This window comes from Pristiophorus japonicus, chromosome 4 (genome assembly GCF_044704955.1).
Source record: "Pristiophorus japonicus isolate sPriJap1 chromosome 4, sPriJap1.hap1, whole genome shotgun sequence".
Classification (NCBI taxonomy): domain Eukaryota; kingdom Metazoa; phylum Chordata; class Chondrichthyes; family Pristiophoridae; genus Pristiophorus; species Pristiophorus japonicus.
The window spans coordinates 315,391,227-315,608,726 of NC_091980.1; the positions used below are offsets into that span (position 1 = coordinate 315,391,227).

Genomic DNA, 217,500 nt, shown 5'->3' on the forward strand with positions numbered 1-217,500 from the left:
GCTGTGCTTTCATTGCTTGGGATAAATGCCGACAGACCAGCTGTGTTTCTCCAGCATTTTCTATTTTTATTTGAGAATTTCAGCATTTACTGCTTATTTTCAATGTTTTTCTCCTCTCTCAGCCTGTAAACATTGTAAATCGGGGAAATTCCAGGCCAGCCTGTGTAGCCCTGTGAATATTCAGATAGCTTTCTGTATGTCTCCAGTGCCTCCAGTGACTTTGATGCAGTGTTGTGGTTTCCTCAAATACCAGAATGCCCCAGTCAGTTTAAAACCGCAGCCACATTCGGGAAACGAGAAAACACACAATATTACAAAAGAAAATTACACCAAGTTTACTGAGGGTGGTGGAGTATGTGTCTAAAATAAGAACAGTTCTGAGACCCGTTGTCTCACAGCTTTAGGCCTTTATCCCAAAGAAACAGATGAGATTCAGTGAGCGGGTGAAGCTGGCAGATGGAGTTCTATGTGGGGAAGTGTGAGGTCGTCCACTTTGGACCCAACAAAGATAGATCAGAGTATTTTCTAAATGGTGAGAAGCTGGGAACTGTGGAGGAGCTGAGATTGAGGGATCCAAGTATAGACATCACTTAAAGTTGGTGGACAGGTGCAAAAAAATAATTGTTGGCCTTTATCTCGAAGGCTGGAATACCGAGAGGTGGAAATGATGTTACAGCTGTACAGAGCTCTGGTCAGACCCCATCTGGAGTGATTGCATCCAGTTCTGGGCCAGCCCTTCGGAGGAGATATCGGCTCGGAGGGGGAGCAGCGCAGGTTCACCAGAATAACACCGGGACTAAAAGGGTTAAATTAGGACAGGTTGTAAAGACTGGGCTTGTATTCCCTTGAATAAGATGAATAAAGGATTTGACAGGGTAGATAGAGAGAAACTATTTCTGCTGGTGGGAGAGTCCAGAACAATAGAATCAGGCCGTTCAGGGGCGATGGCAGGAAGCATTTCTCCACACAATGGGCGGTGGGTATCTACAACTCTCTCCCCAAAAAGCTGTTGAGACTGGGGGTCAATTGGGGTGGGATATGGGTGGAGGTGAGTTGGGGGATGGAATATGGATAGGGTTATGGGGTGGGGGGGGGGCGAGGGTTTGTGGGGTGGGGTTGGGGGGTTATGGGTGGGATTGGGACATGGGTGGAGGTGGGGTGGGGGGATATGGGTGGGGGAGGATGGGATATAAGTAGGGGGGGGAATATTGGTGGGGTTGTGGGGTGGAATATGGATATGGTTGTGGGGTTGGGGGGAGGGGGGGATATGGGTAGGGTGGGGCGGATGGGATATGAGCAGGGTTGTGGGGGTGGGGTAGGGTTGGGGGCGAGGGTTTGGTGGCCGGGGGGATGAACATGCCTGATACCATTGATCTTTGGAGCTGCTCCTGACCAATCCTTCCCTGCCTGCAGCACCGGAGCCTTGTGTAGCCCCTGTTCTCAGTGTACAGAGGAGAGAGAAAAACAAAAAAGACTTGCATTTCTGTCGCGTCTTTCACCACCTCAGGACATCCCAAAGTGCTTCGCAGCCAATAAAGTGTAGTCACTGTTATTCTTTAGTAAACGCGGCAGCCAATTTAAGAGGGCAAACAGGCCCTCGGTTCAATGTCTCATCTGAATGACGACACCTCCGACAGTGCAGCACTCCCTCAGTACTGCCCCTCCGACAGTGCAGCACTCCCTCAGTACTGCCCCTCCGACAGTGCGGCACTCCCTCAGTACTGCCCCTCCGACAGTGCGGCACTCCCTCAGTACTGCCCCTCCGACAGTGCGGCACTCCCTCAGTACTGCCCCTCCGACAGTGCGGCACTCCCTCAGTACTGCCCCTCCGACAGTGCAGCACTCCCTCAGTACTGCCCCTCCGATAGTGCAGCGCTCCCTTTGCCTGCATTATGGTCTCAAGTCTCTGGATTTGGGTTTGAACCCACGACCTTCTGACTCTGAGGCGAGAGTGCTGCCACGGGGGCTCCTTGTTTGTTTGGAGATCCCCTCATTTAGCTGTTCTGCCCGGGATTTGATCTAATGGCATCAGGTGTCAGCTCGCTGGAAGACCAGCCAGGAATAGCTTATGCCCTCGTGTACCGCCCTCCGTCTCCATATCCACCTTCGCTAAACCATCTCCCTACGGCCCCGTCCATTCTCGTCTGTTGCTCCCTCTCATGCTATTAATATCCTCTTGCTGTTGTTCCTCAGTGCCCCCTATCCATGGAGACATCGAGAGGGGAACTAAAGACGTTAGCCGGTCTGACCTGGAGGAGATCCTGCCCGTCTACCGAAAGGACAGTCACCTGGAGGTCCAGTCTGGCAGCCACAAGTACCCAGGCCAGGGGGTCTACCTGCTCAAATTCGACAACTCCTACTCCATCTGGAGACACAAAACCCTGTACTACCAGGTCAACTACAGCTCGTGAAAAGGCAGCAGCAGCAGCTCAGGGCGCGGGGGGAAAGAATCCCCATCCCATTTCTCCAGGGAGAGTCGCTCCGAGAGTCAGCCTCTTGTTTTCTTTCTGTGACTGTTGTTTTTCATTACAAGAACCTGACTGGAGCGAATGAGCCCAAATCCACCGTTGCAAACACTCCCCGACCCCTCACACCAGTGGCACGTCATTAGCGTTTGGTTTATTTTGGTTTTGCAGTGTTGTCGTCGCGTTGCCTGTTGTGTTTTTTGGTACCACTGAATTTAGATTATATATATATATATATCTTTTTACGTTTTGAAGATTTATTTTATGCCACTATATTATCTATATTTTAAAAACCTATTATATGTTAAAGGACTTAAGCTGCGTTGCCTTTTCTGGTGCAATATCTGATTTGAGCTTGTTTTGTGGTTTTCTGATCGGGTTGCAGCTGCATTCCGAGTGTTTACAAGTCCCCTGTTGCACTCCCTCACCCCAAGGTACGCCTCCAAAGATTAGTTTTTCTTCTTTTTTAATTATGAAAATTTGCATTACATTCCGAGCACTGGAACCTTGGAAAGAGAAACAGGGAGGTGGGGCTGAGGGTGGGAGAAAGAGATGAATGTTGTTTGCAGCTTTCGGAAGACGCAATATATTTTGTATTCTATGTACTGTCTGTAAAAAGATAAATAAAGATAAAGTCTAACCTTGAAAAGTGTGAAGTTGAAGGTGCCCATTGTGGGGACTCTGATTGACAGAAGCGGAAAAGCTCACAAATATAGAAAGCTAAAATAAAATCGAAGGTGGCAAATACACAGCAAATCAGTCAGCATTCAGAAAGGATAGACAGAAAGGAAAAGGAGGTGGGGTAGCGTTGCTGGTTAAAGAGGAAATTAATGCAATAGTAAGGAAGGACATTAGCTTGAATGATGTGGAATCGGTATGGGTGGAGCTGTGGAATACCAAAGGGTAGAAAACGCTAGTGGGAGTTGTGTACAGACCACCAAACAGTAGTAGTGAATTTGGGGATGGCATCAAACAAGAAATTAGGGATGCATGCAATAAAGATACAGCAGTTAGCATGAACGACATTAATCTACATATAGATTGGGCTAACCAAGCTGGTAGTAATGCAGTGGAGGAGGATTTCCTGGAGTGTATTCGGGATGGCTTTCTAGACCAATATCTCGAGGAACCAACTAGGGAGCTGGCCATCCTAGACTGGGTGATGTGTAATGGGAAAGGACTAATTAGCAATCTTGCTGTACGAGGCCCCCTGGGGAAGAGTGACCATAATATGGTAGAATTCTTTATTAAGATGGAGAGTGACAGTGTTAATTCAGAGACTAGGTTCCTGAACTTAAGGAAAGGTAACTTCGATGGTATGAGACGTGAATTGGCTAGAATAGACTGGCAAATGATACTTAAAGGCTTGACAGTGGATAGGCAATGGCAGACATTTATAGGTCACATGGATGAACTTCAACAATTGTACATCCCTGTCTGAGGGAAATTAGGGATAGTGTTAAATCCAAGGAAGAGGCATATAAATGGGCCAGAAAAAGCAGCAAACCTGAGGACTGGGAGAAATTTAGAATTCAGCAGAGGAGGATAAAGGGTCTAATTAGGAGGGAGAAAATTAGAGTATGAGAGGAAGCTTGCAGGGAACATAAAAACTGACTGCAAAAGCTTCTATAGATATGTGAAGAGAAAAATATTAGTGAAGACAAATGTAGGTCCCCTGCAGTCAGAATCAGGTGAATTTATAATAGGGAACAAAGAAATGGCAGACCAATTGAACAAATACTTTGGATCTGTCTTCACTAAGGAAGACACAAATAACCACCTTGAAATACTAGGGGTTTGAGGGTCTAGCGAGAAGGAGGAACTGAAGGAAATCCTTATTAGTCAGGAAATTGTGTTAGGGAAATTGATGGGATTGAAGGCCGATAAATCCCCAGGGCCTGATAGGCTGCATCACAGAATACTTAAAGAAGTGGCCCTCGAAATAGTGGATGGATTGGTGATCATTTTCCAACATTCTATTGACTGGATCAGTTCCTATGGACTGGAGGGTAGCTAATATAACACCACTTTTTTTAAAAAGGGAGAGAGAAAGCGGTTGATTATAGACCGGTTAGCCTGACATCGGTGGTGGGGAAAATGTTGGAATCAATTATTAAAGATGTAATAGCAGTGCATTTGGAAAGCAGTGGCAGGATTGGTCCAATGGTCCAAAGTCAATGGATTTATGAAAGGGAAATCATGCTTGACAAATCTTCTAGAACTTTTTGAGGATGTAACTAGTAGAGTGGACAAGGGAGAACCGGTGGATGTGGTGTATTTGGACTTTCAAAAGGCTTTTGACAAGGTCCCACACAAGAGATTGGTGTACAAAATCAAAGCACATGGTATTGGGGATAATGTATTGACGTGGATAGAGAACTGGTTGGCAGACAGGAAGCAGAGAGTCGGAATAAACGGGTGCTTTTCAGAATGGCAGGCAGTGACCAATGGGATGCCGCAGGGTTCAGTGCTGGGACCCCAGCTATTTACAATATACATCAATGATTTAGATAAAGGAATTGAATGTAATATCTCCAAGTTTGCAGATGACACTAAGCTGGGTGGCAGTGTGAGCTGTGAGGAGGACGCTAAGAGGCTGCAGGGTGACTTGGATAGGTTAGGTGAGTGGGCAAATGCATGGCAGATACAGTATAATGTGGATAAATGTGAGGTTATCCACTTTGGTGGCGAAGACAGAATATTATGTGAATGGTGACAGATTAGGAAAAGGGGAGGTGCAACGAGACCTGGGTGTCATGGTACATCAGTCATTAAAGGTTGGCATGCAGGTATAGCAGGCGGTGAAGGCAAATGGCATGTTGCTATTGAGGGAGTGCAGCGAAGGTTCACCAGACTGATTCCCGGGATGGCAGGACTGACATATGAGGAGAGACTGGATCAACTGGGCTTGTATCCACTGGAGTTTAGAAGAATGAGAGGGGATCTCATAGAAACATATAAAATTCTGACGGGATTGGACAGGTTAGTGGCAGGAAGAATGTTCCCGTTGTTGGGGACTTCCAGAACCAGAGGTCACAGACTAAGACTAAGGGGTAAGCCATTTAGGACCGAGATGAGGAGAAACTTCTTCACTCAGAGAGTGGTTAACCTGTGGAATTCCCTGCCGCAGAGAGTTGTTGAGGCCAGTTCGTTAGATATATTCAAAAGGGAATTGGATCTGGCCCTTACGGCCACAGGGATCAAGGGGTATGGAGAGACAGCAGGAATGGGGTACTGAGGTGAATGATCAGCCATGATCTTATTGAATGGTGGTGCAGGCTCGAAGGGCTGAATGGCCTACCCCTGCACCTAATTTTTATGTTTCTATGTTTCTACTTTTCTATGCATCTGCAGAGGGACAGCGCTTCAGAGCCAGTCAATTATTTTTGGAGTGTAGTCACTGTTGTAATGTTAGGATACGCAGCAGACAATTTGCGCACAGCAAGCTCCCATGGACAGCAATGTGATAATGATCAGATAATTTATTTTAGTGATGTGATTAAGGGATAAATATTGGCCAGGGGACACGGGTGATAACTCCCCTGCTCTTCTTTGAAATAGTGGCCATGGGACCTTTTACATCCACCTGAGGGCAGACAGGGCCTCGATTTTAATGTCTCATCCAACAGACGGCACCTCCAACACTGCAGCACTCCCTCAGTACTGCCCCTCCGACAGTGCGCCGCTCCCTCAGTACTGCCCCTCCGACAGTGCGCCGCTCCCTCAGTACTGTCCCTCCGACAGTGCTGCGCTCCCTCAGTGCTGGCCCTCCGACAGTGCGGCGCTCCCTCAGTACTGTCCCTCCGACAGTGCGGCGCTCCTTCAGTACTGTCCCTCCGACAGTGCTGCGCTCCCTCAGTGCTGACCCTCCGACAGTGCTGCGCTCCCTCAGTACTGCCCCTCTGACAGTGCAACGCTCCCTCAGTATTGCCCCTCCGACAGTGCAATGCTCCCTCAGTACTGCCCCTCCGACAGTGCGGCGCTCCCTCAGTGCTGGCCCTCCGACAGTGCGGCACTCCCTCAGTCCTGCCCCTCCGACAATGCAGTGCTCCCTTGGTACTTGCCCTCCGACAGTGCAACTCTCCCTCAGTACTGGTGCTCCGACACTGCAGCGCTCCATCAGGGAGTGTTAGACTCGAATATGTGCTCCTGTCTCTGTTGCGGGACTCGAAGTTGCGACCTTTTGACTCAGGCGAGCGTGAAACTAGCTATATCAATGCAAGTTCTTTCCTCCGGATGTTCCAAAGCACTTTATAGCCAATAAATTACATTTGAAGTGTAGTCGCTGTTGTAATGTAGGAAACATGGCAGCTAATTTGTCCCATAAATAAATGGCCAGTTAGTCAGATTTGGTGGCGTTGGTTGAGAAATTCACGTCCGCCTCCCACTCTTCGAATAGTGCCATCTGTTTGAAGAGCGGGCAGGGCCTTGGGTTAATAGCACTCTCAAAAGGCACCTCCAGCAATGCAGCATTGCCTCAGTACTGCAACAAATACAAAAGCAAAGTAGTGCGGATGCTGGAATCTGAAATAAAAACAGAAAATGCTGGAAGTCTCAACGGATCAGGCCGCATTGGTGGAGAGAAACTGCCTTGGTACTCCCTGGCTTATGTGCTGAAACCCTGGGATAACTCTCTTCACTCTGAGGTGAGTGTGCCACCACTAAACTGAGGTGTCTTTTTTTTTTAAAGTGGGGGTGTAACCATTTCCTGAGCTCTGGAGAGGAAATTGTTCCATGTCAGAGAGGAGTTGCAGTGTTATGCTCGAAGCTGTTTTGTATTAGCATTCGTATTATTTCATGCACGTTGCACAAAGTTGTGGGAACTTTATTTTTTGTTGGTGGGTTTACGGTTCCATCAGGACAGATTTCTCATCTGTATCTCAACCAAGTAACCATTGTTCGTATGAAAGAAAGAAAGATTTGCATTTCTATAGCGCCTTTCACGACCTCACGACATCCCAAAGCTCTTTATAGCCAATGGTGTGTAGCCGCTGTTGCAATGTAGGAAACGTGGCAGCCAATTTGCGAACAGCAAGCTCCCACAAACAGCAATGTGACATGACCAGATAATGTTTTTGTTATGTTGATTGACGGATAAATATTGGCCAGGACACCGGGGATAACTCCCCAGTTTTACGAAATAGTGCCATAGTATCTTTTACATCCACCTGAGAGAGCAGACTGGTCCTTGGTTTAATGTCTCATCCGAAAGACAGCACCTCCGACAATGTGGCACTCCCTCAGCACTGCACTGGGTTTGTCGGCCTAGATTTTTGTGCTCAAGTCCCTGGAGTGGGACTTGAACCCAGAGCCTTCTGACCCAGAGGTGAGGGTGCTGTCCACTGAGCCACAGCTGACACCGTCAGCCCAGCATGTGAGCCCAGGTATGGATTGTTAAGCTATTTGACTGGGATAGGCATCAAAGCATTGCCCAGTGTCTTCACCTGACACCCACAAGCCTGCACTTTCCTGCGAGAGGTGCTAGATGAGAACAGGACCTGCACAAGTCAGCAGGAGTGAGAAGATGGATCAACGTTGGGGTGGATGGCGGGGGAAGTCAGTCCTTCAGGACTGAGCAACCAGCCCAGCGGAAGCCCTGGCCAAGCTCAGGTTAATTGCAGCACCACAGCTATTGCCAGTGACATCATTTATTCCACAGGGCGGGTGGTGTTACACAGGAACAGGAGCTGGACTTGTCAAACTCGAAGAGGTGAAGAGAGAGGAAAGTAAAACAAAAATTGTTTCCATGTCACATTGCAGTGTTGATAAAATCTATTGCGACACAAGGAACTTGCATTTCTATAGCATCTTTCACACCCTCAGGACGTCCCAAAGTGCTTTACAATTAATGAAGTACTTTGACATGTATCACAGTTGTAATATAGGGACGTCACGGGGAGGGCTGAATAAGGTTCTGGTGTGATGCTTCCACAGTTGAATTCCTGCTGGCACTCACTGCCTGAACACACCTGAAGAATGGTCACTGGAGGGTGACCAGTGAACCTCAGGAAGATTTGGAGTGCGCTTTTCAGCCTAGAAAAGATGTGTTTGAGAAAAGATGTGTTTGAGAAAAGATCTACACTGATATGTAAGTGTTAGCGCGAATGTTTTCCTGCAAGAATCACTCGACACTCTGGGTCGGTTCCAATGCCAAAACGGCCTTTTATTACGCCGGCGGGGAGGAAGCCTCTGGTCTAGATCCAGGCACCTCCGAAGAACAAAGAAATTCATCGATATTTATATGTTTTACAATAGTTCATTACAGTTACTCAGCCCACTTCGGCTGGACACAATCCAATCATAACGATTATAGATTACATATAGGTTTCTTTAACTCAATAGAATTCCCCTGATACCTCAGGGGCTGTATGTTCGTTTTTTGTCAGCTCGGACTGATTAATGACCTTGTTATGTGAGGTAGGCCCCCCCTTATCTCTGTTCCTCGGGGCTTTGCTGTGCGAAGTCCTCGATTAAGGACATTCCATACCAGGTACCACAATGGTTCGTTATAGTTATCTTGTCTCAAGTGGATGATCCAAGGCATTCCCGGTTGTGGGCCTCACTAGGTCATTGCTCGGTTAGCCTCAGTCAATAGTTCATTGCTTGACTAACGGGGTTCCCATCATGCTTGGGCAGCCATTTTCTATGTGGCCACTTTAAACCTATATGAGTTTAGACATATTTAGCGGGTGCCTAATGCCTACAACAGTAAGGTAGTTAAGGGAAGGGGAAAAGCCAATCTGGAATATGTCTTTAAGCTAAATTTCAGGAGTAGGACAAAGGGGTCATGGGGTCAAACTAGGTAACTTAGGAAGTTCTGCTTTACACTGAGAGATTGATGCATGGAATGGACATGGAGGCAAAATCCCTGGAATTATTTCAGAAACAATTGGCTTGTACAATGTTGGGGGCAATGGGCCTTTCTCCTGGAGGCGGCGGGGGTGGGGGGGGGAGGACCAACACTCGAAAGCTCAGCACCATCTGATTGGTCAGTCAGGGTGAAGTGTTACCAATCAAAATCAAATTAACAAATGTACCCCTTTTTAAAGGGCCACAAACAGTAAACTCTAAATTATAGATTAGAAAAATTATCATATTAAAGCATGATGTTATTTTTCATGTTGACCAAGCACTACAGTCCCTCCCGTGCCCAATGGTTGCGGAAATCCGTGAGCGTAATTGTAATTCTATGTAAATTCCCTCAAGGTGATTGGACGAGGAAGGCCATCCTTCCCAGTTGATCTCGTCCATCCAGAATATTTTATTCATTCATTCTCGGAATGTGGACGTCACCGGCATGTATCGCCCATCCTGAGTTGGCCTTGAGAAGGTGGGTCGAGTGTGAAAGGTTGCAGCCCCTCTCCCACTACTTAATGCAGTGCTGAGGGAGTGCTGCACTGTCAGAGGTGCTGTCTTTCGGATCAGACGTTTAACTGAGGCCCCGTCTACTCTCAGGGTGGATGTAAAAGATCCCACGACACTATTTTGAGGTCCTGTCCAATATTTATCCCTCAACCAACACCACTAAAACAGATGATCTGGCCATTATCACATTGCTGTTTGTGGGAGCTTGCTGTGCGTAAATTGGATGCACAGTACAGAAGTGGCTATACTTCAAAAAGTACTTCATTGGCTGTAAAGCGCTCTGGGATATCCTGAGGTGGGGAAAGGCGCTATATAAATACAAGTTCGTTCTTTCTTAAAGGGTCTGCTTCTCAATTTCTGCACTTCAATCCCCATGCTCCTGATCTAATTATTTAAAATAACATTGCCGGTCAGTGAATGAAGTCTGAATACCGAGCGGGAATCTCTGCAACACTGAGGGATTTATTGCCTGTTTGAGCCAGGTGGAGAGGGGCGGGGCTTGTAAATGACGCAATCACGCAGGCCAGCCCGTGCGTCAGGTGAGGGGCGGGGCGGGGCGGGAAGTTTGAATGGGGCGGGAGGTGTGAGTGAGTGAGTGAGGTGGGAGATGGAGTTTTACTCGCTCCGGTCGCTGGCTGAGCCGCCCGGCAGGTTATTCAGGTAAAATGCGGTGTCTGGGTGGAGGGAGGGAGGGAGGGAGGTTATTGGGAGAAACACCCCTCCCCAAGAACAAAGTTTAATTCAGTTTGTCTCTCCCTGTCTGGAGTTGGATCAGTTTGAAATGATGCACGTGGAAGGGCCATTCACCTTATTTGTTTTGGTCCGACACATTCCTTGTACGTGTGGAAAATGTAACTCTGTATTAGTTGCATCTTGAACTAAATTATAAATGTAAATTCACTGGAGTCAGTGGGAGGAGTGACACATTGGATGGAGCTGGGGTGTGGTGGCTGTGGTAACAAGGACAATTAACACCCACTCATTTTACTGGGGAGGGGGATTGAAGAATCATAGAAATTTACAGCACAGAAGGAGGCCATTCGGCCCATCGTGTCTACGCCGGCCGACAAAAGAGCTATCCAGCCTAATCCCACTTTCCAGCTCTAGGTCCGTAGCCCTGTAGGTTACGGCACTTCAGGTGCACATCCAAGTACTCTTTAAATGTGATGAGCGTTTCTGCCTCTACCACCCTTTCAGGCGGTGAGTTCCGGACCCCCACAACCCCCTCAGTGAAAAAACCTCTCCTCCCATACCCCCTAAATCTCCTACCAATTACTTTAAATCTATGCACCCTGGTCAAGTTTACATTCTCCACATCACATAGAAACATAGAAAATAGGTGCAGGAGTAGGCCATTCGGCCCTTTGAGCCTGCATCACCATTCAATAAGATCATGGCTGATCATTCCCTCAGTACCCCTTTCCTGCTTTCTCTCCATACCCCTTGATCCCCTTAGCTATAAGGGCCATATCTAACTCCCTCTTGAATATATCCAATGAATTGGCATCAACAACTCTGTGGTAGAGAATTCCACAGGTTAACAACTCTCTGAGTGAAGAAGTTTCTCCTCATCTCAGTCCTAAATGGCCTACCCCTTATCCTTAGACTATGTCCCCTGGTTCTGGACTTCCCCCAACATCGGGAACAATCTACCCGCATCTAACTTGTCCTGTCCCGTCAGAATCTTGTATGTTTCTAGACTCCAATGTATAAAGGCCCAGTTGATCTAGTCTCTTCTCATATGTCAGTCCAGCCATCCCGGGAATCAGTCTGGTGAACCTTCGCTGCACTCCCTCAATAGCAAGAACGTCCTTCCTCAGATTATCACCCCTTATAATCTCAACTAAATGCATCAAGGACATTCTCGTGTTCTCTGATGGATGCCTTCCATAACCCTTCTCCCTTGTCCCTAGCCACCCTTGATATATCATTCCACTACTCACTGTTTAACACCCAAACTCAGTGCCACCTGGCTGCTATTTCCTGATCCCCTTGGTCTTCTCTGGGTTTTTCTACTATTAATTCTCGGGATATGGGTGTCGCCAGTATTTATTGCCCATCTTCTAGTTGTCCTGAGAAGGTGGTGGTGGTGTGTCCACATCTTCAACCGCTGTAGTCTGCGTGGTGTCCGTCCGGTTCTATTCTTGCTTTTTGTCGCGGTTTGATACAACTGAACACTTGCGAGGCCACTTCAGAGGGCAGTCGAGTCGATTGTGGTGTTGGACTGGAGTGAACTATAGGCACGGTTTCCTTCCCTAAAGGACATTAGTGACCCAGTGGTGTTTTTGCGACAATCAGCCAGCTTCATGGTCACTTTTACTGAGACCAAATTTTTATTCCAGATTATTTTTGAACTGAATTCAAATTGTCGTTGCCTTGGAGAGCTGTGGAGGCTGAGTCATTGAATAAATTTAAGACCGAGACAGGCAGTTTCTTAACCGATAAGGGGTTATGGGGAGCAGGCGGGGGAGTGGAGCTGAGTCTATGATCAGATCAGCCATGATCGTATTAAATGGAGGAGCAGGCTCGAGGGGCCGACTCCTGCTCCTATTTCTTATGTTCTTATGTAAACTGGCCAAGGTGGAATTGTTTCTACCACAGAGGTTTACCCGATGTGATTGCTCCTCATGCAGGCTTCCCAATAAAGCAAGTTGATGAGTGAAGATTATGCAGTCTTCGGTTGGAGCCGGATTTAGTCCGGCTCAGAGTTTTGACGTGTTTCTCTTTCTGCCCTTCTTGTCTTGCAGCGAGCACAATGGCTCCCTCTTCCACGGCCAGTTGGCATTGCCTCTACCAAAGCACCTGGTTATTTTTGGGTTTGGGAACTGGAACATGTACACAGAGGAGACCTTTTTCTCAGTCGAGGTGTCGGTGAGCCCTGAAATGAAACCCCAGAGAATCGGAATGCTTTCCTCAGCCGTGAGGTGAGGCACAGTGTGTTTGGCTGGTGTTGTGATAGATATCATAGACGTTGAGCTTTCCTGCTTGTGAGATGTGTGAATGCTGATGGATTCTGTTTGGCTGACCCTGTGTTTAATACATTGTACTCGCTGTCACTAAAAGTTGCGCAGTATTAGTGTTTACAACACAATCAGGCCATTCAGCCCAACGGGTCCGTGCCAGTGTTTATTCTCCACACCAGCTGCCTCCCAGCCCGCCTTCATCTCACCCCATCAACATATCTTTCAATTCCTTCCTCCCTCGTGCTTATTTAGCTTCCCTTTAAATGCATCAATGCCATTCACCTCAACTACTCTGCTCCCCATTCCCACCATTCTCTGGGTGAAAAGGTTTCTTCTGAATTTCTTACTGCGTTTATTAGTGACAATCTTATATTCATGGCCCCCATTTCTGGACTCTCCCACAAGTGGAAACATCTGCTCTACAGCCAAAATTCGAAGGGTGAACAGTGGGACTGGTGTGCGGTAGTTCGTCACACGGAGCGAACATGTAGGGCCTTCGGGGTGGGGTAATGTAGTGAGGCAAAAATGCTGAAATCGCTCGAGGCAGTTGGATACTATAAGAACATAAGAGAGTTTACAGCACAGAACATAAGAAATAGGAGCAGGAGTAGGCCATACGGCCCCTCGAGCCTACTCCGCCATTTAATAGGATCTTGGCTGATCCGATTATGGACTCTGGTCCGCTTTCCTGCCCGCTCGCCATAACCCCTTATTCCCTTTTCGGTTAAGAAACTGTCTATCTCTGTCTTAAATTTATTCAGTGTCCCAGCTTCCACAGCTCTCTCATCTCTGTTTTAAATGGGCGGCCCCTTATTCTAAGATCATGCCCTCTAGTTCTAGTCTCCCCCATCAGTGGAAACATCCTCTCTGCATCCACCTTGTCGAGCCCCCTCATAATCTTATACATTTCGATAAGATCACCTCTCATTCTTCTGAAGCCCAACCTGCTCAACCTTTCCTCATAAATCAACCCCCTCCTCTCCGGAATCAACCGAGTGAACCTTCTCTGAACTGCCTCCAATGCAAGTATATCCTTTTTGTAAATATGGAAACCAAAACTGCACGCAGTATTCCAGTTGTGGCCTCACCAATACCCTGTATAACTGTAGCAAGACTTCCCTGCTTTTATATTCCATCCCCTTTGCAATAAAGGCCAAGATATCATTGGCCTTCCTGATCACTTGCTGTACCTGCATACTAACCTTTTGTGTTTCATGCACCAGTACCCCCAGGTCCTGCTGTACTGTAGCACTTTGCAATCTTTCTCCATTTAAATAATTTGATTTTTATTTTCTGCCAAAGTGCATGACCTCACACTTTCCAACATTATATGCCATCTGCCAAATTTTTGCCCACTCACTTAGCCTGTCTATGTCTTTTTGCAGATTTTTTGTGTCCTCCTCACACATTGCTTTTCCTCCCATCTTTGTATCGTCAGCAAACTTGGCTACGTTACACTCAGTCCCTTCTTCCAAGTCGTTAATATAGATTGTAAATAGTTGGGGTCCCAGCACTGATCCCTGCGGCACCCCACTAGTTACTGATTGCCAACCCGAGAATGAACCATTTATCCCGACTCTGTTTTCTGTTCATTAGCCAGTCCTCTATCCATGCTAATATATTACCCCCAACCCCGTGAACTTTTAACTTGTGCAAAGGAGGAGGCCATTTGCCCCCATTGTGTCCACAGAGCAGCTGCTGGCCTCGGTCTGATGGTCCAATACAGACTGAGCTTCCATCACTACCTCCTGATCAGTTCCAAGCAATATCTTGTTTTGTCGGCTCTCTAGATTGCCAATCGCAGTCTCCAGCTCAAAACTGCAACATAGAACCACCAGTTGTTTCTGCCAATGTGGAAGGTGATCGGTTCAAGCCCTCGGGTTGACGCAGCTCGTGTTTTCTCTCTCTCTCGTTTGGACGCAGCGTTGTGCCAGGCCCAATGTCTGATTCTCACATTTGGTGATCGTGTTGAATCTGCGTGTCGGACTGTGAGGGGAGGGGTTGGTGTAGATGTGGCTGAGGCAAAGTTGAGAAGAATCTGAGGGGGTGGGGAGGCTGACAGATTCTGCAATTAACGTGCGAACTCACCGTGGAGCACCAATCCAGAGGCTGAGGTATATCTATTGACCATTACAACAACAATTTCTATTTATTTAGCACTTTTAACATAGTAAAACGTCAAACGTGTGGAGCTGGAGGAGATTACAGAGATAGGGAGGGGCAAGGCCATGGAGGGAGTTGCAAAAAGGGATGTGAATTTTAAAATTGAGGCATTGCTTAACTGGGAGCCAATGTACAAAATGCTGGAAATCTCAGTGGGTCAGGCAGCATCTGTGGAGAGAAACTGTTAACCTTTCGGGTCGATGAAGAATGGTCACAGACCTGAAACGTTAACTCCGTTTCTCTCCACAGATGCTGCCTGACCCGCTGAGATTTCCAGCACTTCCTGTTTTTATTTCAGGTTCCAGCATCCGCAGTATTTTGCTTAACCGGGAGCCAATGTAAGTCAGTGAGCACAGGGGGTGATGGGTGAGCGGGACTAGGTGCGAGTTAGGACACGGGGCAGTGAGCACAGGGGGTGATGGGTAAACAGGACTCTGTGTGAGTTAGGACACGGAGCAGTGAGCACAGGGGGTGATGGGTGAGCGGGACTCGGTGCGAGTTAGGACACGGGTCAGTGAGCACAGGGGGTGATGGGTGAGCGGGACTGGGTGCAAGTTAGGACACGGGGCAGTGAGCACAGCGGGTGATGGGTGAGCGGGACTTGGTGCGAGTTAGGACACGGGGCAGTGAGCACAGGGGGTGATGGGGGAACGGGACTTGGTGCGAGTTAGGACACGGGGCAGTGAGCACAGCGGGTGATGGGTGAGCGGGACTCGGTGCGAGTTAGGACACGGAGCAGCAGAGTTTTGGATGTGCTGAAGTTTATGGAGGGTGGGAGGCTGTCCAGGAGTTTACTGGAATAGTTGAGTCTAGAGGCAACCAGGGCAGGTGCAGGGTAATGGCTGGTGTCGCTGCGTGGGGTTCGGGACTGCTGCCTTGTCCCCTGATTCATTGCGGTCTCTGGTTCTGCTGTCCAGGTGCTTGGTGTGGCAGGGAGACTGGAGGAGAGAGCTGACGTCAGCCGGCAGCCAGCGGGCGGAGCGAGGGGGTCAGGGGACACTATGTCTCTTCCTCCACGGACAGGTAGGAGCCGGCGAGGCTTACGCAGCAATGGTGGACAAAAAGGACTTCGACAAACACGCTTGGCGTGACAGTCGGAAATACAATCGCAATTTTAAAATGGCGGACAAAGGAGTGGTTGTTGACATAGCATTTTACAACCACAGACTCTTTCACCACAGGAGGCCATTCGGCCCATCGTGCCTGTGCCAGCTCTTTGAAAGAGCGATCCCATTAATCCCACTCCCCTGCTCTTTTCCCATATCCCTGTAATTTTTTTCCTTTTCAAGTTTATATCTAGTTCCCTTCAGAATATTCCTTCTGTGGTGGAGTGTCTGTAGTTCCCTTTAGGCTACAGCAAGATCCCACAAATCAATCATACTTTCACAAGCACTCCGCCTGGGCTAAGTTACTTTCAAACGCAAACACCGTTGTTATATAGACGCACCTAGCAGACATTATGTGTACAGCAAGGCCCCTGAAACTACAGAGAACTGATAGAACCACGTAATCTGTTCGAGGGAGTAACTACAGGATAAATCCTGATCTCTTCAAATAGCGCCATGAGATCTTTAGCATCCAGTCTGGGGCCTTGGTTTAACGTCTCATCTGAAAAGCGGCCCCTCCGACAGTGCGGCGCTCTCTCAGTACTGTCCCTCCGACAGTGCGGCACTCCCTCAGTACTGCCCCTCGACAGTGCAGCACTCCCTCAGTACTGCCCCTCCGACAGTGCAGCGCTCCCTCAGTACTGCCCCTCCGACAGTGCAGCGCTCCCTCAGTACCGCCCCTCCGACAGTGCAGCACTCCCTCAGTACTGCCCCTCCGACAGTGCGGCGCTCCGTCAGTACTGCCCCTCCGACAGTGCAGCACTCCCTCAGTACTGTCCCTCTGACAGTGCAGCACTCCCTCAGTACGGCCCCTCGACAGTGCAGCACTCCCTCAGTACGGCCCCTCGACAGTGCAGCGCTCCCTCAGTACGGCCCCTCCGACAGTGCAGCGCTCCCTCAGTACTGCCCCTCCGACAGTGCGGCGCTCCCTCAGTACTGCCCCTCCGACAGTGCGGCGCTCCCTCAGTACTGCCCCTCCGACAGTACTGCACTCCCTCAGTACTGTCCCTCCGACAGTGCGGCGCTCCGTCAGTACTGTCCCTCCGACAGTGCAGCACTCCCTCAGTACTGCCCCTCCGACAGTGCGGCGCTCCGTCAGTACTGCCCCTCCGACAGTGCGGCGCTCCCTCAGTACTGCCCCTCCGACAGTGCGGCGCTCCCTCAGTACTGCCCCTCCGACAGTGCGGCACTCCCTCAGTACTGCCCCTTGACAGTGCAGCACTCCCTCAGCACTGCCCCTCCAACAGTACTGGTTGGAAAACTGTAACTAGTGAGGTGCTGCAGGGATCAGTGATGGGGCCTCAACTATTTACAATTTATATTAATGACTTAGATGAGGAGACCGAGTGTAATGTAGCCAAATTTGCTGATGATACAAAGATGGGCGGGAAAGCAAGTTATGAGGATGACACGAATAATCTACAAAGGGACATAGACAGTAAGTGGGGGAAAAATTTGGCAGATGGAGTATAATGTGGGAAAATGTGAGGTCATCCACTTTGGTAGGAAAAATAAAAATGGAAATTATTAATTAAATGGGGAGAGATTACAAAATGCTGCAGTACAGAGAGACCTGGGGGTCCTGGTGCATGAAACACAAGAAGTTAGTATGCAGGTACAGCAAGTGATCAGGAAGGCAAATGGACTGTTGGCCTTTATTGCAAGGGGATAGAGTATAAAAGCAGAGAAGTCCTGCTACAACTGTACAGGGTATTGGTGAGGCCACACCTGGAGTACTGCGTACAGTTTTGGTCTCCTTATTTAAGGAAGGATATACTTGCATTGGAGGCTGTTCAGAGAAGGTTCTCGAGGTTGATTCCTGAGATGAGGGGGTTGTCATTATGAAGAAAGATTGGGCCTATACTCACTGGAGTTTAGAAGAATGAGAGGTGATCTTATTGAAACATATAAGATACTGAGGGGGCTCGACAAGGTAAATGCAGAGAGGATATTGGAATCTAGAAGCAGTGGGCATAGCTTCAGAATAAGGGGTCGCCCATTTAAAACAGAAATGAGGAATTTCTTCTCTGTAGGTCGTGAATCTTTGTAATTCTCTGCCCCAGAGAGCTGTGGAGGCTGTGTCTTTGAATATTTTTAAGGTGGAGATAGACAGATTTTTGAAAATTAAGGGAGGCAAGGGTTATGGGGAGCGGGCAGGGAAGTGGAGTTGAGGCCAGGATCAGATCAGCCATGATCTTATTAAATGGCAGAGTAGGCTCGAGGGGCCAGATAGCTGACTCCTGTTCCTAATTCTTATGTTCTTATACAGCGCTCCCTCGGCCCTGCCCCTCCCCCGGCGCTCCCTCGGCCCTGCCCCTCCCCCGGCGCTCCCTCGGCCCTGCCCCTCCCCCGGCGCTCCCTCGGCCCGGCCCCTCCCCCGGCGCTCCCTCGGCCCGGCAGGGCGGTGCTCTCTCAGCATCGGCCTGGATTCTGAGCTCGAGGCTCTGGAGACCCTGTGACTCGGGCTACCCACTGAGCGCTGCCGAGGCTTCGCTCTGTATTCTGAGAAATAAAACCAAGCGCGAGTTTTGCCCTGTGGCGTTTACAAGTTGGTGAAAGTGGTTCAGATTTCCTTTCTGCTTCTCTTGCCGCTGATACTTGGTGCCGTTCTGTGGCTTTTCATGTGAACTGAAGATAGTGAATCGCAGTGCAGCCCGATTCTATCCCATGAGCCTTACCTCCGTGATAGCACCGAACCCTTGCCCCACCTTCCCCCTCAGGTGGATGTGAAAGATCCCACGGCATTATTCGAGGAAGAGCAGGGGAGTTCTCCCTGGTACCCAGGCCAATATTTATCCCTTAATCAACGTCACTAAAACAGATTATCTGGTCGTTGCTGTTTGTGGGAGCTTGCTGTGCGTATATTGGATACCGCGTTTCCCACATTACACCGGTGACTACACTTCACCTGTACTTCATGGGCTGTGAAGTGTTTTTGGGGTGTCCTGAGGACGTGAAAGACGCTATATAAATGCAAGCTGATAGAATCATACAATGATATAGCACACGAGGATGCCCTTCAGCCCATCGTTCCTGTGCCGACTCTTTTTGGGAGAGCGATCCAATTGCTCCCACTCCCCCTGCTCTTTCCCCATTGTCCTGAAAATGTTTTTCCCCTTCAAGTTCTTGCTGTGGTCACTGCGTCCCTCTGCGAGCGATGAGCCACTGGGCCAGAGTGCGTTGTGTTTCAGTCAGCGCTGTTCCGTCTCTCGAAACTTGTACAGTTGGCCTCCGCCCATTAAGTGCATCCAAAGTGTTGTTTAACCCTGAGACCAGCCTGTTTGGTGACTCAAGCCAGCGACGTTTCCTAGGCTGATGGTCTTTGGGGCTTAGCAACAACAACAACCTGTATTTATATAGCACCTCTAACATAGTGAAACGCCCCAAGGTGCTTCACAGGAGTGTTATGAGATAAAAAATTTTGACACCAAGCCGCATAAGTAGAAATTAGGGCAGGTGACCAAAAGCTTGGACAAAGAGGTCGGTTTTAAGGAGCCTCTTGGAGGAGAGAGAGGTACAGAGGTTTAGGGAGGGAGTTCCAGAGCTTGAAGGCACAACCACCAAAGGTGGAGCGATTTATAATCAGGGATGCTCAAGAGGGCAGAATTAGAGGAGCGCAGACATCTTGGCGGGGGGGGAGGCTGGAGGAGATTACAGTGATAGGGAGGGGGCGAGGGCCATGAAAGGATTTGTGTGCAAGGATGAGAATTTTGAAATCTAGGCATTGCTTAATCGGGAGCCAATGTAGGTCAGCGAGCACAGGGGTGATGGGTGAGCGGGACTCTGTGCGAGTTAGGACGCGGGGCAGTGAGCACTGGGGGAGCAGGACTGGGTGCGAGTTAGGACACGGGGCACAGAGTGATGGGTGAGCGGGACCCGGGGTGAGTTAGGACACGGGGCAGTGAGCACAGGGAGTGATGGGTGAGCGGGACTCGGTGCAAGTTAGGACACGGGTCAGCGAGCACAGTGGGTGATGGGTGAGCGGGACTCGGGGTGAGTTAGGACATGGGGCAGTGAGCACAGTGGGTGATGGGTGAGCGGGACTCGGTGCAAGTTAGGACACGGGTCAGTGAGCACAGTGGGTGATGGGTGAGTGGGACTCGGTGCGAGTTAGGACACGGGGCAGTGAGCACAGGGGGTGATGGGTGAGTGGGACTGGGTGTGAGTTAGGACACGGGGTCAGTGAGCACAGGGGGTGATGGGTGAGCGGGACTGGGTGCGAGTTAGGACACTGGGTGATGGGGAAGTGGGACTGGGTGCGAGTTAGGACACGGGGCAGCGAGCACAGGGACCAGGAGCGAGGAGGCGGTGAAATGATTGGAACGGTGAATTGGTGTCTTGTTCCTGTTAGATGAAGAGAATGGGCTTCTCGAGTAGCACGCCCGTGGTCCCTGCCAAGACTCACCTCGGTCTGGATGCCGCCTTAGCTGATCTGATGGACGACATCTCCCCACTTTTCCCCAGTTTTACTCCAGCTGTAAGTAAAATATCTCCCGTGGAGGGTTTGGGATCTGTAATGGGATTTCCCCAAGGCATTGTGCAGTCAGAATTGATTCTCTCTCGTTCAGCTTGTGTCCCATGCTTCCTGGTATCCTGCTAATTCCGTTACTGATTCCCCTCCATGGGAGGACAGTCCCTGTCTCATTTCAAAAGTTCCAGGGAGAAGGTTAAGGGGCCTCACTGAGGTGTAGAAAATATTAAATAGTACGGAGACGGTAAACACAAAATACTCCTTTCCGGACAGTGGGATCAGATAATACGAAGAGGCCATTCAGCCCCTCGAGCCTGTTACACAGGAACAGGAGGAGGCCATTCAGCCCCTCGAGCCTGTTACCCAGGAACAGGAGGAGGCCATTCAGTTCCCCAAGCCTGTTACCCAGGAACAGGAGGAGGCCATTCAGTTCCCCAAGCCTGTTACCCAGGAACAGGAGGAGGCCATTCAGCCCCTCGAGCCTGTTACCCAGGAACAGGAGGAGGCCATTCAGTTCCCCAAGCCTGTTACACAGGAACAGGAGGAAGCCATTCAGCCCCTCGAGCCTGTTACCCAGGAACAGGAGGAGGCCATTCAGCCCATCGAGCCTGTTACACAGGAACAGGAGGAGGCCATTCAGCCCCTCGAGCCTGTTACACAGGAACAGGAGGAGGCCCATTCAGCCCCTCGAGCCTGTTACACAGGAACAGGAGGAGGCCATTCAGCCCCTCGAGCCTGTTACACAGGAACAGGAGGAGGCCATTCAGCCCCTCGAGCCTGTTACACAGGAACAGGAGGAGGCCATTCAGCCCCTCGAGCCTGTTACACAGGAACAGGAGGAGGCCATTCAGCCCCTCGAGCCTGTTACACAGGAACAGGAGGAGGCCATTCAGCCCCTCGAGCCTGCTCCGCCATTCAGTTACAACATGCCTGACCTGTATCTTAGCTCTATCTACCCACCTTGGCTCCATTATCCCCTTGATACTCTTCCCCAACAAAAATCTGGCCACCTCATTCTTGAAAGCTCCAATTGGCCCCTCAGCATCTACAGCTTTTTGGGAGAGAGACCCTTTGTGTGAAGAAGCGCTTCCTGACATCACCCCCTGAACGGCCTGGCTCTGATTGTAAGGTGACATCCCCTTGTTCTGGACTCCCCCCACCAGAGGGAATAGTCTCTCTCGATCTAACCTATCAACTCCCTCAGTCATCTGAAGCATCTCAATTATATCATCTCTTAATCTTCTAAACTCAAGGGGACACAAGCCCAGTCTATGCAACCTGTCCTGGTGTAATTCTGGTGAATCTGCGCAGCTCCCCCTCCCAGGCCGATGTATCCACCCCGAGGACCGGTGTCCGATGGTAACACCTTCTCGTATCTCTATCCATGTCTCACCCTCTTAGCGCACTTTACAGGGCAAGAGTCTGAGGCGTGTCTCCACACAAGGAGCACCACAGGAATGGGGTTTGAATGCTGCACCATCTCCTCCAATCCCAGTCGCCCCCCCCCCCCCGACGTGTCTCGCATTGAATTCCTCTCGTTGCTGGGTTACTGCTGTAAAATTGACCGCTGGCGCAGGGGGCCGTGAAATCTCGGGGAGGGAGGGCGCGATGCTCGGTGTTACGCTAACGACACTGTCCCTTCCGCAGTTCCCCTTGAGCAGGGCCCAGTTGGAGCAGGAGAGGAGCCCGAGTTTAGAGGTCCCAAAGATTCACACGGCGGCTACCCGTCCCCCGCTGCCTTTCTCCACTCCGCTAAAGGACCCGGGCTCGTCCAACACAGGCGCCCGCGCTGACCACCCGGCTCAGGACCAGGAGACAGGTGAAGCTCGCGGGGCTGGGGCTGGGGCTGGCCGGGCCGTGGGCTGGCGGGGGAGGGGGGAATGGGGGGCGCGGTGGGGGGGGGGGGGGGGAAGTACCCTGACATTGGAGGGGAGGGGTTGTTCAATCCCACAAATATCCCAGACTGAGACCCTGACCACAGAGGGACAGCTGAAGGCTTGGGAGGTTGATGGCACGTTGCTATGGTGAGTGGCGGTTCCTGTATATTATGGGATGTGGGGATGTGCCTTGCTGTTGACATTAGTTCTCTCTCTCTCTCTCTCTCAGGGTGTGAGTCGGACGTGAGGAGGCTGCGGGGTGAGTTAGCTCCGGCTGGTGCACCTTTCCTTTACCCTGGGGAGGGGGGAGACCGGCCAGGGTTCCTGCCTGTAACGGCTATCCAATCACTCACTGCTGCCCTTGCGCGTGTGGGCAGTATATTGCACAATGTAAATGCGAGTTCTTGTGTTGGAGAGCTGGAATGTGATGCTCTCCATAGTTCAATAGCCTTCCAACATGCGTCTGGGCTTGCACAGTATAAATGGGCAGTGGACAATGTTCCCCCTAAGGAGCGCTGCCGCCCACCAATCGGGAGGCCTCGGGCGGGCCGCCCACCAATCAGGAGGCCTCGGGCGGGCTGCCCACCAATCGGGAGGCCTCGGGCGGCCCGCGCACCAATCGGGAGACCCCGGGCGGGCTGCCCACGCACCAATCGGGAGACCTCAGGCGGGCTGCCCACGCACCAATCGGGAGACCCCGGGCGGGCTGTCCACGCACCAATCGGGAGATCCCGGGCGGGCTGTCCACGCACCAATCGGGAGACCCCGGGCGGGCTGCCCACGCACCAATCGGGAGACCCCGGGCGGGCTGCCCACGCACCAATCGGGAGACCTCGGGCGGGCTGCCCACGCACCAATCGGGAGACCCTGGGCGGGCTGCCCACGCACCAATCGGGAGACCCCGGGCGGGCTGCCCACGCACCAATCGGGAGACCCCGGGGGGGCTGCCCACGCACCAATCGGGAGACCCCGGGCGGGCTGCCCACGCACCAATCGGGAGACCCCGGGCGGGCTGCCCACGCACCAATCGGGAGACCCCGGGCGGGCTGCCCACGCACCAATTGGGAGACCCCGGGCGGGCTGCCCACGCACCAATTGGGAGACCCCGGGCGGGCTGCCCACGCACCAATCGGGAGACCCTGGGCGGGCTGCCCATGCACCAATCGGGAACCAAAAAACCAATTGCAGGGAACAGGTACAGCACGGGGTTAGATACAGAGCAAAACCTTCACTCCATGAGTCTGGTCTTTATCGTAACCCCAATGAAGGGTGAATGGACTGAGTCGCACCAACTCTGCTCCATCTTGTGTTTGCCCTTGTGCCCTTTACAGTTCCCTGCCTCTAAGGCCAGCTTGTTGACCTTGCTTTTGCTGATGCTCTGGCAGGTGTCGCACCAACTTTGTTGTTTTGTTTGTCTCTGATTTCCTCCTCCCCCAGCCCCACCTCCCGGCACTCCCTGGGGAATTGGGTACGGCTGTGCAGTTAATCCGGTGCTGGGCCAGCAACCCAGAGATCCGGAGTTCAAATCCCGGGTAAAGTTGTGGAACTGATTCCAATAAAGCGGCTGGCTCCAGAAAAAGTAACCAGAATATCGTCAAAACCCGAGCTGCCCTTCAGGGAAGGCAGCTTGCCAGACTTGCCTGGTTGGGCCTACACATGACTTCACATCAATGGCTGATTCCTGATGCTTTTATCGTCTCTAGACTCGACTATTGCATCGTCTCCTGGCCGGCCTCCCACCTTGCACCCTCCTCCTGCTGCCCGTGTCCTAACTCGCATCACCCCTGTGATCGCTAACCTACACTGACTCCCGGTTCTTACTTTCAAACCCCTGCATGACCTCGTCCCTCCCTCTCTCTCTCTAACCTCCTCCAGCCCGACAACCCTCTGAGATCTCTGCGCTCCTCCAATTCTTGCCTCTTGCGCATCACCGATTTCCTTCGCTCCAACATTGGCGGCCGTGTCTGAGGCTACCTGGGCCCTAAGCTCTGGAATTCCCTCCCTAACCCTCACCGCCTCGCGACCGCTCTCTCTCTCTCTCTCTCTCTCTCTTTTTAAAATGTCTAACCAAGCTTTTGGTCACCGTTCCTAATGTGGATCAGTGTCACATTTTATTTCATATCGCTCCTGTGAAACGCCTTGGGTCGTTTTACTACGTTAAAGGCGCTATATAAATATAAGTTGTTGCTTGTACAGCCGAGTCTCTCCGTTGCGTAGACCTCCTTGTGGAATGAGGAATATATGCAGTCTCGCCCGTGTGTCTCAGCATTCCAGGGTCACGTGTAAACACTACGTCGATCTGTAGGATTGACCCCAGGGTTGGGCTGCTGTGTTTTTGGAGCAGGTGTAGAATGGGGACTGGCTCTGTCAGACAGCCCGGATTATTGGGGAAGACCCACTGGTTCCCTGGGGTCTCGGACTTGTTCTCCCCCCTCGACAACCGACGGCCGATATTTCCCTCTCGTGGTTTGCAGTTTGTCCAAGTCCACGCTGGGATCACGCGCTGTGCCTCAGTGACCCGAACACGGCCATTCTGATTGGAGGAGAGGGCAGACGGAAGAAGCAGTGTGAGGATGGTCTGTGGAAGCTTGAGATTGGTGAGTAAGGTCAGGTCGGGAGTAACTGCGCTGAGTTCTGGGTCCCCCCCCTCAGGAGGGAGCTATTGGCCTCAGAGTGGGAGCAGCGCACATTCACCAGAACGATACCGGGGCTAAAAGGGTTAAATTATGAGACCAGGCTGCGTAAACTTGGCCTGCGTTCCCTCGGGTTTAGAAGATTAAGGGGTGAGCTGATCGAGGTGTTTATGATGATTTAAAGGATTCGATGGGGCAGCTACAGAGAAACTATTTCCTCTGGTGGGGGGAGTCCAGAACAAGGGGGCGTCACCTTAAAATCAGAGCCCGGCCATTCAGGGGTGATGTCAGGAAGCACTTCTTCACACAGAGGGTGCTGGGAATCTGGAACTCTCTTTCCCCCCCCCCCCCCCCCCCCCCCTAAAAGGCTGTTGAGGCCGGGGGGAACAATTGAAAATTTCAAGACGGAATTTGATGGGTTTTTTTGTTGGATAATGGTATCGAGGGATATGGAGCAACGGTGGGAAATGGGGTGAAGATGCAGATGAGTTGCAATGGGCCTGGGAAACGGGTGTCCCTCAGACGCCCCCCCCCACTGGGGAACCCCCCCAGGCCTGTTACGTGTGGCCACAACGATTAGAATGGGAAGTCCGTTGTTCCCCCCCCCCACTCCCCGGTGTCGGGACCTCAGGGGTGAAGAGGCATCGAAGGAGCACACTCCCACTGGATATAGTTCCCTGACCAAGCTTTCCGTCCACCTGTCTGACTTATCGCCTTGTGTGACAAATCAGATTTTGTCCGATACTACTCCGATGAAGTGCCTTGGGATGTTTTAAAGGCGCTATATAAATGCAATGGACGGGGGGGAGGGCGGAAGTGATCATTTGGGGAAAGATGCTGGTTGGCTGCACATTCTAAGCCCCAACACCAGTAGAGTGGACAAGGGAGAACCAGTTGATGTGGTGTATTTGGACTTTCAGAAGGCTTTCGACAAGGTCCCACACAAGAGATTAATGTGCAAAGTTAAAGCCCATGGGATTGGGGGTAGTGTGCTGACATGGATTGAGAACTGGTTGTCAGACAGGAAGCAAAGAGTAGGAGTAAATGGGTACTTTTCGGAATGGCAGGCAGTGACTAGTGGGGTACCACAAGGTTCTGTGCTGGGGCCCCAGCTGTTTACACTGTACATTAATGATTTAGACGAGGGGATTAAATGTAGTATCTCCAAATTTGCGGATGACACTAAGTTGGGTGGCAGTGTGAGCTGCGAGGAGGATGCTATGAGGCTGCAGAGCGACTTGGATAGGTTAGGTGAGTGGGCAAATGCATGGCAGATGAAGTATAATGTGGATAAATGTGAGGTTATCCACTTTGGTGGTAAAAACAGAGAGACAGACTATTATCTGAATGGTGACAGATTAGGAAAAGGGGAGGTGCAACGAGACCTGGGTGTCATGGTACATCAGTCATTGAAGGTTGGCATGCAGGTACAGCAGGCGGTTAAGAAAGCAAATGGCATGTTGGCCTTCATAGCGAGGGGATTTGAGTACAGGGGCAGGGAGGTGTTGCTACAGTTGTACAGGGCCTTGGTGAGGCCACACCTGGAGTACTGTGTACAGTTTTGGTCTCCTAACTTGAGGAAGGACATTCTTGCTATTGAGGGCGTGCAGCGAAGGTTCACCAGACTGATTCCCGGTTTTATGGCGGGACTGACCTATCAAGAAAGACTGGATCAACTGAGCTTGTATTCACTGGAGTTCAGAAGAATGAGAGGGGACCTCATAGAAACGTTTAAAATTCTGACGGGGTTAGACAGGTTAGATGCAGGAAGAATGTTCCCAATGTTGGGGAGGTCCAGAACCAGGGGACACAGTCTAAGGATAAGGGGGAAGCCATTTAGGACCGAGATAAGGAGGAATTTCTTCACCCGGAGAGTGGTGAACCTGTGGAATTCTCTACCACAGAAAGTTGTTGGGGCCAATTCACTAAATATATTCAAAAAGGAGTTAGATGAAGTCCTTACTACTAGGGGAATCAGGGGGTATGGTGAGAAAGCAGGAATGGGGTACTGAAGTTGCATGTTCAGCCATGAACTCATTGAATGGCGGTGCAGGCTAGAAGGGCCGAATGGCCTGCTCCTGCACCTATTTTCTATGTTTCTATGTTAATAGCAATGTGTTGCTATGAATTCTTAAGCAAAGAACCCACGAAGGACATTACACTAGTGATGCCCACATCATGAAATTGATTTTTTTTTTAAATGAATGAGTTACTGAACCCGACAATGCTGAAATCCATCTCGGACCAGCATGCTTCTCAACTAGTTGGTGTTGCTCTGCCCATCCCCACCAACCTGTCTGTCCTCCTGAAGTCGATCACTACCCTCCTCACAAAACTTGGAAGTATAGTGAAGTGTCGTCTGCAAATTTTGAACTTGTGCCCTGTACACCCACATCCAAGTCATTAATATATATCAGGAAAAGCAGTGGTCCCAGTACCGAGCCCTGGAGAACACCACTGTATACCTTCCTCCGGTCCCAGAAACAACCGTTCACCCCTACTCTCTGTTTCCTGTCACTGAGACAATCCCGTATCCATGCTGCCTCTGTCCCTTTTATTCTATAGCAACATAGAAAATAGGTGCAGGAGTAGGCCATTTGGCCCTTCGAGCCTGCACCGCCATTCAATGAGTTCATGGCTGAACATGCAACTTCAGTACCCCATTCCTGCTTTCTCGCCATACCCCTTGATCCCCAGAGTAGTAAGGACTACATCTAACTCCTTTTTGAATATATTTAGTGAATTGGTCTCAACAACTTCCTGTGGTAGAGAATTCCACAGGTTCACCACTCTCTGGGTGAAGAAGTTTCTCCTCATCTCGGTCCTAAATGGCTTACCCCTTTTCCTTAGACTGTGATCCCTGGTTCTGGACTTCCCCAACATTGGGAACATTCTTCCTGCATCTAACCTGTCTGAACCCGTCAGAATTTTAAACGTTTCTATGAGATCCCCTCTCATTCTTCTGAACTCCAGTGAATACAAGCCCAGTTGATCCAGTCTTTCTTGATATGTCAGTCCCGCCATTCCGGGAATCAGTCTGGTGAACCTCCGCTGCACTCACTCAATAGCAAGAATGTCCTTCCTCAAGTTAGGAGACCAAAACTGTACACAATACTCCAGGTGTGGCCTCACCAAGGCCCTGTACAACTGTAGTAACACCTCCCTGCCCCTGTACTAAAATCCCCTCGCTATGAAGGCCAACATGCCATTTGCTTTCTTAACCACCTGCTGTACCTGCATGCCAACTTTCAATGACTGATGTACCATGACACCCAGGTCTCGTTGCACCTCCCCTTTTCCTAATCTGTCACCATTCAGATAATAGTCTGTCTCTCTGTTTTTACCACCAAAGTGGATAACCTCACATTTATCCACATTATACTTCATCTGCCATGCATTTGCCCACTCACCTAACCTATCCAAGTCACTCTGCAGCCTCATAGCATCCTCCTCGCAGCTCACACTGCCACCCAACTTAGTGTCATCTGCAAATTTGGAGATACTACATTTAATCCCCTCGTCTAAATCATTAATGTACAATGTAAACAGCTGGGGCCCCAGCACAGAACCTTGCGGTACCCCACTAGTCACTGCCTGCCATTCTGAAAAGTACCCATTTATTCCTACTCTTTGCTTCCTGTCTGACAACCAGTTTTCAATCCACATCAGCACACTACCGCCAATCCCATGTGCTTTAACTTTGCACATTAATCTCTTGTGTGGGACTTTGTCGAAAGCCTTCTGAAAGTCCAAATACACCACATCAACTGGTTCCCCCTTGTCCACTCTACTGGAAACATCCTCAAAAAATTCCAGAAGATTTGTCAAACATGATTTCCCTTTCACAAATCTATGCTGACTTGGACCTATCATGTCACCTCTTTCCAAATGCGTTGCTATGACATCCTTAATAATTGATTCCATCATTTTACCCACTACCGATGTCAGGCTGACTGGTCTATAATTCCCTGTTTTCTCTCTCCCTCCTTTTTTAAAGAGTGGGGTTACATTGGCTACCCTCCACTCGATAGGAACTGATCCAGAGTCGATGGAATGTTGGAAAATGACTATCAATGCATCCGCTATTTCCAAGGCCACCTCCTTAAGTACTCTGGGATGCAGACCATCAGGCCTAGTGCCTAGTGCGCACACATATCGCAGTGTGGGCTGGCCCATGCTGCCCCTGGGCCCTCGCCTCTCTTCTGGGCCCCAAACTCGCGCCTCTCCCAGGCCTTGAATACGTCCCTCTACAATCTCTCGCCGCTCCTTCACCCCAACCTCACCGCTTGTGCAGTACCTGCCCATGCTCCAATCACCGACCTGGACCTTATTGGCAGAATGTGAGCATTGAACAACCCAACTCTAATCAGAATGTCCTTGTATTAAAGGGGAGCAGTATTCTGAGTGGAAGGACTATGGATGGCCACTATTGCCAATGGACAGTATTTTGGGGATGGTGGGTACAAATCTACCATGGACTTCAACTTTGCTGCAAGCCTGTTATGTGTCACTTTATCAAACGCCTTTTGGAAATCCACGTCAACTGCATTACCCTCATCAACCCTCTCTGTTACCACATCAAAAAAACTCAATCATGTTGGTTAAACACAATTTGCCTTTAACAAATCCGTGTTGGCTTTCCTTAATGAATCCACACTTGTCCAAGTGACTGTTCATTTTGTCCCTGATTATTGTCACTAAAAGCTTCCCCGTTACCGAGGTTAAACTGACCGGTCTGTAGTTACTGGGTTTATCCTTACACACTTTTTTGAACAAGGGTGTAACATTTGCAATTCTCCAGCCCTCTGGCACCGCCCCCGTATCTAAGGAGGATTGGAAGATTACGGTCAGTACCTCCGCGATTTCCACCTTTACTTCCCTCAGCGTCCTGGGATGCATCCCGTCCGGTCCTGGTGACTTATCTACTTTAGGTACAGCCAGCCTTTCTAGTACCTCCCCTTCATCAATTTATATCCCATCCACGACCTCCTCTATCACTATGTCTATGGCAGTATCTTCTCCCTTGGTGAAGACACTCATTTAGTACCTTTGCCCCCCTGTGTAGGTCTCCATTTTGGTCCCTAATCAGCCCCACCCTCCTCTTACTGCCCGTTTACTATTTATTTGCCTCTAGAAGACTTTTTTGGATTCCCTTTTATGTTAGCTCTCACTCTCTCTCTCTCTCTCTTTGCCCCTCATTTCCTTTTTCACTTCCCCTCTGACCTTTCTATATTCAGCCTGTTTCTCACTTGTATTCTCCACCTGACATCGGTCATACTCCCCCTTTCTCTGCTTCATCTTACTCTCTATCCCTTTCGTCATCCAGGGAGCTCTGACTTTGGTTTCCCTACCTTTCCCCCCATCCCCCCGCCCGTGGGAATGTACCTCAACTGGACCTGGACCATCTCCTCTTTAAAGGCAGCCCATTGTTCCATTACAGGTTTGCTGCCAATCTTTGATTCCAGTTTACCCGGGCCAGATCCATTCTTAACCCACTGAAATTGGCCCTCCTCCAATTTAGTATTTTTACTCTAGACAGCTTCTTGTCCTTTTCCATAGCTAATCTAAACTTTATGATACTATGCTCACTGCAGGAAACAAAGTGACAGAATGGCAATCAGTCAGTCCTGGGGTCTCTTCTCAGCCCCCCACCAACCCTTCGTTCAACAATTGCATTTATACTGTGCCTTTAATATCAAATAACGTCACTTGACAGAAAACTGACACGACCCAAAGGAAGAGCGATTAGGACAGTTGACCAAAGGCTCAGTCAATGAAGTGGGTTGTAAGGAGCGTCTAAACGGAGGAGAGAGGCGGAGAGGTTTAGGGAGGGAATTCCAGAGCTGAGGGCCCAGGCAGCTGAAGGCACGGCCACCACTGGTGGAACGATGGAAGTCGGGGAAGGAACAAGAGGCCAGGGTCTGAGTAACAGAGAGATCTCGTAATGTAGGGCTGGAAGAGGTTAGAGAGATAGGGAGGGGCGAGGCCATGGAACCTTCAACACAAGGATGAGAATTTAAAATTGAGATGTTGGGAGTCAAAGTTGGTCAGTGCTCCCTTCCCCCTCACCCCTCCCCCTCACCCCTCCCCGCCTCCCTCTCTCCTCTCTCCCCCCCCCCCCCCTCCGCGCCTCCCTCTCTCCTCTCTCTCTCCCCCCCCCCACCCCCGTGCTTCCCTCTCCTCCCCCGCCCCCCCACCGCCTCCCTCTCCTCCCTTAATTATTCTCCTGTCATAGTGTTTTTGATTTGATCTCGACCTCTGACATTTGCCCTCTTTGTGCAGACAATGGTGACAATTTCTGGTTTCCCTTGGATACGACCTCGACGATGACCATCCCGATCCCTCGGAGTGTCTGCGGTCACTCCGCCACATACGACCCCGACGCCAAACGCATTTACGTTTTTGGGGGGAAGAAAGACGGAGAATGTTTCAATAAGGTCTACATCCTGGACACCTTGACCTGGAAATGGTCTTTTGTGATCGTAAGTAGAAACACCCGTTGCCTTTTCACGTCACTGCTTTGATTCTCCCGTGGCCATAGCAACAGGAGGAGGCCATTCAGCCCTTCGAGCTTGTGACACAGGAACAGGAGGAGGCCATTCAGCCCCTCGAGCCTGTTGCACAGGAACAGGAGGAGGCCCATTCAGCCCCTCGAGCCTGTTACACAGGAACAGGAGGAGGCCCATTCAGCCCCTCGAGCTTGTGACACAGGAACAGGAGGGGGCCCATTCAGCCCCTCGAGCCTGTTGCACAGGAACAGGAGGAGGCCCATTCAGCCCCTTGAGCTTGTGACACAGGAACAGGAGGAGGCCATTCAGCCCCTCGAGCCTGTTCCACCATTCTATGAGATCACGGTTGATCTGTACCTTAACTCCATCTACCTGCCTTGGTTCCGTAACCCAACCCTTACCCAACCAAAATTTATCGATCCCAGTTTTGAAAATTTATTTTGACCTCCAGCCTCACCAGCTTTTTGAGGGGGAGAGTGTTCCAGATTTCCACTACACTTTGTGTGAAGAGATGCTTCCTGACATCATCCCTGAACGGCGTAGTACAGTTCTGGCATGGAAGTGGTGCAGTTTGTTGGTTTTATTTCTGTGATATCTTCACAGAGCACAGCACACACAGCTTCCTAACATGGCAGGCAGCTCTCTCGGAAGTCTTCAGAAATCTGTCTGGTTCTGTTTATTATTAACCCTGCACTTGCAGTACACAATACGGCCACATCCACAGTGTGGAGCTACAACCATTACAAGCTTACAGACATTACACTTCTCCCTCCTGAATGAAGAAGCCATCATAACAATCACCACACAATCTTACCTTACCATCGGACGTAGGCACAACAACAATAGGTGTAGCCCAATTACATCGACCTATCTTACAAATAATGTTCTCAGTCTCTAGTCTTTTGAGTTCTTGCTCAACTTTCTCCTTGAGTGCATATGGTACGGAACGTGGCTTGTAGTAAACTGATCTAGCGTCCTTCTGTACCCTGACACTCTCCTTGAAGCCTTGGATCGGACTGCCCGTTTCACAGAACACCTTCGGATACTGCTTGATAACCTCATCCGTTGATGAAAATCTCGCTTCCACACAGAAAATCTTACTCCAATCCAGCTTCAGTGAGCTCAACCAATTTCTTCCTAGTAAGGCAGACTTGTCTCCTTTCATTACTATTCGAGGCAAGCTCTGAAATTGATCTTTATATTTCACGGTACGATGATACGACCTACCACAGGAATTTTCTCTGCCGAGTAGCCTCGCAGCTCTATCTTGGATTTCTCCAGTTGGAAATCACGCAATTTGTCGCGGTACAGCGACTCCGGTACTACACTCACTGATGCACTCGTGTCAATTTCCATTGGTATCTTGAATCCCGCAACATCTATGTGGATTTTGATGCTTTCCGAATCGCTGTCCGTTAACCTGCTGCTCCTGATGACGTGTAACTCTAACATCTCCTCGTCTTCCATGCTATGTAGTCTCTTGGGATTTCTACTTATAGCTTTGAACGCTGGACTCATAGCTTTAAAAGCTGGTTTACCCTTCAGTCGGTATGCCTTTGCAAGATGCCCAGTCTTCCTGCAGAAGAAACACTCTGCCTTCACGTATGGACAACGTTGAGCAATGTGTTGTCCCAGGCACCTATAGCACGACTTCGACGCTCTGTTAGAATTTCTAGTTTCTGAGACTTTCGGCCCCCACCGTCTTTTACTTTGAACCTGCAGGTGATTTATCCCGGTTGACTGACGACCGTAATCATTATTTAATTCTCGAATATTGTTCGGCCATGCCCATCGACCTCGCTGTCTGACAAGCAATCTCAAAAGTCAAGTCATCTATCGTCCCTTCTGATCGCATCATTTTTCACCCCACAAACAAAACGATCCCGTAATGCTCGGTTTTGAAAGTTTCCAAAATTACAGTGCATCGATAGCTTTTTTAATGCTACGATGTAATCACTGATACATTCATCAGCCTTTTGATTCCGAATCCCAAAACGATAGCTTTCAGCAATTTCTAACGGTTTGGGGTTATACTGCTGCTCCAGCTTCGTTAAAATCTCTTTAAGCGTTGTGTCCTTTGGCTCATCAGATTTGCTATAATGCCGGACCTGCCTCCGATAAGAAGATCGCTTTCTTACGTTCCGACACAGCCTGGTTCTGGACTGCATTGTCTGGAACTTCAATTATGTTATTTGCAGTGAAATACATTTCTAGCCGATCCACATACGCTTTAAAATGTTCCCGGTTGTGTCTATATTCCCCCAAATGTCCGATTACACCTGCCATTTTAATCTCTAGCTGTTCACACCGTGTGCTGTATTTTACCTCTGGATTTTTGTAGCTTTTTTCAAAGACAGAAACTTCCAAAGTCTCTCTGTCGGCTGGCTGAATCCTTCACCAACAAAATTTTAGCTTTAAATCATCCGAAAAATCCCATCTTCCGTCGCCAAATGTGATATATTCACAGAGCAGAGCACACACAGCTACCTAACATGGCAGGCAGCTCTCTTGGAAGTCTCCGGAAATCTGTTTGGTTCTGTTTATTATTAACTCTGCAATTGCAGTACACAATACGTCCACATCCACAGTGTGGAGCTACAAACATTACAAGCTTACAGACATTACAATTTCTGAGTTGCTTCCACAAGTAACACACAGGTTTTGATTACAAATTCATGCAAAATCTGTGCATTCTCAGTCATCCATTTGCCAAATTCTGCGAGCTTTTACATCCACCTGAGAGAGTAGACTGGGTCTCGTTTTAACATCTCATCCGAAAGACCACCCCTCCGACAGTGCGGTGCTCCCTCAGTTCTGCACTGCAGTGTCAGCCTGGATTTCTGTGCTCAAGTCTCTGGAGTGGAACTTGAACCCACGACCTTCTGACTGAGGCGAGAGTGCTGCCCACTGAGCCATGGCTGGCACTTGTTGATCAAGCCAACAGGGGCAATTACCCAATTCCCCAGGCTCGGCACCTGCTCTGACATTGAAGTTCCTATGGCCTCTCAGGTGGACGTAAAAGATACTGCAATCGGGTGAATCGATGCTCCGAATTTGAAAGTTGACCTACATTGGCTCCCGGTCCTTGTTTTCAAACCCCTGCATGGTCTCGCCCCTCCCTCTCTGTAATCTCCTCCAGTCCCACTGAGATTTCTGCGCTCCTCCAATTCTGGCCCCTTGAGCATCCCCGATTTCAATCACCCCACCATTGGTGGCCGTGCCTTCAGCTGCCTGGGCCCCAAGCTCTGGAATTCCCTCCCTAAATCTCTCTACCGCTCTCTCCTCCTTTAAGATGCCCCTTAAAACCTACCTATTTGACCAAGCTTTTGGTCGCCTGCCCTAATATATCTCTTTAATCCTCCATGTCTAATTTCGTGCATCGAAGGTGCTATATAAATGCAGGTTGTTGTTTCCCTGCCCGCGGCGGGTTTAACGGAGACCGTTGCCTTCTTGCTCCCAGGGAAAGGGCAAAGTGCCGACACTGGCCTATCACAGTGCAGTGGTTTTCCAGCGGGAACTCTTCATATTCGGTGGTCTTTTCCGGCCGCCGTCAACCGCGGAAAGGTGCAGCAACGCACTCTACATCTTCAACCCTGAGCACGAGATCTGGTACCAGCCCATCGTGGTGGGCGAGAGGCCCATCCCTCGCTACGGGTGAGTCTCCCGTGGGATCCGGCACAGACAGGTGGTGGGATTGGTGAGCCCAGGTCAGTCTAGTTTTGTTTTTTCATTCTCGGGATGTGTGCGTCGCTGGCCAGGCCGGCATTCATTGCCCGTCCGGAGTTACCCTGAGACGGTGCAGGTGGGCCTTCTCCTTGAACAACTGGAGTCACGTGTAGGCCCAGACCGGGTAAGGACGGCAGGCTCTCTTCCCTGAGGGACATCAGTGAACCAGTTGGGTTTTTACGACAATCCGACAGCTTCATGGACACTTTTACTGACCCTAGATTTGTATTTCCTCTGTGTAGCTCCTTTTGCTGCTCTCAACTTGGCGGCAGAGCAAGCTCCCACAAATAGCCATGAGATAATGACCAGATAATCTGTTTGTGGGATAAATATTGTCCAGGACAACTCCCCTGCTCTTCGAATAGTTGTCATGGGATCTTTTACATCCACCTGAGAGTTGGATTAACATTTTATCTGAAAGATGGCCCCTCCGACAGTGCGGCACCCCCTCAGTACTGCCCCTCTGACAGTGCAGCACTCCCTCAGTACTGCCCCTCCGACAGTGCGGCACTCCCTCAGTACTGCCCCTCCGACAGTGCGGCACCCCCTCAGTACTGCCCCTCCGACAGTGCGGCACCCCCTCAGTACTGCCCCTCCGACAGTGCGGCACCCCCTCAGTACTGCCCCTCCGACAGTGCGGCGCTCCCTCAGTACTGCCCCTCCGACAGTGCAGCACTCCCTCAGTACTGCCCCTCCGACAGTGCGGCGCTCCCTCAGTACTGCCCCTCCAACAGTGCGGCGCCCCCTCAGTACTGCCCCTCCGACAGTGCGGCACTCCCTCAGTACCGCCCTGAGCGTGTCAGCCTGGACTTTTGTGCTGAAATCTCTGGTGTGGTACTTGAACCCATGACCATATGGCTCGGAGGCGAGAGTGCTACCCACTGAGACACGGCTGACACCTGTTGCTGGTGGGAGGGTTGGTCAGCGCAGAGCCTAGGTGTCCGAACGGGACAAGGGAACGGACGCCCTGCTGCCCGGGATTTCCCCTTCCCTCACCCAGGGGCCACCAACCCCGACTCGTGGAGATCAGACCCGTGTAACGGATGCCTTGTGTTCCCTTTTATCTTTCCCCAGTCACTCTGCCACTCTCCTGGGGGATAAGCTGATCCTGTTCGGTGGAATTCGGAACCAAGTGTTTCTGAACGACCTTCACGTGTTGGATCTCGGTGAGCTGGTGCCTGCTTTCACCATTAGGAAGGGAGGGGGTTTAATGGAAATGGCTTCCCGATAGATCGGTCCCTGTGGTGACTGGTTCAAATCCCACGGTGGCACATTAGGAGGCAGGAAACATGAGGTAAAAACAGGGACGTTGGGAGTAAGATGGGGCATCTGAGATCTCTTCTAAACCAAAAGACATTGGGTTGTGGGATGGTTTACCAGGGAATGATGTTGAAATGGGCGGTGACGAGGGGTCACGGGACAATGGGATGCGATTCCGTGAGACCGATCTACCTAAATCAGCATTGTCCAATAGAAATCGCCGACGAACCACGAGTTACTATGGCGACAGCTTTTTAGCCACGCCCCAATTTTAATTTAAAAGCTTCTCGCATGATACAGGAAAATGAAATTCACACCTGCATATTAACTCGCCAATCCTCTACCAACTCGGGATATGGAAGTGTAATAATGCTGTTCCTCCCACCCCGCATCCTGTAAGGACTTCATTCCATTCTCCCAGTTTCTCCGTCTCCGTCGCACCTGATCTGACGACGCCACCTTTCACACTCGTGCCTCTGACATGTCTTCCTTTTTCCTGAACCGAGGATTCCCCTCCGCCGTGGTTAACATGGCCCTCGGCCGTGTCCGTTCTATTTCCCCCACCTCTGCTTTCACCCCTTCCCCTCCCTCTCAGAACCACGACAGGGTTCCCCTTGTCCTCACCTTTCACACCACCAGCCTCCACGTTCAACGGATCATACTCCGTTATTTCCTCCACCTCCAGTGTGATCCCACCATCAATCACATCTTCCCCTCTCTCCCCTCTCAGCATACTGAAGGGACTGCTCCCTCCGCGACACCCTGGCCCTGGAACATAAAAACTTCTATAGATATGTGAAGAGAAAAAGATTAGTGAAGACAAACGTAGGTCCCTTAAAGTCGGATTCAGGTGAATTTATAATGAGGAACAAAGAAATGGCAGACCAATTGAACAAATACTTTGGTTCTGTCTTCACGAAGGAAGTCACAAATAACCTTCCGGAAATACTAGGGGACCGAGGGTCTAGTGAGAAAGAGGAACTGAAGGATATCCTTATTAGGCAGGAAATTGTGTTCGGGAAATTGATGGGATTGAAGGCCGATAAATCCTCAGGGTCTGATAGTCTGCATCCCAGAGCCCTAGAAATAGTGGATGCATTGGTGATCATTTTCCAACAGTCTATCAACTCTGGATCAGTTCCTATGGACTGCAGGGAAGCTAATGTAACACCACTTTTTAAAAAGGGAGGGAGAGAGAAAGCGGGTAATTGTAGACTGGTTAGCCTGACATCAGTAGTGGGGAAAATGTTGGAATCAATTATTAAAGATGAAATAGCAGCGCATTTGGAAAGCAGTGACAGGATCAGTCCAAGTCAGCATGGATTTATGAAAGGGAAATCATGCTTGACAAATCTTCTGGAATTTTTTGAGGATGTAACTAGTAGAGTGGACAAGGGATGTGTGTATTTGGACTTTCAAAAGGCTTTTGACAAGGTCCCACACAAGAGATTGGTGTGCAAAATTAAAGCACATGGTATTGGGGGTAATATACTGACGTGAATAGAGAACTGGTTGGCAGACATGAAGCAGAGAGTCGGGATAAACGGGTCCTTTTCAGAATGGCAGGCAGTGACTAGTGGGGTGCCGCAGGGCTCAGTGCTGGGACCCCAGCTATTTACAATATACATTAATGATTTGGATGAAAGAATTGAGTGTAATATCTCCAAGTTTGCAGATGACACTAAACTGGGTGGCGATGTGAGCTGTGAGGGGGACGCTAAGAGGCTGCAGGGTGACTTGGACGGGCCAGGTGACATGCGTAGAAGAGACCACATCGTGAGCAGCGAATACAGTATACTAAATTGAAAGAAGTACAAGTAAATCACTGTTTCACCTGGAAGGAGTGTTTGGGGCCCTGGACAGTGGGAAGGGAGGGGGTAAAGGGGCAGGTGTTGCATCTCCTGCGCTTGCACGGGAAGATGCCGGGGGAAGGGGCGGGGATGCTGGGGGTGACTGTGGAATAGAAACATAGAAAATAGGTGCAGGAGTAGGCCATTCGACCCTTCGAGCCTGCACCACCATTCAATAAAATCATGGCTGATCATGCAACTTCCATATCCCATTCCTGCTTTCTCTCCATGCACTTTGATCCCTTTAGCCGTAAGGGCCACATCTAACTCCCTTTTGAATATATCCAACGAACCGGCCTCAACAACTTTCTGTGGTAGAGAATTCCACAGGTTAACAATTCTCTGAGTGAAGAAGTTTCTCCTAATCTAGGTCCTAAATGGCCTACCCCTTATCCTTAGTCTGTGACCCCTGGTTCTGGACTTCCCCAACATTGGGAACATTCTTCGCGCATCTAACCTGTCCAATCCCGTCAGAATTTTATATGTTTCTATGAGATCCCCTCTCATTCATCTAAATTCCATTGAATATAAACCTAGACGATCCAGTCTTTCTTCATATGTCAGTCATGTCATCCCGGGAATCAATCTGGTGAACCTTCGCTGCACTCCCTCAATAGCAAGAATGTCCTCCCTCAGATTAGGAGACCAAACTGTGCACAATATTCCAGGTGTGGCCTCACCAAGGCCCTGTACAACTGCAGTAAGACCTCCCTGCTCCTATACTCAAATCCTCTCGCTATGAAGGCCAACATGTCATCTGCTTTCACTGCCTGCTGTAACTGCATGCCAACTTTCAATGACTGATGTACCATGACACCCAGGTCTCGTTGCACCTCCCCTTTTACTAATCTGTCACCATTCAGATAATCTGCCTTCCTGTTTTTGCCACCAAAGTGGATAATCTCACATTTATCTACATTATACCGCAAGTGCCATGCATTTGCCCACTCACCTAACCTGTCCAAGTCACCGTGCAGCCTCTTAGTGTCCCCCTCACAGCTCACACCACCACCCAGCTTAGTGTCATCTGCCAACTTGGGGATATTACACTCAATTCCTTTGTCTAAATCATTGATGAATATTGTAAATAGCTGAGGTCCCAGCACTGAGCCCTGCGGCACTCCACTAGTCACTGCCTGCCATTCTGAAAAGGTCCGTTTATCCTGACTCTCTGCTTCCTGTCTGCCAACCAGTTCTCTATCCACGTCAGTACATTACCCCCAATACCATGTGCTTTAATTTTGCACACCAATCTCTTGTGTGGGACCTTGTCAAAAGCCTTTTGAAAGTCCAAATACACCACATCCACTGGTTCTCCCTTGTCCACTCTACTAGTTACATCCTAAAAAAATTCCAGAAGATTTGTCAAGCATGATTTCCCTTTCATAAATCCATGCTGACTTGGACTGATCCTGTCACTGCTTTCCAAATGCACTGCTATTTCATCTTTGACGACACTCCAAAAGTACTTCATTGGCTGTAAAGTGCTTTGGGACGTCCTGAGGTTGTGAAAGGAGCTGTAGAAATAAAAGTTTTCTCATAATTTAACCCTCTGAACCCCGGTATAATTCTGATCAATCTGCATTGCACACATGGTTAGCGACTAACGAATTGGACAAAAGTAAAATACGGCGGATGCTGGAACTTGAAATAAAAACAGAGAATGCTGGTAATCTCAGCGGGTCAGGCAGCGTCTGTGGAGAGGAAGCAGAGTTAACGTTTCGGGTCGATGACCCTTCATTGGAACTGGCGAGTGTTCGGAAATAACGGATTCTTAACCAGCACTGAAAGGGGGAGGGGAGGGGAGGAAAGAACAAAAGGGAAGGTCTGTGATAGGGTGGAAGACGAGAGATTAGAGAGACAAAAGGGGGTGATGGGCCGACTTGAGATGGTAATGGCAGAAGTTAGAAAAAGATTAGTCTAGATAGGGGTGTGACTGGCAGGATAATGACCAGCTGCCATTGGAGACAAAGAGAACCCATTGGACAACACTGGTCTATAAGGTGCCGGGCTTGTTTGGGCCATCTGGCCGGTTCCTGTTCTAGAATGTTCTCGCGCTCCCTGCACTGAATTACAGGGAAGCAATCCAATCAATTGTGCGACTGGAGTTGGCTCCTTCTGTGCACGTGGTTGTATTCGGGCCCCTGGTGCAGGGGCTGGGCTGGGGTGTGGGCTGAGGAGGGTTGGATGCTGAACTAAAACCATGTAATTTCTCCCAGGTTTCATGGAGTACGTTAATGTACAGATTCGAGATTCGCCTGCACCTCGATGGTAGATACAGCACTCCAGAACTTCCAACATGGACTGATAGAGGGGGCACAGTGACAATTGCAACTCCTGGGGGTAGCCATCGCCCACCGATTGTGTCTGTGTGAGAGGACTTTGTGAACTGAGGCTGCTCAGTTTCTCAGAGGAACGACCCCCTCATTTGGTCTTTAACTTTGACAATCACAAATTTGCAGGTCTATGGGGAAAGGGCAGGGGAGTGGGACTGGCTGAAGTGTTCTTGCAGAGAGCCGGCACGGGCTCGACGGGCCGAATGGCGGCCTCCTATGCTGTAACCGTTCTGTGATCTCATTGATAGAATTTGTAGGATGGCCAGTGTGGGGAGATATGGGGGAGACGGTGATGGCTTTACATTAGGGTGGCTGAGGTATAATATCGTGGTACAATAACGTGATTTTACTCTGTATCTAACCCATGCTGTACCTGCCCTGGGAGTGTGTGATGGGACAGTGTAGAGGGAGCTTTACTCTGTATCTAACCACCTGTACCTGCCCTGGGAGTGTTTGATGGGACAGTGCAGAGGGAGCTTTACTCTGTATCTAACCCGTGCTGTACCTGCCCGGGAGTGTTTGATGGGACAGTGTAGAGGGAGCTTTACTCTGTACCTAGCCCCGTGCTGTACCTACCCGGGAGTGTTTGATGGGACAGTGTAGAGGGAGCTTTACTCTGTATCTAACCCATGCTGTACCTACCCGGGAGTGTTTGATGGGACAGTGTAGAGGGAGCTTTACTCTGTATCTAACCCCGTGCTGCACCTGCCCCGGGAGTGTTTGATGGGACAGTGTAGAGGGAGCTTTACTCTGTATCTAACCCCGTGCTGTACCTGCCCTGGGAGTGTTTGATGGGACAGTGTAGAGGGAGCTTTACTCTGTATCTAACCCCATGCTGTACCTGCCCTGGGAGTGTTTGATGGGACAGTGTAGAGGGAGCTTTACTCTGTATCTAACCCATGCTGTTCCTGCCCTGAGAGTGTTTGATGGGACAGTGTAGAGGGAGCTTTACTCTGTATCTAACCCCCTGTACCTGCCCTGGGAGTGTTTGATGGGACAGTGTAGAGGGAGCTTTACTCTGTATCTAACCTCGTGCTGTACCTGCCCTGAGAGTGTTTGATGGGACAGTGCAGAGGGAGCTTTACTCTGTATCTAACCCCATGCTGTACCTGCCCTGGGAGTGTTTGATGGGACAGTGTAGAGGGAGCTTTACTCTGTATCTAACCCATGCTGTACCTACCCGGGAGTGTTTGATGGGACAGTGTAGAGGGAGCTTTACTCTGTATCTAACCCCGTGCTGCACCTGCCCTGGGAGTGTTTGATGGGACAGTGTAGAGGGAGCTTTACTCTGTATCTAACCTCGTGCTGTACCTGCCCTGGGAGTGTTTGATGGGACAGTGTAGAGGGAGCTTTACTCTGTATCTAACCTCGTGCTGTACCTGCCCTGGGGCTGTGTTTGGGCAGTGTAGCTCGCTATGGAAGTAGGGTGTGAACGGCCTCCCACTACAACAGTGACAACACTTCAAGAAGTACTTGATTGGCTGACGAGCAATTTGGAACGTTCTGAGGTTGTGAAAGACGCTATAGCAATCCAGGTTCTTTCTTTCTATAGTCGCCATGCTGCTGTGCCTCTCTGCGGTAACAAGGTTCTCATCAGCGGTGGGTACAATCTGACTGGTGCCCTGCAGGATTTGTTCATCTTCAACATAGGTAAGGTACTGAAGGTGTTGCAATGCCTGGACGTGAGGTTGTGGATTAGTTGTTCCCGAACCCCACACTGGGACCGTGAGTCAGTTCCACCCCCCCTTTCTCCATCATTGTGTGCCCCCCGGGGGGGCTCTGCTGTTCCGCGGGGTTCAAGGCTTTTCCGTCCACCGCCGTTGGACGTCTGGAGCCGAGATTCAGCATTTTTCCCCCTTCCTCCTCTCGCTGTCCACTGACAGGAAGTGGGAGCAACACCTTGATTTCAAAATTCTCATCTTTGTTTTCAAACCCCTCCATGGGCTCGCCCCTCCCTGTCTCCCTATCTCTGTTTCCTACATTACAACAATGACTGCACTTCCAAAAAAAAGTACTTCATTGGCTGTAAAGCGCTTTGGGACGTCCAGTGGTCGTGATAGGCGCTATAGAAATGCATGTCTTTCTTTCGTTAATCTCCAGCCCCACAACCCCCGAGATGTCTGCGCCCCTCTAATTCTGGCCTCTTGAGCACCCTGATTATAATCGCTCCACCATTGGTGGCCGTGCCTTTAGCTGCCTGGGCCCTAAGCTCTGGAATTCCCTCCGTAGACCTCTCCACCTCTCTCTCCTCCATTAAGCTGCTACTTAAAACCGAACTCTCTGACCAAGCTTTTGGTCACCTGCCCTAATTTCTCCTTACGTGGCTCGGTGTTAAAATGTTTTGCCTCATCATGCTCCTATGAATCGCCATGGGACATTTCACTACGTTAAAGGCGCTATATAAATACAAGCTGTTATGGGGCTGTTCCAGAATGCAGAGAGCAAGTGAAAGGGACCTATTGACCCTTTCCTCTCCGATTCCCCTCCGACTGCTCACAGTGACACATCAGGCCCCCACTTTGTTGGGAATCATAGACCCAGAGCATTGTAGGCAGTGCAGCTCCTGAAACAGTGGGTGTTTGTAATTGCTTTGCCCTCACAGGAACAGGAGGAGGCCATTCAGCCCCTCCAGCCTGTTCTACTGCCATTGTGAGATCATGGCTGATCTGTATTGAGACCCTCCAGTGAGTCACTCCTTTCGATACTCACGGTGTCATTGAACCGATGGTGCCTCGGGGCTGTGGGAAAGGAGACAAATTGCTTCGTGCAGGTGGATTGATGTCCCAGACATTCCTGCGAACAAACCCAGGACATTTTGGTTCCAGTCAGCAAAGCGTTGGGTGGCCAATGCCCAGCATGGCGGATAGAGCGGTTTCTGGGGCGCAGAGGATTGTGGGTATGGTAGCCACCATTACTGACAGACGTAGTGGGCAACCAATCCCCATGGGCTGGAGGGGTGGAGTTGAGACATCATATGATGAAATCTCCCGGATTACCGTCCAATCCGTTGGCGACCCCTCATGGGGTCGATCGGGAATCTGCAAAAACAAGAGGCACCTGTTGTGACCACCTTAGTGCTAACCGTGACCCTAATGCTAACCCCTGACACACTGGCCCTAACCCAAGCCGCTGACCCTAACTCTTATCTTTTACTTGCTCCCCATCCACCCAGACACCTATAGCTGGAGCAGCCTGTGCCACCACACTCTCTGCTCGGTGCCACGAGCGGGCCATAGCCTGGTTTATCTGGGCTCGAACCGGAGCGGCGCAGGGACCTGCCACACGCTGTTGGTCTTCGGAGGCTCGGACAACGCTGGGAAATTCTACAGCGACACCGTTCGAGTCAACGTGGAGCTGAGCGAGGACTGAGCATTGAACCGACATCCCCTGGAGGGCTCCTCCACGAGAGAGTTGTCTGGCTCTGAGCGTGAGCATTCAATGTCTGTGAGCATGCTCTGTCGTTGTCTGTACCTTCTTGACCATCAAATGATTGAACACTCTTGCACTTAACATTAAAACTTATGGCTAGGTCCTCGTCTCCTTGTGTGAATGATCGAAGTAACACCTGAAACAGGGCTGGGTGGGGCAGTGGGTCAGACACTTTCACCCTCTGTGTGACCTGGGGTCACCATCCAGCCCAGTCAGAGGCGATGGAGGGAGGTCTCTGTCTAAAATGGTTTTATGTGAAATGAGTTTGGGGTTCTGAGTCTGGTTTCTGGTGGGCAGGTAATTTTGCAGTGTTTATGACATGGAATCAGGAAACTATGACGAGGGATGGGAAATTGTCCTGAAATTGGCCACATGGACATCGCTGACAAGGCTAGCATTTATTGTCCATCCCTAATTGCCCTTCAGAAGGTGGTGGTGAGCCGCTGCCTTGAACCGCTGCAAAAAATGTGCTTAAGGTGCTCCCATAGTGTTGTTAGGGAGGGTGTTCCAGGTTTTTGATCCAGCGATGATGAAGGAACGGCAATATATTTCCAAGTGAGGATGGCGTGTGACTTGGACGGGAACTTGGAGGTGATGGTGTTCCCATGTGACTGCTGCCCTTAGTCTATCGACTCTGGATCAGTTCCTATGGACTCAGGGATAAACGGCAGGCAGTGACTAGTGGGGTACCGCAGGGCTCAGTGTTGGGACCCCAGCTATTTACAATATACATCAATGATTTAGATGAAGAAATTGAGTGTAATATCTGCAAGTTTGCAGATGACACTAAGCTGGGTGGCAGTGTGAGCTGTGAGGAGGACGCTAAGAGGCTGCAGGGTGACTTGGACAGGTTAGGTGAGTGGGCAAACGCATGGCAGATGCAGTATAATGTGGATAAATGTGAGGTTATCCACTTTGGTGGCAAAAACACGAAGGCAGAATATTATCTGAATGGCAGCAGATTAGGAAAATGAGGTGCAACGAGACCTGGGTGTCATGGTACATCAGTCATTGAAAGTGGGCATGCAGGTACAGCAGGCGGTGAAGAAGGCAAATGGTATGTTGGCCTTCATAGCTAGGGGATTTGAGTATAGGAGCAGGGAGGTCTTACTGCAGTTGTACAGGGCCTTGGTGAGGCCTCATCTGGAATATTGTGTTCAGTTTTGGTCTTCTAATCTGAGGAAGGACGTTCTTGTTATTGAGGGAGTGCAGCGAAGGTTCACCAGACTGATTCCCAGGATGGCAGGACTGACATATATGAGGAGAGACTGGATCAACTGGGCCTGTATTCACTGCAGTTTAGAAGGATGAGAGAGGAACTCATAGAAACATAGAAAATTCTGACGGGACTGGACAGGTTAGGTGCAGGAAGAATGTTCCCGATGTTGGGGAAGTCCAGAACCAGGGGACATAGTCTAAGGATAAAGGAGTAAGCCATTTAGGACTGAGATGAGGAGAAACTTCTTCACTCCGAGGTTAACCTGTGGAATTCCCTACCTCAGAGAGTTGTTGATGGCAGTTCATTGGTAATATTCAAGAAAAAGTTGGATATGGCCCTTACGGATAAAGGGATCAAGGGGTATGGAGAGAAAGCAGAAAAGGGGTACTGAGGTGAATGAACAGCCATGATCTTATTGAATGGCGGTGTAGGCTCAAAGGGCCGAATGGCCTACTCCTGCACCTATTTTCTATGTTTCTCCTTCTAGGTGGTAGAGGTCATGGGTTTGGGAGGTGCTGCCTTGGCGAGTTGCTGCAGTGCATCCTGTCGATGGTACACACTGCAGCCAGGGTGGTGGAGGGAGTGAATATTTAGGTGGGTGAATGGGAGCGCAGTGCACAAGGTTCCAGCCTTCTGATGGTTACAGGGAGCGCCAAAGGGAATTTTCCCACCTTTTCATAAGCAGCTTGGCTCACCCTTGACTCATCATTAGCAGGTTGTAGGTTTGAGCCCCGCTCGGAATTTGACCATTTGAGCCAGATTGCCGCTGCAGGGTCAAGAGTCTATTCTGGTGGTGATAATGAATCTCGTGACGCTGGTTAAGTTGGGAGACGCCACAGCCAACAACACCCGAGAGACCATAGGGGACCTCGGTTTAACGTCTCATCCGAAAAGCAACGCTCCCTCAGTACTGTCCCTTCGACAGTGTAGCGCTCCCTCAGTACTGCCTCCCCTCCGACAGTGCAGCGCTCCCTCAGTACTGCCCCTCTGACAATGCGGCGCTCCCTCAGTACTGCCCCCTCCGACAGTGCGGCGCTCCCTCAGTACTGCCCCTCCGACAGTGCGGCACTCCCTCAGTACTGCCCCTCTGACAGTGCGGCGCTCCCTCAGTACTGCCCCTCTGACAGTGCGGCGCTCCCTCAGTACTGTCCCTCTGACAGTGCGCCGCTCCCTCAGTACTGCCCCTCCGACAGTGCGCCGCTCCCTCAGTACTGCCCCTCTGACAGTGCGGCACTCCCTCAGTACTGCCCCTCCGACAGTGCGGTGCTCCCTCAGTACTGCCCCTCCGACAGTGCAGCACTCCCTCAGTACTGCACTGGGAGTGCATTTCCAAGTCAGGACGGTATGTGACTGGGAGGGGACGTTACAGGGTGGTGATGTTCTTGGTATCATCTGCAAATTTGTAAATCGTGCCGCCAACCCCTGAATCCAGATCATGAATAAAAATAGTAAAAAGCAACTGTCCCAACACTGATCCCTGCGGGACACCACCAGTGAGCAGTCTCCAAACAGATCCAAATCCAGCTGTAACTACTCTGTGCCTGTGTCCTGCCAGCCAGCTCAATATATTTCCATTAGTACCAGAGGCTCTGATCTTATAGAGAAGCCTCTTGTGCGGTACCTTGTCAAAAGGTTTTTTGAAATCTAAGTAGATAATGTCTACTGGGCTTCCCTCGTCCACCAACTTTGTAACTTCTTCAAAAAATCCAATTAGATGTGTGAGACATGACCTTTTTTTTTTTATGAAGGCATGTTGGGTGTCCCTAATGTCCCTTCCTATCCAAATATTCACATATTGCATCCCTTATGATTCCTTCAAGCATCTTCCCTATTACTGATGTTAAACTGACGGGCCTATAGTCACCCGGGTCTGCCTTGTCACATTTTTTAAAAATGGGGACTACATTAGCGTCCTTCCAATCTGTAGGAACCATTCCAGAGTGCAGTAAGCTATTAAACATACAGGCCAGGGGCTCGCACAGCACATGTCCCATCTCTGAGGGGGGCTCACACAGCACATGTCCCATCTCTGGGAGGACCCTCACACAGCACATGTCCCATCTCTGGGAGGACCCTCACACAGCACATGTCCCATCTCCCGGAGAACCCTCACACAGCACATGTCCCGTCTCCCGGAGGGGCTCACAAAGCACATGTCCCATCTCCCAGAGGGGCTCGCACAGCACATGTCCCATCTCTGAGGGGGGCTCACACAGCACATGTCCCATCTCTGGGAGGACCCTCACACAACACATGTCCCATCTCTGGGAGGACCCTCACACAGCACATGTCCCATCTCCCGGAGAACCCTCACACAGCACATGTCCCGTCTCCCGGAGGGGCTCACACAGCACATGTCCCATCTCCCAGAGGGGCTCACACAGCACATGTCCCATCTCTGGGAGGACCCTGACACAACACATGTCCCATCTCCCGGAGGGGCTCACACAGCACATGTCCCATCTCCCGGAGAACCCTCACACAGCACATGTCCCACCTCCCGGAGGGGCTCTCACAGCACATGTCCCATCTCCCGGAGGACCCTCACACAGCACATGTCCCATCTCCCGGAGGACCCTCACACAGCACATGCCCCATCTCCCGGAGGACCCTCACACAGCACATGTCCCATCTCCCGGAGGGGCTCACACAGCACATGTCCCATCTCCCGGAGGACCCTCACACAGCACATGTCCCATCTCCCGGAGGGGCTCACACAGCACATGTCCCATCTCCCGGAGGACCCTCACACAGCACATATCCCATCTACCGGAGGGGCTCACACAGCACATGTCCCATCTCCCGGAGGGGCTCACACAGCACATGTCCCATATCCCGGAGGGGGTCACACAGCACATGTCCCATCTCTGGGAGGACCCTGACACAACACATGTCCCATCTCCGGAGGGGCTCACACAGCACATGTCCCATCTCCCGGAGGGGCTCACACAGCACATGTCCCATCTCCCGGAGGACCCTCACACAGCACATATCCCATCTCCCGGAGGGGCTCACACAGCACATGTCCCATCTCCCGGAGGGGCTCACACAGCACATGTCCCATATCCCGGAGGGGGGTCACACAGCACATGTCCCATCTCTGGGAGGACCCTGACACAACACATGTCCCATCTCCGGAGAACCCTCACACAGCACATGTCCCATCTCCTGGAGGGGCTCTCACAGCACATGTCCCATCTCCCGGAGGACCCTCACACAGCACATGTCCCATCTCCCAGAGGACCCTCACACAGCACATGTCCCATCTCCCGGAGGACCCTCACACAGCACATGTCCCATCTCCCGGAGGGGCTCACACAGCACATGTCCCATCTCCCGGAGGACCCTCACACAGCACATGTCCCATTTCCCGGAGGGGCTCACACAGCACATGTCCCATCTCCCGGAGGACCCTCACACAGCACATGCCCCATCTCCCGGAGGGGCTCACACAGCACATGTCCCATCTCCCGGAGGGGCTCACACAGCACATGTCCCATCTCCCGGAGGGGCTCACACAGCACATGTCCCATCACCCGGAGGGGCTCACACAGCACATGTCCCATCTCCCGGAGGGGCTCACACAGCACATGTCCCATCTCCCGGAGGACCCTCACACAGCACATGTCCCATCTCCCGGAGGACCCTCACACAGCACATGTGCCATCTCCCGGAGGACCCTCACACCGCACATGTCCCGTCTCCCGGAGAACCCTCACACAGCACATGTCCCGTCTCCCGGAGGGGCTCACACAGCACATGTCCCATCTCCCGGAGGACCCTCACACAGCACATGTCCCATCTCCCGGAGGTCCCTCACACAGCACATGTCCCATCTCTGGGAGGACCCTCGCACAGCACATGTCCCATCTCTGGCAGAACCCTCACACAGCACATGTCCCATCTCCCGGAAGGGCTCACACAGCACATGTCCCATCTCCCGGAGGACCCTCACACAGCACATGTCCCATCTCCCGGAGGGGCTCACACAGCACATTTCCCATCTCCCGGAGGACCCTCACACAGCACATGTCCCATCTCCCGGAGAACCCTCACACCGCACATGTCCCGTCTCCCGGAGAACCCTCACACAGCACATGTCCCGTCTCCCGGAGGGGCTCACACAGCACATGTCCCATCTCCCGGAGGGGCTCACACCGCACATGTCCCATCTCCCGGAGAGGCTCACACAGCACATGTCCCATCTCCCGGAGGACCCTCACACAGCACATGTCCCATCTCCCGGAGGTCCCTCACACAGCACATGTCTCATCTCCCGGAGGACCCTCACACAGCACATGTCCCATCTCCCGGAGGACCCTCACACAGCACATGTCCCATCTCCCGGAGAACCCTCACACAGCACATGCCCCATCTCCCGGAGGGGCTCACACAGCACATGTCCCATCTCCCAGAGGGGCTCACACAGCACATGTCCCATCTCCCGGAGGGGCTCACACCGCACATGTCCCATCTCCCAGAGGGGCTCACACAGCACATGTCCGATCTCCCGGAGGATCCTCACACAGCACATGTCCCATCTCTGGCAGAACCCTCACACAGCACATGTCCCATCTCCCGGAAGGGCTCACACAGCACATGTCCCATCTCCCGGAAGGGCTCACACAGCACATGTCCCATCTCCCGGAAGGGCTCACACAGCACATGTCCCATCTCCCGGAGGACCCTCACACAGCACATGTCCCATCTCCCAGAGGGGCTCACACAGCACATGTCCCATCTCCCAGAGGGGCTCACACAGCACATGTCCCATCTCCCGGAGAACCCTCACACAGCACATGTCCCGTCTCCCGGAGGGGCTCACAGAGCACATGTCCCATCTCCCGGAGGGGCTCACACAGCACATGTCCCATCTCCCAGAGGGGCTCACACAGCACATTTCCCATCTCCCGGAGGACCCTCACACAGCACATGTCCCATCTCCCGGAGAACCCTCACACCGCATATGTCCCGTCTCCCGGAGAACCCTTACACAGCACATGTCCCGTCTCCCGGAGGGGCTCACACAGCACATGTCCCATCTCCCGGAGGGGCTCACACCGCACATGTCCCATCTCCCAGAGGACCCTCACACAGCACATGTCCCATCTCCCAGAGGGGCTCACACAGCACATGTCCCATCTCCCGGAGGGGCTCACACCGCACATGTCCCATCTCCCGGAGGGGCTCACACAGCACATGTCCCATCTCCCGGAGGGGCTCACACAGCACATGTCCCATCTCCCGGAGAACCCTCACACAGCACATGTCCCATCTCCCGGAGGACCCTCACACAACACATGTCCCATCTCCCGGAGGGGCTCACACAGCACATGTCCCATCTCCCGGAGAACCCTCACACCGCACATGTCCCATCTCCCGGAGGGTCTCACACAGCACATGTCCCATCTCCCGGAGGGGCTCACACCGCACATGTCCCATCTCCCGGAGGGGCTCACACAGCGCATGTCCAATCTCCCGGAGGGGCTCACACCGCTCATGTCCCATCTCCCGGAGGACCCTCACACAGCACATGTCCCATCTCCCAGAGGGGCTCACACAGCACATGTCCCATCTCCCGGAGGGGCTCACACAGCACATGTCCAATCTCCCGGAGGGGCTCACACCGCACATGTCCCATCTCCCGGAGAACCCTCACACAGCACATGTCCCATCTCCCGGAGGGGCTCACACAGCACATGTCCCATCTCCCGGAGGACCCTCACACAACACATGTCCCATCTCTAGGAGGATCCTCACACAGCACATGTCCCATCTCCCGGAGGACCCTCACACAGTACATATCCCATCTCCCGGAGAACCCTCACACAGCACATGTCCCGTCTCCCGGAGAACCCTCACACAGCACATGTCCCGTCTCCCGGAGGGGCTCACACAGCACATGTCCCATCTCCCGGAGGGGCTCACACCGCACATGTCCCATCTCCCAGAGGGGCTCACAAAGCACATGTCCCATCTCCCGGAGGGACTCACACCGCACATGTCCCATCTCCCAGAGGGGCTCACACAGCACATGTCCCATCTCCCGGAGGATCCTCACACAGCACATGTCCCATCTCTGGGAGGACCCTCGCACAGCACATGTCCCATCTCTGGCAGAACCCTCACACAGCACATATCCCATCTCCCGGAGGACCCTCACACAGCACATGTCCCATCTCCCGGAGGGGCTCACACAACACATGTCCCATCTCCCGGAGGGGCTCACACAGCACATGTCCCATCTCCCGGAGGATCCTCACATAGCACATGTCCCATCTCTGGCAGAACCCTCACACAACACATGTCCCATCTCCCGGAGGGGCTCTCACAGCACATGTCCCGTCTCCCGGAGGATTCTCGGGTCGATATCATCCGGCCTTGCTGTTGTTAAGTTCTTAATTGTTTCTAAAACAATATGCTTATCCATGTTAACGTTACTAGTAATAAAACTTGTATTAAATTCTAATATTCATCTTCAAGGGTGAATACTGATGCAAAGTACTCATTTAATATTTCCGCCATACTCTGAGTCCTGTGTAACCTGTCCTTGAATACCCTTCAGTGGCCCAATACAGTCTTTGATAGTTCTCGGACTCTTCACATAACTAAAAAAGCTCTTCCCATTACTGCCACAGTTGTCTACAATCCTTTTTTCCATTAGTCTTTTTGCTGATCTAATAGCAGCCTTCATTTTCTTTAGTTGTTCTTTGTATTCAACCATATTTATTTGAGTGTAAAATATAGAAACTTTTCTGTTTACATCTTCTTTGTCTTTGTACATAACCAGTCAGCCACCTTGGCTTTTTCTTACCACATTTCCTTCTTTTGACTTTTGGGTACACATTTGTTTACCACATTTTTAATCTTATTCTTAAAAACTTTCCATTTAGATTTAACATCGGTCGCTTCACCACCGAGGAAGGTTAGCCAATTTACCCGTTCCAAATCATCTGCCATTTTGGAGAAGTTTGCCCTTCTGAAATCTGGTACGAGTTGCAGGTTCTCAGTCCCTTTAGTTCTACTGGCCAATTGGAACCGTATAATGTTATGATCATTGTTGCCCAGATGTTCCCCTACGTGGAGGCCTGATACGAGGTCAGGCTCATTACTAAACACCAGATCCAATATATGATTTTTCCCGAGTTACTTCATTAACATGTTGAGTCAGGAAACAGTCCTGTATACTTTTAATAAATTTTTCAGCTCCCCTTCCCACAACAGTAGGTAAACCATTGTGCCACTGAATGCCAGGAAAATTAAAATCACCCACCAGACAAAGATAGCATTTTATATTAAAAACATCAGTGATCTGTTTCCATAATAACTCTTCACGTTCAAGCGTCTGACCCGGAGGCCTATAACAATTACCGATAATTAATCCCTGCCCGTGAGCTTGAACCCAGATAGCTCCAACTGTACCTAATGAGGCAACATCAAGTCTCTCTCTAACTGTTAGATTCTCACTGATTAAAAATAGCAACCCCACCTCCCCTCCGACCCACCCTATCCTTTCTCAAACCCTTGTAGCCCTTCAGGTGAAGTGAATGTCTGTGCCATCATTGTCATCTAGCCATGTCTCAGAAATACACAATATGTCTAAATTCTCCACCACAGCATAGGATTGCAATTCTAACAATTTGCTTCTAACATTCCTTGCATTTACATAAAAGCAATTTAAAGGTCTCTTATCTAATTTCTTAGTTATTAATTCTATTTTTCTTCCTACCTGGTTCATCTTCATGCTTAGCATCTATGTAGTTATCACTAACTTTGAACTGATTTGCACTATCCCCGTTCTGACTTAAAGTGCTTTCTGAAAGCATGCTCAACACCCTCTGCCAGCCTTTTTGCTGCCACGAAGTTAAGAGGGAGGCCGTCCCTCCTAAACAACTTGCCTTGTCCAGCGAACACCTCCCAATTATCCTTTCTGCTCTTCTGGCTGAAGATGGTTGTAAACACTTCAGCCTTGTCTTTTGCACTCGTGCTGGGTTCCACCATCATTGAGGATGGGGATATTCATGGAGCCTCCTCCACCAACATTTATGACAGGATGTGGCAGACTGCAGAGCTTTGATCTGATCCGTTGATTGTGGGATCGCTTAGCCCTGTCTATAGCATGCTGCTCCCGCTGTTTAGCATGCATGTAGTCCTATGTTGTCGTTTCCCCAGGTTGGCACCTCATTTTTAGGTAAGCCTGGTGCTGCCCCTGTCATGCTTTTCTACACCACTCATTGACCCAGGGTTGGTCCCCTGTTTTGATGGCAATGGTAGAGTGAGGGATATGCCGGGCCATGAGGTTACAGATTGTGGTGGGATACATTTCTGCTGCTGCTGATGGCCCACAGTGCCTCATGGATGCCCAGGTTTGAGCTGCTAGATCTGTTCTGGATCTATCCCATTTAGCACGGTGGTAGGGCCACACAACACGATGGAGGGTGTCCTCAGGGTGAAGACAGGTCTTTGTCTCCACAAGGACTGTGCGGTGGTCACTGCGACCAATGCTGTCATGGACAGATGTATCTGCGACAGGTAGATTGGTGAGGACGAGGTCAAGTAGGTTTTTCCCTCGTGTTGGTTCTCTCACCACCTGCCGCAGGCCCAGTCTGACAGCTCTGTCCTTCAGGACTCGGCCAGCTCTGTCAGTAGTGGTGCTACCGAGCCACTCTTGGTGATGGACACTGAAGTCCCCCACCCAGAGTACATCCTGTGCCCTTGCTACCCTCAGTGCTTCTTCCAAGTGGTGTTCAACATGGAGGAGAACTGATTCATCAACTGAGGGAGGGCGGGAGGTGGTAATCAGCAGGAGGTTTCCTTGCCAATGTTTGACCTGATGCTATGAGAATTCATGGGGTCCGGAGTCAATGTTGAGTACGCCCAGGGCCACTCCCTCCCGACTGCCATCACCCTTGGTGAATGGTGATGGAGGATTCTGGGACATTGGCTGAAAGGTATGATTCTGTGAGTATGACTATGTCAGGCTGTTGCTTGACTAGTCTGTGGGACAGCTCTCCCAATTCTGGCACAAGTCCCCAGATGTTAATGAGGGGGACTTTGCTGGGTCGACTGGGCTGGGTGTGCCATTGTTTTGTCCAGTGCCTAGGTCGATGCAGGGTGGTTCGTCGGGCTTTATTCTTGCTTTTTGTAGCAGTTTGATACAAGAGTGGCTTGCTAGGGCAGTTAAGAGTCAGCCACATTGCTGTGGGACTAGTCACATATAGGTCAGGATGGCAGCTTTCCTTCCCTAAAGGATATTGGTGAACCAGTCAGGTTTTTATGACAATTTGGTACCTTCAAAGCTACGAGCTTTTTATTCCCAATTTCTCTAATTAATTAAAGGGAATTTAAAGTCTCCAGTTGCTGTGGTCGGATGTGAACTTCTGTCCAGGCCTCTGGCTTACTAGTTCAGTAACATAACCACTACTATCCGTACCCCATGTTCTATCATTCTGCCTCTTTTTGGCTCACGCTATTCTCACTCCTGTCGGTTAAACATCTCCTGCTCTCCATCTAATCCTTTCTCTTGTGGATACATTTTTCTTTTCGCCCTTTTCCTCGCTCTGTTCTTTCTTGTAAGCTGCTCCTAATAAATACCTTCTGATGAAAGACAGTGACGGAAATGTTAATATGTTTCCTTTGCTGACAGATGCTGCCGACTAGCTGGGAGGCTCCAACATTTCTTGTGGGTGTTTTTTCAAGGTTTCATTTGTGGGATAAAATTAGACGTTGCAAGATAATTGCGATCTTTTTCCTTTATTGATCCTGTCAGTTGATGAATCACAGGCGCTTTAACAATACAAGATGGCGACAGAGATGGGAGAGAAACCTGCTCCAGAGTCATCGAGTAGCGCACTTTGTAACTACAGTGTGACAGCTGACATTACGATTTACAGTGGTAAATATTGTGTGACCAAAACAACCGAGAGAATAAGTCAGGATGGAGCAAGGTTTCTTTAATGTAGAAATATGTCTACATTTAAAACTGCAAAGGAGAGCTCGACAATAAATCCCTGCACACAAGTCATTTCATTAAATCAGAATTTTGAAAGTCCAAGCACGCTATTATATCAAACCCAGTTGGTGGTGTGCTGTCCACGATTCCTCTCATTCGATGGTTTTGACTGACGTTGCTGCTAGGGTCAGGGTTGGGGGGGCGTGTCGGGCTGGCTGGACGGGTGACTCACTTTGAAGGCTTCCAGTTCCAGCAGGGAGCTGTTGATCTTTACAATGGTGGGAAACGGAGCCAGGTCCACCTTGAACCTGTTGGTGAGAGGACACAGCATCGTCTTGAACCACATGACCTCGGCACCAATCGGAAAATTCATTTCAAACGGGGCGGGACCTCAGTGGAGAGATTCTCCTCACTGTGAATCCCTGCTGTAGTTTCAGGATGGGATGGGATGGGGGTAGGGGTAGGGGTGGGGTGGGGTGGAGTGGGATAGGATAGGGCTGGAATGGGATAGGAGTGATGAGCAGATACCAGACACTTCCCGCCAGGTCAGCAGGGGAAAGCTCAGTTGTTCACATACCTCCACAGTGAGATCTCGGTGGCTGACCCATACACCTGCCTGTGGAGAGACCACTGATAGAGGCCACTGATAAGAGGCCAAGGGGAAGTGCACCCAGTCACCCCCAGCTCCAGTTATACAAGAGATGGAGAAGGCCAGAGAAAAACAGAGCTTGCATTTCTATAGCTCCTTTCACCAGCTCAGGATGTCCCAAAGCGCTTCACAGCCAATGAAGTACTTTTGAAGTGTAGTCACTGCTGTAATGTGGGGAAACGCCTATGTACGCACAGCAAGCTCCCAAAGACAGCAATGTGATAATGACCAGATAATTTGTTTTCTTTGGGGTGTTGGTTGAGGGATAAATATTGGCCAGGACACCGGGACGAACTCCCCTGCTCTTTGAATAGTGCCGCGGGTTCTTTTACCCGAGAGAGCAGACAGGGTCTCGGTTTAATATCTCATCTGAAAGATGGTGCCTCTGACATTGCAGCACTCCCTCAGTACTGGCACTGGGAGTGTCCGCCTGGATTATCTGCTCATGTCTCTGATGTGGGACTTGAACCCACAACGTTCTGACTCAGAGGCGAGAGTGCTGCCCACTGAGGCACGGCTGACATCTGGGAACCTGGGCTTAGCATCAGTTTACAGGCCCTGCATCGACCATGAATCGTGAAGGTGCACTGGCTGGAGGTCAAAAGCACGATAAATAGTGACAAGAACAAACATTGGACTGGTAGACAGAGATTTAAACTGCCCTCCAGTTACCAGAGTTAACGTCTCGACATTAAAGTGTGTTGGAGAATACAACCTAGAGGTAGTCCCTTCCGCTTATAGAGTGCGAGTTAGTGCCAACGTGATTTGCCCACTATATGTCGAGATGCTATGGCCACCAGATAGCAAGTGATGCCCGAGCCCAGTGGTCGGGCAGTGTCCACACCCTGCACTCTGCAGCGGGGTCACGGCACAGGCTCGGACACAGCGGAGATCCTGCCCGCTGCCAGGTGACTGGGAGCACAGGCATCAGCACCACGCAGGAAGAAAAGACCTGGGGAGCCAGATAAATGGGCACGTGGGAGGGATGAGCAGGGTCGTGGGTGGGAAGGAGGCCACAGCTGCTGGGGGAGAGTCGGGGTGAGTGAAGCAGTCGAGGATTCAGGGCCAGGGGGAAAATGAGAAGGACTGATCATTCAGACAATAGCAACGCCCATTACTGCCTGAAATACTCGCAGCGCTTAATGCTGTGTGAGCGCAACTCTAAAATGGACTGTAATGCAAAGGGATAATGGTTAGTGCGTTTTGATCGGTTTAAACATGGGCCTTTTAATTAGCGGGAACTCTAAGAATTAGCAGCAGGAGTCGGCTATACGGCCCCTCGAGCCTACCCCGCCAGTGAATAAGATCATGGCTGATCTTTGACCTCAACTCCACTTTTCTGCTCTATCACCATATCACTTAATTCCTCTGGAGTACAAAAATCTATCGATCTCTGTCTTCTATCTATTTAACGACTGAGCCTCCACAGCCCTCTGGAGTAGAGAATTCCAAAGATTCACCACCCTATACCCCACAACTATCCCCCTAGTCAAGTGCTCTGGGCGGGTTGGTTAGTTCAAATGCTTCTGTTTTGTATTGGGCACGGTTTTAAATTGCACAGGTAGCCGAGAGCTGCTGAACATACCCTTACCTGGCAGCGTTGTACACCTGTGGGACCAGGCACAGGTCTGCCATCGTCACCTGTAACACAACAGACCGCGTCACAAATCAAACCAGACAGGAGGTTCGGGTACAAGTTCCACCAGAAACAAACATACATTCATCCAGCATCACATCTTACAAGGTCAGCCATGACTCAGTGGGCATCACTCTCGCCTCCAGAGTCAGAAGGTTATGAGTTCAAGTCCCACTTTGACACTTGAACACAAAAGTCTAGGCACACACTCCACTGCACTGTTGGAGGGGCAGTATTGAGGGAGTGCTACACTGTTGGTGGGTCAGTACTGAGGGAGTGCTACACTGTCGGAGGGGTTGTACTGAGGGAGTGCTGCAATGTCGGTGGGTCAGTACTGAGGGAGCTCCGCACTGTTGGAGGGTCAGTACTGAGGGAGCGCTGCACTGTTGGAGGGTCAGTACTGAGAGAACGCCGCACTGTCGGAGGGACAGTACTGAGGGAGTGCCGCACTGTCGGAGGTGCAGTACTGAGGGAGTGCCGCACTGTCGGAGGGGCAGTGCTGAGAGAGTGCTGCACTGTCGGAGGGGCAGTACTGAGGGAGTGGGGCACTGTCGGGGAGAGGGGGGGGGGGGGAGTTGCTCAGTGCCCATGTGTTGGGGGAGGAAATCAGTCAAGGCTCCTGATCACTTGGGAGAGAACAGGATCGGACTTGATGTGATGCCCTCTGAGGTAGAATAGCCGGTGTTTAGGATTGTGTGTGAAGAATGGCAACTTGGGGAGACGATCAGCAGCTGTGGAACCTTAGCCACAGCAGTCACCAGTGAGTGGGAGGAGAGAGTGGGGGGCAGAGAGCGATCGCAGGAGTGTATGCAAGGAAACCTGATGCACTCTGGTTTGAGCTTACAGCTTAGTGAGCTGCCGGGGAAGTGGCAACATTATTGGGGAACCAACAACCCAAAGTTAATGCCGCGGGGGGTGGGGAGGTGGGAGTGACCCCAGGTGACGTGACCTTAAATACAAGGTATGGTTCGATGTCCTTGGCCCAGTGCAGGCTGGGTCCATGAACATAGCCAGAGCTCGCACTGAACTGTGCAAATGGAATTAGGCCGAATCACCGACCCGAAACCTTGTCCGTCCGTCCGAAACAGCTCGCCCGTACACACCTCATCGCCGACACAGTATCGCGCGGCCGTCTGCTGCAGGAGTCTCTCCAGAGCTGGAAAACAGGTGGAGGTGGATGGCACAGCGTGAGGTCAGTAAAACAACGACTTGCATTTATATAGCGCCTTTAACATAGTAAAACGTTTCGAGGCGCATCACAGGAGTGTTATCAAACAAAATTTTACACCGAGCCACATAAGAAGGTATTAGGACAGTTAAAGAGGTAGATTTTAAAGAACGTCTTAAAGGAAATGAGAAGCGGAGAGGTTTAGGAAGGGAATTCCAGAGCTTAGTGCCTAGGCAGCTGAAGACATAGCTGCCAATGGTGGAGTGATGCAAATTAGGAATGCGCAACAAGAGGCCAGAATTAGAGGAGCGCAGAGATCTCGGAGGGTTGTGGGGCTGGAGGAGGGTTTCAGCAGCAGATAAGCTGAGGCAGGGGCGGAGACGGGCGATGTTTCATAGAAACATAGAAAATAGGTGCAGGAGTAGGCCATTCGGCCCTTCTAGCCTGCACCGCCATTCAATGAGTTCATGGCTGAACATTCAACTTCAGTACCCCATTCCTGCTTTCTCGCCATACCCCTTGATCCCCCTAGCAGTAAGGACCTCATCTAACTCCTTTTTGAATATATTTAGTGAATTGGCCTCAACAACTTTCTGTGGTAGAGAATTCCACAGGTTCACCACTCTCTGGGTGAAGAAGTTCCTCCGCATCTCGGTCCTAAATGGCTTACCCCTTATCCTTAGACTGTGACCCCTGGTTCTGGACTTCCCCAACATTGGGAACATTCTTCCTGCATCTAACCTGTCTAACCCCGTCAGAATTTTATATGTTTCTATGAGGTCCCCTCTCATTCTTCTGAACTCGTGAATACAAGCCCAGTTGATCCAGTCTTTCTTGATAGGTCAGTCCCACCATCCCGGGAATCAGTCTGGTGAACCTTCGCTGCACTCCCTCAATAGCAAGAATGTCCTTCCTCAGGTTAGGAGACCAAAACTGTACACAATACTCCAGGTGTGGCCTCACCAAGGCCCTGTACAACTGTAGCAACACCTCCCTGCCCCTGTACTCAAATCCCCTTGCTATGAAGGCCAACATGCCATTTGCTTTCTTAACCGCCTGCTGCACCTGCATGCCAACCTTCAATGACTGATGTACCATGACACCCAGGTCTCTTTGCACCTCCCCTTTTCCTAATCTGTCACCATTCAGATAATAGTCTGTCTCTCTGTTTTTACCACCAAAGTGGATAACCTCACATTTATCCACATTATACTTCATCTGCCATGCATTTGCCCACTCACCTAACCTATCCAAGTCGCTCTGCAGCCTCACAGCATCCTCCTCGCAGCTCACACTGCCACCCAACTTAGTGTCATCCGCAAATTTGGAGATACTACATTTAATCCCCTCATCTAAATCATTAATGTACAGTGTAAACAGCTGGGGCCCCAGCACAGAACCTTGCGGTACCCCACTAGTCACTGCCTGCCATTCTGAAAAGTACCCATTTACTCCTACTCTTTGCTTCCTGTCTGACAACCAGTTCTCAATCCATGTCAGTACACTACCCCCAATCCCATGTGCTCTAACTTTGCACATCAATCTCTTGTGTGGGACCTTGTCGAACGCCTTCTGAAAGTCCAAATATACCACATCAATTGGTTCTCCCTTATCCACTCTACTGGAAACATCCTCAAAAAATTCCAGAAGATTTGTCAAGCATGATTTCCCTTTCACAAATCCATGCTGACTTGGACCTATCATGTCACCTCTTTCCAAATGCACTGCTATGACATCCTTAATAATTGATTCCATCATTTTACCCACTACCGATGTCAGGCTGACCGGTCTATAATTCCCTGTTTTCTCTCTCCCTCCTTTTTTAAAAAGTGGGGTTACATTGGCTACCCTCCACTCCATAGGAACTGATCCAGAGTCAATGGAATGTTGGAAAATGACTGTCAACGCATCCACTATTTCCAAGGCCACCTCCTTAAGTACTCTGGGATGCAGTCCATCAGGCCCTGGGGATTTATCGGCCTTCAATCCCATCAATTTCCCCAACACAATTTCCCGGCTAATAAGGATTTCCCTCAGTTCCTCCTCCTTACTAGACCCCCCGACCCCTTTTATAACCGGAAGGTTGTTCGTGTCCTCCTTCGTGAATACCGAACCAAAGTACTTGTTCAATTGGTCCGCCATTTCTTTGTTCCCCGTTATGACTTCCCCTGATTCTGACTGCAGGGGACCTACGTTTGTCTTTACTTACCTTTTTCTCTTTACATATCAGAGGTGGCAGCCTTGGTGATGGATGGTCTAGAGGCGATATAGGCAAGGATGAGCTGAGGCTGGGGTGGAGACGGACCTGGAAATAGGCAGTGTTGGTGCCGGATGGGTTAGAATATAGTACCGCACCGGTCTGGTGTAATTAGTCTGTGGGGACGCCAGTCTTGCCTCACCTTGGAAGCCGTTGGTGATGAAGTGTTGGGCCCATTCAAGCTTCTTATCTCCTACCCGCTGCAACACGTTCAGGTTCTGGAAAAATCGGGACAGGAAGTGAGTTGCCGGCACATTTGTACCGACGGTGAAACTCATCCGAGACCCCCGGATCAGATCAGCCATGAACTTATTAAATGGCGGAGCAGGCTCGAGGGGCCAAATGGCCTACTCCTGCTCCTAATTCTTGTGTTCTCATCCCGCCCCGACACACTGAGCTGACCTGACCAGCCTGTGAGGTTTGTCCAGGAACCCACAATCTGAGCAAAGCGTGCCCGAGCCCGAGACAGTGAGCGTGAGCAGGAGAATGGCTCACAGGGGAACCCGTTACCTGAAACGCTGACAATCAAGAGCACGTGGGGTTAGCCGGACACGCGGACAAGCGAGCGGCCCCAGCCCAGGGAAAACCCCAAAACAACAAGAGCCCAAAACAACTGGTTCCCGAAACCAAAGCCGTACCTGCAGTGGTTGGATCCCGGAGCAGATATGGTCGCAAATCATCCGGACTTGGGCGCGTTTCTTCGCGTCCTCGGGAAGCAGACGTGGCTCAGGCCTGGTCTCATCCAGGTACTGGATTATAGCCAGCTACCGTCGGGAGAGAAAGTTACTGGTCAAAGCAAATAACACCGGCTGTGCATGAAGATAAACCGATAAAGGTTCCCCAATTCTATAAATACAGAGGGACTTGGGAGCGAGCTGCATGCTGGAGCCTTATACACGAAAATTACAGCACATAAACAGCTCCTTCACTGTCTGATAAAGGGGATTCTCAGTCCCATGGGCGAGGGTCACAGTCTGATAGCTATCTTTGTATCATCATCAAATTTTGGCTGCGTTGGTAAAACCACATCTGGAGTACTGCGTGCAGTTTTAGTCTCCGTATTTAAGGAGGGATATACTTGCATTAGAGGCTGTTCAGAGATGGTTCATGAGGTTGATTCCTGAGATGAAGGGGTTGTCATATGAAGAAAGGTTGGGCCTATACTTATTGGAGTTTAGAAGACTGAGAGGTGATCTTATTGAAATGTATAAGATTCTGAGGGGGCTTGACAGGGTAGATGGAGAGAGGATGTTTCCCCTAGTGGGGGAATCTAGAACTTGGGTACATAGTTTCAGAATAAGGAGCCGCCCATTTAAAACAGACGAGGAGGAATTTCTTCTCAGAGGGTCGTGAATCTGTGGACTTCTCTGTCCCAGAGAGCTGTGGAGGCTGGGTCATTGAATATATTTAAGACAGAGATAAACAGATTTTTGAACGATAAGGGAGTAAAGAGTTATGGGGAGAGGGCAGGGAAGTGGAGTTGAAGTCAAGATCAGATCAGCCATGATCATAGTGAATGGCAGAGCAGGCTCGAGGGACAAAATGGCCTACTCCTGTTCCTATTACTTATGTTCTTAAAGGGGACTCTCAGTCTTGCAGGTTGGAGTCACAGTCTGATAAAGGGGACTCTCAGTCCTGCAGGTTGGAGTCACAATCTGATAAAGGGGACTCTCAGACCTGCGGGTTGGAGTCACAGTCTGATAAAGGGGACTCTCAGTCCTGCGGGTTGGAGTCACAGTCTGATAAAAGGGGATTCTCTGTCCTGCTGGTGAGGGTCATAGGTTTCCAAGGGTTACTTTGAGTTATCCAGTCAGCCTCTGGAAATCATATTTTTCCCACAGAAACTTTTGGTGACTAATTAATCAGTAACACACTCATTGTACACCGAAAAGTTAAACTTTCACAGGGGGCAATTTAGGGACAATTTTGTGCATTTTAATTTTATGAATTGGTAAATGTTTGCGTTTGAGAAAAGGAGCCATCAAATCAATCAAAATAAACCCCACACCGGTAGATAGCTCGTCTCGCAGTATCTCGAACACTGATGGCTTGGCTCAGAGGGTTGCCTGAGTCAGAAGGTTGTGGGTTCCATTCCCACTCCAGAGACTTGAGCACAAATCCCAGGCTGACGTTCCCAGTGCAGTGCTGACAGAGCGCTGCACTGTTGGAACTTTGGATGAGACATTAAACTAACCCTGTTGTGTGTGCCGATGGAAGTTAAAGATTCCATTGCCCTATTCGAAGAAGAGCAAGGAGCTCATGCAGTGTCCTGGCAAACATTCCTCCCTCAACTGAAAAAAATGTTTCATCCGGGAACGGTAGCATAACGGTTACTTTACTGGACGAGTAAACCACAGGCCTGGTATTATGATCCGGAGACATGAGTCGAAATCCCACCACGGCAGCTGGGGAATTTAAATTCAGTTAATTAAATAAATCTGGAATAAAAAGCCAGTATCAATAATGGTGACCATGAAACTATCGCATTGTCGTAAAAACCCATCTGGTTCACTAATGTCCCTTTAGGGAGGGAAATCTGCCGTCCTTACCCGGTCTGGTCGATATGTGACTCCAGACCCACAGCAATGTGGTTCACTCTTTATTGCCCTCTGAAATGGCCTAGCAACCCACTCAGTTGTATCAAACTACTAGGAAAACATTCACCACACGGACTGCAAGGGTTCAAGAAGGCGTCTCACCACCACCTTCTCAAAGGCAATTAGGGATAGGCAATAAATGCTGGCCTTGCCAGCGATGCCCACATCTATTGAATAAAAAATAGTATTGTATCCAATTCTGGGCACCCTATTTTAGGAAGGATGTCAAGACCTTGGAGAGGGTGCAGAGGAGATGTACTAGACTGGTACCAGGGATGAGCCACTTTAGTAATGTGGAGAGACTGGAGAAACTGTGATTATTCTCCTTGGAGCAGAGAAGGTTAAAGGGAGACTTAATAGAGGACTTCAATATTATGAAGGGTTTTGATAGAGTAAATAAGGAGAAACTTTCCAGTGGCAGGCGGGTTGGTAACCAGAGGAACACAGATTTAAGGTGATTGGCAAAAGAACCAGAGGGAGAGATGAGAGACTTTAAAAAAAAAAACACAACTGGTATTTATATAGCGCCTTTAACATAGTTAAACTTCCCAAGGCACTTCACAGGAGTGTTTTAAGACAAAACAAATAAATATAACATAAGAAATTACGGCAGATGACCAAAAGCTTGGTCAAAGATGTAGGTTTTAAGAAGTGTCTTAAAGGAGGAAAGAGATGCAGAGAGGTTTAGGGAGGGAGTTTCAGAGCTTGGGGCCTAGGCAGCTGAAGGCACAGCCACCAATGGTTGAGCAGTTATAATCAGGGATACTCAAGAGGGCAGAATTTGAGGAGCGCAGACATCTCGAGGAGCATGAAGGAGATTACAGAGATAGGGAGGGGCGAGGGCCATGGAGGGATTTGTAAACAAGGATGATAATTTTGAAATCGAGGCATTGCTTAACTGGGAGCCAATGTAGGTCAGCGAGTACAGAGGGTGATAGGTGAGCAGGACTTGGTGCGAGTTAGGACAGGGACAGCCGAGTTTTGGATGACCTCAAGTTTACGTAGGGTAGAATGTAGGAGCCCAGGCAGGAGTGCGTTGGAGCAGTCAAGTCTAGAGGTAACAAAGGCATGGATGAAGGCTTCAACAGCAGATGAGCTGAGGCAAGGACAGCGGCAGGCGATGTTACAGAGGTGGAAATAGGCGGTTTTCGTTATGCCGTGGGTATGTGGCCAGAAGCTCATTTCAGGGTCAAATATGACACCAAGGTTGCGAACAGTCTGGTTCAGCCTCAGATAGATGCTAGGGAGGGGGATGGAGGAGTCGGTGGCTAGGGAACGCAGTATGTGGCAGGGACCAAAGACAATGGCTTCAGTCTTCCCAATATTTAATTGGAAACACAATGCATTCCTATGATCTGGAATGCACTGCCTATAAGGGTGGTGGAAGCAGAATCAAGGGATTGGATAAATATTTGAAGGGGAAACAAATATGGGGAAAGAGCACAGGAAGTAGGATTAATTGGATCATAGAGGGGACAGGAATGATGGGCCGAATGGCCTTTCTGTGCTGTAAGGTTCTATGATTCCAACATGATCTACCACGTTGGTGTTTGTGGGATCTTGCTGTGTGCAGAATGGTTGTCAATATATGCCTACATAATAAAAATTTACTGCAGTTCAAAGTAATTCACTGTATGTGAGGACTGTGGTGTTCGAGAGAGACGAGAGGCCTAATCTTCGATCAGTTGTGTGCTGCCAGTGATTGCTTTAATTTGGACTCACCATTTCTGGTGGATACAAGACAACAGAGTTACAAGTTAAACATTTACACAGATAGGTAGCTGGTCTCGAAATCCTGTCCGCAGTCAACAGTTGAAAAACTTTAACCAGTAACAGAAAGTTGTCTCTTCTCTCCTCACGCTGCCCCCACCCAACCCCAACAAAACCAAACATTTACCGACTGGGAGAGGGTGATCCCATCGATAGAGAGAGTTGGGACCTGCTTCATGGGATTAAGGGCCTTGAACACATCGTCATACTGCAGAGAGATAGGAGCAAACACTGATTAAAATGGAATTTAGTCAAGATTATGTAATACAGTGCAACAGTGCCGATAAACCCCTAATCCCACACGATAGAATTAAGTATTGGCTGTATACAGAGGGCACCAAGATATACCCCCACCATCCTGTCCCTCCAAGGTAGACGCAGTCTCTCTCACTCAGACAAACCCTCGCCCTGCCTCCTCCAAGGTAGGCTGAAGTGCAGTACTGAGGGAGTGCCGCACTGTCAGAGGGGCAGTGCTGAGGGAGTGCTGCACTGTCGGAGGGGCAGTACTGAGGGAGTGCTGCACTGTCAGAGGGGCAGCGCTGAGCAGTATTGAGGGAGCGCCGCACTGTCGGAGGGACAGAACTGAGGGAGCGTCGCACTGTCGGAGGGGCAGTACTGAGGGAGTGCCGCATTGTCGGAGGGGCAGTACTGAGGGAATGATGCACTGTCGGAGGGGCAGTACTGAGGGAGTGCCGCACTGTCGGAGGGGCAGTACTGAGGGAGTGCCACTGTGTCGGAGGGGCAGTACTGAGGGAGCGCTGCACTGTCAGAGAGCAGTACTGAGGGAACGCCACACTGTCAGAGGAGCAGTACTGAGGGAGTGCTGCACTGTTGGAGGGGCAGTACTGAGGGAGCGCTGCACTGTAGGAGAGGCAGTACTGAGGGAGTGCCGCACTGAGAGAGTGTTGCACTGTCGGAGCGGCAGTACTGAGGGAACGCCACACTGTCGGAGGAGCGGTACTGAGGGAGTGCTGCACTGTTGGAGGGGCAGTACTGAGGGAGCGCTGCACTGTCGGAGGGGCAGTACTGAGGGAGTGCCGCACTGTCGGAGGGGCAGTACTGAGGGAGTGCCGCACTGTCGGAGGGGCAGTACTGAGGGAGTGCCGCACTGTCGGAGGGGCAGTACTGAGGGAGTGCCGCACTGTCGGAGGGGCAGTACTGAGGGAGTGCCACACTGTCGGAGCGGCAGTACTGAGGGAGTGATGCACTGTCGGAGGGGCAGTACTGAGGGAGTGCCGCACTGTCGGAGGGGCAGTACTGAGGGAGTGCCACACTGTCGGAGCGGCAGTACTGAGGGAGTGATGCACTGTCGGAGGGGCAGTACTGAGGGAGTGCTGCACTGTCGGATGAGACATTAAGCCGAGGCCCGTCTGCTCTCTGGTGGATGTAAAAGATCACACAGCACTATTTTCCAATATAGGCCAATATTTATCCCTCAACCAACCTCACTAAAAACAGATTATCTGGTCATTATCACAGCGCTGTTTGTGGGAGCTTGCTGTGCACAAATAAGCTGCCGCGTTTCCCACATTACAACAGTGACTACACTTCAAAAGTACTTCATTGGCTGTGATGCAATTTGGGATGTCCTGAGATGGTGCAAGGCAATGTAAAAATGCAAATCATTCCTTTCTTTCTCGATGGCCGTCTCCCTCACTCAGATAGATCCCCACCAAGGGCTAACAGAAATAAGGGATTGGGGGTGGGGAGTGTGTCGGGCTTTAAGGGAATGTTAAATTATAACATGGCTGTATAATCAGGGCCATGTATGTATTCGGCATTTTCTCAAAACCATGCGTTGCTTTGTTTTAAAATGTTTTCTATTATACAAGCTGCCAGTTACAGAGACAGGAGCTAAATTGCGGGTGGGCTGGGAGCGAGGGGTAATTGCAATGGCCCTGAAACACAAGCGATACATGTCAGAGCGGATGAAAGACTGGAAGTGCACCTGCTGCCCTCCGCCTTGAAGAAGGTTGATGGCGATCTGCTCGTACTCGACTCCCTTGAAAGCAAGAGCTGGGCGGACAGAGAGACAGGAAATAAACATTTTAGAAACTCTTTGAATGCAAGCAAGTTTGAGAAGTTTCACTTCCACCCCCTCCCCCACCAAGCTGATTAAAATTCAAGGTCGATTGTACAGCGAGCCGAGATTTTTTTTAAAAACAAGTTATCCAAATCTTAATGATCGCTGCAACTGATGCAGGATCGGATCAGTCATCGACACAAGTTTAATTTCTGCAAAGGCCCGACACACACACAATCCCGGGATTTGCAAACACAGCCTGTTGTCAGATTCTCACCAATTCGCACCCTCCATGAGCAGGAGCTCCTGAAGTACGTGTACAGCACAGGCTGGGAAAAACAGCACAGAAATAACAGTTAGAATCAAACCCACTAACAGAGAGTCTGCACTGGGTCTTACACACACACACACTCATACAGACACACACACATACAGGCAGACAGAGACACACACACAGACAGAGAGAGAGAGAGACACATACATACACAGTCAGAGACACACACTGACAGACACAGAGATACATGCATACATAGTCAGGCAGAGACACACACACACACCGACAGAGAGAGACACACACACACACACACACCGACAGAGAGAGAGAGAGACACACACACACCGACAGAGAGAGAGACACACACACACCGACAGAGAGACACACACACACACCGACAGACAGAGACACACACACACACCGACAGAGAGAGAGAGACACACACACACACCGACAGACAGAGAGACACACACACACACCGACAGACAGAGACACACACACACACACCGACAGACAGAGACACACACACACACCGACAGAGAGAGAGAGACACACACACACACCGACAGAGAGACACACACACACACTGACAGAGAGACACACACACACACACACAGAGGCACAGTCATACGGAAAGAGACACACACACGGACAGACACACACACACCGACAGAGAGAGAGAGACACACACACACACCGACAGACAGAGAGACACACACACACACCGACAGACAGAGACACACACACACACACACCGACAGAGAGAGACACACACACACACACACCGACTGAGAGAGAGAGACACACACACACCGACAGAGAGAGACACACACACACACACCGACAGAGAGAGAGACACACACACACACACTGACAGACAGAGACACACACACACACACACACACCGACAGAGAGAGACACACACACACACCGACAGAGAGAGACACACACACACACACCGACAGAGAGAGAGACACACACACACACACTGACAGACAGAGACACACACACACACACACACACCGACAGAGAGAGAGAGACACACACACACACCGACAGAGAGACACACACACACACACAGAGGCACAGTCATACGGAAAGAGACACACACACGGACAGACACACACACACACCAGTGCTGCATTGCCCTGATGAATTCTGTTGCTGCTTCTCTCGAGACACTAACTTTAACTGTTGATGCCATCTGCCTGTGGTGCCCAGGTTCCTGTTCATCAACACTCTCCGCACTCTGAGAGACAAATATGGTTGTGCAAGTAAAATTTAAAAGTGAGCAGAGGTCCAGCATCAAAACTAACCAATCACAAACCACTATAATTTACTCCACCTCTTAAAGTCTACATTACACTATAGACAGTGCACTACAGATAAGCAAGCTGAGGATTATGGGGAGCAGGCAGGGAAGTGGAGTTGAGGCCAAGATCAGATCAGCAGTGATCTTATTGAATGGCGGAGTAGGTTCGAGAGGCCGAATGGCCGACTCCTGCTCCTATTTCTTATGTTCTTACGTAGGTTCTTATTTGTCAGATGACGAGGAACCTTCCTCTCGTTATAAGATAGAAGATTTAAACGATTTAAGACAGAACAGGAGAAACTATTTTTTTTTTTTTACACACACAGGGATTTGAGGCTGTGGAATATAATGCCGGAGTTAGTGATTGCAGCAGAGATCATGTCAACATAGGGTTAGACTGGTGGTTGAAGGGATATAGAATCATAGAAATTTACGGCACAGAAGGAGGCATTCAGCCCATTGTGTCTGCGTCGATCGAAAAAGAGCTTTCCCGCCTAATCCCACTTTCCAGCTCATGGTCTGTAACCTTGTAGGTTATGGTATTTTAAGTATCTTTTAAATGTAGTGAGGGTTTCTGCCTCTGTGAGTTCCAGACCCCCACCGCCCTCTGGGTGAAAAGAATTCTTCTCAACTCCCCGCTAATCCTTCTACTAATTACATTAAATCTATGTCCCCTGGTTATTGACCTCTGTGCTTCGGCTGCCTGAGGAAGAGAGTGTTCGAACATCAGGCCCTCAAATCTGGCACCAAGCTCATGGGCTACAGGGCTGTAGTGATACCCATCCTCCTGTATGGCTCAGAGACGTGGACCATATACAGTAGGCACCTCAAATCGCTGGAGAAATACCACCAACGATGCCTCCGCAAGATCCTGCAAATCCCCTGGGAGGACAGATGCACCAACGTCAGTGTTCTCGCTCAGGCCAACATCCCCAGCATTGAAGCACTGACCACGCTCGATCAGCTCCGCTGGGCAGGGCCACATTGTCTGCATGCCAGACACAAGACTCCCAAAGCAAGCGCTCTACTCGGAACTCCTACACGGCAAGCGAACCAAAGGTGGGCAGAGGAAACGTTTCAAGGACACCCTCAAAGCCTCCTCGATAAGTGCAACATCCCCACCGACACCTGGGAGACCCTGGCCAAAGACCGCCCTAAGTGGAGGAAGTGCATCCGGGAAGGCGGTGAGCACCTCGAGTCTTGTCGAGAGCATGCAGAAATCATGCAGCGGAAGGAGCGTGTGGAAAACCTAGTTCCCCACCCACCATTTCCTCCAAAGACTGTCTGTCCCACCTGCGACAGAGACTGTAATTCCTGAATTGGACTGTTCAGTCACCTGAGAACTCACTTTTGAAGTGGAAGCAAGTCTTCCTCAATTTCAAGGGACTGCCTATTATGATGGTGAAGGGAAATAGGTCCTTCCTATTCACTGTATCTAAGCCCCTATTAATTTTATACACCTCAATTAAATCTCCCCTCGGCCTGCTCTGATCTAAAGACAACAACCCCAGCCTATCCAATCTGTCCTCGAAGCTAAAATTCTCCAGTTCCGGCAACATCCTCGTAGATCTCCTCTGTACTTCCCTCTTGTGCCTAACTTTCCCATTGAAGCCCATCCCTCTCGTTCCCAAGCTGTGCCATGCTACATCACTTCTGACCAGATTGCGATGGGGAACCTCACTAACATATGATGCTAACAAATGAATTCTCCTGCTAGAGGAAACTGCAAAACCTGGACATTTGATTTAAAAGCACTGAATGCTGGAAATACACAGCATCTAAAAAGCAGAAGTTACATGGAGCCCTGTCCAGTTTCTAAGAAACAGAGGAACAGAAAGCCATTCAGCCCCTCGAGCCTGTTCCGCCATGCAATTTGGTCACGATTGATCTGTACTTCAACCCCATTCACTCGCCTTTGCTCCCTTACCCGATCTATCGATCTATCGATCTCAGCTTTGAAAGCTCCAATTGATCCCCAGCATTGACCCTTTAGGGGGAGAGAGTTCCAGATTCCCACTACCCTTTGTGTAAACAAATGCTTCCTGACATCACCCCTGAACGGCCTGGCTCAAATTTGAAGATAATGTCCTCTCGTTCCCGATTACCTCTCCAGAGGAAATAGTTTCTCTCCACCTCCTTATCAAGTCCTTTGACATTTTAATCACTTTGATCAGATCACCCCTCAATCTTCTAAACTCATGGGAATATAAGTTGGGTAAATGTAATCTGTCCTCATAATTTAACCCTTAAACCCCGGTATAATTCTGGGGAATCTGCGTTGCTCCCCCTCCGAGGCCAATACATCCTCCGAGGGAAGATGCCCAGAACTGAATCCAGTTACTCCGGATGCTAATTACAATGGGCTCAATTTTCCCCAGTTTTTGCGCCTTTATTTTTGGAGCAGGCTGCTTTTTCTGGCCTAACTTAAAAATCCCCAGTTTCCCCAATCAATTTGCACCAGTGTAACTCATTTAGTTATGCTTATTTTAAATACATTTTTTCCCTCCAAAAGGGCCGTAACCAGCCACCTACCCTTACCCGATATAGGTAAAAAAAAGGGACGAGGTCCTACGAGAAGAATTTAAGGAGCTAGGAGCTAATTTAAAAAGTAGGACCTCAAAAGTAGTAATCTCGGGATTGCTACCAGTGCCACGTGCTAGTCAGAGTAGGAATCGCAGGATAGCTCAGATGAATACGTGGCTTGAGCAGTGGTGCAGCAGAAAGGGATTCAAATTCCTGGGGCATTGGAACCGGTTCTGGGGGAGGTGGGACCAGTACAAACCGGACGGTCTACACCTAGGCAGGACCGGAACCAATGTCCTAGAGGTAGTGTTTGCTAGTGCTGTTGGGGAGGAGTTAAACTAATATGGCAGGGGGATGGGAACCAATGCAGGGAGACAGAGTGAAACAAAAAGGAGACAAAAGCAAAGGACAGAAAGGAGATGAGTAAAAGTGGAGGGCAGAGAAACTCAAGGCAAAAAACAAAAAGGGCCACTGTACAGCAAAATTCTAAAGAGTCAAAGTATAATAAAAAGGCAAGCATGAAAGCTCGGTGCCTCAATGCAAGAAATATTCGGAACACAGGAGAGTGCTCTGAGTTAGTTAGAATGGGAGAGAGCTCAGATGAACAGGATCCCAAAAGGCAGGAGGCAACAGAGCAGAGTAGCACTGGGGTAAGTGTAAACCACAAGGTGATAGGAAGGGACAATATGTATGAGTATAAAGGGGCTGCAGGAGGGGTCAAAACTAAAAATCATGGTTTAAAAACTAGTATTAAAACACTCTACCTAAACGCACGTAGCACTCGAAATAAAGTAAATGAGTTGACGGCACAAATCATTACAAATGGGTATGATTTGGTGGCCATTACAGAAACGTGGTTGCAGGGTGGCCAAGACTGGGAATTAAACATACAGGGGTATCTGACAATTCGGAAAGATAGACAAGAAGGGAAAGGAGGTGGGGTAGCTCTGTTAATAAAGGATGATATCAGGGCAGTTGTGAGAGACGATATTGGCTCTAATGAACAAAATGTTGAATCATTGTGGGTGGAGATTAGAAATAGTAAGGGGAAAAAGTCACTGGTGGGCGTAGTTTATAGGCCCCCAAATAATAACTTCACGGTGGGGCCAGCAATAATCAAGGGAATAATGGAGGCATGTGAAAAAGGAACGGCAGTAATAATGGGGGATTTTAATCTATATATCGATTGGTCAAATCAAATCGCACGGGGTAGCCTGGAGGAGAAATTCATAGAATGCATACGGGATTGTTTCTTAGAACAGTATGTTACAGAACCTACAAGGGAGCAAGCTATCTTAGATCTGGTCCTGTGTAATGAGACAGGAAAAATAAACGATCTCCTAGTAAAAGATCCTCTTGGAATGAGTGATCACAGTATGGTTGAATTTGTAATACAGATTGAGGGTGAGGAAGTAGTGTCTCAAACAAGAGTACTATGCTTAAACAAAGGGGACTACAGTGGGATGAGGGCAGAGTTGGCTAAAGTAGACTGGAAACACAGACTAAACGGTGGCACAATTGAGGAACAGTGGATGACTTTTAAGGAGCTCTTTCATAGTGCTCAACAAAAATATATTCCAGTGAAAAAGAAGGGCGGTAAGAGAAGGGATAACCAGCCGTGGATAACCAAGGAAATAAAGGGGAGTATCAAATGAAAAACCAGTCAGTGTCATGTCCCGCGATAGACCCCCCTGGCCTTTGTTTGAACATTTAATTGATGGTGGACAGAGAAACCAAAGGCAAAAAGGGCCACATTACAGCAAAATTCTAAAGGGGCAAAGTGTGTTAAAAAGATAAGCCTGAAGGCTCTGTGCCTCAATGCGAGGAGTATTTGTAATAAGGTGGACGAATTAACGGCACAGGCAGCAAGTAACGAATATGATATAATTGGCGACATGGCTCCAGGGTGACCAAAGCTGGGAACTCAACATCCAGAGGTATTCAACATTCAGGAAGGATAGACAGAAAGGAAAAGGAGGTGGGGTGGCATTGCTGGTTAAAGAGGAAATTAACACAATAGTAAGGAAGGACATTAGCTTGGATGATGTGGAATCTGTATGAGTGGAGCTGCTGAATACCAAAGGGCAGAAAACGCTAGTGGGAGTTGTGTACAGACCACCAAACAGTAGTAGTGAGGTTGTGGACAGCATCAAACAAGAAATTAGGGATGTGTGCAATAAAGGTACAGCAGTTATCATGGGCGACTTTAATCTACATATAGATTGGGCTAACCAAACTGGTAGCAATGTGGTAGAGGGGGATTTCCTGGAGTGTATTAGGGATGGTTTTCTAGACCAATATGTCGAGGAACCAACCAGGGAGCTGGCGATCCTAGACTGGGTGATGTGTAATGGGAAAGGACTAATTAGCAATCTTGTTGTGCGAGGCCCCTTGGAGAAGAGTGACCATAATATGGTAGAATTCTTTATTAAGATGGAGAGTGACACAGTGAATTCAGAGACTAGGGTCCTAAACTTAAGGAAAGGTAACTTCGATGATATGAGATGTGAATTGGCTAGAATAAACTGGCGAATGATACTTAAAGGGTTGACGGTGGATAGGCAATGGCAAACATTTAAAGATCACATGGATGAACTTCAACAATTGTACATCCCTGTCTGGAGTAAAAATAAAACGGGGAAGGTAGCTCAACCGTGGCTAACAAGAGAAGTTAAGGATAGTGTTAAATCCAAGGAAGAGGCATATAAATTGGCCAGAAAAAGCAGCAAACCTGAGGACTGGGAGAATTTTATAATTCAACAGAGGAGGACAAAGGGTTTAATTAGGAGGGGGAAAATAGAGGATGAGAGGAAGCTTGCTGGGAACATAAAAACTGACTGCAAAAGCTTCTACAGATATGTGAAGAGAAAAAGATTAGTGAAAACAAACATAGGTCCCTTGCAGTCAGATTCAGGTGAATTTATAATGGGGAACAAAGAAATGGCAGACCAATTGAACAAATACTTTGGTTCTGTTTTCACGAAGGAAGACACAAATAACTTTCCGTAAATACTCGGGGACCGAGGGTCGAGTGAGAAGGAGGAACTGAAGGAAATCCTTATTAGGCAGGAAATTGTGTTAGGGAAATTGATGGGATTGAAGGCCGATAAATCCGCGGGGCCTGAGAGTCTGCATCCCAGAGTACTTAAGGAAGTGGCCCTAGAAATAGTGGATGCATTGGTGATCATTTTCCAATAGTCTATCCACTCTGGATCAGTTCCTATGGACTGGAGGGCAGCTAATGTAACCACTTTTTAAGAAAGGAGGGAGAGAGAAAACCGGTAATCATAGACCGGTTAGCCTGACATCAGCAGTGGGGAAAATGTTGGAATCATTTATTGAAGATGAAATAGCAACTCATTTGGAAAGCAGTGACGGGATCGATCCAAGTCAGCATGGATTTATGAAAGGGAAATCATACTTGACAAATCTTCTAGAATTTTTTGAGGATGTAACTGGTAGAGTGGACAAGGGAGAACCAGTGGATGTGGTGTATTTGAACTTTCAAAAGGCTTTTGACAAGGTCCCACACAAGAGATTGGTGTGCAAAATTAAAGCACGTGGTATTCGGGGTAATATACTGACGTGGATAGAGAACTGGTTGGCAGACAGGAAGCAGAGAGTCGGGATAAATGGGTCCTTTTCAGAATGGCAGGCAGCGACTAGTGGGGTACCGCAGGACTCAGTGCTGGGACCCCAGCTATTTACAATATACATCAATGATTCAGATGAAGGAGTTGAGTGTAATATCTCCAAGTTTGCAGATAACACTAAGCTGGGTGGCGGTGTGAACTCTGAGGAGGACGCTAAGAGGCTGCAAGGTGACTTGGACAGGTTAGGTGAGTGGGCAAACGCATGGCAGATGCAGTATAATGTGGATAAATGTGAGGTTATCCACTTTGGGACAAAAACACAAAGGCAGAATATTATCTGAATGGCGGCAGATTAGGAAAAGGGGAGGTGCTACGAGATCTGGATGTCATGATACATCAGTCATTGAAAGTGGCATGCAGGTACAGCAGGTGATGAAGGCGGCAAATGGCATGTTGGCCTTTATAGCGAGAGGATTTGGGTATAGGAGCAGGGAGGTCTTACTGCAGTTGTGCAGGGCCTTGGTGAGGTCTCTCCTGGAATATTGTGTTCAGTTTTGGTCTCCTAATCTTAGGAAAGACGTTCTTGCTATTGAGGGAGTGCAGCGAAGGTTCACCAGACTAATTCCCGGGATTGCAGGACTGACATATGAGGAGAGACTGGATCGACTGGGCCTGTATTCACTGGAGTTTAGAAGGATGAGAGGGGATCTCATAGAAACATATAAAATTCTGACGGGACTGGACAGGTTAGATGCAGGAAGAATGTTCCCGATGTTGGGGAAGTCCAGAACCAGGGGACATAGTCTAAGGATAAGGGGTAAGCCATTTAGAACTGAGATGAGGAGAAACTTCTTCACTCACAGTTGTTAACCTGTGGAATTCCCTGCCGCAGAGAGTTGTTAATGCCAGTTCATTGGATATATTCAAGAGGGAGTTAGATATGGCCCTTACGGCTAAAGGAATCAAGGGGTATGGAGAGAAAGCAGGAAAGGGGTACTGAGGGAATGATCAGCCATGATCTTATTGAATGGTGGTGCAGGCTCGAAGGGTCGTATGGCCTACTCTTGCACCTATTTTCTATGTTTCTATGAGGTGGCCAAGGTTAGTGGGAAAATAGAAGATTGGGAGAATTTTAAATGACAGCAAAGAATGACTAAGAAAGCAATAAAGAAAGGAAAGATAGATTACGAAAGTAAACTTGCGCAAAACATAAAAACAGATAGTAAAAGCTTTTACAGATATATAAAACGGAAAAGAGTGACTTAAGTAAATGTTGGTCCCTTAGAAGATGAGAAGGGGGATTTAATAATGGGAAATGTGGAAATGGCTGAGACCTTAAACAATTATTTTGCTTCGGTCTTCAGTGGAAGACACAAAAACCATGCCAAAAATTGCAGGTCACAGGAATGTGGGAAGGGAGGACCTTGAGACAATCACTATCACTAGGGGGGTAGTGCTGGACAGACTAATGGGACTTAAGGTAGACAAGTCCCCTGGTCCTGATGAAATGCATCCCAGGCTATTAAAAGAGATGGCGGAAGTTATAGCAGATGCATTCGTTATAATCTACCAAAATTCTCTGGACTCTGGGGAGGTACCAGCGGATTGGAAAGCAGCTAATGTAACGCCTCTGTTTAAAAAAGGAGGCAGACAAAAGGCAGGTAACTATAGGCCGGTTAGTTTAACATCTGTAGTGGGGAAAATGCTTCAAACTATCATTAAGGAAGAAATAGCGGGACATCTAGATAGGAATAGTGCAATCAAGCAGACGCAACATGGATTCATGAAGGGGAAATCATGTTTAACTAATTTATTGGAATTCTTTAGGATATAACGAGCATGGTGGATAGAGGTGTACCGATGGATGTGGTGTATTTAGATTTCCAAAAGGCATTCGATAAGATGCCACACAAAAGGCTCCTGCAGAAGATAAAGGTACGCAGAGTCAGAGGAAATGTATTAGCATGGATAGAGAATTGGCTGGCGAACAGAAAGCAGAGAGTCGGGATAAATGGGTCCTTTTCGGGTTGGAAATCGGTGGTTAGTGGTGTGCCACAGGGATCGGTGCTGGGACCACAACTGTTTACAATATACACAGATGACCTGGAAGAGGGGACAGAGTGTAGTGTAACAAAATTTGCAGATGACACAAAGATTAGTGGGAAAGCGGGTTGTGTAGAGGACACAGAGAGGCTGCAAAGAGATTTAGATAGGTTAAGCGAATGGGCTAAGGTTTGGCAGATGGAATACAATGTCGGAAAGTGTGAGGTCATCCACCTTGGGAAAAAAACAGTAAAAGGGAATATTATTTGAATGGGGAGAAATTACAACATGCTGAGGTGCAGAGACGATTCACTAGGCTGACTCCGGAGATGAGGGGGTTACCTTATGATGATAGATTGAGTAGACTGGGTCTTTACTCGTTGGTGTTCAGAAGGATGAGGGGTGATCTTATAGAAACATTTAAAATAATGAAAGGGATAGACAAGATAGAGGCAGAGAGGTTGTTTCCACTGGTCGGGGAGACTAGAACTAGGGGGCACAGCCTCAAAATACAGGAGAGCCAATTTAAAACCGAGTTGAGAAGGAATTTCTTCACCCAGAGGGTTGTGAATCTGTGGAATTCTCTGCCCAAGGAAGCAGTTGAGGCTAGCTCATTGAATGTATTCAAGTCACAGATAGATAGATTTTTAACCAATAAGGGAATTAAGGGTTACGGGGAGCGGGCGGGTAAGTGGAGCTGAGTCCACGGCCAGATCAGCCATGATCTTGTTGAATGGCGGAGCAGGCTCGAGGGTCTAGATGGCCTTCTCCTGTTCCTAATTCTTATGTTCTTATGTACGCCAATTCTGACCATTTCGGGAACTTTGGCCAGCTGATAGGGCCCAACTTTGGCCATGATTTGCATCAATTTTTTTGCAGTAAGTTGTTTTTTCTGGCGTAAGTTAAAAAATGCCATTTTCCCCCCAAAATTTGCTCCAGAGTTAGTCAGTTAGGTACGATTTTTTTTGGTCAGTTTATTTTTCAAAAGGGGGCGTTCCCAGATACATACGCCAGTTTTGGCCATTTATGCCACTTTGGCCAGCAAAAACTTACTCCAAATCGACTTAGGTCAACATATGTGGCCAGCTCTGAAAAACCTTGCGGGCAGTGAAGAAAAAGCAGCGCACATTCGGCAGACATTAGGGCAGGGGTAGGGGAGGGAAGGGAACTGGAGAGGGCCGCAATAACCAAGCACCAAACATTGCAAGGAAAAGCTCAAACAATTAATATACCAATAAAAATGAAGTAAATCCTACCGGAGAAATGTGAGCTGCTGGTCGTGATGTCACGGGGAGAGGGGTGGTGGGCAGGGGGGTGGGGTTAGCCAGAGAGAGAGAGAGAAAGATAGATGCTGGTATACAAAACAATCTTTCTCCCCCACCAAAACACTCTTTCTCTCTTGCCCCCGCCCCCCAATAAACTCTCTCCCCCCCAATACACTCTCTCTCCCCCCAATACACTCTCTCTCTCCCCCCAATACACTCTCTCTCTCCCCCCAATACACTCTCTCCCCCCCCAATACACACTCTCCCCCCCCAATACACACTCTCTCCCCCCCCCAATACACTCTCTCTCTCCCCCCAATACACTCTCTCTCTCCCCCCCAATACACTCTCTCCCACCCCCCCAATACACTCTCTCTCTCCCCCCAATACACACTCTCTCCCCCCCCAATACACTCTCTCTCTCCCCCCAATACACTCTCTCTCTCCCCCCAATACACTCTCTCTCCCCCCCAATACACTCTCTCTCTCCCCCCAATACACTCTCTCTCCCCCCCCAATACACTCTCTCTCTCCACCCAATACACTCTCTCTCTCCACCCAATACACTCTCTCCCACCCCCCCAATACACTCTCTCCCCCCCCCCCAATACACTCTCTCCCCCCCCCCAATACACTCTTTCTCCCCCCCAATACACTCTCTCTCTCCACCCAATACACTCTCTCCCACCCCCCCAATACACTCTCTCCCCCCCCCCAATACACTCTCTCCCCCCCCCAATACACTCTCTCCCCCCCCCAATACACTCTTTCTCCCCCCCAATACACTCTCTCTCTCCCCCCCAATACACTCTCTCCCCCCCCCCCAATACACTCTCTCCCCCCCCCCCAATACACTCTCTCTCCACCCCCCAATACACTCTCTCTCTCCCCCCAATACACTCTCTCCCCCCCCCAATACACTCTCTCCCCCCCCCCCAATACACTCTCTCCCCCCCCCCCAATACACTCTTTCTCCCCCCCCAATACACTCTCTCTCTCCCCCCCCAATACACTCTCTCTCTCCCCCCCCCAATACACTCTCTCCCCCCCCCCAATACACTCTCTCTCTCCACCCCCCAATACACTCTCTCTCCACCCAATACACTCTCTCTCCACCCCCCAATACACTCTCTTCCCCCCCCAATACACTCTCTCTCTCCCCCCCCAATACACTCTCTCCCCCCCAATACACTCTCTCTCCACCCCCCAATACACTCTCTCTCCACCCCCCAATACACTTTCTCTCCACCCCCCAATACACACTCTCTCCACCCCCCAATACACTCTCTCTCTCCCCCCCCCCCCCCAATACACTCTCTCCCCCCCCCCCAATACATAGAAACATAGAAACATAGAAAATAGGTGCAGGAGTAGGCCATTCGGCCCTTCTAGCCTGCACCGCCATTCAATGAGTTCATGGCTGAACATTCAACTTCAGTACCCCCTTCCTGCTTTCTCGCCATACCCCTTGATCCCCCTAGTAGTAAGGACCTCATCTAACTCCTTTTTGAATATATTTAGTGAATTGGCCTCAACAACTTTCTGTGGTAGAGAATTCCACAGGTTCACCACTCTCTGGGTGAAGAAGTTTCTCCTCATCTCGGTCCTAAATGGCTTACCCCTTATCCTTAGACTGTGACCCCTGGTTCTGGACTTCCCCAACATTGGGAACATTCTTCCTGCATCTAACCTGTCTAACCCCGTCAGAATTTTATATGTTTCTATGAGGTCCCCTCTCATTCTTCTGAACTCCAGTGAATACACTCTCTCTCCCCCCAATACACTCTCTCTCCCCCCACAATACACACTCTCTCCCCCCCAATACACTCTCTCTCCCCCCTCAATACACTCTCTCTCCCCCCCCACAATACACTCTCTCTCCCCCCCAATACACTCTCTCTCCCCCCCAATACACTCTCTCTCCCCCCCAATACACTCTCTCTCCCCCCCAATACACTCTCTCTCCCCCCCAATACACTCTCTCTCCCCCCCAATAAACTCTCTCTCCCCCCCCAATACACTCTCTCTCCCCCCCCAATACACTCTCTCTCCCCCCCCAATACACACTCTCTCCCCCCAATACACACTCTCTCTCCCCCCAATACACACTCTCTCTCCCCCCAATACACACTCTCTCCCCCCACCAATACACACTCTCTCTCCCCACCAATACACTCTCTCTCTCTCTCTCCCCCCCCAATACACTCTCTCTCCCTCTCTCCCCCCCCAATACACTCTCTCTCCCCCCCCCAATACACTCTCTCTCTCCCCCCCCATACACACTCTCTTCCCCCCCCATACACACTCTCTCCCCCCCCATACACACTCTCTCCCCCCCCATACACACTCTCTCCCCCCCCATACACACTCTCTCCCCCCCCATACACACTCTCTCCCCCCCCATACACACTCTCTCCCCCCCCATACACACTCTCTCCCCCCCCATACACACTCTCTCCCCCCCCATACACACTCTCTTCCCCCCCCATACACACTCTCTTCTCCCCCCCCCATACACACTCTCTCCCCCCCCCATACACACTCTCTCCCCCCCCATACACACTCTCTCCCCCCCCCATACACACTCTCTCCCCCCCATACACACTCTCTCCCCCCCCATACACACTCTCTCCCCCCCCATACACACTCTCTCCCCCCCCATACACACACTCTCCCCCCCATACACACTCTCTCCCCCCCCCATACACACTCTCTCCCCCCCATACACACTCTCTCCCCCCCATACACACTCTCTCCCCCCCCATACACACTCTCTCCCCCCCCATACACACTCTCTCCCCCCCCATACACACTCTCTCCCCCTCAATACTCTCTCTCTCCCCCCCCAATACACACTCTCTCTCCCCCCAATACACACTCTCTCTCCCCCCAATACACACTCTCTCTCTCCCCAATACACACTCTCTCTCTCCCCCAATACACACTCTATTTCCCCCCCAATACACTCTCTCTCCCCCCCAATACACACTCTCTCTCCCCCCCCAATACACACTCTCTCTCCCCCCCCCAATACACACTCTCTCTCCCCTCCCAATACACACTCTCTCCCCCCCCCCAAATACACTCTCTCCCTTCCTACAATACACTCTTCCCCTCCCCAATACACTCTCTCACTCTTTCCCCCCCATACACTCCCCCCCAATACACTCTCTCCCCCTACCCCAATACACTCTCTCTCCCCTCCCTGCCATACACTCTCTCTCCCCTAACCCCCATACACTCTCTTCCACCCCCCCATTCACTCTCTCTCCCCTCCCAATATACTCTCTCTCCACCCCCCAATACACTCTCTTCCCCCCATACACTTTCTCCCCCCCAATACACTCTCTCTCTTACTCCCCCCCAATACTCTCTCCCCCCCCCCTCCCAATACACACTCTCTCTCCCCCCCCTCCCAATACACACTCTCTCTCCCCCCCCTCCCAATACACACTCTCTCTCCCCCCCCTCCCAATACACACTCTCTCTCCCCCCCCTCCCAATACACACTCTCTCTCCCCCCCCTCCCAATACACACTCTCTCTCCCCCCCCTCCCAATACACACTCTCTCTCCCCCCCCTCCCAATACACACTCTCTCTCCCCCCCCCTCCCAATACACACTCTCTCTCCCCCCCCCCTCCCAATACACACTCTCTCTCCCCCCCCCCTCCCAATACACACTCTCTCTCCCCCCCCCCTCCCAATACACACTCTCTCTCCCCCCCTCCCAATACACACTCTCTCTCCCCCCCCTCCCAATACACACTCTCTCTCCCCCCCCTCCCAATACACACTCTCTCTCCCCCCCCTCCCAATACACACTCACTCTCCCCCCCCTCCCAATACACACTCACTCTCCCCCCCCTCCCAATACACACTCTCTCTCCCCCCCCTCCCCAAAACACACTCTCTCTCCCCCCCTCCCCAATACACACTCTCTCTCCCCCCCTCCCCAATACACACTCTCTCTCCCCCCCTCCCCAATACACACTCTCTCTCCCCCCCTCCCCAATACACACTCTCTCTCCCCCCCTCCCCAATACACTCTCTCTCTCCCCCCCCTCCCCAATACACTCTCTCTCTCCCCCCCCTCCCCAATACACACTCTCTCTCTCCCCCCCTCCCCAATACACACTCTCTCTCTCCCCCCCTCCCCAATACACTCTCTCTCTCTTTCCCCCTCCCCAATACACTCTCCCTCTCGTCCCCCCTCCCCAATCAAAGCTCTCAAGCACACACAACCACTAAAGAAAATATAAAACCGAAGTCCTACCTCGCCCAGGAACTCAGCGGGCCGGCTAGCCAGTGCAGGAGTCCACTCGGCCGGGGATAGGGACTGCGAGCATAGGATCCGCGAGCATAGGGTCCTGCTCACAGCCCGCAGGGCACGCTGGGAGGGCAGGAGCATGCGCGCAGGTGCTGACAGTGTTTTCTGCGCTGGCCTGTTGCTCCGCACCCCCCTTCAGTCTGCACGCCACAACTCCGGGGACTCCAAAGAGCAGCCAGGATGGGGCCACCTTTTTCCGGCGCCCTGGTTGGGCAAAGTTGGGCCCATAGTTACTCCATTTTTGCTTCGGCCAGCGTATGTGGCCTCTCGAGAAAACCCTTGCAGAGAGTTAAAGAAATCAGCGGCAGGTAAGTAAACCGGAGGCCATTCGGCCCGGGCTAGGGGCGGAAAGCGGAGCGAACCGGGAAGGCATGCACTCGGGACTGGAGAGACTCGGTGGGGGAGGGAGCAAACTGACCGGCACTGACTCGGGGGCCACAGCGGACTGGGAAGGTACTCACCACAGCGGACCAGGAAGGCACCTCATGCAGCTGCGGCTTTTTACAAACACAGCACTCCTTCTGGCACACACACACACACACACACACAAAGTTGTTCTTTAAAAATGGCCGATTGCCAACTCGGAGCTCTACCGCGCATGCGCGGTCATTTCAGCGACTTCAAGAACGTCAGTTTTTTTCCCCGCGCATACGCAGAAGGCCCGACCCCTTTTTCCAGCGCAGACAGCAGGCTCCACCCCCCGAGGCGACTGGTCGCGCTGCGAGGCTCCAGATTACAGCACAAACATTGGGGAAACTTCGGACAAGTTTTTCTCACGCATTTCTTGACTAAGTAAATGGCGTAACTCTGGCAATACGCCAGAAAATGGGCTTGGGGAAAATTGAGCCCGAAGTAACTACCAGTTACTAAGCAAGTCTCTGTACAACTGAGGCATCACTTCAAACATGCCAAAGTGCTTCACAGACACTGTGCATGAACTGTCGTTGAGGCAAACAGATTCTGACACAGGATCCCACCTGTAACATCCACCCAGCTTTTCTCTTTTCAGGTGGTCACAACTCATCACTGATGGGCCAGCTGGGAAATTCCAGACTTAACCTTGTCAGCTGCAGATTTGCAGGCAAGTGCTGCACTAACACATGTCTGCCATTAGAGCCCCTCAGTGCCCTATGTAAAGGGACTAAACTGAAAGTGCGCACAAGAATAATTCAAAGTCACGACTGTATAAAGGCTATTCAGCCCATTACCCCTCTAGTACTCTGACTCTCACGTTGAAGCCCATTCATCTCATATCATCCAACCATAGAAGTTTACAGCACAGAAAGAGGTCATTCTGCCCATTGTGCTACTGCTAGTGCCAGTGCCATCTGTTTGCTCGAGGAATAAGAACATAAGAAATAGGAGCAGGAGTAGGTCATTAGGCCCCCCGAGCCTGCTCTGCCATTCAGTAAGATCATGGCTGATCTTCTACTTCAACTCCACTTTCTTGCACTATCCCTGTCATGTATTCAACCAGCATTGTAACCCATGTATAAACTGACCTAAGTTGTACACCGTGAGAACACTGACCACTAGGTGGGAGACACTCCTAACCTGGACCTTCAGGTATAAAAGGGAAAGCTCCACCCACCTTCATCACTTGAGTGCGAAGGAATAAAGGACAGGTCACAGACTGACCTTCTCTTATACTGTGTAGTAAGGACGTATCAATGGCGACAAGAAACTGGGATTTAAACCACGCGAGCATGGCCACTAGCAGAACAGACGAGAGGTACTGTGTTAAGGAATGGTTGGGACAGAGATTCAACATTGTTATAGCAGCACACAGTTCTCCAGGCAGACAAGGGCAGTCAGGCATGCCCCAACATGTAGTCGAACCCAGAGGGGGAGTTCGACAGAGACAATGGCAAGCTGAACAGCGATTCATGCCATTGCAAGGGACAATGCGGCCAGTAATGGGGCCATCAACACCTGTTAATGGTGCACTCAAGGACAATAACAGGGGCAGTCAGGGACGATCGACTGGCAAGGGACCTTTTGTTTCAAACCGCAACTCATGCTGGAGGCGTGGAGGCATACATTCAGCCGGAGTTTGCAGAGATGAGCAAAATACCTGCAGAAATTGCAGAAATGGACACTGGGGAAATCGCTGGAAGCTGAAGTTCAGCGAGTTCATGTGGAGCACGTATACAGTTCATACACCAGGACGCCACCGATAATGATGAAAGTGCTCCTCAATGGCATCCCAGTATCAATGGAGTTAGACACGGGTGCCAGCCAGTCCCTGATGGGTAACAAACAGTTCGAAAAGTTGTGGGCATCCAAGGCCAGGAGGCCAAAATTATCGCCGATTGACGCACAGCTACGGACTTACACAAAGCAGATCATTCCGGTGCTAGGCAGCCGGTAGTCGTGACCCACAAAGATTCGGAGAACAGGTTGCCACTCTGGATTGTCCCAGGGGACGGTCCCGCACTACTGGGGAGGAGTTGGCTTGCTGTCATGAACTGGAAATGGGGCGATGTCAATGCAATTTCCTCTGTGGAGTGAGTATCATGCTCACAGGTCCTGGACAAATTTGACTCATTATTTCAACCCGGCATTGGCACTTTCATGGAGGCCAAGGTAGTGATTCACATAAACCCGGACGCCAGACCAGTACACCACAAGGCCAGAGCGGTGCCGTACGTGATGCGGGAAAAGATAGAAGGCGAATTGGACCGCCTGTTGAGGGAAGGCATCATCTCACCAGTCAAATTCAGTGACTGGGCGAGCCCGATTGTGCTGGTGCTCAAGGCGGATGGGTCGGTCAGGATATGTGGCGATTACAAGGCCACCATCAATCGGGTGTCACTCCAAGACCAGTACCCGCTACCGAGAGCGGAGGACCTCTTTGCGACGCTATCCGGTGGCAAACTTTTTTCAAAATTGGACCTGACCTCAGCTTACATGACGCAGGAGCTGGCGAGTGAGTCGAAGAAGCTGACCACCATCACGACACACAAGGGGTTGTTTGAGTACAACAGATGTCCGTTCGGGATTCGCTCGGCCGCCGCGATCTTCCAACGAAATATGGAAAGCCTCCTCAAGTCGATTCCAGGGACGGTGGTTTTTCAGGACGACATCCTCATTACGGGTTACGATACTGAAGAACACCTCCACAACCTGGAGGAGGTGCTACGCAGACTGGACCGGGTAGGTCTGCGACTGAAAAAGGCGAAGTGCGTCTTCCTAGCTCCAGAGGTAGAATTCCTGGGGATGAGGGTAGCAGCAGACGGGATCAGCCCTACTGCGTCCAAGACGGAAGTGATCCAGAGAGCACCCAGACCCCGTAACACGACGGAGCTGCGTTCGTTCCTGGGGCTCCTGAACTATTTTGGGAACTTTCTTCACAAATTGAGCACGCTGCTAGAGCCGCTACACGTGCTCCTACGCAAAAGTCGCGAATGGGTCTGGGGGGACAGCCAGGAAAGGGCTTTTAATAGAGCACGCAATTTGTTATGTTCCAACAATCTGTTAACGCTATATGACCCATGTAAGAAACTTGTGTTAACGTGCGATGCGTCGTCCTATGGTGTTGGGTGTGTGTTGCAGCATGTCAGTGCCAAGGGTCAGTTACAGCCGGTAGCTTATGCCTCCAGGAGTCTGTCCCAGGCAGAAAGGGGCTACGGGATGGTAGAAAAGGAGGCGCTCGCATGTGTATATGCGGTAAAGAAAATGCACCAGTACCTGTTTGGCAGGAAATTTGAGCTGGAGACAGATCACAAACCCCTAACGTCCCTTTTGGCCGACAACAAGGCCATAAATGAAAACGCATCGGCCCGCATACAGAGGTGGGCACTCACGTTAGCTGCCTATGACTACACAATTCGGCACAGACCGGGCACCGAAAACTGCGCCGATGCACTCAGCAGGCTCCCACTAGCCACCACTGAGGGGGCTACCGAGCATGGTGCTGAGATGGTCATGGCTGTTGAAGCTTTCGGAAGTGAAGGCTCACCCGTGACAGCCCGTCAGATTAAAGTCTGGACAAATAGAGACCCGCTATTGTCTCTCGTCAAGAAGTGTGCCCTGAATGGGGACTGGGCAGCCACGTACGGGGCATGCCCTGAGAAATTTAAACCATTTCACAGGCGCAGGGATGAACTCTCGATTCAGGCCGATTGCCTACTGTGGGGAAACTGCGTAGTCATGCCCCAGATGGGCAGAGAGGTGTTCATCAGAGAACTCCACAATGGGCACCCGGGCATTGTCACGATGAAGGCAATTGCCAGGTCACACGTTTGGTGGCCAGGGATAGACGCAGATCTGGAACTTTGTGTTCGCAGGTGCAACACATGTGCCCAGCTGGGCCATGCGCCCAGGGAAGCCCCCCTTAGCCCCTGGCCATGGCCCGCCAAGCCTTGGTCACGCATCCATGTAGACTACGCAGGTCCTTTCATGGGGAAAATGTTTTTGGTTGTAGTGGACGCCTACTCCAAATGGATCGAGTGTGACATTTTAAATTCAAGCACATCCTCTGCCACGGTAGAAAGTCTACGGGCAATGTTCGCTGCCCACGGTCTACCGGACATCTTGGTCAGCGACAATGGCCCGTGCTTCACAAGCACTGAATTCCAGGACTTCATGGCAGGCAATGGAATTAACCATGTTAGAACGGCACCGTTCAAGCCGGCCTCAAACGGCCAGGCAGAACAAGCAGTGCAGATAATCAAACAGGGGATGCTCAGATTCCAAGGGGGTTCCCTACAAACCCGCTTATCACGCCTCCTGTTGGCCTATAGATCCCGACCACACTCGCTCACAGGAGTTCCACCCGCAGAGCTACTAATGAAAAGGACGCTCAAAACCCGATTATCTCTTATACACCCCACCATGAAAGAAATTGTCGAAAACAGGTGCCAGTCACAATATCACTACTATGACAGGAATGCGAGGGCGCGATGTTTGATGTAAATGATCCTATTTTTGTCCTCAACTACGCTGCAGGGCCCAAATGGCTCGCAGGCACTGTGGTGCCAACGAGGGAAATAGGATTCTGGTAGTTAAACTTACCAATGGACAAATCTGCCGCAAACATGTGGATCAAACAAAAAGGAGGTTCAGCAACCCCATAGAAGCAGAGGAAGAACACGATATAGAGTTCACTCCACCACAGATGACCGAACACAGGAACCAAAGGGAGGAGAGCCCAGTCACTGTGGGCAGTCTGGATAGGCCTGAGGCACCGCAAACAGTAGACACTCGGGTCAGCGCCCAACAACCGGAGCCCCAACTCAGGCGCTCTACAAGGGAGCGTAAACCACCAGAGAGACTCAACCTGTGATCCCATTAAGACTTTGGGGGGGGGGGGAAGGTGATGTCATGTATTCAACCAGCATTGTAACCCATGTATAAACTGACCTAAGTTGTACACCGTGAGAACACTGACCACTAGGTGGGAGACACTCCTAACCTGGACCTTCAGGTATAAAAGGGGAAGCTCCACCCACCTTCATCACTTGAGCGCTAAGGAATAAAGGACAGGTCATAGACTGACCTTCTCTCAAGCATGGGCCTCGTGTGCATTTATACTGTGTAGTAAGGACGTATCAAGAACAATCCCCCCATCCCAGGAATCATAGAAACATAGAAATTTACAGCGCACAAGGAGATCATTTTGGCCCATCATGTCCACACCGGCCAACAGAGCCACACGGCCCTCGGTCAGCAGCCCTGAAGGTTACATATAAATCTATGAACAATGGCAGAAAGGTAAAGAGCACCCAGACCAACTAGTCCGCCCCACACAACTGAGACACCCCTTACACTGAAACATTCTACACTCCAACCCAATTTGAGCCATGTGATCTCCTGGGAGAGGCAAAAACCAGATAAAAACCCAGGCCAATTGGAGGGAAAAAAATCTGGGAAAATTCCTCTCCGACCCATCCAGGTGATCGAAACTAGTCCAGGAGATCACCCTGGCTGCATTCGATTCCCTGCAGTACTTACCATCGTATCTGCGCCGACCAACAAGAGGTTATCCATTCTAATCCCAATTACCAGCTCTAGGTCTGTAACCCTGCAGGTTGCGGCACTTTAAGTGCACATCCAAGCACCTTTTAAATGTGGTGAGGGTTTCCGCATCCACCATCCTTCCAGGCAGTGAGTTCTAGACCCCCACAATCTTCCGTGACGAAGCCCCCCCCCCCTCAAATCACCTCTGAACCTTCCACCAACCACCTTAAAACTATGCCCCCTTGTAATTGACCCCTCCACCAATGGAAATAGTCCCTTGCTATCCACTATATCCAGGCCCCTCAAAGTTTTGTACACCTCATTGAGGTCTCCTCTCAACCTCCTCTGTTTCAATGAGAACAAACACACCCTATCCAATCTGTCCTCATAGCTAAGATTCTCCATTCCAGGCAGCATCCTCATAAATCTCCTCTGCACCCTCTCGAATGCAATCACATCCTTCCTATAATACTGCGACCAGAACTGCATGCAGTACTCCAGCTGTTGCCTAACTAGCGTATTATACAATTTAAACATAACCTCCCTGTTCTTGTATTCTATGCCTCGGCCAATAAAGGCAAGCATTCCGTATGCCTTCTTAACCATCTTGTTTGTCATTTTCAGGGATCTGTGGACAAGCACTCCAAGATCCCTTTGTTCATCTACACTATTAAGTGGCCCACCGCTTAATGTGTATTCCCTTTCCTTATTAGTCCTCCCAAAGTGCATTACCTCACACTTCTCTGAATTAAATTCCATTTGCCACTGCTCTGCCCACCTGACCAGTAGATTGATATCCTCCTGCAGCCCATGACTTTCCTCTTCATTATCAACCACACAGCCAATTTTAATGTCATCTGCAAACTTCTTAATCATACTCCCTATATTCAAATCTAGATCATTGATGTATACCACAAAAAGCAAGGGACCCAGTACTGAGCCCTGCAGAACCCCACTGGAAACATCCTTCCAGTCACAAAAACATCCATCAACCATTACCCTTTGCTTCCTACCTTTAAGCCAATTTTGGATCCAACTAGCCACTTTGCCCTGGATCCCATGAGCTTCAACCTTCGTGACCAATCTACCATGTGGGACCTTATCAAAAGCTTTGCTAAAGTTTATATACACTACATCGTACGCACTGCCCTCATCGACCTTCTTGGTTACTGATAAGCTCATAAAAAAGGATGAAACTGAGTACTCAGTACAACGAGCAAGTGTGACCTTAGCTCCTTTAATAAGACACCAGAGTGCAGGTACCTCGTGGGTGGCCTGCTTATATACTGTACACCCAAGGGATGCTGAGATCTCTTGGGACTCCAACAGGTTGGCCCTCTGGTGGTAGTGTAACACAGGTTGTAATCACTCCCCCGTGAAGTCAATAGTACACTTATTTACAAGGTGGGATGATCTGAGGCTTTTCGCTCCCTTGTCGATCGTCTCGGTACAAATGCGGGTGTGGGTCAGTTGATTAGTTCTTCACTGGGCTGCTGCTTCGTGGTCAACCATGATGTCAATTGCCACTTGTGTGTGTGTGTTGAAGGGTCAAAGTTGGTGGTGTCTTCTTCGGTTTGTTCATAGCTGTTGATGAACTGCAATTTGATTTGGTCCAAATGTTTTCTGTATGTTAGTCCATTGGCCAATTTGACCTGAAACACCCTTTTCCCCCTCTTTGGCTGTGACCATGTCAGCGAGCCATTTGGGACCATTTCCATAATTGAGTACAAAAACACAGGATCATTGATCTCAATATCGCATGACAAATTTGCACGATCATGGTACACACTTTGTTGATGCCGATGCCATCAACATGATCATGGCGATCAGGGTGGACAAGAGAGAGCCTTGTTTTAAGCGCCCTTTTCATGAGCAGCTCGGCTGGGGGAACCTCGGTGAGTGACTGGGGTCTGGTGCGGTAGCTGAGCAGTACTCGGGACAACCAGGTCTGCAGGGAGCCTTCCGACACACGTTTCAAGCTTTGCTTGATGGTCTGAACTGCCCGTTCTGCCTGGCCGTTGGATGTGGGCTTGAACGGGGCAGTTGTGATGTGCTTGATCCCGTTGCGGGTCATGAATTTCTTGAATTCAGCACTGGTGAAGCACGGCCCATTGTCGCTGACCAGGACATCAGGCAGGCCATGCGTGGCAAACACGGCTCGTAAGCTTTCAATAGCGGCCATGGATGTGCTTACAGATATTATCGCACATTCAATCCATTTTGAGTAAGTGTCCACGACAACCAAAAACATTTTGCCTAGAAATGGGCCCGCATAGTCAACGTGGATCCACGGTTTGAAGGGCCACGACCACAAACTTAGCGGTGCCTCTCTGGGTGAATTGCTCAGCTGAGAGCAAATGTTGCACTGGCGCACGCATGACTCTAAATCTGAGTTGATGCTGGGCCACCACACATGGGATCTGGCGATGGCTTTCATCATTACGATGCCTGGGTGGGTGCTGTGCAGTTCACAAATGAATGTATCTCTGCCTTTCTTGGGCAAGACCACGCGATTGCCCCACAACAGACAGTCCGCCTGCAGGGATATTTCGTCTTTGCGCTTGTTGAACGGCTTAATCGCCTCCTGCATCTCCGCTGGGACGCTGGACCAGCTCCCATGGAGGACACAATTTTCTTTTACCAAGGACAGTAAAGGATCCTGGCTGGTCCAGGTCCTGATCAGACAGGCTGTGACGGGGGACTTCTCGTTCTTGAATGCATCCATTACCATGAGCAAGTCCGCTGGCTGTGCCATTTCCACCCCGGCGGTGGGCAATGGCAGCCGATTGGGAGCATCTGCACAGTTCTCTGTGCCGAGGATTACATAGTTGTATGCCGACAAGGTGAGTGCCATCTTTGGATGCGGGCAGAGGCATTGGTGTTAATCCCTTTGCTCTCAGAGAACAGCGATATGCGGCTTGTGGTCAGTTTCAAGCTCAAACTTGATGCCAAATAAGTACTAGTGCATTTTTTTTACCCCGTAAACGCACACCAGAGCCTCTTTTTTAATCATGCTGTAGGCCCTTTCGGCCTTGGACACACTACTAGACGCTTAAGCGACCGGTTGCAAAATCCCCGATTCATTAGCCTGTTGTAACACACACCCGACCCCGTATGACGACACATCGCAAGCCAGCACTAATCTTTTACAGGGGTTATACAGGACAAGCAGTTTGTTTGAACACAAAGGCAGCCTCTTGTGAATTCCCCCATACCCAGTCATCTCCCTTGCGCAGTAACACATGTAGGGGATCTAGCAAGGTGCTTAACCCAGGTAGGAAATTACCAAAATAGTTAAAGAGTCCCAGGAACGACCGCAGCTCCATCACATTCTGCGGTCTCGGCGCATTCTTGATGGTCTTCGTCTTGGCCTCGGTGGGTCTGATGCCGTCTGCTGTGATTCTTCTTCTCAAGAACTCGACCTCCTGCGCCAGGGAAACACACTTCGAGCGTTTCAACCTGAGCCCCGCGCGATCCAACCGACTAAGAACCTCTTCCAGATTCATCAAGTATTCGATGATGTCCCGACCTGTAACCAGTATATCGTCCTGGAAAACCACGGTGCGAGGAACCGACTTTAGCGGGCTCTCCATGTTCCGTTGGAAGATTGCCGCGGCCGACCGAATCCCGAACGGACATCTGTTATAGATGAACAGTACTTTATGCAGGTGAGGCCTTTCGAAGACTCCTCCAGCTCCTGCGTCATGTTGGCCGAGGTCAGGTCCAGCTTGGTGAACGTCTTCCCTCCAGCCAGGGTCGCAAGTAGGTCGTCTGCCTTGGGTAGCGGATACTGGTCCTGTAGCGAAAAACGGTTAATCGTTACTTTATAGTACCCATACATTCTGACCGTGCTGTCCTCTTTAAGTACCGGGACAATCGGACTGGCCCATTCGTTGAATTCCACCGGTGTGATGATGCCTTCTCGCTGCAGCCTGTCCAGCTCAATTTCCACTTTTTCACACATCATATACGGTACTGCCCGTGCCTTGTGGTGGATGGGTCGCCTACCGGGAACCAAATGGATCTGCACTTTCGCCCCCGAGGAACTTCTAATGCCTGGCTCGAACAATGATGGAAACTTACTCAGAACCTGGGCACATGAGGCGTCGTCGACGGATGAGAGCGCTCGGATGTCGTCCCAGTTCCAGCGGATTTTTCCCAGCCAGCTTCTGCCAAACAATGTGGGGCCATTCCCTGGCACAATCCACAGCGGGAGTTCGTGTACTGCTCCATCATAGGAGACTTTGACTTCTGCACTGCCAATTACAGGGATTAGTTTCTTGGTGTAAGTCCTTTGTTTGTTGTGAATGGGGCTGAGCTTGGCCTGTGTGCCTTAGAAACATAGAAAATAGGTGCAGGAATAGGCCATTCGGTCCTTCGAGCCTGCACCACCATTGAATAAGATCATGGCTGATCACTCACCTCAGTACCCCTTTCCTGCTTTCTCTCCATACCCCTTGATCCCTTTAGCCATAAGGACCATATCTAACTTCCTCTTAAATATATCTAACGAACTGGCATCAACAACTCTCTGCGGTAGAGAATTCCACAGGTTAACAACTCTCTGTGTGAAGAAGTTTCTCCTCATCTCAGTCCTAAATGGCTTACCCCTTATCCTTAGACTGTAACCCCTGGTTCCGGATTTCCCCAACATTGGGAACATTCTTCCTGCATCTAACCTGTCTAAACCCATCAAAATTTTATATGTTTCTATGAGATCCCCTCTCATTCTTCTAAACTCCAGTGAATACAGGCCCAGTCGATCCAGTCTCTCCTCATATGTCAGTCCTGCCATCCCGGGAATCAGTCTGGTGAACCTTCGCTGCACTCCCTCAATAGCAAGAACGTCCTTCCTCAGATTAGGAGACCTGTTGAAGGCCTTTTTACTCATTATGGACTGACTCGCACCCGTGTCCAGTTTCATCGATACTGGAATTCCGTTCAGTTCAACTTTCAACATTATTGGTGGACATTTCATGCTGAATATGTGTACCCCGTACACTTCTGCCTCCTCGGTTCGTGTCTCCAATTCAGTCTGATCCACAGTGGATCGATCTTCCTCTGCAACGTGGTGGTTTGCAGCTCGTCTGCACATTCGCTGGAGGTGTCCCATTGTTCTGCAACCATTGCACGCATAGTGCTTGAAGCGACATTGATGGGCTCGATGATCACCTCCACAGCGGCAACAAGGTGTTAACTACCTCGCATTAACGATTGATGGCAGACTCTGGGTCATCCGAAGTCGGGCAGCAGCAGCCGGCGTGTACGTTCTGCCATGTATATTCCTGCTCGAAAGCGACGTTTCTTTGCTCTGCGAAATCTGTTTGATGTTGTCGCTGGTGGACATAAATGCCTGGGCTATCATTATGGCTTTACTTAGCTTCGGAGTTTCAACGGTTAAGAGTTTGCCAAGGAATGCCTCATGGCCAGTGCCCAGTACAAAAAAGTCTCTAAGCATTTGTTCTAGGAATCCCTCAAATTCACAATGTCCTGCAAGGCTCCTTAGTTGGCGACATAACTCGCCACTTCCTGGCCCTCCAACCGTTGATACGTGTAGAATCGATATCTCGCCATCAAAAAGCTTTCCTTAGGATTTAGGTGCTCCCGGACCAGCGTACACAATTCTTCGTAGGATTTAGCTGTTGGTTTTGCCGGAGCTAGTAGATTCGTCATAGGTTGTTGCCCCACAGACAGTTAGGAGGATCGCCCTTCGTTTTAAACATAGAAATATAGAAAACAGGTGCAGGAGTAGGCCATTTGGCCCTCATCCCCTTCCAGCTCGTTAGCCACAAAGTATTGGTCGAGTCTCTCCCAATTGTCCCCTTCTGAGAACTTCTCCAGGATACCAACTGTTCTTTGCATTTTCGCGCGGTTGTTCGTTACCTCGTTGCCAATTGATAAGCTCATAATAAAGGATGAAACTGAGTACTGTGTACAAAGAGCAAGTGTGACCTTAGCTCCATTAATGAGATTTCAGAGTGCAGGTACCTCGTGGGTGGCCTGATTATATATAATGCTCCCAAGGGATGCTGGGATTCCTTGGGACTCAAACAGGTAGACCCTCTGGTGGTAGTATAATACAGGTTGCAAGGGGTTAAATACATAACAGTTACCTCCTCGAAAAATTCAAACACGATCTTCGCTTAACAAATCCGTGCTGACTGTCCCTGATTAATCCTTGCCTTTCTAAATGTAGATTTATCCTGTCCTTCAGGATTTTTTCCAATAATTTTCCCACCACTGAGGTTAGGCTGACAGGCCTGTAATTACTTGGCCTATCCCTTTCTCCCTTTTTAAACAAGGGTACCACATTAGCAGTCCTCCAGTCCTCAGGCACCATGCCTAAATCCAAAGAGGACTGGAAAATGATGGTCAAGGCCTCTGCTATTTCCTCTTTTACTTCGCTCAACAGCCTGGGATACATTTCATCAGGGCCTGGGGACTTAGCTACTTTCAAAGCAGCTAAACCCCTGAATACCTCCTCACTCACTATGTTTATTTCATCCAGAATTTCACACTCCTCCTTGTTAGCAGTATCTGCATTGCCTCTTTCCTTTGTGAAAACAGACGCAAAGTATTCATTAAGAACCCTACCAACATCATCTGCCTCCAAAGATTACCCTCATAGTCTCTAATAGGCCCTACCCTTTCTTTAGTTATCCTCTTGCTCTTAATATATTTATAGAATATCTTTGGGTTTTTCTTAATTTTACTGGCCAAGAATTTTTCATGCTTTCTCTTAGCATTCCTAATATCCTTTTTAATTTTATCTCTTAACTTTCTATATTCCTCCAAAGATTCTATAGTATTTAGCCGTTGATATATGACATAAGCTTCCCCTTTTTTTCTTTATCCTCCCCTGTAAGTCCCTAGACATCCAGGGGGCTCTAGAATTATTTTTCCCAGCCTTTTTCTTTAAGGGCACATGTTTGGCCTGAGCCTTCTGGATCTCCTCCTTGAATGCCTCCCACTGTTCCGACTGATTTACCCACAAGTAGCTGTTTCCAGTCCACCATGGCCAAATCACTCCTTAACTTAGCAAAGTTAGCTTTTCCCCAATTTGAGACTTTTATTCCAGGCCTATCCTTGTCCTTATCCATAACTAGCTTGAATCTGACTGAATTATGATCACTAGCACCCAAGTGCTCTCCCACTAATACCCCTTCCACCTGCCCAGCTTCATTCCCCAAAACTAAATCCAAAACTTCCCCCTCCCATGTTGGGCTTGTAACATACTGACTAAAAAAGTTCTCTTAAATGCATTTTAAGAATTCCGCACCCTCTATACCCTTTACACTATATTTGTCCCAATCAATACTTGGATAGTTAAAATCCCCTACTATTACTGCCCTATGGTTTTTGGGCTTCACAGAGATTTGCCTACATATTTGCTCCTCTATCTCCCTCCCACTGTTTTGGGGATCTATAATACACGCCCAGCAGTGTGATCGCCCCTTTTTTATTTTTCAATTCGACCCATATGGTCTCATTTGATGATTCCTCTAACATATCATTCCTCCTCACCGATGTAATAGTTTCTTTAATCAATACCGCGACCCCCCCGCTCCCTTTTTATCCCCCTCTCTGTCTTGTCGAAATATCCTGTAACCAGGAATATTGAGCTGCCAAACCTGCCCCTCTTTCAGCCATGTCTCTGTAATGGCTATAACATCATATTCCCAAGTGTCTACCTGTACTCTTAGCTCCTCCGCCTTACTCGCTATACTCCTTGCATTAAAGTATATACCATTTAACACAGGAAGACCTCCTTGATTACTACTTACTAACCCTTGTTTCCTCTGACTTACCGATTCGCTTTCTAAATTCTTGCTATCCAATATCTGCTTTACTTCCTGGCCTATTGAATGTGTTCTCAGGTTCCCATTCCCCTGCCAAGCTAGTTTAAACTCTCCCCAACAGCACTAGCAAAACTCTCTACGAGGATATTGGTCCCGGCGCTGTTGAGGTACAACCCGTCCGGTTTGTACAGGTCTCAACTCCCCCAGAAGCGGTCCTAATGCCTCAAGAACTTAAAGCCCTCCCTCCTACACCAACTCTCCAGCCACGTGTTCATCCTCTCTATCCTCCTGTTCTTGTACTCATTAGCACGTGGCACCGTTAGTAACCCGGAGATTATTATCTTTGCGGTCCTACCCTTTAATTTCCTTCCTAACTCCCTAAATTCTACCTGTTGGACCTCATCCTCTTTCTACCTACGTCATTGGTCCCGATATGGATCATGACCTTTTGCTGTTTACCCTCTCCCCCAAGAATGCCCTGCGTCTGCTCTGTGACATCCTTGACCCTGGCACCAGGGAGACACCATACCATTCTGGAGTCACGTCTGCGGCCGCAGAAATGCCTCGCTGTTCCCCTAACTATAGAATCCCCTATTACGAGCTCTTTTATTCTTTGTCCCTCCCCCTGTGCAGCTGAGCCACCCGTGGTGCCTTGGAATTGGCTCTAGCTGCACTCCCCAGAGGCACCATTGCTCTCACCGATGCTCAGAACTGAATATCGGTTTGAAAGTAAGATGAACTCAGAGGGGAGATCTCCTGCACTACCCGCCTAGCATTCTTACTTCATCTAGTGGTCACCCACTTCCCCTCTGCCTGCACGCTTTTAAGCTGCGGGGTGACCACCTCCTGAAACGTGCTATCCACGTAGCACTCAGCCTGGTGAACCTTCGTTGCACTCTCTCTATGGCAAGTATATCCTTCCTTAGGTAAGGAGACCAAAACTGTACACAGTACTCCAGGTGCGGTCTCACTGTACACAATACTCCAGGTGCGGTCTCACCAGGGCCCTATATAATTGCAGGAAGACATCTTTACTCTTATACTCAAATCCTCTTGTAATAAAGGCCAATGTACCATTTGCTTTCTTAATTGCTTGCTGTACCTGCGTGTTAACTTTCAGTTATTCGTGAACAAGGACACCCAGGTCCCTCTGAACATCGACATTTCCCAATCTCTCACCATTTAAAAAATACTCTGTTTTTAGATTTTTCCTATCAAAGTGGATAACTTCACATTTCTCCACATATTTGGCCCAAGTTTCCACATGATTTGCGCCTGATTTTTAGGAGCAACTGGTAGAGAACGGACTATCTTAGAAATCGCAATTCTCCACATTTTTTTTTCTGCAGTTCTAGTCAGGTAGAACAGTTCTACTTTGGAACAGAATTTTTTCTTCAAAAGGGGGCGTGTCCGGCCACTGACGCCTTATTTGAAAGTTTCCACAGTGAAAACGTACTCCAAACTAAAGTAGAATGGAGCAAGTGAAGATTTTTGTAGAACTGAAAAAACCTGTTCTACACATTAAAAAATCAGGTGCAGGTTACAAATTAGGCGTCCAGAACGAGGTGGGAGGGGGAGGGAACTCATTAAATTCTACAATTAATCCATATTTATACTTCTACAAATATTATACAAATAAATCCAACCTGAATAAACATTTATAAGCCAAGAAAAGATTAAATAAACCATCTTTCTACCTGTGTGAAAGTGCTTCAGCCAGGGAGAATTCTGCAGCCGTTCATGCCGCTAAGCGGGAGGGAGGGGAAGGAGGCAGCGGGTTGTTGTTGTGGAGGGGAGGGAGGGGAAGGAGACAGTGAGAAGGGCAGCCTCAGTTCTAGTACCCACCCCCTCCCACTTACAAAATGGGCGCCGCGCCAAACAGCTGCAAAGCGCTCGAGAATAGCGCGTTTTTTTTCTGGCGCCGTTTTAGGCGCGAAAAACGGGCGCCCAGCTCGGAGGGGCGCCTGTTTTTTATCCTGTGGAAACTTGGGCCCTATATTCCATTTGCCATGTTCTTGCCCACTCACTGAGCCTGTCTATATCCCCTTGAAGCCTCTTTGCATCCTCCTCACAGCTTACATTCCCACATAGCTTTGTACCATCAGCAAACTTGGATATATTACATTTGGTCCCCTCATCCAAATCATTGAAACAGATCGTGAATAGCTGGGGCCCCAGCACTGATCCCTGCGGCACCCCACTGGTTACACACAGCCTGCCAACCCGAAAATGATCTGTTTATTCCTACTATGTTTTTTGTCTGTTAACCAATCCTCAATCCATGCTGGTATATTACCCCTCAATCCCATGAGTCCTAATTCTATTTAATAACCTCTTGTGTGGCACCTTATCGAATGCCTTCTGATCCAAAGCTAATCCCACTGCCTCACTCTCGATGGCTTCACTGTCCTTTCTAGAGGAGAGACTGGAGAAACTGGGCTTGGGTTGTTCTCCTTAGAACACAAGGGATTAAAGGGAGATTTAGTAGAGGCGTTCAAAATTATGAGGTGTTTTGACAGAGTAGATAGGGAGAAACTGTTTTCACTGGTGGGAGAGTTGGTAACTAGAGAACAAAGATTTAAGATAATTGACAAAAATGGCAGTTTGGGCGGTGGGGAGAGATGAGGACAGTTTTTTTATATGCTTGTGATCTGGAATGCACTGCCTGAAAGGGTGGTGTAAGAAGATTCAATAGTAACTTTCAAAAGGGAATGGATATATATTTAAAAAGAAACATTTGTAGGGCTACGGGGCGAGCGGGGGAGTGGGACTAATCGGATCGCTCTTTCAAAGAGCCGACACAGGCACGATGGGCCGAATGGCCTCCTTGTGTGTTCTAAGATTCTATGATAATGGGGCACCCAAAACTGCACACAGCACTCTAACTGTAGCCCAGCCAATATTTTGTAGAATGTGATTACTCAATGCCATTTATAAAACCCTGAATGCTGTTGCTCTTTTTCAGGGATCAATCTTCCTGCGCTCACACTTTCATGGAATTGTGTGTATTTGAACCATCTGTCATCCACATCCTCCAGAATCTTTCCGTTGAGTGCAAACTCCTATTGCTTGATTTTTCTCCTAATGTGCATCACCTCACACTGCTCCACATTAAACTGCACCTGCCCCCTGTCTGCCCATCCCACTAATCTGCCTCTCTTTCTGAAGTATTTTACAATCCTCACAGTTTGGCCAAACTCCTACTATTGTGTCATCAGCAAGTTGTGGTTGTATCTCTTATACAGAAGTCCAAACCGTTGCTACCTCATTGATATATACCAAGAACAAAAGTGGGCTCAGCAACTGACCCCTGGGGTACTCCACTTCCAACCCTTCTCCAACCCGAGCACCAATGAGTCACCCTAACTCTGTTTCCTGTCAGTCAATCAGCTTTCTATCTGTGCTGTGACATTCCCTCTTACACCAGGCGTGTGAATGTACCAAGCCTCGTTTGAGGCATCTTATCCAACGCCACCTATAAATCCCTCTCCTGCCATCAATCCAATCAGTCACTTCTTCAAACAAACATTACCTGCCTTTAACAATACAGTACTGTGCTGGCTGTCCTGCAGTAACCAATGCATTTCTAAACGCTTACGACTTATATTTTGAATCAGGGCCGAGTTTGCCTATAACTGAGGTTAGACTATCCGGCCGTTTACACTGTTTCGCCAGAGTTTCCACTGAAGTTATGGTGGGTTTAGGGGAGAGACACCCCCATCCCCCTACACCATCTGCTTTACCCATACCTCCTTCTACAAGTTCTCACATTGGACACTCTCCAGTCCCATGGCACAACTTGAGGTTTAAAAACATTTGCTTACAGCCTGTCTCTGCTCTGACTTCTTTCAAAAGCCCAGTACCCTAACTTCTAGAGAAGCCTCACCCTCCCATTAACGCTCAATGCTCCCATTGAAACCCATCCCTATAGCGCATTAACTCTCCCATTGAAGCTGATCATTCTAATACATTAACTGTCCCATTAAAGCCCATCCCTCTAATACATTGAGTGCAGGCTGATGGGGTGGTAATTGGCCGGATTGGATTTGTCTTTCTTTTTGTGGATAGGACATAAACTGGGCAATTTTCCAATTTGTCAGGTAGATGCCTGTGTTGTAGCTGTACTGCAACAGGTTGGCTAGAGTCACGGCTAGTTCTGAGGCACAGGTCTAACATAACAGCCAAGATGTTGTCGGGACCCGTAGCCTTTGCTGTGGATTGAGGGATATTGGCTGAAGCCAAGCGTAAAGAGCGAAAGGAGAGCACGGCAACCCAAGCACCCCACCCACCCGTTCCTTCAACCATCGTCTGCCCCACCTGTGACAAAGACTGTAGGTCCCACGTGGGACTCATCAGCCACGAGAACTCATTTTTAGTGTGGAAGCAAGTCATCCTCGACTCCGTGGGACTGCCAAAGAGAGAGATTGGGAGAAGGAGAATAGGTGAGTCCGAGATCTAACCTAAAGGGTCTAATGGCTGTTTAAGCTTCCAGGTATACCTAACACACTCTCTGGTTAGCCCATGCTGGGTACACACCTGCATCCTTTTCCATTCCACTCTCCAGTGTCTCCCTCCACCTGCAGCTCCTCACATCAGACTGCGGCTCTGGCATCTTGTTCCTCAGGAGAAGATGAAGGAGCTGGATTTATTTAACCCAATGCCACACGTCCTTTCAAGATAAACCAATCAAGGGTTTGTTATCCCAGATCTCAAGTACATATATTTTAGTTGTAAAAGAAAATCCCACCCTTCCAACTTATTGTGTATCTGTAAAGCATGCACTCCCATGTTCCGCCACCAGGGAGCTCATCCCCTGAAGTCCCTACGGATCCCAGCATCCCTTGGGAGCACTGTATATAAGCCGGCTCCTAAGGCCTGTTCCTCACTCTGGAGTGTGTTATTAAAGACTGAGGTCACTGTTACTTTAACCTCCGTATGCAGCCGCATCTGTGTTAGTAACACAATAACTAGCGACGAGAATATGAATCCAACGCAATGATACAGCAAACTGTGGGCATCCTGGAGAAGTTCTCGGAGGGTGAAGACTGGGAAGCCTATGTCGAACGGCTAGACCAGTACTTTGTAGCCAACGAGCTGGACGGAGAAGGAAGCGCTGCAAAAATGAGAGCGATCCTCCTCACAGTCTGTGGGGCACCGACCTACAGCCTCATGAAGAATCTTCTGGCTCAGGTGAAACCCACAGATAAGTCGTATGAGGAGCGGTGTATACTGGTTCGGGAGCATCTTAACTCGAGGGAGAGCATGATGATGGCGAGGTATCGGTTCTACACGTGCCAGCGATCTGAAGGTCAAGAAGTGGCGAGCTACGTCGCCGAGCTAAGGCGACTTGCAGGACAATGTGAGTTTGATGGCTACCTGGAGCAAATGCTCAGAGACTTTTTTGTAGTGGACATTGGCCACAAGACCATCCTACGAAAACTTTTGACTGTAGAGACACCGACCCTCAGTAAGGCCATTGCGATAGCACAAGCATTTAAGTCCACCAGTGATGACACCAAACAAATCTCTCAGCAAACAAGTGCTAGCAATGTTCAGAAATTAACTGGAACTGTGTTTGCGAGCAGAAATGTACAGGGCAGAAATCACGAGTCTGCAACTGCCAGCAGGCCTCAGGTGACCCAGATGACTCAGAGTCCCCAACAAAGGATGAATGCAAGGCAATTCACACCTTGTTGGGGTTGTGGAGGCTTCCATTCAGCCTATTCATGCCGCTTCAAAGGGTATGTTTGCAAGAGCTGTGGAACAATGGGGCTCCTCCAACGAGCTTGCAAACGAGCTGCAAGCTCTGCAAAACCTGCTAACCACCACGTGGCAGAGGAAGATCGGTCCATGGTGGATCAAAGCCATTTCGAGCCTCAGAGAGAGGAGGCAGATGCTGAAGTACACGGGGTGCACATATTTTTGACGAAACGTCCACCTATAATGCTACACGTAAAATTGAATGGCTAACCCATAGCCATGGAACTGGACACTGGCGCTAGCCAATCCATCATGAGTAAAAAGATGTTTGAGAGACTGTGGTGCAACAAGGGCATTCAGACCAGCCCTAAGCCCCATCCACACAAAACTGAGAACGTACACCAAAGAGCTTATCACTGTCGTGGGCAGCGACATGGTCAAGGTCACCTACGAGGGCACGGTGCACGAACTGCCACTCTGGATTGTCCCGGGTGATGGCTGCTTGGAAGGAGCTGGCTGGGCAAATTCCGCTGGAACTGGGATGACATCCGAGCGCGATCATATGTCGATGAGGCCTTATGTACCTAGGTTCTGAACAAATTTCCTTCTTTTTTTGAGCCAGGCATTGGAAACTTTTCCAGGCGAAGGTGTGGATCCACTTGGTCCCAGAGGCTCGACCTATTCACCACAAGGCGCGAGCGGTACTTCACATGATGAGGGAGAGAGTGGAAATCAAGCTGGACAGGCTGCAACACGAGGGCATCGTCTCCCCAGTGGAATTCAGCGAGTGGGCCAGCCCGATTGCTCCAGTACTCAAAAGTGATGGCATGGTCAGGATTTGTGGCGATTATAAAGTAACTATTAATCGTTTCTCGCTACAGGACCAATACCCGCTACCTAAGGCAGACGACCTATTTTCGATGCTGGCAGGAGGCAAGATGTTCACCAAGCTCGACCTGACTTCAGCCTACATTACGCAGGAGCTGGAGGAATCTTCGAAGGGCCTCACCTGCATCAACACGCAAAAGGGACTGTTCATCTACAACAGATGCCTGCTTGGAATTCGGTCGGCTGCAGCGATCTTCCAGAGAAACATGGAGAGCCTACTCAAGTCGGTATCACACATGGTGGTCTTTCAGAACGACATATTGGTCACGGGTCGGGACACCGCCGAGCACCTACAAAACCTGGAGGAGGTCCTCCAGCGACTGGATCGCGTAGGGCTGCGGCTGAAGAGTTCAAAATGCATCTTCATGGCAACAGAAGTGGAGTTTTTAGGGAGAAAGATCGCGGCGGACGGCATTCGGCCCACAGACGCCAAGACAGAGGCTATCAGGAACTCGCCCAGGCCACAGAACGTCACGAAACTGCGGTCGTTCCTGGGACTCCTCAACTATTTTGGTAACTTCCTACCGGGGTTAAGCACCCTCTTAGAGCCACTACATGTGTTATTGCGTAAAGGTGAGAACTGGGTATGGGGAAAAAAAACAAGTAATTGCTTTTGAGAAAGCCAGAAACAGTTTATGCTCCAACAAGCTGCTTGTATTATATAACCCGTGTAAAAGACTTGTGCTAGCATGTGATGCGTCGTCGTACGGAGTCGGGTGTGTATTACAACAAGCTAACGTTGTGGGGAAGTTGCAACCTGTCGCCTATGCTTCCAGGAGCTTGTCTAAGGCCGAGAGGGCCTACAGCATGATTGAGAAAGAGGCATTAGCATGTATGTTCAGGGTAAAGAAAATGCATCAGTACCTGTTTGGCCTCAAATTTGAGCTGGAAACCGATCACAAGCCCTTCACATCCCTGTTTGCTGAAAACAAGGGGATAAATACTAATGCCTCAGCACGCATACAAAGGTGGGCACTCGCGCTATCAGCGTATAACTATACCATCCGCCACAGGCCAGGCACCGAGAGCTACCAGTGCCCACCACGGGGGTGGAAATGGTGCAGCCTGCAAACTTGTTGATGGTGGCGCAGCCCGCGGACTTGTTGATGGTCATGGAAGCGTTTGAAAATGATAAATCACCTGTCACGGCCCGCCAGATTAGGGCTTGGACCAGCCAAGATCCTCTGCTGTTCCTAGTTAAAAACTGTGTACTGCATGGGAGCTGGGCCAGCATCCCCGTTGAAATGCAAGAGCCAATCAAGCCGATCCAGCGGCGAAAGGACGGCAGACTGCCTGTTGTGGGTAACCGCGTAGTGATGTTCATCTCGGATCTCCACAGCACACACCCGGGTATAGTAATGATGAAAGCGATAGCCAGATCCCACGTGTGGTGGCCCGGTATCGACTCTGATTTAGAGTCCTGTGTATGGCAATGCAGCGTATGTGCTCAGTTGAGCAACACGCCCAGAGAGGCACCACTAAGTTTGTGGTCCTGGCCCTCCAGACCATGGTCGAGGATCCATGTCGACTATAAAAAGGCCGCGAGAGGCGTCGGGAGTCCGTTGGAGAGGCGAGCTTGTGCAGCTACAGGGAGAAGGCAAAAAAGAAGTAGAAAGAAAGAGAAAGGTGACATCACAGCCAAGGGGGTAAGTGATTGGCTGGTGATTGGTGAGTAGTTTTTATTTTTTCCTTCGATAACAGTGAGTAAACTTTAGCATTGTTGTTGCCAATTTAAGTGTATCTAAGGGTTAAGTCATGGCAGGAGAGCTCGGTCACGTGATATGCTCCTCCTGTACCATGTGGGAACTCAGGGACACTTCCGGTGTCCTGATGACTACGTGTGCGGGAAGTGTATCTGCCTCCAGCTCCTGACGGACTGCGTTGTGGAATTGGAGCTGAGGGTGGATTCACTCTGGAGCATCCACGATGCTGAGAATGATGTGAGTAGCACGTGCAGCGAGTTGATCTTACCGCAGGTGAAGGGTCCACAGCCAGCTAGGGAATGGAAGACCAGCAGGGAGCAGTGCAAGGAAGGTAGTGCAAGGGTCCCCTGCGGTCATCCCCCTGCAAAACAGATACACCGTTTTGAGTACTGTTGAGGGGGATGATTCATCAGGGGAGGGCAGCAGCAGCCAAGTTCATGGCATCATGGCTGGCTCTGCTGCACAGGAGGGCAGGAAAAAGAGTGGGAGAGCGATAGAGGGGATTCGATTGTAAGGGGAATAAATAGGCGTTTCTGCGGCCGCAACCGAGACTCCAGGATGGTATGTTGCCTCCCTGGTGCAAGGGTCAAGGATGTCTCGGAGTGGGTGCAGGACATTCTGAAAAGGGAGGGTGAACAGCCAGTTGTTGCGGTGCACATTGGTACAAAAGATATAGGTTAAAAAAAGGGATGAGGTCCTACGAGACGAATTTAAGGAGCTAGGAGCTAAATTAAAACGTAGGACCTCAAAAGTAGTAATCTCGGGATTGCTACCAGTGCCACGTGCTAGTCAGAGTAGTAATCGCAGGATAGCGCAGATGAATACATGGCTTGAGCAGTGGTGCAGCAGGGAGGGATTCAAATTCCTGGGGCATTGGAACCGGTTCTGGGGGAGGTGGGACCAGTACAAACCGGACGGTCTGCACTTGGGCAGGACCGGAACCAATGTCCTAGGGGGAGTGTTTGCTAGTGCTGTTGGGGAGGAGTTAAACTAATATGGCAGGGGGATGGGAACCAATGCAGGGAGACAGAGGATAACAAAAAGGAGACAAAAGCAAAAGACAGAAAGGAGATGAGTAAAAGTGGAGGGCAGCGAAACCCAAGGCAAAAAACAAAAAGAGCCACTGAATATAAAGGGGCTGCAGGAGGGGTCAAAACTAAAAATCATGGTTTAAAAACTAGTATTAAAACACTCTACCAAAACGCATGCAGCATTGGAAATAAAGTAAATGAGTTGACGGCACAAATCATTACAAATGGGTATGATTTGGTGGCCATTACAGAAACGTGGTTGCAGGGTGGCCAAGACTGGGAATTAAACATACAGGGGTATCTGACGATTCGGAAAGATAGACAAGAAGGGAAAGGAGTTGGGGTAGCTCTGTTAATAAAGGATGATATCAGGGAAGTTGTGAGAGATGATATTGGCTCTAAGGAACAAAATGTTGAATCATTGTGGGTGGAGATTAGAGATAGTAAGGGAAAAAAGTCACTAGCGGGCGTAGTTTATAGGCCCCCAAATAATAACTTCACGGTGGGGCGGGCAATAATCAAGGGAATAATGGAGGCATGTGAAAAAGGAACGGCAGTAATCATGGGGGATTTTAACCTACATATCGATTGGTCAAATCAAATTGCACGGGGTAGCCTGGAGGAGGAATTCATAGAATGCATACGGGATTGTTTCTTAGAACAGTATGTTACAGAACCTACAAGGGAGCAAGCTATCTTAGATCTGGTCCTGTGTAATGGGAGAGGAAAAATAAACGATCTCGTAGTAAAAGAATCTCTCGGAATGAGTGATCACAGTATGGTTGAATTTGTAGTACAGATTGAGGGTGAGGAAGTTGTGTCTCAAATGAGCGTACTATGCTTAAACAAAGGGGACTACAGTGGGATGAGGGCAGAGTTGGCTAAAGTAGACTGGAAACACAGAATAAACGGTGGCACAATTGAGGAACAGTGGAGGATTTTTAAGGAGCTCTTTCATAGTGCTCAACAAAAATATATTCCAGTGAAAAAGAAGGGCGGTAAGAGAAGGGATAACCAGCCGTGGATAACCAAGGAAATAAAGGAGAGTATCAAATTAAAAACCAATGCGTATAAGGTGGCCAAGGTTAGTGGGAAACTAGAAGATTGGGAAAATTTTAAACGACAGCAAAGAATGACTAAGAAAGCAATAAAGAAAGGAAAGATAGATTACGAAGGTAAACTTGCGCAAAACATAAAAACAGATAGTAAAAGCTTTTACAGATATATAAAATGGAAAATAGTGACTAAGGTAAATGTTGGTCCCTTAGAAAATGAGAAGGGGGATTTAATAATGGGAAATGTGGAAATGGCTGAGACCTTAAACAATTATTTTGCTTCGGTCTTCACAGTGGAAGACACAAAAACCATGCCAAAAATTGCTGGTCACAGGAATGTGGGAAGGGAGCACCTTGAGACAATCACTATCACTAGGGGGGGTAGTGCTGGACAGGCTAATGGGACTCAAGGTAAACAAGTCCCCTGGTCCTGATGAAATGCATCCCAGGGCGGAAGTTATAGCAGATGCCTTCGTTATAATCTACCAAAATTCTCTGGACTCTGGGGAGGTACCAGCGGATTGGAAAGCAGCTAATGTAACGCCTGTTTAAAAAAGGGGGCAGACAAAAGGCAGGTAACTATAGGCCGGTTAGCTTAACATCTGTAATAGGGAAAATGCTTGAAACTATCATTAAGGAAGAAATAGCAGGACATCTAGATAGGAATAGTGCAATCAAGCAGACGCAGCATGGATTCATGAAGGGGAAATCATGTTTAACTAATTTACTGGAATTCTTTGAGGATATAACGAGCATGGTGGATAGAGGTGTACTGATGGATGTGGTGTATTTAGATTTCCAAAAGGCATTCGATAAGGTGCCACACAAAAGGTTACTGCAGAAGATAAAGGTACGTGGAGACAGAGGAAATGTATTAGCATGGATAGAGAATTGTCTGGCTAACAGAAAGCAGAGAGTCGGGATAAATGGGTCCTTTTCTGGTTGGGAATCGGTGGTTAGTGGTGTGCCACAGGGATCGGTGCTGGGACCACAACTGTTCACAATATACATAGATGACCTGGAAGAGGGGACAGAGTGTAGTGTAACAAAATTTGCAGATGACACAAAGATTAGTGGGAAAGCGGGTTGTGTAGAGGACACAGAGAGGCTGCAAAGAGATTTAGATAGGTTAAGCGAATGGGCTAAGGTTTGACAGATGGAATACAATGTCGGAAAGTGTGAGGTCATCCACCTTGGGGGGGGAAAAAAAACAGTAAAAGGGAATATTATTTGAATGGGAAAAATTACAACATGCTGAGGTGCAGAGGGACCTGGGGGTCCTTGTGCATGAATCTCAAAAAGTTTGCAGGTGCAGCAGGTAATCAGGAAGGCGAATGGAATGTTGGCCTTCATTGCGAGAGGGATGGAGTACAAAAGCAGGGAGGTCCTGCTGCAACTGTATAGGATATTGGTGAGGCCGCACCTGGAGTACTGCGTGCAGTTGTGGTCACCTTACTTAAGGAAGGATATACTAGCTTTGGACAGGGTACAGAGACGATTCACTAGGCTGATTCCTGAGATGAGGGGGTTACCTTATGATGATAGATTGAGTAGACTGGGTCTTTACTCGTTGGAGTTCAGAAGGATGATGGGTGATCTTATAGAAACATTTAAAATAATGAAAGGGATAGACAAGATAGAGGCAGAGAGGTTGTTTCCACTGGTCGGGGAGACTAGAACTAGGGGGCACAGCCTCAAAATACGGGGGAGCCAATTTAAAACCGAGTTGAGACGGAATTTCTTCTCCCAGAGGGTTGTGAATCTGTGGAATTCTCTGCCCAAGGAAGCAGCTGAGGCTAGCTCATTGAATGTATTCAAGTCACAGATCGATAGATTTTTAACTAATGAGGGAATTAAGGGTTATGGGGAGAGGGCGGGTAAGTGAAGCTGAGTCCACGGCCAGATCAGCCATGATCTTGTTGAATGGCGGAGCAGGCTCGAGGGTCTAGATGGCCTACTCCTGTTCCTAATTCTTATGTTCTTATATTCTTATGCAGGCCCGTTTCTCGGTAAAATGTTCCTGGTGGTGGTGGATGCTTTTTCAAAATGGATTGAATGTGAAATAATGTCGGGAAGCACCGCCACCACCACCATTGAAAGCCTGAGGGCCATGTTTGCCACCCACGGCCTGCCTGACATACTGGTCAGTGACAACGGGCCATGTTTCACCAGTGCCGAGTTTAAAGAATTCATGACCCGCAATGGGATCAAACATGTCACCTCGGCCCCGGTTAAACCAGCCTCCAACGGGCAGGCAGAGCGGGCAGTACAAACAATCAAACAGAGCCTTAAACGAGTCAGAGAAGGCTCACTCCAAACCCGCCTGTCCCGAGTACTGCTCAGCTACCGCACGAGACCCCACTCGCTCACAGGGGTGCCCCCGGCTGAGCTACTCATGAAAAGGACACTTAAAACCAGACTCTCGCTGGCTCATCCCAACCTGCATGATCAGGTAGAGAGCAGGCGGCAGCAACAAAATGTAAACGATGGTCACGGGAAATTGATTTGAATGACCCTGTGTATGTGCTAAACTATGGACATGGTCCCAAGTGGATCGTGGGCACGGTGATAGCTAAAGAAAGGAGTAGGGTGTTTGTAGTCAAACTAGACAATGGACAAATTTGCAGAAAGCACCTGGACCAAACGAGGCTGCGGTTCACAGACTGCCCTGAACAACCCACAGCAGACACCACCTTTTTCGCGCCCACAACACACACCCAAAGGATCAACGACACCACACCGGACCAGGAAATCGAACCCATCACACCCAACAGCCCAGCAAGGCCAGGCTCACCCAGCAGCCCTGCAGGGCCAACAACACGCCAGCCCAGCGAGGACACAGCCAACACACCAGAACAGACATTTGTACCGAGGCGGTCCACCAGGGAAAGAAAGGCTCCCGACCGCCTCACCTTGTAAATAGTTTTCACTTTGACTTTTGGGGGGGGGGGGGCGGGGGGTGGGAGTGATGTTGTGTATCTGTAAAGCATGCACTCCCATGTTCCGCCACCAGGGAGCTCATCCCCTGAAGTCCCAGGGGATCCCAGCATTCCTTGGGAACACTGTATATAAGCCGGCCCCCTAAGGCCTGTTCCTCACTCTGGAGTGTCTTATTAAAGACTGAGGTCACTGTTACTTTAACCTCCCTGTGTGCAGTCTCATCTGTGTTAGGAACACAATACAACTATCACCCCCTCTTGACATAGAAACATAGAAAATAGGTGCAGGATTAGGCCATTCGGCCCTTCGAGCCTGCACCACCATTCAATATCATGGCTGATCATTCACCTCAGTACCCCTTTCCTGCTTTCTCTCTATACCCCTTGATCCCTTTAGCTGTAAGGGCCATATCTAACTCTCTCTTGAATATATCCAATGAACTGGCATCAACAACTCTCTGAGGCAGGGAATTCCACAGGTTAACAACTCTCCGAGTGAAGAAGTAAATGGATTACCCCTTATCCTTAGACTGTGTCCCATGGATCTGGACTTCCCCAACATCAGGATCATTTTTCCTGCATCTAACCTGTCCAGTCCCGTCAGAATTTTATATGTTTCTATGAGATCCCCTCTCATCCTTCTAAACTCCAGTGAATAAAGACCCAGTCGATCCAGTCTCTCCACATACGTCAGTCCTGCCAACCCAGGAATCAGTCTGGTGAATCTTCGCTGCACTCCCTCAATAGCAAGAACGTCCTTCCTCAGATTAGGAGACCAAAACTGAACACAATATTCCAGGTGAGGCCTCACCAAGGCCCTGTACAACTGCAGTAAGACCTCCCTGCTCCGATACTCAAATCCCCTAGCTATGAAGGCCAACATGCCATTTGCCTTCTTCACCGCCTGCTGTGCCTGCATGCCAACTTTCAATGACTGATGTACCATAACACCCAGGTCTTGTTGCACCTCCCCTTTTCCTAATCTGCCGCCATCCAGATAATATTCTGCCTTCATGTATTTGCCCCCAAAGTGGATAACCTCACATTTATCCACATTATACTGCATCTGCCATGCATTTGCCCAGTCACCTATTCTGTCCAATTCACCCTGCAGCCTCTTAGCCTCCCCCTCACAGCTCACACTGCCACCCAGCTTAGTATCATCTGCAAACTTGGAGATATTACACTCAATTCCTTCATCTAAATCATTGATGTATATTGTAAATAGCTGGGGTCCCAGCACTGAGCCCTGCGGCACCCCACTAGTCACTGCCTGCCATTCTGAAAAGGACCCGTTTATCCCGACTCTCTGCTTCCTGTCTGCCAACCAGTTCTCTATCCACGTCAGTACATTACCCCAATACCATGTGCTTTAATTTTGCAAACCAATCTCTTGTGTGGGACCTTGTCAAAAGCCTTTTGAAAGTCCAAATACACCACATCCACTGGTTCTCCCTTGTCCACTCTACTAGTTACATCCTCAAAAAATTCCAGAAGATTCGTCAAGCATGATTTCCCTTTCATAAATCCATGATGACTTGGACCAATCCTGTCACTGCTTTCCAAATGCGCTGCTATTTTATCTCTAATAATTGATTCCAACATTTTCCCCATTCATCATCATCAGAGGCAGTCCCTCAAATCGAGGATGACTTGCTTCCATGTCAAAAAGTTCACAGGTGTTTCAATGATGGACCTAAAATTCGAGGTCCAAACTAAATCTTGAAGGGTGGAAGATGCCTGTGCTTGGATTTTTTTTTTTAACGTGTGGTGACCGTTGCACACCAGCCACCACACGGGCTTGACAGAGCTAGTTCTTGGTGCAGTAGCAAGGATTAACCAAGACGACTGGAGACCAGCTCTGCTGCACGGACCTAGTGTGCACACATATCGAAGTGTGGGCTGGCCCGTGCTGCCCCTGGGCACTCGCCTCTTCTGGGTCCCGAACTTGCGCCTCTCCTGAGCCCCATCTGTTGCCGCTCACCACCCCGACCTCGCCGCTCCTGCACCCCGACCTCGCTGCTCTTGCAGTACCTGCCCACGCTCCAATCACCGACCTGGACCTTGGTGACGTCCCTTATCACTGCCGTTGCTCTCCTGCTCTAGCACGTGCTGCTCCCTGGAGTGGTCTGCCGCCACACTGCTCCTTCCGGTCCCTGGCCTGCTCCGATGGTGCTCTCAGGCCAGAGGCCGCACAGACTGCTGGATGTCAGGCTAACCGGTCAATAATTACCCGTTTTCTCTCTCCCTCCTTTTTTTAAAAGTGGTGTTATATTAACTACCCTCCAGTCCATAAGAACAGATCCAGAGTCGAGAGACTGTTGGAAAATGACCACCAATGCAACCACTATTTCTAGGGCCACTTCCTTAAGTACTCTGGGATGCAGAATATCAGGCCCCGGGGATTTATCGGCCTTCAATCCCATCAATTTCCCTAACGCAATTTCCCGCCTAATAAGGATTTCCTTCAGTTCCTCCTTTTCACTAGACCCTCGGTCACCTAGTATTTCCGGAAGATTATTTGTGTCTTCCTTCGTGAAGACAGAACCAAAGTATTTGTTCAACTGGTCTGCCATTTCTTTGTTCCCCATTATAAATTCACCTAATTCTGACTGCAAGGGACCTACATTTATCTTCACTAATCTTTTTCTCTTCACATATCTATTAAAGCTTTTGCAGTCAGTTTTTATGTTCCCAGCAAGCTTCCTCTCATACTCTATTTTCCCTCTCCTAATTAAACCCTTTGTCCTCCTCTGCTGAATTCTAAATTTCTCACAGTCCTCAGGTTTGCTGCTTTTTCTGGCCAATTTATATGCCTCTTCCTTGGATTTAACACTATCCTTAATTTCCCCTGTTAACCACGGTTAAGCCATTTTCCATGTTTTATTTTTACTCCAGACAGGGATGTACAATTGTTGAAGTTCATCCATGTGATCTTTAAATGTTTGCCATTGCCTATCCACCGTCAACCCTTTAAGTATCATTCGTCAGTTCATTCTAGCCAATTCACGCCTCATACCATCGAAGTTACCTTTCCTTAAGTTCAGGACCCTAGTCTCTGAATTAACTGTGTCACTCTCCATCTTAATAAAGAATTCTACCATATTATGGTCACTCTTCCCGAAGGGGCCTCGCACAACAAGATTGCTCATTAGCCCTTTCTCATTACACATCACCCAGTCTAGGATGGCCAGCCCTCTAATTGGTTCCTCGACATATTGGTCTAGAAAACCATCCCTAATACACTCCAGGAAATCCTCCTCCACCGTATTGCTACCAGTTTGGTTAGCCCAATCTATTATGTCGATTAAAGTCACCCATGATAACTGCTGTACCTTTATTGCACGCATCCTTAATTTCTTGTTTGATGCTGTCCACAAATTCATTACTACTGTTTGGTGGTCTGTACACAACTCCCACTAGCGTTTTCTGCCCTTTGGTATTCTGCAGCTCCACCCATACAGATTCCATATCCTCCAAGCTAATGTCCTTCCTTACTATTGCATTAATTTCCTCTTTAACCAGCAACGCTACCTCCTTTTCCTTTCTGTCTATCCTTCCTGAATGTTGAATACCCCTGGATGTTGAATTCCCAGCCTTGGTCACCCTGCAGCCATGTCTCCGTGATGCCAAATATATCATATTCGTTAATTGCTGCCTGCGCAGTTATTTCGTCCATCTTATTAAGAATACTCCTCGCATTGAGGCACAAAGCCTTCAGGCTTGTCTTTTTAACACACTTTGCCCCTTTAGAATTTTGCTGTAATGTGGCCCTTTTTGCTTTTTACCTTGGGTTTCTCTGCCCACAACTTTTACTTTTCTTCTTTCTATCTTTTGCTTCTGCACGCATTCTACTTCCCTCTGTCTCCCTGCATAGGTTCCCAACCCCCTGCCATATTAGTTTAACTCCTCCCCAACAGCACTAGCAAACACTACCTCCATGGGCATTGGTTCTGGTCCTGCCCAGGTGCAGACCGTCCGGTTTGTACTGGTCCCACCTCCCCCAGAACCGGTTCCAATGTCCCAGGAATTTGAATCCCTCCCTGCTGCACCACTGCTCAGCCACGTATTCATCTGAGCTATCCTGTGATTCCTACTCTGACTAGCACGTGGCACTGGTAGCAATCCCGAGATTACTAATTTTGAGGTCCTACTTTTTAATTTAACTCCCAGCTCCCTAAATTCAGCTTGTAGGACCTCATCCCGTTTTTTACCTATTTCGTTGTACCTATATGCACCACGACAACTGTCTGTTCACCCTCCCTTTCTAAAATGCCCTGCAGCCGCTCCGAGTCATCCTTGACCCTTGCACCAGGGACGCAACATACCATCCTGGAGTCTCGGTTGCGGCCGCAGAAACGTCTATCTATTCCCCTTACAATAGAATTCCCTACCACTAAAGCTCTCCCACTCTTTTTCCTGCCCTCCTGTGCAGCAGAGCCAGCCACGGTGCCATGAACTTGGCTGCTGCTGCTCTCCCTTGATGAGTCATCCCCCTCAACAGTATCCAAAGCGGTGTATCTGTTTTGCAGGGGGATGACCGCAGGGGACCCACTGCTCTTCCTGTTGGTCACCCATCCCCTATCTGGCTGTGTAACCTTTACCTGCGGTAAGACCAACTCACTAAACGTGCTATTCACGACATCCTCAGCATCGCGGATGCGCCAGAGTAAATCCACCCGCAGCTCCAGTTCTGCAATGCGGTCTGTCAGGTGCTGCAGCCAGATACACTTCCCGTACATGTAGTCGTCAGGGACACTGGAAGCATCCCTGACTTCCCACATAGCACAGGAGGAGCATGACATGTGTCCGAGCTCTCCTGCCATGACTTAACCCTTAGATTAACTTAATTTGGCAACAACAATGCTAAAGGTTACCTACTGATGAAGAAGAAGAAAAAGAATGGCTACTTCTAAAAGCAGGAAGGCTGCCCCGAGTCCCGCAACCCTGAGTTCGCCACATGGGGCAAACCGGTTAGCCCCATGCTGGCACGGTGGAGGAAACCACAGGGCCCACCAGTGCCACTACAAAGACTATATCTGCAAAGAGAAAGGGCACCTTCAGAGAATGCACAGAAAAAGCTTTACTCACTGCGTCGCTGAAGAGTTGACTGATCACCCAGGCTCCGACACAGATGAAGACGAAGCTGCTCAACCCCTAGAAGAAGAGTATGGAATTTATACCTGCTCCACCGAAAGTCCCCCGTGGAAGATGGAAGTAGACATCACTGGAGTTCCAGTTTTGATGCTACACAAGGGCAAGCCAGTCTTTGATGAGCCAAATGACCGTTGAAAAACTTTGGATCAATCCCGCCAAACGACAAAAACTGTCTCCTGTCCAAGTGAAGCTGCTCACCTACACCAAAGGCAAAATCCCAATCATTAGCAGTGTGGACGTCCAGGTCTCCCAAGGCGGCGTGATGAACAAACTCCCCCTGTGGATTGTTGCCAGCGATGGTCCAGTGCTGCTGGGAAGAAGTTGGATGAAGCAGGTCCAAGTCGGTCGAAGTGATGACGGCCTCTGGGCTCCAGCAATGAGAAGAACCTAAAATCAAAATGGCCGCGACCAGACCACGAGGGGCAGCGTTGGAGGAGCGACAAGTGGCAGCGAATGGCAAACCGGATTGGAAGGCCCCCTTAAAGGAGACCGGTCACCCAAAGAATTCAAAGGGACAGTTTTAATCTAAAGATGACAAGGACTTTAAAAGTTAAAAATGCAGTTTGCGAATGCAGGTATGATAAAGTAGTGGAATTGTGATGCCGGAGTAACTGATGAGAAAAATGAAATGAATGCTTGTGTAAGTAAAGTTAAAAACAAGTTTGTAATGCCTAATGATGATGATAGGAATTTTAAAATGACAAATGTAACCATGTATGGAGAGACCGAGTTATAAGAAAGTGATGTAAATGCTGTAATTAACAATGTAAAGAGAGTTAACAATGTAGACTCGGCTATATCTGATCGGAGCCAATGTGTTACGTATAGATAGATAGGCGTTTCTGCGGACGCAACCGAGACTCCAGGATGGTATGTTGCCTCCCTGGTGCAAGGGTCAAGGATGTCTCGGAGCGGGTGCAGGACATTCTGAAATGGGAGGGAGAACAGCCAGTTGTCGTGGTGCACATTGGTACCAACGACATAGGTAAAAAAAGGGATGAGGTCCTACGAAAAGAATTTAAGGAGCTAGGAGCTAAATTAAAAAGTAGGACCTCAAAAGTAGTAATCTCGGGATTGCTACCAGTGCTACGTGCTAGTCAGAGTAGGAATCGCAGGATAGCGCAGATGAATACATGGCTTGAGCAGTGGTGCAGCAGGGAGGGATTCAAATTCTTGGGGCATTGGAATCGGTTCTGGGGGAGGTGGGACCAGTACAAACCGGACGGTCTGCACCTGGGCAGATCCGGAACCAATGTCCTAGGGGGAGTGTTTGCTGGTGCTGTTGGGGAGGAGTTAAACTAATATTGCAGGGGGATGGGAACCTATGCAGGGAGACAGAGGGAGACAAAAATGAGGCAAAAGCAAAAGACAGAAAGGAGATGAGGAAAAGTGGAGGGCAATCTTGATTAGTCGGGAAATTGTGTTGGGGAAATTGATGGGATTGAAGGCCGATAAATCCCCAGGGCCTGATGGACTGCATCCCAGAGTACTTAAGGAGGTGGCCTTGGAAATAGCGGATGCATTGACAGTCATTTTCCAACATTCTATTGACTCTGGATCAGTTCCTATCGAGTGGAGGGTAGCCAATGTAACCCCACTTTTTAAAAAAGGAGGGAGAGAGAAAGCAGGGAATTATAGACCGGTCAGCCTGACCTCAGTAGTGGGTAAAATGATGGAATCAATTATTAAGGATGTCATAGCAGCGCATTTGGAAAATGGTGACATGATAGGTCCAAGTCAGCATGGATTTGTGAAAGGGAGATCATGCTTGACAAATCTTCTGGAATTTTTTGAGGATGTTTCCAATAAAGTGGACAAAGGAGTACCAGTTGATGTGGTATATTTGGACTTTCAGAAGGCTTTCGACAAGGTCCCACACAGGAGATTAATGTGCAAAGTTAAAGCACATGGGATTGGGGGTAGTGTGCTGACGTGGATTGAGAACTGGTTGTCAGACAGGAAGCAAAGAGTAGGAGTAAATGGGTACTTTTCGGAATGGCAGGCAGTGACTAGTGGGGTACCGCAGGGTTCTGTGCTGGGGCTCCAGCTGTTTACATTGTACATTAATGATTTAGACGAGGGGATTAAATGTAGTATCTCCAAATTTGCGGATGACACTAAGTTGGGTGGCAGTGTGAGCTGCGAGGAGGATGCTATGAGGCTACAGAGTGACTTGGATAGGTTAGGTGAGTGGGCAAATGCGTGGCAGATGAAGTATAATGTGGATAAAAGTGAGGTTATCCACTTTGGTGGTAAAAACAGAGAGACAGACTATTATCTGAATGGTGACAGATTAGGAAAAGGGAAGGTGCAACGAGACCTGGGTGTCATGGTACATCAGTCATTGAAGGTTGGCATGCAGGTACAGCAGGCGGTTAAGAAAGCAAATGGCATGTTGGCCTTCATAGCGAGGGGATTTGAGTACAGGGGCAGGGAGGTGTTGCTACAGTTGTACAGGGCCTTGGTGAGGCCACACCTGGAGTATTGTGTACAGTTTTGGTCTCCTAACTTGAGGAAGGACATTCTTGCTATTGAGGGAGTGCAGCGAAGATTCACCAGACTGATTCCCGGGATGGTGGGACTGACCTATCAAGAAAGACTGGATCAACTGGGCTTGTATTCACTGGAGTTCAGAAGAGTGAGAGGGGACCTCATAGAAACGTTTAAAATTCTGACGGGTTTGGACAGGTTGGATGCAGGAAGTCCAGAACCAGGAGTCACAGTCTAAGGATAAGGGGTAAGCCATTTAGGACCGAGATAAGGCGAAACTTCTTCACCCAGAGAGTGGTGAACCTGTGGAATTCTCTACCACAGGAAGTAGTTGAGGCCAATTCACTAAATATATTCAAAAGGGAGTTAGATGAAGTCCTTACTACTCGGGGGATCAAGGGGTATGGCGTGAAAGCAGGAAGGGGGTACTGAAGTTTCATGTTCAGCCATGAACTCATTGAATGGCGGTGCAGGCTAGAAGGGCTGAATGGCCTGCTCCTGCACCTATTTTCTATGTTTCTATGTATACAAGGAGTAGACTGTTAAAGGACACCGGGTTCTACAGGGACAATGTAAATGCCAGAGGAATCCCCCTGTGGGACTCCCCCAGGTCCAGCGGGCTACCTGACCATGTAGCCTGGACTTTTGGAACAAAAGACAGAAAGGAGATAAGGAAAAGAGGAGGGCAGAGAAACCCAAGAAAAAGAACAAAAAGGGCCACTGTACAGCAAAATTCTAAAAGGACAAAGGGTGTTAAAAAAACAAGCCTGAAGGCTTTGTGTCTTAATGCAAGGAGTATCCGTAATAAGGTGGATGAATTAACTGTGCAAATAGATGTTAACAAATATGATGTGATTGGGATTACGGAGACGTGGCTCCAGGATGATCAGGGCTGGGAACTCAACATCCAGGGGTATTCAACATTCAGGAAGGACAGAATAAAAGGAAAAGGAGGTGAGGTAGCATTGCTGGTTAAAGAGGAGATTAATGCAATAGTTAGAAAGACATTAGCTTGGATGATGTGGAATCTATATGGGTAGAGCTGCAGAACACCAAAGGGCAAAAAACGTTAGTGGGAGTTGTGTACAGACCTCCAAACAGTAGTAGTGATGTTGGGGAGGCATCAAACAGGAAATTAGGGGTGCATGCAATAAAGGTGCAGCAGTTATCATGGGCGACTTTAATATGCACGTAAATTGGGCTAACCAAACTGGAAGCAATACGGTGGAGGAGGATTTCCTGGACTGCATAAGGGATGGTTTTCTAGACCAATATGTCGAGGAACCAACTAGGGGGGAGGCCATCTTAGACTGGGTGTTGTGTAATGAGAGAGGATTAATTAGCAATCTCGTTGTGCGAGGCCCCTTGGGGAAGAGTGACCATAATATAATGGAATTCTGCATTAGGATGGAGAATGAAACAGTTAATTCAGAGACCATGGTCCAGAACTTAAAGAAGGGTAACTTTGAAGGTATGTGGGCGTGAATTGGTTAGGATAGATTGGTGAATGATACTTAAGGGGTTGACTGTGGCTGGGCAATGGCAGACATTTAGAGACCGCATGGATGAACTACAACAATTGTACATTCCTGTCTGGCGTAAAAATAAAAAAGGGAAGGTAGCTCAACCGTGGCTATCAAGGGAAATCAGGGATAGTATTAAAGCTAATGAAGTGGCATACAAATTGGCCAGAAATAGCAGCGAACCCGGGGACTGGGAGAAATTTAGAACTCAGCAGAGGAGGACAAAGGGTTTGATTAGGGCAGGGAAAATGGAGTACAAGAAGAAGCTTGCAGGGAACATTAAGATGGATTGCAAAAGTTTCTATAGGTTTGTAAAGAGAAAAAGGTTAGTAAAGACAAACGTAGGTCCCCTGCAGTCAGAATCAGGGGAAGTCATAATGGGGAACAAAGAAATGGCAGACCAATTGAACAAGTACTTTGGTTCGGTATTCACTAAGGAGGACACAAACAACCTTCCGGATATAAAAGGGGTCAGAGGGTCTAGTAAGGAGGAGGAACTGAGGGAAATCTTTATTAGTCGGGAAATTGTTTTGGGGAAATTGATGGGATTGAAGGCCGATTGAGGGCCTGATGGACTGCATCCCAGAGTACTTAAAGAGGTGGCCTTGGAAATAGCGGATGCATTGACAGTCATTTTCCAACATTCCATTGACTCTGGATCAGTTCCTATCGAGTGGAGGGTAGCCAATGTAACCCCGCTTTTTAAAAAAGGAGGGAGAGAGAAAGCAGGGAATTATAGACCGGTCAGCCTGACATCGGTAGTGGGTAAAATGATGGAATCAATTATTAAGGATGTCATAGCAGAGCATTTGGAAAGAGGTGACATGATAGGTCCAAGTCAGCATGGATTTGTGAAAGGGAAATCATGCTTGACAAATCTTCTGGAATTTTTTGAGGATGTTTCCAGTTGAGTGGACAAGGGAGAACCAGTTGATGTGGTATATTTGGACTTTCAGAAGGCTTTCGACAAGGTCCCACACAAGAGATTAATGTGCAAAGTTAAAGCACATGGGATTGGGGGTAGTGTGCTGACGTGGATTGAGAACTGGTTGTCAGACAGGAAGCAAAGAGTAGGAGTAAATGGGCACTTTTCAGAATGGCAGGCTGTGACTAGTGGGGTACCGCAAGGTTCTGTGCTGGGGCCCCAGCTGTTTACACTGTACATTAATGATTTAGACGAGGGGATTAAATGTAGTATCTTCAAATTTGCGGATGACAGTTAAGTTGGGTGGCAGTGTGAGCTGCGAGGAGGATGCTATGAGGCTGCAGAGTGACTTGGATAGGTTAGGTGAGTGGGCAAATGCATGACAGATGAAGTATAATGTGGATAAATGTGAGGTTATCCACTTTGGTGGTAAAAACAGAGAGACAGACTACGATCTGAATGGTGGCAGATTAGGAAAAGGGGAGATGCAACGAGACCTGGGTGTCATGGTACATCAGTCATTGAAGGTTGGCATGCAGGTGCAGCAGGCGGTTAAGAAAGCAAATGGCATGTTGGCCTTCATAGCGAGGGGATTTGAGTACAGTGGCAGGGAGGTGTTGCTACAGTTGTACAGGGCCTTGGTGAGGCCACACCTGGAGTATTGTGTACAGTTTTGGTCTCCTAACTTGAGGATGGACATTCTTGCTATTGAGGGAGTGCAGCGAAGGTTCACCAGACTGATTCCCGGGATGGTGGGACTGACCTATCAAGAAAGACTGGATCAACTGGGCTTGTATTCACTGGAGTTCAGAAGAATGAGAGGGGACCTCATAGAAACGTTTAAAATTGTGACGGGTTTGGACAGATTAGATGCAGGAAGAATGTTCCCAATGTTGGGAAAGTCCAGAAGCAGGGGTCACAGTCTAAGGATAAGGGGTAAGCTATTTAGGACCGAGATGAGGAGAAATTTCTTCACCCAGAGAGTGGTGAACCTGTGGAATTCTCTACCACAGAAAGTTGTTGAGGCCAATTCACTAAATACATTCAAAAGGGAGTTAGATGAAGTCCTTACTACTAGGGGGATCAAGGGGTATGGCGAGAAAGCAGGAAGGGGGTACTGAAGTTGCATGTTCAGCCTACTCCTGCACCTATTTTCTATGTTTCTATGTGTAAATGTGATGCCCCAGGAAGGGCGCTCACACACATAGTGGGAGCAGACCCACTGCAGAGACAGCGATCAATGGGCAGCACAGCTACCAGCTGCACAGTTTTGAGGGTTTCCATATTTACGAAAGGATATACTTGCTTTGGAGGCAGTTCAGAGAAGGTTGACAATGTTGATTCCGGAGCTGAGGGGGTTGACTTGTAGGAAAGGTCAACCTGCCGCAGATCAGCCCTACACTCCCTGGCCACCAGGGCCAACACCAGGAGCGAGAGGCCAGTACCCTCCAGCTTCCCTTGCGGACCCTGGGACGACCAGATTTTCTTCACAAATGGAGGACAAGGAGCCCACACAGCCCTGTGGCCCTGCCCACCACCACACACTTACCCACTCTACAGAGTTTGTACCCCACCCACTGCTGCACTGGCTCCCCCACTGAGGGGTCCCACAACAATGACACGCACATGGTCTGTATGTGAGGGGAGGAATTGTATGAGGGCCAGCCTCAAACACAGGGATCACACCTGGCACTCACACAACCCTCACCACAACCTCCCACAGCCCACCACTGATCACCTCCCCAGGTCATGGTAGTAAGGACTTGAAAAGTGCTTAGGGGGGGGGAGTGTTGTAATGCACGTATGCCTACAATGTTATGATGTACTGTAACACTGAATGTACCTTCACCCTGTACACACCTTACCTATACACCAGAGGGTGCTGCTGCTGGAGACCTAAGGGTCACCTGCACACTGCAGGTAATCCAGTATAAAAGGGAGCTCACCTCTTAGTGTCCTCACTCTAGGAGCTGCAATAAAGGACTACAGTTTGAGTACCATACCCCTGCCTTGTGGAGTCATTTACAAGGTGGCTACATATACAATAGTTAGTATGCAGGTACAGCAAGTGATCAGGAAGGCCAATGGTGTTGGTTTCCATATTTACGAAAGGATATACTTGCTTTGGAGGCAGTTCAGAGACGGTTGACTAGGTTGATTCTGGAGATGAGGGGGTTGACTTATGAGGTAAGGTCAAGGAGGTTGGGCCTCTATTCATTGGAATTCAGAGCGAGAGGTGATCTTATCGAAACATATAAGATTATGAGGGGACTTGACAAGGTGGATGCAGAAAGAATACTTCCACTGATAGGGAGACTAGAACGAGAGGGCACAATCTTAGAATAAAAAGCCGCTCATTTAAAACTGAGATGAGGAGAAATTTCTTCTCTCAGAGGGTTGTAAATCTGTGGAATTCACTGCCTCAAAGAGCTGTGGAAGCTGGGACATTGAATAAATTTAAAACAGAGATGGACAGTTTCTTAACCGATAAGGGATTAAGGGGTTATGGGGAGCGGGCAGGGAAGTGGACCTGAGTCCATGATCGGATCAGCCATGATCGTATTAAATGGCGGAGCAGGCTCGAGGGGCCGTTTAGCCTACTCCTGCTCCTATTTCTTATGTTCTTATGTAGGAGAAAATAGAAGAACATCAAAAAACCAAAAATATAATAGTGAATAGTCAGCATGGATTTCAAAAGGGAAAGTCTTGCTTGACCAACTTCATGGAATTTTGTGAAGAGGTAGCAGTGCCATTGGAGAGGCAGTCGGGGAGCAGTGTTGGTGAGGCCTATAAAGGCCCAGCGGCAGCGGCATTGTCGGAGAGACCAGCCGGTGCAGCTGCAGCAGGGAGGCAAAAAAGAAATAGAAAGAAATCGAAAGGTGACATCACAGCCAAGGGGGTAAGTGATTGGTAAGCAGTTTTTTCTTTTATCAGTAAGTAACATTTAGCATTGTTGTTGCCAAATTAAGTTAACCTAGCGGTTAAGTCATGGCAGGAGAGCTCGGACACGTGTTATGCTCCTCCTGTACAATGCAGGGAGTCAGGGACGCTTCCAGTGTCCCTGACGACTACGTGTGCGGGAAGTGCATCCACCTGCAACAACTGACAGACCGCATTGTGGCACTGGAGCTGCGGGTGGATTCACTCTGGAGCATGCACGATGCTGAGGATGTCGTGAATAGCACGTTTAGCGAGTTGGTCTTATCGCAGGTAAAGGGTACACAGCCAGATAGGGAATGGGTGACCAACAGGAAGAGCAGTGGTAGGAAGATAGTGCAGGGGTCCCCTGCGGTCATCCCCCTGCAAAACAGATACACCACTTTGGGTACTGTTGAGGGGGATGACTTATCAGGGGAGGGCAGCAGCAGCCAAGTTCATGGCTGGCTCTGCTGCACAGGAGGGCAGGAAAAAGAATGGGAGAGCTATAGTGATAGGGGATTCGATTGTAAGGGGACTAGATAGGCATTTCTGCAGCTGCAACCAAGACTCCAGGATGGTATGTTGCCTCCCTGGTGCAAGGGTCAAGGAGCGGGTGCAGGACATTCTGAAAAGGGAGGTGCATCTAGGTACCAACGATTTAGGTAAAAATGCTATGAGGTCCTACGAGACAAATTTAGGGAGCTAGGAGCTAAATTAAAAAGTAGGACCTCAAAAGTAGTAATCTAAGGATTGCTACCAGTGCCACGTGCTAATCAGAGTAGGAATCGCAGGATAGCTCAGGCTTGCAGGCTTGAGAAGTGGTGCAGAAGGGAAGGATTCAAATTTCTTGGACATTGGAACCAGTTCTGGGGGAGGTGGGACCAGTACAAACTGGATAGTCTGCAGCTGGGCAGGACCAGAACCAATGTCCTAGGGGGAGCGTTTGCTCGTGCTGTTGGGGAGGAGTTAAACTAATATGGCAGGGGGATGGGAACCTATGCAGGGAGACAGAGGGAAATAAAATGGAGGCAGAAGCAAAAGATAGAAAGGAGAAAAGTAAAAGTGGAGGGCAGAGAAACCCAAGGCAAAAAACAAAAAGGGTCACATTACAGCAAAATTCTAAAGGAGCAAAGTGTGTTAAAAAGACAAGCCTGAAGGCTCTGTGCCTCAATGCGAGGAGTATTCGGAATAAGGTGGACAAATTAACTGCGCAGATAACAGTTAACGGATATGATGTAATTGGCATCACGGTGACATGGCTCCAGGGTGACCAAGGCTGGGAACTCAACATCCAGGGGTATTCAACATTTAGGAAGGATAGACAGAAAGGAAAAGGAGGTGGGGTGGCGTTGCTGGTTAAAGAGGAAATTAATGGAATAGTAAGGAGGGACATTAGCTTGGATGATGTGGAATCGATATGGGTGGAGCTGCGGAATACCAAAGGGCAGGAAACACCAAACAGTTGTAGTGAGGTTGGGGACAGCATCAAACAAGAAATAAGGGATGTGTGCAATAAAGGTACAGCAGTTATCATGGGCGACTTTAATCTACATATTGACTGGGCTAACCAAACTGGTAGCAATGCGGTGGAGGAGGATTTCCTGGAGTGTATTAGGGATAGTTTTCTAGACCAATATGTCGAGGAACCAACGAGAGAGCTGGCCATCTTAGACTGGGTGATGTGTAATGAGAAGGGACTAATTAGCAATCTTGTTGTGCGAGGCCCCTTGGGGAAGAGTGACCATAATATGGTAGAAGTCTTTATTAAATGGAGAGTGACACAGTTAATTCAGAGACTAGGGTCCTGAACTTAAGGAAAGGTAACTTCGATGATATGAGATGTGAACTGGCGTGAATAGACTGGCAAATGATACTTAAAGGGTTGATGGTAGATAAGCAATGGAAAACATTTAAAGATCACATGGATGAACTTCAACAATTGTACATCCCTGTCTGGAGTAAAAGTAAAACGGGTAAGGTGGCTCAACCGTGGCTAACAAGGGAAATTAAGGATAGTGTTAAATCTAAGGAAGAGACATATAAATTGTCCAGAAAAAGCAGCAAATCTGAGGACTGGGAGAAATTTAGAACTCAGCAGAGGAGGACAAAGGGTTTAATTAAGAGGGGGAAAATAGAGTATGAGAGGAAGCTTGCCGGGAACATAAAAACTGATTGCAAAAGCTTCTTTCGATATGTGAAGAGAAAAAGATTAGTGAAGACAAACGTAGGTCCCTTGCAGTTGGATTCAGGTGAATTTATAATGGGGAACAAAGAAATGGCAGACCAATTGAACAAATATTTTCGTTCTCTCTTCACGAAGGAAGACACAAATAACCTTCCAGATGTATTAGAGAACAGAGGGTCTAGTGAGAAGGAGGAACTGAAGGATATCCTTATTAGACAGAAAATTGTGTTTGGGAAATTGATGGGATTGAAGGCCAATAAATCCCCAGGGTCTGATCGTCTGCATCCCAGAGTACTTAAGGAAGTGGCCCTAGAAATAGTGGATGCATTGGTGATCATTTTCCAACAGTCTATCGACTCTGGATCAGTTCCTATGGACTGGAGGGTAGCTAATGTAACACCACTTTTTAAAACGGGTAATTATAGACCGGTTAGCCTGACATCAGTATTGGGGAAAATGTTGGAATCAATTATTAAAAATGAAATAGCAGCGCATTTGGAAAGCAGTGACAGGATCAGTCCAAGTCAGCATGGATTTATGAAATGGAAATCATGCTTGACAAATCTTCTGGAATTTTTTGAGGATGTAACTAACAGAGTGGACAAGGGAAAACCAGTGGATGTGGTGTATTTGGACTTTCAAAAGGCTTTTGACAAGAGATTGGTGTGCAAAATCAAAGCACATGGTATTGGGGGTAATGTACTGACATGGATAGAGAACTGGTTGGCAGACAGGAAGCAGAGAGTCGGGATAAACGGGTCCTTTTCAGAATGGCAGGCAGTGACTAGTGGGATGCCACAGGGCTTAGTGCTGGGACCCCAGCTCTTTACAATATATATTAATGATTTAGATGAAGGAATTGAGTGTAATATCTCCAAGTTTGCAGATGACACTAAACTGGGTGGCGGTGTGAGCTGTGAGGAGGACGCCAAGAGACTGCAGGGTGACTTGGACAGGTTAGGTGAGTGGGCAAATGCATGGCAGATGCAGTATAATGTGGATAAATGTGAGGTTATCCACTTTGGTGGCAAAAATATGAAGGCAGAATATTATCTGAAAGACGGCAGATTAGGAAAAGGGGAGGTGCAAAGAGACCTGGGTGTCATGGTTCATCAGTCATTGAAAGTTGGCATGCAGGTACAGCAGGCAGTGAAGAAGGCAAATGGTATGTTGGCCTTCATAGCTCGGGGATTTGAGTATCGGAGCAGGGAGGTCTTACTGCAGTTGTACAGGGCCTTGGTGAGGCCTCACCTGGAATATTGTGTTCAGTTTTGGTCTCCTAATCTGAGGAAGGACATACTTGCTATTGAGGGAGTGCAGCGAAGGTTCACCAGACTGATTTCAGGGATAGCTGGACCGACATATCAGAAGAGACTGGATCGACTGGGCCTTTATACACTGGAGTTTAGAAGGATGAGAGGGGATCTCATAGAAACATATAAGATTCTGACGGGACTGGACAGGTTAGATGCGGGAAGAATGTTCCCATGTTGGGGAAGTCCAGAACCAGGGGACACAGTGTTAGGATAAGGGGTAGACCATTTAGGACTGAGATGAGGAGAAACTTCTTCACTCAGAGAGTTGTTAACCTGTGGAATTCCCTGCTGCAGAGAGTTGTTGATGCCAGTTCATTGGATATATTCAAAAGGGAGTTAGATATGGCTCTTGCGGCTAAAGGGATCAAAGGGTATGGAGAGAAAGCAGGAAAGGGGTTCTAAGGGAATGATCAGCCATGGTCCTACGAAAAGAATTTAAGGAGCTAGGAGCTAAATTTAAAAAGTAGGACCTCAAAAGTAGTAATCTCGGGATTGCTACCAGTGCCACGTGCTAGTCAGAGTAGAAATCGCAGGATAGCGCAGATGAATACGTGGCTTGAGCAGTGGTGCAGCAGGGAGGGATTCAAATTCCTGGGGCATTGGAACCGGTTCTGGGGGAGGTGGGACCAGTACAAACCGGACGGTCTGCACCTGGGCAGGACCGGAACCAATGTCCTAGGAGGAGTATTTGCTAGTGCTGTTGGGGAGGAGTTAAACTAATATGGCAGGGGGGATGGGAACCAATGCAGGGAGACAGAGGGAGACAAAAAGGAGGCAAAAGCAAAATACAGAAAGGAGATGAAGAAAAGTGGAGGGCAGAGAAACCCAAGGCAAAGAACAAAAAGGGCCACTGTACAGCAAAATTCTAAAAGGACAAAGGGTGTTAAAAAAACAAGCCTGAAGGCTTTGTGTCTTAATGCAAGGAGTATCCGCAATAAGGTGGATGAATTAACTGTGCTATTAGATGTTAACAAATATGATGTGATTGAGATTACGGAGACGTGGCTCCAGGATGATCAGGGCTGGGAACTCAACATCCAGGGGTATTCAACATTCAGGAAGGACAGAATAAAAGGAAAAGGAGGTGGGGTAGCATTGCTGGTTAAAGAGGAGATTAATTCAATAGTTAGGAAAGACATTAGCTTGGATGATGTGGAATCTATATGGGTAGAGCTGCAGAACACTAAAGGGCAAAAAACGTTAGTGGGAGTTGTGTACAGACCTCCAAACAGTAGTAGTGATGTTGGGGAGGGCATCAAACAGGAAATTAGGAGTGCATGCAATAAAGGTGCAGCAGTTATAATGGGTGACTTTAATGTGCACATAGATTGGGCTAGCCAAACTGGAAGCAATACGGTGGAGGAGGATTTCCTGGAGTGCATAAGGGATGGTTTTCTCGACCAATATGTCGAGGAACCAACTAGTGGGGAGGCCATCTTAGACTGGGTGTTGTGTAATGAGAGAGGATTAATTAGCAATCTCATTGTGCGAGGCACCTTGGGGAAGAGTGACCATAATATGGTGGAATTCTGCATTAGGATGGAGAATGAAACAGTTAATTCAGAGACCATGGTCCAGAACTTAAAGAAGGGTAACTTTGAAGGTATGAGGCGTGAATTGGCTAAGATAGATTGGCGAATGATACTTAAGGGGTAGACTGTGGATGGGCAATGGCAGACATTTAGAGACCGCATGGATGAATTACAACAATTGTACATTCCTGTCTGGTGTAAAAATAAAAACGGCTCAACCATGGTTACCTAGGGAAATCAGGGATAGTATTAAAGCCAAGGAAGTGGCATGCAAATTGGCCAGAAATAGCAGCGAACCTGGGGACTGGGAGAAATTTAGAACTCAGCAGAGGAGGACAAAGGGTTTGATTAGGGCAGGGAAAATGGAGTACAAGAAGAAGCTTGCAGGGAACATTAAGGCGGATTGCAAAAGTTTCTATAGGTATGTAAAGAGAAAAAGGTTAGTAAAGACAAACGTAGGTCCCCTGCAGTCAGAATCAGGGGAAGTCATAACGGGGAACAAAGAAATGGCAGACCAATTGAACAAGTACTTTGGTTCAGTATTCACTAAGGAGGACACAAACAACCTTCCGGATATAAAAGGGGTCAGAGGGTCTAGTAAGGAGGAGGAACTGAGGGAAATCTTTATTAGTCGGGAAATTGTGTTGGGGAAATCCCCAGGGCCTGATGGACTGCATCCCAGAGTACTTAAGGAGGTGGCCTTGGAAATAGCGGATGCATTGACAGTCATTTTCCAACATTCCATTGACTCTGGATCAGTTCCTATCGAGTGGAGGGTAGCCAATGTAACCCCACTTTTAAAAAAAGGAGGGAGAGAGAAAGCAGGGAATTATAGACCGGTCAGCCTGACCTCAGTAGTGGGTAAAATGATGGAATCAATTATTAAGGATGTCATAGCAGCACATTTGGAAAATGGTGACATGATAGGTCCAAGTCAGCATGGATTTGTGAAAGGGAAATCATGCTTGACAAATCTTCTGGAATTTTTTGAGGATGTTTCCAGTAAAGTGGACAAGGGAGAACCAGTTGATGTGGTATATTTGGACTTTTAGAAGGCTTTCGACAAGGTCCCACACAGGAGATTAATGTGCAAAGTAAGAGCACATGGGATTGGGGGTAGTGTGCTGACGTGGATTGAGAACTGGTTGTCAGACAGGAAGCAAAGAGTAGGAGTAAATGGGCACTTTTCAGAATGGCAGGCAGTGACTAGTGGGGTACCGCAGGGTTCTGTGCTGGGGCCCCAGCTGTTTACATTGTACATTAATGATTTAGATGAGGGGATTAAATGTAGTATCTCCAAATTTGCGAATGACACTAAGTTGGGTGGCAGTGAGCGCTGCGAGGAGGATGCTATGAGGTTGCAGAGTGACTTGGATAGGTTAGGTGAGTGGGCAAATGCGTGGCAGATGAAGTATAATGTGGATAAATGTGAGGTTATCCACTTTGGTGGTAAAATCAGAGAGACAGACTATTATCTGAATGGTGACAGATTAGGAAAAGGGGAGGTGCAACGAGACCTGGGTGTCATGGTACATCAGTCATTGAAGGTTAGCATGCAGGTACAGCAGGTGGTTAAGAAAGCAAATGGCATGTTGGCCTTCATAGCGAGGGGATTTGAGTACAGGGGCAGGGAGGTGTTGCTACAGTTGTACAGGGCCTTGGTGAGGCCACACCTGGAGTATTGTGTACAGTTTTGGTCTCCTAACTTGAGGAGGACATTCTTGCTATTGAGGGAGTGCAGCGAAGATTCACCAGACTGATTCCCGGGATGGTGGGACTGACCTATCAAGAAAGACTGGATCAACTAGGCTTGTATTCACTGGAGTTCAGAAGAGTGAGAGGGGACCTCATAGAAACGTTTAAAATTCTGACGGGTTTGGACAGGTTGGATGCAGGAAGAATGTTCCCAATGTTGGGGAAGTCCAGAACCAGGGGTCACAGTCTAAGGATAAGGGGTAAGCCATTTAGGACCGAGATGAGGAGAAACTTCTTCACCCAGAGAGTGGTGAACCTGTGGAATTCTCTACCACAGAAAGTAGTTGAGGCCAATTCACTAAATATATTCAAAAGGGAGTTAGATGAAGTCCTTACTACTCGGGGGATCAAGGGGTATGGTGAGAAAGCAGAAAGGGGGTACTGAAGATTCATGTTCATGAACTCATTGAATGGCGGTGCAGGCTAGAAGGGCTGAATGGCCTGCTCCTGCACCTATTTTCTATGTTTCTATGTTTCTGTGATCTTATTGAATGGTGGTGCAGGCTCGAACAGCCGAATGGCCTACTCCTGCACCTATTTTCTATGTTTCTATCTAACAGAGAAAGTAGACAATGATAATGCAGTAGATGTAATGTATCTAGATTTTCAAAAGGCCTTCGATAAGGTACCCCTTAATAGTCTGATGAACAAGATCAGAGAATGCAGAGTCAGGGGACAAGTAGCAGCTGGCTTCGAGACAGAAAGCACAGAGTAGGGGTAAAGGGTGGTTATTCACAGTGGCAGAAAGTGGGTAGTGGTGTTCCACAAGGATCAGTGCTGGGACCACTGCTGTCCACAATTTATATTAACGATTTAGACTTTGGAATCAAAAATATAATTTCTAAATTTGCGGATGACACCAAATTGGGGGATAGTCAATACTGAGGAGGACTGCAACAAATTACAGGAGGACATTAATACACTTGTCGAATGGGCATATAATTGGCAAATGAAGTTCAACACAGATAAATGTGAGGTATTACATTTTGGTAGGAAGAATAGGGAGGTCACATTACTGGAAGGGTGAGAGTCTGGGTGGGGTAGAGGAACAAAGGGATCTCGGGTTACAAATACACAAATCACTAAAAGTTGCGACACAGGTTAGCAAGGTCATAAAAAGCAAACCAAGCACTAGGGTTTATTTCTAGAGGGATAGAATGAAAAATAGGGAAGTTATGCTCAACCTGCATCGAACCTCTGTTAGATCATATTTGGAGTACTGCGTACAGTTCTGATCGCCATATTATACAAAGGATATTGAGATACTGGAGAGAGTGTAGAAATGATTTACAAGGATGATACCAAAAATCCGAGGGTAAACCTATCAGGAAAGGATGAACAGGCTGGGTCTCTTTTCTCTTGAAAAAAGGCTGAGGGGTAACCGAATAGAGGCCTTTAAAATTTGAAAGGTTTTGATCGAGTGGATACAGAGAGAATGTTTCCACTTGTGTGGAAGAGCATAACTGGAGGCCATCAATATAAAATAGTCACCAAGAAATCCAAAAGGGAATTCAGAAGAAACCCAAAGAGGGGTGAGAATGTGTAACTCGCTACCACAGGGAGTGGTTAAAGTGAATAGTATAGATGCATTTAAGGGAAGGCTAGACAAGCATACGAGGGAGAAGGGAATAGAGGGTTGTGTGGATAGAGTTAGATGAGGAAAGATGGGGGGAGGCTTGAGTGAAGCATAAACGTCAGTATGGACGAATTCGGTCAAATGGCCTGTTTCTGTGCCCGAGATCCTTTGCTAACCAAACTGGAAGCAATACGGTGGAGGAGGATTTCCTGGAGTGCATAAGGAATGGTTTTCTAGACCAATATGTCGAGGAACCAACTACGGAGGGGGAGACCATCTTAGACTGGGTGTTGTGTAATGAGAGAGGATTAATTAGCAATCTCGTTGTGTGAGGCCCCTTGGGGAAGAGTGACCATAATATGGTGGAATTCTACATTAGGATGGAGAATGAAACAGTTAATTCAGAGACCTTGGTCCAGAAATTAAAGAAGGGTAACTTTGAAGGTATGAGGCATGAATTGGCTAGGATAGATTGGCGAATGATACTTAAGGGGTTGACTGTGGATGGGCAATGGCAGACAATTGTACATCCCTGTCTGGCATAAAAATAAAAAAGGAAAGGTGGCTCAACCGTGGCTATCAAGGGAAATCAGGGATAGTATTAAAGCCAAGGAAGTGGCATACAAATTGGCCAGAAATAGCAGCGAACCCAGGGACTGGGAGAAATTTAGAACTCAGCAGAGGAGGACAAAGGGTTTGATTAGGGCAGGGAAAATAGAGTACGAGAGGAAGTTTGCAAGGAACATTAAGACGGACTGCAAAAGCTTCTACAGATATGTAAAGAGAAAAAGGTTAGTAAAGACAAACATAGGTCCCCTGCAGTCAGAATCAGGGGAAGTCATAACGGGGAACAAAGAAATGGCAGACCAATTGAACAAGTACTTTGGTTCGGTATTCACTAAGGAGGACAACCTTCCGGATATAAAAGGGGTCAGAGGGTCTAGTAAGAAGGAGGAACTGAGGGAAATCCTTATTAGTCGGGAAATTGATGGGATTGAAGACCGATAAATCCCCAGGGCCTGATGGACTGCATCGCAGAGTACTTAAAGAGGTGGCCTTGGAAATAGCGGATGCATTAACAGTCATTTTCCAACATTCCTTAGACTCTGGATCAGTTCCTATGGAGTGGAGGGTAGCCAATGTAACCCCACTTTTTAAAAAAGGAGGGAGAGAGAAAACAGGGAATTATAGACCGGTCAGCCTGACATCGATAGTGGGTAAAATGATGGAATCAATTATTAAGGATGTCATAGCAGCACATTTGGAAAATGGTGACATGATAGGTCCAAGTCAGCATGGATTTGTGAAAGGGAAATAATGCTTAACAAACCTTCTGGAATTTTTTGAGGATGTTTCCAGTAGAGTGGACATGGGAGAACCAGTTGATGTGGTATATTTGGACTTTCAGAAGGCTTTCGACAAGGTCCCACACAAGAGATTAATGTGCAAAGTTAAAGCACATGGGATTGGGGGTAGTGTGCTGACGTGGATTGAGAACTGGATGACAGACAGGAAGCAAAGAGTAGGAGTAAATGGGTACTTTTCAGAATGGCAGGCAGTGACTAGTGGGGTACTGCAAGGTTCTGTGCTGGGGCCCCAGTTGTTTACATTGTACATTAATGATTTAGACGAGGGGATTAAATGTAGTATCTCCAAATTTGTGGATGACACCAAGTTGGGTGGCAGTGTGAGCTGCGAGAAGGATGCTATGAGGCTGTAGAGTGACTTGGATAGGTTAGGTGAGTGGGCAAATGCATGGCAGATGAAGTATAATGTGGATAAATGTGAGGTTATCCACTTGGGTGGTAAAAACAGAGAGACAGACCATTATCTGATTGGTGACAGATTAGGAAAAGGGGAGGTGCAACGAGACCTGGGTGTCATGGTACATCAGTCATTGAAGGTTGGCTTGCAGGTACAGCAGGCGGTTAAGAAAGCAAATGGCATGCTGTCCTTCATAGCGAGGGGATTTGAGTACAGGGGCAGGGAGGTGTTACTACAGTTGTACAGGGCCTTGGTGAGGCCACACCTGGAGTATTGTGTACAGTTTTGGTCTCCTAACTTGAGGAAGGACATTCTTGTTATTGAGGGAGTGCAGCGAAGGTTCACCAGACTGATTCCCGGGATGGTGGGACTGACCTATCAAGAAAGACTGGATCAACTGGGCTCGTATTCACTGGAGTTCAGAAGAATGAGAGGGGATCTCATAGAAATGTTTAAAATTCTGACGGGTTTAGACAGGTTAGATGCAGGAAGAATGTTCCCAATGTTGGGGAAGTTCAGAACCAGGGGTCACAGTTTAAGGATAAGGGGTAAGCCATTTAGGACCGAGATGAGGAGAAACTTCTTCACCCAGAGAGTGGTGAATCTGTGGAATTCTCTACCACAGAAAGTTGTTGAGGCCAATTCACTAAATATATTCAAAAAGGAGTTAGATGAAGTCCTTACTACTAGGGGGATCAAGGGGTATGGTGAGAAAGCAGGAATGGAGTACTGAAGTTGCATGTTCAGCCATGAACTCATTGAATGGCGGTGCAGGCTCGAAGGGCCGAATGGCCTACTCCTGCACCTATTTTCTATGTAATCACATGAAGTGTAGTCACTGTTGTAATGTAGGTATCGCGGCAATTTGTGCACAGTAAGATCACACAAACAGCAATGCAATAATCAACAGATCATCTGTTTTCTGCTCTTCTTCAAAATCGTGCTATGGAGTCTTTTACGTCCACCTGAGCGAGCAGACAGTGCCTCGATTTAACATTGCATCTGAAAGCGCCACCTCCGCCAGTGCAGCGCTCCCGCAGTGCTGCACTGGAGTGTCAGCCTAGAGTTTTGTGCTCAAGTGTGTGGAGTGAGGCGAGAGTGCTACCCACTGAGCCATGGCTAACTCAGCACAGATTGGGAATGGAGCCTGGGACCTTTGTTCTTGGGGTACGAAATGTCATCCCATCTCTCTCCGCCGCCTAGACACAGATCGAGCCACCCACTTTACAATATGCTGCGTGGTTTAGCTAGTTACTCCATAAAAAACAATTCAGAGCAACATCGAGAAAGTGTGTTTCTCCCCCTTCCGCATGCAGCCATGGGGTGACCCAGTGTTTTGGGAGCATCAGTCGGTGAGCAGCATGATTGGGTCAGTGAGGGGAGGAAGGGGCTAACCGGTTTTGTTTTTACGTCAACCCGACAGCTTATAAAATGACCAGGTTTCTTGAATTCAATTTTCCAGGGTGGGACTTGAACTCTCAGCCTCTTGGGTTTGCTACTCCCGTAACTTAACCACTAGACCACCACATTCAATATTAGTAACAACCACATCAACAGGAATACATCATGTAACATTAATAACAAATTTGTTAATGGAATCGAATGAAATTCCTCTGTTGCTTGTTTTACCCAATGAATCAAGTGATGGAGAGAGGAGTCCCACACGATTGTGCCAACATGCTCATCATTAAGCCATTTTTGATCAAATTTAAAGGACATGGAGGTCAATTTATGGGATACTTGGAATTTCTACAAGTTGCATGGGCGGGGTCCCAGCACGATAGCAGTCAGTCCCGCCTGTCCTTATATAAATGCCCAGTCATGCTCGATCACTGCTTCTGTCTTGGTTAGATAGCACTGCTAAAAACTACTGTGTTTTCGATGTCCCCTCCTATGCACACAGCCACTTCCATTAGCTAAATGGTGAAATGGTCTGAGGCCCCATTTAACACACTGGTTTGCCTGGTTCTAATATACACCTGGTCAGTGAATTTAACCTCAAGTGCTAAGTTTAACTTAATAGCAGCATTTTCATATCAATCGGACCAAGATTCTTCTGGACAAATAATCAGATATCCCCAAAATAACAGGGGGACGCGAGTCTCTGTATGGAGGAACCGAATGACCTTCCTCATCTAGCCAGATCGTTTGACCTTGTGGGGAAAAAAAGGCCACTTTTTTTTTTTTAAATTGGAACACCCAGCAAACAACAAATATACAAAACAAAATATTTTTGTTGGGTAATGGCATCAAGCATCAAGGGGTGTGGATCAAAGGCGGGTAAATGGAGTTAAGATACAGACCAGCCATGATGTAATGGAATGGCAGAACAGGCTTGAGGGGCTGAATGGCCTCCTTCTGTTCCTATAAGGACCAAGGGACAGTTACACAGGACAGAAAAGACTACTAGCCTTCAGAGTCTGACAGAACAGTACTCTTGCTTTACCAACGATATCTGGGACTGCGACACATTGCTCTTCCTGTTTGGAGATCGATGAAGGCACTGGGGAAGCCAGCATCTCCGTGACAACAGGAGTCCGTGAGTGCGAGGGGAGCAGGGGGTCAGGGGTAACTGCATTTGGCATGTAGTTGTGGTAGCGAGGACAAACTTCTTCACTCAAAAGGTTGCGAGGGATGTGGATGCTCAGTCGTTGAGTATATTCAAGCCAAAGATCGAAAGATTTTTGGATATTAAGACAATCAAGGAATATGGGGACAGTGCGGGAAGGTGGAGTTGAGGTCGAAGATCAGCCATGATCTCATTGAATGATGGAGCAGGCTCGAAGGGCCGAATGGCCTACTACTGCTCATATTTCTGATGTTCTCATTGCCTACTCTCTGCAGTGCTTGTTATACTGAGTGAGTGAATCCCATAACTGGGATAATGAGGGCAATGCACTTGGCGTGGTGTACATGGATTTCCAAAAGGCGTTTGATAAAGTGCCACATAATAGGCTTGCCAGCAAAGTTGAAGCCCATGGAATAAAGGGGACAGTGGCAGAACGTATGTGGAATTGGCTCAGTGACAGGAAACAGAGAGTAGTGGTGAACGGTTGTTTTTCGGACTGGAGGAAGGTATATTGGATGGGGTGCTTGATTACAGATGACACAAAACTTGTAAGTATAGTGAACAGTGAGGAGGATAGCGATAGACTTCAAGAGGACATAGACAGGCTGGTGGAATGGGCGGACATGTGGCAAATGAAATTTAACACTCAAAAGTGCGAAGTGGTGCATTTTTATAGGAAGAAAGAGAAGAGGCGATATAAACTAAAGGGTACAATTCTAAAGGGGTTGCAGAAATAGAGACCTGGGGGTGTATGCGCACAAATCGTTGAAGGTGGCAGGGCAGATTGAGAAAGCAGTTAAAAAAGCATACAGGATCCTGAGCTTTATAAGTAGAGGCATAGAGTACAAAATCAAGCAAGTTATGAACCTTTATAAAACTATAGACTGCAATAGTGGGGGATTTCAACTACCCTAATATTAACTGGGGGTAGTGTGAATGGTACAGAGGGTGCAGAATTCCTAAAATGCATTCAGGAGAACTTCTTTAGCCAGTATGTAACATGCCCAACAAAGGAGGGGGCGTTTCTGGACTTGATTTGGGGGAATGAAGAGGGGCAGGTCGAAGGGGTATTAGTTGGAGAGCATTTTGGTGCTCGTGATATAATTCAGTAAGACTTAGGGTAGCTATGGAAAAGGACAAAGAGGGACCAGGAATAAAAGTTCTCAATTAGGGTAAAGCCAATTTTGCTGAGATGGGATGGGATTTGGTCAAAGTGAACTAGAAAAGGCTACTTGATGGTAAATCAGTGTCAGAGCAGTGGGAGGCATTCAAGGAGGAGATCCTGAGGGTACAGAGCAAGTATGTTCCTTTAAAGAAAAGGTGGGGCTAACAAATCTGGAGCCCCTTGATGTCAAGGGACATACAGGGTAAGATTAAAAAAAAGGGAAGCTTATGACAGATACTGAGAACTCAACACTGCAGAAATTCTAGAGGAGTATAAGAAGTGCAGGGGTGCAATTAAAAAAGATATCAGGAAAGCAAAGAGCGAGCATGAAAGAATGTTGGCAAGTAAAATTGGGATAAACCCAAAGATGTTTTATAAATACATTAAGAGCAAGAGGATAACTAGAGAAAGAGTGGGGCCTATTAGAGACCATAAAGGTAATCTGTGTGTGGGGGCGGAAGACGTGGGTTTGATTCTTAATGAATACTTTGCATCTGTTTTCACAAAAGAGAGGGGCGATGCAGAGTTTGCAATGAGGGAGGAGAAATGTGAAATATTAGATGAGATAAACATAGTGAGAGAGGAAGTATTAAGAGGTTTAGCAGCTTTGAAAGTGGATAAATCCCCAGGCCCGGATGAAATGTATCCCAGGCTGTTAAGAGAAGCAAAAGAAGAAACAGCAGAGGCTCTGACCATCATTTTCCAATCCTCTCTGGCTACAGGTGTGGTGCCAGAGGACTGAAGGATTGCTAATGTTGTACTTTTGTTTAAAAAAGGAGACAGTGATAGACCGAGTAATTACAGGCCAGTCAACCTGACCTGGGAGGTGAGAATATTATTGGAAAAAATCCTGAGGGACAGGATAAATCTTCATTTGGAAAGACATGGATTAATCAAGGACAGTCAGCATGGATTTGTTCAGGGAAGGTCGTGTCTGACTAACTTGATTGAATTTTTTGAAGAGGTAACCAGGAAGGTCGATGAGGGCAGTGTGTACGATGTAGTGTATTTGGATTTTAGCAAACCTTTTGATAAGGTCCCACATGGCAGACTGGTCACGAAAGTAATAGCCCATGGGATCCAAAATTGGTTCGGAGGCAGGAAGCAAAGGGTAATGGTTGATGTGTGTTTTTGTGACTGGAAGGCTGTTTCCAGTGGGGTCCCTCAGAGCTCAGTACTGGGTCCCTTGCTTTTTGTGGTATATATCAATGACTTGGACTTAAATGTTGGGGCTATGATTAAGAAGTTTTCAGATGATACTAAAATAGGCCGTGTGGTTGATAATGAAGAAAGCTGTAGACTGCAGGAAGATATCAATGTACTGGCCAGGTGGGCAGAACAGTGGCAAATGGAATTCAATCCGGAGAAGTGTGAGGTAATGCATTTGGGGAGGGCTAACAAGGAAAGGGAATACACATACACTGAGAAGTGTAGAAGAACAAAAGAACCTTGGAGTGCAGGTCCACAGATCCCTGAAGGTAGCGGGCCAAGTAGGTGCTTAAGAAGGCGTACAGAATACTTGCCTTTATTAGTCGAGGCATAGAATACAAGAGCAAGGAGGTTATGCTTGAACTGTATAAAACACCGGGTTAACTACTTGTACTGCACTGTTTTTGACAGACATGCGTCTGTAAAGCCCCGCCCTCTGTCCACCCCCCCCCCCACGGCCCCAATCATTCCCTCCACGTGGTGCCGAGAAGCAGGACCTGAGGCCCCGACTCTCTTCGCCTGCTCAGGCCCTTGCCCTCTCTGACCTCCCCCCGCCCCTGACTCTCCTCCCCCCCCCCCCCCACCGCCGCCCCTGACTCTCCCCCACTCTGAGGGCGGCGGGCATGCGGCTGAGAGGGCCCGTGGGTGGTGGCGAGCAGAGAAGCGGCGGGAGGGGGCCAAAGGGCCAGGGTGGTGGGGAGCGACACGATTGGTGTGGGGGGAGGAGCGACACGATTCACGATTGGGGGGCGGAACAACACAGGTGGGGGGGGGGGGGGGGGGGGGAGGAGCGACACGGGGGAGTAGTGGGATGGGGTGGGGGAGCGACACGGAGGGGGGGGGGGAATCGGAGGGGAGTGAGGGAAATGAGGGAAGATGGATCACGTTCTTCCAACCCCCTAGAAAGGATATCGTTGGAGTCGATGATATCCAGAAGTCACAACATTGTCACTATTCACTTCATACCCAATAAACCTGTTGCCAATCCGTACACAATGCCTGCCCCATCTATGGTGGGGTGGGGTGGCAGGGGGGGAAGTGAAGGATGAAGAATGAAGAATGCACTTGCGCTGGGTCGGCTGGGGGAGGCATGCACATGGACTTGGGTAAAGCACTTTGGCTGACCCTTGCTGTCTTATGGGGAGCTCTGTCCTCTGTCACTTCAGGAAGTCAAAGTGAGTCGAGTTACAATTTGCAGTCAGAGAGATCTTGGCATAGGCGGTTCCAGTTACACGTTCCTGTGAAACTTCAAGGTGCGGCTTATCCTCCAAGTGGACCAATGAGCATAGTGGTCATTTTTGCAGTACAAACAAGCACATCCATAAAACATTGGTTAGGCCGCAGCTGGAGTACTGCCTGCAGTTCTGGTCACCACATTACAGGAAAGATGTGATTGCACTGGAAAGGGTGCAGAGGAGATTTACAAGAAGGTTGCCTCGACTGGAGAATTTTGGCTATGAGGAAAGGTTGGAGATGCTGGGTCTGTTTTCTTTGGAACAGAGGAGGCCAAGGGGAGATCTGATTGACGTGTACAAAATTATAGACATAGACATAGAAAATAGGTGCAGGGCCATTCGGCCCTTTGAGCCTTCACCGCCATTCAATGAGTTCATGGCTGAACATGCAACTTCAGTACCCCATTCCTGCTTTCTCACCATACCCCTTGATCCCCCTAGTAGTAAGGACTACATCTAATGATGATAGATTGAGTAGACTGGATCTTTACTTGTTGGAGTTCAGAAGGATGAAGGGTGATGGGTGATCTTATAGAAACATTTAAAATAATGAAAGGGATAGACAAGATAGAGGCAGAGAGGTTGTTTCCACTGGTCGGGGAGACTAGAACTAGGGGGCACAGCCTCAAAATACGGGGGAGCCAATTTAAAACCGAGTTGAGAAGGAATTTCTTCTCCCAGAGGGTTGTGAATCTGTGGAATTCTCTGCCCAAGGAAGCAGTTGAGGCTAGCTCATTGAATGTATTCAAGTCACAGATAGATAGATTTTTAACCAATAAGGGAATTAAGGGTTACAGGGAGCGGGCGGGTAAGTGGAACGGAGTCCACGGCCAGATCAGCCATGATCTTGTTGAATGGCGGAGCAGGCTAGAGGGGCTAGATGGCCTACTCCTCTTCCTAATTCTTATGTTCTTATTAATGTTAGGGAAGTCCAGAACCAGGGGTCACAGTCTAAGGATAAGCGGTAAGCCATTTAGGACCGAGACGAGGAGAAACTTCTTCACCCAGAGAGTGGTGAACCTGTGGAATTCTCTACCACAGAAAGTTGTTGAGGCCAATTCACTAAATATATTCAAAAAGGAGTTAGATGTAGTCCTTACTACTAGGGCGATCAAGGGGTATGGCGAGAAAGCAGGAATGGGGTACTGAAGTTGCATGTTTAGCCATGAACTCATTGAATGGCGGTGCAGTCTCGAAGGGCCGAATGGCCTACTCCTGCACCTATTTTCTATGTTTCTAACTCCTTTTTGAATATATTTAGTGAATTGGCCTCAACAACTTTCTGTGGTAGAGAATTCCACAGGTTCACCACTCTCTGGGTGAAGAAGTTTCTCCTCATCTTGGTCCTAAATAGCTTACCCCTTATCCTTAGACTGTGACCCCTGGTTCTGGACTTCCCCAACATTGGGAACATTCTTCCTGCACCTAACCTGTCAAAACCCGTCAGAATTTTAAACGTTTCTATGAGATCCCCTCATTCTTCTGAACTCCAGAGAATATAAGCCCAGTTGATCCAGTCTTTTTGTACTGCAAAAATGATCATTATGAGGGGCCTGGATAGGAAAGACCCGTTTCCCTTGGCAGAGGAGACAACAACCAGTGGGAATTTTAAAGTAATCGGGGGGAGGTTAGAGGAGATATGAGGGGAAATGTCTTCACCCAGAGGGTGGTGGGGGTCTGGAACTCACTGCCTGAAAGGGTGATAGAGGCAGAAACCCTCACCACATTTAAAAGATACTTGTGTGGTTGGTAGAAGGATTAGAGGAGAGTTGAGGAGAAGTTTTTTCACCCGGGGGTGGTGGGGGTCTGGAGCTCACTGCCTGACAGGGTGGTGGAGGCAGAAACCCTCATTGTATTTTAAAAAATTACTTGGATGTGCTTACAGGGCTACAGACCAGAACTGGAAAGTTGGATAGCTCTTTTTTGACCAGCACAGACAGGATGGGCTGAATAGCCTCCTTCTGTGCCATAAATGTCTATGATTCTATGATTAAATGAGATTTAAAATTATTCTTGCTCAGAGAGTTGTTAATCTGTGGAATTCTCGACTGCAGAGAGCTGTTGATGCCAGTTTGTTAGATATATTCAAAAGGGAGTTAGATGTGGCCCTTACGGCTAAAGGGATCAAGGGGTATGGAGAGAAAGCAGGAAAGGGGTACTGAGGGAATGATCAGCCATGATCTTATTGAATGGTGATGCAGGCTCGGGAAGGGCCAAATGGCCTACTCCTGTATGGTTGAATTTGTAATACAGATTGAGGATGAGGAAGTAGTGTCTCAAACGAGCGTACTATGCTTAAACAAAGGGGACTACAGTGGGATGAGGGCAGAGTTGGCTAAAGTAGACTGGAAACACAGACTAAACGGTGGCACAATTGAGGAACAGTGGAGGACTTTTAAGGAGCTCTTTCATAGCGCTCAACAAAAATATATTCCAGTGAAAAAGAAGGGCGGTAAGAGAAGGGATAACCAGCCGTGGATAACCAAGGAAATAAAGGAGAGTATCAAATTAAAAACCAATGTGTATAAGGTGGCCAAGGTTAGTGGGAAAATAGAAGATTGGGAAAATTTTAAACGACAGCAAAGAATGACTAAGGAAGCGATAAAGAAAGGAAAGATAGATTACGAAGGTAAACTTGCGCAAAACATAAAAACATATAGTAAAAGCTTTTACAGATATATAAAATGGAAAAGAGTGACTAAAGTAAATGTTGGTCCCTTAGAAGATGAGAAGGGAGATTTAATAATGGGAAATGTGGAAATGGCTGAGATCTTAAACAATTATTTTGCTTTGGTCTTCACAGTGGAAGACACAAAAACCATGCCAAAAATTGCTGGTCACAGGAATGTGGGAAGGGAGGACCTTGAGACAATCACTATCACTTGGGGGGTAGTGCTGGACAGGCTAATGGGACTCAAGGTAGACAAGTCCCCCTGGTCCTGATGAAATACATCCCAGGGTATTAAAAGAATTGGCGGAAGTTATAGCAGATGCATTCGTTATAATCTACCAAAAGTCTCTGGACTCTGGGGAGGTACCAGCGGATTGGAAAACGGCTAATGTAACGCCTCTGTTTAAAAAAAGGGGGCAGACAAAAGGCAAGTAACTATAGGCCGGTTAGTTTAACATCTGTAGTGGGGAAAATGCTTGAAACTATCATGAAGGAAGAAACAGCGGGACATCTATATATGAATAGTGCAATCAAGCAGACGCAGCATGGATTCATGAAGGGGAAATCATGTTTAACTAATTTACTGGAATTCTTGGAGGATATAACAAGCATGGTGGATAGAGGTGTACCGATGGATGTGGTGTATTTAGATTTTCAAAAGGCATTCGATAAGGTGCCACACAAAAGGTTACCGCAGAAGATAAGGGTACACGGAGTCAGAGGAAATGTATTAGCATGGATAGAGAATTGGCTGGCGAACAGAAAGCAGAGAATCGGGATAAATGGGTCCTTTTCGGGTTGGAAATTGGTGGTTAGTGGTGTGCCATAGGGATCGGTGCTGGGACCACAACTGTTTACAATATACACAGATGACCTGGAAGAGGGGACAGAGTGTAGTGTAACAAAATTTGCAGATGACACAAAGATTAGTGGGAAAGCGGGTTGTGTAGAGGACACAGAACAGCTGTAAAGAGATTTAGATAGGTTAAGCGAATGGGCTAAGGTTTGGCAGATGGAATACAACGTCGGAAGGTGTGAGGTCATCCACCTTGGGGAAAAAAAAACAGTAAAAGGGAATATTATTTCAATGGGGAGAAATTACAACATGCTGCAGTGCAGAGGGATCTGGGGGTCCTTGTGCATGAAACTCTTTTGAGTTTATCTGTAAAATAAAAAAAAAACATTAAACCGTGCCACCCGCCCTGGATGACACAGCAGACATTTACAAGGCCCTTTTTTTTTCCTTTTTTGTGTTTTTCTTTTTTTTGGGGCGCTAAAATCTCATTTTTCCAAGTGCCCCCTATAAAAGGGGAGGGGGACACTAAAAGCACCGGCAATTGAAACAAATTAAACTTTAAAACGTAAAATCAAATTAAAATTTGGTTGCCGGGCGTGATGATGCACTCCAGTCCCTCCGGTGCCCACCTCTCGCGGAAGGCCGCGAGCGTACCGGTGGACACCGCGTGCTCCATCTCCAAGGACACCCTGGACCGGATGTCAGAGCGGAAGAGAGGCAGGCAGTCAGGTTGAACGACCCCCTCGACCGCCCGCTGCCTGGACCGGCTGATGGCACCCTTGGCCGTGCCCAGGAGCAGTCCTACGAGGAGGCCTTCGGACCTACCCGCTCCCCTCCGCACAGGGTGCCCAAAGATCAGGAGAGTGGGACTGAAGTGCAGCCAGAATTTCAGGAGCAGCCCCTTCAAATAATAAAACAGGGGCTGCAACCTTGCGCATTCCATAAAAACATGGAACACGGACTCTTCCAGACCGCAGAAATTGCAGGCGGCCTGGGAGTCCGTGAACCGGCTTAAAAATTTGTTGCACGGCACTGCTCCGTGCACCACCCTCCAGGCCAAGTCCCCGATGAATAGTGGGAGGACCCCTGCGTAGAGTGCCCTCCATCGGGGACCCCCGCCTCCTCCGGACGGCAAGATGGTACGCCATGGCGTGTCCGGACGGCCGGCGAGGATGGCAAAGTTGAGAGTGTGCAGGAGCAGCCCGTACAGGAAACCCCTCCGCGCGGAACTGAAAGGCACGGAGGGGATTTCATCGAGGCGGCTCAAGTTGTGAGGCGCCGGCCCCCGAGGGAGGTTCCGGGGTTTGGCGCCGATGAGGAATTCCGTCCGGACGGGGGTCAGTTCGGACGGGATCTCCCCACGTGCTTGAGCCTCCTCGATGCACCTAACGGGGTCAGGGCCCAGAGCTGTTTTTAGCGACTCGATGGCATCGGCCGCGTGGCGGACGTTGGCAGAATTTAGGCGCCGCGCCAGCGTGTCTGGCGCCATCCAGCCCGCTCCTCCGCCATCGAGCAGGTCCCTGACCCTGGTCACCTCACCAGCCACAGCCCTCTCTTCCGACTGCCACATAAAACCTCGGTCGTGGAGGTACGGATTCCCGAGCAGCGGCTCCTGCAGGACGGCCGCCACTCCAGCCGGCGGAGAGCTGCGCTTGGTGGAGACTTTGTTCCAGACCCTGATGAGTTCCTTGTAAAAGACAGGCAGCTCCCGGAGGGCGGTCCTGACACCCCCCAAGTTCACAAACAGGAGCTGCGTGTCGTAATTGAGTGCTTGTGCATGAAACTCTTTTAGAGTCTACCTACAAAACATAAAACATTAAATCGTGCCACCCGACCTGGGTGACACACCAGACATTTACAAGGCCCTTTTTTCCCTTTTTTTTTTTTTTGAGTTTTTCTTTTTTTTTGTGGGCACTAAAATCACAATTTTCCAGTGCCCCCTATAAAAGTGAAGGGGACACTAAAAGCACCGGCATATAAAACAAATTAAACTTTAAAACGTAAAATCAAATTAAAATTTGGTTGCCGGGAGTGATGATGCACTCCAGTCCCTCCGGTGCCCACCTCTCGCGGAAGGCCGCGAGCGTACCGGTGGACACCGTGTGCTCCATCTCCAAGGACACCCTGGACCGGATGTAAGAGCGGAAGAGAGGCAGGCAGTCAGGTTGAACGACCCCCTCGACCGCCCGCTGCCTGGACCGGCTGATGGCACCCTTGGCCGTGCCCAGGAGCAGTCCTACGAGGAGGCCTTCGGACCTATCCGCTCCCCTCCGCACAGGGTGCCCAAAGATCAGGAGAGTGGGACTGAAGTGCAGCCAGAATTTCAGGAGCAGCCCCTTCAAATAATGGAACAGGGGCTGCAACCTCGTGCACTCAATAAAAACATGGAACACGGACTCCTCCAGACCGCAGAAATTGCAGGCGGCCTGGGAGTCCGTGAACCGGCTTAAAAATTTGTTGCACGGCACTGCTCCGTGCACCACCCTCCAGGCCAAGTCCCCGACGAATAGTGGGAGGACCCCTGCGTAGAGTGCCCTCCATCGGGGACCCCCGCCTCCTCCGGACGGCAAGATGGTACGCCATGGCGTGTCCGGACGGCAGGCGAGGATGGCAAAGTTGAGAGTGTGCAGGAGCAGCCCGTACAAGAAACCCCTCCGCGCGGAACTGAAAGGCACAGAGGGGATTTCCCCGAGGCGGCTCAAGTTGTGAGGCGCCGGCCCCCGAGGGAGGTTCCGGGGTTTGGCGCCGATGAGGAATTCCGTCCGGACGGGGGTCAGTTTGGACGGGATCTCCCCACGTGCTTGAGCCTCCTCGATGCACCTAACGGAGTCAGGGCCCAGAGCTGTTTTTAGCGACTCGATGGCATCGGCCGCGTGGCGGACGTTGGCAGAATTTAGGCGCCGCGCCAGCGTGTCTGGCGCCATCCAGCCCGCTCCTCCGCCATCGAGCAGGTCCCTGACCCTGGTCACCTCACCAGCCACAGCCCTCTCTTCCGACCGCCACATAAAACCTCGGTCGTGGAGGTACGGATTCCCGAGCAGCGGCTCCTGCAGGACGGCCGCCACTCCAGCCGGCGGAGAGCTGCGCTTGGTGGAGACTTTGTTCCAGACCCTGATGAGTTCCCTGTAAAAGACAGGCAGCTCCCGGAGGGCGGTCCTGACACCCCCCAAGTTCACAAACAGGAGCTGCGTGTCGTAATTGAGTCCTTGTGCATGAAACTCTTTTAGAGTCTACCTACAAAACATAAAACATTAAACCGTGCCACCCGACCTGGGTGACACACCAGACATTTACAAGGCCCTTTTTTTCCTTTTTTTTTTGGGCACTAAAATCACAATTTTCCCAATGCCCCCTATAAAAGGGAAGGGGACACTAAAAGCACCGGCAATTAAAACAAATTAAAACCAAAAAGTTAGTTTGCAGGTAATCAGGAAGGCGAATGGAATGTTGGCCTTCATTGCGAGAGGGATGGAGTACAAAAGCAGGGAGGTCCTGCTGCAACTGTATAGGGTATTGGTGAGGCCGCACCTGGAGTACTGCGTGCAGTTTTGGTCACCTTACTTAAGGAAGGATATACTGGCTTTGGAGCGGGTACAGAGACGATTCACTAGGCTGATTCCGGAGATGAGGGGGTTACCTTATGATGATAGATTGAGTAGACTGGGTCTTTACTCGTTGGAGTTCAGAAGGATGAGGGGTGATCTTATAGAAACATTTAAAATTATGAAAGGGATAGACAAGATAGAGGCAGAGAGGTTGTTTCCACTGGTCGGGGAGACTAGAACTAGGGGGCACAGCCTTAAAATACAGGGGAGCCAATTTAAAACCGAGTTGAGAAGGAATTTCTTCTCCCAGAGGGTTGTGAATCTGTGGAATTCTCTGCCCAAGGAAGCAGTTGAGGCTAGCTCATTGAATGTATTCAAGTCACAGATAGATAGATTTTTAACCAATAAGGGAATTAAGGGTTACGGGGAGCGGGCGGGTAAGTGGAGCTGAGTCCACGGCCAGATCAGCCATGATCTTGTTGAATGGCGGAGCAGGCTCGAGGGGCTCGATGGCCTACTCCTGTTCCTAATTCTTATGTTCCTGCACCTATGTTTTCTATCTCTGGGCAACCATTGCTGAGGAGGGAGGCTGGGATCCCAATAACAAATTCGCAAAATATAAAAACATGCGCTGGGAGTCGGAAAGAAAAGAAAAGGAGGCTTTAAATAGGCAGCAGGCCGTCAGCATGGAGAAAAAGACCCCAAAAATAACACTTTAAATGCAAGTCCTGGGTGAGGGGAGCGGTTGTCATGGGAACCCGAGCCCCGCGCAACCGTTGCTAGGGGGGGCCCGTCAATCCGGGGGCCCTCGTGAGCCGAGGAGCCGCGCGTAGCCCGGGGGCTCCCGCAACAAGCACTCTCGCCGCCAGGGAACACACCAAAGCCTCCGAACTAAAGCCCGGGGCCTCCCGCCGCCAGGGAACACACACAGCCTCCGAACTAAAGCCCGGGGCCTCCCGCCGCCAGGGAACACACACAGCCTCCGAACTAAAGCCCGGGGCCTCCCGCCAGGGAACACACACAGCCTCCAAACTAAAGCCCAGGGCCTCCCGCCAGGGAACACACACAGCCTCCGAACTAAAGCCCGGGGCCTCCCGCCGCCAGGGAACACACACAGCCTCCGAACTAAAGCCCGGGGCCTCCCGCCGCCAGGGAACACACACAGCCTCCGAACTAAAGCCCGGAGCCCCGCCGCCAGGGAACACACACAGCCTCCGAACTAAAGCCCGGGGCCCCCCGCCGCCCTTGACCCCGAAAATACAGACCTCAATCCGCGCCGCCCCCTCGCCGCCAGTGATTGACGTGACCGACATCCAACCATGTGGCTCCGTTTGCTTCCCTGTTAGCCAATCGGGGAGGCGAAGGGCGGGGTTTGCTCACTGTTAATGCGGAGGAGGAGAGGGGGGGAGGGAATAAAAACAAATTAGCCGCAAGACACTTGGTGTTTGTGCCGTTGATTAAATTACGGGAGGTAATGTGATTTATTTTACGCGGTTTACTTTGAACAAGGTGCACCAGTGATTGGCTAATCTCGCGCGCGAAGGGGCAGGGGGGGGGTTGTCGTCGGGCCGCAAGGGGAGATTTGACTGACGGCGGCTCCGTCCAATAGTAATGCAAGGCGCTTTGAGTGATGTTCGAGCTGACCAATGGGGCTGTGGCAGGGGGGAGGGGGGCTGGTGCTGAGTTGAGGTGACCAATGGGCGCCGTGTAGGAGCGGCTGTGGCTGTGCGGCGAGCCTTTCGGTGAGCCGAGGGAGAGGCGCGGTGGCTCCCGGCAAAACATGTACTCGCTGCTGAGGATCTCGTGTCGGACCGCGGCGCGGCGGCGGGCGGTGGTGCAGGCCCCGAGGCGGTACCTGAGTGCGGGCGCGCAGGGCGGGGCAGGCGGCGGCGGCGGCGGCGGCGGCGAGGGCCAGGCTGGCGGGGGCGCCACCCGCCAGCGGCTGGAGGGCCTGGTGAGGAAGGACAAGGTGGTGGTGTTCATCAAGGGCACCCCGGCCCAGCCCATGTGCGGCTTCAGCAACGCCGTGGTGCAGATCCTGCGGATGCACGGGGTGGAGGACTACGGGGCCTACAACGTGCTGGAGGATCAGGAGATCCGGCAAGGTGAGGACAGGGGATACCGGGGGTGAGAGAGAGAGAGGGATACCGGGGGGGGGGGGAGAGAGAGAGAGAGAGGGATACCGGGGGGGGAGAGAGAGAGAGAGAGAGGGATACTGGGGGGGGAGAGAGAGAGAGAGGGATACTGGGGGGGGAGAGAGAGAGAGAGGGATACTGGGGGGGGAGAGAGAGAGAGAGGGATACTGGGGGGGGAGAGAGAGAGAGAGGGATACCGGGGGGGGAGAGAGAGAGAGAGGGATACCGGGGGGGGAGAGAGAGAGAGAGGGATACCGGGGGGGGGGAGAGAGGGATACCGGGGGGGGGGGAGAGAGGGATACCGGGGGGGGGGAGAGAGGGATACCGGGGGGAGAGAGAGAGAGAGGGATACCGGGGGGAGAGAGAGAGAGAGAGGGATACCGGGGGGAGAGAGAGAGAGAGGGATACCGGGGAGGGAGAGAGAGAGAGAGAGGGATACCGGGGGGGGGGGGGGGGGGAGAGAGAGAGAGAGAGGGATACCGGGGGGGGGGGGGGGAGAGAGAGGGATACCGGGGGGGGGGGGGGGAGAGAGAGAGAGGGATACCGGGGGGGGGGGAGAGGGGAGAGAGAGAGAGAGAGAGGGATACCGGGGGGAGAGAGAGAGGGATACGGGGGGAGAGAGGGATATGAGGGAGAGAGGGATACGGGGGGGGGAGGATGAGGGAGAGAGAGGGATACGGGGGGGGGGGGAGGATGAGGGAGAGAGAGGGATACGGGGGAGGAGGGAGAGAGAGGGATACGGGGGAGGAGGATGAGGGAGAGAGAGGGATACAGGGGGGAGGATGAGGGAGAGAGAGGGATACGGGGGGGGGAGAGAGAGGGATACGGGGGGGGGGAGAGAGAGGGATACGGGGGGGGGAAGAGAGAGGGATACGGGGGGGGGGAAGAGAGAGGGATACGGGGGGGGGGAGAGAGAGGGATACAGGGGGGAGGATGAGGGAGAGAGAGGGATACGGGGGGGAGAGAGAGGGATACGGGGGGGAGAGAGGGATACGGGGGGGAGGATGAGGGAGAGAGGGATACGGGGGGGGGGAGAGAGAGAGAAAGGGATATGGGGGGGGGAGGATGAGGGAGAGAAAGGGATACGGGGGGGGGGAAGAGAAAGGGATACGGGGGGGGGGAAGAGAAAGGGATACGGGGGGGGGGAAGAGAGAGGGATACGGGGGGGGGGAGAGAGAGGGATACGGGGGGGGAGAGAGAGGGATACAGGGGGGAGGATGAGGGAGAGAGAGGGATACGGGGGGGAGAGAGAGGGATACGGGGGGGGAGAGAGGGATACGGGGGGGGAGGATGAGGGAGAGAGGGAAAGGGATATGGGGGGGGGGGAGGGAGAGAGAGGGATACGGGGGGGGGGGAAGAGAAAGGGATACGGGGGGGAGGATGAGGGAGAGAGAGGGATACGGGGGTGAGGATGAGGGAGAGAGAGGGATACGGGGGGGAGGATGAGGGAGAGAGAGGGATACGGGGGGGAGGATGAGGGAGAGAGAGGGATACCGGGGGGGGGGAGGAGAGAGAGGGATACCGGGGGGGGGAGGAGAGAGAGGGATACCGGGGGGAGAGAGAGAGGGATACGGGGGGGGAGGATGAGGGATACGGGGGTGGAGAGAATGAGGGATACGGGGGTGGAGAGAGAGGGATACGGGGGTGGAGAGAGAGGGATACGGGGGTGGAGAGAGAGGGATACGGGGGTGGAGAGAGAGGGATACGGGGGTGGAGAGAGAGGGATACGGGGGTGGAGAGAGAGGGATACGGGGGTGGAGAGAGAGGGATACGGGGGTGGAGAGAGAGGGATACGGGGGTGGAGAGAGAGGGATACGGGGGTGGAGAGAGAGGGATACGGGGGTGGAGAGAGAGGGATACGGGGGTGGAGAGAGAGGGATACGGGGGTGGAGAGAGAGGGATACGGGGGTGGAGAGAGAGGGATACGGGGGTGGAGAGAGAGGGATACGGGGGTGGAGAGAGAGGGATACGGGGTGGAGAGAGAGGGATACGGGGGAGGAGGATACGGGGGGAGAGGATGAGGGAGGGAGAGGGATACGGGGGGGGGGGAGAGAGGGATACAGGGGGGAGGATGAGGGAGAGAGAGGGATACAGGGGGGAGGATGAGGGGGAGAGAGGGATACAGGGGGGAGGATGAGGGGGAGAGAGGGATACGGGGGGAGGATGAGGGAGAGAGAGGGATACGGGGGGGGGAGGATGAGGGAGAGAGGGATACGGGGGGGGAGAGAGAAAGGGATATGGGGGGGGAGGATGAGGGAGGGGGGGGAGGATGAGGGAGGGAGAGAGAGGGATACGGGGGGGAGGATGAGGGGGAGATAGGGGGGGGGGGAAGAGAGATAGGGTGAGGGGGAGAGAGAGAGATAGGGTGTGGGGGAGGTTTAGGGGAGAGAGAGGGATAGGGTGGGGGGGGGAGAGAGAGGGATAGGGTGGGGGGGGAGAGAGAGGGATAGGGTGGGGGGGGAGAGAGAGGGATAGGGTGGGGGGGGAGAGGGATAGGGTGGGGGGGGGATGAGGGGGAGAGTGAGGAATAGGGTGGGGGGGAGGATGAGGGGGAGAGAGATAGGGTGCGGCGGAGGATGAGGGAGAGAGAGGGATAGGGTGCGGCGGAGGATGAGGGAGAGAGGGATAGGGTGGGGGGGAGGATGAGGGGGAGAGAGAGGCATAGGGTGGGGGGAGAGAGAGGGATAGTGTGGGGGGGAGAGAGGGATGGGGGGGAGAATAAGGGATACGGGGGGCGCGCGAGAGGCGATACGGTGGGGTGGGTGGGAGGAGAGAGAGCGAGCGAGAGGGGGGATACGGGGGGGGGGGGGTGGTGAGCGGGGATATTGGGGGGGGGAAGAGAGGAATTTGGGGGAGGAGCGGGGATAAGGGTAGGGGGCGCGTGAGAGGGGATACGGAGGGGGGGAAGAGAGGGATGCGGAGAGACGGATACGGAGGGAGGGGGGGAGAGACAGGGATACGGAGGGGGGAGCGAGAGTGGATACGGTGGGTGGGGAGGGGCAGAGGAGAGAGAGGGGATATGTGGGGGGGGGCAGAGAAGGAATACGGAGGGTGGGCAAAGAAGGAATACGGAGGGAGGGGGCAGAGGAATATGGGGAGGCAGAGAGGGGATACGGAGGGGGAGTGGGGGGTGAGGAGAGGTGAGGTGTTATAGTGGGAGGCAGGGAGGGTATTCTGAGGATCTGATTGAATGGCTCATCATGAAACTCCACCCTGGAAGCATTGCTTCCTGAATTACCTGTTTACTAATTTGTACATAGTCTCTTTAACTTGAATTATTTCTCCAGATTAAACTTTGTATCTTGTAGCTCTCCCTAAGATCTTCTTGCAGGCCTGAAGGGTTGGACTTTTCCAACATTGTCTCCATAGCTCAGTTCACTGACACCCGGGAACCCCTTTGTTCCTCTCAGCACTGCTTCCAGGGTTTGGATGTTTCACTGGCACTGAATATAATACTATGCTCGGAATGAGCACTCCCCGGCTGCAGTGTGACGGCCTTGCGTACTTTCCGCTGATTGAGCAATTTATCTCAATTAAATTCTCTTTACATTGTTGAGGTCATGCACTTTGACAGAAAAAAATCAAAGATTTTCTCCATTTATTATTTAAATGGAGAAAGATTCCAAAGTGCTGCAGTACAGAGGGACCTGAGGGTACTTGTGCATGAAACACAAAAGGTTTGTATGCAGGTACAGCAAGTGATCAGGAAGGCCAATGAAATCTTGGCCTTTACTGCAAGGGGAATGGAGTATAAAAGCAGGGAAATCTTGCTACAGTTGTACAGAGTATTGGTGAGACCACACCTGGAATACTGCGTACAGTTTTGGTTTCCATATTTACAAAAAGATATACTTGCATTGGAGGCAGTTCAGAGAAGGTTCACAAGGTTGGTTCCAGAGATGAGGGGGTTGACTTATGAGGAAAGGTTGAGTAAGTTGGGCCTCTACTCATTGGAGTTCAGAAGAATGAGAGGTGATCTTATCGAAACGTATAAGATTATGAGGGGGCTTGACAAGATGGATGCAGAGAGGATGTTTCCACTGATGGGGGAGACTAGAACTAGAGGGCATAATCTTAGAATAAGGGGCCACCCATTTAAAACTGAGATGAGAAATTTATTTTCTCAGAGGGTTGTGGATCTGTGGAATTCGCTGCCTCAGAGAGCTGTGGAAGCTGGGACATTGAATAAATTTAAGACTGAAATACAGTTTCTTGAACGATAAGGTGTTATGGAGAGCAGGCAGGGAAGTAGACCTGAGTCTATGATCAGGTCAGCCATGATCGTATTAAATGGCAGAGCAGGCTCAAGGGGCCTTATGGCCTTCTCCTGCTCCTATTTCTTATGTTCAAGTTCCATTCCAGGGACTTAAGCACATAAATCTAGGCTGACAGTCCCAGCGCGTTACTGAGGGAGCGCCGCACTGTTGAAGGAGCTGTCTTTCGGATGAGACATTAAACCGAGGCCCTGTCTGCTCTCTCAGGTTGATGTAAAAGATCCCAGGGCACTATTTCGAAGAAGAGCAGTTGAGTTATCCCCAGTGTCCAGGCCAATATTTATCCCTCAATCAACATAACCAAAACAGATTATCTGGTCGTTATCACATTGCTGTTTGTGGAAGGTTGCTGTGGGAAAATGGATGCAGCGTTTCCCACATTGCAACCGTGACTACACTCCCAAAGTATTTAATTAGCTGTAAAGCGCTTTGAGACGTCCGGTGGTAGTGAAAGGAGCTTTATAAATCCAAGTTGTGCACTCGTTGCTGTTTGGTCATTGTTGAGTCTGCTATTGCTCCTGGATCACTGTTGGCCTCTTCCCTAGTTAGTTAAGTACTGCTTATGTTCCTCATCTTACCTTCCACAGTCCTGCCCACTTCCAAGCACAGTCTAGGTCGCGCTGTAAATCATCAGGCTCTGCTGACCCCACTTTGCTTATCTGTGAATTTGAGCAGAAATGTTTAACTGGATCGCCTAATCGAGTCATGGAATAAGTTACCCGGCAACAGGATTGGAGCAGACGGTGCAAATGGGGTTCAAGAGGCAATTAGCTGGGATTCTGGAGAGGGGAGGGGGGTTGAGGGATATGATGAGAAAGTGGGTCGGTCGATGAGATTAATCTATCAAAGGGACTGGCTGATTGATCTAACGAATATCTAATGAATTCAGTGGCTGTGGTCAAACTCAGAGCCTACGTGACTGAAGCAGTTCTTGTGGTTTAAAATAAGCTAACCCTTTACTATTAGTTACTTACCTTCACCCGAAACTTACTCCTGGGTGTACAGCCCTTTCCAAACCTGCGACCTCTAGCAATCGACCCTTGAGGCATGGGCAGCTCTGTCTTTTTACCTCTATTATTTCTTATTGATTTTCCCTGTTTGAATACTAATCCAATGGGCATTTATGAAAGGAGCAAAACCATATCTGTGGTAGTTTTAGATTGTTACTGATCCTACTGCTGGCACCAATTTAATAAATAATTTATTGAAATTGATCTGCATGTGTGTATGTATTTAGAATTAAAATGTTGATCCACAGCAGCAATTCTTACACTTCTCGGTTTGAATTGTGGAGTAGTAAATTGATGAGTCACTTGTGTGTCTCGGTTGGGAAGTGACAGAGTCAGAAGGTTCCTGGTTTGATTCCTGGTCTGTGCTGAGGTGGCTGATCCCCAATTAGCCTCAAGTGCGCTGGGCTAGGAGAAGGAAATCAGCTGCGATTCCCACTGCTGACTGCTGTTCAACCAGGACGTGCATGAGAACTGGGTTCATCTGTGATGGCTTCAATAATCGAATAGCATACTGACATTCTCTGTCGAGGCTCACGTGGAGATGATCACTTGAGTGAGGTTGTGGTGTCGGGCAGCAGCCAGAGAGAGTGATTTTAATAGTTGATAGCACTCTTGCCTCTGAGTCAGAAGGTTGTGGGTTAAAGTCACACTCTAGAGAGTTGAGCGCAGGCTGATGCTCCCTGTGCAGTACTGGGGAAGTGCTGCACTGCCAGGGGTGCCGTCTTTCGAATGAGATGTTAAACCAAGACCCCATCTGCTTTCTGGACGTAAAAGATCCCATGGCACTATTTTGAAGAAGAAGAGGGGAGTTATCCCCGGTGATCTGAGGCCAATATTTATCCCTCAATCGACATCACTAAAACAGATGATCTGTTGATTATCACATTGCTGTTTGTGGGAGCTTACTGTGCACAAATTGCAGTGATACCTACATTACAACAGTGACTACACTTCCGAAGTACTTCATTAGCTGTAAAGCGCTTTGGGACCTCTGGAGATCATGAAAGGCGCAATAGAAATGCAAGTCTTTTTAAGGATATGAGAAGTGTTTCTTCAACCCGTCTGGCTTGTTTGGATTGTGTGTGTGTATGTGTTGCACAGATCCAAACCGACATTGCTGTTGGCCCCCTTGCTGCATGCCCCTCTCTAGTAGACACACGTCCCCACCCTTAAATGATTTGTCAGCTCTGTACTGTGTGGAAGTTTAATCACTATTCCTGCTCAGCTTGCGATATCCCAGTTACATCTAGGAATCCTTCTGAGGAAGCAGTGTTTTGTCATAGGTCACTGCGTGTGGTACGTGTGTGTGTGTGTGTGTGTGTGTGTCGTGCGTGTCTTTTGAATGAGGGGAGGGGAAGATGTGATTGGTGGTGGGATCACATTGGAGGTGGCGGAGGATGATCCGTTGAATGTGGAGGCTGGTGGAATGAAAGGTGAGGACGAGGGGAATCCTGTTGTGGTTCTGGGAGGGAGGAGAAGGGGTGAGAGCAGAAGTGCGGGAAATAGAACGCACACGGTCGAGGGCCATGTTAACCACGGTGGAGGGGAATTCTCGTTTGAGGGAGGGGACCTGAGTAGCATCAGTAGCTCTATTAATGTGAACCTTCCTTTTGTATGGGATAACTCTGCCTCCTAAAGCAAGAGTGTCCAGACTGCAGCCCATGGCCACGTGCGAGCCCTGGCTGTCTGGCCCTTGAAGCCCATGCAGCTCTGTCTGTTTTACCTGCTATTATTTCTTTTACTGATTTGCCTTGTTTGAATGTCATGAGCCTGGAGCTTTGGAAGGGCTGTTCTTGGCACTGAAAGAAAAACAAAATACTGCGGATTCTGGAAATCTGAAACACAAACAAACTGCGGGAAACACTCAGCAGGTTAGGCAGCCTCTGTGGAGAGAGAAACCGAGTTAACGTTGCTGGTGGTTGACCTATCGTGCAAACACATCTTCCTCTCCCCTTTCAGATTCCGAAGGAACCGTTGACTGCGACACCCTGGTCCTCGCTTCCAGCATCGTCCGCCCTCCTTTTCCCTGCCTCTGTACTTGCTTGCAAGCTATTAAATCTCTAACTTCTTACAGTTCTGACGAAGGGTCATCAATCTGAAACGTTAACTCTGTTTCTCTCTCTACAGATGCTGCCTGACCTGAGTATTTACAGCATTTTCTGATTTTATTTCTGCTCTTAGAGCTGCTGCTGCACTGGTGGATAAATCCTAAATCCGAGTGCCAAGATGTGTTAGTATCAACAACATAGATAGATGGAGATTAATGGGAGCAGGGATTTAAATTTGACTTGAATTACTGTGCCTTTTTGAACAGTTGAAAGCAAACATTGTCCCAATCCAGGGATGTGGGATGTGATTCGTCCATTACTCCAAGGGGGGACTGGAGTTAATGGCTGTGTATAAAGAATCCCCAGGGAGGGAGTGACTGGGGCTGGGTAATGAGTGGTGATGTGCACTGATATGCAAAAGGGACAGAATGGGAGAGGACAGAAGCCTGGGGATCACCTGAGTTCATAGGGGAAGATGGCATGCAGCGAAGGTTCACGAGACTGATTCCTGGGATGGCAGGACTGACATATGAAGAAAGACTGGATCTACTAGGCTTATATTCACTGGAATTTAGAAGAATAAGAGGGGATCTCATAGAAACATATAAAATTCTGGCAGGATTGGACAGGTTAGATGCAGGAAGAATGTTCCCGATGTTGGGGGAGTCCAGAACCAGGGGGCACAGTCTAAGGATAAGGGGTAAGCCATTTAGGACTGAGATGAGGAGAAACTTCTTCACTCAAAGAATTGTGAACCTGTGGAATTCTCTACCACAAAGTTATTGAGGCCAGTTCATTGGATATATTCAAAAGGGAGTTAGATGTGGCCCTTACGGCTAAAGGCATCAAGGGGTATGGAGAGAAAGCAGGAATGGGGTACTGAAGTTGCATGATCAGCCATGATATTGAATGGTGGTGCAGGCTCGAAGGGCCGATTGGCCTACTCCTGCACCTATTTTCTAGGTCCACAGCCAGATAGGGAATGGAAGACCAACAGGAAGAGTAGTGCAGGAGTCCCCTGTGGTCATCCCCCTGCAAAACAGATACACTGCTTTGGGTACTGTTGAGGGGGATGACTCATCAGGGGAGGGCAGCAGCAGCCAAGTTCATGGCACCGTGGCTGGCTCTGCTGCACAGGAGGGCAGGAAAAAGAGTGGGAGAGCAATAGTGATTGGGGATTCAATGGTGAGGGGAATAGATAGGCGTTTCTGCGGCCGCAACCGAGACTCCAGGATGGTATGTTGCCTCCCTGGTGCAAGGGTCAAGGATGTCTCGGAGCGGGTGCAGGACATTCTAAAAAGGGAGGGAGAACAGCCAGTTGTCGTGGTGCACATTGGTACCAACGACATAGGTAAAAAGAGGGATGAGGTCCTACGAAACGAATTTAAGGAGCTAGGAGCTAAATTAAAAAGTAGGACCTCAAAAGTAGTAATCTCGGGATTGCTACCAGTGCCACGTGATAGTCAGAGTAGGAATCGCAGGATAGTGCAGATGAATACGTGGCTTGAGCAGTGGTGCAACAGGGAGGGATTCAAATTCCTGGGGCATTGGAACCGGTTCTGGGGGAGGTGGGACCAGTACAAACCGGACGGTCTGCACCTGGGCAGATCCGGAACAAATGTCCTAGGGGGAGTGTTTGCGAGTGCTGTTGGGGTGGAGTTAAACTAATATGGCAGGGGGATGGGAACCAATGCAGGGAGACAGAGGGAAACAAAAAGGAGGCAAAAGCAAAAGACAGAAAGGAGATGAGGAAAAGTGGAGGGCAGAGAAACCCAAGGCAAAGAACAAAAAGGGCCACTGTACAGCAAAATTCTAAAAGGACAAAGGGTGTTAAAAGAACAAGCCTGAAGGCTTTGTGTCTTAATGCAAGGAGTATCCGCAATAAAGTGGATGAATTAACTGTGCAAATAGATGTTAACAAATATGATGTGATTGGGATTACGGAGACGTGGCTCCAGGATGATCAGGGCTGGGAACTCAACATCCAGGGATATTCAACATTCAGGAAAGATAGAATAAAAGGAAAAGGAGGTGTGGTAGCATTGCTGGTTAAGGAGCAAATTAAGGCAATAGTTCGGAAGGACATTAGCTTGGATGATGTGGAATCTATATGGGTAGAGCTGCAGAATACCAAAGGACAAAAAACGTTAGTGGGAGTTGTGTACAGACCTCCAAACAGTAGTAGTGATGTTGGGGAGGGCATCAAACATGAAATTAGGGGTGCGTGCAATAAAGGTGCAGCAGTTATAATGGGTGACTTTAATATGCACATAGATTGGGTTAACCAAACTGGAAGCAATACGGTAGAGGAGGATTTCCTGGAGTGCATAAGGGATGGTTTTTTAGACCAATATGTCGAGGAACCAACTAGGGGGGAGGCCATCTTAGACTGGGTGTTGTGTAATGAGAGAGGATTAATTAGCAATCTCGTTGTGCGAGGCCCCTTGGGGAAGAGTGACCATAATATGGTGGAATTCTGCATTAGGATGGAGAATGAAACAGTTAATTCAGAGACCATGGTCCAGAACTTAAAGAAGGGTAACTTTGAAGGTATGAGGCGTCAATTGGCTAGGATAGATTGGCGAATGATACTGAAGGGGTTGACTGTGGATGGGCAATGGCAGACATTTAGAGACCGCATGGATGAACTACAACAATTGTACATTCCTGTCTGTCGTAAAAATAAAAAAGGGAAGGTGGCTCAACCGTGGCTATCAAGGGAAATCAGGGATAGCATTAAAGCCAAGGAAGTGGCATACAAATTGGCCAGAAATAGCAGAGAACCCGGAGACTGGGAGAAATTTAGAACTCAGCAGAGGAGGACAAAGGGTTTGATTAGGGCAGGGAAAATGGAGTACGAGAAGAAGCTTGCAGGGAACATTAAGACGGATTGCAAAAGTTTCTATAGATATGTAAAGAGAAAAAGGTTAGTAAAGACAAACGTGGGTCCCCTGCAGTCAGAATCAGGGGAAGTCATAACGGGGAACAAAGAAATGGCGGACCAATTGAACAAGTACTTTGGTTCGGTATTCACTGAGGACACAAACAACCTTCCGGATATAAAAGGGGTTGGAGGGTCAAGTAAGGAGGAGGAACTGAGGGAAATCCTTATTAGTCGGGAAATTGTGTTGGGGAAATTGATGGGATTGAAGACCGATAAATCCCCAGGGCCTGATGGACTGCATCCCAGAGTACTTAAGGAGGTGGCCTTGGAAATAGTGGATGCATTGACAGTCATTTTCCAACATTCCATTGACTCTGGATCAGTTCCTATGGAGTGGAGGGTAGCCAATGTAACCCCACTTTTTAAAAAAGGAGGGAGAGAGAAAACAGGGAATTACAGACCGGTCAGCCTGACATCGGTAGTGGGTAAAATGATGGAATCAATTATTAAGGATGTCATCGCAGTGCATTTGGAAAGAGGTAATATGATAGGTCCAAGTCAGCATGGATTTGTGAAAGGGAAATCATGCTTGACAAATCTTCTGGAATTTTTTGAGGATGTTTCCAGTAGAGTGGACAAGGGAGAACCAGTTGATGTGGTATATTTGGACTTTCAGAAGGCTTTCGACAAAGTCCCACACAAGAGATTAATGTGCAAAGTTAAAGCACATGGGATTGGGGGTAGTGTGCTGACATGGATTGAGAACTGGTTGTCAGACAGGAAGCAAAGAGTAGGAGTAAATGGGGACTTTTCAGAATGGCGGGCAGTGACTAGTGGGGTGCCGCAGGGTTCTGTGCTGGGGCCCCAGCTGTTTACACTGTATATTAATGATTTAGACGAGGGGATTAAATGTAGTATCTCCAAATTTGCGGATGACACTAAGTTGGGTGGCAGTGTGAGCTGCAAGGAGGATTCTATGAGGCTGCAGAGCGACTTGGATAGGTTAGGTGAGTGGGCAAATGCATGGCAGATGAAGTATAATGTGGATAAATGTGAGGTTATCCACTTTGGTGGTAAAAACAGAGAGACAGATTATTATCTGAATGGTGACAGATTAGGAAAAGGGCAGGTGCAAAGAGACCTGGGTGTCATGGTACATCAGTCATTGAAGGTTGGCATGCAGGTACAGCAGGCGGTTAAGAAAGCAAATGGCATGTTGGCCTTCATAGCGAGGGGATTTGAGTACAAGGGCAGGGAGGTGTTGCTACAATTGTACAGGGCCTTGGTGAGGCCACACCTGGAGTATTGTGTACAGTTTTGGTCTCCTAACCTGAGGAAGGACATTCTTGCTATTGAGGGAATGCAGCGAAGGTTCACCAGACTGATTCCCGGGATGGCGGGACTGACCTATCAAGAAAGACTGGATCAACTGGGCTTGTATTCACTGGAGTTCAGAAGAATGAGAGGCGACCTCATAGAAACATTTAAAATTCTGACGGGGTTAGACAGGTTAGATGCAGGAAGAATGTTCCCAATGTTGGGGAAGTCCAGAACCAGGGGACACAGTCTAAGGATAAGGGGGAAGCCATTTAGGACCGAGATGAGGAGGAATTTCTTCACCCAGAGAGTGGTAAACCTGTGGAATTCTCTACCACAGAAAGTTGTTGAGGCCAATTCATTAAATATATTCAAAAAGGAGTTAGATGAAGTCCTTACTACTAGGGGAATCAAGGGGTATGGTGAGAAAGCAGGAATGGGGTACTGAAGTTGCATGTTCAGCCATGAACTCATTGAATGGCGGTGCAGGCTAGAAGGGCCGAATGGCCTACTCCTGCACCTATTTTCTATGTTTCTATGGGCTGTCAAGCCCAGCATGGAGATCAAGGAACCCAGGTATTGATGGAACGCATGGTGTCGATCTTCTTATGGCTCCTCATTCAGCCTGGTTATTTGTTTTCTTTGTTGTGTGTCAGCTGTGGCTCAGTAGCTAATACATTCTCTCGCCTCTGAGTCCCACTCGAGAGAGCAAAAATCTAGGCTGACACTCCGGTGTAGTACTGAGAGAGTGCTGCACTGTCAGAGGTGCCATGTGAAAGATCCCATGGCACAATTTTGAAGGAGAGCAGGAGAGTTCTCCCTAATGTCCTGGGGCAATACTTATCCCGCAATCAAGCTCACTAAAACAGATTATCCGGTCATTATCACATTGCTGTTTGTGGGAGCTTGCTGTGCGCAAATTGGCTGCCACGTCTCCTACATTACAGTGACAGCACTTTGAAAAGTACTTCATAGAAACATAGAAAATAGGTGCAGGAGGAGTAGGCCATTCGGCCCTTCGAGCCTGTACCACCATTCAATCTGATCATGGCTGATCCTGCAACTTCAGTATCCCATTCCTGCTTTCTCTCCATACTCCTTGATCCCTTTAGCCGTAAGGGCCACATCTAACTCCCTTTTGAATATATCTAACGAACTGGCCTCAACAACTTTTTGTGGTAGAGAATTCCACATGGTCACAACTCTCCCGCGTGAAGAAGCCTCTCCCCACCCCGGTCCCAAATGGCCTATTCCCCCATCCCTAGACTGTGACCCCAGGTTCCGGACCTCCCCAACATCGGGAATATTCTTCCAGCATCCAACCTGTCTCCAATCCGTCAGAATTTTACATGTTTCTACGAGATCACCTCTCATTCTGTAAAGTGTGTTTTTGGGTTCCGGTGGTCATGAAAGGCGCTATATAAATGCAAATCTTCTTTCTTTTCTTTGAAACAGGTATTAAGAACTATTCCAACTGGCCGACTATCCCTCAGATCTACTTCGACGGTGAGTTTGTGGGCGGATGCGACATTCTATTACAGATGCACCAGAACGGGGATCTCGTGGAGGAGCTGAAGAAACTTGGCATCCGCTCTGCACTTTTAGACACAGAGAAAGAAGACACAAAATAGAACGCCTGGAATCAACGGGGCCTCTGTCCTGACTGTTATCTCGTCGTGTGGGTGGCGTGTTGCTTTTATGTCAAGTATTACTGTGTCGGCGAGGGATCTCTGAAGGCGGGATGGATTAGGAGCTCGATTGAGATGCTGGTATTCATACACTAATGGCATGGGCCCCCTTCAACCTGTCGGACCAGATAGCCGTGGCCCTCATGGACAAAATAAAATGGTGAAACAGGTTAAGCAGCATACGCACAATTGTGATTTTAAATTCCTTGAGTTGTTTAAAATAAATAAAATGCATTATGTGATTTGTCTTTTTACATTTGAGAGCTGTTTTGACAGGTGCTTAAAGCTAGCGAATTGTGTCATCGGCGAGTGCTTGCGTTAATTAATGTCGACCGAATCATCGGCAACCATGAGTACGGTCAGATAATGAAAGTTGTGTGTTGCAGCATGTTTGAGGCAGTGACTCTCCACAGCGGGGACCTTGGTTTCAGTCGGCCTCAGACCGATGACATGTCGTGTGTCCCCCCCCTCTTCCCCCCCCCCCCCCCCCCCCCGCTCCGTCGACTCAACGAGCCCTGCAGTCGCAACATAGTTCGTTGTGAGCATGGCACTACGGCACTAAACCGCCTGTAATTCAGTCCTAATGGACAGGATGTGTTCTGTTGCATTCAGATGCCATGAGGTTGGTTGATGTCACACTGGGGCAGCAGAGGATGCTCTTCTAAGCTTGCTGTAAAGGGAGCTTTACTTTGTATCTAACCCTGTGCTGTACCTGCCCTGGGAATGTTTATTGGGACAGTGTAGAGGGAGCTTTACTCTGTATCTAACCCCCCCCTGTACCTGCCCTGGGAATGTTTATTGGGACAGTGTAGAGGGAGCTTTACTCTGTATCTAACCCCGTGCTGTACCTGCCCTGGGAGTGTTTGATGGGACAGTGTAGAGGGAGCTTTACTCTGTCTCTAACCCCGTGCTGTACCTGCCCTGGGAGTGTTTGATGGGACAGTGTAGAGGGAGCTTTACTCTGTATCTAACCCGTGCTGTACCTGCCCTGGGAATGGAAGGTGGAATGTTTGCCATTCCCAGCAGTCGATCATTTACCTAGACACACAATCACAAGAAGCAGTGGTGACCGTTCAGTTGCAATTACTTGTTTGGTGGGTGGACTTTGTGATGGGATCAAAGTGATGGCATTTTGATGAGAAGGTGGAAGAGAGACGTTGCTGGACAGTGAGTGTGGTAAGTGAAAGGTTACCGCTTCGAGCACTACTATGAATTGAAGCTTAATAGCACTTTCCCTTGCTATGTCACTGTACCACCCTGGGCAAGCGCTGAGTGGAGCCTGAGCATCTTAGCCCATGGTGCCTATACACCATTTGGGAGCTGGCGTGGCAACAGTGGGACGGATTGGCCTGCGCTGTTCTGATTTGTCTTATTTTGTATGGGGGAGGTGGGGTGAGGGACTGAATGAATAGAAACCAGAAAAAAGCCATTCAACCCCTCAAACCTGTTTCATGGGTACAGGAGGAGGCCATTCAGCCTTTTGCATGGAACATAACATAAATAGGAGCAGGAATATGCCAAATGGTCCCTAGCGCCTGCACTGTCATTAAGTAAGATCATGGCTGATCTTTGACCTCAACTCCACTTTCCTGCCCTATCCCCATGACCCTTGATTTCCTTCCGTGTCCAAAAGTATATCGATCTCAGTGTTGAATATCCACAGCCCTTTGGGGTAGAGAATTTCAAAGATACACAACCCTTTGAGTGAAAATATTTCTCTTCATCTCGAACTGTCAACCCTAGTTCTAGACTCCAGCCAGGTTACTGCAGAAGATAGAGCTACGCGGAGTCAGAGGAAATGTATTAGCATGGATAGAGAATTGGCTGGCGAACAGAAAGCAGAGTCGGGATAAATGGGTCCTTTTCGGGTTGGAAATCAGTGGTTAGTGGTGTGCCACAGGGAACGGTGCTGGGGCCACAACTGTTTACAATATACATAGATGACCTGGAAGAGGGGACAGAGTGTAGTGTAGCAAAATTTGCAGATGACACAAAGATTAGTGGGAAAGCGGGTTGTGTAGAGGACACAGAGAGGCTGCAAAGAGATTTGGATTGGTTAAGCGAATGGGCTAAGGTTTGGCAGATGGAATACAATGTCGGAAAGTGTGAGGTCATCCACCTTGGGGGGGGGGGGGGGGAGGAAACAGTAAAAGGGAATATTATTTGAATGGGGAGAAATTACAACATGCTGAGGTGCAGAGGGACCTGGGGGTCCTTGTGCATGAATCTCAAAAAGTTTGCAGGTGCAGCAGGTAATCAGGAAGGCGAATGGAATGTTGGCCTTCATTGCGAGAGGGATGGAGTACAAAAGCAGGGAGGTCCTGCTGCAACTGTATAGGGTATTGGTAAGGCCGCACCTGGAGTACTGCGTGCAATTTTGGTCACCTTAAGGAAGGATATACTGGCTTTGGAGGGGGTACAGAGACGATTCACGAGGCTGATTCCTGAGATGAGGGGGTTACCTTATGATAGATTGAGTAGACTGGGTCTTTACTCGTTGGAGTTCAGAAGGATGAGGGGTGATCTTATAGAAACATTTAAAATAATGAAAGGGATAGACAAGATGGAGGCAGAGAGGTTGTTTCCACTGGTCGGGGAGACTAGAACTAGGGGGCACCCTCAAAATACGGGGGAGCCAATTTAAAACCGAGTTGATAAGGAATTTCTTCTCCCAGAGGGTTGTGAATCTGTGGAATTCTCTGCCCAAGGAAGCAGTTGAGGATAGCTCATTGAATGTATTCAAGTCACAGATTGATTTTTAACTAATAAGGGAATTAAGGGTTACGGGGAGCGGGCGGGTAAGTGGAGCTGAGTCCACGGCCAGATCAGCCATGATCTTGTTGAATGGCGGAGCAGGCTCGAGGGGCTAGATGGCCTACTCCTGTTCCTAATTCTTATGTTCTTATGTTATAAAACATCCTCCCAGCATCTACCCTGTCAAGCCCCTGAAGAATTTTCTATCTTTCAATGAGATCACCTCTCATTTTTCTAAACCATAGGAAATATAGGCTGAGGAGGAAATGGGAAAGAACTCATAACCAGAAATACAAAAGGATTCTGTTTAGTTGCATGGGAATGTTCAGAAGCTAAAGATTATTGCAGTAATATATTATATATATATATATATATATATATTTAGCATGGACAGAGGATTGGATAACTAACAGAAAACAGAGAGTCAGGATAAATGGGTCATTTTCAGGTTGGCAAACAGTGTAATGTAGCCAAGTTTGCTGATGATACAAAGATGGGTGGGAAAGCAAATTGTGAGGAGGACACAAATAATCTGCAAAGGGATATATAGATAGGCTAAGTGAGTGGGCAAAAAATTTGGCAGATGGGGTTATAATGTAGGAAAATGTGAGGTTATCCACTTTGGCAGAAAAAATAGAAAAGCAAATAATTTAAATGGAGAAAAATTGTAAAGTGCTGTAGTACATGTGCATGAAACACGCAAAGTTAGTATGCAGGTACAGCAAGTAATCAGGAAGCCAAATGGAATGTTGGTCTTTATTGCAAGGGGGATAGAGTAAATGTAACGCCCCTATTTAAAAAAAAAAGGCGACAGACAAAAAGCAGGAAACTATAGACCAGTTAGCCTAAATCTGTGGTTGGGAACAAAGAAATGGCAGACCAGTTAAAGAAATACTTTGGTTCTTTCTTCATGAAGGAAGACACAAAACCTTCCGGAAACACTAGGGGACTGAGGTTCTAGTGAGGAGGAGGAACTGAAGGAAATCCTTATTAGGTGGGAAATTGTGTTAGGGAAATTGATGGGATTGAAGGATGATAAATCCCCAGGCCATGATGGTCTGCATCCCAGAATGCTTAAGGAAGTGGCCCTAGAAATAGTGGATGCACTGGTGATTATTTTCCAACAATCTATCGACTCTAGCTACCCTCCAGTCCATAGGAACTGATCCAATGTAACGCCACTTTTTTAAAAGGAGGGAGAGAGAAAACGGGTAATAAAAGACCGGTTAGTCTGACATCAGTAGTGGAGAAAATGTTGGAATCAATTATTAAAGATGAAATAGCAGCGCATTTGGAAAGCAGTGACAGGATCAATCAAAGTCAGCATAGATTTATGAAAGGGAAATCATGCTTGACAAATCTTCTGGAATTTTTTGAGGATGTAACTAGTAGAGTGGATAAGGGAGAACCAGTGGATGTGTATTTGGACTTTCAAAAGGCTTTTGACAAGCTCCCACAAGAGATTGGCGGGCAAAATTAAACCACATGGTATTGGGGGTAATGTTCTGTCGTGGATAGAGAACTGGTTGGCACAATGGAAGCAGAGAGTCGGGATTAACGGGTCCTTTTCAGAATGGCAGGGAGTGATTAGTGAGGTGCCGCAGGGCTCAGTGATGGGACCCTAGCTATTCACAATATATGTCAATGATTTAGATGAAGGAATTGAGTGTAATTGTAATATCTCCAAGTTTGCAGATGACACTAAGCTGGGTGGCGGTGTGAGCTACGAGGAGGATGCTAAGAGGCTGCAGGGTGACTTGGACAGGTTAGGTGAGTGGGCAAATGCATGGCAGATGCAGTATAATGTGGATAAATGTGAGGTTATCCACTTTGGGGGCAAAAACACGAAGGCAGAATATTATCTGAATGGCGGCAGATGAGGAAAAGGGGAGATGCAACGAGATCTGGGTGTCATGGTGCATCAGTCATTGAATGTTGGCATGCAGGTACAGCAGGCGGTGAAGAAGGCAAATGGTATGTTGGCCTTCATAGCTAGGAGATTTGAGTATAGGAGCAGCGAGGTCTTACTGCAGTTGTACAGGGCCTTGGTGAGGCCTCACCTGGAATATTGTGTGCAGTTTTGGTCTCCTAATCTGAGGAAGGACGTTCTTGCTATTGAGGGAGTGCAGCGAAGGTTCACCGGACTGATTCCCGGGATGGAAGGACTGACCTATATGAGGAGAGACTGGATCGACTGGGCCTGTATTCACTGGAGTTTAGAAGGATGACGGGATCTCATAGAAACATATAAAATTCTGTCGGTACTGGACAGGTTAGATGCAGGAAGAATGTTCCCAATGTTGGGGAAGTCCAGAACCAGGGGACACAGTCTAATGATAAGGGGTAAGCCATTTAGGACTGAGATGAGAAGAAACTTCTTCACTCAGAGAGTTGTTAACCTGTGGAATTCCCTGCCGCCGAGAGTTGTTGATGCCAGTTCATTGGATATATTCAAGAGGGAGTTAGATATGGCCCTTACGGCTAAAGGGATCAAGGGGTATGGAGAGAAAGCAGGAAAGGGGTACTGAGGTGAATGATCAACCATGATCTTATTGAATGGTGGTGTAGGCTCGAATGGCCTACTCCTGCACATATTTTCTATGTTGGGAGTGCAATATTAAAGAAGCAGTAGCAGGACACTTGGAACAGAAAAATTCGGTCAGGCAGTGTCAGCATGGATTTACGATGGGGAAGTCATGTTTGACAAGTTTGCTAGAATTTTTTGAGGATGTAACAAACAGGGTGGATAAAGGAGAACCTGTGGATATGTATTTGGACTTCCAGAAGGCATTTGACAAGGTGCTACATAAAAGGTTACTGCACAAGATAAAGGTTCACATGGTTCGGGGTAATATATTGGCATGGATAGAGGATTGGCTAACGAACAGAAAACAGAGAGTAGGGATAAATGGTTCATTCTTGGGTTGGCAATCAGTAACCAGTGGGGTGTCGCAGGGATCAGTGCTGGGACCCCAACTATTTACAATCTATATTAACGACTTGGAGAAGGGACCGAGTGTAAGATAGCCAAGTTTGCCAACGATACAAAGATGGGAGGAAAAGCAATGTGTGAGGAGAACACACAAAAATCTGCAAAAGGACACAGGCTAAATGTGGGGGAAAAATTTGGCAGATGGAGTATAATGTTGGAAAGTGTGAGGTCTTGCACTTCGGCAGAAAAAAATCAAAGAGCAAGTTATTATTTAAATGGAGAAAGATTGCAAAGTGCTGCAATACAATGGGACCTGGGAGTACTTGTGCATGAAACACAAAAGGATAGTATGCAGGTATAGCAAGTGATCAGGAAGAACATAGAAACATAGAAAATAGGTGCAAGAATAGGCCATTCAGCCCCTCGAGCCTGCACCACCATTCAATAAGGTCATAGCTGATCATTCCCTCAGTACCCCTTTCCTGCTTTCTCTCCATACCCCTTGATCCCGTTCGCCGTAAGGGCCATATCAAACTCCCTCTTGGATATATCCAATGAACTATGTGGGAAGTCAGGGATTCTTCCGGTGTCCCTGACGACTACGTATGCGGGAAGTGCATCCGCTTGCAGCTCCTGATGGACCGCATTGTGGCACTGGAGCTGTGGGTGGATGAACTCTGGAGCATCCACGATGCTGAGAATGACGTGACTAGCACGTTTAGTGAGTTGGTCTTACCGCAGGTGAAGGGTACACAACCAGACAGGGAATGGATGACCAACAGGAAGAGCAGTGCAAGGAAGGTAGTGCAGGGGTCCCTGCGGTCATCCCCCTGCAAAAGACATACACCGCTTTGGGTACTGTTAAGGGGGATGACTCATCAGGGGAGGGCAGCAGCAGCCAAGTTCATAGCACCATGGGTGGCTCTGCGGCCCAGGAGGGCAGGAAAAAGAGTGGGAGAGCAAAAGTGATAGGGGATTCAATTGTAAGGGGAATAGATAGACATTTCTGCGGCCGCAACTGAGACTCCAGGATGGTATGTTGCTTCCCTGGTGCAAGGGTCAAGGATGTCTCGGAGCGAGTGCAGGACATTCTGAAAAGGGAGGGTGAACAGCCAGTTGTCGTGGTGCATCTAGGTACCAATGATATCGGTAAAAAAACAGGATGAGGTCCTACAAGACGAATTTAGGGAGCTAGGAGCTAAATTTTAAAAGTAAGACCTCAAAAGTAGTAATCTCAGGATTGCTACCAGTGCCATGTGCTAGTCAGAGTAGGAATCGCAGGATAGCGCAGATGAACACGTGGCTTGAGGAGTGGTGCAGAAGGGAGGGATTCAAATTCCTGGGACATTGGAACCGGTTCTGGGGGAGGTGGGACCAGTACAAACCGGACGGTCTGCACCTGGGCAGGACCGGAACCAATGTCCTACTGGGAGTGTTTGCTAGTGCTGTTGGGGAGGAGTTAAACTAATATGGCAGGGGGATGGGAACCTATGCAGGGAGACAGAGGGAAGTAGAATGGGGGCAGAAGCAAAAGATAGAAAGAAGAAAAGTAAAAGTGGGAGGCAGAGAAACCCAAGGCAAAAAGGGCAACATTACACCAAAATTCTAAAGGGGCAAAGTGTGCTAGAAAGACAAACCTGAAGGCTCTGCCTCAATGCGAGGAGTATTCGGAATAAGGTGGACGAATTAACTGCGCAAATAGCAGTTTACGAGTATGATGTAATTGGCATCACGGAGACATGGCTTCAGGGTGACCAAGGCTGGGAACTCAACATCCAGGGATATTCAACATTTAGGAAGGATAGATAGAAAGGAAAAGGAGGCGGGGTGGCATTTCTGGTTAAAGAGGAAATTCATGGAATAGTAAGAAAGGACATTAGCTTGGATGATGTGGAATCTGTATGCGTGGAGCTACGGAATACCAAGGGGCAGAAACGCTAGTGGGAGTTGTTTATAGACCACCTAACAGTTGTAGTGAGGTTGGGGACAGCATCAAACAAGAAATTAGGGATGCATGCAATAAAGGTACAGCAGTTATCAGGGGTGATTTTAATCTACATATTGATTGGGCTAACCAAACTGGTAGCAATGCGGTGGAGGAGGATTTCCTGGAGTGTATTAGGGATGGTTTTCTAGACCAATATGTCGAAGAAACAACTAGGGAGCTGGCCATCCTAGACTGGGTGATGTGTAATGAGAAAGGACTAATTAGCAATCTTGTTGTGCGAGGCCCCTTGAGGAAGAGTGACCATAACATGGTTGAATTCTTTATTAAGGTGGAGAGTGACAGTTAATTCAGAAACTAGGGTCTTGAACTTAAGGAAAGGTAAGTTCGATGGTTTGAGGCATGAATTGGCTAGAATAGACTGGCAAATGATACTTAAAGGGCTGACGGTGGATAGGCAATGGCAAACATTTAAAGATCACATGGATAAACTTCAGCAATTGTACATCCCGGTCGGGAGTAAAAATAAAACGGGGAAGGTGGCTCAACTGTGGTTAACAAGGGAAATTAAGGATAGTGTTAAATCCAAGGAAGAGGTATATAAATTGGCCAGAAAAAGCAGCAAACCTGAGGTCTGGGAGAAATTTAGAATTCAGCAGAGGAGGACAAAGGGTTTAATTAAGAGGGGGAAAATAGAGTACGAGAAGAAGCTTGCCAGGAACATAAAAACTGACTGCAAAAGCTTTTATAGATATGTGAAGAGAAAAAGATTAGTGAAGACAAACGTAGGTACCTTGCAGTCGGATTCAGGTGAACTTATAATGGGGAACAAAGAAATGGCAGAACAATTGAACAAGTACTTTGGTTCTGTCTTCACGAAGGAAGACACAAACAACCTTCTGGAAGTACTCGGGGACCGAGGGTCTAGTGAGAAGGAGGAACTGAAGGATATCATTAGGCGAGAAATTGTGTTGGGGAAAGTGATGGGATTGAAGGCCGATAAATCCCCAGGGCCTGATAGTCTGCATCCCAGAGTACTTAAGGAAGTAGCCCTAGAAATAGTGGATGCATTGGTGATCATTTTCCAACAGTCTGTCGACTGGATCAGTTCCTATGGACTGGAGGGTAGCTAAAGTAACACCACTTTTTAAAAAGGGAGGGAGAGAGAAAGCGGGTAATTATAGACCGGTTAGCCTAACATCAGTAGTGGGAAAAATGATGGAATCAATTATTAAGGATGAAATAGCAGCGCATTTGGAAAGCAGTTAGGGGATCGGTCCAAGTCAGCATGGATTTATGAAGGGGAAATCATGCTTGACAAATCTTCTGGAATTTTTTGAGGATGTAATTAGTAGAGTGGACAAGGAAGAACTAGTGGATGTGGTGTATTTGGACTTTCAAAAGGCTTTTGACAAGGTCCCACACAAGAGATTGGTATGCAAAATCAAAGCACATGGTATTGGGGGTAGTATACTGATTTGGATAGAGAATTGGTTGGCAGACAGGAAGCAGAGAGTCGGGATAAACGGGTCCTTTTCAGAATGGCAGGCAGTGACTAGTGGAGTGCCGCAGGGCTCAGTGCTGGGACCCCAGCTCTTTACAATATACATCAATGATTTGGATGAAGGAATTGAGTGTAATATCTCCAAGTTTGCAGATGACATTAAACTTGGTGACGGTGTGAGCTGTGAGGGGGATGCTAGGACAGGTTAGGTGAGTGGGCAAATGCATGGCAGATGCAGTGTAATGTGGATAAATATGAGGTTATCCACTTTGGGGGCAAAAACGCGAAGACAGAATATTATCTGAATGGCGGCAGATTAGGAAAAGGGGAGGTGCAGCCTCATCTGTGTTAGGAACACAATAGAAGCATATAAGATTCTGACTGGTTGTGACAGGTTAGATGCGGGTAGAATGTTCCCGATATTGGGGAAGTCCAGAACCAGGGGACACAGTCTAAGGATAAGGGGTAGGCCATTTAGGACTGAGATGAGGAGAAACTTCTTCACTCAAGAGTTGTTAACCTGTGGAATTCCCTGCCGCAGAGAGTTGTTGATGCCAGTTCGTTGGATATATTCAAGAGGGAGTTAGATATGGCCCTTACGGCTAAGGGGATCAAGGGGTATAGAGAGAAAGCAGGAAAGGGGTACTGAGGGAATGATCAGCCATGATCTTATTGAATGGTGGTGCAGGCTCGAAGGGCCGAATGGGCCTACTCCATCTATTTTCTATGTTTCTAACTGGCATCAACAACTCTCTGCGGCAGGGAATTCCACAGGTTAACAACTCTTGAGTGAAGAAGTTTCTCCTCATCTCGGTCCTAAATGGCTTACCCCTTATCCTAATGTTAATGAAAATAAATTCACATAGACTCTAGTAAAGTAAGAGAGACAACTTTATTGCTAACAGAGCTCTGGGAGAAGAGTTGAGATCCCGCGACCTGCGAATCACCTTCTCCCCAAGTGCCTTGTGCCGCGGGGTTATAAGCAGTTTACAGGGGGCGGAATACAATCATTTAAATTCATTTACATACAACCAATCAATCCATATGGCAACACAATTCATTTACAGACAACTTTTTAGCCCTAGTGAAACCTGATAGCATGGCGCGAGTTTGGGGGCCCTTCCTCTGTATCCTCTTTTGTGGTTAGTTATTCTGTTGTAAAGCTTTCTATGAAACAGTAGCCTGCACCTGGCCAGGAGTCAATTGTTGCTGCAGTGTTCATATCAGGGACAGCAGATAGGCTTCTTGGTACAAAGTTCATTTAGTGGAAAGGCAGATAGTTGGCTTACCCCATCATGCTTTGCTATGCCCGAAAATCCACTCCAACAGTTTCCCCTGTGGGTCCTGGAGGATGTTCACGAAATCCAGGTGACCACAATGAAGGTGGCTCAGTGCCTACCTTCGAGGCAAGTTACTTCCCTGCCTTGCCTGTAGCTCTAGCCTACCCTTCATAGGTAGTGGTCTGTGCCTGCGTCATCCGCTCCGTCTTCCTCGGCATCTCCGGGTGTTCCCATCAGATGTTCTTTTCCGGTGATCACACTGGCAACCGGCACTATTCGGGCCATCATGACTTTACAGCAGATATTAAAACATCCGATAATCAAGCAACAAGTAATTATTATTACAACAAGAATAACTACACCATGCGTTAAATAGGACCTCCAGGATCCCCCTAATAGCCAGTCAAGCCAGCTATTCCCCCTTTTTGGGCCTTGTCTGAACTCGTCAAGCTGCTTTCTTATGGCATCAATGGCTTGGGTGATATTGTATGATTCATCCGTAACATGCGGTATACATTTGTCTCCTATTTTTGGCACTAATTACCCCCGCTGATCCCCCCCCCCCACAGACAGGGCCCCGAGGAACCCATGGCCGAGTGATGATCCCAGCGTGATAGCATCCTCCCAATCGGCACAGAACTCCTTGCTGATGGCCCGTGTTACTATCCTTCTCCGGGTATGCCCCCTTTGGGGGCATGGGACAGTGAGTGGTCCTATAGTTCCTACTGTAAAGAGGACTGGGAGGGTCGGTGTTGCGGTCTTGAAGGTGCCGTTGAGGAGGAACACGAATCCCTCCTTAGCTCTATAACACTTTACGTCGGTGTTGCTAACACTCGTGAACTGCTTATACCACCAATTGCTTGGTTCCCTTGAATTTGAGCCCGATCCTACCAATTGGTAAGCATCAAACGGGTATGCCCATGTTTCTGAGCTGACATGAGTTCCGTTGCACTGACCGCAGATAACTTGCCTCCCTGCGGTCACGTTCAGGCATCTTTGCTCGTTACAGGTGCAAGTAAACTGGCCTCTGTGCACTCGACAGTGCTGCCGGGCACACTGCATCTGCACACAGGTGGCGTTCTCGGGGACCAGGGCATATGCACACCCCCATCCTTGCCCCGCGAAGCAAAGCTGGTAGCTTGCATTGTCTGAGCATACCGTTTCATCCTTTCCTCAGGACCCTCTGCACACAGATCTGTGGGATTTATTAATTCCACGCATCTTCCCTGTATACCCCTTCTATATTCGCCCGTTTGTCCCTCACAGGGTGCGTCCGAGGTATCCGCCGTATATAAATCACGGGGTCCGCCCAGGGGTGGCCACGAACCGGGCCTCTACTGATTGGGCTAGTGGGTAACAAACGGTTCGATTGCCGTGACAACATCGAGTAACGCGATTATATACGCTATCTTTGACATGTTTGTTACGCTCAAACAATACAATATTTACACATTAGCAGTAGCCGTAATTTGGACTTGCTTGCAGTCGTCACCTGTTCGGGGTGCATAAACAAGTATCCTGGTTACATTATCGTGAATCACATGTCTTATGTTTACTCATTAGTTTCTTTGTACAATTTCAACTGGGTCCAATGTTTCCATACACGCTTCCCTCTTGTGTCCAGACAGGCACAGGTGTCTCCACTGATTATGACTTCATATGGGCCATTCCATTTTGGTGCAAACCCTGGTTTTTCAGGTAATATTTTTACCATGACGCAACGTCAGGGAGCCTTTCCTTGCGCTGCGCCCTGCTTTGTCCACATACCCCTTTCTTCCTCAGAAGTGTCCTGGTGTAGTTTCTCGATACTTATCTGTTCGTCTGGGACCCCAGCGGCGCTGACTGAGGCTTCCTCACACTCCTCTTGTTCTAATGCCTCTTGTGCAGCTAAGTCCACAGCTTGATTTCCCTGGTGACTCAGCCAATCTGGACTGGTTCGGTCCGGTTCCCTTTGGTGGGCTTTCATTTTAATGACCGCTACCTGTTTTGGTTTATTACTGGCTGCTAAGAGCTTCTATTCTCAGCTGGTGTTTTATGGGATGTCCGCGGGTTGTGATAAAACGCCTCCTCCCCCATGCTGTCATATAATCGTGTACTACCCCGAATGCATATCTACTGTCCGTATAGATATTAACGATCTTACCCTCTGATAGTTCCAGTGCCCGGGTGAGGGCTACCAGTTCTGCCACCTGAGCTGACGACCCCCCATTAATTCGCCCTGATTCGACTGTCTCTAGATCCTGGTTAACTACGGCCCATCCGGTACGAGGTAGTCCCTCTAACGTATTTTCGCGAGCCGTCCACAAACAAGGTTTGTTCTGCGGTTTGAAGGGGCGTGTCTTTTATTCTATCCTCTTCAATATCCACGTCCCCGCAATCGTGGGGCTCTCCCTCTTGCACTATGCCCTCCGCGGGGTTTTCCTCAACATTTCTAATTACAGTTACTGCTTTGTTGGGTGGCAAGAGGACTGCTTCCCACTTTGCCCGTCTCATATTAGAAACGGTTCTCAGTTTTCCTGTGTTTAACATTTCTACCAACGTGTGTTTGGTGTGGAGAATGATGTTTCCGGTCATTACCACGGGCTCGCTTATTTCTACTGCCCAAGCTGCGCAGTCTAGTGCAGCTATACATCTGGATAATCCGGTCACCACCGGACCTACGGCGGTGGAGTAATAGGCTATAGGTCTCCTTTTATCCCCGTGATCTTGGGTGACCACGGCCGTATAGAACCCATCTTCATTGGTACAGTGGATGTGGAAATCTTTACCCATGTCAGGCAGTCCCAATCCAGGTGCGGAGACCAGTTCTGACTTGAGTTTACTATACGCCTGTTCTTGTTCAGGGCCCCACTCTATCAGGTCGAGGGCTGGTTTTCCTCCCTTTACTAGTCTTTGTATAGGCTCGGCAATCTTTGCAAACTCAGGGATAAAGTTCCGGCTGTAATTAAAGAGACCCAGTACCTTCCTCACCCCCCTTACCGTTACTGGTCTAGGCATGTCCTTGACAGCCTTTTTCCTATCCGAGGGCATTTCTTTCAACCCCTTTGAAAGGCAGCACCCTAGGTACAGGACTTGGGTTTTCCCTACCTGGGCTTTCTTGGGGTTGACCTTAAGCCCTGCCGTCTCCAAAGCTTGTAACACCAGATATAGGGTTGCCTGATGTCCCTCCTTGGTTTCTGAAGCTATTAATATGTCATCGACATATTGTAAAATACTATTTCCTGCCGGTACTTCTGTTTGTTTTAGTACGTCGCTCATGACTCGGTGGAATATGGCAGGACTATTATGGAACCCTTGTGGTAATCTGGTCCAAGTATATTGTTTATCCTCCACTGTGAAGGCGAATTTCTCTTGTGATTCTGGGTCGAGTGGAAGTGCCCAGAAGCCATTGGCTATGTCCAGGACTCTCAAGATTTTATGTTCAGGGGATAATCCATTAAGGATTGTGGAAGGACTGGCCACTATCGGGTATAGTTTGGGGGTGACCTTATTAAGGGCAGTGTAGTCAATGGTTAGTATATAACTCCCATCTGGCTTCCCTACTGGCCATGTTGGGGAGTTAGTGGTGCTAACAGTTTCTCTTACGATACCTTTTTCCACTAGTCCCTTTACTATTTCTACAACTGCTGTTCTGGCTTCGGGTCTTATAGGGTATTGCTGGTGTGGTTTATGAGATGGTCCAGGGACCTTAATTGGGTCCGTGTCCGCCTTTCCAGTATCCAATTTTGTCTGTGCCCAAACCCCGGGCACAGAGGCACAAATGCTGCCATATCCTCCAGTCTCGGTATGCCACTTGGTTTTTGTGGCTGTTGCTACACCTAAACTTTCCATATGGTGAGCTATCTGTCTTAAATCTCCCTTGCTGCCATCTGCCTTTGGCCATGTTAATTTCCCCTCGCCACAATCAATCAGGGCCTGGAATTACTTCATTACGTCATTCCCCAACATTGTTCCCTCACGATTCTTGCATACGTAAAATCTCATGGGTATACGTAAATTATCAATTTCCACCACTTGGGTGGTGCTCAGGTAGGCCGGTGTTAGTCGTCCATCTATTCTGTTTATTAAAGCCTTTTTGTCGGTTACGGGAAGGGGTAGATTGGTAATGGATATTGAGGCTCCAGTGTCCACTAGCATCTCACACTGTCGGCCTCCTACTAGTGCAGACACATATGTCCTTCCCTCCTTTTTACTTTGTACAGGGGCCGCCGGGCATCACAGGGTGGCTTTGTACTCCTGCCACTGCTGGTATTCCTGTTCTGACAGGGTCTTTGCCTTATTAGGATAACCATTTTTACTATAGCAGGTCGCGTCTAAATGTCCCTTTTTGCCGCAATATGTGCATTGTTTTTCCATGTGTTTCCCCTTACATTCTTTGGCAAAGTGACCCACCTTCCCGCAGTTATGGCATGTCCCCTTTTTCTGTCCCCCCCCCGTCCCTGCAGCAAAAACCCTTTCTTGTTTTATCTTTGGGATTTTTCATCGCCCCCTCCCTGGACGCCACTAGCCCACTCGACCAGTTCATCATAATCCTGGGTTACAATTACTCCCAGTTTTATAATGGTCTGGTGTGCAGCGGATAGTCCGTCCTTAAATGCCTGGATAAATGCTCGGTCACCGCGGCCCGGGTTTCCCTGTCCAGAGCATTCTTGATATATCTGGAATAATCGTTCCCCATACTCTGAGGTTCCTTCCCCCTTTTGTTGTTTGGTTGTAGTAATTTTACTCCAATTAGTCGGGGCATTACCTAAAGTGTGTAGTTGGTGGCCCACCTAAACTGTATCCAGCTCTGCCCAGAATTTGGTATTCGCACACCGGGGTTGTAATTTGCCCAGGGATGCCATTATGTGCTGTCTCTCACCGGGGGTACATGGTTTATAGGTTGCAGTGGGATTCGCTGCAGTTCCTCCCGTGGTGACAGGTGCCGCCGGGAAGGTTTCTAGATCTTCCTGACCCGGGGCTGTTGCCCCACCTTGGTAATCTTCGTAAGGGGGCAGTGAGGCTGTTTCTCCCCCCCATTGGGAACGGTTCTGAATCTGTTGTTCTAACGCCAGGCATTTCTTTTCCCATTCCCGACATTTTCCTTGTGCCTGACTTAATTGTTTATTTTTCTCTTCCCTTTTCTCTCTAACGTCCTTTACTTGCTCAATTTGTTCTGCTAACTGATGTACTAGTAATACCCCGGCCTTTTTGGTTTTATCTTTCTTTTGTTTTGACATCCAATTTCGTTGTTGTTCTAATGTCTGGGATACCTCCCAGCCGTCTTTCTGCATTTTTTTTAAAATTAAGACTTGTCGATCGGTCATGTAAGAGTTAATTAGGGACCCGGGCGGTCCACATTTTACGTCCGTTTCCTTACTTGCCATTGAAGATGTTTATTCTATGTTCCTGTATTCCCCTTTAGTTTATGGCATTTCCGAACTTAAATACTCACGGCCACGATTCACCTCGCAGAGACCTCTTGTCTTGCTCGCAAAGATTAACGTGTTTCCTTACCACCGGAGTCCGGCTCTTGGTTGGAGTGATCAGCTCCCTTCCACACCGATTTCTATATCACCTTCTATGACTAAAACAATCAACCCCCGCATCACTAATTACTTTACTTTCAGTCTGCGTTGTATGCCACTACAGTCTGAATTTCTTAACTCTTATCGCATACTATCACATACTATCAAGTTATGTCTCTTTCCTCACTTAATCTATTTTATTCGTTTGATACCACTTTGCCGGCCAGTCGCTTCCCCCAGTATAATTTCTGGGTGGTCAGAAATTGACTACTGTCCCGTTCTACTGGGTCATACGACTATCCAGCTCCGCGGTATCCTGTTCGTGATACCAATTTGTTAATGAAAATAAATTCACATAGACTCTAGTAAAGTAAGAGAGACAACTTTATTGCTAACAGAGCTCTGGGAGAAGAGTTGAGATCCCGCGACCTGCGAATCATCTTCTCCCCGAGTGCCTTGTGCCGCGGGGTTATAAGCAGTTTACGGAGGCGGAATACAATCATTTAAATTCATTTACATACAGCCAATCAATCCACATGGCAATGCAATTCATTTACATACAACTTTTTAGTCCTAGTGAAACCTGATAGCATGGCGTGAGTTTGGGGGCCCGTCCTCTGTATCTTCTTTTGTGGTTAGTTATTCTGTTGTAAAGCTTTCTATGAAACAGTGGCCTGCACCTGGCCCGGAGTCACTTGTTGCTGCAGAGTTCATATCAGGGACAGCAGATAGGCTTCTTGGTACAAAGTTCATTTAGTGGTGGCTTACCCCATCATGCTTTGCTATGTCTGAAAATCCACTCTAACACTACGACTGTGTCCCCTGGTTCTGGACTTCCCCAACATCGGCAACATTCTTCCTGCATCTAACCTGTCCAATCCCGTCAGATTTTTATATGTTTCTATGAGATCCCCTCTCATTCTTCTAAATTCCAGTGAATACAGGCCCAGTCGATCCAGTCTCTTCTCATATGTCAGTCCTGCCATCCCGGGAATCAGTCTGGAGAACCTTCGCTGCACTCCCTCAATTGCAAGAACGTCCTTCTTCAGATTAGGAGACCAAAACTGAACACAATATTCCAGGTGAGGCCACACCAAGGTCCTGTACAACTGCAGTAAGACCTCCCTGCTCCTATACTCAAATTCCCTAGTTATGAAGGCCAACATACCATTTGCCACCTTCACCGCCTGCATTTAAGACAGAAATAGACAGTTTCTTAAACGATAAGGGAGTAAGGGGTTATGGCGAGCGGGCAGGGAAATGGAGCTGAGTCCATGATCAGATTAGCCATGATCGTGTTAAATGGCGGAGCAGGCTCGAGAGGCCATATGGCCTACTCCTACTCCTATTTCTTATGTTCTTATAAAAGCAGAGAAGTTCTGCTCCAACTGTACAGGGAATTGGTGAGGCCACACCTGGAGTACTGTGTACAGTTTTGATCTCCGTATTTAAGGAAGGATTGGAGAATGTTCATAGAAGGTTCACTAGGTTGATTCTGGAGACGAGGGGGTTGACTTATGAAGATAGGTTGGACCTATACTCACTGGAGTTCAAAAGAATGAGAGGTGATCTTATTGAAAGATGTAAGATAATGAGGGGGCTTGACAAAGTGGATGCAGAGAGGATATTTCCACTCATAGAGGAAACTAAAACTAGGGGACATAGTCTCAGAATAAGGGGTTGCCCACTTAAAACTGAGACGAGGAATTTCTTGTCTGAGGGTTGTAAATCTGTCAAGTTCTCTGCCCCAGAGAGCTGTGGTGGCTGGGTCATTGAATATATTTAAGGGTCTGAGCTAGAATTGTAGCTGTCCGGTAAGGCAGTAAACTGGTGTGCAGAGGTCCCCGTATCCGCACAGGAAGTGAGAATGAAATGACACTAATTACTAGAAGTAACAGGTTGCCGCGTCATTTTCTCCTCCTCTCGCGAAGCTCCTTTAATTTGGCAACTGTCCAGAGATGCTCAACGTGTAGGAGGATTAGCAAGTGCAGCCCCGCTCCCCGAACCCCATTGCTCCAGGGACATGGAGTAAGGCATCATTCCTGAGAGTTGTCCAGGAGTGCAATTTGTTTGTGGCTCTTGGAGCTAAAACTAGTAAGAGTGCGGTAACACATCATGGAAAGTTTCACAGTGAAAACCCTGTGTGTTTAACATTTGGCTTCCTGGGAAATGTTCACAGAAATGCAATGGAATTCTCATCCTGGAAAGTGTCAGTTGAAAATAACTACAGACGTGGCGAATTCAGTAAAAGTAGTTAGGATTGTGATGCCTGGGATTTCAGTCACACTCCTTCCCCTATTATATGGTGATTGTCAGTAACATTGATGCAAGATATCTTAGTCTGCTCTGTGTTGCGCAGACTATACCCCACAATGTAGCGGAGAGGATAACAAGCAGACTATATCCCACAGTGTTACGCAGAGGATAACCCACAACAACAACAGCTTGCATTTATATAGCACCTTAAACATAGCAAAACGTGCCAAGGCACTACACGAGCATCATCAGTCAAAATTTGACACACGAGCCGAAGGAGGAGATATAAGGACAGGTGACTAAAAGCTTAGTCAAAGCGGTAAGTATTAATGGTGGAGAGCGAGATGGAGAGGTTTAGGGACAGAATTCAAGAGGTTCGGGCCTAGGCAGTTGAAAACATGGCTGTCAATGGTGATTAAAATTTGGGATTTGCAAGTTGCTAGAATTGGTGGAGCACAAAAATCTCAAAGGCTTGTCGGCCTGGAGGATGTTACAGGGATAAGGAGTGGAGAGGCCATGGAAGGAATCGAAAAGAAGGATGGGAATTTTTAAATTGAGGTGTTGCTGGACTGTGTGCCAATGTAGGCCAGTGAGCACAGGGGTGATGGTGAGTAGGGTTTGGTGCGAGTTAGGATATGGGCAGCACAGTTTTGGATAAGCACCAGTTTATGTAAAATCATAGAAATGTAGGTTGGAATATGGGAGGCTGACCAAGAGAACATTGGAAAAATAAAGTCTAGATGTAACTGAGGCACGGAAGTGGGTTTCAGCAGCAGCTGAGCCGAGGCACGGTGATGTTACAGAGGTGGAAATAGGCAGTCTTGGGGATGGAAGCTCATTTTGGGGGGGGTCAAACACAACACCAAGGCTTGGTTCAGACAGTTGCAAGGGAGATCGATGGAACCTGGCCAGGGAACGGAGCATGTGGTGGGGACCAAAGACAATGGTTGGCTTCGGTCTTCCACAGTCGAGCGTGTATAACACTGAGGATATTCTGCAGTCTTACACAGAGGTTAACCCACAGTCTCTAGTATGTTACGCAGAGGATAGTCCACAGTCAGGATTGTGTTGCACAGAGGATAACCCACAGGGGTGAAGAGTGTGTTACACATATAGAAACATAGAAATCTACGGCGCAGGAGGAGGCCATTCCGGCCCATCGTGTCCGCGCCGCCCCACAAAGAGCCGCACGGCCCTCGGTCAGCAACCCTGAAGGTTACATATAAACCTAAGAACAATGACGGAAAGGTAAAGAGCATCTGGCCCAACCAGTCGCCCACGCAACTGTGACACCCCTTGCACCGCAACATTCTACACCACCCCAACCGGAGCCATGCGATCTCCTGGAAGAGGCAAAAAAAACATAAAAACCCAATCCAATTTCGGAAAAAATCTGGAAAAATTCTCCGACCCATCCAAGGGATCAAAACTAGTCCAGGAAATCACCCTGGCCATATTTGATTGCCTGCAGTACTTACCATCGTATCTGCGCCAGCCAACAAGAGCTTATTCAGTCTAATCCCACTTAGCAGCTCGAGATCTGTAATCCTGCAGGTTACGACACTTCAAGTGCCCATCCAAGCACTTTTTAAATGTGGTGAGGGTTTCTGCATCCACCACCCTTCCAGGCAGCGAGTTCCAGACCCCTACCCACCTCTGCGTGAAAAAGCTTTCAAATCCACTCTGAACCTTTCACCTTAAAACTATGCCCCCTCGTAATTGACCCCTCCACCAAGGGAAATAGGGCCTTGCTATCCACTATATCCAGGCCCCTCAAAATTTCACACTCCTCAATGAGGACTCCTCTCAGCCTCCTCTGTTCCAATGAGAACAAACCCAGCCTATCCAATCTGTCCTCATAGCTAAGAGTCTCCATTCCAGGCAGCATTCCAGTAAATCTCCTCTGCACCCTCTCTAGTGCAATCACGTCCTTCCTATAATACGGCGATCAGAACTGCATGCAGTACTCCAGCTGTAGCCTAACCAGAGTATTATACAATTTAAGCATAACCTCCTTGCTCTTGTATTCTATGCCTCGGCCAATAAAGCCAAGCATTTTATATGCGTTCTTAACCACCTTATCCACCTGGCCTGCTACTTTCAACGATCTGTGGACCAATGGTGGAGCTTTGGAGGCGTGGCCTATTCACTTGGAGCCTGGAGCAGTGAGAGAAGGAGCTACCTGCTGTTGCTCCTGCCTGGAGGCCTAGAGAGAACCCTGAGACCAGCCCAGGAAGAGGAGGAAGGGGCTTACTACAATTCCAATTCATCCAGAGGGAGAGGAGGAGAGCAGAAAATTCATCAACGTTATTACTTTTACAAAGAGTTGGAGAGAGAGGGAAAAAGAACAACAACTATCCAGTGTGGAAGGAGGGAGAAACTTCATCATCAAAAGGTGGGTGTATTTTGGTGCATTCCCTTAAAGACTTTGTTGTATAGGTGGGGGGAGGAAAGAAGACCATTTCGAGGGCCGGAACATCGCGGTGGGTGTGTGTGTGTGGGGGTTTTGCTAAATAACTAGGCCCACACACCATTGAAGCACCCCTCCCCCATTGCCTAGCCTGGGATAGCTGGAGCTACCTGGCTGAAGACTGATTAATTACCCTATTTAACATCGTTGGGAGTGTGTGCCTGGGTGGCTCCAGCTACCCCAGGTGAAGACATCTTCTCTCCCCCACCCGAAGACCATTCTACAAAGACTGTGTTTTTTGCCATCTGGGGAGTGCACCCCAAGAAACACCCACCCATCGCTGTGAGGGGAGACCTGCCCTCGCAGCTTCCCTCTTTTCCACCCCCCTCTCTCTTTCTCTTTCTCTTTCTCTCTGTCTCTCCCCTCTCTCTCTGTCTCTCCCCTCTCTCTCTGAGAGCCCTTTCCTCCTAATTGAAAAAACAAGACAACTGAGCAGAGGGAGCAAGGCCCCTCCCCAATTGTCAACTAGGAGAGGTGTGCCTTATTGAGAGCTCCTCTGCTCATACACTTAAACGAGGCCAATTTAAGAACATTAAGGCCTGTGACTTTGGGGTGGGTGTAGCCCTTAAAGGGACCCCGTGATGGCGACTCCATCCACGCCGGTGGCAGGGTCAGCAAAGACATATGCGCAGGCGGCGTCCACATCCACGGTGCCTCCTGCGCCACCCGCTGCCCTGCCACCATTCAGATTGATTACGAAAAAACACGGGGTCAAGAGCGACACTCACCCCACAATGAGCATTGAGGAGTGCGTGCGGGCGATGGCTGGGGTAGTCGGCCCCTCGGCCATTGTCGCGGCCTCCAAAATGTCTGGGAAGGCTGTATTTTTCCTGGGGTCGGAGCGGGCGGTGTCCCTGGCCCTTGAAAAGGGGCTCACGGTGGGCGGGACGTTCCTGCCGGTGGACCCTCTCGAGGCCACCGCGCAGAGGGTCATTCTATCGAACGTCTCGCCCTTTGTTCCCGCTGAGCTCCTCCTCCCTCACCTACACCAACTGGGGAAGGTAAGGTCGGGGATTAACCCCATACCGCTCGGCCTCAGGGAGAACAGCCTGCGCCACGTGTTCTCCTTCCGCCGCCAGCTCTTTGTCCGGCTGGCGCGGGAGGACACGACGGAGGGATCATTTAATGTGGTGCACGAGGGGACTGCCTACCGCGTCTTCTGGACGTCGGACGGCGTGCGGTGCCATGCCTCCAGGGCCGCCAAACCACCGAGGGCGGCCAAGGCTGGCGCCGCCGCCGCCACCCCTCCCCCTAGTAGCGTCCGCGTGCCGGGAGCCGTAGGTGCGCGGGCATCGTCGGGGGCCTTTGTTTTCACGGCCTCCAGCGGGGGGGGAGGGAGAGCGTCCGATCGGAAAGAAGGCGAAACATCTCGAGGCGGGTCCCCTCAGTGCACCAGACAATTTGATCACCGCGCTCAGCCCAACCCTGTCACCGGCGAGCGCGGGGTGCCCTGAGCCCGTGCCCGAGTCCTTGACCAATAAGATAAGAAAAAGGGGGGAGTGGAGCGGGAGGCCTGGGCAGACATGGAGGTCTCCCTGCCTCCGCGCCCCCCCAAGAACAAAAGGAGGCGGAGGAGTTGGTGCCCGCCACGTGTCCCGCGTCCCCCCCCCAGCGCCCCCAAACTGCGCCGTAGGCGAGAGGAGTCTGTCCCCGGGGAGGGTGAGGCAGTCGAGGCTGCCCAGCCGCTGCCTCCTGGGGATCTGCCTGTCGTGGGGGGGCGCGGGGCCAGCGGAGGAATGCGTAGCCACCGGGTCGAGCGTCCCGGGGACTGAGGCGGGCGGGGCCGAAAAGGCCGAACCTGAGCCCGCCCAGCCTTTATCCAACTTTCCCCGGGACTTGCACGACTCGGCAGAAAATGAAAAATTAAAATTTTTTAATATACATCCACACGCTGGGCCGGGGAGTGGCGGCGGGGAGGGGGAAGAACAACAACCCTCGCCCCCTACTTTGGAGCTGGGGTACTTGGAGGACCTGGAGAATTTCTTTGGCCGGGTCTCTCCGTGTTCCCCGGTTCCTGGGGCGGAGGAGGAACCCCTTCCGCTGTCACTTCCTGACCCAGCACCACTTTTAAAAGAGCCCAGTGGGGACTCCTCTGCCGACGATCCTGGGGGTGGGATCGGGGCAGAGCCAGGGTCGGATGGAGTGGCCGGGCCGTTTGCCGTACCTCGTGTGGTCGACGGGCCGGCTGCTGGCGGCGACCTCCCGGAGGGGGACGGGGACTCGGTGGGGGACTCGGGAGAAGATCTCGAGTCCATCGCCAGTGAGGCGGTGGATCTCCTCGTGCCCGCCGCTGAGTCCCTCCTCATTCCTGCAAAGGAACTCCGGGACTTTTTGGTCCAGAGCCGGGGTTGCCGCGACCAAGCCCGTCTGGCCCTGGAAAGATGGTCCGAGCCGGGGCTGCTCGTCGCGTCCGTCCGCGCCGCCGCTAAAACCATGGCCGCGGGCGGGCCCTTATCAAAGGTGCAAGGCCTTGAGCTGCGCCGGCTCAAAAAGTTCCTCGCTGGGCTGCTGAAGGAGTGGAGGTCAACAAAAGACTCCACTCCCCCCCCACAATAGGTTAAGGTAGAGGTTGCACTATGCTTTTGCCATGAAGATAACCATAGCCAGCCTCAACATCAACGGCGGCAGAGGGGCACGCCGTAGATTTAACAATTTTTCGCTCCTGCGGGAGGGGAAATATGCGGTGTGCTTCCTGCAAGAAACCCACACCGTTCCGGGAGACGAAGCCACGTGGCTCCTGGAATGGCAAGGAGAGGTCCGCATGAGCCACCTCACCGCCACTTCTTGTGGGGTGGCCATCTTGCTGGCCCCGCATTTTCAGCCGGAGATCTTGCGGGTCGAGGAGCCCATGCCAGGCCGCTTGCTGCACGTCACGGTTCGCCTGGGGGACGTGCCGCTCCATCTCGTGAACGTGTACGCCCCTCAGCCCGGCCCGCAGCAAACGCGCTTCTTCGAAGAAGTGTCCGCTCTTCTTGGCTCCGTCGACGTCGGCGACTGCATTGTCCTCGGGGGGGATTTTAACTGCACCCTCGAGGCGAGGGACCGCTCCGGTGCCCCGCAGAGCATGACGGCGATGGAGAAGTTGAGGGACCTGGTCGGGTCCTTCGACTTGGTGGACGTCTGGCGAAATCTCCACCCCGACTCCAGCGCCTTTACTTGGGTGAGGCCTGGAGTAGGATGGTCCAGAGTCGACCGCCTTTACGTGTCTCGGGCGTACGTTTCCTGCGTCCCGGCGGCCTCCATGCGGCCGGTGCCGTGTTCGGACCACCACCTGGTGTGGGCGGAGCTCGCTTCGCTCCGCGCGAGGACGGGGTCCGCGTACTGGCACTTTAACAACCGGCTGCTGGAGGACGTGCGGTTCCAGGACTCGTTCCGTCGATTCTGGTCCGACTGGAGAAGGAAGCAGGGGGGCTTCCCCTCCTTGAGGCTATGGTGGGACGTGGGCAAGGCTCACGTCCGCATCTTCTGACAAGAGTACGCGAGGGGGTCGACCAAGAGGCGGGCGGCCAGGGTCGGGCGCCTAGAAAAAGAGGTGCTCGACCTGGAAGCCCGTCTCGGTCAAGTCGTCGAGGACCCGGCCCTGCGGACGGTGTACGAAGCGAAGAAGGCCGCGCTGAAGGACCTGCAGCTCGTCGGGTCCCGAGGCGCGTTCGTGAGGTCGCGGATCCGGTTCCTGCGGGATCTGGACCGCGGCTCCCCCTTCTACTCGCTGGAAAAAAGGCAGAGTGTCCGTAAGCAGCTCTTGACGCTGCTGGCCGACGACGGCTCTCTCTCGGATCCGGAGGGCGTCAACAACAGGGCCCGTGAATATTACGGGGCTCTGTTCTCTCCGGATCCGTCCAGCGAGGAAGCGCGTAGAGTTTTGTGGGAGGACCTGCCGAAGGTCAGCCTGGAGGGCGCCGAAAATCTGGAAGCTCCGCTAAGCCTGGCGGAGCTGACCGGTGCCCTCGCCCGGCTCTCGAGGGGAAAATCCCCGGGGCTGGACGGGCTGACCATGGAGTTCCACAGGGCGTTCTGGGACGTCCTGGGGGGCGACTACGCGCGGGTCCTGGGGGAAAGTCTGGCGACCGGGGAGATGCCCCTCTCTTGGCGCAGGGCAGTCATCGTCCTGCTGCCTAAGAAGGGCGATCTCCGCCTCCTTAAGAACTGGCGCCCGGTCTCCCTCCTCAGCACGGACTACAAATTCTTCACCAGGGTGATGTCTGCTCGCCTTGGCGCCGTGCTGGACCACATGATCCACCCCGACCAGTCCTACACGGTCCCGGGCCGGACAATCCACGATAACATCCATCTGGTCCGGGACCTCATCCATTGTTCCCAGGAGGCTGGTCTGTCGGTCGCCTTCCTATCTCTCGACCAAGAGAAGGCATTCGACAGGGTGGATCACGACTATCTGCTCGGAACTCTGCGCGCTTTCGGGTTCGGGACGCATTTCGTCGCCCGGATCCGACTTTTGTACGCCGCCGCGGAGTGTCTGATTAAGGTTAATGGGTCCTTGACGGCGCCCCTTCGCTTTAGGAGAGGGGTGCGCCAGGGATGCCCCATGTCCGGCCAGTTATACGCCGTTTGCGTGGAGCCTTTCCTGCGCCTCTTGCGGACGAGGTTGACGGGACTGGCTCTGCAAGGGCCGGGCGTGGAGGTCGTCCTCTCGGCTTACGCCGATGACGTGCTCCTCGCGGTAGAGGATCCCGCTGACCTGCGGAGAATGCGTGAGTGCCAGGAGATTTACTCGGCCGCATCCTCCGCCAGGATCAACTGGGAGAAATGTTCCGGACTCCTGGTGGGTCAGTGGCGGGTGGACTCCCTGCCGGAGGAGCTCAGGCCTTTTGCCTGGAGCACGACCCATCTCCTCTATCTGGGAGTCTACCTTAGCCCCGACGAGGAAGCCTGGCCGGCGAACTGGCAGGAGCTGGAGGCCAAGGTCGCCGCTCGCCTAGGGCGCTGGACAGGACTGCTCCGAGTGCTGTCCTACAGGGGTCGAGCGCTAGTCATAAACCAGCTGGTGGCCGCAATGTTGTAGTACCGGCTGGTCACTTTGACCCCTCCCCCTGCGTTTGTCGCCAAGATACAGAAGAAGCTGGTGGACTTCTTCTGGAACAACAGGAAGCACTGGGTCTCTGCCACGGTCTTGAGTCTCCCGCTTGGGGAGGGCGGTCAGTCGTTGGTGTGCGTCAGCGCCCAGCTCGCGACTTTCCGTCTTCAGACCCTGCAGAGATACCTTTACGTCGAGCCCCCTCCTAGGTGGTGTGCTCTGGCGACGTATTTCTTCCGCCAGCAGCACGGCCTCAACAACGACACGCAGCTCCTGTTTGTGAACTTGGGGGGTGTCAGGACCGCCCTCCAGGAGCTGCCTGTCTTTTACAAGGAACTCATCAGGGTCTGGAACAAAGTCTCCACCAAGCGCAGCTCTCCACCGGCTGGAGTGGCGGCCGTCCTGCAGGAACCGCTGCTCGGGAATCCGTACCTCCACGACCGAGGTTTTTGGTGGCGGTCGGACGAGAGGGTTGTGGCTGGTGAGGTGACCAGGGTCAGGGACCTGCTCGATGGCGGAGGAGCGGGCTGGATGGCGCCAGACATGCTGGCGCGGCGCCTAAATTCAGCCGACGTCCGCCACGCGGCCGATGCCATCGAGTCGCTAAAAACAGCTCTGGGCCCCGACTCCGTTAGGTGCATCGAGGAGGCTCAAGCACGTGGGGAGATCCCGTCCGAACTGACCCCCGTCCGGACGGAATTCCTCATCGGCGCCAAACCCCGGAACCTCCCTCGGGAGCCGGCGCCTCACAATTTGAGCCGCCTCGATGAAATCCCCTCCGTGCCTTTCAGTTCTGCGCGGAGGGGTTTCCTGTACGGGCTGCTCCTGCACACTCTCAACTTTGCCATCCTCGCCTGCCATCCGGACACGCCATGGCGTACCATCTTGCCATCTGGAGGAGGCGGGGGTCCCCGATGGAGGGCACTCTACGCGGGAGTCCTCCCACTATTTATCGGGGACTTGGCCTGGAGGATGGTGCACGGAGCAGTGCTGTGCAATAAATTTTTAAGCCGGTTCACGGGCTCCCAGGCCGCCTGCAATTTCTGCGGTCTGGAAGAGTCCGTGTTCCATGTTTTTATTGACTGCACGAGGTTGCAGCCCCTGTTTTGTTATTTAAAGGGGCTGCTCCTGAAATTCTGGCTGCACTTCAGTCCCACACTCCTGATCTTTGGGCACCCTGTGCAGAGGGGAGCGGGTAGGTCCGAGGGCCTCCTCGTAGGACTGCTCCTGGGCACGGCCAAGGGTGCCATCAGCCGGTCCAGGCAGCGGGCGGTCGAGGGGGTCGTTCAGCCCGACTGCCTGCCTCTCTTCCGCGCGTACATCCGAGCCAGGGTGTCCCTGGAGATGGAGAACGCGGTGTCCACCGGTACGCTCGCGGCCTTCCGCGAGAGGTGGGCACCGGAGGGACTGGAGTGCATCATCACGCCCGGCAACCAAATTTTAATTTGATCTTATGTTTTAAAAGTTAATTTGTTTTAATTGTCGGTGTTTTTAGTGTCCCCCTCCCCTTTTATAGGGGGCACTTGGAGAAAAAAAAATGATTTTAGTGCCCCAAAAAAAAACTAAAAAAAAAAAATCAAAAACACAAAAAAAACCAAAAAAAAAAACAAAAAAAGGGCCTTGAAAATGTTTGGTGTGCCCCCAAGATTGGGGGGACACGATTTAATGATTTAATGTTTTAGTTTTCTCCCAAAAAGAGTTCTGTGGGCAAGCACTCCAAGGTCCCTTTGTTCAGCTACACTTCTAAGTGGCCTATTGTTTAATGTGTATCATCATCATCATAGGCGGTCCCTCGAAATGAAGATGACCTGCTTCCACGCCAAAAAAAGGATGATTTCACAGGTGTTTTGAATGAAGAACCCGAACTACATCCTCGAGGGTGGAAGATGCCTGTGCATGGATTTTTTTAACGTGGGGTGGCCGTTGCACACCAGCCACCACACGCTTGACAGAGCGAGGTCTTGGTCCAGTGGCAAGGATTCCCCAAGATAACAGGAGACCTGCTTTGCTGCACGGACCCAGTGCGCACATGTGTATACCCTTTCCTTATTAGCCCTCCCCAAGTGCATCACCTCATACTTCTCCGAATTAAATTCCATTTGCCACTGCTCTGCCCACCTGACCAGTAGATTGATATCCTCCTGCAGCCCATGACTTTCCTTTTCATTATCAACCACACAGCCAATTTTAGTGTCATCTGCAAACTTCTTAATCATACTCCCTATATTCAAATCTAGATCATTGATATATACCTCAAAAAGCAAGGGACCCAGTACTGAGCCCTGCAGAACCCCACTGGAAACATCCTTCCAGTCATAAAAACATCCATCAACCATTACCTTTTGCTTCCTACCTCTAAGCCAATTTTGGATCCAACTTGCCATGGATGGGTGTTAACCTTCATGACAGTCTACCATGTGGGACCTTATCAAAAGCTTTGCTAAAGTCCATATGCACTCATCAACCCTCCTGGTTGAATTTTTCAAGGAGGTAATCAGGTTAGTCGAACGATCTTCCCTTAACAAATCCGGGCTGACTGTCCCTAATTCATCCTTGCCTTTCTAAATGTAGATGTATCCTGTCTCTCAGGATTTTTTCCAATAATTTTCCCATCACTGAGGTTAGGCTGACAAGCCTGTAATTACTCAGCCGATCCCTTTCTCCCTTCTTAAACAAGGGTACTACATTAGCATTCCTCCAGTCCTCCGGCACCATGCCCAGATCCAAAGAGGACTGGAAAATGATGGTCAAGGAATCTGCTATTTCCTCTTTCACTTCGCTCAACAGCCTGGGATTCATTTCATGCGGGTCTGGGGACTTATCTACTTTCAAAGCTGCTAAACCCCTTAAAAAAGGAGGGAGAGAGAAAACAGGGAATTATAGACCGGTCAGCCTGACCTCAGTAGTGGGTAAAATGATGGAATCAATTATTAAGGATGTCATAGCAGTGCATTTGGAAAATGGTGACATGATAGGTCCAAGTCAGCATGGATTTGTGAAAGGGAAATCATGCTTGACAAATCTTCTGGAATTTTTTGAGGATGTTTCCAGTAGAGTGGACAAGGAAGAACCAGTTGATGTGGTATATTTGGACTTTCGACAAGGTCCCACACAAGAGATTAATGTGCAAGGTTAAAGCACATGGGATTGGGGGTAGTGTGCTGACGTGGATTGAGAACTGGATGACAGACAGGAAGCAAAGAGTAGGAGTAAATGGGTACTTTTCAGAATGGCAGGCAGTGACTAGTGGGGTACCGCAAGGTTCTGTGCTGGGGCCCCAGCTGTTTACATTGTACATTAATGATTTAGACGAGGGGATTAAATGTAGTATCTCCAAATTTGCAGATGACACTAAGTTGGGTGGCAGTGTGAGCTGCGAGGAGGATGCTATGAGGCTGCAGAGTGACTTGGATAGGTTAGGTGAGTGGGCAAATGCATGGCAGATGAAGTATAATGTGGATAAATGTGAGGTTATCCACTTTGGTGGTAAAAACAGAGAGACAGACTATTATCTGAATGGTGACAGATTAGGAAAAGGGGAGGTACAACGAGATCTGGGTGTCATGGTACATCAGTCATTGAAGGTTGACATGCAGGTACAGCAGGCGGTTAAGAAAGCAAATGGCATGTTGGCCTTCATAGCGAGGGGATTTGAGTACAGGGGCAGGGAGGTGTTGCTATAGTTGTACAGGGCCTTGGTGAGGCCACACCTGGAGTATTGTGTACAGTTTTGGTCTCCTAACTTGAGGAAGGACATTCTTGCTATTGAGGGAGTGCAGCGAAGATTCACCAGACTGATTCCCGGGATGGTGGGACTGACCTATCAAGAAAGACTGGATCAACTGGGCTTGTATTCACTGGCGTTCAGAAGAATTAGAGGGGACCTCATAGAAACGTTTAAAATTCTGACGGGTTTAGACAGGTTAGATGCAGGAAGAATGTTCCCAATGTTGGGTCACAGTCTAAGGATAAGGGATAAGCCATTTAGGACCGAGATGAGGAGAAACTTCTTCATCCAGAGAGTGATGAACCTGTGGAATTCTCTACCATAGAAAGTTGTTGAGGCCAATTAACTAAATATATTCAAAAGGGAGTTAGATGAAGTCCTTACTACTCGGGGGATCAAGGGGTATGGCGAGAAAGCGGGAAGGGGGTACTGAAGTTGCATGTTCAGCCATGAACTCATTGAATGGCGGTGCAGGCTAGAAGGGCTGAATGGCCTACTCCTGCACCTATTTTCTATGTTTCTATGTTTCTATGTTAATACCTCCTCTCTCACTATGTTTATTTCATCCAGAATTTCACACTCCTCGATAGCAGTATCTGCATTGCCCCTTTCCTTTGTGAAAACAGACGCAAAGTATTCATTAAGAACCCTACCCACATCTTCCGCCTCCACACAGAGATTACCCTCATGGTCTCTAATAGGCCTACCCTTTAGTTATCCTCTTGCTCTTAATATACTTATAGAACGTCTTTGGGTTTTCCTTTATTTTAGAAGAATTTTCATGCTCTCTCTTAGCATTCCTAATATCCTTTTTAATTTTACCTCTGAACTTTCTATATTCTTCCAAAGATTCTACAGTATTTAGTCATCAATATGACATTAGCTTCTCTTTTTTTCTTTATCCTCCCCTGTAAGTCCCATAACCCAGAAAAACAACAGCGTGCATTTATATAGCGCCTTACACAGCATTATATCCCAAGGCACTTCATGAGCATTATCAATCAACATCTGACACCGGGCCAAAGAAGGAGATATAAGGAAAGGTGACCGAAAGCTTAGTCAAAGAGGTAGATATTAAAGGAGGTTTATAGAAGGAATTCCAGAGCTTAGGACCTAGGCAGCTGAAAGCACAGCCGCCAGTGGTGGAGCCATTAAAATCAGGGAACGGATCATGTGGCGGAGACCAAAGACAATGGCTTCTGTCTGCCACAGTCTGCAGTGTGTTAGACAGAGGCTAACCCACATTCAGGAGAATTGCTGCACAGAGGATAATCTACAGTCTGCTAACACAGAATAACCCACAGTCTGCAGTGTTACACAAAGGATAACCCACAGTCTGTTACACAGAAAACCCAGAGTCTGCAGTGTGCTACAAAGAATAATCCACAGTCTGCAGTGTTACACAGAGGATAACCCGCAGTCTGTTACACAGGATAAGCTGCAGTCTGTTATACACAGGATAGCCCACAGTCTGCAGTGTGTTACACAGAGGATAATCCACATTCAGGAGAATGCTACACAGAGGATAATCTGTTATATATGTAAATTTGGATATACCTTGTACTGCCACCAGAGGGCTCATCCCCTGGAGTCCCAAGGGATCCCACAATCCGTTGGGAGCACAGGTACTTAAGGAGGCCTCACACGCTGGAGAGGCACTCTGGAGACTTGCAATAAAAGACTAAGGTCACACTTTATTTAGAGCTCACAGTATCCAGTCAGACTCTTTGACAACTGGTGACGAGATACAGATGACGAACCCAACAATGCTGAGAACAGTGGGCATCCTGGAGAAATTTTCGGAGGGAGATGATTGGGAAACCTTCGTGCAGCGACTTGACCAATACTTCGTGGCCAACGAACTGGAAGGAGAAGCGAACGCTGCCAAACGAAGGGCGATTCTCCTCACCGTCTGCGGGGCACCAACGTATGGCCTCATGAAAAATCTGCTTCCTCCAGCAAAACCCACAGAGAAATCATACGATGATTTGTGCACACTGGTCCGGGAGCATCTGAACCCGAAGGAAAGCGTTCTGATGGCGAGGTACCGGTTCTGCAACCACAAATGGTCTGAAGGCCAGGAGATGGCGAATTATGTTGCCGAGCTAAGACACCTTGCAGGACATTGCAAATTTGAAGGAAATTTGGAGCACATGCTCAGGGACTTTGAACAAAGTGATGTTGTTTTCAAATCACAACGTACAGGGCAGGCCCCACATGCCTGCAGCTGCATGTCCGCAGATTTCTCAGAGTACACCATCAAGGGTGATGAATGCAAGGCCATTAACACCTTGTTGGCTCTGCGGGGGTGATCATTGTTTCCATTCATGCCGATTCAAAGGGTACGTTTGCAAGGGCTGTGGAACAATGGGACACCTCCAATGTATGTGCAGGCGAGCTGCAAATCCTGTTAAACCTGCCAGTCCATTATGAGCAAAAAGACTTTCGATAAATTGTAGTACAGCAAGGCCTCAAGGCCAGTCCTGACTCCCATTCGCACTAAACTGAGAACTTACACAAAGGAACTGATTCCCGTAATCGGCAGTGCTACTGTAAAGGTGTCCTACGATGGAGCGGTGCACAAGTTACCACTCTGGGTGGTACTGGGCAATGGCCCCACGCTGCTCAGCAGGAGCTGGCTGCGGAATATAGGCTGGAACAGGGATGACGTCCGAGCGCTCTCGCCCGTCGACGACACTTCGTGTGCCCAGGTCCTAAACAAGTTCTCCTCGCTGTTCGAACCAGGCATCGGGAAGTTCCAAGGAGCAAAAGTGCAGATCCACCTAATTCTGGGGGCACGACCCATCCATCACAAGGCGAGAGCGGTACCGTACATGATGAGAGAGAGGGTGGAGATGGAGCTGAACCGGCTGCAACGAGAGGGCATCATTTCGCCGATCGAATTCAATGAGTGGGCCAGTCCTATTGTTCCAGTCTTCAAGGGAGACGGCACCGTCAGAATCTGTGGTGATTACAAAGTAACTATCAATCATTTCTCCCTGCCGGATCAATATCCACTACCAAAGGCAGACGACCTATTTGCGACGCTGGTGGGAGGAAAGACGTTCACGAAGCTGGACTTGACCTCGGCCTACATGACGCAAGAGCTGGAGGAATCATTGAAGGGCCTCACCTGCATCAACACGCACAAAGGTCTCTTCATTTACAACCCATTTAGGATTCGATCAGCCGCGGCGATATTCCAGAGGAACATGGAAAGTTTACTGAAGTCGGTCCCGCGCACCGTGGTCTTCCAGGACGACATCTTGGTTACAGGTCGGGACACAGTCGAGCAGCTGCAAAACCTGGAGGAGGTTCTTAGTCGGCTTAATCATGTGGGGCTCAGGTTAAAACATTCGAAGTGCGTTTTCCTGGCGCCTGAAGTGGAGTTCCTGGGGAGAAGAATTGCGGCGGACGGCATCAGGCCCACTGATTCGAAGATGGAGACAATTGAGAACGCACCGAGGACACAGAACGTGACGGAGCTGCGGTCGTTTCTAGGACTCCTGAACTACTTTGGTAACTTTTTACCGGATCCCCACACTGTTAGACCCACTGCACGCTTTACTGCCTAAAGGAGATGAATGGATATGGGGTAAAAGCCAAGAAAATGCCTTTGTAAAAGCTAGAAAACTTATGCTCAAACAAGTTGCTTGTGTTGTACGATCCATGTAAGCGTTTGGTACTAGCATGTGATGCGTCGTCATACGGTGTCAGGTGTGTATTGCATCTGGGAATCTGGGAAATTGCAACCGGTTGCTTATGCATCCAGAAGTCTGTCTAGAGCCGAGAGGACCTACAGTATGATTGAAAAAGAAGCGTTAGCGTGTGTCTATGGGGTAAACAAAATGCATCAATATCTGTTTGGGCTCAAATTTGAATTGGAAACCGACCATAAGCCACTGATATCCCTCTTTTCTGAAAGTAAGGGGATAAATACGAATGCATCGGCCCGCAACCAGAGATGGGCGCTCACGTTGTCCGCATACAACTACGCCACAGGCCAGGCAGAGAAAACTGTGCCATTGCTCTCAATAGGCTGCCCTTGCCCACCATGGGGGTGGAGATGGTACAGCCCACAGATTTAGTTATGGTAATGGAAGCATTCGAGAGTGAGCAATCACCCGTTACCGCCCAACAGATTAGAACCTGGACGAGCCAGGACCCCTTACTGTCCTTAGTAAAAAACTGTGTGCTCCACGGGAGCTGGTCTAGTGTCCCGTTAGAAATGCAGGAAGAAATAAAGCCGTACCAGCGGCGCAGAGATGAAATGTCTGTACAGGCAGACTGCCTCCTGTGGGGTAATCGGGTAATGGTGACAAAAAAGGGCAGAGACACTTTCATTAGTGATCTCCACAGTACGCACCCAGGCATTGTAATGATGAAAGTGATAGCCAGATCCCACGTGTGGTGGCCCGGTATCGATGCAGACTTAGAGTTCTGCATGCACCAATGTAACCCATGTTCACAATTAAGCAATGCACCCAGGGAGGCCCCACTAAGTTTATGGTCCTGGCCCTCCAAACCATGGTCTAGGGTCCATGTCGACTATGCAAGCCCGTTCTTGGGTACAATGTTCCTAGTGGTTGTAGATGCGTACTCCAAATGGATTGAATGTGAGACAATGTCGGCAAGCACGTCCGCTGCCACCACTGAAAGCCTGTGGGCCATGTTTGCCACGCACGGCCTGCCTGATGTCCTGGTGAGTGACAAGGGACCATGCTTCACCAGTGCTGAGTTCAAAGAGTTCATGGCCCGCAATGGGATCAAACATGTCACATCTGCCCCGTTCAAACCAGCATTCAATGGTCAGGCAGAGAGAGCAGTGCAAACAATTAAGCAGAGCTTGAAGAGGGTAACTGAAGGCTCTCTGCAGATTCGCCTATCCCGAGTCCTGCTTAGTTACCGCACGAGACCCCACTCACTCACTGGGATTCCACCCGCTCATGAAAAGGGCACTTAAGACAAGGCTCTCGTTAGTCCACCCTGATCTTCATGAACAGGTAGAGAGCAGGCGGCTTCAACAAAGTGCATATCATGATAGCGCAAATGTGTCATGCGAAATTGAGATTAAAGATCCTGTATTTGTGTTGAACTATGGACAAGGTCCCAAGTGGCTTCCGGCACTGTCATGGCCAAAGAGGGGAGTTTCGGGTCAAACTTTCAAATGGACTCATCGACAGGAAACATTTGGACCAAATCAAACTCAGATTCATGGACTATCCAGAGCAACCCACATAAAACCCAGCAGCCCAGCAGGACTCACCACTCCCGGCAGCCCAGCAAGGCCAGCTGCACAGCAGCCCAGCGAGGGCCCAACAAACAACTCACCAAAACCAGCATTTGCACCGAGACGATCAACCACGGAACGAAAGACCCCAGATCGACTCACCTGGTAAATAGTTACACTATTGACTTTGGGGGGGGTGAGTGTTGTTATATATGTTAACCAGTAAATACCTTGTTTAACCACCAGAGGGCTCATCCCCTGGAGTCTCAAGGGACCCCACAATCCCTTGGGAGCATAGGTACTTAAGGAGGCCTCACAGGCTGGAGAGGCACTCTGGAGACCTGCAATAAAAGACTAAAGTCACACTTTACTTTGAACTCACAGTATCTGGTCAGACTCTTTAATCATACACTACACAGAGGATAACTCGCAGTCTGTTAAATAGGATAACCCACAGTCTGTAGTGTTACACAGAGGATAACCCACAGTACAGTGGTACGCAGAATAACTCAGTCTGTCGTGTTCTGTGGGTTGTCGAAAGTACTCCTGACAGTCGTGTGTTCAGGATTATTTCAGTGGTACAGATGATATTTGTGGACTGTGATGATGGACATACAAAATGCCAGGGGAGGATCAAGCAATGTGTGTGGCAGCATAGAAGCTCTAAAGACAGGAGCGATGCTTTCTCCAGCCTATAACAAGGTCACATTCACTGCACAGTAACAGGATTGTCCGCCATGGGACTATCATGACCTTTTCCCCATTTCGTTGCTGCTCAACTTTGCCATGTTGATGTCAAAGCTCGGGACAGCTGGTTTGTTCTCATACCTCTCCCGAATTACGGCTTTGCTGGGCAGCAGTGCGTGCACTCGACATTTTGGCGACTATATCGGTTGGGAGTGAAGGTGCAGAACAGGAGTGGCCAAGCGGTCGGAGCGCAAATTTTACATTTAAGCAAGGCACACTTCGAAGGTATGAGACATACAGTGACCACAATAAACTAGATTGAACTGTTAAAGACTTGCATTTATACAGGGCCTTTCGCGATCTCCAGTCTTAAGTACTTTTGTAGTGTAAGAAATGCAACAGCCAATTGGCACACAGCCAGCTTCCACAAATAGCATTATAGTGGTGTTAGTTGAGGGATAAATATTGGACCGGACACCGGGCGAACCCCCCTGTTCTTCTTCCAATAGTGCCATGGGATCTTTTACAACAACCTGAGAGAGCAGACGGGACTTCAGTTTACTGTCTCACCCGAAAGATGGCACCTCCGACAGTGCAGTACTCCCTCAGTACTGCCCCTGCGACAGTGCGGCACTCCCTCAGTACTGCCCCTTTGACAGTGCAGCACTCCCTCAGTACTGCCCCTGCGACAGTGCGGCACTCCCTCAGTACTGCCCCTTCGACAGTGCGGCGCTCCCTCAGTACTGCCCCTCCGACAGTGCAGCACTCCCTGAGTACTTCCCCTCCGACAGTGCGGTGCTCCCTCAGTACTGCCCCTTCGACACTGCAGCCCTTCCTCTGTACTGACCCTCAAACAGTGCAGCGCTCCCTCAGTACTGCCCCTCCGACAGTGCAGCACACACTCAGTACTGCCCCTCCGACATTGCAGCAGTCCCTCAGTAATGCCACTCTGACAGTGCGGCGCTCCCTCAGTACTGCCCCTGCGACAGTGCAGCACTCCTTCAGTGCTGCCCCTCCGACAGTGCAGCACTCCCTCAGTATTGCCCCTCCAAAAGTGCAGCACTCCCTCAGTACTGCCCCTCTGACAGTGCAGCACTCCCTCAGTACTGACCCTCCGACAGTGCAGCGCTCCATCAGTACTGATCCTCCGACAGTGCAGCACTCCCTCAGTATTGCCCCTCCAAAAGTGCAGCACTCCCTCAGTACTGCCCCTCTGACAGTGCAGCACTCCCTCAGTACTGACCCTCCGACAGTGCAGCGCTCCATCAGTACTGATCCTCCGACAGTGCAGCACTCCCTCAGTATTGCCCCTCCAAAAGTGCAGCACTCCCTCAGTACTGCCCCTCTGACAGTGCAGCGCTCCATCAGTACTGATCCTCTGACAGTGCAGCGCTCCATCAGTACTGATCCTCTGACAGTGCAGCGCTCCCTCAGTGCTGCCCCTCCGACAGTGCAGCGCTCCCTCAGTATTGCCCCTCGGACAGTGCAGCACTCCCTCAGTACTGCCCCTCCGACAGTGCAACACTCCCTCAGTACTGCCCCTCCGACAGTGCAGCACTCCCTCAGTACTGCCCCTCCAACAGTGCGGTGCTCCCTCAGTACTGCCGCTCTGACAGTGCAATACTCCCTCAGTACTGCCCCTCCGACAGTGCAGCACTCCCTCAGTACTGTCCCTCCAACAGTGCGGTGCTCCCTCAGTACTGCCCCTCCGACAGTGCAACACTCCCTCAGTACTGCCACTCCGACAGTGCAGCACTCCCTCAGTACTGTCCCTCCGACAGTGCGGCTCTCCCTCAGTACTGCCCCTCCGACAGTGCGGTACTCCCTCAGTACTGCCACTCCAACAGTGCAGCACTCCTTCACTACTGCCCCTCCGAAAGTGCGGCTCTCCCTCAGTATTGCCCCTTCGACAGTGCAACACTCCCTCAGTACTGCCCCTCCGACAGTGCAGCACTCCCTCAGTACTGTCCCTCCGACAGTGCGGCTCTCCCTCAGTACTGCCCCTCCGACAGTGCGGTACTCCCTCCGTACTGCCGCTCCAACAGTGCAGCACTCCTTCACTACTGCCCCTCCGAAAGTGCGGCTCTCCCTCAGTATTGCCCCTCCGACAGTGCGGTACTCCCTCAGTACTGCCGCTCCAACAGTGCAGCACTCCTTCACTACTGCCCCTCCGACAGTGCGGTACTCCCTCAGTACTGCCCCTCCGACAGTGCGGTACTCCCTCACTACTGCCCCTCCGACAGTGCGGTACTCCCTCAGTACTGCAGTGGGAGCGTCCGCCTGTAAAGCTGCAGATAAACAGTGGGAAGCATTCAAAGAAGTATTTGGTGCCATACAAAACCCAAGACATATCCCTAAAAGGCAAAGCCTCCTACTGTGTAGTTTAGCAACCGTAATCAACAAATGAGCTAAGATACAGTATCAAGATAAGGGTAAAGGCTTACACAAATAGAAATAAATCCATGGACTGGGAGAGCCACAAGATGCAAAAAAGGGATGCAAAGCAATAATAAGCGATGCAAAATATATTAAGAGCAAGAGAATAGTGAAGGGGAATGTGGGTCAATTAAAGACAAACGCCGACTGAACTTGACATGAGAGAAAGTGAAAATGTTTATGGAGAGTTCCAAACAACCGGTGAGATATTGCACTCGGATGGTGAAATGGAAAAGTAGGAAGAGCAGTAACCTGTACCCCAGTGAGAGTCAGCACCTTCAGGGGAGGGGGGGACCTGTACCCCAGTGAGAGTCAGCACCTTCAGGGGAGGGGACCTGTACCCCAGTGAGAGTCAGCACCTTCAGGGGAGGGGGGGACCTGTACCCCAGTGAGAGTCAGCACCTTCAGGGGAGGGGACCTGTACCCCAGTGAGAGTCAGCACCTTCAGGGGAGGGGACCTGTACCCCAGTGAGAGTCAGCACCTTCAGGGGAGGGGACCTGTACCCCAGTGAGAGTCAGCACCTTCAGGGGAGGGGACCTGTACCCCAGTGAGAGTCAGCACCTTCAGGGGAGGAGGAGACCTGTACCCCAGTGAGAGTCAGCACCTTCAGGGGAGGGAGGGACCTGTACCCCAGTGAGAGTCAGCACCTTCAGGGGAGGGAGGGACCTGTACCCCAGTGAGAGTCAGCACCTTCAGGGGAGGGGACCTGTACCCCAGTGAGAGTCAGCACCTTCAGGGGAGGGGGGGACCTGTACCCCAGTGAGAGTCAGCACCTTCAGGGGAGGAGGGGACCTGTACCCCAGTGAGAGTCAGCACCTTCAGGGGAGGAGGGGACCTGTACCCCAGTGAGAGTCAGCATCTTCAGGGGAGGGGACCTGTACCCCAGTGAGAGTCAGCACCTTCAGGGGAGGAGGACCTGTACCCCAGTGAGAGTCAGCACCTTCATGGGAGGGGACCTGTACCCCAGTGAGAGTCAGCACCTTCATGGGAGGGGGGGATCTGTACCCCAGTGAGAGTCAGCACCTTCAGGGGAGGGGACCTGTACCCCAGTGAGAGTCAGCACCTTCAGGGGAGGAGGGGACCTGTACCCCAGTGAGAGTCAGCACCTTCAGGGGAGGGGTCCTGTACCCCAGTGAGAGTCAGCACCTTCAGGGGAGGGGGACCTGTACCCCAGTGAGAGTCAGCACCTTCAGGGGAGGGGGGACCTGTACCCCAGTGAGAGTCAGCACCTTCAGGGGAGGGGGGGGGACCTGTACCCCAGTGAGAGTCAGCACCTTCAGGGGAGGGGGGGACCTGTACCCCAGTGAGAGTCAGCACCTTCAGGGGAGGGGGGACCTGTACCCCAGTGAGAGTCAGCACCTTCAGGGGAGGGGGGGACCTGTACCCCAGTGAGAGTCAGCACCTTCAGGGGAGGGGGGACCTGTACCCCAGTGAGAGTCAGTACCTTCAGGGGAGGGGGGGACCTGTACCCCAGTGAGAGTCAGCACCTTCAGGGGAGGGGGGACCTGTACCCCAGTGAGAGTCAGCACCTTCAGGGGAGGAGGGGACCTGTACCCCAGTGAGAGTCAGCACCTTCAGGGGAGGGGACCTGTACCCCAGTGAGAGTCAGCACCTTCAGGGGAGGGGGGGACCTGTACCCCAGTGAGAGTCAGCATCTTCAGGGAAGGGGACACCTGTACCCCAGTGAGAGTCAGCACCTTCAGGGGAGGGGGGGACCTGTACCCCAGTGAGAGTCAGCACCTTCAGGGGAGGGGGGGACCTGTACCCCAGTGAGAGTCAGCACCTTCAGGGGAGGGGGGGACCTGTACCCCAGTGAGAGTCAGCATCTTCAGGGAAGGGGACCTGTACCCCAGTGAGAGTCAGCACCTTCAGGGGAGGGGACCTGTACCCCAGTGAGAGTCAGCACCTTCAGGGGAGGGGACCTGTACCCCAGTGAGAGTCAGCACCTTCAGGGGAGGGGGAGACCTGTACCCCAGTGAGAGTCAGCACCTTCAGGGGAGGGTGGGACCCGTACCCCAGTGAGAGTCAGCACCTTCAGGGGAGATGGGGACCTGTACCCCAGTGAGAGCTCTTTCAGGGGAGGAGGGGAGGAAACAGGAAGCACTGCTCTGAGTTTGTGGAAGATTCCTGCCTCTCCATGGCCGTGCCGCTCAGAGACCAAATCTATTTAAAAATTGAACTGCCCAGCCCTTCCCCGGAATGAATGGGTGCTGCGCTCCCAGGTAGTGTCGGATATCAAGCCGAGCATTGTCAGTCTGTATGAAATCAGCCTCGGGCCACAAGGGCTGACGTTATATCTCAGCAGAGTTCCTGAATCGAGCAGCACTTCAACTGCAAGCTGACACGGAAAATTATTTTGCAGACTAATCGGCAACGATTGAATCCATTGCCGTTGGAAAACGTGAGTGCCGGGACGGGTGACGGCGAACTAGTTAGATCTTGGTCTTTTCTCGTCGAGCCATTGCTATCAGCCGGGTTGCAGTGTGGATTGGACATGTAAACAGAGAAAGAGAGAGAGGGGGAAGCCAGAAGATGTTCCACCGGCTGTTTCATTTTGGAAAACAATCTGAGAATCAAAAGAAAAGGGAAAGTCTGTTGTTTCTGAGTGGCTTTCAGCGACACGCTGTGAAAGTTTGTTTAATGTAAGAATGTGTAAATGAAGTTGTCTCTGGATCGGGGCCAAGTGAGTAGATCATTTATAGACACAATAGCGACTAGCAAGAAAAAAAAACAAATGAGATATATTGTGCTGGGTGGAGCTAGCCTTGTCGGGGTTGGTGTTGGCTCGCTGGAGATTTCTTTCCACTCGGCATAGTGCTGTGCTGGAGCAGGCAACTCGGTGCCGAAGTTTTCACTCCGGAACCTGTTGGGAAGCAGGAGAGAGATTCGGGAGGGATCCCGTGGTTTTTTTTTTTTTAAATTGGCCCGTTGATTTCTTTCTTTCTTTCTGCGCCGTTGATCAAGTTCCCGGTTTTCCCACGCCAGGTCGTCTCCCCCCGGAGGACGGGGGAGCGGGAAGGATGTCATCCGCAGGTGGTGTGGAAACGGCGGAGGGAGAGGAGGGGGTCGACATCGACAGCGTGAAGTGCATGCTGCAAGGTAAGAGACCTCGGGGCAGCACGGGGGGTTATGAGATTGTCGAGTCGGCAACCGGAATGGAAATAATTTGTCCGCCAGCTCGCTAACGCCCGTTTTAATGCTACTGAAATTTTATTGCCGTTAAACTCTGCTCAGGAATCACAGCCAATCACTCTTGGAGGAACATCCTCCCTGTTTTGATGTTATATTTGCTGTGGGGGGAAGTGAGGATGATGGCAGGGAGAGGAGAGTGCTGGGACAGAGGGAGGCGGGGAGAGAGGGAGATGGGGAGAGGGAGAGGTGGGGAGAGAGCGGGAAGCGGGGAGAGAGGGAGGCGTGGCGAGAGGGAGGCGTGGCGAGAGGGAGGCGTGGCGAGAGGGAGGCGGGGAGAGAGCGGGAAGCGGGGAGAGAGGGAGGCGGGGAGAGAGAGAGTCGGGGAGAGAGGAAGGTGGGGAGAGGGAGAGGCGTGGCGAGAGGGAAGTGGGGAGAGGGAGAAGCGGGGAGAGAGGAAGGTGGGGAGAGGGAGGTGGGGAGAGAGGGAGGTGGGGAGAGAGAGCGGGGAGAGGGAGAGGCAGGGAGAGAGGGAGGTGGGGAGAGAGGGAGGCGGGGAGAGAGAGCGGGGAGAGGGAGAGGCGGGGAGAGAACGGGAAGCGGGGAGAGAGAGAGGCGGGGCGAGAGGGAGGCGGGGAGAGAGAGGTGGGGAGTGAGGGAGGCGGGGCGAGAGAGAGAGAGCAGGGAGAGAGGGAGGCGGGGAGAGAGAGAGGCAGGGAGAGAGGGAGGCGTGGCGAGAGAGAGCGGGGAGAGGGAGAGGCGGGGAGAGAGGGAGGTGGGGAGAGAGGGAGGCGGGGAGAGAGAGAGTTGGGGAGAGGGAGAAGCGGGGAGAGGGAGAGGCGGGGAGAGAGGGAGGTGGGGAGAGAGGGAGGCGGGGAGAGAGAGAGGCAGGGAGAGAGAGAGAGCAGGGAGAGAGAGAGTTGGGGAGAGGGAGAAGCGGGGAGAGAGGAGGTGGGGAGAGAGGGAGGTGGGGAAAGGGAGGTGGGGAGAGAGGGAGGGAGGCGGGGAGAGAGGGAGCTGGGGAAAAGGAGGTGGGGAGAGAGGGAGGCGGGGAGAGAGGGAGGCGGGGAGAGAGGGAGGGAGGCGGGGAGAGAGGGAGGTGGGGAGAGAGGGAGGTGGGGAGAGGGAGGCGGAGAGAGGGAGGTGGGGAGAGAGGGAGGTGGGGAGAGGGAGGTGGGGAGAGGGAGGCGGGGAGAGAGGGAGGTGGAGAGAGAGGGAGGTGGGGAGAGAGGGAGGTGGAGAGAGAGGGAGGTGGGGAGAGAGGGAATTGGGGAGAGAGGGAGGCGGGGAGAAAGGGGGAGGGAGGGCAGAGCGGAGAGTGGTGGGAGAGAGGACGTTGGGGGAGAGAGAAGAGTTGTGGGAGAGGGAAGCAGGGAGAGAGGAGATTGGGGCGAGAAAGGGAGGCTGGGAGAAAGGAGTGGTGGGAGAGAGGGAGGTGGGAGAGAGAGATGGGAGTGGGCAGAAGTGAGGGAGGCCGGGAGAGAGGGAGGTCAGGAGAGAGGGAGGCGGGAGAGAGGGAGGCGGGAGAGAGAGAGGCAGGGAGAGAGAGAGGCGGGGAGAGAGAGAGGCGGGGAGAGAGAGAGGCGGGGAGAGAGGGAGGCAGGGAGAGAGGGAGGCAGGGAGAGAGGGAGGCGGGAGAGAGGGAGGCGGGAGAGAGGAGAGTGGTGGGACAGAGGGAGGCGGGGAGAGAGGGAGGCGGGGAGAGAGAGAGGCGGGGAGAGAGAGAGGCGGGGAGAGAGGGAGGCGGGAGAGAGGGAGGCAGGGAGAGAGGGAGGCAGGGAGAGAGGGAGGCAGGGAGAGAGGGAGGCGGGGAGAGGGAGGCGTGGCGAGAGGGAAGTGGGGAGAGGGAGAAGCGGGGAGAGAGGAAGGTGGGGAGAGGGAGGCGGGAAGAGAGGGAGCTGGGGAAAAGGAGGTGGGGAGAGAGGGAGGTGGGGAGAGAGAGCGGGGAGAGGGAGAGGCGGGGAGAGAGAGAGAGCAGGGAGAGAGAGAGTTGGGGAGAGGGAGAAGCGGGGAGAGAGGGAGGTGGGGAGAGAGGGAGGCGTGGCGAGAGAGAGCGGGGAGAGGGAGAGGCGGGGTGAGAGGGAGGCGGGGCGAGAGAGAGAGATCAGGGAGAGAGGGAGGCGGGGAGAGAGAGAGGCAGGGAGAGAGAGAGAGCAGGGAGAGAGAGAGTTGGGGAGAGGGAGAAGCGGGGAGAGAGGGAGGTGGGGAGAGAGGGAGGTGGGGAGAGAGGAAGGTGGGGAGAGAGAGGAAGGTGGGGAGAGGGAGGCGGGGAGAGAGGGAGCTGGGGAAAAGGAGGTGGGGAGAGAGGGAGGCGGGGAGAGAGGGAGGCGGGGAGAGAGAGACGCAGGGAGAGAGAGAGAGCAGAGAGAGTTGGGGAGGGAGATGCGGGGAGAGAGGGAGGTGGGGAGAGAAGGAGGTGGGGAGAGAGGAAGGTAGGGAGAGAGGAAGGTGGGGAGAGGGAGGCGGGGAGAGAGGGAGCTGGGGAAAAGGAGGTGGGGAGAGAGGGAGGCGGGGAGAGAGGGAGGCGGGGAGAGAAGGAGGTGGGGAGAGAGGAAGGTAGGGAGAGAGGAAGGTGGGGAGAGGGAGGCGGGGAGAGAGGGAGCTGGGGAAAAGGAGGTGGGGAGAGAGGGAGGCGGGGAGAGAGGGAGGCGGGGAGAGAGGGAGGCAGGGAGAGAGAGGCGGGGAGAGAGGGAGGCGGGGAGAGAGGGAGGCGTGGCGAGAGAGAGCGGGGAGAGGGAGAGGCGGGGAGAGAGGGAGGTGGGGAGAGAGGGAGGCGGGGAGAGAGAGAGGCAGGGAGAGAGAGAGAGCAGGGAGAGAGAGAGTTGGGGAGAGGGAGAAGCGGGGAGAGAGGAGGTGGGGAGAGAGGGAGGTGGGGAAAGGGAGGTGGGGAGAGAGGGAGGGAGGCGGGGAGAGAGGGAGCTGGGGAAAAGGAGGTGGGGAGAGAGGGAGGCGGGGAGAGAGGGAGGCGGGGAGAGAGGGAGGGAGGCGGGGAGAGAGGGAGGTGGGGAGAGAGGGAGGTGGGGAGAGGGAGGCGGAGAGAGGGAGGTGGAGAGAGAGGGAGGTGGGGAGAGGGAGGTGGGGAGAGGGAGGCGGGGAGAGAGGGAGGTGGGGAGAGAGGGAATTGGGGAGAGAGGGAGGCGGGGAGAAAGGGGGAGGGAGGGCAGAGCGGAGAGTGGTGGGAGAGAGGACGTTGGGGGAGAGAGAAGAGTTGTGGGAGAGGGAAGCAGGGAGAGAGGAGATTGGGGCGAGAAAGGGAGGCTGGGAGAAAGGAGTGGTGGGAGAGAGGGAGGTGGGAGAGAGAGATGGGAGTGGGCAGAAGTGAGGGAGGCCGGGAGAGAGGGAGGTCAGGAGAGAGGGAGGCGGGAGAGAGGGAGGCGGGCGAGAGGAGAGTGGTGGGACAGAGGGTGGCAGGGAGAGTTGGGCGTGGGCAGAGTGGGACAGAGGGTGGCAGGGAGAGTTGGGCGTGGGCAGAAGTGAGGGAGACCGGGGGAAGAGATTGGGGTGGGGGAGTGTGGAGGGGTGGGGGAAGAGAGGGAGGCAGAACCCCTCCACAAACTGCATTCCCCAGCCACCAACTCCATCCCTCTCCCTAACATCTGTCTGAAGCTGAACCAGACTGTTCACAACCTGGGTGTTATATTTGAACCTGAAATGAGCTTCCAGCCACACATCCGCAGCATTACTACAAGCGCCTATTTCCACCTCTGTAACATCGCCCGTCTCCGTCCCTGATTCAGCTCATCTGCTGCTGAACCCTCATCCATTCCATTACATTCCTGGCTGGTCTCCCACATTCTACCCTACGTGAACTTGAGGTGATCCAAAACTTGGCTGCCCATGTCCTAACTCGCACCAAGTCCCACTCACCCATCACCCCCTGTGCTCACTGCCCCGTGTCCTAACTCGCACCAAGTCCCACTCACCCATCACCCCCTGTGCTCACTGCCCCGTGTCCTAACTCGCACCAAGTCCCACTCACCCATCACCCACTGTGCTCACTGCCCCGTGTCCTAACTCGCACCGAGTCCCGCTCACCCATCACCCCTTGTGCTCACTGCCCCGTGTCCTAACTCGCACCGAGTCCCGCTCACCCATCACCCCTGCGCTCGCTGACCCGTGTCCTAACTCGCACCGAGTCCCGCTCACCCATCACCCCCTGAGCTCACTGCCCCGTGTCCTAACTCGCACCAAGTCCCACTCACCCATCACCCCCTGTGCTCGCTGCCCCGTGTCCTAACTCGCACCAAGTCTCACTCACCCATCACCCCCTGTGCTCACTGCCCCGTGTCCTAACTCGCACCAAGTCCCACTCACCCATCACCCCCTGTGCTCACTGCCCCATGTCCTAACTCGCACCAAGTCCCACTCACCCATCACCCCCTGTGCTCGCTGTCCCGTGTCCTAACTCGCACCAAGTCCCACTCACCCATCACCCCCTGTGCTCGCTGACCCGTGTCCTAACTCGCACCAAGTCCCACTCACCCATCACCCCCTGTGCTCGCTGACCCGTGTCCTAACTCGCACCAAGTCCCGCTCACCCATCACCCCCTGTGCTCGCTGACCTACATTGGTTCCCGGTTAAGCAACGCCTCGATTTCAAAATTATCATCCTTGTTTACAACTCCCTCCATGGCCCTCGCCCCTCCCTATCTCTGTAATCTCCTCCAGCCTCATAACGCCCCTAACAACGATGTCTGCGCTCCTCTAATTCTGCCCTCTTGAGCATCCCTGATTATAATCGCTCAACCATTGGTGGCCGTGCCTTCAGCAACCTCAGCCCCACGCTCTGGAACTCCCTCCCTAAACCTCTCCGCCTCTCTACCTCTCTTTCCTCCTTTAAGACGCTCCTTAAAACCTACCTCTTTGACCAAGCTTTTGGTCACCTGCTGTAATTTCTTCTGTGGCTTGGTTTTGGTTTATAACGTTCCTGTGAAGCGCCTTGGGATGTTTTAATACGTTAAAGGCGCTATATAACTACAGGTTGTTGTTGTTGATTGACCCCTCCCCCCCCCTCTTCATGGATTGGAATTTCTGTTTGTAAAAAATTCCGATTTGCCGGCGTGAATCTGATGATTGACGGAAAATTGTGCCGCTGACCTTCATGGACTCTAGGGGGATTGCGGGATTTGGAGATCGGGCGGGAAAGTGGAGTCATTGATCAGCTGTGATCTTATTGAATGGCGGAGCAGGCTTGAGGGGCCGAATGGCCGACTCCTGCTCCTATTTCTAATGCTTATTTGAACCAAGAGAGGTGATGAAATATACCGGGGGCTGGGGAGGGGCGGGGGGGAAACGGGCTGATAGCAAACACACTGCCCGCTTTACACCCAATTTTGTTTTCCACTGATCGGAAAAGAACATTGGACACGTTGTAAAATGCACTGGCCATTTGCTATCAGCCCGTTCACCATTCACATCATCCACAGTTTCACCCCGCACTGTGTCACCTTTCATGGTTTTGAGCTGCTTGTTATGCAAATGGGGCTGATTTGCATTCTCAGATGCAAACAGAAATGTCACCTAAATATGTTTTGCCCATGTGAGGAGGCCGTGATGGAGAAACTAGCCCTGGGACACATCCACGCACTCACTCGCAATGCTGGTTGTGAATACCCCAATGCACATGTACGACGCAGAGCAGGAAAAGCCCAGGCTCCGTCCCTGGCCTGTGCTCAGTTTGCTGATCCCAGGCGAGGTGGTACTGAGACCGCATACAGAGCAGGAAAAGCCCAGGCTCCGTCCCTGGCCTGTGCTCAGTTTGCTGATCCCAGGCGAGGTGGTACCGAGACCACATACAGAGCAGGAAAAGCCCAGGCTGCATCTCCATCATCATCACAGGAAGTCCCTCGGAATCGAGGACGACTTGCTTCCACTCTAAAAGTGAGTTCTCAGGTGACTGAATAGTCCAATATGGGAATTACAATCTCTGTCACAGGTGGGACAGACAGTGGTTGAGGGAAGGGGTGGGTGGGACTGGTTTGCCGCACGCTCCTTCCGCTGCCTGCGCTTGGTTTCTGCATGCTCTCGGCGACGAGACTCGAGGTGCTCAGCGCCCTTCCGGATGCACTTCCTCCACTTAGGGCGGTCTTTGGCCAGGGACTCCCAGGTGTCGGTGGGGATGTTGCATTTTATCAAAGAGGCTTTGAGGGTGTCCTTGAAACGTTTCCTCTGCCCACCGGGGACTCGCTTGCCGTGTAGGAGTTCCAAGTAGAGGGCTTGTTTTGGGAGTCTTGTGTCGGGCATGCGAACAATGTGGCCCGCCCAACGGAGCTGGTCGAGTGTGGTCAGTGCTTCGATGCTGGGGATGTTGGCCTGGTCGAGGACACTAACGATGGTGTGTCCTTGACCAGGTTAGCTGATCTCGCCTGGTGTGATACAGAGCCAAGTTTATAATATCTCCAAGTTTGCAGATGACACTAAGCTGGGTGGCAGTGTGATGCTAAGAGGCTGTAGGGTGATTTGGACAGGTAAGGTGAGTGGGCAAGTGCATGGCAGATGCAGTATAATGTAGATAAATGTGAGGTTATCCACTTTGGTGGCAAAAGCAGGAAGTCAGAATATTATCTGAATGGCGGCAGATTAGGAAAAGGGGAGGTGCAACGAGACCTGGGTGTCATGGTACATCAGTCATTGAAAGTTGGCATGCAGGTACAGCAGGCGGTGAAGAAGGCAAATGGTATGTTGGCCTTCATAGCGAGAGGATTTGAGTCGAGGAGCAGGGAGGTCTTACTGCAGTTGTACAGGGCCTTAGTGAGGCCACACCTTGAATATTGTGTTCAGTTTTGGTCTCCTAATCTGACGAAGAACATTCTTGCTATTGAGGGAGTGCAGCGAAGGTTCACCAGACTGATTCCCGGGATGGCAGGACTGACATATGAAGAAAGATTGGATTGACTAGGCTTATATTCACTGGAATTTAGAAGAATGAGAGGGGATCTCATAGAATCATATAAAATTCTGACGGGATTGGACAGGTTAGATGCAGGAAGAATGTTCCCGATGTTGGGGAAGTCCAGAACCAGGGATCATAGTCTAAGGATAAGGGGTAAGCCATTTAGGACTGAGATGAGGAGAAACTTCTTCACTCAGAGAATTGTGAACCTGTGAAATTCTCCACTACAGAAAGTTGTTGGGGCCAGTTTGTTAGCTATATTCAAAAGGGAGTTAGATGTGGCCCTTACGGCTAAAGGGATCAAGGGGTATGGAGAGAAAGCTGGAATGGGGTACTGAAGTTGCATGATCAGCCATGATCATATTGAATGGTGGTGCAGACTCAAAGGGCCGAATGGCCTACACCTGCTTCACGATGACATGCAGGCCGTGATCCTTACCAATGGATCCATTACAGACCCAATCCACGTCCGGGCCGGGGTCAAACAGGGCTGCGTCATCGCTCCAACCCTCTTCTCAATCTTCCTCGCTGCCATGCTCCACCTCACAATCAACAGTCACCCCGCTGGAGTGGAACTAAACTACAGAACCAGTGGGAAGCTGTTTAAACTGCGCCGTCTCCAGGCCAGGTCCAAGATCACCCCAACCTCTGTCGTTGAGCTACAGTACGCGGACGGCGCCTGTGTCTGCACACATTTAGAAACTGAACTCCAGGATATAGTCGATGTATTCACCAAGGCATATGAAAGCATGGGCCTTACGCTTAACATCCATAAGACAAAGGTCCTCCACCAGCCTGTCACCGTCGCACAGCACTGCCCTCCAATCATCAAGATCCACGGCGCGGCCCTGGACAACGTGGACCATTTCCCATATGCCTCTTATCAACAAAGACAGACATTGATGTGGAGATTCAACACCGCCTCCAGTGCGCCAGTGCAGCCTTCGGCCACCTGAGGAAAAAAGTGTTTGAAGACCAGGCCCTCAAATCTACCACCAAGCTCATGGTCTACAGGACTGTAGTAATATCCGCCCTCCTGTATGGATCTGAGACATGGACGATGTATAGAAGGCACCTCAAGTCACTGGAGATATATCACCAACGATGTGTCTGCAAGATCCTGCAAATCCCCTGGGAGGACAGGTGCACCAACATCAGTGACCTCGACCAGGCTAACATCCCCAGTAATGAAGCACTGACCACACTCGATCAGCTTCGCTGGGCAGGCCACATAGTCGGCATGCCAGATACGAGACTCCCTAAACAAATGCTTTATGTGGAGCTCCTTCATGGTAAATGAGCCAAAGGAGGACAGCGGAAACGTTATAAGGACACCCTCAAAGCCTCCCTGGTAAAGTGCGACATCACCACTGACACCTGGGAGACCCTGGCCGCAGACCGCCCGAGGTGGAGAGGGCATTGAGCTCTTTGAGTCTCGACGCAAGGAGCATGAAGAGGCCAAGCGCAGGCAGCGGAAGGAGCGCGCGGCAAACCAGCCCCACCCACCCCTTCCCCCGACGAATGTCTGTCCCACCTGTAACAGGGTCTGTGGCTCTCGTATCGGACTGTTCAGCCATCAAAGATCTCACTTTGGGAATGGAAGCAAGTCTTCCTCGATTCCGAGGGACTGCCTATGATGTCTGTGTGTATCTGTGAGTGTGTGGCTGAGAGTGTGTATCTGTGAGTTTGTGTGTGTGTATCTGTGAATGTGTGACCGCGAGTGTGTTTATCTGTGTGTGTGACCGAGAGTGTGTGTATCTGTGAGCGTGTGACCGAGCGTGTGTGTATCTGTGAGTTTGTACATGTGTATCTGAGTGTGTGACCGAGAGTGTGTGTATCTGTGTGTGTGACCGAGAGTGTGTGTATCTGTGAGTGTGACCGAGAGTGTGTGTATCTGTGTGTGTGACCGAGAGTGTGTGTATCTGTGTGTGTGACCGAGAGTGTGTGTATCTGTGTGTGTGACCGAGAGTGTGTGTATCTGTGAGTGTGACCGAGAGTGTGTGTATTTGTGTGTGTGACCGAGAGTGTGTGTATCTGTGAGTGTGACCGAGAGTGTGTGTATCTGTGTGTGTGACCGAGAGTGTGTGTATCTGTGTGTGTGACCGAGAGTGTGTGTATCTGTGAGTGTGACCGAGAGTGTGTGTATCTGTGAGTGTGACCGAGAGTGTGTGTATCTGTGTGTGTGACCGAGAGTGTGTGTATCTGTGAGTGTGACCGAGAGTGTGTGTATCTGTGTGTGTGACCGAGAGTGTGTGTATCTGTGTGTGTGACCGAGAGTGTGTGTATCTGTGAGTGTGACCGAGAGTGTGTGTATCTGTGTGTGTGACCGAGAGTGTGTGTATCTGTGAGTGTGACCGAGAGTGTGTGTATCTGTGAGTGTGACCGAGAGTGTGTGTATCTGTGAGTTTGTACATGTGTATCTGAGTGTGTGACCGAGAGTGTGTGTATCTGTGTGTGTGACCGAGAGTGTGTGTATCTGTGAGTGTGACCGAGAGTGTGTGTATCTGTGAGCGTGTGACCGAGCGTGTGTGTATCTGTGAGTTTGTACATGTGTATCTGAGTGTGTGACCGAGAGTGTGTGTATCTGTGTGTGTGACCGAGAGTGTGTGTATCTGTGTGTGTGACCGAGAGTGTGTGTATCTGTGAGTGTGACCGAGAGTGTGTGTATCTGTGTGTGTGACCGAGAGTGTGTGTATCTGTGAGTGTGACCGAGAGTGTGTGTATCTGTGTGTGTGACCGAGAGTGTGTGTATCTGTGTGTGTGACCGAGAGTGTGTGTATCTGTGAGTGTGACCGAGAGTGTGTGTATCTGTGTGTGTGACCGAGAGTGTGTGTATCTGTGTGTGTGACCGAGAGTGTGTGTATCTGTGTGTGTGACCGAGAGTGTGTGTATCTGTGTGTGTGACCGAGAGTGTGTGTATCTGTGAGTGTGACCGAGAGTGTGTGTATCTGTGTGTGTGACCGAGAGTGTGTGTATCTGTGAGTGTGACCGAGAGTGTGTGTATCTGTGTGTGTGACCGAGAGTGTGTGTATCTGTGAGTGTGACCGAGAGTGTGTGTATCTGTGAGTGTGACCGAGAGTGTGTGTATCTGTGAGTGTGACCGAGAGTGTGTGTATCTGTGTGTGTGACCGAGAGTGTGTGTATCTGTGAGTGTGACCGAGAGTGTGTGTATCTGTGTGTGTGACCGAGAGTGTGTGTATCTGTGAGTGTGACCGATAGTGTGTGTATCTGTGAGTGTGACCGAGAGTGTGTGTATCTGTGAGTGTGACCGAGAGTGTGTGTATCTGTGAGTTTGTACATGTGTATCTGAGTGTGTGACCGAGAGTGTGTGTATCTGAGTGTGTGACCGAGAGTGTGTGTATCTGTGTGTGTGACCGAGAGTGTGTGTATCTGTGAGTGTGACCGAGAGTGTGTGTATCTGTGTGTGTGACCGAGAGTGTGTGTATCTGTGTGTGTGACCGAGAGTGTGTGTATCTGTGTGTGTGACCGAGAGTGTGTGTATCTGTGTGTGTGACCGAGAGTGTGTGTATCTGTGTGTGTGACCGAGAGTGTGTGTATCTGTGAGTGTGACCGAGAGTGTGTGTATCTGTGTGTGTGACCGAGAGTGTGTGTATCTGTGTGTGTGACCGAGAGTGTGTGTATCTGTGAGTGTGACCGAGAGTGTGTGTATCTGTGTGTGTGACCGAGAGTGTGTGTATCTGTGTGTGTGACCGAGAGTGTGTGTATCTGTGTGTGTGACCGAGAGTGTGTGTATCTGTGAGTGTGACCGAGAGTGTGTGTATTTGTGTGTGTGACCGAGAGTGTGTGTATCTGTGAGTGTGACCGAGAGTGTGTGTATCTGTGTGTGTGACCGAGAGTGTGTGTATCTGTGTGTGTGACCGAGAGTGTGTGTATCTGTGAGTGTGACCGAGAGTGTGTGTATCTGTGAGTGTGACCGAGAGTGTGTGTATCTGTGTGTGTGACCGAGAGTGTGTGTATCTGTGAGTGTGACCGAGAGTGTGTGTATCTGTGTGTGTGACCGAGAGTGTGTGTATCTGTGTGTGTGACCGAGAGTGTGTGTATCTGTGAGTGTGACCGAGAGTGTGTGTATCTGTGTGTGTGACCGAGAGTGTGTGTATCTGTGTGTGTGACCGAGAGTGTGTGTATCTGTGAGTGTGACCGAGAGTGTGTGTATCTGTGAGTGTGACCGAGAGTGTGTGTATCTGTGAGTGTGACCGAGAGTGTGTGTATCTGTGAGTTTGTACATGTGTATCTGAGTGTGTGACCGAGAGTGTGTGTATCTGTGTGTGTGACCGAGAGTGTGTGTATCTGTGAGTGTGACCGAGAGTGTGTGTATCTGTGAGCGTGTGACCGAGCGTGTGTGTATCTGTGAGTTTGTACATGTGTATCTGAGTGTGTGACCGAGAGTGTGTGTATCTGTGTGTGTGACCGAGAGTGTGTGTATCTGTGTGTGTGACCGAGAGTGTGTGTATCTGTGAGTGTGACCGAGAGTGTGTGTATCTGTGTGTGTGACCGAGAGTGTGTGTATCTGTGAGTGTGACCGAGAGTGTGTGTATCTGTGTGTGTGACCGAGAGTGTGTGTATCTGTGTGTGTGACCGAGAGTGTGTGTATCTGTGAGTGTGACCGAGAGTGTGTGTATCTGTGTGTGTGACCGAGAGTGTGTGTATCTGTGTGTGTGACCGAGAGTGTGTGTATCTGTGTGTGTGACCGAGAGTGTGTGTATCTGTGTGTGTGACCGAGAGTGTGTGTATCTGTGAGTGTGACCGAGAGTGTGTGTATCTGTGTGTGTGACCGAGAGTGTGTGTATCTGTGAGTGTGACCGAGAGTGTGTGTATCTGTGTGTGTGACCGAGAGTGTGTGTATCTGTGTGTGTGACCGAGAGTGTGTGTATCTGTGAGTGTGACCGAGAGTGTGTGTATCTGTGAGTGTGACCGAGAGTGTGTGTATCTGTGTGTGTGACCGAGAGTGTGTGTATCTGTGAGTGTGACCGAGAGTGTGTGTATCTGTGTGTGTGACCGAGAGTGTGTGTATCTGTGAGTGTGACCGATAGTGTGTGTATCTGTGAGTGTGACCGAGAGTGTGTGTATCTGTGAGTGTGACCGAGAGTGTGTGTATCTGTGAGTTTGTACATGTGTATCTGAGTGTGTGACCGAGAGTGTGTGTATCTGAGTGTGTGACCGAGAGTGTGTGTATCTGTGTGTGTGACCGAGAGTGTGTGTATCTGTGAGTGTGACCGAGAGTGTGTGTATCTGTGTGTGTGACCGAGAGTGTGTGTATCTGTGTGTGTGACCGAGAGTGTGTGTATCTGTGTGTGTGACCGAGAGTGTGTGTATCTGTGTGTGTGACCGAGAGTGTGTGTATCTGTGTGTGTGACCGAGAGTGTGTGTATCTGTGAGTGTGACCGAGAGTGTGTGTATCTGTGAGTGTGACCGAGAGTGTGTGTATCTGTGTGTGTGACCGAGAGTGTGTGTATCTGTGAGTTTGTACATGTGTATCTGTGAGTGTGACCGAGAGTGTGTGTATCTGTGAGTGTGACCGAGAGTGTGTGTATCTGTGTGTGTGACCGAGAGTGTGTGTATCTGTGAGTGTAACCGAGAGTGTGTGTATCTGTGTGTGTGACCGAGAGTGTGTGTATCTGTGAGTGTGACCGAGAGTGTGTGTATCTGTGAGTGTGACCGAGAGTGTCTGTATCTGTGTGTGTGACCGAGAGTGTGTGTATCTGTGTGTGTGACCGAGAGTGTGTGTATCTGTGTGTGTGACCGAGAGTGTGTGTATCTGTGAGTGTGACCGAGAGTGTGTGTATCTGTGAGTGTGACCGAGAGTGTGTGTATCTGTGTGTGTGACCGAGAGTGTGTGTATCTGTGAGTGTGACCGAGAGTGTGTGTATCTGTGAGTGTGACCGAGAGTGTGTGTATCTGTGAGTGTGACCGAGAGTGTGTGTATCTGTGAGTGTGACCGAGAGTGTGTGTATCTGTGAGTGTGACCGAGAGTGTGTGTATCTGTGAGTGTGACCGAGAGTGTGTGTATCTGTGAGTGTGACCGAGAGTGTGTGTATCTGTGTGTGTGACCGAGAGTGTGTGTATCTGTGAGTGTGACCGAGAGTGTGTGTATCTGTGAGTGTGACCGAGAGTGTGTGTATCTGTGAGTGTGACCGAGAGTGTGTGTATCTGTGTGTGTGACCGAGAGTGTGTGTATCTGTGAGTGTGACCGAGAGTGTGTGTATCTGTGAGTGTGACCGAGAGTGTGTGTATCTGTGTGTGTGACCGAGAGTGTGTGTATCTGTGTGTGTGACCGAGAGTGTGTGTATCTGTGAGTGTGACCGAGAGTGTGTGTATCTGTGTGTGTGACCGAGAGTGTGTGTACCTGTGAGTGTGACCGAGAGTGTGTGTACCTGTGAGTGTGACCGAGAGTGTGTGTACCTGTGAGTGTGACCGAGAGTGTGTGTATCTGTGAGTGTGACCGAGAGTGTGTGTATCTGTGAGTGTGACCGAGAGTGTGTGTATCTGTGAGTGTGACCGAGAGTGTGTGTATCTGTGAGTGTGACCGAGAGTGTCTGTATCTGTGTGTGTGACCGAGAGTGTGTGTATCTGTGAGTGTGACCGAGAGTGTGTGTATCTGTGAGTGTGACCGAGAGTGTGTGTATCTGTAAGTGTGACCGAGAGTGTGTGTATCTGTGAGTGTGACCGAGAGTGTGTGTATCTGTGAGTGTGACCGAGAGTGTGTGTATCTGTGAGTGTGACCGAGAGTGTGTGTATCTGTGAGTGTGACCGAGAGTGTGTGTATCTGTGAGTGTGACCGAGAGTGTGTGTATCTGTAAGTGTGACCGAGAGTGTGTGTATCTGTGAGTGTGACCGAGAGTGTGTGTATCTGTGAGTGTGACCGAGAGTGTGTGTATCTGTGAGTGAACGTTGAGTGAGGACAGTGTTGGTCAGTTGCCCACGGTTAAACCTCCTGCCGGCACTCACTATCTGGGCTGTCACAATGGGGCACTGAGGGGTGCGGTGGGTGGCCTGAGAGAGGAGGGAAGAGGAATGGAGTGAGGGAGGCCCCTGCACGACCAGCTCCTGCCCTCACCGGTGCTCTGCCAGGGGGAATGCCTGAGACTCAACCCGCTCAGGCAGAGAGGACATCTCCCACACGCCTCACTGGCAGCGACCTGATGGGCAGTCGCACTGGGAACCTGGCAAACGAATCCTGCATCACCGCTCGAGGGAGGGGGGGAGGAGCAAAGGATGGGAGGAGAAATAAAATAAAAATAGCTTCATAAACACAGAAGGAAAGAAACAAAGCCTGTTAGACGTGACAAAGAATTCCTTGACACTCAACGCCTGTTTAATTGAACTGGTTCCTGTTACAGATGATTACATTGGGAGGTGGGCAAGAGCTGGACAGGGGCTGTGAGAGGGATCAGAGAGGAAGTGTCACACACTGTGTGTGTTTTAGTTGGGAGTCACATACACAGTGCAAGAATTTTGTGATGAAGGTTCTGGTAAACCCTTCTCTCCTGCCGCTGGATCCCAGCTTGCTGCAACTCGCCTGATCTCGAAGAACGAAAGGCACAGCCTTCATTCATTCATTCAGCGGAGGCTTGTGGATCACATACAGACAGAGTCGGTTCAGAGAGTCCAGAACCGGGCAGAGCAGGGGAGCTGGGCAGGAAAGGAGAGGAGAGGGGGGAAGGAGAGAAGGAGGGATGGCGCAGAGGCGGTGGGGGGGGGGGGGGGAAATGAGGGGGTGGGAAGAGGAGGCGAGGTGAGGGGAACGGGAGGAGAGGGGCAGAAGGGGAGGGTGCAGGCGATTTGAGGCCAAGGCTCGGTGAAGGGCAGGGGCAGCGGGAGGGGAAGGCGGGAGGGAATGAGGGGCCGGGAGAAGGGGAGGGGAAATGTTTAGGGATCTTTGCCTCAGTTGAAAATTAATTGAAAACGTCAGCAACTAATGTGCCTTCTGTTTTTTACAAACTCCTGGAACATGGTGTTGGTTTTAGAAATCTTCGGATGGTTTGATAGGTCCTTACTACACAGTACAAATGCACACGAGGCCCATGCTTGAGAGAAGGTCAGTCTGTGACCTGTCCTTTATTCCTTAGCACTCAAGTGATGAAGGTGGGTGGAGCTTCCCCTTTTATACCTGAAGGTCCAGGTTAGGAGTGTCTCCCACAAGTTCACCACCTAGTGGTCAGTGTTCTCACGG

The 217,500-nt window shown here is 49.9% G+C and overlaps 4 protein-coding genes across 16 annotated transcripts in view; 3 read left to right on the forward strand and 1 right to left on the reverse strand.

Annotated features, from left to right (window-relative positions):
- tmed8 (transmembrane p24 trafficking protein 8) overlaps positions 1 to 3,114 on the forward strand; it is a 31,316-nt gene extending 28,202 nt beyond the window's left edge. Inside the window, exon 6 of the mRNA XM_070877609.1 lies at positions 2,194 to 3,114. Within this exon, the coding sequence (XP_070733710.1) occupies positions 2,194 to 2,411 (218 nt within the window). The 3' untranslated portion in view covers positions 2,412 to 3,114. The remainder of the gene's footprint in view (positions 1 to 2,193) is intronic.
- A 7,296-nt stretch (positions 3,115 to 10,410) lies between these two features.
- LOC139262415 (uncharacterized) lies at positions 10,411 to 44,252 on the forward strand. Of its 4 annotated transcripts, XM_070877610.1 has the most exons (13): positions 10,411 to 10,490; positions 12,578 to 12,754; positions 15,874 to 15,979; positions 20,414 to 20,539; positions 22,181 to 22,352; positions 22,640 to 22,669; positions 24,885 to 25,007; positions 31,326 to 31,525; positions 35,013 to 35,206; positions 36,353 to 36,444; positions 40,608 to 40,659; positions 42,277 to 42,374; positions 43,897 to 44,252. In XM_070877610.1, exons 1-13 carry the CDS (start codon positions 10,438 to 10,440, stop codon positions 44,091 to 44,093), a joined length of 1,620 nt encoding a protein of 539 aa, XP_070733711.1. In that variant the 5' UTR covers positions 10,411 to 10,437; the 3' UTR covers positions 44,094 to 44,252. The 4 variants fall into 4 exon arrangements, with proteins under 4 accessions (XP_070733711.1, XP_070733713.1, XP_070733712.1 ...); XM_070877612.1 differs by lacking the exon at positions 24,885 to 25,007; XM_070877611.1 differs by lacking the exon at positions 22,640 to 22,669.
- An 11,058-nt stretch (positions 44,253 to 55,310) lies between these two features.
- gstz1 (glutathione S-transferase zeta 1) lies at positions 55,311 to 147,561 on the reverse strand. 10 transcript variants are annotated; one of them, XM_070879728.1, is made up of 11 exons: positions 147,437 to 147,536; positions 114,931 to 114,996; positions 68,885 to 68,947; positions 67,702 to 67,753; positions 67,350 to 67,417; positions 65,529 to 65,609; positions 61,673 to 61,798; positions 61,177 to 61,252; positions 58,713 to 58,765; positions 57,565 to 57,614; positions 55,311 to 55,632 (listed from the first exon to the last, which is right to left on the reverse strand). In XM_070879728.1, exons 1-11 carry the CDS (start codon positions 147,482 to 147,484, stop codon positions 55,512 to 55,514), a joined length of 804 nt encoding a protein of 267 aa, XP_070735829.1. In that variant the 5' UTR covers positions 147,485 to 147,536; the 3' UTR covers positions 55,311 to 55,511. The 10 variants fall into 10 exon arrangements, 9 of the variants coding, with proteins under 9 accessions (XP_070735829.1, XP_070735830.1, XP_070735831.1 ...); XM_070879729.1 differs by lacking the exon at positions 114,931 to 114,996 and having other exon boundaries at positions 147,437 to 147,543; XM_070879730.1 differs by lacking the exons at positions 114,931 to 114,996; positions 147,437 to 147,536 and adding an exon at positions 101,060 to 101,125.
- Positions 147,562 to 147,876: 315 nt separating this feature from the next.
- On the forward strand, positions 147,877 to 161,764 carry glrx5 (glutaredoxin 5 homolog (S. cerevisiae)). The gene is made up of 2 exons (XM_070879738.1): positions 147,877 to 148,276; positions 161,295 to 161,764. The coding sequence occupies exons 1-2, from the start codon at positions 147,952 to 147,954 to the stop codon at positions 161,468 to 161,470; spliced, it is 501 nt and encodes a 166-aa protein (XP_070735839.1). The 5' UTR covers positions 147,877 to 147,951; the 3' UTR covers positions 161,471 to 161,764.
- Positions 161,765 to 217,500: the final 55,736 nt, after the last annotated feature.

Coding starts and splice junctions, on each gene's coding strand:
- gstz1 (XM_070879728.1), bottom strand. CDS start 147,484: ATGTCGGTCACGTCAATCACTGGCGGCGAGGGGGCGGCGCGGATTGAG. Junction 61,799..65,528: donor GGATCACCCTCTCCCAGTCG/GTAAATGTTTGG, acceptor TCCCGACGGTAG/CTGGCTATAATCCAGTACCT. Junction 57,615..58,712: donor GATACTGTGTCGGCGATGAG/GTGTGTACGGGC, acceptor GTTGTGTTACAG/GTGACGATGGCAGACCTGTG.
- glrx5 (XM_070879738.1), top strand. CDS start 147,952: ATGTACTCGCTGCTGAGGATCTCGTGTCGGACCGCGGCGCGGCGGCGG. Junction 148,277..161,294: donor GGATCAGGAGATCCGGCAAG/GTGAGGACAGGG, acceptor TCTTTGAAACAG/GTATTAAGAACTATTCCAAC.
- LOC139262415 (XM_070877610.1), top strand. CDS start 10,438: ATGGAGTTTTACTCGCTCCGGTCGCTGGCTGAGCCGCCCGGCAGGTTA. Junction 22,353..22,639: donor GGCTCAGGACCAGGAGACAG/GTGAAGCTCGCG, acceptor TCTCTCTCTCAG/GGTGTGAGTCGGACGTGAGG. Junction 40,660..42,276: donor GATTCGCCTGCACCTCGATG/GTAGATACAGCA, acceptor TTCTTTCTATAG/TCGCCATGCTGCTGTGCCTC.